The 288,358-nt window shown below is 45.5% G+C and overlaps 3 protein-coding genes and 1 non-coding gene across 8 annotated transcripts; 1 reads left to right on the top strand and 3 right to left on the bottom strand.

Moving 5' to 3' along the window:
• Positions 1-6,976: 6,976 nt before the first annotated feature.
• On the bottom strand, positions 6,977-63,948 carry FBLN7 (fibulin 7). 2 transcript variants are annotated; one of them, XM_070380177.1, is made up of 8 exons: positions 63,606-63,948; positions 40,027-40,198; positions 33,872-34,042; positions 16,460-16,585; positions 13,143-13,280; positions 12,039-12,176; positions 10,206-10,344; positions 6,977-8,013 (listed from the first exon to the last, which is right to left on the bottom strand). In XM_070380177.1, exons 1-8 carry the CDS (start codon positions 63,678-63,680, stop codon positions 7,641-7,643), a joined length of 1,332 nt encoding a protein of 443 aa, XP_070236278.1. In that variant the 5' UTR covers positions 63,681-63,948; the 3' UTR covers positions 6,977-7,640. The 2 variants fall into 2 exon arrangements, with proteins under 2 accessions (XP_070236278.1, XP_070236279.1); XM_070380178.1 differs by having other exon boundaries at positions 40,039-40,198; positions 63,606-63,944.
• Positions 63,949-73,563: 9,615 nt separating this feature from the next.
• On the bottom strand, positions 73,564-124,507 carry TMEM87B (transmembrane protein 87B). 4 transcript variants are annotated; one of them, XM_070380064.1, is made up of 20 exons: positions 124,170-124,305; positions 119,131-119,346; positions 117,087-117,147; positions 113,022-113,113; positions 110,752-110,886; positions 109,534-109,587; positions 107,416-107,506; positions 105,912-105,973; positions 105,354-105,537; positions 100,898-100,997; positions 98,506-98,599; positions 96,881-96,951; positions 92,449-92,558; positions 92,298-92,356; positions 90,974-91,077; positions 90,618-90,691; positions 82,959-83,032; positions 80,593-80,645; positions 78,189-78,219; positions 73,564-76,843 (listed from the first exon to the last, which is right to left on the bottom strand). In XM_070380064.1, exons 2-20 carry the CDS (start codon positions 119,209-119,211, stop codon positions 76,784-76,786), a joined length of 1,590 nt encoding a protein of 529 aa, XP_070236165.1. In that variant the 5' UTR covers positions 119,212-119,346; positions 124,170-124,305; the 3' UTR covers positions 73,564-76,783. The 4 variants fall into 4 exon arrangements, with proteins under 4 accessions (XP_070236165.1, XP_070236163.1, XP_070236164.1 ...); XM_070380062.1 differs by lacking the exon at positions 119,131-119,346 and having other exon boundaries at positions 124,170-124,507; XM_070380063.1 differs by lacking the exons at positions 96,881-96,951; positions 119,131-119,346 and adding an exon at positions 94,703-94,774 and having other exon boundaries at positions 92,449-92,557; positions 124,170-124,507.
• An 18,945-nt stretch (positions 124,508-143,452) lies between these two features.
• On the bottom strand, positions 143,453-279,507 carry MERTK (MER proto-oncogene, tyrosine kinase). Its single transcript, XM_005891582.3, is given in 20 exon segments — positions 143,453-144,511; positions 151,437-151,573; positions 152,458-152,617; positions 153,784-153,893; positions 159,846-159,964; positions 162,245-162,337; positions 167,211-167,291; positions 168,243-168,338; positions 169,930-170,015; positions 173,537-173,690; positions 178,225-178,268; positions 178,270-178,376; positions 184,200-184,351; positions 188,140-188,323; positions 197,332-197,447; positions 202,307-202,393; positions 219,530-219,703; positions 224,601-224,701; positions 236,846-237,266; positions 279,215-279,507. Coding segments are annotated over 20 exon segments (2,997 nt in total). The 5' UTR covers positions 279,276-279,507; the 3' UTR covers positions 143,453-143,997.
• On the top strand, positions 265,135-265,264 carry LOC138990043 (small nucleolar RNA SNORA70). The gene has a single exon (XR_011466218.1). It is a non-coding gene; the product is annotated as a small nucleolar RNA SNORA70 (small nucleolar RNA).
• Positions 279,508-288,358: the final 8,851 nt, after the last annotated feature.

The following is a 288,358-nucleotide window of genomic DNA, read 5'->3' as shown; positions in this document are numbered from 1 at the left end:
CAATGAATTTATGAAATATTTATGAAATATGCTGATTGAGCTGCTTGTTTCAGCTCCGACTGCTGAAATAAGTAGAATTATGTCACTGCTAGTTATAAAATCAACCAACTTCTCTTTTGTAAAAAGAAAAAAGGCCACAGTGTTTGAAATTAGCCTCCTGAATGTCCCCAGCGTGACTCTGCATTCACTGCAAAATGGTTTTCTCTCAGTTTAGCAGGAATTTCATGAAGGAGGTGATTGTTTTTATCACTTTTTTTAAAAAATGGAATTTCATCTTGGTACATTGGACTCCAGACACCTGAGGGCTTTCTCTTTTTTTTAAGATTTTAAAATTTATTTTATTTTTGACTGTGGTGGGTCTTCACTGCTGCATGCAGGCTTTCTCTAATTGCAGCAATCGGGAGGCTACTATCTGTTATGGTGTGCAGACTTCTCATTGCAGTTTCTTCCATGTTGCCAGGAAACCTACCCCAGACTTGGAGACCTACCATTGTAGCCCAGTTTTGCAATGTAAGATATTACTTGTGCATGTGGTTTTTCTGTTTGGTGTAAAGCAGGTATAAGGAGTTGAGTGCATGCCATCCTTCAACCCATAGCATGATCTCATTGTTAGTGATGGAGGGATTCCTCCTTATTTTTTTCTCGCTCTGCGTTGTCAGGATAGTTATGCTGGAGTAACAACTCTAAAATCTCTGTGGGACTTCCCTGGGGGTACAATGGATAGGAATCCGCCGGCCAGTGCAGGGGACACGGGTTTGGTTCCGGGTCTGGGAAGACCCCACATGCAGTGGAGCAACTACTGAGCTCGCATGCCTAGAGCCTGTGATTGGCAGCAAGTGAAGCCACCGCTCGCCGCAACTAGAGAAAACTGGCATACGGCAACGAAGACCCAATGCGACCAAAAATAAATACATAAAATTTAAAATAAACTCTCTGTGGCTTGGGACCATATTTTGCTCATGCCGCGCACATTGTGTGCCAGCAGTTCACCTGCGCTGTCAGGGGGGCCTCCACCTGAGTGGAGATGCCAGCTTGGAGGGGAGAGAACTCTGTGATACTGCGACCCAGCCACAAGGGGGCAGAAGTGCACAGAGGTGGGAGAACAGGCGCCTGCCTGTGCCTGTTGCGTGCTCGCTCAGTCATGTCCGACTCTTTGCGACCCCAGGGACTGTGGGGCTCCTCTGTCCATGGGATTCTCCAGGCAAGAATACTGGAGTGGGTTGCCATTTCCTTCTCCAGAGGATCTTCCCGACCCAGGGATCGAATCCGTGTCTCCTGCGTTGGCAGGTGGATTCTTTACCACTGTGCCACCAGGGAAACCGGCCCTAGAGATACAAAGGCAAAAATGCACAGAGACAAGCAGGTATTGCTGCAGTGTTTAAATAGCAACAGACTAGACAGAAGCCAAATGTCAATCAAGGGTGACTGGTTGAATAATAATACGTCTTCATAAAGCAGCATTTTATAGAACATTCTATGTGGTTCTATGGATTCATATTCAATATATCATTAAGGGGAAAAAACCAAGATCAGGGCAAGTGTTAAGTGAATTAGTATGCTATCATTTATCATGTGTTTATATGTTTTTAAATGGAAGGGTAAAGTGGAAAAAACTTGATTATGATAGAAGGAGGACATAGGGGGAAGGGGACAATGTTAGGATATAGACAGCTTTGATTACAGCTCATTTTGTGGATTTGACTTTATAATCATGTAAATAGTTTACACAACTTTTAAAAATTAAAATGAAAAAAATCTAAAAATGGAAGCAAAACAAAGTGAATAATCCTAACCCTGATTCATGCTTGGGCCATAACCACAGAGAGAGGAACTATTCCAAGTTATTTGATTGTATATCCTCAATATCATAAACCCTAAGGACAAAAAAAAACTGCAAAAGAAAAATCTTAACTTTTTCAGTAATTTTTTCGTGATAATTTTGGCATTGTTATCCTGAGGGTTTAAAAAGTCCCTGATGCTGGAAAAGACTAAGGGTAGAAGAAGAAGGGTGTGTCTGAGGATGAGACGGCTGGATGGCACCACCAATGCAATGGACATAAACCTGGGCAGACTCTGGGAGATGGTGAGGGACTGGGAAGCCTGCGGGCTGCAGTCCGTGAGTTGCAAAAAGTCGGACAGGACTCAGTGACTGAACAACGACGTAATTATTTTGGTCATTTTTGAGAAGGTCTTCCGAATGACAGAAGAGCAGATGTCAGATCAATGAAGTTACATTAAAAACCCTGTAGTCTTGAGTTGAATTGGGAGTATCAGTATAAACTAACGTAGAGTTTCTTTAAAAAAATGGATAGTACCTGTTTCCCAGCTGTATTCACTAAAACCAAGAAGCAATGACTAAACCACTACCAGCGAGCTCTCCTTACGCTCAGATTTGGATCTAATGACCATGCTCCACTGCAAGAACATGGACGCATCCCGGGGGGTGGGGGGTGGGGGTGGGGGTGCGGGGCTGGGGGTGGGGGGGGGGCTGGGGGTGGGGGTGGGAGGGGGGGGGGTAGGGGGTAGGGGGTGCGGGGCTGGGGGGGTGGGGGTGGGAGGGGAGATGAATGACTTCAGGCTGGAGCATAAAACAAATGAGACAAGTGTGGAACATCTTGTCCTGCAAGATAACTACAAAATTACCAAAGACCAGTGTGTGTTAGTCCCTCAGTCGTGTCCGACTCTTTGTGACCCCACGGACTGTAGCCCACCAGGCTCCTCTGTCCATGGGATTCTCCAGGCAAGAATACTGGAGTGGATTAGACCAGTTGAGTCATGTCAAAAAGAATTAGTCAACTTGAAGTAGTTCCCAAAAGCCAAATGGGACAATTTGAGTGACAGTAAAGATAATAACATCTATGCTGCTGCTGCTGCTGCTGCTAAGTCGCTTCAGTCGTGTCTGACTCTGCGACCCCATAGACGGCAGCCCACCAGGCTCCGCCATCCCTGGGATTCTCCAGGCAAGAACACTGGAGTGAGTTGCCATTTCCTTCTCCAATGCATGAAAGTGAAAAGTGAAAGTGAAGTCGCTTAGTCATGTCCGACTCTTCGCGACCCCATGGACTGCAGCCTACCAGGCTCCTCCGTCCATGGGATTTTCCAGGCAAGAGTACTGGAGTGGGGTGCCATTGCCTTCTCCAATAACGTCTATAGATTGAAGCATATGTCAAATATGTCTAAGCCACGAGTTCATAATATATCCAAGAAGAAAACAACACTCACTGGAAAGCTTAGAAAGATGCTAGGGAACCACTTTGGAAACTGACAAGGGGGAAAAAGTAAAAAATTCATCGTCTTGGGCTTCCCAATGGTCTACTGTTTAAGACTTTGCTTTCCAGTGTTTAAGACTCTGCTTCCACTGCAGGGGATGCAGGTTCGATTCCTGGTTGGGGAAGTTCTGCATGCCTTGAAATGCAGATAAATGCAAATAAAAAAGGAAGAAAAAGAATAGGGGGAAAAAAAAACATTAAGAAAATCCTATCCAATCTTTCCTATACAAACCAAGCCGCAGGGTAGCCAAATAACCAAAGAAAGGAAATTTCTCCTTAGAAGATATGCCACTAATGAACAATAGCACTAGAATATTATTTGCAATATTATTTGCACTAAGGAAGTAGTGGATCTGTGCAATAATCATCAGGAGCTGCTGACATCAGGAAAAAGAGGCAACCAGGGATAATACGGCTCCCACTGGAAATACCTGTCATCACCAATAGAGCAGTCCTGTGAGAATTAACCTAACTGCACTCTAATTGAATTTCTAGCTATAACTACTGACATATAAAAAATAGAGAGGACAGAAAAGTGAAAGTGTAAGTCACTCAGTCACGTCTAACCTTTTGCAACCCCATAGACTGTAGCCCGCCAGGCTCGTCTGTCCATGGAATTCTCCAGGCAAGAATACTGGAGTCAGTAGCCATTCCCTTCTCCAGGGGATCTTCCCAACTCAGGGATTGAACCCAGGTCTCCTACATTGCAGGCAGATGCTTTACCACTGAGCCACCAGGGAAGAGAGGACAGAGGGCCATGTTAAAAGAAGCTACAGAGATGCACTCAAGAAAACCTAGACCCTGAGGAGTACTCAGGACAAAGGACCCAGTACTCGGGGTTTGTTTGGTTTTATTTAATAAAATGGATTTTTTTAGAGTTTTTGTTTATTTTTGGCGGTGCCGTGTCTCCGCTGCTGCACTGGCTTTTCTCTAGTTGCCGTGAGTGGGAGCTACTCTTCGTTGCAGTGTATGGGCTTCTCACCACAAGTGGCCCCTTGTGTGCAGCACGGGCTCGGGGTGAGCGGGCCTCAGTAGGTGCAGCAGCCAGTCTCAGTAGCTGTGGTTCCCGGGCTCTGGAGCACAGGCTCAGTAGTTGTGACTCATGGACTTACTTGGTCTGAGGCACATGGCATCTTCCTGGACCAGGGATCAAATCTGTGTCTTCTACACTGGCAGGTGGATTCTTTGCCACTGAGCCACCAGGGAAGCCCCAGTGCTCTCTTAACAAGCCTCCAAGTTATTCCAGTATATGCTAAAGTTTGAGAACCACTGCTATGGATTAGAGATTTAAGAAGTGAACCAGCAAATTATAGAGAATGGACCTAATTCAAACAAACAAACAAACAAACAAAAAAAGGATGAGCCACTCAGAAACGTGAACAATGACTAAATATTTAAAGGTGTTATGGAATTATTGCTGATTTTTTAGATTGGATTGTTATCCAGGTCATAGTTTTTTTTTTTTTTAAGTTCTTATGGTTATACATAAGAACATTTAGATATACATGCTAAAATATTTACTGATGAAATGTGAAGTCCCGGATCTGCTTCAGAATTGTCATGGCATGGGATTAGAACAGAGATGAAACAAGATTGTCTGTGAGACTATTGCTGAAGCTGCTGATTTGGGCATGGAGTTCATTCTATTATCTGTACTTTTGTCTATGTTTGCAACGATGTCTAGTAAAAAGTATTAGAAGCCCCCTGCCAAATAATATGAAACTATATTACGTGAAAAGGGCTGCAAATTAATATCTGTTGTTAGGTTAATCACTCAGTCATGTCCAACTCTTTGTGACCCCATGGACTGTAGCCCACCACACTCCTCTGTCCATAGAATTTCCCAGGCAAGAATACTGGAGTGGATTGCCATTTCCTTCTCCAGGGGGACCATCCCCACCCAGGGATCGAACCCAGGTCTCCTACATTGCAGGCAGATTCTTTGCCATCTGAGCCACCAGGGAAGCCTCCTAGCTATTCTGACCTAGCACAGATTGGAGCAATGAATGGGCAATGGAGAAATTGGTTTCCATAGGGGAAAGTTGAGAGAGGCGAAGAACAGGACGTCATCCAGAGAGGAAGGTCCAGGCATAATCCACAAGACAGTGGGTTCAGGCAGGCATTAATAGGTAGGCACTGGGGCTCAGCATGGCATTTCATAAATGGGAAATAGGTTTGATGATGGTGGATTGTGATGATGGAAATGTTGGGTTTTGATTTGGCCTATGTCATCATCCTACACAAATTAGGGGGGCATCTGCTCTGTAGCCCCCCAAATCACTCCTTACCTGCTGGGAGGTAAGGAGCTTGTCCTCTGGCACCACTCGCCCTCCCCCAGCAAGAAGGAAGGTCCACACACCTGTCACATTGCGCTTTCAGGAGCATGGCCACACCTTGGTCCCTCCCACCTGGCGTTCTCCTAGGGATCGGGTGACAGGTAGGCTTCTGACCTATTAAGCACTATTTGGAGACACAAGGCCATGGATGATAGTTTTCTTTCTTCTTTTTTTTTAATCTTTTTATTTTTTGGCCACATGGCACATGGAATCTTAGTTCCCCAACCAGAGATTGAACCTGTACCCCTCCCTTGGAAGCGTGGAGCCTTAACCACTGGACCACCAGAGAAGTACTCTTGTTTTTTTTCCTGGAATGATAGGGTTTTTTTTTTCCTTCTGAACTTTTTATTTTGTATTGGGGTATAGCCAGTTAACAATGTTGTGATAGTTTCAGATGAACAGCGAAGGCACTCAGCCATACGGATAACATGTATTCATTCTCCCACTAAGCCCTAAGCCCCCTCCCACCTGGATGACGGTTGTAACAATGACCTGTAACAACACGAGGAAGCAGATTTGCAGGCCCTAAGTTCTGTTGCTGGAGAAGTCACAGCTGATCCCAGAAGAATCAGAAGGAACTCTTGACTGTGTTTCACTCTTTGACGTAATACAAAGAGAGGTGTCCTAGGAACCACCTTGGTGTAGGGCTCGATCACTAAACTGGCAACACACTCCCTCAGGCGCCACTTCACACCAAGGGCAATACAAAGAACTGTTCAACAGGACATCTGGGATGAAATCTCACCTGGATGAACGTGATTTCCCGATGACTCAGCTAGCATCTAAGTTGTCTTTTGAACCGTCACCCACCCCACCCCCAACTCCCAGCCCCAGAGTGTTCGAAACTCCGTCACTGGAGGGTGTCAGCACTGGGCTCCTCCATCAGGAGTAGAGGGCCCTGGAATCAATGGTTTGCAATGCATGCGTGCTCCGTTTTGTCCAGCTCTGTGACCCCATGGACTGTAACCCACCAGTCTCCTCTGTCCATGAGATTCTCCAGGAGAGAATACTCTGGGCGGGGGGCGGGGGAGTGCCATTTCCTTCTCCAGAGGATCTTCCCAACCCAGGGATGGAACCCATGTCTCTTTTGTCTCCTGCACTGGCCGGCAGATTTTTTCCCAGCTGGGCAACTGGGGAAGCCGGGACCCAACGGTGACGCGAGCGTTTTCGTAAACTCTCCGTGGGCAGATGTTGCCTTACCAGGCTCCCACACAGCCAAGCCAAGTTCCTATTGACAGAGCAATCCTACATCACCTCTGTGTTCCCTTTCTCATTTGTTTATCTCAGTTTATTCCAGCCTAGATGGGAGAGGACTGGGTACCCCCTCCTGGGAAGAACTGGGCTAGCTCACGGTCAGGGAGAGGCCAGATGGACAGGGACGAGCAACAGACTTTATTTTTTCAGTTATAATACCAGGTTATGTTTTGAGATATGGTTTCTCAAAAGGGAATTCATTCAGGCAGAATCTGCACATAAACTCTGGCTCCTTGGTCCGGAAGAATCTGCGTGGGGGTCCAGCCCTGCCGTGGCTCTCTGGTGAGAAGGCCAGCCGCGTGATACAAAGGGGAGTGCAGACAGAAGAACGGGCCAAGTCGTGGCAGGAACCTGCCCCCCACGCCACAAGCACGGGGCATGATTCACCCTCAGTGTGCCCGGAACCTCTGCAATAACAATACAGACGCTGGGCCACCATCTCAGACACAGACCACAAGCTCCTCCCTCCCCAGCTGGTTCAAACTCGTAATGCTACTCGTGCAGCATTTTGACAAGCTGCCCGTTCCCCTGTTAAAAAGAAACAAAGATCTGAGAAAGTGCATCATCTAATGGGAGGCCGTAAAGCAGAAGAACATACGACGGCAATAGTTTGGGCTGTGGGTTTGCACTTCAGCACCATGGGATGGCGTGCGGCACTGTCCTGAGAGCCACAGGGACAGGTAGGCGGAGACAGATGTCTGCTGCGGCCCACGCCCGCAGCTACGTCTCTGCGGAAGAGAAACGAGCCCAGGCTGCTGCACCCAGTGACCCCAGGACCCCCTCAGAAATCATAAGGGGACACAAAGATGGTGACCTTGGACACGTGGCTGGCCTGGAAAGACCGGTCCAGGTATTCAGACATGTCGACGTCTACCTCCAGCGTCTGAGGCCCCTCCAAGGTCTGGACCAGAATCAGCTCCCCAGTCTGGCGGTCTGAGCGCTGCATCACGAAGTGGCCACGGCTGTTCCCACCCACGATCCCGAAGCGCAGGCTGTTGGGCCCCGGCCGACCGGGGGCTGAGGCTGTGGCCATGCGGAAGAGTGTGATGGGCGTCTTCAGGTTGGAGGGCAGAGACAGGTAGTGGAAGGAGATTGTCTTGGGCATGTGGCGGCAGGGCCTGCTGTCCATGGGGCAGGGGTTCCGCTCACACTGGCTGGAACAGAGAGGCAAAACGTAGGGGACGCTCAGCCTTGGGGAAAGTCAGCAGGGGCTGCTCTGACCAGGCTGGTCTGTCCCACCTGCCTTCCTAAAGAGGCTCTGGAATGACTCCTCCAGCCATGTGTTCTTTGACACGGGCACTCCAGAACCACAGGCCAGGGAGCGTGGCTGGTGTCAGGCCAGGAAAAGGTGCTTCCCTGACCCATCTGTCCATGTACGTCTGGGTGTGCGTGTATGTTTATATATGCTATTACTACCATTTACATACTATGCTATTACTACTATAATATGCTATTACTACTGTTTCGGACTCTCTGCAACCCTCTGTACTATAGCCCACCAGGCTCCTCTGTCCATGGAATTCTCCAGGCCAGAACTGGAGTGGGTTGTCATTCCCTTCTCCAGGGGATCTTCCCAACCCAGGGATCAAACCCAGATCTCCTGCATTGCAGGTGGATTCTTTACCATCTGAGCCACCAGGGAAGCCCTTTTTCTTTCACTGTTTCTGTAGAAAAATAAAGCCGGGAAAGATTCAATAATGATGGTGCTAGCATTCAAACCAGGTGCCCCTTCTAGCGTACTGAGACCCCAGCAGTTAGCTGCTGACATCCTAAATTGTGGTTCTGCACATGTGGTGAACTTACTAAACACCCAGTGTTCGTTCTTTCTTTTTGACAGTGTCTCATGGCTTAAGGTGGAGAAGGCAATGGCACCCCACTCCAGTACTCTTGCCTGGAAAATCCCATGGACGGAGGAGCCTGGTGGGCTGCAGTCCAAGGGGTCGCTAAGAGTCGGATACGACTGAGCGACTTCACTTTCACTTTTCACTTTCATGCATTAGAGAAGGAAATGGCAACCCACTTCAGTGTTCTTGCCTGGACAATCCCAGGGACGGGGGAACCTGGTGGGCTGCTGTCTGTGGGGTCGCACAGAGTCGGACACGACTGAAGTGACTTAGCAGCAGCAGCAGCATGGCTTAAGGGATCTTAGCTCTCCAACCAGGGCCTGAACCCGGGCCACAGCGGGGAAAGCATTGAGTCCACACTGCTGGGCCTACAGGGAATCCCCCAGTGTTCATTCATCCCCCAGTCTGCCTTCCTTAGGTATGTGGAGTCAACCTCCTGTGAAAGTGCTTTGATAGTTTTTTATTTTTTTCTTCACCTCATTCAACACAAGCGTGAGTGCTAAGTTGATTCAGTTGTGTCTGACTCTTTGCGACCCCAGGGACTGTGGCCTGCTGGGCTCCTCTGTCCATGGAATTCTCCAGGCAAGAATACTGGAGTGGGTTGCCATGCCCTGCTCCAGGGGATCTTCCTGACCCAGGGATCAAACCCACGTCTCTGAAGTCTCCTGCACTGGCAGGCGGGTTCTTTACCACTAGCGCCATCCAACACAAGAGACAGAGGCAATTTAGCGATTCTGGTGACTCAGATCATCCCCGTTACGGAGGTCAAGCAGACTTCTGGCTGTTCATCAGGGATGCCTGCCGAGGCCTGACATACCGGCCCCTCCGTCCCTTCAAGGTGTGACACTGCAGGAAGACCCTGGTGTCTTCACTCTCAGTGAATAACTGCCACCAGCTTTCTGGCTGCTTCTAACCTTCTGTGGCCCCCACAGCCATTCAAGGGGCTGCTTCACTGTGTCAGTGCATTCTAAAGACAATGCCAAGGCTCTTGTGATCTCTATCTCTCAGAGGAAATATGTGTCGTTTGTGATAGTTGTAGTTATTCTCCTTAAAAGCCTGTCTTCACCTTTTGAAGAGAAAAAAAAGTCTGTGAGGGGCTGAGGTTACTAGAAATCAAAACTCCTAGTAGCAGCAGAAAAGAAGAGCGATATAATGCAAAGTGTACAGGTACCCTGTGAACACAGGAAGTGATCCTCTTCCGAATCTGTCCCGTACATACCTCCTGGCAGCCTCACCACTGCCCTCTTCCCCCCAGTGGCCTCCCTGTCCTCAGGGGAGCGCTCAGGAACATCATTCCTACTACCCAGGGCAGCAGCACATTCAATGCAAACCCTAAAAGGAAAGAGACGGAAGCTCCAAGAAGCCAGACACAGCGCTGTGCGTTTCAACAGAAATACTTGTACCTTCCCCCGAGAACATCTAGGAAGAATGCAGCCCACCCCTGGGGAGGCCTGGGTGAAGGGTGAATGCGCTCAGCTGACGGTGGCCCTAGTCATACTCACAACGGAGATGTCTTCACATAGCTCACGTTGCTGCTGCCCTCAGGGCACTCGGGGCTGACGCACTGGAAGCCTCCGCCCGTGTTGATGCACACGGTCCCCCGGGGGCACACTGGCTGTGCGCTCACACATTCATCAACATCTGAAATACCAGGTGAGGGCAGGGTGCCGGTAAATGGAACTTGGGATGAACATATGCACAATACTCTATATACAACAGACAACTAGTAAGAGCCTACTGTGCAGCACAGGGAGCTCTACTCAATACTTGGTCATGATCCATATGGGAAAAGAATCTAAAAAAGAGCTTCTCTTCCATCACCAAGTCGTGTCTCTTTGTGACCCAAAGGACTGCAGCACGCCAGGCTTCCCTGTTCTTCACTATCTCCCTGAGTTTGCTCAAAGTCATGTCCATTGAGTTGGTGATGCCATCCAACCATCTCATCCTCTGTCACCCCCTTCTCCTGCCCTCAGTCTTTCCCAGCTTCACGGTCTTTTCCAACAAGTCAGTTCTTCGCATCAGGTGCCCAAAGTATTGGAGCTCCAGCTTCAGCATCAGTCCTTCCAATGAATATTCAGGGTTCGTTTCCTTTAGGATGGACTGATTTGATCTTCTTGCAGTCCAAGGGACTCTCAAGTGTCTTCTCTAACACCACAGTTGGAAAACGTCAATTCTTTGGCACTCAGCCTTCTTTATGGTCCTACTCTCACATCTGTACATGACAACTGGAAAAACCATAGCTTTGACTATCTGAACCTTTGTCTGCAAAGTGATGTCTCTGTTTTTTAATATAGTGTCTAGGTTTGTCATAGCTTTTCTTCCAAGAAGCAAGCATCTTTTAATTTCATGGCTGCGGTCACCATCCGCAGTGATTTTGGAGCCCTAGAAAATAATTCTGCCATTGTTTCCCCTTTTCTCCTTCTATTTATTTGCCATGAAGTGATGCAACAGGAGGCTGTGATCCTAGTTTTTTGGATGTTGAGTTTATACGTGTATGTGTAACTAAATCACTTTGCTGTACAGTAGACACACAACATTGTAAAGCAACTAAACTCCAATAAAAATTAAAATCCATGGAGGTAAAAAAAAGAAGAAATAGTGGGCACCCATTGAGGAAGATCTCCTGCCACCCGTCCATCACTGATGGGCCCACATGAATGGCACCAGCAGGCACTGCAAAAGGTGCTGCACACGCAGTGAACTTTCCAAAATGCCCAACGCTGATTCTGATAACTGGAAGCCCTGTCGCTCCTAACTATTAAAATCCAGGTCTGATGGCAGTCCTGGGGAGCTCCCCTCCCCAGGACCCCGTCCTCCCCCTCCGGACGTGACAGGTTACAGAGGTGCTGGAGGGCACGAACGAGTGCCACTGGTCACAACGCTTCTCTCGACCTGCCTCCCCCTCAGTCGGCGAGACCTGGGGTCTGCCCTCCGTGGCTAATATCATGCCCTTTATATGTCCTCTGTTCTTTGCATATTCTATGAGCTCCTGGCCTGGAGGCCAGGCTTCTTTTCAAATCCCACACAATCCTACAGGGGCCTTTGTGAATCCTCGTAGGATAGAAGGAAAGGTGGATAGATGATGGATAGATGGACGGATGATGGATGGACGGATGATGGGAGGATGATGGCTATCTGGATGCCTTCTTTCTCTAGTCCCAGGTTACCCACTCCTCTGAGCCCAGCCATGGGGCCCCACTAGGACGTCACTGGGCAGCTCCCTGTTCGCTTGGATTCCATGTCAGTTGGTAGAGGAGCCCTCTGCCCTCCTCTCCTCCCCCAGTAGTTCAGAGCCACAGTCTGGGGCCACCTTCCTTTGCCGCAGCCTCACTCACCCTCACAACTCTTCCCGTCAGCCAGAGTCCGGTATCCACTGGGGCAGACACAGCGGTAGGAGCCGGGGGTGTTCACGCAGGCGTGCATGCAGAGCTGGGGGCGCCCCTCCTGTCCATAGAGCTCGCATTCGTTCACATCTGGGGACAGAAGTGCCCAGTATGACTCCAGGAGCCACCAGTGGGCGGCCACCAGCCATGACCCAGGATGGCTGCTGTGTCACCATCGGTGGCAGCTGTGGCTAACGGGCGGGGTCGCAGTGGCTGCCAAGGCCGGTCCCCTGCAGAGGACTCAGAAGAGAAGCAGGAGTACTCCCAAGCCAAGGACCTGGAGGCCCGAAGGGAGGAGGTGAGGGAGCTGATACGGGCGGGGACCCTGGGCCTCTCCCCTAAGGCTGATGACTACCTGGGCAGACCTTGCGAGGCTGCCAAGTCCAACCTGGCAAGTACCTTGCTCCCTAGGGAGCAAAGCGTGGGGCGGCGGACCCAGACTTCCGCCCTGGTTCCCCGCCCCGCCTTAATCCTTCTCATCTTTGGGAACGCGTGTAAGATGGTTTCTGTGGCTGTAAAATGAGGCCGTTAGCAACAACTATGCAATTCTTAGGTTGGAACCGCTGGTTTGAGTCGTTTTCAGATGGAAGTCTGATAATCCAGGAAGAGGTTTGCAAAAGTGGGCCAGTCAGTAAGACTAAGCAGAGAGGGGCCCAGAGAATGAGCCCAAGCCCCTGCACAGCTCTGCGGACAGGGATGGGGTATGGTGAGGGGCTGTCATTCTAGCTCCGCCCTGCCACCTGCCCTGCAATCCTAGCCGGGAGGGAGGGGCACTTCTACACAAGTGCGCATGACTAAGGGTAGACCCGGGACCCCTGGATGTTTTCTTAGAACCGCTCCCGACGTCTCCGCGCTAGCTGTGTCCTAGCAACCATCAGATCCACACCTACTTACCTAAGCAGCAAGGTGCGGGGCTTTCTGAGACCACGCCCAGGAAGCCACCCGCCCACTGGCACCTACACCTGGGCGCGGGCGCACCCCCCGGGAGGGCTGCAGGTAGGAGCCCCTCTCCCCACGACCTCCGCGTCCCCTCCCCCCGATGGAACCCGCGCCTACCCTGGCAGACGCTATCGGCGGCGGCGCCGCTCAGGTGGAATCCGGCTTCGCAGCTGCAGTGCTGCGTCCGCTCCACCTGCGCGCATCGCGGCGCCCGGCTGAAGGCGGCGTCCCCTGCCTCGCTGCCCTCGGGGGCGGCTGCGGGGAGAAGACATCCTCAGGGCCGGGCCTGGCGCACCTGGGCCTGACCTTGGGGGAGTCCCGAGATCGGGGCGCGGCCCCTTCTCAGAGCTTACTCTGGAGTAGGGAGAGGAAAGACACGGAATTAACCGAAACTCAGCCGGTGATCCAGCGCCCACCCCAAACGGGCGGAAGACAAGGGGACGCGCCCGAAAAGAACGATGCGCGAAAAGCAGGCGACACAACTGCACCCAGAGGACCACAGTGAGGTGAGATCCGCGTTTCACTTTCAAAGGCTCAAAGCACCAGGACCCTAGCAGTGATCACTGGAGTTTAAAACTATGGAGTTTATCGAAATAAGGCAGCCACATGGATGGACCTAGAGATTGTCTTTCTGAGTGAAATCAAAGACAGATATCATATGATATCACTTATTTGTGGTATCTAAAACCAATGGTACAAATGAACCTATTTACAAAACAGAAATAGAGTCACAGCTGTAGAAAACAAACTTATGCTTACCAAGGGGTAAGGACGGGAGGGATAAGTTGGGAGACTGGGATTGACTATACACCCCACACTACTATATATAGTAGTGTATATGTGTGTATATATACATATATATGTTTCCCTGGTGGCTCAGTGGTAAAGAATCCACCTGCCAATGCAAGAGATGTGGGTTCAATCCCAGGGTCAGGAAAATCCCCTGGAGAAGGAAATGGTAACCCACTCCAGTATTCTCACCTGGAGAATTCCATAGACAGAGGAGCCTGGCGGGCTACAGTCCATGGGGTCACAGAGTCAGACACCACTGAGCAAACATGTCAATCCATATAATATATATATTTTAGAAAAGAATCTAAAAAAGAGTGGATATATGTATAGGTATAACTGATTCACTTTGCTGTATAGCAGAAACTAAATCAACTATACCCCCAATGAAAATTAATTTTAAAATACTTTAAAAAAAAATCTATGGAGAGACTTCCCTGGCAGTCCAGTGGTTAAGACTCTGTACTTCCCATGCAGAGGGTGCAGGTTCGAAACCACACTGCATGGCATGGCTAAAAAGTAAAAATTAAAAAAAAAAAATCTACATAGCTTAAAACACTACATTTTTTTCTGGGTTCTTTTTTTGTATTTTTAAAATATTTTCCTAAAGTATCGAAGGTTTTTGTTTGTTTCAACCAAGAATATAAATCAATGTTCTAATCAGTAAATTTTTTAAAAAGTGTTAATTTTTGAAAGCTTTCAAAGGATTTCGGACTCTCCATGGTTAGAGGGATTGGTGGTAAATGTTATCTGATGCACAAGAGGACACTTAGTCATCCCACTCGAGTCATCAAATTCATCCAGACAGAGAACAGAATGATTGCTGGGGAGATGGGAAGAAGTTGTTTCATGGGCACAGAGTTTCAATTTTGCAAGGTGAAAAAAGTTCTAGAGGTGGGTGTTGGTGATTGGTAGTTAATGCCTCTGAACCACACACTTAAAACGGTAAATCTTGTTATGTATATTTTACAATGTGAACAAAAATGGTGAATGTGTTTTGTTTTGTTTTTTAAAGTAATCAAAGAGAGGCTCCCCTTGGGAGCCAGAAAGACAGGGGCAGAGCTGATGAGAAGGAAAGCTGTAGGCTGGGGGACCAGGTGACCAAAAAGCCAGGGGTGTGCCGGGCTGTTGTTCACATTGTTCATGGGGATCCTGTAAGGCCATAAACTAGCTTCAGATGCGCCTGCTCATTCCCTCCTTCCACTTCCTTGCAGAGATTCCTGTCATGGGGATAATTTCTACATTAACTGTGCCCCAGACCTGAGGATCCAGGAGCCTGAGGATCTGTGCCCTGGAGCCTGAAGTTTCCAATAGTGGACGCCTAGACAGGTGGGGCTTAGATCCAGTGTCCAGGATCAACACAGTTGGGTAGCTATTTCTTTTTCTTTCCTAGTACTAAGTAGGAGGAGGAGTGGGGCTGTTTCCACGCAGGGCAACTCCAGGGGACAGGCACTGTCAGGGGACCTCAGGCTCTCCCTGAGAAAGTACCCAGAAGGGTGACTCAGCTGAACGGAATCAAGACACATTAAGCAGCAAATCTCTGGGGACAAAACTTAAACTGGACCTTGAGCTGGCTCCAATGGATAGATATCAAGTACTGACAAAGCTTGTTCTCTGCTAACCACCAATTCCTTCCCCTATACTGAGATTCCACTCAGAAGACAACCACACAGACACCCCAGGCTTTTCTGGCAAAGGAACAGGACATCTTTAGGGTTTGACTTTCTTATATGAGAAATGTTGGCTCAGGGAATCCCCTGGTGGTCCAGTGGTTAGGACTCAGCTTTCACTGCCGAGGGCATGGGTTCAATTCAATCTTTGGTCGGGGAAGTAAGATCCTACAAGCTACACATGGGGGAACCCAAAAACAAAAAGATGGTTGCAGCATAGCATGGCACCCCCAGCCCCCATCTCCCATAGACTCCTTGTCATCGGATTTTCTTGGCACCTGCAAAACCAGCCACCATGTGGCACCTAGACCTCTGGCTGAAGAAATGCTGGGGCTCAAATGTGGATCATAACCTCATCACCAGTTGAACATCTAGCTTACCCAGCTCTGAAAATACTATATCAGTAACTATGAATTTTGCATGGCACATTTGCAGAAGAAGCTGTTCTGCTCATGTGCAGAGGAAAGTCAGCCACATGAAGGTGGCAGCAAGGAAGCTTCTCAGGCCAAGTTCCAAATCTGCAGGGTTTTAGGGTGGGACTCAGTCCTTCCACTTGCATCTTTCCGTGTGTGTGTGTGTGTGTGTGTGTGTGTGTGTGTACTCAGTCATGTCTGACTCTTTGCAACACCATGGACTGTGGCCCACCAGGCTCTTCTGTCCATGGAATTCTCCAGGCGAGAACACTGGAGTGGGTTGCCATTTCCTACTCCAGGGGCTCTTCCCAACGCAGGGATTGAACCCACTTCTCCTGCATTGGCGGGTAGATTCTTTACCACTGAGCCACCTGGGAAGGACCAAAACTCTGGTTCCACAAGAGCACTAAGCGCCATCCCAAATACCCATCTCAGGGAACCAGAGGGATCTATGATGTAAACCAGAGAGAACATCCCACTGGTCTGCCTTTGGTGACCCGTGGCTAGGGTCCTCCCTTCTCGATAACAGGCTGTCCTCCCCGGCCCCATAGCTGCTACATACCAGTCTGGGCCTGATGCTGACAGCGGCTCCCAGTCCTTCCAGGAGGACAAATGCATTTGTACTGGTTGACACCTTCCACACATGTGCCACCATTCTGACAAGGCTGACTGGAGCATTCACTGATATCTAGGAAAACAAATAAATTTCAAATATAGGCATGAGTTCTCATTCCAAAACAAAACACAAAGGTGGGGTCACTTTCTTTTCATGACAGGATGACTCCAGCTTGTAACCACTCCCCACCCCACTCTGTCCTTACCTCGCCCCCTTCCAGCAACAGCCAGAGCTGGGAGGGAGCCAGTGGGCTGAGATGTAGCCCACCATGCATGCAACAAGCCACTGACCCTGGCACACACTGTGCCCACCTGGAGCTCTGCCTGCAAGAGTTGCCCATCTTTCAGCCCAGTTCCACCCAGAGGTGCCATTTTCTAATTTGCAGTGTAGACACTGCAGCTGGGCAGAAGGAACCAACGTTGTCCTGGGCCCGCACTGCCTTCAAGTAGTTTACTGCCTCAACTCTGCCCCTATCAGCCAGTGCCCAGGTAGAACCCTCTTTGAACAGGAACTCAATTCAAGGGGTTATAAGAGGGAGAGACGGCCCATAAGAGTGGTCAGAGATGGAGAACAATAACTCTTTCCAAATTCCCACCCTGTGTAGGGAGGAGTTAACCATGACCCTTAATTTTTCCTTTTCCTGAAAAGGAAAACGTTCCTTGTTTATACACAAAACAGTCCTGTGAAAAATGTATGAAAGTGAAAGTGAAACTCACTCGGTCATGTCCAGCTCTTTGCTATCCCAAGGACTATATAGTCCATGGCATTCTCCAGGCCAGAACACTGGCGTGGGTAACTTCCCTTCTCCAGGGGATCTTCCCAACCCAGGGATCAAACCCAGGTCTCCTGCATTGCAGGTGGATTCTTTACCAGCTGAGCCACAAGAGAAGCCCAAGAATATTGGAGTGGGTAGCCTATCCCTTCTCCAGCAGATCTTCCCGACCCAGGAAAAGAACTGGGGTCTCCCACCTTGCAGGCGGATTCTTTACCAACTGAGCTATCGGACAGATATATTAAACATGTTCAACGATTTAATAGGTTTAGTGAATTCCCTGGCAGTCCAGTGGTTAAGATTCTATGCTTTCACTGCTGAGGGTCCAGGTTCAATTCCTGATTAGGAAACTAAGATCCTGCAAGCCACATGGAGCAGTCATGAAATAAAATAAATATGTAATAGGTTTAATTGGCTTTAATAGATTTTTCTCTGTGTGGTAGATTATGGATAATTTTTCTTTGTTTACTGACAATTATTTTATTTGTTGTTGTTCAGTCGATAAGTCATTTCCAACTCTTTGAGACCCCATAGACTGCAGAATGCCAAGCTTCCCTGTCGTTCACTATCTCCCAGAGTTTGCTCAGACTCATGTCCTTGGAGTCAGTGATGCCATCCAACCATCTCATTCTCTGTCACCCCCTTCTCCTCCTTTCCCAGCATCAGGGTCTTTTCCAATGAGTCAGCTCTTCCCACCAGGTTGCCAAGGCTTTGGAGCTTCAGCATCAGTCCTTCCAATGAATATTCAGGGTTGGTTTCCTTAGGATTGACTGGTTTGAGCTCCTCGCTGTCCAAGGGACTCTCAAGAGTCTTCTCAAGAGTCTTTTGAACCACAGTTCAAAAGCACTTTTTTAACAATCTTCCATTTTTTCCACAGTGAACATTTCTAAATTTTCTAATGAGGAGACGATGATTTTAAACCCTCAGGCCACATCTGCTTGCTATGAGTTCCTTAAGCCCAGATTCAGGGCACAGGCCATTTCCACCAAGAGGAGCGATTTGTCAGTTCACTGACCTGACCACAGCATCTTGGGAAAGAAATTGGAAGCACTTCCTTGTTGGCCTCAGAGCATCCTTTCCTGCTGTGTCTATCAGGAGGCAGAAAAAGGTGCTTTGCTCCTGATGAGAACAGCAGCCTTCCTGTGGGTGGGTTGGCAGGGACTCTGGCTTCCCTCAGCCTCCTTGTAATTGGGAAGTTATGCAGACAATTACATGGATTCTGTTCATTGCGAAAGGACCCAGACCATCCGAAATGCTGCTTCTCCCTGGGGAAGGAGCCATTCCAATTTCTCCGTAAACTTGGCCTGGGGAGGGAACCTCAGGTTCCTGCCCCCCGCCCACTCCCCGCCAACCCCTCCGATATGGTCTCTCTGCCAATGACGGGTTTTCAGGAATGTGTCTGAAACAACACAAATGCACCAGAGCATGGAATTCCTGTTCCTGCCATCTTGCTCCCCAGCATAGTCTGAAAGTCGGCCGGCTGGTCACTAGGCTGAGAGCCAAAGAGTATGAACCTGAGAATCTTTCAGTCTGGCTCTGCAGGGTGGTGGGGACCAGCATCAGTGTGGGTCCCCCGCAGGGCACTGAGCCTGGCTGTCCTTGGCTGGTGTGGGTGAGGATAGGGTAGGGTGGGATGGAGTTGTTGACGTGATAGAGAAATGAAGAGATGCCACATGACCCTGTGTGCTAGCACCTGTCTGGATCTTGTTACCCAGGATTTTCACTTCTTAGACGGGCTCCATTCAGACTCTCATTTCTTATCTTGATACACTGTCAGGCATTCCATGGCCCAGTGCTGGCACACTCTCTGTGTCCTGATTTAAGTACAGCTGTCATTACATTCAAGTCTGTCCAAGCTGTGGCATTTAGTTGAGTGCATGGCGACTTCAGAACTGTAAAGAGGACCGACCTAAGTAGACATTTCTCTGAAGAAGACACAGATGGCCTACAGGAAAGTGAAAAGACGCTTGACATCACTAGTTATTAGAGAAACGCAAATTAAAACTACAGTGAGATACCACCTCACACAGGTCAGAATGGCTGTCATCAAGAAGTCTACAAACAGCCAGTGCTGGAGAGGGTGTGGAGAAAAGGGAACCCTCCTACACTGCTGGTAGGAATGTAAGCTGGTACAGCCACTATGGAGACCAGTACGGAGGCTCTTCAAAAAACTAAAAATAGAACTACCATATGATCCAACAAACCCACTCCTGAGCATATATCCAGAAAAGATGGAAACTCTAAATCAAAAAGATCCATACACTCCAGTGTTCATAGTGGCACTACAGCCTCCATCAACAGACGAATGGATAAAGAAGATGTGGAGCATGCATACAGTGGAATATTATTCAACTATAAAGAAGGATGAAATGGGGCCAATTGCAGCAACGTGGATGGACCCAGAGATCATCATGCTAAATGGAGTCAGACAGAGAAAAACACCATATGGTGTCACTTACATGTGGAACCTAACAAAATAATACGGATCAGCTCATTTACAAAACAGACACGGGCTCACAGACATAGAAAACAAAATTATGGTTACTAAAGGGGAAAGGAGGGATAAATTAGGAGCATGGGATTAACAGACATTAGTTAGTATATAGGGCTTCCCTGGTGGCTCAGACGGTAAAGAATCAGCCTGCAGTGCAGGAGACCTGGGTTCAATCCCTGGGTCAGGAAGATTCCCTGGAGAATGAAATGGCAACCCACTTCAGGATTCTTGCCTGGAGAATCCCATGGACAGAGGAGCCTGGAAGGCTGCAGTCCAGTTAGTGCATATAAAATAGATAAACAACAAGGTCCTATGGTACAGCACAGGGAACGCTACTCAATATCTTATTATAACGTATAACAGAAAAGAATCTGAAAACTTTCAGATTCCAAAGTACTTTGCTGCACACCTGAAACTAAAACAATATTATAAACCAACTACCCTTCAATTTATAAAAGGAGGACACTACCAGAGGCTGTGGAGAGGCTGGCAAGCCAAAAGCATGGATTATGATTCTCTTTTAATCTGTTTACTGAGCACTTGCTATTTTCCCAGAACTGAGCTAAATGTTCCACACGCATGATCTGATTTTTTCTTTTTTCTTTTTGTCTCCTGTGTTTTGTCATCTTGCTTCAAATTTTCCATTTCTTTAATCACCTAATTTCTAAGGCTTTCTGATTTTTACTTATGTTGTCCTTTCATCGTTTTTATATTTTTAAAACTTCTTTCCACTTGTCCGGAAGTACTAGGTCATGGTTTTCATCTTTTGTATGGGCATGTCTTTCTGGGATTTCTTCATTGACTGTAGAGAGTTTGCTTTGTTTTCTTATAATAATTTGGACAGGATTTGGCAAGAGTCCTTTTCTGTTACTCATATTTAGGGGAAATAAGTTTGCCCATATAGCTTTTCTAACTTTCTGACTATTCATTGGAAGGACTGATGCTGAAGCTGAAGCTCCAATATTTTGGCCACCTGATGCGAAGAACCAACTTATTGGGAAAGACTCTGATGCTGGAAAAACATTGAAGGCAGGAGAAGAACGGGAAGACAGAGGATGAGATGGTTGGATGGCATCACTGACTCAATGGACATGAGTTTGAGCAAACTCAGGGAGATAGTAAAGGACAAGGAAGCCTGGTGTGCTGCAGTCCATGGGGTTGCAGAGCTGGATATGACTTAGCAACTGAACAACAAGAACTTCCTGACAGCCTCTCCCTTTAGTTGTTTTTTAAGGCAGCTCATGCCTTCTCTGCTCCATTCTGTCCTCTCCTCTCTCACTTTTACCTGGACTATCTCTTTCATTTGCACCAACTTTCCTTGTTGGACTTAATTGGATTCTCCATCCATTAGAGAATGGACCTTTAAAGGTCTTGAGAAGTTTGAGAGATCCTTGGGGCCAGACTTTTCGAGCCACTGAAACTTCCTGTTGCAAAGATAAACCCCACATCCGAGACAACCAATCCAGAAATGCCGGTACTGATCCATGTCCCTGTACAATTCTTGGATTTTCATGAAAAAGAAAAAACATTCTTTGGTCAGCCTTATGATAGCAATAACAGTTAAAACAGGAGATGTGAAAGAATATATTTAAGATATTCAAGAAAAGAAAATCTGAGACAGGTGTTTTATGTCCAACTGAACAGTCATTGTTGGTAATGCTGTGTAAGTTTTGAAAGTGTAAGAACTCAGGAACTGCCCTGTGAGTTCCTCTTGAGAAGTCTTCTGGACAGAGGTCAGGGTGAGGAGGGCGGTGATGCTCACCAAGGCTCAGCATCACAAAAGGAGAGATGGACCACAGGGGCTTCCTGGCAGAAGTGTGTACTTCCATGCTGCGCAAACGATAGAAACATCTCATCGGAATCCAGTCAAGCCTCTGGAGTAAGCTACCAGTTTATAAGAAATACATAGACCAAAAACTTATAAACTTCCAGTCATAAGTACTAGGCATGTAATGTACAATATGAAGATTATGGTTAACACTGCTATGTAGTATATTTGAAAGCTGTTAAGGGACTAAATCCCAAGAAAAAAAAAAAACCTATTTTTTTTTTAATATTTGTATGAGATGATGGACATTAACTGAACTTACTGTGGTCATCTTTTCACAGTATATGAAAGTCAAGTCATTATGCTGTACACCTTAAACTTACACAGTGCTATATGTCATTTTATTTCAGTGAAATTGGACCCCAAAAAAGAGAAATGCAGATCATGTTAAATAACCCCACAGGGATGCAGTGAGCAAAATCAAGGTTGTGGGAGGCTTCCCTGGTGGTCCAGTGGTTAAGAATCCACCCATCAACGCAGGGCACACGGGATTGATCCTAGTCCAGGAAGATCCTACATGCCACAAGGCAGCTAAGCCTGTGCACCTAGAGCCCACGCTCTACAACAGGAGAGGCCACCGCAATGAGAAGCCTGCTCGCTGCAACTAGAGAAAGTCTGAGTGCACCCACGAAGACCCAGTACAACTAAAAAATAAATAAATAATTAAAAAAAATTCAAGGTAGTGGGAAACAAGCCGTCTTCTTCAACAGATAAACTTCAAAGGAATGGCAGACAGAGAGGAGAAGCAGTCTTCTTCAAGACGACTATGGATTAAAAGGTGTAGGAGACACAGCAACCAACCGTAATATGCACAACTTATTTGCACCCTGGCTCAAAGTGTTAAAAATACAAGAGACAAGTGCAGAAACGTTTACCCTGACTAGAAATTTTAAGATATTAAAGGATTTGCTGTGTTGATAATTACTGGACTATGAGTACATGACGATCATTAAACTATTCTTTCTACTTCTGTGTATTTGAATTTTTCCATAATGGAAAAAGCATTAAGATTGCTTGTCTTAATGAATGGATAAAGAAGATATGGTATATGGTATATATATATGCTGTACTGTGCTAAGCCACTCCAAATTGTGTCCGACTCTTTGTGACCCTATGGACTGTAGCCCACCAGGCTCCTCTGTCCATGGCATTCTCCAGGGAAGAATACTGGAATGGGTTGCCATGCCCTCCTCCAGGGGATCTTCCCGACCCAGGGATCGAACCTGAGTTTCCTGCATCTCCTGCATTGGCAACTGGGTTCTTTACCACTACCGCCACCTGGGAAGCCCATATATATATATGATATATGTATACACACATATACAGTGGGATACTGAAAGTAAGTGAAAAGTGTGTATCTGTATATATACAATGGAATATTGTGTGTGTGTGTTCAGTTCAGTTCAGTTCAGTCGCTCAGTCGTGTCTGACTCTTTGCAACCCCATGAACTGCAGTACACCAGACCTCCCTGTCCATTACCAACTCCTAGAGTTTACTCAAACCCATGTCCATTGAGTCAGTGATGCCATCCAACCATCTCATCCTCTGTCGTCCCCTTCTCCTCCTGCCCTCAATCTTTCCCAGCATCAGGGTCTTTTCAAATGAGTCAACTCTTCGCATCAGGTGGCCAAAGTATTGGAGTTTCAGCTTCAGAATCAGTCCTTCCAATGAACACCCAACACTGATCTCCTTTAGGATGGACTGGTTGGATCTCCTTTCAATCCAAGGGACTCTCAAGAGTCTTCTCCAACACCACAGTTCAAAAGCATCAATTCTGCAGTGCTCAGCTTTCTTTATAGTCCAACTCTTACATCCATATATGACTACTGGAAAAACCATAGCCTTGACTAGATGGACCTTTGTTGGCAAAGTAATGTCTCTGCTTTTGAATATGCTGTCTAGGTTGGTCAAAACTTTCCTTCCAAGGAGTCTTTTAATTTCACAGCTGCAGTCACCATCTGCAGTGATTTTGGAGCCCAAAAAAATAAAGTCAGCCACCGTTTCCGCTGTTTCCCCATCTATTTGCCATGAACTGATGGGACTGGATGCCATGATCTTAGTTTTCTGAATATTGAGCTTTAAGCCAACTTTTTCACTCTCCTCTTTCACTTTCATCAAGAGGCTCTTTAGTTCTTCCTCACTTTCTGCCATCTGTGGTGGTGTCATCTGCATATCTGAAGTTATTGATATTTCTTCCGGCAATCTTTATTTCAGCTTGTGCTTCCTCCAGCCCAGCGTTTCTCAGGATGTACTCCATAGAAGTTAAATAAGCAGGGTGACAATATACAGCCTTGACATACTCCTTTTCTGATTTGGAACCAGTCTGTTGTTCCAAGTCCAGTTCTAACTATTGCTTCCTGATCTGCATACAGGTTTCTAAAGAGGCAGGTCAGGTGGTCTGGTATTTCCATCTCCTTCAGAATTTTCCACAGTTTATTGTGATCCACACAGTCAGTCAGAAACAGATGTTTTTCTGGAACTCTCTTCTTTGGCATAGTCAATAAAGCAGAAATAGATGTTTTTCTGGAACTCTCTTGCTTTTTTGATGATCCAGAAGATGTTGGCAACTTGATCTCTGGTTCCTCTGCCTTTTCTAAAACCAGCTTGAACATCTGGAAGTTCACGGTTCACATATTGCTGAAGCCTGGCTTGGAGAATTTTGAGCATTATTTTATTAGCATGTGAGATGAGTGCAGTTGTGTGGTAGTTTGAGCATTCTTTGCCTTTCTTAGGGATTTGAATGAAAACTGACCTTTTCCAGTCCTGTGGCCACTGCTGAATTTTCCAGATTTGAGCGTATGTGTGTATATATATATATATATATATATATATATATATTCTATTCAGATAAAAGTCAGAAGGAAATTGTTTTAAAATATAATCCCCCATTCGTTCATTCAATCATTCAAACATTTGATAAATCAGCCAGCCAGTTGGTTTCACAGTAACCAAATATCAAGGGGCTACTCTATCAAAGACAGCTCTTTCAGATGTTGTTTAAAGGTCTCTGAGGAAAGCCTCATGATCCAAAAGTAAGAGAACCAAAGCTTTGCTCTATTCTGACTTCAAGATAACCTTCCAGATACCAAATCTGGTGCAACACCGCGATTTCTGCAGTCTCCCTGTGGTCTGCCTCTGCGGGCTCTGCCTGCCTCCTCCACCCTCCTTTGTCTGATTCTGAGCTACGTCTTTTCTCTCTCTGCCCTCTCCTCTGGGTGCTGTGATCACTGTCCTGGATTTAAGCACCACGCGGCAGTGCTCAATGGCTAAGTCATGTCTGATTGTTGTGTGACCCCTCAGGACTGTAATCCACCAGGCTCCCAGTCAATGGGATTTCCCAGGCAAGAATATGGGGGCTGGTTGCCATTTCCTTCTCCAGTGGATCTTCCTGGACCAGGGATCCAACCCACATCTCCTGCATTGGCCCGCGGATTCTTAACCACTGAGCCACCAGGGGAGCCCATTTAAGCACCATCATCACGCTAATATAATTACTCCGAACTGCATCTGTGCGACCCTCCTTTGCCCTTGACTCTAGACTTTACATCCAATTGTTCACTTGGCTCTATTGAGAAAGGCAGTCTCTGGCCCCTCATTGGGCCTGGCGCCTGCCCTCAACCTGAGATGAAGCATTCCGAGGGCCTGTGCTGGGTTTACCACCTCATGTGGCCGTATATTTCCCTTCTTCCTGCTCCACAAGTGCTGTTCAGTTCTGCTGAGGTTGTATGCTGATGGCTCTCAGGCTCACCTGAAGCTCCAGTGTTTCAGATTCCTTGGTGAAGTGGGGAATCCTTCCATTGCACACGAGCAAGCTGCCCTGGGCAGTCGCTGCTGAGAGGCCTGCCCACCCTGGGGGATGGACGCCCTTGGCTGGAACTGATCTTGCACTGTCCAGAAGCATGAGGACAGTGCGGCTTCATCCAGGGCCCGACCGCCTTGTATCTTCCTGGGTGACTCCAGTATTAAGATGCAGTGGGCAGAGTGCTTAAAGCCTCCCTGGGACTGGTAACCAGGGCACGGTGCTGGGTGTGATGGTCCCTGTGGGTTGAATGAATGGATCTCCACTGCAACATCACACAGACACATTAATGTAACCAAAATGGTATTCTGATCAACGACCTACACACAGGTTTAAAAAAAAAAAAATCCCCACCATTTACATCCCCACCAACAGGAAAAAGAATGAAATAATGCCATTTGCAGCAACATGGATGCACCTAGAGATGATCATACTGAGTGAAGTCAGTCATACAAAGACAAATACTACATGATAACCCTTAAATGTGGAATCTAAGTATTAATAATACAAGTCAACTCACCTACAAAACAGAAACTGACTCAGACGTCGAAAACAAAATTGTGGTTACAAAGGGGAGAGGTGTGCGGGTGGTGAATGAGTTTGGAATTAGCAGATACATACTACTAAATACGGGCGTCCCCAGTGGCTTGGTGATAAAGAACCACCTGCCAACGCAGGAGACGCAGGTTCAACCCCTGGGTCAAGAAGATCCCCTGGAGAAGGAAATGGCAACCCACTCCAGAATTCTTGTCTGGGAAATCCCATGGACAGAGGAGCCTGGCAGGCTACAGAGTCCATGAGGTTGCAAAGAGTCGGGCACGACTCTAGAGACTAAACAAGAACAACAACTACTCTATATATATATATATATATATATATATATATAATAAACAACAAAAATTTACTGTGTAGCACAGGGAACACTATTCAGTATCTTGTAATAACCTACAATGGAAAAGAATCTGAAGCTGTACCTCTGAAACTAACATAAATCAACTATAATGAAATAAAAACAAAAACAACCAAAAACAAACCTACATCTGTCACTGGGTCTTCATTGTCTCTGTCCATGGCACCATGCAGCCTGTCACCCAAGATGGAGTCTGGGAACCTTGCCCTCTTTTCCTGCTCACATCCCTAGTGGGATAAGTTCCATGATGCTGTCTCCCCGTTCACTTTCAATCTTCCCTGTCCCCTGTTAAGTCTGGCCCCTGGACCTGCTAAGAGCCACCCAAGTGGTTTCCCAGCGTCCATCTCTTCCAGTCATCTCCAGTTCACATCTACACAGCAACAGTGTGCCCATCAAATTAGTACAGCCCTCTTCTGAAACCTGGCTTATTTTCTCAGAACTACAACCTCCACCACCCACCCAGTCCTCAGGACTATAAGAGCTGGCTCAGGAATCTCTCTACCCAACTTCACTCCTTCTCAGCTCACACGCTGCTCCAGCAACAAGGTTCTATGTTTTACCTTGTCATTTCCTCAAACATGCCAAATTCTTCCTTTCCTAAGCCTTTGCACATGTTCCTCCCTCTTTCTAGGAGGGCATCCTTCCCATGCCACCCACTAATAACCATCTTCACCTGGTTGGATCCTGCTCATCCTTTCAATCCCAGCATCACTGTCACTGCCTCAGAGAGGCCTTCAACTGTCCTCACCCCATGGGAGGTTTTATTCCCAGTCCCTTGTTGTTGTTGCGAAGTTGTGTCTCTTTGGCTCTTTGCAACCCCATGACCTGCAGCATGCCAGGCCTCCCTGTTCATCACTGACTCCCGGAGTCCACCCAAACCCATGTCCATTGAGTCGGTGATGCCATCCAACCATCTCATCCTCTGTCATCCCCTTCTGCTCCTGCCTTCAGTCTTTCCCAGCATCAGGGTCTTTTCCAATGAGTCGGCTCTCTGCATCAGGTGGTATTGGAGCTTCGGCTTCAGCATCAGTCCCTCCAGTGAATATTCAGGGCTGATGTCAGTCCTTTCAAAGCACTGACCACAAATGCTGATTTGCTTACTTTTGTGCTCAGTGACCTGTCTTGCCTCCATCTTGGAGTGTGAGCCCTACTCACACTCCAAGTTGGGCAGCATCTGTTAGATTCAGCATTGAATCCCTAACATGATGCTTGGTGCACAGCCGGTACCCAGTGAAAACTGGTTGAATGAATGAAGGGTTTAAAAAGAGGAGGATGGGGATGAAAAAAGTAAACTTCTTTTCCCCACCATGGTGGACAAGGGTGTTTATTCCTCTCGTGCTGTTTTTTGGTTACCCATGTTGTCCAAGGGACAAGGTCTGTGGTTGTGATTTCCTCAGTTCAGGAAGCTTCAAATCTTAAAAATATGCTCTTCTGACTAAGAAGGGAAACAGGGAACTAATCCAGGAAGCTAAATGGCTGCTTTCCATTCTGGAGTTCCGGAGCCTACCTCTGCATTTTTAATGTGTAATTATGTGTCATCTGCTCTCATGCCAAGTTGGGTTCATCACCTTCCTTCAAGCGGTTGACTGGATGGGAGGCGGGGCAATTATTAAAGCACTCCCAAATTTTTCAGCGACACGGTTTGGCATCTTGAGTTCCCTGTAAACAAGAAGAGGATCTCCCCACTGTGGTCACACACAGAGTGACTACAAGACTCCTGAGAAGGTAAATGAAGTGTATGAGCAGTGGCCACTTGTGGGATTCTAGGGCCACTCTGAGGTGGGGAGAAGGGGCCGTTGGGTTGTTGAACTCCAGCCCGTGTCCTGTCCCCCCATCAACGCTGTCCCACCGAACAGCAGGTAGAAGCACTGTTTCTCCTTTTTGACAGGTTTGAGTGGCACCCTTTTGAGGCTTTTACTGGAAAGACAAACTCCTGCTGAGAACAGAAGTGTTGATCAGGCACCATCCACTCTCTTGGGAAAGGGTCCTGTCCAGCAGCTGATGGGGCACCTTGGTTGTGACACCAGTGTTTCTGTTCCATCACCACCCAAGGACTGGACTGGACTCCATGTCCGGTTTACACTTAAACCATAAGGTGAAAGTGTTAGTTGCTCAGTTGTGTCCGACTTGTTGTGACCCCATGGATTGTAGCCCACCAGGCTCCTCTGTCTGTGGAATTCTCCAGGCAAGAATACTGAAGTGGGTAGCCATTCCTTTCTCCAAGGGATCTTCTTGACCCAGGGATTGAACCCAGGTCTCCTCCATTGCAGATGGACTCTTTACCATCTAAACCACCAGGGAAGCACCTAAGATGAAAAACATCCCTCTAAAATCTCAGCATGGACTAGCTGCCACCTCATTCCCTGAGCCAGTTCTTCTCAGGCTTTTAGATAATAAAGGTAGCCCTCATAGAAGTCCAGGATGGGCTGCTGCAAGCCGTCCTCAGGCATGGAGGTCAGGGAAGAAGGACTGATGGTTGGGGAGGAGGCTGGGAGGACAGGAGAGACCAAGAACACACGGCGAGTCTGGAATGAGCTGGGACGTTCAAGGTGGAGAATGAGAAGCACCGTGTTGGACAATGGGAAAGGCCAGTAGACTTGCTGGCCATGCTGGGCAGTGGTCCTCCAAGGAGGATGAGCTCCACATCTCAGGAGAGGGGCCTTCTTGGTGGGACTGGGTGCCCTGATGTTTGTCAGGGCTGGCTCAGCCTTCCCAAAACATCAGTGCAGGTGGAGGTGAGCATGACTAGTATGTCCCACCTGGTCATACCCTACTGCTGGCTTACAGCTTGCAGTCCTGATTGGCGAGGGTTCAATTGCATCAGTGCCTCAAAATGTTCAATATCCTTCCCACTTCTGGCAGTGGCAAAAACCAGCGTTTTAGTGTTTCCTAAAATTCAGTTAACATCACAATCATATGAAAAATGCAGATTTCCCAAGGCCTATCCAACGATCTCACCCAACTTGGTAAACTTGTTGGGGCATCAGAACTTATGTTTTATAAGCTTTCTGGGTGATCCTGGAGCACCTGAAAGTTTGGGATCCACAGCACACAGGCCATGATACAGTAAGACTCCATTTTCCACTAAGACGGTTGGTCCTGCTGCAGGGAGGTGAGGTGCTATTATATAATTAATAGGTGTAAGCTCAGGAGGGCAGCTGGCACACATACCCAGGATCCTCTGAGAAGGCACTATTTACAACAGCCAGGCCATAGAAGCAACCTAGATGCCCATCGACAAATGAATGGATATTACTCAGGCATAAAAAATAATTTGAGTCAGTTCTAGTGAGGTGGATGAATCTAGAGCCTGTTATACAGATTGAAGTAAATCAGAAAACAAATTTCATGTATTAATGCATATATACATTAATATATATGCATAACATATGACACATATTTATGCTATGACATTGGGCTCCTATGGGTCCCAACTTTGTCAAGCAACAATGGACTCCTTTGCTCAAGCTACTTAGGACTATGTTCCTGAGCCTCCAGTGTTTCTTATTTATCTGCCTAAATATGCATTTTTTCAGCTCTCTTCTCTTATGAACCCATCTTTTCATTCAAACCAGATGATGCTCACTGTAAATGTGTATCACAACTGAGGGCCAAATATGGATAAGACCTGAGCAAGAAAGAAAAATTCGCACAAGGGTAAAATGTGCTTCTGTCCACAGCATTACTGGGAGAACGGGAGCTGGTCTTGTTCTTGTGAAGAACAACACGACAGCACTTGGTCCAAAGGAAGTGAGCATACAACCAACTGCCCCCCAACTCCAGCCCAGATACACGGCCCAGAGACAAAGATGTGTGGAAAAGAAGACTTCATCAGCACTGTTGGTGGTGATGGGGAGGGGACTGTCTCCCAGGTGTCCACGACAAAGGAACCAAGAGGTGAGATGCCCACACACCTCATGGAAGATGGAATCGCCATCAGAGACACCCAGTGCTCAGAGAAAGAAACCAACTGAGGTCTGTAACTCAATGCTAGTCTGACTCTTTGTGACCCCATGGACTATACAGTCCAAAGAATTCTCTAGGCCAGAATACTGGAGTGGGTAGCTATTCCCTTCTCCAGGGGATCTTCCCAACCCAGGGATCAAACCCAGGTCTCCTGCATTGCAGGCAGATTCTTTACCAGCTGAGCCAGCAGGGAAGCCCTAAGTTAGAAGTTCAGTTCAGTTGTTCAGTCGTGTCCGACTCTTTGCAACCCCATGAACCACAGCACACCAGGCCTCCCTGTCTATCACCAACTCCCAGAGTCCACCCAAACTCATGTCCATCGAGTTGGTGATGCCATCCAACCATCTACCCTCCGTCGTCCCCTTCTCCTCCTGCCTTCAATCTTTCCCAGCATCAGAGTCTTTTCTAATAAGTCAGCTCTTCACATCAGGTGGCCAAAGTACTGGAGTTTCAGCTTCAACATCAGTCCTTCCAATGAACATCCAGGACTGATCTCCTTTAGGATGGACTGATTGGATCTCCTTGCAGTCCAAGGGACTCTCAAGAGTCTTCTCCAACACCACAGTCCAAAAGCATCAATTCTTCAGCGCTCAGCTTTCTTTATAGTCCAACTCTCACAACCACACATGACTACTGGAAAAACCATAGCCTTGACTAGATGGACCTTTGTTGGCAAAGTAATGTCTCTACTTTTTAATATGCTATCTACTTTCCTTCCAAGGAGTACGCGTCTTTTAATTTCATGGCAGCAATCACCATCTGCAGTGATTTTGGAGCCCAAAAAGATAAAGTCAGCCACTGTTTCCACTGTTTCCTCATCTATTTCCCATGAAGTGATGGGACTGGATGCCATGATCTTAGTTTTCTGAATGTTGAATTTTAAGCCAACTTTTTCACTCTCCTCTTTCACTTTCATCAAGAGTTTAGTTCTTCTTCACTTTCTGCCATAAGGGTGGTGTCATCTGCATATCTGAGGTTATTGATATTTCTCCCGGCAATCTTGATTCCAGCTTGTGCTTCCTCCAGCCCAGCGTTTCTCAGGATGTACCTCTGCATAGAAGTTAAATAAGCAGGGTGACAATATACAGCCTTGATGTACTCCTTTTCTGATTTGGAACCAGTCTGTTGTTCCAAGTCCAGTTCTAACTGTTGCTTCCTGACCTGCATACAGGTTTCTAAAGAGGCAGGTCAGGTGGTCTGGTATTTCCATCTCCTTCAGAATTTTCCACAGTTTATTGTGAACCACACAGTCAAAGGCTTTGGCATAGTGAATAAAGCAGAAACAGATGTTTTTCTGGAACTCTTTTGCTTTTTCAATGATCCAGCAGATGTTGGCAATTTGATCTCTGGTTCCTCTGCCTTTTCTAAAACCAGCTTGAATATCTGAAATTTCACGGTTCATGTATTGCTGAAGCCTGGCTTGGAGAATTCGAAGTTAGAAGTACAGACACCGAAAGCAATGACAATGAAATGCTGCTGTAGTCCCACATCTGCTGCCACAGTTTAGTACACATAAGGTCCTGGATGGAGAGCTTTCAAGGTCAAGGCTAAGTCCAGATATTGGCATTTTCAGTGTGTGCAGGTCACATGGCTTGATTTCCTGGGTGGTTCCCAGATAACTCTGAGAGCTGGTACCTATCATCAACCTTCGAACCATGGTTCTTTCCAGGAGATGGGAAATGAAAGTCTAGGTCCATGAATGTGGTTCCAGTTGCCCAGGGCCTGTCATATCAAATCGCTTTTGTCTTTAGAGATGGCCTGTTTTCCTGATGTTCCTTTATATTTTCAAGTTATTCATGCACTAGAAGTCCTCTCCAAGCTACTCCTCACAATAAACTTACTGATATTTATGTAACATTTGCATTTTCCCCTTCAAAGCTTGGGCAAATCACGGACATTCTGCCCCAGCAGAAGTCCCATGAATCTTGTTCTGAAAATGACTGGTATCCATGATATTTTGACCATATACTTTTTTTCTTTGACCATGCCAGTTGACATGTAGTATCTTAGTTCCTCATCCCGGGATCAAACCTGTGCCCTCTGCGGTGCAATCATGGAGTCTCAATCACTGGATGGCCAGGGAAGTCCTTGACCATATACTTTTGAAAAGCCAACAAATTATGTGTGCCATGGCCGATTTTCCTCTACCTCAAAAAAGTACTGTTTTCCATGAAAAGATGCTCAACATCATTCATTATTAGAGAAATTCAAATCAAAACTGCAATGAAGTATCACCTCACACCTTCAGAAAGGCCATCATCAAAAAATCTACAAGCAATAAATGCTGGAGAGGGTGTGAAGAAAAGGGCACCCTCTTGCACTGGTGGTGAGAATGTAAATTGATACAGCCACTAGGAGAACAGTATGGAAATTATTTTCAAAAACTAGGAATAAAACTACATTATACCCAGCAACCCTGCTACTGGACATATAGGCTGAGAAAGCCATAACTGAAAAAGACACATGTACCCCAATGTTCACAGGAGCGCTATTTACAATACCTAGGACATGGAAGCAGCCTCAATGTCCATCAGCGGACGAATGGATAAAGAAGGTGCGGTGCATATACACAGTGGAATGTTACTCAGCCGCTAAAAGGAATGCATTTGAGTCAGTTCCAATGAGATGGATGGCTTGTTATACAGAGTGAAGTAAATCAGAGAAAAACACAATTCATATATTAAAGCATATATATGAATCTAGAAAATTGGTACTGATGAACCTATTTGCAGGACAGGAGTAAAAATGAAGATTTACAGAACAGACTTTGGACACAGTGGGGGAAGGAGAGGGTGGGATGCACTGAGAGAGGAGCACTGACACATATACACTACATGTCAAACAGAGAGCCGGTGGGGAGCTGCTGTGCAGCACAGGAGCTCAGCCTGGGGCTCTGTGACAACCGTGAGGGGTGGGAAGCCATGAGGGGGAGCAGGAGGTTCAGGAGGGGAGGGACATATGCGTACTTGTGGCTGATTCATGTTGTTGTATGGAAGAAGCCAACACAATATTGTAAAGCAATTATCCTCCAATTAAAAAAAAAAGTACTGTTTTCAAGGTTAGCACAGAGAAAAAAGAAGCCTTTTCATGCCGCCTTCTCAGCTGAATGGTTTCTCCTGCAGCCTGTCTACACCAAGCCCCAGCGCAGTCACGAGGGACACCTGAGAAATTTCTTCAGCATTATAGATCACCCGGAACCTTGCCATCAACTGCAGCCCCAGAGCAAGGCAGTCCAGGTCAGGAACATCTCTCCCAGTATCTCCCCGGCCCCTCCCAACCCACAGAAGGCTTCTTGCCCCAGCTCTGGGATAAGAGTGCATATGTCAATCAGTTCAGCCTGTTCTTTAGCTGTGTGACCTTGGGCAAATTCCTTCACCTCTCTATGCATCCATTTCCCTATAGGTAAAACATGACTAAATCGTTGAGAGCGTCTGGCAAGGGATTCTGGAGATAGAGGCCAGCCCAGGTCAGGCATGGAGTGAGTCATCAGACAGGCTGGCTGCGGCTCTGCGTTGAAAAATCAGGGAGAAAGTGTCCCCTGGAATGACCCCTCCCATCCAGCAGGCCCCTGGGAAGGAGGGACCGTACCTTTACAGCGGGGCTGCTCGCCCGTCCAGGTGCCGTTGGGAAGACACACCACACTGCTGGGCCCAACCAGCCGGAAGCCGGGATTGCAAGTAAAATGGACTTCATGATCCACTAAGTACTTGCTTCCGAACTTTCTGCCATCCAGAGGGGCATTCAGAGCAGGGCAGGAAACTGTAAGGAAGAAAGGAAGGCCCACAAGCATTTAGACATCATTCTGGATTACAATCCATAAGGAAGGCTGAGTGCAGAACTGATGCTTTGGAACTGTGGTGCTGGAAAAGACTCTTGAGAGCCCCTTGGACAGCAAGGAGATCAAACCAGTCAGTCCTAAAGGAAATCAACCCTGAATACTCATGATGCTGAAGCTGAAGCTCCAAGCCTTTGGCCATTTGAGCCGACTCACTGTAAAAGGCCCTGATGCTGGGGAAGATTGAGGGCAGGAGGACAAGGGGGCAACAGAGGATGAGATGGCTGGATGGCATCACTGACTCAATGGACATGAATTTGAGCAACCTTCGGCAGATAGTGAAGGACAGGGAAGCCTGGCGTGCTGCAGTCCATGGGGTCACAAAAAGCCGGAAAAGACTGAGCGACTGAAGAGCAACAACTGGATTACAGTGGGCTTCCCCAGTGGTTCAGCAGAAAGAATCTGCCTGCCAACGCAGGAGATACGGATTTGATCCTGGGTTGGGAAGATCCCCTGAAGAAGGAATTGGCAACACACTCTAGTATTCTTGTCTGGGAAATCCCACAGACAGAGGAGCCTGGAGGGCTACAGACATGGGGTCACAAAAGAATCAGACACGACTTAGTGACTAAACAACAACAAACTGGATCACAAAGCTTCTCACCCTCAGCACCCTCAGGCTGAGCGCCTGCTGCAAGCTGTGCACTGGGCTCCACTTCTTAATTTTTATTACAGTTTTTGGCTGCACCACAAAGCTTGCAGGGTCTTAGTTCCCCGATAAATGATCTAACTCAAGCCCTTGGCAGTGACAGCTCGGAGGCCTAGCCACTGGACTGGCAGGGAAGTCCTTGGACTGCACATTCAAAATACTACATGTCACTGAATACTCAGAGCACTCTCGGGCACAGGTAATGCATGACTGCTTGGTGACAGATGAGGAGATGGTGGCTCAGACACACTCTCGTGTGCAGGGCCTGGCAATGTGGGAGGGTGGGAGCTGGGACCCCTGCAGGGCCCACCGGCTCGTTCTGCCCTCTCAGAGCCCCAGCTCCCCAGGGTCTCCTTGGTTCTCCCAGACAGGCCATTTACAGCCCCATCTCCAGGCCCTGGTTTTTGCCCTTTTCCCTGCCTAGAATGTTCTCTCCCCCAGGACTGCCCATTTCTGGCGGCTTCTCACTATCTAGGTCTTGACTTGAATGCCCACCGCCTTCCAGGGTGTTCTCTGACCATCACGTTCCACCAAGATTCCTCCCCTGCCCATGACCTCATTTGGCTTTCTTATAATGTTTGTAACTGTTGGCATTTCTTATCGACATGTTTGTTTGCACATTTGATGTCAGTCTACCCCTCAGAAGTTCCAGGGGGGCAGAGACCTCACCTGACCTCCTGTCCCGTCTGTATCCCCGTCACCAGCCTGTAGTGAAAACCTGGTAAATAATTCTTGACCAAATGAATGAATGAAAAATTGTTTATTGTATTCTTACTGTCTGCCAGGCACCCTGTTAGGAGTTTGAGACAATTAGTGAACAAACAGATGAAACTCAGCTCTCGGGAAGCCTCCTTCCATCAGGGAAGACACTCGACAAGCAAGATCCACAAGCAAATGGCAGAGTGTGACAAGAGGTGACAAGTGCCATGCAGAAAATAAAGTAGGGAATGGCACAGGGGAAGCCAGGGAAGGGGTGTATTTTGGGTATAGTGGTCAGGGGAGGGCTCCTTGGGACAAAGAGCTGAAGAAGCTAAAGGCATGACCATGCAGGTATCCAAGGAGGATAGAGGGATCAAGTCGGTGCAAAGACCGTGAGGTAGGCATGTGCCTGGCAAGTCTGAGGAATGTCCGGGAGACCACCACGACTGCAGTGGGATGAACAAGCTGGACAGCAACTGGGCATGAAGACAGAGGCAGTAGGGAGTGAGAGACAGCAGTGTCACGTGGCATCCCAGAGGAGACAAAAGGCCGCGTAACTTGCTCTTGGTGTGCAACGGGGCTGGAGAGGGGAGGCGGTCCCTGTTCCTCCCCAACCTGCAGCCAAGCTCCACTCGTGGTCCACGCTGGTCTAAAGGAAGGCTGCCCCAAGTTAGGACAGCTTGAGTTTGGATTTGTTTGAGCTGGAAATTCAGAGTCACTTCTAACTCATTTTTAAGGTAAGATCCAAATGTCATTTGTAAAAATACTTTCAGGGTTTTAGACAGATGAAACAAAGCTGTTGCTTCAGCTGTGTAGGCTGTAGTTTGTGATGGAGAACGGCCCAGCATCTACTAGGAGGACAGCATCTGCCCACACATCGCTCCAGGGGCGGGGAGCAGCCACTTGCATCTCTGCCCCACATCCCCACCCCCGTGTCCTGGGAGAAGAGTGGGAGCCGGTTCACTCACTGAGGACTCTCGGTGCCCTTTGGGTTCTGGGGAACGTTTGACAATTGACACGTGACCTTCTGTTAGTGAACTTCTAAGTGAGCACCCACGGTAATGATCTTGTGAGCAGAAAGCCAGGCGAACCGACATCCCAACACTTGGGCACCCCCAGCTTGCTGCTTCAGTCCCTGCAAGTACACGACTTTATATTTCCCTTTGAAAAATCTCCTACTCTATTGTGTTGAAGAGGATTTAAAATGCTTTGGGGGAAAGGAGTAGGGTCTCTCTGGGGAAGAGACATCTTTAAAACCCTCAAAGAAAACTTAGCCGCTGGAGCAACTCACCGGCAAATGGTATCAGAATGGATGGAATCATATCTCCACATGGCTCCATAATGCAAGGATCAAACCTGAGTCTCCTGCATTGCAGGCAGATTCTTTACCATTTGAGCTACCTGAGCAGGCCCCCAATACATGTCAGCAGACTTAGTGAATGGATGTGCATGTGTGCATGCGAAGTTGCTGCAGTCGTGTCCAGCTCTTTGTGACCGCATGGACCGTAGCACGGCAGGCTCCTCTGTCCATGGGAATCTTTCGGCAAGAATACTGCAGTGGGTTGCTGTACCCTCCTCCAGGGGATCTTCCCAATCCTGGGATCGAATCCACGTCTCTTGTGCCTCCTGCATTGGCAGGTGGGTTCTTTACCAAGAGCACCACCTGGGAAGTCCCAATGAATGGATACAGATTCAATAAAAATCAATTTTCAGGCATTTCCCAAATGGTAGCCAAAGGATTCTGCTGGGTGGGAAGACATGCCCCTTGGCTGGTTCATTTCATCATGAACGTCTCTTGGTGAGCCTACAGGGCCTCCACCATCCCGGAGGATGTAACATGTAAGAAAGAGTTCAGCAGGAAATCAATCCTGGCGATCTAGGGACGTTATTGGAATGAGGCTGCGGAGATAAGTCCTAAAGCTGATGGACTGTAAAGTTTTCAGGAAAGAAAGGCTGGGAAAATAGGAGGGAGCTACTCAGAAGTAAACCGGAAAGAAGGCCAAGAATTCTCCGGGACTGGAAATTATTCTTCCTGACTCCCAAGCAAATGCCCTTTTAAAAAAAGAAAAGGTAATTGTCCTTCTACCTGCAGTGTGACCTGCGGCAAGCCTCTGGCTTCCCCTGGGCACCTGTCAGCACCCTTTACCCTGCAAGGCGGTGCTGGCAGCTGCCCGCCCCCATGTCCAAAGCAAGAGGGAGACAGAATGCACGGCAGCAATTCTTTAAAAAGAGAATTGGCCACTTTTTTGTTTAAGGTGTGTCCTGTGGGATCCTGGTCCCCTGATCCCGAACCCATGACCTTAGTGCAGAGTCTTAACCACTAGACCACCAGGAATGTCCCAAGAATTGGCCACTTTAAAAAGGTCTCACATAGCTCAGGAAAGAAAGACCTTGAACCCAGCAGCAAGAGGATTAGTAATGTAACCATAGCTGTGTTTCTTTTTAAACATATATATATACATATTGGAGAAGGAAATGGCAACCCACTCCAGTATCCTTGTCTGGAAAATCTCATGGGCAGTGGAGCCTGGTGGGCTGCAGTCCACGGGGTCGCTAAGAGTCGGCCATGACTGAGCGACTAACACGACTAACACTATATACATATATGCATTTATTTGGCTGTGCTGGGTCTTAGTTGCAGTACACAGGATCTTCAGTCTTGGCTATGGCATGAAGGATCTTTTTTTTCGGTTATGGGATCCAGTTCCCTGACCAGGGATCGATCCCTGGTCCCCTGCATTGGGAACACAGTCTTAGTCACTGGACTACCAGGGAAAACCCTTACCTTTTTTTTTCTGTATTCATGGACAGGGACCTCAAAGATGGGCAGGGCAGTTGTAGAAATTCCCTTCTGCAGGTTTTTCTTGGAAACTTCCAGAAACCCGCAGGCACTCTGATCCCAAGAAAACAGGAAGGACCAGTGTGGTTGAGCCTCAGCAGTGAACAAAATCCCCAGAACAGAACCCACTATCACTAACTCACGTTTCTTGGCCTCAGTTTCCACATCTGCAGCCGAAAGGAGGGATGCCAGGCTGTGACAAGCCTCAGCGAAGGCCGTGGCCTCTCGGCACCTTGGAAAGTGTGAGGTGTTTGGCCACCAGGTCCAGCTCTGCACCCATGCAGCCAAAGAAAACAGGAGTTGACTCAGGGCTGTGGAGACTCTAGATTTGCTACCAGAGTCTGCAAAGGTAGAAAATCCAACCCAGGAAATTCATCTCACACCACCAAGGAGGCCCTTGAGAAAAGCATCTTAAGTGAGTGAAGACATCAGATATTCCTCAGCCTGATGACTTAAACAAATATACGGCAACCCACTGCCCCACCCGACCCCCATAACCCTGTGTGCATGTGAGCAAAAGTGTTAGTCCATCAATCATGTCTGACTTTTGCAATCCCATGTATTGCAGCCCAACAGGCTCCTCTGTCAATGGGATTCTCAAGGCAAGAATACTGGAGTGGGGTGGCACACCCTCCTCCAGGGGATCTTCCCAACCCAGGGATCAAACCAGGTCTCCCAAATTGCAGGCAGATCCTTTACTGCCTGAGCCACCAGGGAAGGCAAGAATACTGGAGTAGGTAGCCATTCCCTTCTCCAAGGGAATCTTCCCAACCCAGGGATTGTACCCAGGTCTCCCATATTGCAGGCAGATTTTTTACTGCATGAGCCACCAGAGTCGTCATGACTTAAACAAACATACAACAGGCTCCCTGACCCCTGTCACCCTGAGGAGAGGCCAGAAGAAATGCAGCCTCCCATGCCAGGCCTTGACAGCATGCAATCCATTACTGGGACAACCAGGAAAGGCCCAGTGTCTGTCAGAGTCCTACCCCAGGGGAAGGGGTCTGGGGGCAGAGGGGAGGGCAGCAGAGACAAATGCAAATTGCCCTGAGCAGCCCCTCCAGCCCAACCCACTGCACTAACAGGGGGCTCGTGGAAAACGAATAATTTTCACGCCTGGAAAACAGAACCCAGTGCTGGTTTGTGGGCTGTACCCGGCAGGCCACAGGAGTGCGAGATATTAATGGTGGGGAAGCCATGAGTGTTCGGGGAGAGTGTATGTGGGACCCCTCTTTGCTTTTCATTCAGTTTGCCGTGAAATGACAACGGCTCTAAAAAAATAGTCTATTAAATGACAAAACAAGAAAAATGAACCAACTAGGGTCTCTCCTGATGGGGATGCAGGCTCTGAAAGTTGTGCCTTTCGACCATTCTCTGGAGAAGCTATGCATAGGGTTCTCCAGTCAAGAACACTGGAGTGGGTTGCCATTTCCTCCTCCAGGGGATCTTTCCCACCCAGAGATCGAACCCGAGTTTCTTAGATCTCCTGCACTGGCAGGCAGGCTCTTCACTACTAGTGTCCCCTGGGGGATCTCCTGCACTGGCAGGCAGGCTCTTTACTACTAGTGTCCCCTGGGAAGCCCCGATGACAGGGAGGAAAGTGGGAAACGCCTTCCTAGCACCCAGCCCCAGACAGAAGGCGAGGCCGGGAAGGCCTGGGAGTCAATCCAGCCACGGGAGATAGGAGCAGGGCAAGGACCCCCCGGGCTCGGGGCGCTGACCTGGGGACCCACCTGGGGGCGTATCCGGGCCCGCCTTGCTCACAGAGCTCTGCAGCGCCGCCAGCCGGCTCTTCATGTGACGGACGCCCTCGGCGAAGCGTGTCTCCTGGCCTTTCAGCAACTGCTGCAGGTGGCGGATAGCCGTGAGGAACTGCTGTTTGTTGAGACAGTTCTGGGGAGAGGAAAAAATATCCATCAGCACCACTAGCATGGGGGGCCAGCGGTCACCGGGACCCTGGGCTCTAACACCCTGGGCATCCGCTGAGCACAATGCAGAAGCGGCCCCGCCGGTGTCCCGACAATGTATCCGGTGAGGTCCCCAAAGAGCATCCCCAGTTCCTCCCTCAACAAAAATAAAGCGCCGATTTTCAGAGTGCAGGGCAGAAGTGATGACTCTAAGTGATTGGGTGGTAGAAGAATTATCTGAACGCAATGTGCCTTATATGAGTGATCTTACTTCAAAGACCGCCCCCCCGCCCCCATCCCGCTAATTCTTCACTCCAAGTTAATGCTCGGAAATCTGGGCCTTAAGGAACTTTTTCTTTCTTTATCCTTTGGCTTTTTTACTCTACCTTGGACATTTTTAAGCAGATGGATGATATAACATAAAACAGGCAAATCAGGGAAGCCCAGTGGTTCCCATTGTTTTAAAAATGTAACAGGGCACAGGACTTCCCTGGTGGTCCAGTGGTTAAGAATCTACCTTGCAGTTCAGGGGATGCAGGTTCGATCCCTGGTTGGAGAACTAAGATCCCACATGCCTTGATGCCACTAAGCCCTGGAGCAACAACAGAAGACCCCACGTGACTCAAGGAAATCCCATATGCCACAAGTAAACACCCGACACAGCCAAATAAATAATTAAGTATTTAAAAAAATATAACAGGGCAAGTTCAGTTCAGTTTAGTCACTCAGTTGTGTCCAACTCTGTGACTCATGAACTTCAGCATGCCAGGCTTCCCTGTCCATTACCAACTCCCCAAACTTGCTCAAACTCATGTCCATCAAGTTGGTGATGACATCCAACCATCTCATCCTCTGTCATCCCCTTCTCCTCCTGCCTTCAATCTTTCCCAGCATTGGAAAATCCTGGAGAAGGAAATGGCATACCACTTCAGTATTCTTGCCTTGAGAACCCCATGAACAGTATGAAAAGGCAACAGGGCAAATAAGAAGAATTAAAAGAGTATTCAGTTAAAGTTAATGCTGAGTTCTAACACTTTTTGAAAAGCTCAAAAAACAGAAGAAGGAGGCATGTGCTTATCACGATAGAAACTAACTTTAAGCAACACTTGGTATCATGCCTAGTGATAAAAATCTCAAGGTTTCTGATCCTAATGGGGGCTTCCCAAGTGGCGCTAAGTGGTAAAGAACCCACCGGCCAATGCAGGAGATATAAGAGATGGGGGTTTGATCCCTGGGTTGGGAAGATCCCCTGGAGGAATGCATGGCAACCCACTCCAGTATTCTTGCCTGGGAAATCCCATGGACAGAGGAGCCTGGCGGGCTACAGTCTGTGGGGTTGCAGAGAGTCGGACACGACTGAGCAACTGAGTGTGCACTGATCCTAATTGCCCTTAAGAGCCAGGACGTGAACAGGAGGAAGGGAGAGGTGAGGCCTTCCCTGGTGGTCCCGTGATTAAGACTGTGCTTCCAGCACAGAGGGCACAGGTTCAATCGTTGATCCAGGAACTAACGTCCCCCATGCCAAGGTGTGGAGGGTGCAAAAAAATTAATAAACACATAAGGACGTTGCCTCACTGGGAACAAAAAGGAAGAAAGAAAGGAGAGGTGAGTACAGTGGGCAGAGATGGGACGGGCCCTGGTTCACATGTTGCACATTACCTCAGCACGCCTAGTCCAACCTGACTCACATGACCTGCAGGGAACAAAGGAGAGTGGGATGATGGCAACCTCTGGGGATAGGCTTGTGAATCCGCTTTTATATTTTTATACTTAATTTTTTTTCCTGCAGTGATTATTAGCTTTATAATTAGAAAAAAAGGTTTCAAAGGTGGCCAGCAGCCGGCAGCTGGGAGGCACGTGGCCTCTGCAGCCTGGGTGGCTTCCAGCATCACCAGCGGAGCGCTGCCACTGTGGCGGAGACGGAGCCGCAGCCGCTCTCCCGGGGCGGGTGCCAGGCCGCCGCACCTCGGAGATCTCACCAAACACATGGCTCACCGCTCCGGGTCAATGGATGCTTTTGACAAAGCTGAATCCCCAGTTGCCCCTGGAGCTCGTTAATCCATGGGGGCTCCTTGGCCTCCACCCTAAAACCAGGGCCTGACTGGGCCTGGCCCCAAACACAACCGTTGGGAAATGAACTTTTGTTTGCTTTCCTTCTCCCTCCCTCCTTGTGGTCCTTCCCACGCAGGCCCTGGGCACCAGGGCAGTGACCTCCTGCAGTCCCTGACCTGCCCAGCATGGTGCAGCCATCCACCCAGATCGAACTTTGCACACCCACCTCCCTTCCCTCTAAAAAAACATAATAATAATAAGGAGCTGCTTCCAGAGATGCTGCTCCATATCATGTGTGATTCACATTTGTGAAGTTCCTCATAGTATACCAAGCTATATGCTACTCCTAAGAGGACAGAGGAGCCTGGCGGACTACAGTCCATAGGGTCGAAAGGAATTTGACGAGACTGAAGTGACTGAGCACACTAAAGGACTACTGGCTGGCAGCAGCCCTGTGAGGAAAGCCTGGGACTGTCTCTGTTTTACAGTCAAGATACAGAGGCTGGAAGTCAAGCAACTTGTCCTGAACCGTGTGGCCTGTGAGCGGCAGCGCCAGGCTGGGGACCTGCTGACTCCAGTCCATCGCTCCCACCAACAAGTCGTCCCCCCCGGCTGACTTACGCCTTAGTGTGCTCAGTCGCTCAGTCGTGTCTGATTCTGCAACCCCATGGGCTGTAGCCCACCAGGCTCCTCTATCCATGGGATTCTCCAGGCCAGAACCCTGGAGTGGGCTGCAATTTCCTCTTCCAGGGGATCTTCCCCACCCAGGGATCGAGCTCAAGCCTCCCGCATTGCAGGCAGATTCTTTACCACTTGTTTCACAAACGCCTCTGTGTGGTGAATGTTCTTGATTAGTCTGCACGAGGGATTGATCACTCTGTGACCCAAGCTAAATATCCCACAAGAGTGGATTTCTAACTCCTGTGTGGATTCCAGGTTGCGAGCATGGGCAGTGGAGACAGGAAGTGGGGTGGGTGGAGTGGAAGAGACAGCTTCACACACTGAGCCAGGCCAGCAGCTGCCTCCAGGGCGTGACAGCTGGGAGAGGGCAGTCCCAGGGGACAGGGAAGGGCTAAGTTTCAAAGTAGGAGATGTTAGATCAATGCCAAGGCTTCTGCCGGGAACCTGGCATGGAGGACATGGGACTCTAGTCAGTACAGAAGGAAAGACAGCGGGAGTGGAAATAAAGGGGCCTCTGGGAAGCCAAGTGAGTTGAAACTCAGTGCTCCCAGGTCCAGACACACTGCTCTGCTTGTGGTGGCACTGCTCTGGAACCCTGCCTACCTATGCACCATGAGCAGCAGGCACCACTGGCTTTGCCTCGAGGTGCTCATTACAGGTGAGGTGTGCTCACCTCTAGGCTTCCCGGGTGGCACTAGTGGTAAAGAACACTCCTATCGATGCAGGAGACGTAAGAGACACGGGTTCGATGTTTGATCCCTGGGTTGGGAAGATCCCCTGGGGGAGAGTCCCATGGACAGAAGAGCCTCTGCGCTACAGCCCATGGGTCACAGAGTTGGACACGGCTGACGTGACTTAGCAAGCACATGCTCATCTCTCCAGTCACGATGGGAAAACCTCCCAGATCAAGTACACTAAGGGCATGCAAAGGTGGAGACTGAGGAGGAAGGTGGTGGGCAGGTTGATGAGGGAAAGTCAGGAAACCTTAGCCATCCCTGCCTCCAGCCTCACTAGGGTGATGCTAACAGAATTAAGCGTTAAAGATCCTGTGGTCAATTAACGTACGACCAAGGAGCCAAGAACATGTAATGGCAAAAGCAGTCTCTTCAATAAATGGTGCTAGTGAGGAATGGAGGAGTATTTCCTGCCATGTCAAACAAGGACGTCACAGTCATCAGTGACGGCAGGCCTCCGATGCGACCCTGCGAGCCCTAAGGGCACTCAGGAAGAAGAACACGCGAGATCTAGCAGCATGAGACTACAGCCACTCCCTACGGTGAGCCCCAAGGAAGCTTAGGAAGTATAAAACCCAGATAGCTGAGGTACATGAAAGGAACGATTTCAGTGAGCCCAGACTCTTGCATCTTCCCATACACAGAAAGCACTAAATTCCTTAACTTGGGATATCTGGTTTTCTTTAACGATAATCTTTTGATGTTTAGACGACCAGATATTTGTTGCAAAACTTCTATATAGCCTGGTTCATCCCCTCGCCTCCTCAGAGTCGTTCTCTCCGGGTTGCTTGAGATACTGCCTCCCAGGCTTGAAGTCCTAAGAATTCCCACCAAATAAAACATAACTCTCACCTTTTAGGTTATGAATATTTTTTAAGTTGACACTGGGAAAAACTGGACAGTAACACGCAAAAGGATGAAACTAGACCACTGTCTCACATCCTCCACAAAATTCACTCAAGTTATACTGAAAATGTAAACATAAGACCTGAAACCATAAAACTCCTAGAAGAAAACACAGGCAGTAAGCTCTTTGACGTCAGTCTTGACTGTTTTTTGGATTTGACACCAAAAGTAAAGGCAATGAAAGCACTCATAAACAAGTGAAGCCAAATCCAACCGGGAAGCTTCTACACATCAAAGGAAACCAGAGGCAAAATGAAAAGGCAATCTGCAGAACGGGAGGGAATACTTCTAAGTCATCTGCAAAATTTCTGACAAGGGGTTAATATCCAAAATATGCAAAGAACTCATATAATGCAAGAGCAAAAAACAAGAAAAAAACACAATACTTTGGCTACCTGATGTGAAGAACCAACTCCTTAGAAAAGACCCTCATGCTGGAAAAGATTGAAGGAAGGAGGAGAAGAGGGTGACAGAGAATGAGATGGTTGGATGGCATCACTGACTCAACGGACATGAGTTTGAGCAAGCTCCAACTCAAGTTGGTGAAGGACAGGGAAGCCTGGCATGCTGCAGTCCATGGGGTCTCAAGGAGTTGGACACAACTGAGTGACTGAACCGAACTGAAACAAAAACCTGATTTTAACATGGGCAGAGGTTCTGAATAGTTTTTCCAAAGAAGACATTCCAAAGATGGCCAACAGGTAAATAATAAGATGCTCAACATGACTAATCATCAGAGAAATGCAAATCAAAACCGCAATAAGTATCACCGCATTCCTGTTGAATGGCTATTATAGAAGAAACAAGAAATAACAAGTATTGGTGAAGATGTGGAGAAATGTGAACCCTCATTCCCTGTTTGTGGGAAAGTAAATTGGTGCAGCCACAATGGAAAACAGATTGAGTTTACTTAAAAAATTAAAAATAGAACTACCATATGATCTAGCAAGGAAATCCAACCAGTCCACCCTAAAGGAAACCAGCCTTGAATATTCATTGGAAGCACTGATGCTGAAGCTGAAACTCCAATACTTTGGCCACCTGATGCAAAGAGCTGACTCATTTGAAAAGACCCTGATGCTGGGAAAGATTGAAGGTAGGAGAAGGGGACGACGGAGGATGAGATGGTTGGATGGCATCACAGACTCCATGGACATGAGTTTGGGTAAACTGCAGGAGTTGGTGATGGACAGGGAGGCCTGGCGTGCTACAGCCCATGGGGTCGCAAAGAGTCGGACACAACTGAGCGACTGAACTGAATTGATCTAGGAATTCCAAAGGAAACAAAGTTATATCTTGAAAAGGTAATATACACTCCCATGCCCACTGCAGTGTTATTTTCAATAGCTAAGACATGCGAACAACTTTAATGTCCACTAGCTGTGAAGACTCAGCACAGCCAAAGGTAAATAAATTAATGAATTTTTTAAAAGTTGATGAGAGTAGATTTTTTTTTGGCCATGCAGCCTGTGGGACCTGCATTGGAAGTACAGAGTCTTAACCACCAGACTACCAGGAAAGTCTCTTAAAAGAACAGATCTCAAAAGCTCCCATCATGAGAAAAAAACTGCAACTATGTGAGGTGATGGGTGTTAATTAAATTTACTGTGGTGATCATTTCACAATATATATGTATATCAAATCATTGTTTTGTATATACCTTGGACCGTGTGGTGTGCGTGTGTGCTTATTCGAGTCTGACTCTTTGCGACCCCAAGGACTGTAACCAGCCCAGTTCTTCTGTTCATGGGATTTTCCAGACAAGAACACTGGAATGGGTTGCCATTTCGTCCTCCAGGAGATCTTCCTGACCTAGGGATCAAGCCCATATCTCTTGCATCTCTTACTCTGGCAGGCGGATTCTTTACCACTAGAGTCACTGGGGAAGCCCCATATCTTGGACTAATACAATGCTATCACACATTTATATTATATTATGTAATTTTATCTCAATAAAACTGGGAGAGGGAGGAAAAATAAAGTTCACAAGGGGAAAAAAAGGGAGATCCTTGTCCTCTTGGCAAGCTAGCTTGGCAGGGGCTGAACCAGGGTGCCAGAGCAGTGGAAAGAATGATTGCTTGAGGTTTAATGGGTTTATGCAGCCGCTGCTACTAACAGGCCAGCTCCTTGATCCCAAATTGCTAGAAATGGAGCCCATGGGCACCACGCTCAGAATCTGTCGCCTGTAGGGACCTCAGCAATGGCATAACTGAATTCATCTGCAGAGCAGGGGATAGGCTAGAAACCTTCAGATCGAGTCAAGGGCTCAAGAGGTCTGCATTATATGGACATACGGGGACAAGTGAAGTCACGAGGTGGGGGCTGAGAACCTAAGCATCCCTCCTTGTCAAACTGAGAAAACTTTGTCTATTTGCTTGGTCAGAAAAATAAAGCATACTTTCTGCAAAACCACTCAAAATCCAGAAGAACACATCAGAACGAAGGACAAGTCCCATGACCACAGACAACCACTGTTCACGTTTAGTGTGGTTTTAACATTTGGATCAGATATACACTCACACACGCAAAGGCGTCACCTGACAGTTGCTGGACCACGGATGCAGGCCCCGCATTAGTTCTTTATTCTTGGCTCCAAGTTGTTGGTTTCCACACCAACGAACAGAGCAAAAGTCAGACCCTGCACCTCAGTCTGCTTCGGTTCCTCTGTGTTCTTTTCGGTCCACTTCCGTTTGTCTGCCCACTTCCCCTCCCATGCCCATCATCAGTATGTGCTTTTGGCCGAGAGAAGCCACACAGGGAACAGACCATTTCCTTCTCTGTAAACGTAGGCAAGGGGGCTTTGAGGGGCTTCAAGGGCCTGCAAGGCTGCGGGACAAGAAACAGGCTGGACCATCTGGTGTCACCCACCTGCATTTCAGCCTGGCCCGCCATGGCGACTGCTGGCTTCCCATCTCAGGGTCCCAGACCCTAACTGTGAAAAAGAACCTCCCACTTAGGTGGGAAGGCTCACCAAGGCTGTGACTGGGTGAAGGTCAAGTCTGGATGGGGCCGACAAGAGAGGGGTCCACACCAGGGAAGGAAGGCCTATCTTAGGGCCCTCACTTTCCCAGGTCTCTTCCAGGACCCCACTTTTTAAAATTTTTACTGTTTGGCCACACCGTGCACATATGGGATCTTAGTTCCCCAACTAGGGATCAAACACACACCCCCGGCACTGGAAGCCCAGTCTTAACCACTGGGCCACCAGGGAAGTCCCTAGGACCCTCACTTTTAATATTCTTCTCAAAGAGCTCCTCAAATGGCCTAAATTTGCATCCTTTCAATACTGGTCTCCATCCATGCTTGGCATAGGCTGTTGACAATAAATAATGAAAATTAGTTCTCATTTCTGTGAATTAATAAATTATTTATAATGGGACCAAGAAAAGACATTCAGTGAAACTCTCCCATCCTCGAGGAGAAGAAGATCAAGATTTCCCATTTCTGATATCAAAGTCTCCTTCAGAGCACTGGGCCTTCCAGTGAATTTAAACACCGAGTGTGATGTTTGCAGAGAAGACCAGAAGCAGAGAGAGGAGTAGCAATAGCAGTCATTCCACCCGCTCTTTCCGAGCTGGGGTGGAGGTGGCAGAGATGGTTCCAGAACACACCAGCCAATGTTGACAGCCAGGTGGGAGGGGGCTGGGTCTAAGGCTTCTGGAAGCAAGGAGGTCAAAGAACTGTACTCCATCCACCCCACGCCACATCCAGGGAAAGTCTTGCCTCTCTTCTTTCCAACTCATCCTCTTACAACATTCATTCTGATGGATCTGGTGGGGATACTTCAGAGGTTAAACACTCCTGTTCCTGGGAGACTAAGCAGCTCAGAGACCCCACCTGTTGGCCCAGGGTTGGACACAGACAAAGACAGTTTGTGTGCCCAGCTCATTGCAGCCCCGTGCCAGAACTCGGTGGGTGGACTCTCCCACCCCATCCAGGCCTCCTTGCCGCCTGGGCTCAGTTTACAAGTGAAGCCCAGTTCTCAAAGCACTGAAGTGCCAGGGCATGCCAGATTGGTGGGTGGAGGTGTCCTTGAGGCTCTGTTCTCACGTGACCTGGCTTGATGGCCATCCTCACATCAGTCTTGGCAAGGAGACTATTTCTAAAAGCCACCTCAGTGACAACAGAACCCCAGGCCCCTTCAGGCGGCTGCAGATGACCCCTTGGACCTCGGATGGGCTGTCTTGCATTGGTTTCCTGTAAGCCACAGCTATGCGTCACGTCAGCATGTTGTTAATGGGAACACAGATGTTTTGATGACTTTAGGTCTATGAAAGGATAGAGCACACTTGCCAAGCGTGTGCCTGCTAGCCAAGGCTTGAGGCCCTCTGCATGTGAGTCATGTAGAATTCACACATGTTTTTTTTCTCTGAAAGATTTTTTTTTTAACTTTAGACCAAATCAGAAGCAGGTTATAACTCCCTGACTTTTCTCATCCCTGTGACCTTGACCCAGCAACCACACTGAAGAGGAAAGAAAGGACACTTCTGGGGGAAGTGGGGGAATTTTAGGGGGCAGTTGCCCAAGGCCATTATCTTAGGGTTCTCCAGGAAAAACAGAATCAAGGAGAACCAATTGTATTGGGTTGGCCCCAAAGTTCATTCAGATTTTTCCATAACATCTTACGGAAAAACCCTAATGAATTTTTTGAGCCAACTCAATATATGCACATCTCCTGTAGTGAGAGAGTGAGAAGGAGAGAGATTTAAGGAATTGGCTCCTGCAGTGTTGGGGGCTGGAGACCTGGGAAGAGCTGGTGTTGCATGTCCAAAGGCTGTCTGAAGGCAGAACGCCCTCCTTCTCCCAGGACCTCAGTCTTTGGGATGAAGCCCACCCTCCTTATGGAAGGTAACCTGCTTTACTCAAAGTCTACAATTAACACTCATCACATCTAAAAAATAGCTTCATCAGGACTGGTGTTTCACCAAATATTTGGGCACCATGGCCTAGCCATTTCACAGCTTAGAGAAACTGAGGCTCAGGGTATCTGGCTGATGGATGGTGGGGCTACCTTCCCTGCCACACCGCGTCCAGTCCACCCTCTGAAGAGCACACTGTGCCCATTTCTTCAGCCCGAAAGAACCAGGATGAAGGGCTCAGAGGAGGCCCCAGTTTGCCAGAGGACCCTCTCAGTGCCCCAGCAGCCCTCTCCCAACACACATGCACAGACCCTTCTGGGAACGTCGGCCCAGGCGTGTGCACATTTACACATGACCCCAGATTTCTGAGACCTGTGAAAGTGAATAATCTGGATCTGACCTGGTCTCCTGGGGCTGATGCAAAGAGGTGGAGGGGGACGGGGGCCTGGTCTTGGCCGCCAGCACAGGTGGAAGGTAAGGGAAGGATGGGCTGGCCGCGGTGGGCGTGGCCACGCGTGAGAGGAGGAGCTTCAGAAGTCCCGCCCTTAGAGAAATTCATCTGCACGGTTGTGAAGGGCTGAATAACAGATGTGGTGTATTTTCAGATCTTTCTACCCTCCCTAATGAAAAATCCCAAGCATTGCTGGGTGAGCAGGTAGACGTGAGATGAAAACCATCCTGTCCTGGACCTGTGTCCCACCTGCTCCTCCCGGGCCCTCCTGCAATCTAAGCTTCCCGAAGACAGAGGTCAGAGGCCACACTGCATCACTTCCTTGTTTCCACCCGCCAGTGGCTCCCCACCCATGAAAATAAAGGCAGACTCCTCTCCACGTCACTGACAGGGTGGATTCTTTTCCTGTTGCTGCTCTAACAAATCAACATAAATCTGGCCACTTAAAACAACACATTTATTATCTTACAGTCTGGTAGGTCAGAACTCCAACATGGGTCTTGCTGGGCTAAAATCAGGGTAAGATTCTTAGATTCCCTGGATAAGAACATAGATATCTTGGAGGGGGGAGCATTATTCTGCTTCCAACGTTGTGTGATCAAGCCCTGCCACCTCCAACAATGCCCAGATCGGACACCTTCTGGGTTCCAATATTCAGACCTCTGTGTTTCTCCACACACCTTGTGCTGCATGTGAAGTCGCTTTAGTCTTGTCCAACTCCTTGCTACCCTATGGACTGTGGCCCCCCAGGCTCCTCTGTCCACGGAATTCTCCAGGCAAGAATACTGGAGTGGGTTGCCATTTCCTTCTCCAGGGGATCTTCTCCATTGACCCAGGGATCGAACCCAGGTCTCTTATGTTTCCGACACTGGCGGGCAGGTTCTTCACCGCTACCGCCACCTGGGGAGCCCTTAGCTTCCACAAACCTTAGCAAGTTCATTTCGACCGCAGGGCCTGTGCACTGGCCCTTTGCTCTGTCCAGAGTCTGGCCCTGGTCCTTGAAAGTCAGTCTTCCCACTTTCACTAGAAGCGCCCTTCTTGAAGAGCCCTTACCTGCCTACTGAGTGTGGGGCAGCCTCCTGGCCACCCTCCAGGACACACCCCATTTCCATTGTCTGCCGCTGGATATTTCCAGGTCTGTCTGGTTTTTCTCTGCATGCTTGGCGAGGCACGTACTGGGATCTGTTCTTTGAGTGTCATTCACGTTGTCCTTCCTATAGCCCCATGAGACAGGGATCTCAGAGGAGAGCGCTGACTCACAGGAGGTAGGAACTTGCCCCAGGTCACTCAGCCAGGAGGAGTGGGAGCCGGAACACAGACAGGCTGCCTCCGCAGACCCAGGACATCACCTGGCAGGACAGGCTCTCCAGACATACTTGTTGAATGAGCACATTATCTTACTAGTTAGATTCCTGCTGGGAAGGTAAAACCTCTAATTACGCAGTCAGAGAAAGAGCTCCAAGCTGATACTGACAAGTCTGTATGTTTTCACATTACAGTGTAAATGACTGAAGGTGTCTGATGTTTTTCTGAAAGTAGTTTTGTGTTTTGTCTTTTTTTGCCTGCAGGTACTCGTGTGTTACAGGCTTCCCTAGTGACTCAGACAGTAAAGAATCCACCGGCAGTGCAGGAGACCCTGATCCCTGGGTCGGAAAGATCCCCTGGAGAAGGAAATGGCAACCCACTCCAGTATTCTTGCCTGGAAAATTCCACGGACAGAGGAGCTTGGGGGGCCACAGTCCACGGGGTCGCAAAGAGTCAGACATGACTGGGCAACTAAATGACAATTTTCTTTTAAATGAAAAAGTCTGTGATGTCCTTATTTTAAGTTTCAGGCAGTCCCAAAGAAGCAGGAAAAACTGGGTGGAGTCTTTGAAAGGACAAAGAAGGTCCTATCCACCCAGGGAGTCTGCCCTGTGGCCCCAGGGCTGCATAAGCCTGGGGAAAGTCTGTAGAAACCTGGCAGTCCCGCCATTGTCCCTGCTGATGAGGGGCATCATCCAGTCTCCGGTGCCACTCAGCAGACAGACACTCCTCCTGGGGCAGCTGACAAGGAGGCAGGTCAGGGTGGCCGTTTGTAAGGGGACTGGTGCCCCAGTGGCAGGGCGAGCGCTCCACAGGCACTGGCTGGTTCTGCCAAGAATCAAGGCAGGTGTCAAACAGGACCCGCCAGGGTGAGCAGGCCTAGGAGGGCATCAGTTCCTACCTGGAAGACTCCAGCCCAGCCCAAGGACCCAGTGCACTGTCTCCTTCCCCAGCTGGTCACCTCCAGTCCACACCTCAGCCTGCACTGACCAATGCCCCTGAGGGCTAGAAACTGCCCCAGCGGAGCAAAGGGATCTCCGCTCTTCACTGCGATCAGGGCAGTCCTTGACAGGACTGGGAAAGAGTCACACTCCTGAAGGTGCCGAGGAAAGATGGAGGCTGCTGGAGAAAGGGGAAATGCCAGGATGGCCTTCCGGTCACCCATCCTCACCCTGAGCCCACCCATTTGTCTAAACCCTGTGCCTGTGGGGAGTGAATCCCTGGATCAATACTCATGAAGGTCTGCAGAATGGCAATCTCGCCCTCCCTGCAAGAGGCTCTTCTGGTCTTCCCATCCAGGGGGTCGTCATCTGTTTTCCCTTCTCCGGATACGGGCAGGTCTTGTGACTTGCTTTGGCCAGCAGAACACACTGGAAGCGATATACCAGTTCCAAGGCTGGCTCTGGATTAACCTTATTGTCTAGTTTCTGAATCTGATGTTTTGACATCTGGGGCTGTGTGACTTGGCACAGACTGTTCCTCAGCAGGGGGGTGGGGGGCGGCGTGGCTAGCAAATTCCTAGAGGCAGCAAACAACACAACACCCTCCTTGCCCGTGCCCAGCACACCTTAGGTGGCAAACCAACCAAAGCTGAGCCCATCCCCCTGATTATCTGGTCTGACACCTGTGAGACACTAACACCCCACCCTAGCCATGCCCCCCCAACAACCCCAGGGTCCATCAACTAGGAACAGCCCTATACTGCCATCTCGCTCACATTATTCCAACTAGCCAGTCCTAACTCTAGTGTTCTTACCCTGTCTCAAGACCCCCAGTACAGGCTTTCCCAAAGTTTCCATCCCTGTCTCTGCCTGATGTTTTCTCTGTGACCCTCTTCTCTCGAGAACTCTAAGTGTTAATAACATGCTATCTTTTCCCCGGCACTGTCTCCTGATCTGTTGCCCCCACCCCGCCTGACTGAAACCGAAATGTTAGCTCCATGGCAGACCAGCGTCTCAAGAAGTCTGGTGCATCCTGCTGGCCTTAGCCCTCAGCCGCTTTCCAAAGTGCAGAAAGCCCAGGCCAGCCTGCTGGAGGATGGGGGACTCCATGGAGCAGAGGCACCCTGGACCACCCAGCCCTGGCTAACCCAGCAGCTGTCCACAGACCAAGAGGAGCCCAGGCCTAGAGAGTGGAGCCTGGAGCCCGTGAGCAGAACAGCTGAGCTGAGTCCTGCTCAAACTGGTGACTTGATCAGCCAGTTCCAGACCCAGAGCAGCCGGATCAGAACCAAATGCAGGATCCTTGTCTGTTTAGTTCTTGGTGAATGGGCCGTGAAAGTGAAAGTGTCAATCACCTAGTCGTGTCTGACTCTTTGCAACTCCACAGACTGTAGCCCACCATGCTCCTCTGTCCATGGGATTTCCCAGGTGAGAATACTGGAGTGAGCAGCCATGCCCTTCTTCAGTTGGATCTTTCTGACCCAGGAATCGAACCCGGGTCTCCCACATATCAATCACATGATATTTTACCATGCGAGCCACCAGGGAAGCCCATGGACCGTGGCAGGCATCAAATATGTGTTTTATGAAATAACTCATTTTCGATTTGAATGATTCACACATCCCAGTAGCTGTGGTTCATCTCCACGTATCCTTCTAAAACAGATCAGTCGCTCAGTTGTGTCTGACTCTTTGTGACCCCATGGACTGTAGCCCGCCAGGCTCCTCTGTCCATGGGATTCTCCAGGCATGAATACTGGAGTGGGTTGCCATTTCCTCCTCCAGGGGATCTTCCAGACCCAGGGATCAAACCCAAGTCTCTTGCCTCTCCTGCATTTGTCACTCAGATTCTTTACCACTAGCACCACCGGGGAAGCCCTCTAATACAAGGACTGGTTATAAAACTGTGCAGCAGGGTTGGCAAATACTCCTGGTGCTACGAGCATGGCAGATACCTCTCTAATCAAGCATGGTGTTCTTTCACAGTGAGGTCCGAAATGAACAACAATCCATCCCAACCAAGGCTCCAGGCCGCCCCAGGTTATCTGTCTAAATAGGCAACAGAATTGACATTGATAAACTGACCACAACTGAGACAGACTGGGACCTGGGACCCTGCAGCGCTGGAAACAACTCTCCTTGAGTAGGGAAATACAAAGAAGCTGTATGAGACTAAAAATAACTGCGTGCATGCACAGCTGGGGCAAATTCTGGGTACAGAGACCAAAAGGCCCGACTGCCACTTTTGAGGAGCCTGGAGCAAAAGCAGGGTACTGTGCATGCCGTCTGCACTCCACACCACCAGAGGGGTGGGCAGAGCACCTAAGCCACCGTTCCCACCTGACCCCTGGCCACACTCCTACCTACACCCCCGTATAAGGAACAAGCTTCCCCATTCCTGGGGAGTGAGTGAGCAAGGGAACTTGTCACTTGTTCTTGATCCCACCTGCTGCAGCAGGGCCCCACAAAGCCTTGTCTGGCCTTGTCTGGGCTCTAGTCAATTTCTGTTGATTGGGGAAGGCCAAGAACGCTGCTTGATAACAACACTACCCCAGGATGGAACATGTTCAAATTCCCATGTTTCCACCCTTCTGCATCTAATTCGGGGAGTAGGCACGGAACCCGCGCCGCCTTCTTTCCCTCCGCCTCCGTCAGTGGGGTTCGGTGGGTGGGGGCATCTTTCCTCCCTCTCGCTGCTCCCTCAGGCTCTGATCCTAATACAAGGATTCAGTTGCTACTGTCTCGGGTGCATCAGGCTCCCTGTCTACAGCATGAGGATAATGGTGCTACCATTGTCTGCTTTAAAGTTTCAAAGAAGGACAAGCGTAACGTCTACAGTACGAAAGTGACTTGGGAAAGACAAGGAGAGTGAATTAAATCATCATTTTCCTGACAATGTGTTCAAAAAAACAAGGGAAGAAGCCAAGAAAGAGGAAGGCATATGATCCAGAAAACGTAAACTCCAGTCCAGGCCAAAGTCCCTGGGTAGCCGCAGGGCTATGAGCCCAGAGAAGGTTCAGCAAAACTGGAATCCAGGGGCAAGGAGCCCGGCAGAATAGGGACCAGGCAAGAGGTTTTTGGAAACTACTGTGCTCATGTAGAGGACGGATGGGGCAAAGGAGAAAAACTTTGAGGAAAACCAAAAAGTTACACAAGAAAGAAAATTAATCATGGTAGGTTACTTGGCTCTGTAGCAAACAATGGAACAAAGTACTCATCTGTCATCACAGGAGATCAATTACTTAGAAATGTGGAATAATTTCCAGGGCATTTGAAAACAGTTGCCTCAAGAGAAAGAGAGAGAGGACTATGGGACCATTTCTTGAAAGCCACAAACTACCAAAAATCCCCTCCCAAGAAAAAAAAAAAGCTACCTGAAGGAGTTTTGTACCTGTCAAAGAAACTGAATCCATAGTTAAGAATCTTCCAGAAAAGAAATCTCCAAGCCCACATGGTTTCATTGGTCAATTCTATCAAACACTGCAAGAGGAACTGACACCACCTCTACATAGTCTCTTCCGGAAAACAGAAAGAAGGGGACAACTCACAGTTCATTTTAGGAAGCCAGTGTTATGGTAACGCACCCAGGCAAAGACAGGAAAAGAAATACACAGACGAAGGGTCAGCAAATTGTCTGTAGAAACATGGCCAGAGAGTCAAATTTTCCAACTTTGCAGCCCATAGTCTCTGTTGCAACTACTCACCTGTACAGTTGTAGTACAAAAAGCAGTGATGCTGACGTGTAAGGGAATCAGCGTGGCCAGATTTGAGCCCCAGTGGGCTGGATATGTTTCATGGGCTATAGTTTGCTGACCCCTGCTATATATCAATATCCCTCATCAACAAGATACAAGAATTCTCACAAAACATTAGCGAGCAGAATCCAGAAATATATACGGTGTATAAGATGACATGATTCAATTAGGGTTTATCTGGGAGTGCAAGGCTGGTTTCAAAATTAGAAAATCACATGACATTGTAAATCAATTATACTACAATTAAAGTTTTTAATTCAATTTAAAAAAGTCAATCAATGTTATCCACTTTAATAACAGACTGAAGAATAACCACAAGATCATATCAGTTGAGGGAGACAAAGCATGTGATAAGATTTAGCATCCATTTATAATAAAACATGCTGTGATGATGCTATAATATCACAATAATAAAAGATGATGCTGTGAAAGTGCTGCACTCAATATGCCAGCAAATTTGGAAAACTCAGCACTGGCCACAGGACTGGAAAAGGTCAGTTTTCATTCCAATCCCAAAGAAAGGCAATGCCAAAGAATGCTCAAACTACTGCACAATTGCACTCATCTCACACGCTAGCAAAAACAATACGTGAACCATGGACTTCCAGATGATCAAGCTGGATTTAGAAAAGGCAGAGGAGCCAAAGATCAAATTGCCAACATCCATTCGATTATCAAAAAAGCAAAAGAGTTCCAGAAAAATATCTACTTCTGCTTTATTGACTATGCCAAAGCCTTTGACTGTGTGGATCACAACAAACTGGAAATTCTTAAAAGAGATGGGAATACCAGACCACCTGACCTGCCTCCTGAGAAATCTGTGTGCAGGTCAAGAAGCAACAGTTAGAACTGGACATGGAACAACAGACTGGTTCCAAATCAGAAAAGGAGTACATCAAGGCTGTATATTGTCACCCTGCTTATTTAATTTTATGCAGAGTACATCATGCAAAATGCTGGGCTGGGTGAAGCACAAGCTGGAATAAAGATTACCGGGAGCAATATCAATAACCTCAGATATGCAGATGACACCATCCTTATGGCAGAAAGCGAAGAACTAAAGAGCCTCTTGATGAAATTGAAAGAGGAGAGTGAAAAAGTTGGCTTAAAGCTCAATGTTCAGAAAGATCATGGCATCCGGTTCCATCGCTTCATGGTAAATAGACGGGGAAACAATGGAAACAGTGTCAGACTTTTATTTTTTTGGGCTCCAAAATCACTGCAGATGGTGACCGCAGCCATGAAATTAAGACACTTGCTCCTTGGAAGAAAAGCTATGACCAACCTAGACAGCATATTAAAAAGCAGACACATTACTTTGCCAACAAAAGTCTGTCTAGTCAAAGCTATGGTTTTTTCAGTAGTCATGTACAGATGGACCACAAAGAAAGCTGAGCACTGAAGAATTGATGCTTTTGAACTGTGGTGCTGGAGAAGACTCTTGAGAGTCTCTTGGACTGCAAGGAGTTCTAATCAGTCTATCTTAAAGGAAATCAGTCCTGAATATTCATTGGAAGGACTGATGCTGAAGCTGAATCTCCACTACTTTGGCCACCTGATGTGAAGAACTGACTCATTTGAAAAGACCCTGATGCTGGGAAAGATTGAAGGCAGGAGAAAAAGGGGACATGAGATGGTTAGATGGCATCACCAACTCAATGGACATGAATTTGAGTAAGCTCTGGGAGTTGGTGATGAACAGGGAAGCCTGGTGTGCTGCAGTCCATGGGGTTGCAAGGAATCGGACATGACTGAGCTACTGAACTGAACTATAATAAAAACTCTATTAAGCTATGGCTAGAAAACCTTAACCTGACAAATGGCTTCTACAAAGACCTACAGCCTAGCATCCCACTTAACACTAAAAAACTAAATGCAGGACATTCCTGGCGGTCCAGTGGCTAAGACATTCCACTCCAAAGGCAGGGGGCCTGGGTTCCATCCCTTATCAGGAAACTAGAGCCCACATGTTGCAACTGAGACCCAGTGCAGCCAAATAAATAAATAAAATAAATATTTTAAAAACAGACAAAAAAGCTGAACGCATCCTTCCTACAGCAAGGATGTCTGCTGTTACTCAACACAGTATTAGAAGTTTAATAAGTGTAATCAGGCTAAACAAATAAATAAATGGCACATGTATAAAAAAGGGAGAAATAAAATTGCCCCTGTTGGACTGGGAAGAAGGCTGAGCGCCGAAGAATTGATGCTTTTGAACTGTGGTGTTGGAGAAGACTCTTGAGAGTCCCTTGGACTGCAAGGAGATCCAACCAGTCCATTCTGAAGGAGATCAGCCCTGGGATTTCTTTGGAAGGAATGATGCTGAAGCTGAAACTGCAGTACTTTGGCCACCTCATGCTAAGAGTTGACTCATTGAAAAGACTCTGATGCTGGGAGGGATTGGGGGCAGGAGGAGAAGGGGACGACAGAGGATGAGATGGCTGGATGGCATCACTGACTCGATGGCCGTGAGTCTGAGTGAACTCCGGGAGTTGGTGATGGACAGCGAGGCCTGGCGTGCTGCGATTCATGGGGTCGCAAAGAGTCGGACCCGACTGAGCGACTGAACTGACTGACTGACTGACAGATAGCCTGATTGTTTATGTAAAAAATCTGAGGGAATCTACAAAAAGAAATCCCTATAGCTAATAAGTGAGTTCCACAAAGTCATAGGATACCGTGTCAACATAGAAAAGCCCACTGAATTTCCGTAGTCTAGGAATATAGCATTGGAAATGAAAAAATCTTAAAACTAATACTACTTAAAATAGCTCCAAAGATGAAATACTTAGATTTTAAATCTAACAAAGCATATTCACATTGAAAATTTTAAAATACTGATGAAAAAAATCAAGGAAGATCTAAATAAATGGAAAGACATGTAATTTTCATGTCATTGGAAAACTCAATATTAAAATGCCACATATGTACATGTGTATGTTCTTAGTCATATCCAACTCTTTGAGACCCCAGGGACGGTAGCCCACCAGGCTCCATTGGATACTCCAGGCAAGAATACTGGAGTGGGTTGCCATGCCCTCCTCCAGGGGATCTTCCAGACCCAGGGATCGAACCCACACGTCTTACATCTCCTGCATTCACAGGCAGGTTCTTTACCTCCTGGGAAGCCCCTTCAATTGAGAATTGCCTTTAAAAACATGTATCTTAACATAAACTTCACACTTTATATAAAAATTAACTCAAAACAGATCACAGATCAAAATGTAAAGAAGCAAAACTATAAAAATTTTAGAAAAAAAAAACATACGAGAAAACTTTAATGATCCAAAGTCAGAGAGTTCTTAGACTTAAAACCAAAAGCAAAATCTATAAAAATAAAAAATTAATCAGTTGGACTTCATCAACATTAAAAACCTTTCCTCTGGAAAAGACACTGTTGAGACAAGATGCAGTGAATGAAATAATGCCATTTGTAGCAACATGGATGGATCTAGAGATTTTCATCCTAAATGAAGTCAGAGAAATACCATATGATATTACTTACATGTACAATCTAAAAATAATAATGATACAAATGAACTTATTTACAAAACAGAAACAAACTCAAAGACTTAGAAAACAAATGTATGGTTACTAAAGGGGAAAGTGAGGGGAGAGGGATAAAGTAGAAGCTTGGGATTAACATACACATACTATTCCATATAAAATAGATAGCCAACAAGGACCTACTGTAGAGCATGGAGAACTACACTCAATACTCTGTTATAATCCATATGGGAAAAGAATCTGAAAAAGAACAGATAGAGGAACATGTATAATTAAATCACTTTGCTGTGTACCTGAGACTAACACAGCATTGTAAATCAACTATACTCTGATATAAAATTAAAAATAAAAAAATAATTAATAAAAATTTAAAAAGACAGGCTGCAGAAAATATTAGCAACTCACACACCTGAAAAAACGATTTCTAATTAAAATATATAAAATATTAGAATACTTAAAACTTAACCATAAGAAAACAAACCACCCATTTGGAAAATGGGCAGAGGGCCTGGAGAGACACTTCACCCAGTAGACTATCCAAATGTTAAATAAGCACATGAAGAGATGCCAATATTACCAATCATTAGAGAAATGGGCATTTAAACCAAAACAAGACATCATTCCATACCCATTAGAGTGACTTGGAGACAAATAAACAAACCTAATAATATTAAGTGCTGGTGAAGATGCAGGGTAACTAGGCTTTCTATGCATTGCTGGTAGGAATGTAAAATGATAAAGTGAAGGATTTCAGTCGTGTCCGACTCTTTGGGACCCCATGGACTGTAGCCTACCAGGTTCCACCATCCATAGGATTTTCCGGGCAAGAATACTGGAGTGGGTTGCCGTTTCCTTCTCCAGGAGATCACCCAGGGATTGAACCCGGGTCTCCCACATGGTAGGCATTGTAGGCAGACACTTTACTGTCTGAGCCACCAGGGAAGATCCTGAAAATGATAAAACTGAATGGAATATAGCCTAGCTGCTTCTTACAAAGTTAAAGATACCAAATGACCCAGCAATCCCACTCTTAGATATTTACCCGAGAGAAATGAGTGTTTACATTCCACAAAAAGCTGTATGGGGAATATTTATAGCAGCTCTAGTCATAGTCACCGAAAACTGGAATTGACAGCATGGGAGTCATTAAGTTCAATGGCTGAGCTGACTGTGATATGTCCACACAGTGGAGCACCACCCAGCAATAGGAAGGAACTGTGCATTCCCAGAATGACATGGATACATTGCACTAAGTTAAAGAAGTCAGAATCAAAGTCTATGTACTTTTTACTTCCATTTATATGACATTATGAAGATGAAAAACTATAATGATGAAGAACAGATCAGTGATGCCAGGGGCTGCAGTGGGCAGACATGTGCCTACATAGGGGCATCATGATGTCATTCTGGATTGGTGGAACCGTTCTGGCTCCTGACTGTGGTGGAGATGGCCAAGCATAGAGCATAGCTCTACGGTTAAAATCATGGAAATGTACACTAGAGACATTTTTTTCCCCAATAAACTCCAAAAAGCAATGTATCCAATGGGAGTAGACAGTCAAAAGAATGAATCTCTAACAGTGCATTTTGGAACCCTGTGACAATTGATCACAAGGAGAGGTTTGGGAGAGGGGGAAATATTCTGAAATACTACAGCACCCGCATCCCACTGAGGAGGTTGAGGGCCACCATGGGGGAGAAGGGTGAGGCATGGGGCTTTGTTAAGTGCCCTTCCTTTCCGGTCTCCCCTGCAAGGCTGTCTCTCTTTCTAGGGTGAGACCACAGAGTGGGCAGCAGTGTTGGAAAAGGGCCTGCATTTATGGGATCCCCGCACTGCTCAACCTCCACTCCTTTCCCAGGACCACCGGTTCTCCAACAGCAGATCTCAAAAGTCTTTCAAAGTGACTCAGGACAGACGTGATGAAAAGCCAGACAGGGACTGGGGGTGAGATTCCCCAACCTACACAGGACTTTGGGCAAAGGACAGTTTCACTAGATTTTTTAAACTAACTTCCATGGAGAATCCCTTCTGCTCCCTTTCCCTCTCACCAAGCCCAGTGAGGCAGGTGCTTTTGCAGGTAAAGAAATCAAGGTTTAGAGGATAAGGAATTTGAGGAAGCCTGGACATGGCAGGGAAGGGATGGGACCCAGATCTTCCCCCAAGAACACAGCCTGAAAGAGCTTACTTCCCTATTTGAACAGCAGCTGCAAACATCTGAGAACTGCCCAGGGTCTCACTTTGTCCAGGTAACCTTGAGAGAGCAAGTAACAGCAGGAGAGAGCCCCCCCAGCATCCTGTCTACCCTGCCCCCTCTGCTGGCCCGGGGTGGGGGCCCAACTAAGAGATGCACCTCCGTGTGCTCCTGGCTTCGCACTCTGGGCCTGAGGCTCTGTTTTGTAATCTGCAATGGGCAACCCTATTGTTCTGCTTGGTGGGTTCCTTGTGGGGACCTTCTGCGGCCTGGCACCTCACCCCCTTCCACACTAAGATGGACCAAGTTTGGTCTGAACTAAATTCTCCCTTCCTGCATCCCAAGGGCTTCTAAGTGGCCACCGATATGCCTGCTTGGTTCAGATATTCAGTTCATGGGTGAGAGTCTGTGGAGAAGGGCAAAGGCTTAGAGCCCAAAAACAGAGGTGAGGCTGTGTGACCCTGAGTAAGTCACAATCTCCCTGGGCCTCAGCTCCCTCGTCTGCAAAATGGGGGTGGTGACAGTTCCCAACTCACAAGGCTGCTCTGAGAATAAAGAGCATGGGAGATGCTTAGCAAAGAAACAGGCGTTCATCCGTCACTCAGCAAGCTTTCCTTCCGAATGGGCAACCCACTCCAGGATTCTTGCCTGGGAAATCCCACTGATAGAGAAGCCTGGCAGGCTACAGTCCATGGGGTCGCAAAGAGTCACATAGGACTGAGCGACTGAACACACACGCTCACTGCCATTACTGTTACTGCTGTGGATGGTATTGTCAGGGTAGCTGCCCCACAACTCATAGAACACGTGGTCACAGATGGAGGGGTCTCAGGTTTTCAGAACCAGTCTGGTGATAGCTGGCTTGGAATTCAGCAGGTCGAGTCTTACCTTTGAAAGAGCACTTTTAACTGAATTCTTTTTTCTTTTTCTACAGCACTGCTGCAGCATGTGGGACCTTAGCTCCCTGACCAGGGATCCAAATGGATCCCCCTGCTTTGGACGTGAGGCGTTTCAACCACTGGACCATCAAGGAACTCCCTTTAATCTGCATTTTTATCTTAATTTTTACTATCAATCCTTGCTGCTTAATGTAAAAGTGAATCTGTTCAAGTACATAAATCCATCAGGATTCCAATAGCCACAAGTCAGGGAGAGAAAACCTAAGGGAAAGCTGCCTATAAGTTTGGGAAAGAAACTTAGTCCCAAATCTAAGGTCCCCCAGGCTCAGAGTGAAGCTGCTTCAGACACCTCCCCATCCACCCCTGCCTGGGAAGTGCTGTGGACTGCCAAGAAAGTTGGTGGTGGGAGCCACACGCTAAATTGGCTATTATGATGTTAGTTGCTCAGTCCTGTCAGACTCTTTGCGATCCCATGGACTGTAGCCCACCAGGCTCCTCTGTCCATGGGATTCTCCAGGCAAGAATACTGGAGTGGAGGGTTGCCATGCCCTCCTCCAGGGGATCTTCCCCACCCAGGGATAGAGCCTGGGGCTCCCACATAGAAGAAGGCAGATTCTTCACCATCTGAGCCACCAGGGCTATACCACCAGTACAAAATGTTTTTGGTGTTTAAAAAAAAAAAAAAAGTTTTGTTTTGTTTTTAAAGTTGGTGGGAAGAAGGATATTTCGGTTAGAAATTTAAGTGTTGGAAGTTGGAGGCAGGGGACATCCTCTACTCTAATCCGGTGAGCGGGGAGCTCTTCTGGAGACCCGAGGAGGACCAACGTCTCCTGAGATCTTCTCAGGCAGAGCCTTCTCTCTGTCTGTCTCTGTCTCTCTCTCCCTCAGCGGACCGAGGCTTTCGCACCAACTGCTCAGACCAGCCCGGGTCCTCCCAGACGCCCGGCCCGCGATGCATCCGATGACAGATGAGGGACGGAACCCCAGTCCCAGCCTGGCTCCAAGCCCCCGGCCCGAGCATTCCGGTGGAATGTGGCGAGCCAAGGTCCTTCGGCCTCGGCGTGGCCTCCCCTGCAAGCAGAATCAGGGAACTGGCGGGAGGGACACTGACCTGGGAAGCCCGCGATTCGGGGCAGGCGAGGAAGAGCAGCAGAAGGAAGAGCGCCCGGGGACACTTGGGCACCATCTTTGCCAACCGGAACCTTTCCGCTTGGGAAGGGGAGATAACTTGGTCTGCTGCCCCCGCCGAGGCTGTCCCAACCGATGCCGCGGCCGCCCCTGCGGGGAACCGGGCTCCGCTCGGTCCGGATCGGCTCGGGTAGGGAGGAAAGCGGGAGCCCGGGAGCGCAGCTCGGCCCGCCGCGCTCGGGAGGCGCAGTCCCGGATCCAGGTGCGCCGCGCGCGGACCTGGAGCTCCCGCGGCCACCAGCGTCCGCTGCCGCCTGCACGAGACAGTCCCGGCGAGGCGGGGAGGCGCCGGCCCCTTGGCCAAAGCCGAGGAGGAGGGGCTGCCCGGCCAGGAATGCGCCTGGGAGCGCGCCCAACCCGCGCGGCTCCCGGAGGAGGCCCGGCGCGACGCAGAGGACGAGCGCCGGCATCCCGAGCGCCCTCGCGGGGGAGGCGGCCGAGGCGGCGCACACGTGCGTGCGGAGCCCCGGAGCCCATCCCAGCGCCGGGTCTCTCCTGACCCGCCCCTTTCCAGCCCGGGGACACTGAGGCTGACCTCATCCAGCGGCAAGCGAGATTCAAATCCAGGTCTGTCCAACTTCAGAGAGCGCGCGCGCGCGGACGTTTTCCTCCCCGGCACTCGGAAGTCAGGACTAGTGTGGGCGCGTGATGGACTTAATGAACTCAGACCGAGTTCTCCACCCGAGAACTGCTATCGGAGTACAAGAACACTCAAGCACAGTGACTCAGAATCAGCAGCCCTCCTCATCTGCTGCCCTCCACTCCCCAGTGGAAGGAGAAACAGTTTGAACTGGGAGGCAGGGGAACACTGGATGCTTTGCTGAGGTTGGGTGGGACACGCCGCTGGGAAGCACAGACATTAGCAGTCTGAGTCCCCCTGCATCCAGGGACTGTGGGAGGATCCAGATGGCCTCAGCTCCAAGCTCCTGGAAAACACTGTTTAAGTTCTTACTGGAAGAATGTTTCAGAAGGCAACACTGCAGATGTAATGGTGCACACCAAGTCTGGCCAAACCTCAAATCTATTTTTTCTGTTTCCAAATTTCATTTAGCAGAGCCCATTCAGAGCTCAAAGGCTACGTAGCCTTAGAGCCGAACTGTTTTCTTTTGGAAGGCGGAGGGGGAAATTGGGGAAAACGAGGGGCCTGCTGCAGCCTGGCCACCTGGGCAGACACTACCCAGGAAGTCCGGCGGGGCTGCCCCGCCACCTTCCCGCCGGGGAAGGAGAGCGCGCCTGTGAACTGTTACCTGCGCTCCTGGGGAGGCGGCTTGAAGGACACGGGACAACACACTGCTCCTCCCTATCCAGGTGGAGGGGGCCAAGGAGCCCGGGCGGAACCCACAGCCTGTGCAAATCGGGGTATTTCTGCCTCCAGCGCTCATGTTTGCTGTCTTTGCCAAAGCCCAGTGTCCCCATCTTTGTATTCTCCCCTCCTCCACCTCTAGAGAAGAATTTCTTCTGGTCAATGAGGCTGTGTTTATTTTGTATTTTATCCCACCTGATGTTTACATGGCAACTGCCACCCCCAAAACCAAGGCTTCTCGGCCCTGAGCCTGCTTGTGCTGGAGCCATTAGTGCCTGAGAACTTCCTCCTGCCGCGCCCTCTGAATGGATGCACAGACCTGAAGACACTCCTGAGTTCACCAATGAAAAAATGAAAGCTGGGAGTGGCTGAGTGACTGGTCTATGGTTTGCAGACTCAAGGGTCTTCAGAGCAGGGCTATTTCCAGCACAGGCTACCTTCAACCTTCATCCCACATCTTAAATACTTAAATATTCAGTCATAGGATTTCTGAAATTTTGTTTACAGGAACAGAGTTTTTCCTGGTTTCTGGCTTCATTCATCCCTTTCTCTCTCTCACTTTTTCTCCCTTGCTCCCCACTTCTCTTTCTCTTCCTCCACCTCCTTTTCCTCTTCTCATTCCCCTTCTTCTTCTCCTTCTTTTTCTTCCTCTACTTCTTTACTTCTCAAGCATTCCTAAGTTTCAACACAGATTTTTTTTCCTACTTACCAGTTTGTTTCCCTTGTCCTACGGCTGGCTTCTCTCGCATGCTCTAGCGTCCAGTCTGAATGACCCTGCTAAGGTCCAACTGCCCCCTCGGTACCGCCCCTGGTCTGTCTGCAACAGCCCGTGACCTGTGGTCATCGAGACAGGCCCTCCGCAACCCATACCTGCCAAGGCTACCAAGAGCAAACAGCCTGTGAAAATAAGCCACGGGCTACTCCGGGTTCCACAAACTAACCTTTGCCTGAATTGACTCTGATGGTCCTGCATGGGGACGACATAAGAAGGAACCAACATTTCTTGAGCACCTGCTGTATGCCAGATCCTCTATTAAGCTTTTCATGAATATTCTAGTTTATCCCCTCACAACCCAGCAAAATGGGTCCTATTATTTCCGTTTTGCAGATGGGGAAACTGAGGCTTAGCATGCTTAGTTGCCCAAGATCAAACATCAGGTTAGTAATCGGGAGAAACAGGATTTACGCTTGAATGTGTCTGGTCCCAAGGAGTACGCTTTCTGCTGCAGTTGAAACTAAACACAAGAATTTGCTCATTATTCTTGTTGGCCAGTGTTTGATATTTTCAAAGGCAAGTATATAAAAATTAGCTTTAGGGGTAATTTTTCAGGGAAAGATTACATTTCACTGCAAAGATTACACCTATGCAAGTTAGGCCTATTTACAATAACCTCCAAGGAATTGTTGAAATTAATCACTGGGCCTATTCGTACTTAATATTGTTCAAAACAGGACAGTTCTGCCAGGTGACACTCAATTTGCCCCTCCGGATGCTTTCTGCCCTGGAGGGCAACCTGAAGGGATGGCATCAACACCCCTGCGTGCTCTCTGTCCTCTGGTTGTATTTGGAGGCTGGGAATGCACAGTGGGAGATCAGATGGAGAAGGGTGAGGCCCTGAGGCTGAGTCAAGCTGGCTGTGTCCCTTGACAGAAAATCACTGCTCTTTACAAGGCAATCTCTTCTCCATCCCTCTCTTCCCTTGGGATTCCCACAGCCCCTCCCCCTGTCCCGGGCCATCCATCCCTCTCTTCCCTTGGGATTCCCACAGCCCCTCCCCCTGTCCGGGCCAAGGGATACCAACAGCACCTCCATCAGTGGCCCTGGGATAGGGCAGTCCTCTGGTTGGCATTTGTACTTCCTGTCCACATCCTGTAAATAAATCGTCCACAAATTATCCTCACGTGAGCAAGCCATTTCTTGGCTTTTGGCTGATAGAGTGACCACTGTCAATAAGTTGAAAATATTTTTTCCCTCCAGCTTGTAGCTCTAACAGGAAATGAGGTGAATAGACACACGATGGAGCTTGTGCACACACACACTCGGGGCGAGGCACCAAGAGGACACTCTTAATCTTTTCCCTTGCTAATCAATGCTATCTTGGTCTAGGGCTGCGATATACCCAGGTAAAAATACCCCCAACACCACCTCTTTAGACTCCCTTGGCTGTGTGACCCAGTTTTGACTAATGAGATGTAAGTAAAGCCGAGCGGATGAGGCTCCCAGGAAAGCCACTTTCTTGACAAACAGAAACAGTCTCAAAGATGTGTGTCCTTCTTCCTCTTGCTTGGAGCATGGACCCAGTGCTTGGAATTGCAGCAGCAACTCCATGACCATGAGATTACAGTCCGGTGCTTAGGATGGAGGTTTAGAAAGAGAGAAGGCGTATGTTCATAGCAGCACTAATCACAACTCGCAAGTCAGGGAAACAACCTACGTGTCCACTGACAGACGAATGGAAAAAGAAGATGTGGTACATATGTGCAAAGGAGTACGACTCAGTCATAAAAAAGAATGGAACAATGCAGCGCCATGGATGGACCTAGAGGTTATCATACTAAGTGAGATCAGAAAGCAAAAGACAAACACCATGTGATATCACTTACATATGGAATCTAAAATATGATGCAAATGAATTTATCTACAAAACAGACTCACGGACACAAAGAACAGACTTGCAGTTGCCAAGGGGGGAGGGGCATGGGGGAGGGATGGATTGAGGGTTTGGAGTTAGCAGACGCAAGCGTACACAGAGAATGGATAAATGACAGTGTCCTACTGTAGAGCACAGAGAACGATATTCAATATCCTGTGATAATGGAAAAGAATATGAAAAAGAATGTATATATACATTTGTATATATATATGTATGTATGGAGAAGGAAACGGCAACCCACTCCACTGCTCTTGCCTGGTAAATCCCATGGATGGAGGAGCCTGGTAGGTTACAGTCCATGGGGTCGCAAAGAGTCAGACACGACTGAACGACTTCACTTCACTCCCTTCACTCACTTCATACTTTATCGCTGGAGAAGGAAATGGCAACCCACTCCGTGTTCTTGCATGGAGAATCCCATGGACAGAGGGGCCTGGTGGGCCATGGTCCATGGGGTCTCAGAAAGCCAGACACGACTGAAGTGACTGAGCACATGTATGTGTAACTGAGTCACATTGTTATACAGCAGAAATTAAACACAACATTATAAATCAACTGTACTTAAATAATCTTTTTAAAAAAGCAAGCGGAGGGAGCTTGCTTCCTTAATGATTTCTTTGAGACATGACAGTACTGGGCCTCTTACAGCTGTCTTGTTATCTAAGAAACATTAACCCCTGTTGGGTTAAGTCATTGGTAGTTGGGTTTCTGTTTCATGAAGTGGAACCAAATCTATGAGTCCATGGGGGATCCAAATACATAGCTGAATAAAAATAAAGGGAGGAGAAACAACTCTTCTTTATAGAAAAATTACAATCAGTAAATATAGAAAAAAAGTGTGAAAAATAGAAAAGGCACCATTCGAGCACTACAGTAATAACTGTTGCAGGCATGATCCACCAATGAATGCTGAAATCAGTGAGTAAGTATTTAAGCAGAAACAGGAATTTTGCATAGTCTCAAAGTATCTTCCCCCAAGTATCTACATATATTAGAAAGGGAAAATTTTTAATTTACAGTAGATCAATGAGGCAATGTCCTGTACCCTCTGATCTGAGGCACAAACATGTGTGGCTTCTGTGACATTCTTTTGCCAAAAATGTGTAACTTCAATCTAATCATGAGGAAAAAAAATTAGATAAATCCAGGTGGAGATACACACTACAGTGCAAAATTGGCAGGATTTCACTCTTCTTTATGGCTGAGTGATACCCCATTGTATAATGCACCACATCTCTGTCCATTCACCTGTTGGTAGACCCTTGGGTTGCTTTCACATCTTGGCTATTCTAAATAATGCTGCAATGAACACTGGAGTGCCCGTATCTTTAAAAATTATTGTTTTCCTTTTCTTCCTATATATACCCAGGAGTGGAATAGCTGGATCATATGACAGATTGAAGGCAGGAGGAGAAGGGGACGATGGAGGATGAGATGGTTGGATGGCATCACCAACTCAATGGACATGAGTTTGAGCAAGCTCCAGGAGTTGGTGATGGACAGAGAGGCCTGGTGTGCTGCAGTCCATGAGGTCGCAAGGAGCTGGACACGACTGAGTGACTGAATTGACTGAGTGATGTAACAGTTCTATTTGTAGTTTTTTGAGGAACTTCCATACTATTTTGGAGAAGGCAATGGCACCCCACTCCAATACTCTTGCCTGGAAAATCCCATGGACGGAGGAGCCTGGTAGGCTGCAGTCCATGGGGTCGCTAAGAGTCGGACACAACTGAGCGGCTTCACTTTCACTTTTCACTTTCATGCATCGGAGAAGGAAATGGCAACTCGCTCCAGTGTTCTTGCCTGGAGAATCCCAGGGACGGTGGAGCCTGGTGGGCTGCGGTCTATGGGGTCGCACAGAGTCGGACACGACTGAAGCGACTTAGCAGCAGCAGCTGCCATACTATTTTCTATGGTGGTTGTACCCATTTACATCCCCGCCAAGTGTGCTAACGCTCGCCAACATTTACTTGTGGTATGCTTGATGATAACCATTCTGACAGGTGTGAGGTGACATCTCATTGTGGTTTTGATTTGTATTTCTCTGATGATCAGCAATGCTGAGCATCTTTTCGTATGCCTCTTGGCCATCTGTGCTTTGGTCTTAGAGTCTGTACGATACAAACACAGTTCAGAGCGAGCCAGTGATTTGGGAAGTTTATACACAGAATGTGGGCTTCCCTGGTGGCTCAGTTGGTAAAGAATCTGCCTGCAATGCAGGAGACCTGGGTATGATCCCTGGGTTGGGAAGATCCCCTGGAGAAGGGCATGGCAACCCATTCCAGTATGTTGCCTGGAGAATCCGTGTGGACAGAGGAGCCTGACAGGTTGCAGTCCCTGGGGTCACAAAGAATCAGACACGACTGAGAGACTAAGCACAGCTCAGCACGCACAGAATGTGGTGCTTACTTTCTTTGGTTCTCTCTTTCAATAATCCTTTCCCTTTCTAGCTATTGTGATTCTTCTAATTTCTATCTTCAAATTCAACAAGTAAAATTCAGGTTTTATAACTGGGTTTGATTTCCACGTGACACACACTGTGTCCTGCTCTGAGTGTAAAAGCCGTAAATATGGGAAAGGCACCCAGTGCGATCCCCTGTATCCAACAGTATTTCCAGTATGTCCCTGTTCCTATCTCTCTCTGATATCTCCAACGTATTTTAATTGTATCTAGAGTTGATGTCTGGGCAGTCAAAAGAAGGTACTTCCCGTTATCAGAACTTGAAATCTACACATACATTTTATAATCATAAATGTATTATTTAAAAAGCAATTTCCTAGTGAAAAGTCCAGCTTCTTCATGCTTTTTTTTAAAAAAGCAAACTAAAACTTAAGGATTGAATATGTTATCAGTATGTTCAGTAGTGTTAAAAATAAAATATCCAATTAAAAATAAATTTAAATTTAAAAAACCAAAACAAAATAGACACTGTCTTTTCTGGACTGTATAATGCCTCCACTTATTAAATTAAGAAGCAGAGAATCAGAATTATGACTGTTTATGTTGAGATAAGAATTTTGAGGCTAGAGTGAAAGATAATACAGTAATATAAAATGAGGAAGCAAGGGGTAAACAAGTCATAGAAAGTATATTTTGAGTTTTGATGTACAGTTCAACCCTCCTGTAGCATTTCTCTCCCTCTGACCCTGAGGATCCAGAGCTGAGAAAAAGCAAAATCTGGCCAGAGGGACCTGGAGTCAATTGTTCATTTTCTCATCTGTAAAATGCTCATAGGCCCCTTCCAAGCTTTCAAGTTCTAATTCTGAAAGAGACTAGAAACATACCAAAATAAGAAGGGGTTTTTAGTTTAGGGGGAGGTTTGCTTGCTTGTTTCTTGGCTCCTTTTTTTTTTTTTTGCCGTGATGGTGGTACTCAGTGTACATTTTTTAAAACTAAAATTTTGCCTCTTAGTTGGCACTTGGTAAGTAAAAGTGAATTTACAAATTTTTTAAAGGCAAGAATTAGCGACCAAAAATGTTGAGATTAGACCTCTTCCGAGACATAGTTTGGCACCATCTGCTGGGTAGGGTTAGAAGAGTTCCTGTACAGAAACTTGCATTGCAGTTTCTTATTTTGTTGTTATTTAGCTGCTGAGTCATGTCCAACTCTTTGCAACCCCAGGGACTGCAGCACACCAGGCTTCTCTGGCAGCTTATTACTTTCCCAAAATGATTTAAAGGAAATGTTGTCAAAATTATTTACATCTGAATTCAGTAGCATACCAGGTTATGTTAGTAGGAATTTAGCTGCCAATCCACTATCATTGAAGGGGCAGAGGACGTGCCTTGGGTAATGTCATTTTTTTTAAGTTTTAAAATTTTGACTGTGCTGGGTCTTCATTGCTGTGCCGGCTGTCCTCCGACTGTGGTGAGCGGGGGGCTACTCTCTTTCTGGCTGCGGCGCGCGGGCTTCTCATCGTGGTGGGCTCTCTAGTTGTGAAGCGCAGGCCCCAGGTGCGCGGGCTCGGGGGTTGTGGCTCCCGGGCTCTGGAGCACAGGTTCAGTAGCGGTGGCACAGGGGCTTAGTTGTTCCACAGCATGTCAGGGCTTCCTGTACGAGGGATTGAACCCAGGTCTCCCGCACTGGCAGGTAGATTCTTTACCAATGAGCCACCAGAGAAGCCCAGGGTAACTTCATTTTAACACATGTAAATAAACCTTAGAATGTGTTTGAATTTTGTACGGAGGAGTCTGTTTGAGCTGTTTGAGCTCCGTAACCTGTACAATCACCGTTAACACTAACCTTAGCTGTCTTGGGAAGGCCTGGGCACTAGGCACTTTCTTTCCTCCCTCTCCCTTCCTTCATTTTGGGTCACAAAAGGTGGAATGTTTATTTACATTTTGATACATATATGTGATAATTCAGGGCTTCCCAGGTGGCTCAGTAAAAAAGAATCCGCCTGCCAATGCAGGAGACACAGGTTCCATCCTTGATCCGGGAAGGTCCCACATGCCTCAAAGCAACTAAACCCGTGAGCCGCAACTATTAAGTCTGCTCTGGAGGCCCTAGAGCTTGTGCCCCACAAGAGAAGCCGCCACAGTGAGAAAGCCAAGCGCTGCAGCCAGAGAGCGGCCCCCACTCACTGCAACGAGAAGAGGCCACACAGCAACAAGGACCCATCACAGACAAAACATAAATCAATCATTACAAAGAAAAATAGCAGGCAGGCATTCTGCTCGTGTCGTTTCCCAGCCCACCTGGTGGTTTGTGTGGCTTTGTGACTGAAGTTTTGCTAATGAAATGTACTAAGTGATGGGCACCACTTTCAGGCTTTGCCCTACAAAACCCCCATTTGGAGCAACCCTCGCCTTCTGCTGGCTGAATGCAGATGGCAGGCCCACAATATGAAAATACACCTTGGGCCCCCGAGGGATCGTGTGGAGCAGGGCTGCCCTGCTCACTCTGCAGCTATCCTACAAGTTAGGAGACACAGACTTTTTGTCTTAGCCTCTTGAAATGTAATTGAATAATTACTTACAGCCTAGCTGAACCTCAACACTCTAAGCGCCCCTGTGATCTGTTGCCAGTCTTTTCTCTACCTGCTGTTTACATGAGTCACATGTAACTTTATATCGTATTTTTTAAATTTTTTGGCTGTGCTGGGTCTTCGTTGCTGTGCACGGGCATTCTCCAGCTGTGGTGAGCAAGGACCACTCTCCAGCTGTGGTGCCTGGCTTCCTCACAGTGGTGGCTTCTCTCGTCGCGGCTCACGGGCTCAGTAGTTGCAGAGCGTGGGCTTAGTTGCTCCGTGGCATGTGGGATCTTCCTGGACCAGGGATCAAACTCACGTCCCTTGCATTGGCAGGCGGATTCTTAACCACTGCCATAAGGGAAGTGCCATATCTCTTTTAAGTACATTTCTATGTTATTATATAGTCTTCATAATGTAATGGTTGCAGAGTAGCTAGTTAAATAAACTATAATTCCTTAACCATTCTAATGTGATGTTTAGTTTGCTTATTTTTTCCTCTACTTTAAATAATGCTATACTAAACATTTTTATGCAGAAGCCAGGCTTCCCTGGTGGCTCAGACCATAAAGAATCTGCCTGCAGTGCAGGAGACGGGAGACATGGGTTTGATCCCTGGATCAGGAAGATCTTTTGGAGAAGGGAATGGCTACCTACTCCAGTATTCTTGCCTGGGAAATCCCATGAACAGAGGAGCCTGGCACTAGTGATGTGCTCATTTCCTTAGACACTGAAAGCAAAACAACTGTTACAAATACTTAATAGCATAAGCATATCGATTTGAGTTTTAAAAGTTTCTCCTTTCATTCGCGTTTGTCCTACCGAGGCTGAACGCTGGCCCGTGTTGCCGCCCCTCCTCCTTCGAAAAGTGTACGTCGTACTATCTATCAGAGTCTACATTTCCTATAGGTTTTAGTAATTTCAGTACTCACAGATATTACCAAGAACCAATCATCCAAAAGCTCAGAAAGCATTTTATTAAGTCAGAACAAATATTAAGGCACAAAAATACGTCACTTTTTTTCAAATAAAAATCTTTGAAATAGTTTTGTGCTACATTCAAAGCAACATCTTCCAAATTATACAATAACTTAACTTCTTAAATAAAAAATATACAACTTTAGCCCCTAAATTTTCTTCCCAAATACATGTTTTCCTAGTTCTAAAGAAGTTTCTTCTTGAGCTCCTATGTCATAATACACATGTCCTTAAATCTCCTTTTGTCACTTAAATACATTCTTTAGTACTTTAACCAATACGTTACACTTCCTTCTTTAAGGCGTGGTGTTTTGCATTGCTTATCGCGTGTTGTTGATCATACCAAGACACAAGTCCAGCACTAGGGGCTTATAAAGCTAGTATAACATGTCTCATAAACCAGTTATGTACAGTCTAGTGCAGCAGACTCAAACCCCTTTTTAAAAAAGATATAAAAATCAATCACATGTACATCTTTTATATCCTCATTCTTCACATTATAGTAGTGCAAATACACTGTGTTAGAGTGGGGAGGTCTAGTGCTCTCTATAGGACATATGGAAGATTTTAAATATTTTCTTCACATCTTATCTCTTGGGCTCAAAAAATTCACACATTCATCTATTTTTCCTTATATTTGAAATGAACTTTCCTTTAAAGCAGATACTAATATTCCTCTAACTTAAAACATGAAAATTCCCTTTTAAGCCAACGTCATACATCACAGAAATCACAGATGGCACAGTAAGAACACTTAGGCATTTCGCCTAGAAACACAGAGAACTGGACTCTTACCCTCAGATCCCTGCACTCATAAGGAGACCCATCCTGATGGCATCCTAAGAATAAATTGGTGTGGCCGCCTCGAAGACCCTGACCACCAGTTTCTGGAGTCTTTGTGCAGAAGCAGTGGTGATGAGCTGTGACAGTGTTCCTGAGTGTGACTTCTCCCCGGGGGTCCTTCATAAGCACTAAGGCTACAGTTCTGGGGCGCCCCCTCCTGGGCACATGAGGGGGCCAAGAAGGCCCTCTATAGGAATATCTGATTCAGGCTGAGAGTCTTCAGTAGACAACACACTGACCACCGAGGACGACAGACACGGTATGCGTCCTTCGGAAAACATTTCTGATGAGGTTATCAGGAGAAAATTCTGCTTTCTGTGATGATGAGAAAAGTCCGCATTTTGGTACGTAGCTGGGCTATGCAGGCACAGCATTATTTATCTTGTCAGCTGCAGAAAGAAGTGTTTTCATCAACACTATCAAGGTTACATCAGAGGTGTTAACACGCATCACTGCACACTTCCCACTGACTCCCTACTCACACTCCACTACCTCTGCAGCTGGAAAACCAGGATTCTGCACTTCAAAATTCAACTGGAGCCATATGAGTTGGGGATCAATCTGCTTCAAAATCTGGGGAGTGGTATCAGATACAAACGTTAGGAACAAAAAGGAAATGGTCACCTCCAGCTCTGAAACAACTGGGCTGAGGGCCACATATACACCACGGTCAAAATGGACATAAAGGCTGGGAACACCTCACGTGGGAACACCTCAGGTGGAGTCCATTCCTGTGGCAGAAATGGAAATGAGGAAGGGAACCCACATTGTTAGACAATCTTTTCTTGGGAAGGATGTCCAAGGGCTAAAGCATGATGAAAGCCACGCCTTTCTCAGTACAACAGGGTCCAATATTCACTACTGAAAATACAGCTGAAAGTATCTTTAAAGAGTCATTACTACTAGAAACCTTTTTTATTTTTTAACTAAGCCCTATGAAATGAGCAAACGAGAAAGCAATTCAAAAGGTAGCCTTTTCAAAGAAACCATTTCGTTCTGTGGCTTACTATGGGAAAGAAAAAAAAAGGAAGGTTATAATTCAAGTGTTTGTACTGGTTAAGACCCTGATGCTTCTTCACCAAAAACTCTGAAGTCATCCTCAACTCCAAAGGTTAGAACTCCTTCAGAGAAAGACACAGAAGATTCTACCTTTAATTCCTATTCTAAACATCCACTAGCCCTGTATCTTTGGTCAGGAAAGCAGCAAAACAGCTACCGTTTCTGTCACACTGTAACCAATGGTTTTTCAAGTTTAGCATGCTCTGCATTAAAAAAATTTTTTTAAATTTTCAAATCACACATTACATATATAACAAAATAATGTATAAAACATGGTTTAAGGTTAAAAAATTAATTACAAGATTAATAGTGACATACTTACTATGCAGTTAAATACACGTATTATTACGAAACCAAATATGCTAGGATGATATAGAAGGTTCTAGTTTCCTCAAGGCTCACTGGTAATGAGCATCCCCACTTGCCAGGGAAGAAGTGCTCCGGTGGAACCACGTGGCCGGGTGACCCCACCTGTCCCAGGCGGATTCAGCAGCAGCACATACACACCCGGCCTAAGAGAGGGACAAGCAGAGCAGACTTTCAGAAGGGACCGCTCTCTCTATGAACTGTGCTCCCCTGAGCTCAGAGAAGATCAACGATTTGATGTGCATGGTGTGAGCTGCACACAAGGCCTGTGCACAGACCTGTGCACACACACACAAGCACACCCAGAGTAAGACTACCCATATATACACCCTTATGTTCCAACATTAATCGAGTTTTACTTACTGGGTTGGCCAAAAAGTTCGTTCAGGTTTTCCTGTAACCTCTCACGGAACAAATGAACTTTCTGGCCAACTCAGTATTACCAAATCACTTCAGCATGAAAGTCAAAGAGAATTATTATTGCAACGTATAACTATAAAACCAATAGATGGAGACACTGATTTAACCACATCTCAGAAGAATCATATCACTGTTTTGAAGCTCAGCAAAAGAACAATAGGAACGTTGATGTAAGTAAGTTATTTTAAATTGTCATATTTTTCAGAAAAAAAAAAAGAGAGAACCCACATGCCCAAATCCACATGTCTGCCACCCATCAGCTAAGGGTAGCTGGGAACCTATCTTTATTATAATACTTCTCTCAGATCATTGCCAAGTAGGCAATGTAATGGACATGAAACTGGCACTCAGGGGTCAGTTTAAAAAGGGCCACAGAACCCTCCTCCCATCTGAATTCTTAATTTTCACACACAGATTTCCGAGATGATGCAATAAAAACTTGTTGCACTATATCAAAACAAAGTTCTCTTTTAGTCTTGAGGAAGTCCTTCATCATTCTTGGGTTCCATCACATTATTTTTTCGGAAGAGAACATTTTTTCTGCCATTTCAGATCTGGTCATAATTTCCTTTAGAAAAAGGGGAGGGGTAGATATTCGTTAAAATGTTGATGCTTCTTCTAAGACCTAACACAATTCTCTATAGAGTCTCTATAAAGTAGTCACAATTTTGTGCCTTCCATGCCACAATATACATAGAAATATTAGACATAAAAAATAAAAACCATATAGTCCAGACTTCTACTTATGGAGTATAATCATCCAGGTATTTGTCTGACTTAACCAGTTTAAGTATTTTTTCAATTAGAAATCAATCATTTATGAAATGAACACTATAAATGCCCCTTTAAGAGTAATTCCATGGTATACACGTCTGTAGTTATAAATCCTAAGGAGTCCAAAGTTTTTTGGGGGATGTTAATTATTGACTTTATTGGAAGATAGCTGCTTTACAATGTTGTGTTGGTTTCTGCCATACATCAACACGAATCCACCACAGGTATACACACGTCCCCTCCCTCCCACGCCCCCGCTCCATCCCCACTCTGGGTTGTCAACAGAGCAGCGAGTTGAACTCCTTTCCTTGTGCTGTACAGCAGATTCCCATGGGCTACCTACTTTGCATACGGTAATGTCTGTTTCCCTGCTGCTCTCTCAATCCCTCCCACCCTCTCCTCGCCCTCTCCTCTCCCCGCTGTGTCCACAAGTCTGTTTTCTGTGTCTGCGTCTTTACTGCTACTTGACCCTGCAAACAGGGCGAGTGAAATGGTTTCCTAGCAAGGTGTGTGCATACAGCAGCCTTCCTAGAAGTTCCCACCCTACTATGGTCAAACCCCACAGACAGAGAATAGACTTATGGACACAGGGGTGGGCAGAGTGGGAGAAGGAGAAGGTGGGGGCATGTGGAGAGAGTAAGGAAACATACACACTACCATATGTAAAGCAGAGCGCCAGTGGGGATGTGCTGGTGACCCACAACTAATCCCCCCAAAACCTCCCCAAACCCACATCGTCTGTTCACATTCCCTACTTTGTAAATGTAAACCAGTTAGAAACTCTATTTACTGCAGGAAAATATCTATCAGGGATTAATTCGGACAAACTGCCATCTTGAAGTCTTCTAAACTCTTACATCTTAAGATGTTAAAAATTCAGACTCAAAACTTCATAGAATAATTCTTCCCTCCTCTTATACCAGTAAGCATTTATTATATATTAATATTATTATTACATGTTAGTATCTTGCTCCTGTTTTAAATGAGGATCCAGTTCCTCAAAACTTTACCCATAACTCGATGCAGTCTTTCGATCTGCTTAACTTGTAATCATATAAAATAGTAACTTTCAGAATTTATGAGATTCATTTCTACTTTGTGAAAATAATAGCTCCAAGACATAAGCAAAAATACTTTACCTCATCTGAATCCACTAACACTGGAAGAGCTCTGAAATAAAAGAAAAAAAAGTTGACAAAATTATTAAAAGGCCAGTGAATCTACAGAAGCTGAATACAAGCATATCCCAAGATCCACCAATTCCCATTCCTGGAAGACACAGTTGACAGAAATGAATCCAGTGTCACCAACAGACACACGGCACTGCTGTTCTTAACATGCTCCAAACTGGGGGACTGGGATACTACAGAGCCCTCCGAAAGGAGGTATGATGTTTTGAGGGATCAGGTTTTGAAAACCAACACTAGTAATCTACAGTTACAGACATCAGTAGGGCAGTAGCTTTGGGAGAGTGGGGTCATGATTTGGGAGGAAAACAAGATGGTTCTTAGGGTGCTAGTGATGTTCCAGCTTTTGGTCTGCTATCTGGGTGCTGGTTACACGAGTGTGCTTATATTAAAAATGTATTAAGCTATACACTTGGGCAACCAATTATGTTTTTATTTTTAAGCCCCTATAATTTTTAACTTTGAATAGCTGGACAAATGTCTTGACTAGCGATGTGCTATCTAATTTGAAAACCCATGTGTCGTCTGCTTTTGTGAGAATGAAAGAGGGATGAACAGGCTTGACTGTAGGCATCCTTTCACTACGAACCTGTATGTCAAATCATCATGTACACTTTAAATAAATACAATTATAATTAAAATTATACATATTTTTAAAAGGATGGATGAGTGAACATATTACAAAAGGTGGTATTTATAGAATCAAGTATTTAATTCCTATGTCATTGTTATTATTGACTAGACACAAACCTGTGAAGGGCACTGGAAACAGAAAAAATTACACAACATAATCTTTGTTCAGAAAAGAGAATAATACGGGTAAAAAGAAAAGACAAATGGAGAGCCTCGGTGTGTGATGAACCAGTGAGAGGGAGAGCCCAAAGGAAAGGTCTAGTGTCAAGGTCTCAACATGAAAGTCACACCAATGCACAATCCCAAAGATGCCACTGGCAGCGCAGCTCGTGGTGGAGACGGAAGAAGGTGAAGCGGGGGCCTCGGAGATGTGCGGGAGGAGCTGCTTAGATGGCTCAGAATAATACCGTTAAGAGAAATCCAGAGGAGATGACTACCTTAGGGAAATATGAACCAGAACCTTGGAGGCCAAGGAGAAAGCTTGGCACCTCATTTAGAGATAAACACCAGCAATGGCTCCTGCTGTGAGGGAAACGACTGTCTAAAACTTACTAAGATGGAATCGGTGCACTGAGACGGAAGGTGAACTACGCTAAGCTGGCCTTTCTCATTTATCAGAGACACAGAAAAGCCATGATATACAGCATGTGAGTATCAGAGAACACACTAGGTCATATGGGTTATTCATGATCTGTTTAAATTGTCCTACGACTTGCAAAATTTTTGTTCCATTTCTACAGAAGCATATAAAAGGACTTCACATACACGTGAATGTGAAGTCCAGTTTCTAAACTTGCTATGTAAACAGCACATGCATGTTGGGTAGCACTGAGCTAAACTTCTTATTAGACAGAAATGGTCTAAATAGGAAGTAAATGGGAGCAGGGAAAGGAACAAACCACCCTGCTGTCTACTGTGGGAACAGCTACCTGGAATTCCTGTGTCACAGAGCAGCGGTCCCCAGTCTTTTTGGTCCCAGGGACCAGTTTTGGGGAAGATAATGTTTCCATGGACTGGGGTGGGGACTGGGTTGGGTGGGGATGCTTTGGGGATGATTCAAGCATATTATATTTACCATGCCGCCACTGATCTGATAGGAGGCGGTGCTCAGGAGGCAATGTGAGTGATGGGGAGCAGCTGTAAATACAGATAAAGCTTCTCACAGTTGCCCGTCACTCACCTCCTGCCAATACCAGTCCATGGCCCGGGGACTGCAGTTACATACAGACACTAGTCTGCGGCCCGGGGACTGCGGTTAGATATAGACACCGATAAAGAAGAACCCAAAGGGCTCCAAGTCCCAAGCAGGCTTCCTCTGCACTCGCTTTCCTAAGCTCATGTTTCTCCTCCAAAAGCATTCCCACGCTACATGTTATTGTGGTTACATGTGTTTAAACTAAAAAAGTTTGAACTTTTCCATATTATAAAGGGAAAACAAAATGACTCTGACCCTGATAAACTTAAATAAAAAAAGGAGCTGGTTACAGGGCAGGAGTATTAAAATAGCTGTTGTGCACTGAAAAGGAAAGAAGAAAGACAGGCCAAGGCAGGGCTATGTTTTCTTTGCATTTCAGCATGAAGTTAATCTGTCCATCACTAGTGATGGGGGCCCATAGAAACACACAGAGGAAAAAGGCTTAAAAGGCACATAAAAAAGTATGAAAATTATCCCTTTATACTACAGCCTAAATATTAGATTCAAACTTTAACAGAGGATATTTACACATCTGTGAATGAAGAGGGAATATTTTCCTCCACCCATTTCAAATCTTCACTCTGTAGAAATAAACATTTACATATTAGCATTTGCGCAGAATTCTGAAATAGAATACATATACATAATTTAAGCATTTACATTTAAATGCATGACATTCTTTTAATTTCTACATAGCCTAAGAACTTCACTCATGCCACACAGAAACTATGCCAGGATTTTCTTAAATAGTCAAACAAACATTTGGACTTTGGATTTTTGTACTTCTCTGGTTTTAGTTAGATGCAAAGGCGTTATTTTTTTTGTCTTGAAAAACCACAGTAAAAACAAAAAGCGCTGATTTATAAGATAAGCAACAGCATGGATACTGATTTGTATTCATTGTTTTGCTTCCAGCATTCATCACGGCTACTGTGCTTGTTTTATATCATGATTTTACAATTTTTCAAAAGAAAAAGCTGATGGTAGAGATATTCTAACTTTATAAAAGCCTATTTATTCCAACTGTTTGTGTTTAATGCTCATTTCTCTACAGGAGAAAAGAAAAAAGAAAAAAAAAAGCAAGTCAGTCTGGGGGCTTCCCTGGTGGCTCAGATGGTAAAGAATCTGCCTGCAATGCCAGAGACCCAGGTTCAATCCCTGGCTCTGGAAGATCCCCTGGAGAAAGGAATGGTTGCCCACGCCAGTATTCTTGCCTGGAGAATTCCACAGACAGAGGAGCCTAGTGGGCTACAGTCCATGGGGTTGCCGAGTCTGACATGACTGAGCGACTGACACTTTCACTTAGGGTACCTACATTTTTTTTTTCTACAGAAAATGTGCTTATAGTCATTTTACTGAGACTAAGAAAAATAAAAGGTATACTGAATATTTTGGTTTACAATGTGAAATAAGACAAATTAGCTATATGGAATCCTCTGGTTCTAGCATTAAAGATATCTTGCTCACCTAGAGAGAGAGAGAAAAAGCAACTGAGCCAATACTAATAGGAACCCAATTCTCTGTGTGAATCTCAGGGAGAAATAAGTCAATCAAGAAAAACAAGGTTCCAAACTTCTGAGCTGGCTACATAATTTCAAGAAATGAAAGCATTTTCCCTTGCTATATGTGCAAAAATTGAGCTTTAAAATAAACTGAGACAAATCCGTAAAATAAGAGAAAAGTTTCTTAGCAGGCTGAGGGTTTAATAGATCTAAAGGCAGATAAATAAAATCACTGTACTTTATTTTCACTTGTTTGACCATGCAGCAAGTGGGATCTTGGTTCCCTGGCCTGGGATAGAAGCTGTGCCCCTACAGTGAGGCAGAGTCAGCCCCTGGATTGCCAGGGAAGTCCCAAAACTCCTGTACTTTTAAAAGCTTAGTTAAATTACCATAAAACTATTTAAAGAACATACGTTAAAGAATTACTAATTACCAAAAGTAAAAATTAGAGAAGTTACCAAATCCAACTAATGAAACTATTCATACAGCATCCATCCTGTCAGGACTTAGGTGTGCTCATACACTCTTACACCTTGTTAACCACAACAGAGGTAAGAAAGCCAAACACAAAGCTGTATGACAGGCATTTACATTTTGTTTAATTACTTTCATAACTACCACTTTATGCATAAATAATATGCATAAAACATCTAAAAACTCATTTCTAGCCTACATTTTACCATTTTATTCAAGCTTATGTGGTTTAACACTCCTCCAACAGATAAACATCATCTGAAATGGCTTCAAAGATCACTTAAAAATGCTGAAAAATTAACACAAACTTTTACTGTAACAAAGCATCTCGAGCTTTAATATGCATGGGACTCATCGATGGAATCCTGTTAAAAAGCAGATTTAGATCCAGCTGGTCGGGTACACGTCTGAAATTCTGGTCCATAGACAACACATGAAAAGCAAGGGGCTTCCCTGGCAGCTCAGAGGTGAAGAATCCACCTGCCAGTGCGGGAGACATGGGGTTAATCCGTGATCCAGGAAGATCCCACATGTCACGGAACAACTAAGCCCATGTAGCACAGCTATTAAGCCTGACCTCTGGAGAGCCGGAGCCCCAGCTACTGAAGCCACGTGCGTAGAGCCGTGCTCTGCAACAAGAGAAGCCTGGGCACCGCAACCAGAGAGACCACTCACTGCAGCTAGAGAAAAGTCTGAGCAGCAACCAAGCCAGTACAGTCAGAACAAAAAAATAAAATTATGTACAGAAAAGTAAGGGTTTACAGCAGTTAGTGGTCAGACTTAACTAGTACCACTACTTGGTAACATTTACTTTCATACAAAAAACCTAGTGAAAAATGTTCTCTGGAAGGTTGATGAACGTGACATTCATACAGATTTCTGAAGTATTAAAGACTATTAAATATATATTATACTCACAAAATTATCAGAAGTAGCAGATTTAGCTGTTCCATTGGAAACTGTTTTTGAGGCTCTTAATTTTATTCCTTCAGCTGTAATGAGAAACATTATAGAAATACATAAAATTATAAAATAACATTTTCCTTTGTAGCCTCACATTTGCTGCTGCTGCTGCTAAGTCGCATCAGTCGTGTCCAACTCTGCAACCCCATAGATGGAAGCCCACCAGGCTCCCCGTCCCTGGGATTCTCCAGGCAAGAACACTGGAGTGGGTTGCCATTTCCTTCTCCAACGCATGAAAATGGAAAGTGAAAGTGAAGTCGCTCAGTCGTGTCCGACTCTTAGCGACTCCATGGACTGCAGCCTACCAGGCTCCTCCGTCCATGGGATTTCCCAGGCAAGAGTCCATATTTCTAGTCCATGGGATTTATCAATATTTCAATATTGATAATATTGAACAATATTCAATATTTATCATATATCGATAAAAATATCAATATTTCCCATCCATGAGATTTCCCAGGCAAGAGAGTCCTCACATTTTATAACTCTATAAAGAGACTTCTAATTTCAAAAACCTATGATATTGGAATTAATTTGGCACTAGTAAAAGACAACAAACTGGTTCCAAATCAGGAAAGGAGTATATATTGTCTGTATAAAAGCTGTATATTGTCACCCTGCTTATTTAACTTATATGCAGAGTACATCATGAGAAACGCTGGGCTGGAAGAAGCACAAGCTGGAATCAAGATTGCCGGGAAAAATATCAATAACCTCAGACATGCAGATGACACCACCCTTATGGCAGAAAGTGAGGACGAACTAAAGAGCCTCTTGATGAAAGTGAAAGAGGAGAGTGAAAAAGTTGGCTTAGCTCAACATTCAGAAAACTAAGATCATGGCATCCGGTCCCATCACTTCATGGCAAATAGATGGGGAAACAGAGCAAACAGTGACAGACTTTATTTTCTGGGCTCCAAAATCACTGCAGCCATGAAATTAAAAGATACTTGCTCCTTTGAAGGAAAGTTATGACCAACCTAGGCAGCATATTAAAAAGCAGAGACATCACTTTGCCAACAAAGGTCTGTCTAGTCAAGGCTATGGTTTTTCCAGTAGTCACGTATGGATGTGAGAGTTGGACTATAAAGAAAGCTGAGCACTGAAGAATTGATGCTTTTGAACTGTGGTGTTGGAGAAGACTCTTGAGAGTCCCCTGGACTGCAAGGAGATCAGTCCTGGGTGTTCATTGGAAGGACTGATGTTAAAGCTAAAACTGTAATACTTTGACCACCTGATGCGAAGAGCTGACTCATTTGAAAAGACCCTGATGGCTGGGAAAGATTGAGGGCAGGAGGAGAAGGGGACGACAGAGGATGAGATGGTTGGACAGCATCACCAAACCAATGGACATGAGTTTGAGTACACTCCAGGAGTTGGTGAGGATAGGGAGGCCTGGCGTGCTGCAGTCCATGGGGTCGCAAAGAGTTGGACATGACTGAGCTGATTGACAAGTACATTCTTCAAAGTGTTATTGCATTGGTAAAATAATCTGAAGCAACAACAAAATCCACTGAACAATATGTGCTGCTTTATTTCTGGACTCTTCTGTTTAAGTTTTCTGACATTTAATCTCCTAATTTATTAATCTATCTCTTGGACTCTATTCGATACTCTGATACACCTCTGTCCTTCTGCCAATACCATACTGTCTTGATTAGTATAACTTGAAATTTTTGTCTTGAAATCAGAGTTAAGTCCATTAATTTCATTTTATTTAGACATAATTCCCACAGCATAAATGCACCATTTTGAAGGGTACACATCTGTGGATTTCAGGACAGTCACGAAATTATGCAATCATCACCACTATTAATTTCAGAAGGTTTTCATCACCACCTCCCATACCCATTAGCAGTCATTCTCAATTTACTCCTTCCACCAGCCCCTGCTGCTGCTGCTGCTGCTAAGTCGCTTCAGTCGTGTCCGACTCTGTGTGACCTCACAGACGGCAGCCACCAGGCTCCGCCATCCCTGGAATTCTCCAGGCAAGAACACCGGAGTGGGTTGTCATTTCCTTCTCCAATGCATGAAAGTGAAAAGTGAAAGTGAAGTTGCTCCGTCGTGTCCGACCCTCAGCAACCCCATGGATCACAGCCTACTAGGCTCCTCCGTCCATGGGATTTTCCAGGCAAGAGTACTGGAGTAGGGTGCCATTGCCTTCTCCGACCAGCCCCTAGCAGACACTAATCTATTTTCTATCTCCATGGATTGATCTATTCTGGACTTTTCACGTAAATAGCATCATATAACGTACAATCTTTCATAATTTATTTCTTTCACTTAGCATAATGCTTCAAGATCTACGTTGTAATTACGAGCACGATTAGGCTCTTCCAGATCTTTTGTATTTCCATATATATTTTAAAGGGTTTCCATTGTGGCTCAGTGGTAAAGAATCCACCTGCCAATGCAGGAGACACAGATTGAATCCCTGGGTCGGGAAGATTCCCTGGAGAAGGAAATGGCAACCTACTCCAGTATTCTTGCCAGGGAAATCCCGTGAACAGAGAAGCCTGGCAGGCTGCAGACCATAGAGTTAGATACGACAACAAAAACAAATTTTAAATCTGCTTAACCATTGTTTTAAAAGTCAGCTAGACTTACAATTGGGATTGTACTGAATCTATTTTACATATCAATTGGGGAAGTGATGGGTTAATAATACTGAGCTATAATTCATAAACATGTTAAAGCTCTACACTCACCTCTAATTTCTCTTGGCGCTGTTTTGTATTCTTCAGTGCAGTTTTGCACATTTTTTCCATTAAATTTATTCTTAAATATTTTATTTTTGAAGCTACTGTAAATCATATTTTAAATTTCATTTAAAAAGTATTTCCAGTTGGTATGTAAAAAAACAACTAATTTCTGTGTATTGGACATACATCTTATGTTTCTGTTTTATTCAGTTATTAGCTCTGTTGTGTTTTTTTCCTATAGATTTCTTAGGCTTTTCTACACACATAACCCTGCTGTCTACCAATACAAACAGATTTCCTTCTTTCCACGCTTCATGCCTTTGTATTCTTTGGGCTGGTCTGTGGGCTTTGCCTTTCTTGACCTCCTGTTGTGAAGTTGAGTCACCGTGGTGAGCAGTTATCTCTGTACCTGGTTTCCAGTCTTGGAAGAAAATTCACCATTTCACCACTAAGTATGATTTCAGATGTGGTGTTTTTTCATACTATTCTATAATTTGTTTGCTAAGTGGATTGCTTTTATATTAAAAAAAAATGAGTAGGTACTGAACTCTGTGATACGTGTTTCTGTACCTATTGAGATAATTACGTCATTTTACTTCCTTATTTTTTAGTTGAATTACATTGATTGATTTCCAAATGTTAAAACAGCCTTGCAACTCTGGAGTGAAGTCCATTTGACAATAATGACCTTTCAATACTGTGCTAGATTTTATTTACTCATGTTTTTAAAGAAATATTATGTCTCTACTCATAAGTGATATTGGCCTGTAACTTTTTCTTTTTTGTCTTTGTTCGATTTTGGCATTTGAGTTGTGCTGGCCTCATAAAATTCGTTAGGAAATATTCTTACCAGCTCTATGTTCTGAAGAATTTGTGTAAGATTAGAATGTTTCTTCCTTAAGTATCTGAAGGTTAGTTAAGCCATTTGGGTCTGGTGCTTTATGGGAAGATTTTAAACTTCAATCCAATTTCCTTAAGAGATATAGGGCTATTTCAATTTAGTGGCATAGGGTTAGATTAGGGTAGTTTCTTAAGTGTATTTTTCAAGGAATTTGTTCATTTTATCCAAATGCCCAATTTCTTCATAATACCCCTGACCTACTTTCTTACTATAATAATGTCTATTTTTCCAGTGTTGGAAATTTGTCTTGCTATATTGTTTGTCTCTATTTCTGGTTTAGATTACCTAGAGGCTAACCCATTTGTATTCATCATTTCTAAAAGAAACTACATTTGGCTTTGTTGATTTTCTCTCTCTCTCTCTGTTTTCTATTTCATTGATGTAGACAGTTCACTTGATTATCTCCTTCCTTCTAACTACTCCAGTTTAATTTGCCACTGTTTTACTAGCTTCTCAAGATGGAAACACATCATCACTGATTTTATATGTCTTTTTTTTTTCTTGGTAATATAGACACTTAGAGCTATTAATTTTCTAAGAATTGGCTTAGTTGCATCCTATAAAATGTGATGTTTTGTTTTTATTATCACTTTATTATGAAATACTTAATATTCCTTCGATCCATGAGTTACTTAGAAATGTATTATTTAATTTCTAAACATTTGTTTATTTTGTAGATATACTGTTACGCATCTAATTTAACCATTGTGACCATAAACACTCTGTGATTATAACTACTGAAATATATGGAGACATTTTTAATGGCCGCTCACATGGGTTATTTTATGTAATGCAGACTTGAACACTTATCTTCAGTTGCTAAATGTAATGTTCTATAAACATCAATCAAATCAATAAGGTCAATGGCCTTATTCAGTTCTTGTACATTGTTACACATATGTTTTCATGTCTTATTAATCACTGAAGAGAAAGTGTTAAAATATCAACTTATTTGTATCTTTCTTTAGAGCTTCAAAATTCATGAATCAAAATTTGATATTAGATATCATTAGATATATACACATTTAGGACTACAATGTCTTCTTGATAACTTCACCCTTTTATCATTAAGAAGTGACACTACACAGCCACACTAGCTTTCTGATGCTTACTGTTTTCATGGTTTATCTTTTCCCATACTTTCAACCTTTCTGTGACATTTTTGAGGTGTCTCTTGTAAACATCACACAGCTGAGTTTCATATAATTTTTTAACAATCTGACAATCTCTTCCTGTTGAGTATTTAGTCCACTTGCATTTATTTTAAGTATCAAAATAGGTTACTTAAGTCTATTTTGCTTTAGTATTCAAATTTGCTTTACTACTTTATTAAGAACTATAATACAATATTGATTTCATTTACTTCATGTCTACATGTTATAAATCTCACATTATTTTTGCTACAAAAAGTTAGTTGACTTTTAAAAGACTTTTTTTAAAAAACAGTGACTTTTTATATTTCTCCATGTATGTACTATTTTCAGTGCTTTTCCTTCAGTCAGTTTCATTTTTGTTTCTTGATCAATTTTGGAAATCTTCTGGCCAATATTTTTTCAAATATTCTTTATGCCTCATTCTTCCTCTTCGAGAGCTCCATTATGTACCTGTTAGACTGCTTAATCGGAGAAGGCAATGGCACCCCACTCCAGTACTCTTACCTGGGAAATCCCATGGACGGAGGAGCCTGGTGGGCTGCAGTCCATGGGGTCGCTCAGAGTCGGACACGACTGATCGACTTCACTTTCACTTTTCACTTTCTTGCACTGGAGAAGGAAATGGCAACCCACTCCAGTACTCTTGCCTGGAGAATCCCAGGGACGGGAGCCTGGTGGGCTGCCATCTATGGGGTCGCATAGAGTCGGACAGGACTGACATGACTTAGCAGCAGCAGACTGCTTAATACTGTCTTTCTGGTCACAAAAATTAGTTCATTTTGTTTCTAGCCTTTTGTCTCTGGTTTTCAGTTTGAAAAATTTCTTTTGCTTTGTCTACAGATGCTATTACTTGGTTGTATCCAATTTGCTTGTCTACTGTTAATCCTATTTTATGGATTTACTTCAGATGTTCTGCTTCCCTGGTGGCTCAGAGGGTAAAGCGTCTGCCTGCAATGTGGCAGACCCGGGTTCAATCCCTGGGTCGGGAAGATCCCCTGGAGAAGGAAATGGCAACCCACTCCAGTATTCTTGCCTGGAGAATCCCATGGATGGAGGAGCCTGGTGGGCTACAGCCCACAGGGTCACAAAGTGTTGGACGTGACTGAGTGACTTCACTTCCACTTTCTTTCCGATATTCTATATTTAGTATTTTTATCTGGTTCTTCTTCTCTCTTTTTTTTTGTTTAGTTTCCATGTCTCTCCTGAAATTTCTCTTGCCTTCACCAATCTATTCCTACAGATTCTTTGTTGTTGTTGTTCAGTCGCTAAGTTGTGTCCGACTCTTTGCAACCCTATGGACTGCAGCACACCAGGCTTCCCTATCCTTCACCATCTCCCAGAGTTTTCTCTAACTCACGTCCATTGAGACAGTGATGCCATCCGACCATCTAATCTTCTGTCACCCCCTTCTCCTCCTGCCCTCAGTCTTTCCCGGCATCAGGGTCTTTTCCATGAGTCAGGTCTTCGCATCAGGTGGCCACAGTACTGGAGCTTCAGCATCACCATCAGTCCTTCCAATGAGTATTCAGAGCTGATTTCCTTTAGGAGGGACTGGTTTGATCTCTTTGCTATCCAAGGAACTCTCAATACTCTTCTTTAGCACCACAGTTTGAAAGCACCATAGATTCTTTAACATATTTATGACAATTATTTTTAAAGTCTTTCTTGTTAATTGTAACATCTGGGCCATTTCTAGGTCACTATTGACTGATTTTTCCCTTAACTATGGGTCACAGTTTCCAGTTTCATTCCCTGTCTAGTAATTTATCATTGTATATGGGACATTGAGAATGGTATCTTATAGATTCTGGATTCCCTTATCTCTGAGAAGTGTTTTGTTCCAGAAGGCATTCAGATTATGGCTGGATCACTTTAATCTTTGGGGGACATGCTTTCAGATTTTATTAGGGTTTATTTCAGTTTAGCTCTAGTCCTAGGGTAAATTTCAGTGGTCCCAGACTGTGGTCTTTATTTCTAAGAAGTAGCCCTTGAATTTCAAACTCTGCAGTGGGCATGTGCTGAAATTTCTGTTCTGCTTCTTAACCAAACAGCTATTGTTTTCCCCCTGGCCTTTTGGAGTCTCAAAATGCCCCTTTCAGGCATCAGACAAGATTAGAGAGACTTTTTAAAGACTGTGGAATTTCTTCCTCTGTGGCTCTCTTTTCTTTTCCCTCAATTTCCAGGCATTCTTACAGCCCCAAGCTTACTCTCCAATTCCTTGCATCAGTGAGATTACACCTATCTGCTTGAGCTCCAGCCTGTCTCATTGACTGGGCACACACTCTGGACTGAAGCTCTACAAATGTGGAACTTATTAAGTGCGGCTCTTTTCTTTCAACATGAAAGTTCCTCCAGTTTCTGCCTGCCTTTCATTGCTCTCCAGTGCCTTTAAACAATTAATTAAAAAAAAATTCTGTCCAGAGTTTATTCTAGCTATCAGCAGGAAGACTGTCCAACACAATTCATTCCATCATTACTGGAGCCAAAACCAACACACTGAATTTTAATATCTCTGCTACGAGAAATTTAGCAATCATCATTAAGAAGATTTATCAATATTATTTGGGAGCTAAGTACAATATATACCAAATCAGTCTTGTGGAAAACAAGTATACTGACTTCAATACTTAGACATGAAGAGCAAACAAAAGCTCCAACTACAGTAACAATCTGGAAAATTTAATTACTGACTTTTCTTCTTGTGACTGTCTACTGTAATAGAGCTTTCCTCAGATACAGTCTTAAAAATATTTTACAGGAAAAAAAGTGTTGCTGACCTTGCATCACAGGTAGAGACACAGTATTTTTTTGTTACAATAGATACAATGGTTATTTAGTAAGAAAACATATCACTCACTTAAATTTTCAGATGTTACCATGAATTCTTCAATTTCATCATCAGAATCATCTATTAAAGGCATGAAGGCATATCTAAATAAAAAACAAGGAGCAGTTTTACTAGTGTGTTTAAACCTGTTCAATGCTCAGTTTACACCTGAAACAGTCATTCCAGGGACCCCTCTTCCCTCTTCCTGCGGGGAGACCCCTTTCTCCCCCGTATCTCTCCTTTCACTGTCTTCCTTCTGTTATATTTGTCTCCCCACTTGACTGTATACCTCTTAACAGCAACAACTACTTCTCTGGTTTCTATAAATGCTTTTCTAACATTGTAGCAGAAGATGAACAAAATCCTTGCCCAACTATGTAAGATACCTCTGATTATTTGCTGATGGTCTCCACAAAAACATTATTACAATAAGAATAAGTGAGAAAAGGAAGCTCCAAAATGCATCATCAACCCAGAGTTCCATCCAGTCCTAGAACAAGGATGATTCAAACAGGAAAAGTTAATTTTTGATAAACAGATTTCCCACTGAAATAGTATATAATGACAAGTACTAATGAAATCCTTCCAACCAGTAAGTCTTCAAAAAAAATGAGCACATGTTTTTTCAAGAAACATAAAAACTAAGAAATTCTATCTTAAAATCCATATTAATGCTTAGTTGAGCCTTATAATCAATCCAGTGAATAAAACCCTAACAAATTAAACAGTATCATGAAAAGAATTAGAGCTGAAAAGGGCTTCAGAGGTCAATTAATTTATTTTCTAGACAAGAAGAGTTTCTTCTCTCGTGAAATTTTCCCTAAGGCAGCAGAAGTCCAGGGTTTTCACAGGGCTCTTTATAATTATATAGAACTAGCAAGGAGATCAAACCAGTCAATCCTAAAGGAAATCAACCCTGAATATTCATTGGAAGGACTTATGCTAAAGCTGAAGCTCCAATACTTTGGCCACCTGATTGGAAGAGCTGACTCACTGGGAAAGACCCTGAGTCTGGGAAAGAATAAGGGCAGGAGAAGGGGAGCAACAGAAGATGAGACGGTTGGATGGCATCATCGACTCAAAGGGCGTGAGTTTGAGCCAACTCTGAAAGATAGTGAAGGATAGGGAAGCCTGGCGTGCTGCAGTCCATGGGGTCGCAGAGTCAGACTTGGCGACTGAACAACAACCAATATAGAACTAGAGGCTATTTCCAAATCAAGAAATCCCCAGAAGGGCCTTTTATATTTTCAGTCTAAGAAATATATCTTCTAACTAGAGAATCCAAGGAGAATATCTCCTGAATGTTCATGATGAGTATACTATAAACATGTATAAAATCCTAGGAACATGTCGGGCTTAAGATTTAGAATCCCACTTAGATGCAAAGCAACCCGGTCACACTGTGTGCTGGAAGAAAACGATTTCCTGTTACCTTAGACTATTCAGGGAGAGGATTCCTTTTCAGAATACAACAAAAGAAGCTGAGAAAAGGGCAAAATTGGAAACGGAGATTTAGGAGGAACTTTGTTTCAGACTTGTTAAAAGGAGACAAATGTTTTTCTAATCCTGCACAAAATAATTCCAAGTAAATGGAATATCTCTATTACAATTATCTTGGTCTACAAACACAAACTAAACTCTTCAAACTTACACAAAATAAAAGAGTACAATTAAAAATGAAAACTGTTTACATAGAAAGATTATACTTACTGATTGACATTTTGCAAACCTAAATGTCTTAGTTGTCCACACCATAAACACTACAGATGCTGAAACACACCAAAAAAAAAAAAAGTCAACCTCTGAAGGGACATGTACAATACTAAAATAATTTATTATAAAAGAAAATCAGATAACTTACCCAGTATGGCAAAGATGAGGGTATTTGTAAAGTGCCTGTATAAAGAAAATTTTACTGTGTTCTTTCTTAGCCTGAGAGTCTTCATAGTTTGTGCCAAACTTATAAAAATGTGAAAAAGAGTTAAGGGAAAAATTTTAAATAATAATACATAGTTAAGATTAAAAATGAAATAAGAATCTTCTGCTACATTTCCAAAACTACTGCTACACAGAGTTCCTATAATTTAAAACTAATAAAAACACAGAAAATGTCTTCTCCACTAACGTATAATCACGATAGCAATTTTATTACAGATTTTGTTGTACAATGTGCCACTGTCTGAACTAAGTAAACAAACTTGAAGGAAAAAGAACGTAAGGACAAGACCTACGTTGTGTTCCTTCAGTGCCAAGTTCTCGAAACACAGGACAGAGCAGGACACAGACTAAATGCTAGGTGCAGACGCCATCAGGACGTGCCATTCGGCTTGTGGTTTTCTGTCTCCGTTTCTTATTTTTTTGTTTCTGGTCTATTCTCATTCTACACTCTGAATGATCATAATTAAGAAGTCATGTCATCTATCAATTCCATTTTACAAATTAAAAAAAAAACTGAAATATGTCAAGTAAAATAAATCTGGACTTGGGTAAGGAGAGAATTTATTCAAGAGATTACTGCAGTATGGAGAATATTCTGATGGTAAGATCTGTAGGAGTCCCAAAGGCCAGGCAGGGAAGGGCTTTGCTTTTATTACTGTTGTTGTTGCTTAGTTGGAAGTCATGTCCGACTCTTACGCGATCCCACGGACTATAGCTGGCCAGACTCCTCTGTCCATGGGATTTTCCAGGAAAGAATACTGGAGTGGGTTGCCATTTCCTTCTCCAGAAGATCTTCCCAACCCAGGGTTCGAACCTGCATCTCTGGCATTGGCAGGCGGGTTCTTCACCACTAAGCCACCAGGGAAGCCCTTTGCTTTTGTAAGGAGGTGTAGATAGGACTCGAGAGTGGCAGGTGTGGGCAGGGGGTGGCCTGACAGGCCAGTTGCTCGGGGTTATGACTTTCCTTGAGGCCTGTAGGTTCTCAGGAAGGGCTGTGAAAGAGGGCTGTGGGTGGATGAAAGCTCAGGGACCTGGGGGAAGGAGAAGGCTTAGTCAGTTTGGTGCGGTCTGACGTTTTGTCCAGATTAGTCAGTAGGTATACAGGTTTGTATCTGGCCTTGTCGTAAGTAAACAAGGGAACACCTGGGAAGCTCACTGAAGTCCCATGGGGAAAGGCAGCTTTTAAGCCTTTTCCCAAACACCAAAGGGTGGAGGCTGTCTTCGGGGTGGCTATTTTCCAGCAGCACAGGGCTCAGGTAAACAGTGACATTGTCAGATATGAAGAAGCAGAGAGAGACCTGTCCACTGGCTCCTCAGCAGTGAGGCTGTGCTCAAGCCAGAGCTCTGTAAACATGGGCAGCTTTCTCTGCAGCCTGCCAAGCCCTGTGTAGGGATCACCCACTGAACATACATCACAGAGCTGAGCAAAGGGGAATGTAAGTGGCACATTTTAGATTTATTTATGCCTCCTCTTTAAATTCCCAATACTTCATTAATCAAAAACTTCATTTTAGTCCTAAAACTACCAAAGCTGCTTTTCAATTTTTCTGTGTTCCGTCGCTTCAGTCATGTCTGACTCTTTGTGATCCCATGGACCCATAGCCTGACAGGCTCCTCTTTCCATGGGATTCTCCCAACAAGAATACTGGAGTGGGTTGCCATGCCTTCCTCCAGGGGATCTTCCTAACCCAGGTATTAAACCTGTGTCTCCTGCATTGCAGGTGTGTTCTTTACCACTGAGGCGAAGAGCTGACTCATTGGAAAAGACCCTGATGCTGGGAAAGATTGAGGGCAGGAGGAGAAAGGGAGACAGAGGATGAGATGGTTGGATGGCATCACCAATTCAATGGACTTGAGTTTGAGCAAACTCTGGGAGATGGTGAAGGACAGGGAAGTCTGATGTGCTGCAGTCCATGGGGTCACAAAGAGTTGGACACAATTTAACAAATGAATAACACAAATGACCCATTAAGTTGCAACAGAAGATCAATTTGTATCAGAACACAATTCAACCAATTAAGGTTGCTGTCAGGACTTACAGACATGGAAATACACGTTATTCAATAAACATGATCAAGACCCAATACTCTTAAAGCAGTAATGAAAGCATGCAGGCCCCACCACCCTGACGGGAGAGTCACCTTGCACGTGCTGCTGCTGTGGTTGGAAAAGGATATCCACCAGCACAAGCCAGAATCAAGAAGAGACAGAGGGAGGCTGGCCAGAAGCACAAGGTCAGAATCATTTGCCTGCAGCAAAAGAGCAAAATAAATAAATAAATAAAACAAACAAGCAGGAAAAGAGAGGCAGGAGGCAACAGCTTTTTAGCATTTTCAGGCTATTTTTTCTATTACTGTAGGTAGAATCAGATTCTTACAGAAGAAGCTAGATTAGGTTCATTGAAAGCAAAGGAAGCATGGTCAAGATTCCAACATTTGATTCTGTCAGGATGTGGTCCTGCTTCTTTGCTTGTCATTGGTAATCATTTAGGAAACCCACTACCTCTGTGTACAGAGAAAGTGGACTCTTCATGTCAGTAATGAAAACTACAGAATAGCAATCTAAGAGCAGACATCAGAAATTCAGGTTGAACTTCCTTTCCTCTCACCATAAAATGCAAACCAAGGGAATTTCAATTCCTGGATATCTTCATGACTTTGATCTCTAACATCTTAATTAAAAATACCAGTAATTGAGCAAGCTAAACCTTCCCCTTATTTTCTGTGTCTCCCCACCTGAGTCTGGCTCATGACGTGTTGGACCAAAGCCAAAGTTATCCATAAAGATGGCAAGTTAGCCTCATTCAAATCCAGACGGAATTAGAGCCTTTATAGCCACTTTTCTCTGGAATTTTGGGCCAATTTGCATGACTGTGTGTTTTTCCCAATGAACTACCTTATGGGTGGTTAAGAGCAAGAATTCTTTGAAACACACATGTGTAAATGACCAGAAGAAAAGATAACATAGGTTTTTAAAATGCGAAGTCTGTAGCTCAAGTAGTTGATGGAGGAACACATGCTCCCTCACATAAGCATACCCAAGCTTAGAAATAAGATAATTCCAAACCGAACAGATATCTTAAGCTCATTTTCTAAACATGCAATGACAGAAGAGAAGACACGAAGGCTGGCGATGGCAATGCTGAGCCCTGCTAGTAGCTAGTCTGCCTGTGTGCTCAGTCGCAGTCGTGTCCAACTCTTAATGACCCCATGGACTCTAGCCTACCAGACTCCTCTGTCTGCGGGATCCTCCTGGCAAGAACAGTGGAGTAGGTTGCCATTTCCTCCTCCACGGGATCTTCCTGACCCAGGGATCAAACCCGAGTCTCTGGCATTGGCAGGCGGATTCTTTACCACTGAGCCACCAGGGAGACCCAGTAGCTAGGTCACCTCCCCTGCAGTTGTACTTGCCCAGCTCCCAGGGTAAAGTCTTAATCACTGGACCGCAAGTCCTCTGACACATTTTTTAAAAAGTCATCCTTGAGTTCTCTCTTAGAAGATTTGATCATGCCATTCACCTGTGCAGCTTCAACTCCTTGATACTTTCCACCTTCGAAGAACTCTAAACTCTTAAGCATGTCCTTCTGTCTTTCCCTTCTGGCCCCACCTTCTAAGATTCTCCCACACGTGGTACTTACAGGCAAGCTGGTTTGAGATATTCTGCCACTGTCTCTATATTTTCTTGCTCCCAGTAAGTTGGTCCCCTCATATCTTCCCAGAAGGCTTTTCCCCCAGTTCTTTTCCTGTGTGTGCCTGCCAAGTTGCTTCAGTCGTGTCTGACTCTTTGTGACCCTATGGACTGTAGCCCACCAGGCTCCTCTGTCCATGGGCTTCTCCAGGCAAGAATACTGGAATGGGTTGCCGTGCCCTCCTCCAGGGCATCTTCCCAACCCAGGGATCGAACCTGCATCTCTTATGTCTCCTGCACTGGCAAGCGGGTTCTTTACCACTAGTGCCCCTGGGAAACCCTAATTCTTCTCCTAGTAAATTCCCATTTGTCCGTGCAGTCTCAATTTAAATGTCACCATCTCCGTGAAGTCTTTCTGGACTGTCAGCCTGCAATTAATTTCTCTTTCCTGTTTGCACAGCACCTCTGTAAAATGGCAATTATTATTGCTATGTTGCTCCTAGTTAAGTACTTGTCTCCTCTACCTGATTCCTCAGTATGTTCATTTAAGTTTGCTAAACTAATAGAAAAAATAAAGATATTTTTAAATTGAGGAATTGCTACTTTTTCATCTTCAACTAAATTCCTATAACGCATAATTATATGTCTTCTGCTACTATTACAAATTAAAGATAGTATGATTTTGATGACACAACAACAAACTACTTTAGGACACAGTAAAGGATATGAACCATACAAAAATGGAGTCAATAAGTGCTAAAATGATGTCACCAAGGACAACAGCTAAATGGTTAGAACCCTGAAAGACAAAAATAGGGAAAAAATCTGAACGTAAAAATTTCATTATAATAATCATCTGACGAAGAAAAACAGTTTATCTCCTCTCATCATTTTATAAAAGGCTATATAAAAGATTTTATTGCCTAACAGAATTGTATTTGAGCACATGGAATTTATCTGTTTTAGTAGCCACAAATGTTAGTTTGTCCTCAGCCTGTCTAGTGATAACGTAAAACTGCGCTATGGAGTGGCAAGCAAAACACAGCACGTCCCGCCCAACTCAGGTCAACCGTTTCTCTCTCTGCCCTCTCCTCACCAAACGCGCAGCCACGGCTTCTAAAGCAATGGGCTCCTCCTCCTCCCCTCGCAGGTGAAAGGATGTGAAAAAGGTAAAACAAGGAAGAGGAGCTGAAACCACAGCCTGGATGCACACGCTACTCAAGAGCTGACAGAGAATCACACCCAAAACCGCCACATCTAAGATGCTGACCACGTCAAAGTGTAAAGAAATACATCATCTACCTGTGGGATGTTTATCCTTTCTATTTTCTTCCCAGCAAAGATAAGCTTTCTATGAATTATGTATGTAAATAGAAAGTTCTTCACTGTTATGTAAAAGTAATAATAAATGCACCTTTCAAGGAGTCAGAGATGAAGAGAGGTGTCTCTAACCCAGAATGCATGTATGTCAAAGACACTGGAAGGAGGGTGAGGTTTTTAACATTATTGGACAAATGCCTGTCTTTAAAACGTCAGATCAAACTATGTGAAGTAAATGTATGTGGCAATGTACAGATTATTCACTCTGTGTACAATGGTCTGATTTCACTATCTAACCCAAAAGACGTCTTAGTAAAAATTACACAGTTCTCTGAATCAAAAATAGATAAATAAATAAATAATAAGCTCCTTAATCACTAAGTCATCATCAAACATATTAGGAAGGAAAACCAAGAGCTAGACATCTAGTGGTCTTCGAAGATAAAAATACTCGCTCTTCTCTGGGGTGAACTACTGCTGCCCTGGCTGCCAGAGCCACTCCTCCCTAGAACACTACCTCCTCCTGGTTCCTCCACGAGTAGGGCCACTGAGTCCCCTCAATACTGAGCCCACCAGTCAGGGAAAATGGACAAGTACCTGACGCTTAAAAGAGCGAAGACATGTAATGTCTGCATGCTTACAAGGTAAAATTAACTTTCTGCTCACTTACACATGTTTAAATGAAGGGTTAAGGAAGAAATGAACGTGTTCAGACTGTATAATGATAAAGATGAACATTCTTCATAAAGAATAACCATGAACGCTTTTGAGATGGGACTATTAATCATTCCTAGGGTGACACCAGGCAGTGCCTTCAAAAACCGTATCATTTTTAAACTGCTCTGGTTAGCCTTTTACTTTCAGGACATATTAAAAAAGAGAAATAGTCCACGGGGTGTGGGGGAAGTACTCAAAATTGAGCCCTTTTCACAAATTTCCTATCTTTAAAAATTCATCTCAGGAGATAAGAAAGTAAAGTCGTATTTCACAGCAACAACAAAAAAAAGTGCAAGTGGAATGATGCAGTTTTTACCCCAATGACTCTCATCACGCCTTCAACAGCCGCAAAGATAAAATAAAGAACCCCCAATCCAATGACCCGGTGCATGACGGTTCCTAGACGAGGCCTGGAATGAGGAGGAGGAAACAGGAAACAAGAAAAAGGTAAGTAAAGTGCGTCTGAGTACAGCAGCCGGCCCCGCTTCCAGCACCAAGGACGTCACCGTCCAGTCTCACCCGTCAGCTCCCACCACAGAGGGGTTCTGTTTAAAGCAGGCTATTCCCTGGGAACAAGGCAGAAACAGGCTCAGGAAAAACAGGCCTCCTTCTCTAGGACTTAAAACTGTATCGGTGCCTGTGAAACAACACTTAAAAAAAATTATTTATTTTAAGTAATAAGCTCTTTGTTGCTGAGCCTGGGCTTTCTCTAGTTGCGGAGAGCAAGGGCTACTCTCTCGTTGTGATGTACGGGCTTCTCCTATTGCAGAGCACGGGCTCCAGGGCTCGGGGGTTCAGCAGGTGCAGAGTAAGGGCTCAGTAGCTGCAGCTCCTGGCTCTAGAACACAGGCTCAGTAGTTGCGGAGCATGGGCTTGGCTGCGCTGTACCACGTGCGATCTTCCTGCAGCAGGGATTGAACCGGTGTCCCCTGCATTGCAAGGCAGATTCTTAACCACTGGACCACCAGGGAACTCTCGAGGCAACGTTTCTGAGACCAGGAGATTTTGCTGCTGAAATTCAAGCAATATAATGAACATAACCCAAGTACTATGTCTACAGAATGGACGAGAAGATTGATGAAACCTAGAAAGTGCCAAATTCTAAGGGTCACTGGCAGAACTAATCGTTTAAGTCTTTCACGAACATACATTGTAAACCATTCTGAGATGTGTCTTGTCAGAGATAATCCACTGATTGATTCTATGATGTGGGCAGAGAAAGAGCAGGATGTCAGGAAATCAAATCCCACCGCTTTCTCTCTCAATACCTCCAAACAAGAGTCCTAACAGACTTCAGCTTTCATTCTTCAAATTAAAAAGAATTAAAATAACACTTTGGATTCTTTGAAAGTATAACTGAGTCAGGAATATGCAAAGATGATGATTTTTAGCAATTGGCAATTTGAAAATAGAACTGAAATTTCTGGGATTCCCTGGTGTCTAGTGGTTAGGACTCAGTGCATGCAATGCCAAGGCCCAGGTTTGATCCCTGGTCAGGGAACTAGATCTCACATGCTGCAACTAAGAGTTCACATGCCACAACTGAAGATCCTGCGTGCCGCAACTAAGATCCACCATAGCCAAGTAAATAAATATTAAAAAAAAAGACGTAGCTGTGGTTCAGTGTGAAGGTTTGAGCTTCTGGGAATCAGAGTCTTAGGGAACAGACTCCTCCATGTTCACAACCAGGGACTCAAAAGTAAGAGGGAGAAAAGATCCTGATAGGATCTGCAGGGGATAGCCAGGCTTCAGACAAAAATTCTGGTGACCTGGGGTTTAGTCAGAGCATGCTCTCTTACAGTATCTCAAACACAATTATAACACGTAACTGTGCTGCCTAGGAAATAGAAAGTGACCCGTGCCTCAAGAATCGTTTTAAATTTTCCATTATCCTTAAAGTTGATTATTCATCTAATTATAAAAAGTTACTGGAACTTAGGATCTTTATTTGAGGAAAATATAAAAGAGCAGGACTTCCCAGGTGGCATTTGTGGTAAAGAATTTGCCTGCCAATGCAGGAGAGTGGAGAGATAAGAGACGTGCTTTCAATCCCTGGCATGAGTACTGCAGTGGGTTGCCATTTCCTTCTCCAGAGGATCTTCCCAACCCAGGGATCGAACCCAGGTCTTCCACATTGTAGGCAGACGCTTTACCATCTGAGCCACCAGGAAAGTCTCCAGGGTCAGGAAGATCCCCTGGAGGAGGAAATGGCAACCCACTCCAGTATTCTTGCCTGGAGAATCCCATGAACAGAGGAGCCTGGCGGGCTACAGTCCACAGGCTCGCAGAGTCGCACACGACTGAAGCCACTGAGCACACATGCATAAAACAGCCAGTGCGTGGAAATCCATTAAAGGCACTTCCCTGGTGGTCCAGTGGTTAAGAATCCACTTTTCAATGCAGAGGAGGGGGCACGACTTCGAAGCCAGGTCAGGGAACTAAGATCCTACATGCCTCGGGGCAACTAAGCCTGTGCCACAACTAGAGAGCCGGTGCGTTCTGGAGCCCTCACCTTAGAGCAGCCCATGCTGCAACAAAGACCCCAACTGCCACAACTAAGGCCTGACGCACCCAAATAATTAATTGATTAAAAAATGTAAAGTCCCTTAAAAAACACATCCTGGCAGGTATTTCCCTGTCCAGTTTCACAGAGGGTATCATGGAGACGGACGCTCACAGGGTGGAGGTGCGGTGTCTTTTCCACTTACTTTACGATGCCGTATCCCAAGCTCACGATGATCACCAGGAGGCGAGCCAGAGTCCTCTTAATCGCAGATATCAACTCCGCAAATATCAGTAACCCTCGAGCTGACGGGGAAGAAGGAAAACCGTTTGCTCTGGGTCCACCTGGACGCCTGTCGCCAAGACTCTACACATGTACTCTTACAACTATATTCTGACCTCAGACGAATTAGCCACATTTAAATTTAAAGGTCATCTAATCTAATGCTGTTTGCAACCTCGGTGAAGGGGATTCTCCACCTCCTGAAGAACTCACTCTGTATCAGATCAGCTCTATGGGGCACAGTCTCCTCAAGCTCCCCTCTGTTCTCACTCCCCCACTTGAGGCTAAAGAACTAGAGCTCCTTAGTAGCAGCAGTCACTCACTTTTGTCTGACTCTTTACAATCCCCTGGACTGTAGCCTGCCAGGCTCACTCCTCTATCCATGGAATTCTCCAGGCAGGAATACTGGAGTGAGTTGCCATCCCCTTCTCCAGGGGATCTTCCTGACCCTGGAGACTTCCCTGGTGGCTCAGACGGTAAAGAATCTGCCTACAATGTGGGAGACCTGGGTTCGATCCCTGTGTTGGGAAGATCCTCTGGAGAAGGAAATGGCAACCCACTCCAGTACTCATGCCTGGAAAATCCCATGGATGGAAGAGCCTGGTAGGCTACAGTCCGTGGGGTCGCAAAGAGTCGGATACGACTGAGCGACTTCACCTCACCTCACCTCACCTTCACCTCTCCAGGGGATCTTCCTGACCCAGGGATCGAACCCAGGTCTCCTGCATTGCAGATTCTTTACCATCTGAACCAGCAGGGAAGCCCAGACTCCCTTCCTGTCTTGTAAATACTTGAAAACCATAATGTCCTCAAGAGCTCATTTTTCTCCAGGTTGCCCCCTTCATTTACTGATTTCCGCTCCCACTGTGTGGTTGTCACAGGAAAAGAAACACCATGTTCCCTGCCCTTGTGAAGCCTGGACTCTGGGCAGGACAGAATGCAGCAAGAGCTGGAGGAAACACAGTCTGTGTCCCAGGATGGCAAGGAAAGCGACCTACACCTCATGGGGCAGGAAAAGCTTCTCAGAAGTGACATCTACACCAGGGTTTGAAGGCTGTTGTGGTTTAGTTGCTAAGCTGTCTCCAACTCTTTGCAACCCCATGGACTACAGCATGCCAGGCCTCCCTGTTCTTGACTATCTCCCAGAGCTTGCTCAAACTCATGTCTGCTGAGTCAGTGATGCCATCCAACCATCTCATCCTCTGTCAACCTTCTCCTCCTGCCTTCATTCTTTTCCAGTTTCAGGGTCTTTTCCAATGAGTCAGCTCTTCGCGTCAGCTGGCCAAAGTATTGTCACTTCAGCTTCAGCATCAGTCCTTCCCATGTTCAGGGCTGATTTCCTTTAGGATGGACTGGTTTGATCTCCGTGCAGTCCAAGGGAAGAGGTGAAGGCTGAGTAGGAGTTACTGTTCGGAGGAGGGAAAGCGGAAAAGCAAAGGAAATGGCACATGCAGAGGCATGAAGGAAGAAAGAGAAAGAGCAAAATATGCTGCAAGACGGGACTTCCCTGGCGGTCCAGTGGTTGAGTCTGCACTTCCACTGCAGAAGGTGTGGGTTCGATCCCTGGTCAGGGAAGTAAGATCCTGCATGCCTCACGGCATGGCAAAAAAAAAAAATGCTGCAAGATGTGAAAGTTTGGCAGGTCTGCAGCAAGGCATGTAATGAGAGAGGCCAAAATCAGACTGGGACAGAAGCATGGCCCATTCACCTGGGTTTTATGCCAGGCCGTGAGTCTGGTTTTGCTGCTAAAGTTGATGGGAAGTCAATGACCATAAAAAATACGAGTGGGACTTCCCTGGCGCTCCAGTAGCTAAAACTCCTTGTGCCCAACACAGGTGGCCCAGGTCCAACCCCCGGTCAGGACATTAGATTGCACATGACACCACGCAAGCTTGCACGCCACAGCTAAAGGTCCAACATGCTGGACAACTAAGACACAGAGCAGCCCATAAACAAACAGAGACAAGTCAAAAAGAAGAGTGGAAACTGCACTGACGAACTACAGCCTCTAGGCCAAATCTGGCCTGACGTGTGCTTTGAAATGAAGTTTCACTGGAGAATGTAGCCATGTCCATTTGCTGTCTGTGGCATCTTTCAGCTCCTAAGACAGTAGTTGAGAAATTGCAACAGAGCCACCAAAGTCAAAAAGATTTCCTGTGCAGCGTTTTGCAGGAAGAGCTTGCTGACCCTTAGAATAAAATGGACAGCTTTATTTTATCAAGATTGCTCTACTTAATGGCGTGGGAAGGAATATAGGAGAGGAAAATGCTTAGGAGGTGACTCCAGAATCCAGCCAAGAAATGTTGAGAGCTCTGGTGGTGAAGACAGAAAGGAGGAAAAAGACACTCAGAAACCAGCTCTTAATCCACCTAATTATTCTTCTCAGCTCACATTTCTCCATCCTCTCCAGAAGAAACCACAAGAGGCCTCGTCCAATACCTTGAAGAAGTTCAGATACACCGTGCAGTAAGTTTATACATCTGCCTGCTGCCTACCCGAAGCACAAGCCCACTGACGTATCCTTAGCGCACCCTTGCTGTGTCCTAACAACCACTGTTTCTTCACCGCTTCACTTTCTAGATTCTGTCCTTCCAGCACCAATGCTAAGCAAGACAGCCTGGGTTTCAGAGTCCACACTTGGGGAAATCGGAAGCAGCATCAGCCCAGGCTCCATCCGGCACCTCTCTTTTCCACAGGACTCCTCAAAGACAAGGACAGCTGCCTGGGCTTTCTCTTCCGAGCCCTGGAGGAGCCGTCTCAGAGGGCTTGACGGCCCTGAGAGTGGCAGGTGGGCTCTCCTCTTCACGGATCTCAGGCTTTTGCTGCCCCTCACCCAAGTTCACACCACCTTCTCCAGACAGAGACTCCTCACCACTGGCAGCAAAGAAGCTGACCTACCTCCTCTGACACTCAAGAACGCTTTAACAACCAGTCACAAGCAGCAACTTACCCTTTCCTCATTTGGTTTAGGGAGGGCGCACACACACACACACACGTGCTCATACATCACTAAAACTTCTTAGAGAGTAATAACACCCCCAACAGGCCTCCCTAGATGTGTGACTTTGCTTTATTCTTTTGTATATTGTCCTTTTAAACTTTTAATTTTTGAGAAACTACAATACAGTTTTCTCTCCAACAGAGAAAGCAATATAATGAACTCCCATGTACTATCACTCAGCACCAATACTTATCAACATTATGCTGCATTTGTCTCATCTACATTCCAATTCACCCTTTTTTCCCCAGAGGATTTTAAAATAAAGAATGACATAACTACACCCTTTGAAAATCTGCACTATTTGTAACTGACTATTCGAGTACATCCTGAGTACTTTTTTGAGCTATCTCTCTTTCAAAGGTTCAGTGATGAAATTCACTGTATCTTTACTTTTCTGGCCACCAGCCCCCCACCCCACCTTTTTTTTTTTTTACCAGGCACACTGCGAGGCATAAGGGATCTTAGTTCCCTAACCAGGGATCAAACCTGTGCCCCCTGTACCGGAAGCACAGAGTCTTAACCACTGGAAGGGAAGTCCCTCTGTATAGACAGCACACTCTATCTTTCAGCAGTCTGGGGCACACGTCTAAAGATGCCCAACTGAATGCTCGGCCAGCGTCCCACGTCCCACTGTGTAAACTGGGACGGTGCCTCCCACGGTCACATGAAGCTCTTTGTAAAAGGCTGCAGGCGCCATCCACCCTACACTACTCATCTGACTCCTGTGGCCAAACTTTCTTTTCTTTTTTGTTGGGGAAAGAAGAAAGAGGATGGATGAAAAAAAGAGAAATGTGTTTAAAGGACTGGCAGCACCCAACGTCCCCAGTCCAGAATTCTGTACTGCTTTAAGCCAGTCACTGGTAGCTGAACTTTAGGGAATTTTTTTCTCCCCAGGAGGGAAATCAGGGAAAGTCAGCAAGAACACAGAAAGCAAAGACCATACACATGCTATCCTAGTTCAGAGACCTACTTTGACACTCTATTCTTGGCTTCTGTCCTTTTCATCTATACTGCTGCTGCTGGTGCTAAGTCACTTCAGTCGTGTCCGACTCTGTGTGACCCCAGAGAAGGCAGCCCACCAGGCTCCCTGTCCCTGGGATTCTCCAGGCAAGGACACTGGAGTGGGGTGCCATTTCCTTCTGCAGTGCATGAGAGTGAAAAGTGAAAGGGAAGTCGCTCAGTCGTGTCTGACTTCGCGACCCCACGGACTGCAGCCCACCAGGTCCTCCGTCCCTGGGGTTCTCCAGGCGGGAGGACTGGACTGTGGTTTCCCAAACCACTGGAAGAAGGCGGGTAGGGGGGGGTCCCCTCTGCTCTGCTCACAAAGGCTAGGAGGCTCTTGGCTTACACCATGTTCACGGACACAGTCACTACTTACTTGATAGCCCAGTGCTGTTGATGTTTTGGTATTCAGCATAAAAAACTGCTTTTTCAAGCATTCCCAGGAAAATAACAGCTGCAATCCAGAACTGGATTCTTAATATATCTTTCCAGTAACAGGCAGACCACATCAGCCACAGAACACCATATAGGATATAAACAATACACATCACCATGTAGAACTGTGGGAGGAGAAGCAATTTTAGTCAGTTAAGCCTTCTGATCATTTGAAATTGAGATGTCTAGGAAACACAAAAGACCCTGAATAGCCAAGGAAAAGAAAACGAGCTGGAGAAATCAGGCTCCCTAACTTGACACTGCACCACAAGGTTACAAGGAAAACAGCATGGCACTGACACAAGGTGAGCACTGGCATCTCTACATTCAGGTTTGCAACCCTCTATCTCCCAGTCACCGTGAAACCAGAAAGAGAGGGTATGTCAGTGCTAGCTGCTAAGGAATCACTGCCACTGGTCTCTTAAGTTTTTTTGAATATTCTAATTAGGATACAAAACTCATTTTTAAAAAAAGGAAAAAAATGATCAGAGATACTCACAATCATTAGAGGCCAATCTGATGCAGAGATATATCCATAAGGTCCCAACATAGAAAGAGAAACTGGAGAAGGCAGGATGGGGATAAAGAAATTAAGGTATTAAAATTAATAGGTTTTTCTTAAGTTTTTCAATGTAACCTCATTCGAAGGCTCCAAGAATATAAACCAAGTGAACAAATGCTAAATTTTTACCTAGCACACACAAAGTACTGGATAATTACTAGTTGTTTGATTATGTAACCTTATCCAGGTATCTTTACTTATAGAAACGGTGTTATACAGCTTGGGCTAAGTTGGCTCTTATGCAGACAGCAAAGTAGTCCTGGTCGGAGACTGGCCCTAGCTGAGTCCCTGACCTCACTGACGACTTTGTCTTTCGTAATGTAACTTGGACAAATTACTGAACTCCAGATTCTAGTTTGGGTTGCTGTCTGAGACAGCAGTGACAGAGTGGCAGATACAGTACAAGACTTGCAGGGCTCAGCAACTACTACCGCACCATTTACTATTCAGCAGAAACTTAAAACTGCCTACTGGTATCAAAGAAAGGAGGCGGGGAGCAGGATGGCAGCGGGGCCCCTGCCCCCTGTGTGGCATGGTCTGGCCCATTACAGCACCTCCAGGAGGAAGCCCTGCTTCACATTCTCCAGAGCAGCCTCTTTACCAGCTTCAGTGGGAAGAACAGCTCTGGGTCTCCTCTGCAGCCATGCCTGTCTCATCTCATTGCTTTCTCCCTCCCCTTGGGACTGGGTGCCCCTCAGAGACAGACTGTGGCTTCACTTCTGCGTCCCAGTGGGTGAATCAGGGCAGTTTGCAAACTCCCAGGATGCTCACATGCTGTTTGGCTGCTGTCAGCCCAGCAGATGCCCAGCCTAGAAAGTGAGCAACAAGGCAACTCCAGGACCTATGAGAGCGTTTGCTCCCTTGAAAACTGCGTGATGCACGCCTGGGCTCACACTCGGCACCAGGAGCCACGGCTTTCCGTGACAGAGGGTCTACCTCACTGGGCAGGCAGGGGAGCTCAGGGCACACGAGCCATGGCTGCCAGGGGCGCTGCTTCTACTCCTCGGCTACAATCACATGTTTTTTGTTTCTTTTTTCAACTTTTTAAAGAACAAATTTTTAAACCCCCAATGATGGCCTTTTTCAAGAAACAGAATATAATCTATTTCAACTACAATTAGGGTGTTGCCCACCCATTTCTACACGCTAAAAATTTTTTTATTTTAATCTGGAGAATTTTGTAGCCCTCCATGAAGTTAAAACTTTTTAAAATTTAGCTTAAATTAATTTTAAATTTCTAGTCTGTTAAAAAAAATAAATATTAGAGTTAAGATAAGCATAAAGTTTTAAGTCCCAGAAATAAACAGATTATTCATTTTTGTGATTAAAGAAATTTCTTTTTGAATAATGTATTTTAACAGAGAATGTAGATTTGAGTTAATGACAAAAATACAGAATACAGTAAAAACAGACTGTAAACATGTATACTATTTAACTATACCGTTCAAATTCCAGCTTGCATCTGTTTTTTCTGTTTTAACAGAAACAATAAAGATATGAAATCCATCTCTTTGTGTTTTGGCTACAACATCCTGAAACGGGAAAAAAAATCCTTTGAGTTATTTTTTTAAATTGCTTTTGTAAGATATAGCTAAACAACTGTTTACCACGCTTTGAATCAACCGTTAAGAATCGAACTGGGGGGACTTCCTGGTGGTCCAGTGGTTAAGAATCCACCTTCCAATGCAGGGTATACGGGTTTGATCCCTGGTCGGGGAACTAAGATGCCACATGCCAGGGGGCAACCATGCCTATGTGCTGCAACTACTGAGTCTGTGCACTTCAGAGCCTGTGCTCCGCAACAAGAGAAGCCTAAGTGCCACGACTAGAGAAAGGCTGCGTGCTGCAGCAAAGAACCCTGGCACCGCAAGGCAGACCCAATGCAGCTTAAAAAAAAAACGAATTGGACTCCTTAAACACACACACACACAGAGGCGGGCTGTAGAAGGATAGTGGGGAGCAGAAGGATTTTCTCCATTTTTTTTTTTTTACCACCATCCTTCCAGACCCAAAGGATGGAGGAGGGAAAAAGCCTTTTCCACTTGCCAATATTTTCTACTTCTTGTATTTCTACAGGTTTCCTCCTAAAGTTACCATTCTATATTTAGTATTACCTTTCAAATAGTTTTTCTAATATCATCAAGCATTTGGTTGTTAAATGTGTGTGTTTTAAAATTAAACAGGGGAAGAAAGATGTCATATAACATGATTGGAAATGACTCAAATACAGTATATAGGCTAAAACAGGGGTCCTCAACCCCCCCCAGGCCACAGAGCAGTAGCAGTCCTGGGCTGTTAGGACTGGGCCACACAGTAGGAGGTGGGCAGTGGGTGAGCGAGCAAAGCCTTCTGTACTTACAGCTGTTCCCCATCGCTGACATTACTGCCTGAGCTCTGACTGGCAGATCAGTGGTGGCATGTAAGTGCAATGTCCTTGGGTCATCCTGAAACCACCCCCCACCCCAGGTCCGTGGGCAAACTGTCTTCCACGAAACCAGTCCCTGGTAGCAAAAAGCTCAGGGACTGCTGGGCTAAACTTAGATTCCTTCAGGTACTCTGTCGCTAGAGTTCAGACCCACTGAGAAGCTGAACCCGCCTGCCTGGGAACTGCCTGGGACCTCCAACGCCCCCATGTGGTTGGACCAAACTTCTCACACGCCTCCTTCCTGAGTATTTCCTATTCTTCCCTGTCATTTCCTCCTCCTCCACCTGTGACAGCATGTGTACAAAGCAAAGAGTTGGCTCAGCACCACTCTCAGCACCACTGCATGCTGAATGCCTTTCCACTATCAGACTATTCCGTAAGATGGTTGAAGAAGACCATAAAAGCAGAGAGTCCAGTCTAAAAGCAAACATCAAGCTCTCCTAAATCTGCTTTCGGCCCCTACACTCAACTCTCTGTAACCCTCTCAACCTCTTAGTCTTCTGACTTTTAGTGAAGTGAAAGTGAAGTCGCTCAGTCGTGTCCGACTCTTTGCAACCCCATGGACCGTAGCCTACCAGGCTCCTCTGTCCATGGGATTTTCCAGGCAAGAGTACTGGAGTGGATGCCATTTCCTTCTCCAGCGGATCTTCCCGACCCAGGAATCGAACCCAGGTCTCCCACATTGTAGACAGACGCTTTACCGTCTGAGCCACCAGGGCAGTCTTTTAGTAAGTGACTTTTAGTAATTCCCCCCAATTCTAAATTTTCCCTCCACCTGGTGCTACATCGTAGTTTCTATTTCTTTATTTCCCTAAAGTCGATACCGACTAGCCCACTGCTACGTTGTCTAAGGCATGTGACAGTGTGATTTTATTTTTTAAAGTAAAAGAAGACTACACAGAAGTTACCCTTAAATTATGGCTTTAAAGAGATTTTTTAAACAAAGAAACAAGTATGTACAAAATTCACACAGACATATGTAAGAATATACACTGTTTTAAATTACACTTCTTTTTTTCTTTCCTAATTCTACTCACCCTACTTAAGATCATGAGTATCTATCCATCAGCAGATTCTGCTCAGTCTTACTCTAACTTGTATATATTTGATTTAAAGGCAAAGAAAGAGACTTACTGTTGATCCTTCCTGGTTTGAGACATTTCCGGTATTTGATATTAATTGTTTATTCTGGAAAAAAGAGCAAAATAATTCCATTTTATACTGTTGCATTTCCACAAGGAAAAATAGTTCTAACAAACTGAGGGGGGGAAAAAAAAGCTGTTACAAAAAAAGTAAAGATTTGAAGGCAGAACACCAGAGAACAAATCTCACTGTACCCTAAACACTCGTAACAAAATCCTACACTTGAAAAATTACTTCCTTCTTCAGGGCAGTGGTTTCCATTGGCAGGGAGGATGTTAGGAACCCAAAGGGGATTCAAAGTGCTCAGATGGTCTATACTTGATCTGGGTCTATGGGGGTGGGTTCGGGTTGTGAAAATTCATTAAGCCCTACACTTCTGATACGCATGCTTTATTTTATGTTTATTATACTTCAACACAAATTTTTAAAAGAACCCTTTGAAAAAAAAGTTTTTTTAGATTTTTAAAAAAATATTTATCTGGCTGCGCCAGGTCTTAGCTGCAGCGCTGGGATCTTCAGGCACCCAGGGTCTCAGCTACGGCATGGGGGATCTAGTTCCCTGACCGAGGATTGAACTCAGGTCCCCTATCAAGAGCACCCAGTATTAGCCTCTGGACCACCACAGAAGTCCCCAAAATTTTTATTAAAGACATTTTCATTTTCAGTTCAGAATTTATAGAACAAAAGAAATCAGTTAAAATGACCCACAGCCTCACTACCCAGGGATGATCACTATTAGCATTATAGAGTCCAGTCTTCCAGGTTTAGTAGGAGAAAGTGCACAGAGGACAGTTTTCAAGTGTGTTAAATGCTGGTAAGCTGACAGACCTCCAGTAAGAGCAACGGACGTGGGGTCTAACACCAGGGAGGTCACTGACCATCCTGACTAGAGCCATTCTGATGGGGTGAGGGCGGCCAAGGCCCGCCTGGGGTGGGCAGAAGAGAGGGAGGCGGTGACAGCAGACCACGAAAGGCTGATAAAAGGGTCCTCTTCCAAGGACGCTGCTGCGCCGGGTACAAAGGCGTGAAACAGTGGCGCCAGTATCCCACTTACTATGTACTGCCACGCACGCCAAAGAACCGAACCTAAAAACTGATGAATTAAGACCTTTCTTTATCACAATACTGGTGGCACAGAAGTTAAATTGATACTTATATTCACCGGGAAACAAATACATCTGATCTCAACACGGCGAGACAGATACGCACATTCAGTGGGGGAAACAGCTGTAAATCACCACTGCACTCTACATTTTCATTTTTTGTTGTCCAGCATTCACTGTTCTTGAAATAATGGCCACAAAAGTCTTCAGTGACGGGAAGTTCATGTTTCTGTGACAGCTCCTACACAAGGTAAAGTTCTACGTCATAATTTATTTTCGCTTAATATCTAAACAATACCAAAAATTTACTTTGTTTGGAACACTTGAGACATTCAGTAGAACAAAATACCAAGAAGAAAAAAAGCTCTGCATAAAATTCTGTGTATAACACTTTGTCCTGGGATTGCTTTCATTCTACTCCACGTAGAAAGGGTTTGAGAGAGAGAAGCAGTATTCAGTTACAAGGAAAGATAAACCAAATACATAGTAACATAAAGCACAGACGGCAAAACCCCAGTGACTGCGGGGGACTTTCACTCACACATCAACTAACAACGCGGTTCCAGGCTCCTGGAGGATGAATAAAACCAGGCTCCCAGTGGCAGCTCCCGGGCACCAAGAAAAGATTAAGAGGCTTTCAATGGCCAAACGGAAGGCCATGGACTTGAGTTTAAACAAACTCTGGGAGATGGTGAAGGACAGGGAGGCCTGGTGTGCTGCAGTCCACGGGGCCACAGAGAGTCGGATACAACGGAGCGACTGAAAAACAACAACTGGCCACATATGGGACAATTTGAGCAAAATACATAAAAACAGTAAGAGATTATAACCCACCCAACAAACTAAAAATCAGTGAGTCCATCTTGATAAAGGAGAAGGGAGAGTGCATTCTCATAGCAGGGTGCTAGTAAATGTGGAAGAAAGCAGGGAATTAGAGAATCACCATTTAGCAATCATCATGTGTGCGAGAGCTAAGTCAATTCGGTCATGTCTGACTCTTTGCGACCCTATGAACTGGAGCCCACCAGACTCCCCTGTCCATGGGGTTCTCCAGGCAAGAATACTGGCCTGGGTTGCCCTTCCCTTCTGCAGTGGATCCTCCCGACCCAGGGTTCGAACCCGCATCTCCTACATCTGTCTGCGCTGTCAAGTGGCTCCTTACTTGCTAGCGCCACCTGGGGCGCCCCAGCAGTCATCACTAACAACTAATTACTCAGGCAAGGACCAAAGAGCATTAAAACAGGACTGATGGAAAACAGGATATTTACACATGAATACAAAAGTGTTTCTTCACAAATTATTGTTAACAACAGAGAGAAAAGTAGCAGCTTTACAGTGGAAAATGGACAGAAACTTCCCTAACTGACTGAGCAAATTAACATCATCAAAAATGGGGCAAAACAGTGTATTTTCTAGTGCGTGCATGCTGTCGCTTCAGCAGTGTCCGACTCTCTGTGACCCCATGGACTGGAGCCTGCCAGGCTCCTCTATCCATGAGCTTCTCCAGGCAAGAATACTAGAGCGGGCTACCATTTCCTTCTCCAGGGTATGGTATGTCTGACAAAAACATAACCTGAATTTATTCATGAGAAAATTTAAGAAACACTCAAATTGAGGGACATCTTATAAAAATAAATCAATTGTATGTATCGGTGTCATGTCATGAATGACAGCCGACCACCCCACGCCCCCCAAAAAAAATCATGCAGAAATACAATGTGATCCTGGATTGGATTCTGTATAAAAAAAATAAAGAAAGAAAAGCTGCTAAAAAGGACGTTCTTGAGACACTGGCAAAATCTGAATAAGATTTATCAGCTAATAGGGTAGTATCAACATTAAATATCCTAAATCTGATGTCCTATGCAATCTAAGTGAATATTTTTGTGATTTCCTCAGGAAGCACACACTGACCTCGCCTGGACTCTGTTTCCTCCTCTCACGCTCTCCCGTCTCCCTCCTCACCTCTTGATGAGATCTACTCATACTCATGAAATCTGCTCATCTGCACTAAAGCCCTAGGTTCCCTGCTACTCATTTTCTGGATGAATGAAATTTTTACATTTCTTCTTTAAATTAAGTTTATTTTTATTTATGTATGATTCACAAGCCCTTTATCAATGGTTCCTATAACTGATTTAAATAATAACTAATGTTTTTCATAGATACAAGGAAACTGATAGACTTGTATTCTCAGAAAGCATATATTTTGACATAATTAAAGCATTTATTGTTAAGTCCCAAAATAAATCTGTGGCACTTCTACAAGTACAGTCTCTATTTCTAGACTCCTCACTTAATGAGCAAATAAATCTTTATACTCTGTAATTTTTCCTTCATAGCTTTACACTCATTTAAAATTTGCATTTTACTTACTTCCAACTCAGAATAGTCATTGTGACAGGTATGATGCTCCAAATGCCACTCTATGGTAAACTTCACAGGCCTGGGACAACTGAATGACTTAACTGTTTAGAAAAAGAAAGTCTCATTTTGTAGTAACAATATTGTAAACAATATTATATACCCCAATTTAAATTTCAGGTTTCAAGAATTCAATTTAAACTAGGCTACCTTAAGGAAACAATGAGTAAAATATTACCTAATTCCTCCAAAAAGTCGCCACAAAATGAGACAGATAAGTTCATTACATTATCACAGTGAACCAAATGTTGCTATAAGACTAGTCATTTCATCTATATGTTAAGTCCAGTGTTAAAATAAACAGAGTACCCAGATATGCTCAGTCACTGTTTATTTCACTCTGAAACGCTCTCTTCACTGACTTATCCACCCAAAAAGTACCGAGTAAGTAGCCCTTGTGTGCCAGGAAGGGACATAGTGGTAAACTAGAATAATCCCTGGATGCTTGACTAAAGAGGAATTAGGGGAAAGGAGAGTTAACAGGCACCTTTGATGGAGGAAGGGGCTGAGAAGAAGGGATCACGCGAGCCCTGGGCAAGGTGCCTAACACAGTCAGGTGGGCATGAAGAATGGGGCCCCAGCTGGCTCACGAGCAAAGAACAGAAGTCCGCCCAGGGAAGAGGGGGGTGGACAGACAGGACAAGCAGAGGCCCAGCAGGCGGAGGGCAGCAGCAGTGTGGCCGCCTGAGGCAGTTTGCTAAGGAGTATGGGGTCACCCAAGGGAAAGCCTGATGTCAGTCCACCAAACAGCACAGGCACACATCCAAGGGACCAGTGCTTAACTCTGCGGGCACTAAAACTTCACTCTGTGAGAACTCAGAGATGCTGTCTCCTTTTTCGCACTACAGCTGCTGCTGCTGCTGCTAAGTCGCTTCAGTCGTGTCCGACTCTGTGCGACCCCACAGACGGCAGCCCACCAGGCTCCGCCGTCCCTGGGCTTCTCCAGGCAAGAACACTGGAGTGGGTTGCCATTTCCTTCTCCAATGCAGGAAAGTGAAAAGTGAAAGTGACGTCGCTCAGTCGTGTCCGACTCCTTGAGACCCCATGGACTGCAGCCCACCAGGCTCCTCCGTCCATGGGATTTTCCAGGCAAGAGTACTGAAGTGGGGTGCCATTGCCTTCTCCTACACATGTATAAACCCAAATGCCCAATTGCTCACTTAAAATAAATAGTAACTATAAAGTACACATGTAACGATCAATTAGCTCTCTTCAACAAGCCTTCCTGGACGCCCAGTGTGATGCAGAGGTTGCCTGGCGAGCATGGCAGAACAGGAGGCTCAGGTACATCCACCCCTGCCAGCCACCTGTCAGAGCCTTGGTCACAGCTCAAGAAAGACCTCTCGCCCGCCAGCGCTGAGGCACTGCCAGCTTTCACCCGACTAAACTCTCATTTTAAACAAAATGCTTTTGTTCCTAACTCCCTCCTGCTGCCTCACTCTTTCTCCCTTTAGATATGTTAATACTAAACTGTGATCTACTTCAAGCCTGATCTCAGACATTTACACTGTGTTGCATGCTTGCTCAGTCATGTCAGACTCTTTGCGACCCCACGGACTGTAGCCCACCAGGCTCCCCTGCCCATGGGATTCTGCAGGCAAGAATACTGGAGTGGGTTGCCATTTCCTTCTCCAGGGGATCTTCCCGAACCAGGAACTGAACCCGTGTTTCCTGTGTCTCCTGCACTGCAGGCGATTCTTTACCACTTGAGCCATAAAAACCATATTATCTGTTTCACTGGTCCATATAAACTTTTACTCCCCCACAGAGTTTTTTTGTCTGCCCCAGTGTTTAAAATCTTGTCTAGACACCGTGACATGAATTTATTAAAGCACTGAGATGCCAAAATCTTTTCCTCACCACCTTGGGCTTTGATTTCTTCTTACCAAGTTCTTATCACCGACTGAAGATCTATGATCTCAGGGAGCTGCTTTAACCCGCCTCTGCTTTCTAGCTAATGACTCGCCTACTTCCATCAGCAGAGACCACACAGCGCACAACAGCCCAACAGATGATCAGAGGATGCATGAGAGAGAAAATGGGCATGGCTGTGGAGGCCATGAAGCCCAACTGCTCTATCCAACCAAAAAAACTACTCCTGATCCCCAAACTTTAGCCCTGGCAACCAACTGACCTAGCCAACTTACTGGAAACACCAAGAGGAGTGAGGGCACAGTAAACCCACTATGTTTACCATGAAACACTGAGATTAAGTGTAAACCCACTTGTTGTTGTTATTTACTCGCTAAGTTGTGTCCAACTCTTTGCAACTCCATGGACTATGGCCCACCAGGCTCCTCTGTCCATGGGATTCTCCAGGCAAGAATACTGGAGTGGGGTGCCATTTCCACCTCCAGGGGATCTTCACGACCCAGGGATTGAAGCCGCATCTCCTGCATTGATAGGCGGGTTTTTCACTGCTGAGCCACTAGGGAAGCCTGAAAACCCACTAAATATACTGAAAACCTCTCCCTCTATGACTTGTCAGTCATGACATATCGGTATTTACACAGACAAGAGTCCCGAGCAGTATTTTCGCTTTCATAAGCCCTAAAATTGTATGCAGGTCAGGAAGCAACATTTAGAACTGGACATGGAACAACAGACTGGTTCCAAATAGGAAAAGGAGTACGTCAGGGCTGTATATTGTCACCCTGCTTATTTAACTTATATGCAGAGTACATCATGAGAAACGCTGGACTGGAAGAAACACAAGCTGGAATCAAGATTGCCAGGAGAAATATCAATAACCTCAGATATGCAGATGACACCACCCTTATGGCAGAAAGTGAAGAGGAACTCAAAAGCCTCTTGATGAAAGTGAAAGTGGAGAGTGAAAAAGTTGGCTTAAAGCTCAACATTCAGAAAACGAAGATCATGGCATCCGGTCCCATCACTTCATGGGAAATAGATAGGGAAACAGTGGAAACAGTGTGAGACTTTATTTTGGGGGCTCCAAAATCACTGCAGATGGTGACTGCAGCCATGAAATCAAAAGACACTTACTCCTTGGAAGGAAAGTTATGACCAACCTAGATAGCATATTCAAAAGCAGAGACATCACTTTGCCAACAAAGGTCCATCTAGTCAAGGCTATGGTTTTTCCAGTGGTCATGTATGGATGTGAGAGTTGGACTGTGAAGAAGGCGGAGCGCCGAAGAATTGATGCTTTTGAACTGTGGTGCTGGAGAAGACTCTTGAGAGTCCCTTGGACTGCAAGGAGATCCAACCAGTCCATTCTGAAGGAGATCAGCCCTGGGATTTCTTTGGAAGGAATGATGCTAAAGCTGAAACTCCAGTACTTTGGCCACCTCATGTGAAGAGTTGACTTATCGGAAAAGACTCTGATGCTGGGAGGGATTGGGGGCAGGAGGAGAAGGGGACGACAGAGGATGAGATGGCTGGATGGCATCACTGACTTGATGGCCGTGAGTCTGAGTGAACTCCGGGAGTTGGTGATGGACAGGGAGGCCTGGCGTGCTGCGATTCATGGGGTCGCAAAGAGTCAGACACGACTGAGCGACTGAACTGAACTGAACTGAACCCCTAAAATCCTAATTAAAATATCAGTGTCTAATAATTTTTATTTCATACTACAATCGTGTATATTTAGACAGATTTCAGAGGCACAAAGGTTTCATCACAATCATGGCATTTCCTATATCCATAAAAAGAATTTATTGTACTTTAAAACGGATTCAAAGTCAAATTTCACAGAAGTGAAATACTGTTTTGCTGAAGATTCCTTTATTAGGCTTTAACTATAACTTTTAAATAATGATTCATATTACATTTTCTGAGACAAGATTAGAAAAATCCATTCTTGAAAATAACTACAATTTGACTGGATCAAGAGACTTTTAAAATGTTATAATCACCTAAAAACATCTGCCTAGTTTAAAATACATAATATTATAATGTGTCATGTTAGTTTATATTATGCTAACATATTAGATTATATGTTGCTTACTTATAATTTATTGTTACTTCAGTATTACATTAGCTTATTATACTTACCAGAAAACTTGATCTCAGTAGAGTTAAACATAATTTTCCTAAATATCAAAGGTCCTGATTTCTGTAATGAGAAACAAAGAAATATAGAAAGATCTTGTTAGGGACTTCCCTCGTGGTCCAGTGGCTAGCATTCCCTGCTCCTCAAGCAGGGGGCCAGGTGTGATCCCTGATCAGAAAGCTAGATCCCACATCTAACTAGTAACTAGCTAACTAACCAGAGCTAATACCCGGTGCAGCCAAATTAAGAAATAAATATACTGGACTTCCCTGGTGGTAAGTGGATAAGAATCAGCTGCTAATGCAGGAGACCTGGGTTTGATCCCTGATCTGGGAAGACTGCATATGCCGCAGAACAACTAGGCCCGGGTGCCATGAATGCCCACTTGCCCAGAGCCCGCACTCTGCCACGGGAGAAGCCCCCGCAATGAGAAGCCCACGCACTGCAACTGGAGTAGCCCCTGCTCGCTGCAACTGGAGAAAACCCTCGCGCAGCAACGAAGATTCACCGCAACCAAAATATATATATACACGTGTATTTTTAAAAACTAATAAAGAAAAATCTTGTTAAAAACATTTCTCTCTACTATTTAAAAGTACTGTTGTATTCTGGAAAATAAACACCAAAGAACTGACGTTTTTGAATTGTGGTGCTGGAGAATATTCTTGAGAGTCCCTTGGACTGCAAGATTGAACCATGAATCCTAAAGGAAATCAACCCTGAATATTCACTGGGAGGACTGATGCTAAAGCTGAAGCTCCAATCCTTTGGCCCCCTGATGCGAAGAGCCAATTCACTGGAAAAGACCCTGATGTTGGGAAAGATTGAAGGCAAAAGAAGAAGGGGACGACAAAGGATGAGATGGTTGGATGGCATCACTGACTCAGTGGACATGAATTTGAGCAAACTCTGGGAGATGGTGAAGCCTGGTGTGCTGTGGTCCAAGGGGTCACAAAGAGTCAGACACGACTTAGCGACTGAACAACAACAACAATCCTTTCACTCCTCCCTATGACCAAATCAATTATTATTATTTTTCTTAATGTAAATCTTGGACTTCCCTGGTGGCCCAATGGTTAAGACAACATGCTTCCAATGCAGAGGGCACAGGTTTGATCCCTGGTTGAGGGAACTAAGATCCCACATGGTGTGTGGTCAAAAGAGAAAAAACAAAGCAACTCATAGATCTGGTCCCATCACTGCCTGGCTCAGAGCCTTGTCCCAAGTAATCTACTCCCTGCAGCGGACGTGAGGCCCCCCGCAAGGCTCACAGCCTGAGGCCAGCAGCACACAGGGGCCGAGGGAGGGCTGCGTGTCTTGCGCCTGCGCCTGCTCTCCTGGCATCAACATAAACGCGCCTTTGATAAAACAGCTGACCCTCTCTCTGAGCTGTGGCTTACCACCCTCTCTGTGTGCACGCTCAGTCATGTCTGACTCTTTGACACTCCACGGACTATAGCCACCAGGCTCCTCTGTCTCTGGGATTTCCCAGGTAATAAGGAAGCAGATTGCAATTTCCTTCTTCAAGGGATCTTCCCAATCCAGGGATTGAACCTGCGTCTCTTGCATCTCCTGTACTGGCAGGCAGATTCTTTACCGCTGCACTATACCACAGACTGTCTTTTTACAACAGACCAAATCTCCCTGTGGCTCACAGGGCCCGGTGTAACCAAGGCCTGGTCATCAAAAACATAATACTCCTTCCAGCCCTCAGGACCTTAGTGGTCAACCTGAAAACTTACCTGAAAATTTACTCTTCCTCTAGTTATTTCCTTCTGACCCCTGACAGCCCAGCTCAACATCCCCTTCCTCAGGGCATCTTCCACCAGGGCCCACACCAGGCCGGCCCTCCCTTGCAAGGTTCATAGGACCCATTCGTTGCATCCCTCACCACAAGCACAATGAAACCTTGTACTAGCTAGTTATTTCATGTCGCCCTCAGTCAGCTCAGTCGCTCAGTTGTGTCCGACTCTGTGTGACCCCGTGGACTGCAGCACGCCAGGCCTCCCTGTCCATCACCAACTCCTGGAATTTGCTCAAACTCACGTCCACTGAGTTGATGATGCCATCCAGCCATCTCATCCTCTGTCGTCCCCTTCTTCTCCCGCCTTCAATCTTTCCCAGCATCAGGTTCTTCCCATCAGGTAGCCAAAGTACTGGACTTTCAGCTTCAGTATCAGTCCTTCCAATGAATATTCAGGACTAATTTCCTTTAGGATTGACTGGTTTGATCCATGTCTGCCCTCACCAAGAATAAAAATTCTGTGAGAAGAGATTAAGTTAAGCGAACAAGTGGTTAGGGATTACAGGAAAACCCTGATAGGAGAAACTGTTCTTTCTCGATAACCCTTTTCCCTCCATGATGGTTTTCTTCAAGATTTTTTTTTAATGCAGATCATTCTTTTTTAAAGTCTTTATTGAATTTGCTACAAGATTGCTTCTGTTTTATGTTTGGGGTTTTTGTCCTTGAGGCATGTAGGATCTTAATTCCCCGACCAGGGATCAAACCTACATCCCCTGCATTAGAAGGTGCACTCTTAACCACTGGACCACCACGGAAATCCCATCCCTCCTCAACAGTTTCAACATCAATAAAACCCTGGTCCAGATCCCTCCTCTGAGCTGCACGTCCACATACCCAATTACCTAAAGGTCACACCCTCTGGGATGTCCAATACTGTCCACATTTGAGTGAGTGAGTGAGTGAAGTCGCTTAGTCGTGTCCGACTCTTTGCGACCCCGTGCACTGTAGCCCAAAAGGCTCCTCCGTCCATGGGATTCTCCAGGCAAGAGTACTGGAGTGGGTTGTCATTTCCTTCTCCAGGGGATCTTCCCGATCCAGGGATCGAACCCAGGTCTTCCACATTGCAGGCAGACGTTTTAACCTATTTCACCTGCACTAAAACAGACGCCTCCCCCTCTGCTCCTCACCAGCTCTCCCTGTGCTGACCAGCTTGGCTGTATGTAGGTTATGCCATCCCCAATCACCCAAGTCATGGTTTCTTTGGGTCTCTCACCTCCATCACCCCATCTCCAAGGCACAGACATTTCTCAGATTTAGCCCTTTCTCTTCATTCCTGCAGGGCTTCCCTGGTGGCTCAGTGATTCAGAATCCACCTGCCAATGCAGGAGACATGGGTTCAGCCCCTGCGTTGGGGAGGTCCCCCGGAGGAGGAAATGGCAACCCACTCCAGTATTCTTGCCTGGGAAATCCCATGGACAGAGGAGCCTAGAAGTCTACAGTCCCTGGGGCCATAAAGAGTCAGCCACGACTGAGTGACAAAGCAAACACCCCCTCCATTCCTGCCACCACTGCCCTGATTCAGGCCTATACTTCTGCAATTAACTGGTACCTCTGCCTCCAGACTGGAGCCTACAATTCATCCTTAGATAACAGCCACCGTGATTAGCAGGTATGTCTAAAACTCTTCCATGGCTTGCCCTCATTCACTCCCAAGTTGCTACTGGTGGCCAACATGTAAATTCAACCTAAAAAATGGGTGGTGTTGGGCCCACAAGGAGCCTTTTAAAACTTTTTCTGAATTAGCTGACACAGTAAAAATATACAGACTTCCCTGGAGGTCCAAAGGTTAAGATTCTGCACTTTCCCTGCAGGGGGTGAGGGTTTGACACCTGATTGGGGAACTAAGATCCCACATGCTGCGTGGTGCGGCCAAAAAAGATAAAAAAATGTGTCGACCGCCCTACAGCATCCACAGCTAGAGCTGAATGGCAAGCGCCCTCTTCAGCAGTGGCACGTCATCTGCAGTTCACAGCATTCCCCACCGGCCCCAAACCTAACTTGCTTCACTCACTGATAGGACTTGCCTCAGCCCCCACAGGTCCTTGAGTTTGAGGCCACGGGCTCAAGGCCAAGCTCAGGGATGGAAGGCTTATGGTGGTCCAATCCCAAGTAACACTCCTGCCTTGTCAGCAGACTCACCAAGAGTTTCTACACGGCTGCTGTTATACTCGCCGCCTCCTTCTTCATCTACGCATCCTTTCAGAGTCAGCCAAGCACCAACTCCAGAAAGTGGGGTTAGGTGATTTCCTCAGTGCTCCAGTAATATCCCAGGAATGCCACCATGTGTGTAATTACTACCCACGAATCTGCTCTCCCTCCACTGTGTGAGCTTCTTGAGAGAGGCGGCTGTGTCTAAAATACATCCTTCCAACAGCAATGGCCAATGTAGTGCATGGCACATGGTAGGCAGGCACTTAAACTGTTGACCTTTACAATCGAAAGAACCATTTCTGGATGAATTTGTAGGACAAATGAAAGAAAGCTACACTTTCCTTTCCAGTTCTGAATAACAAGTTGTGACAAATTAAAATAAAGGAGAGGAAAAAAAAAATCAGCCTACCCTTTGCAAAGAGCTTTATGGATTGTTACTGTGAGAATTTGAAGAAGGCTGAGCGTCAAAGAATTGATGCTTTTGAACTGTGGTGTTGGAGAAGACTCTTGAGAGTCCCTTGGACTGCAAGGAGATCCAACCAGTCCATTCTGAAGGAGATCAGCCCTGGGATTTCTTTGGAAGGTATGATGATAAAGCTGAAACTCCAGTACTTTGGCCACCTCATGCAAAAAGTTGACTCACTGGAAAAGACTCTGATGCTGGGAGGGATTGGGGGCAGGAGGAGAAGGGGACGACAGAGGATGAGATGGCTGGATGGCATCACTGACTCGATGGACGTGAGTTTGAGTGAACTCCGGGAGTTGGTGATGGACAGGAAGGCCTGGCGTGCTGGTGATGGCCAGGGAGGCCTGGCGTGCTGCGATTCATGGGGTCGCAAAGAGTCGGACACAACTGAGCGACTGAATGAGTGACTGTCCTGAATCACATAGGACTAAAGATCACGTGGGGCTTTCCTGCTGGCTCAGTGGTAAAAAATCCACCTGCCAATGCAAGAGACATGGGTTTGATCCCTGGGTCATGAAGATCCCCTGAAGAAGGAAATGACAACCCGCTCCAGTATCCTTGCCTGGGAAACCCCATAGACAGGGGAGCCTAACAGGTTACAGTCCATGGGATCACAGAAGTGTCGGACATGACTCAGCGACTAAACAACAAAAATAAAGATTATATGGGATCCAAAGAAAAATTTTCTTTCTCACGCAAGAAGCAAAGTTATTTTCTCCCCATGGCTTTAGGAATCTCCCTATCCAAAGTGTACTTGGCAAAGATTTGTACAGATATGGTCAAGCACTCTGCAGCCAATTTATTTCCAATTTATTCTTAGTTTATGCTATTGCCCATTCACTACAGAAGCAGCATGAAACCTTAAGTGTGGTTCTCTGTGAAGGAAAGTTACTTAGCTCAAAATAGCCTGGAGTTAAAATTCCCCTCCAGGTCCTCCCCACCATTCTATGCAAAACAAAGAACTCTCTCACCCGAAGAAAAAAAATGGACATTAAGGTTGATTACACCCAGGAGATAACTACTCTGAACAACCGTGGAGAAGAACAGGCCCCCTTAAGACAGTAGCTTTCCACATACATGCCTATACATACTCACTCTTTTCTTGGGTTAGTGCAGCAGCTCACTAATCTGACTGCTGCCCCTTCTCGCCTCATTGAAGGTGATCTGTTCCTGTAAAGTGCCGGTTTTTCTGAACCTCGCCTTCTCTAACTCCCTTACCTTACACTCTGAATTTTGCTTTTTACTGTTCAGAGAAATTCAATAATGGAGATACACAGGCTCTATGATTGGTACACAAAATAGGGCACCAACCCAGGAGAATCCTGGAAGAAATGGTTGCACTGGGTCTTAAAGATTCAGAAAGATACATACTCTAGCCTCTATGTAGCTTTTGTGCTCTGGGAAGAATTTGTAGTCTCCTACACTACTTTCTTTTTCTGATTGAGTAATTCAAAATTAAGTTTTGCCTTTAGAATTCGGACATCCAGACTTCCCAGGTGGTCCAGAGGTTAACAATCTGCCTGCCAATGCAGAGGACATGGGTTGGATACCTGGTCCAGGAAGATCCCATATGCTGCAGGCTCACCACAACTACTGAGGCTCCAGTCCTAAAGACCCTGCTCTACAGCAAGAGAAGCCTCTGCAATGAGAGGCCTGAGCACCTCAACTAGAAGTAGTTCCCACTCACAGCAAACAGAGAAAACCCATACGCAGCAAGGAAGACCCAGCGCAGCCATAAATAAAAATAAATTAATAAAAAGAATTCAGACATCGCTTCTATACATGTGGAAAATATTCATCTCAAACAGAGATGGATGAATCAAATCATCTGACTCTAGAAAAGTCGTAGTAAGGCCTCTTCGATTTCCTGTCCCTCTTTAGCAAATCTTTCCAAAATTCTACCCCGGCATTCCTCCCACAACATGAGACGTGAAACTTCCAGATGTCAAGTTCTCAAATGGCCTGCCCTGGAAAGAAGTGTTTCCACGGGCTCAAGCCTCCGGACTAGCCTTGCAAATGTCCCGCCCCCGCCCCCCAACCACACATACTCCCAGAACTGTGATAGGAGCACGAGAGAAACCCAGAATGAGGGAAAGGGAGTGGCATGACTGTTGCCTGTTCCCTTCTGGAAGAAAGGAAGAAGGAAGAAAAAGGGAGAGAGGGAGGAAGAGAGAGAAAAAGAGGAATAAAGACGCACACGCTTTATAAATGTATGCGGAAACTGAAACACTGTAAAGTCCTTCCTGTGGCTACAAGGGTGTGGCCCTGTGGCTACACCCCGGCACGAGGGGTCAAATCCAAAGATGCCGCTAGGAGTGCCAAGGGGTTCAGGGCTCAGGTCTGAATAAAGAAGGGCCTGATCTAGCCAGAGACTGTCCGAGCAGAGCGAGAGGCCAGGACTACGGGAAAGATGATTTTCACTAACAGGGTTCAGAGGGGAGAGCCGCCCCCCTGCACAGAAGCCTGACTCATCTTCCCCATAGGCTAGATCTGGCCGGAGGAGGGGGCGCTCCCCGCCCACAGCGGACAAAAGGCCCAGGAAACGTATTGGGCGCCCAGAGCAGACTTGACCAGATGAACAAGCCCAGAACTGGCTCCTAGCGGGGGCCAGAGAACCCTGCGGGCCTCAGATGCGCCTCGCCTCGGTCCCGACATTCCGCTTACGTCACTGATCGTCGCGGTCCAGAGCCCGACCTCGGGGACGGCGCCCACAGCCGCTGGGCCGCAGCACAGGAGGCAGAGGGCGAAGCAGAGCAGCGGGCGCCCGGCGGGAAGGCGGCGGCGGGGCGGGAGCCAGACCCCGTCGCGGCAGACGGCAGCCATCTTTACGCGGAAGCCGCACCTGGCGATCCGCCGCACCGCGAGCCCGCACCTGGTGCAGGCCCGCCCCCGGGAGGCGGGTTCGGGCCCAGAAAGTCTGGATGGGACGTGGAGACTGGGCTCAGGGCCAGCTGGGGCGGACAGGGGCGCCAGAGCGTGAAGAGTAGAGGGGGAGGGGCGGGGTAGGGTCGGAGCGTGGAGGTGGGGCCAGGCGGAGAGGCGGGGCCTGGGGGGCGGTGCGGAGGCGGGGCCTGGAGGGAAGGAGAGTAGGGGGGGCCAGAGAGGGAAGAGTTGAGGGGGAGGGGCGGGAGGTGGTCCGAGCGTGGAGGTGGGGCCAGGCGGGGAGCCGGGGCCTGAGAGGAGGCGAGGGGCGGGGCTCAGGGCCGGCCGGGGCGGAGAGTGGCGGGGCGCCAGAGCGTGAAGAGTAGAGGAGGGGCGGGGTGGGGTCTGAGCGTGGAGGTGGGGCCAGGAGGGGAGGCGGGGCCTGGAGGGGAGGCGAGGGGCGGGGCCCGAAGGGTTTGGGCCGCAGTGTGAAAGCTGGGCGGGAGGGGAGGCGGGGCTTTGAACCAGGCTCGTGTGGACCAGGGGGTCAGGAGTGGAAGCGAGGGGCGCGGCTCAGGGCTGGACGGGGCTTAAGGTGGGGCACGAGCTTGGAAAGGAAAAGGGGCGGGGAGGAGGAAGAGGGGTCCAAGTATGAAGGCGGGGCCAGGTAGGGAGGGGAGCCGGCAGAAGAGGCGAGGGGCGGGGCTCAGCGTTGGGCCGGAGTGTGGAAGCGGGTGGGAGGGGAGGTGGGACTCTGAATCTACCTGAGCTGGAGGTGGCTTTAGCTAGAGGCGGAAAGCTCAGGTCCCAGACTCCACGTGGCTGTGGTCAGAGGCTTTTGTTGTTGCTCAGGCGCCCAGTCGTGTCCAGACTTTTTCCTATCCCATGGACTGCAGCACGCCAGGCCTCCCTGTCCCTCATCATCTCCTGGAGTTTGCACAAGTTCATGTTCATTGAATCCATGATGCAATCCAGCCATCTCATCCTCTGACGCCTTCTTCTCGTTCTATCCTCAATCTTTCCCAGCATCAGGGACTTTTCAAATGAGTCGTCTGTTCGCAACATATGACCAAATACTGGAGCTTCAACTTCAGCATCAGTCTTTCTAGTGAATAATCAGGGTTGAGCTCCCTTAAGATTGACTGGTTTGGTCTCCTTGCTGTCCAAGGGGCTTTTGGGAGTCTTCTCCAGCACCATAGTTCGAAGGCATCAATTCTTTGGCGTTGTGCCTTCTTTACAGTCTAGCTCCCACAACCGTATGTGACCATTGGGAAGACCACAGCCTTGACTATACAGACCATTGCTGGCAGAGCAATGTCTCTGCTTTTCAACACACTGTTTAGGTTTGTCATCGCTTTCCTGCCAAGAAACAATCGTCTTCTGATTTCATGGCTGCAGTCACTGTCCGCAGTGATTTTGGAGTCCAAGAAAAGGAAATCTGTCACTACTTCCACCTTTTCCCCTTCTATTTGCAATGCAGTAATGTGGCCAGAATTTGGCAATAAGGAGTTCATGATCTGAGCCACAATGCGGAAACAGTGGGAACAGTGTCAGATTTTATTTTGGGGGGCTCCAAAATCACTGCAGATGGTGACTGCAGCCATGAAATTAAAAGACACTTACTCCTTGGAAGGAAAGTTATGACCAACCTAGATAGCATATTCAAAAGCAGAGACATTACTTTGCCAACAAAGTCCGTCTAGTCAAGGCTATGGTTTTTCCTGTGGCCATGTATGGATGTGAGAGTTGGACTGTGAAGAAGGCTGAGCACTGAAGAATTGATGCTTTTGAACTGTGGTGCTGGAGAAGACTCTTGAGAGTCCCTTGGACTGCAAGGAGATCCAACCAGTCCATTCTGAAGGAGATTAGCCCTGGGATTTCTTTGGAAGGAAAGATGCTAAAGCTGAAACTCCAGTACTTTGGCCACCTCATGCAAAAAGTTGACTCATTGGAAAAGACTCTGATGCTGGGAGGGATTTTGGGCAGGAGGAGAAGGGGACGACAGAGGATGAGATGGCTGGATGGCATCACTGACTCAATGGCCGTGAGTCTGAGTGAACTCCGGGAGTTGGTGATGGACAGGGAGGCCTGGCGTGCTGCGATTCATGGGATCACAAAGAGTCAGACACGACTGAGCAACTGAACTGAACTGAACTGAACTGATGTGGCCAGATGCCATGATCTTAGTTTTTTTAATATTTAGTCTTAAGCCGCCTCTTTCACTCTACTCCTTCACCTTCATCAAGAGGCTCTTTACTTCCTCTTCACTTTCTGCTATCAGAGTGGTATCATCCGCGTATCTGAGGTTGTTGATGTTTCTCCCACCTATGTTGATTCCAGCTTGTAACATCCAGCCTGTCATTTCTCGTGATGTGCTCAGTGTATCGGAGAAGGCAATGGCACCCCACTCCAGTACTCTTGCCTGGAAAAACCCATGGACGGAGGAGGCTGGTGGGTTGCGGTCCATGGGGTCACTACGAGTCGGGCACAACAGATTGACTTAACTTTCACTTTTCACTTTGCTGCATTGGGGAAGGAAATGGCAACCCACTCCAGTGTTCTTGCCTGGAGAATTCCAGGGACGGAGCAGCCTGGTGGGCTTTCGTCTATGGGGTCGCAGAGTAGGACACGACTGAAGCGACTAAACAAACAGGGTGACAGAGGCTCATAGGGTGGAGCTACTAGTTAAAGTTCTCTGTGTGATTCAGTCTTTTAGATCCTTTGCATTTGTTCATACCCCAAGCCCGTCATCTCAGGGGAAACAAATTGTTTTCTAAATTCATGGTGAGCACCTGCAAAGTGCTTTGAGGTCGGGTCAGTTGAACCCAGGGCACTGTATTGTGAGTATATTGTCAGTGGGATAGTTAATAATTTTTAGAATGAATGAAGTTGTCTGGTTACTGTTTAAAGCTCAGAGGGTAAAGCTTTTGTCTGTCTTAATTGTTTACTTCACCAGACATTTTCAACTGTGAAAAGTGAATAAATGTCTTGCTGTCAAAGAGAACTGCAGTTGTTCATTTATTATTAAATGTAAATAATGTCCAGAGGGAGAATGAAATCCTAGTTTAACAATCATTAATGTAAAATACAATCAATTTATAGTCAAGAGGACATGGCCTTATCAGTCACCCTGTGCTGTGCTGTGCTTAGTCGCTTGGTTGTGTCCTATTCTTTGTAACCTTGTGGACTGTAGCCCTCCAGGCTCCTCTATCCATGGGGATTCTCCAGGCAAGAAAACTTGAGTGGGTTGCCATGCCCTCTTCCAGGGAATCTTCCCATCCCAGGGATCAAACCCAGGTCTCCCACATTGCAGGCGAATTCTTTACTGTCTGAGCCACCAGGCACCGATCCATCACCCCAGTCACTTATTTAGCCGGTAATTATTGAGAGCCTGCAGTGCAGTATGTGTGTGCTCAGTGATATCAGACTCTTTGCGACCCCACAGACTGAAGCCCACCAAGTACCTTTGTCCATGGGATTTTCCAGGCAAGAATAATGGAATGGGTTGCGGTTTCCTCTTCCAAAGGATTTTCCTGACCCAGGGTTCGAACCTACGTCTCCTGTGTCTCCTGCATTGGCAAGTGGATTCTTTACCGCTGAGCCACCTGAAAACTGTATTGAGAGCCTAATGCATAATAAAGACTGCACGTGCATTCCATCTGTGCCTTTCCCAGCAAGTAGTTGATATCATTGCTATGTGGATGGAAATAATAGCCTATGCCAAGGGCCTGGAGGAACAGAAAGACCTACCAGATGACTAGTTATTGGTGTGAGATAGACAATGGGAAGACTGGGAATATTTAAACAATAGTAGAAAATCAGGGTCCTACTAAGCAGTTTAGTCTGACATCAGAGAGGCAGTAAGGGTTCTTAAGCAAGGAGGATGAAGTGACCCGATCATTTTGGTTGTCCTATGGAAACTGTGTTAAGGAGGGCAATGAGATGATTAGCTAAGAATACATCAATGCTTTGTATGACCAGTGAAGAATAAATTACAGTAATTCAGAGGTGATGGTCTCAACCACAGAAGCTTCAATGAGAATGGGGATTTGGATGGATTCCACAGATACGGGAGATGGAGATTTAAAAAAAAAAAAAACCTTGGTGATTGGTTAGATATCGGAGCTTAGGAAGGAGAGGAGTTAAGGCAGGAACCAAGGTTCCTGGCTGGAATAAGTGAGTTGTGGAACATCTGGAGGAGAAGAAAAGTTAGGAGATCTAGGACCAGAGGGCTCCACAAAGGGATAATTCATTCAGGCAACTGTACATTGGGGAAAGAGGGATACCCAAACAATTCAAGGAATATTGGACAGAGTCTGAGTTGATGTTGGCTCCCTATTGGAATGGGAGGCCTAAGGGGCCAGGTAATAAAGAGAGTCTGGGTCCATAGTTCGATCCATTGGGTCCACAGACCCACATCTGGTAATTTTCCTGGTTCCAGCTAGTATAATTGGAATACGCATAGTTGATAGCTAACACTGGTCCTTGGTGTCCAGGAGAAGAGCTGTTTTAATGGAGATGGCTAAGTAGAAGCCTCTGAATCTGCCCCGCTGACCAAACCATCTTATCTCCTAGGGGGGATGGCAGAAAATCAGTGCTGCATTTAAAAGATGCAGTGCTGGTGGTTACCATCATATCACCATTTAATGCCTCTTCCATTGCAGGTGCTCCCGTTATCATTATTAATGAAGGAAACTTTATGTCCTTTTCCACTGATCCACTCACATGCTTCTATCCCAGACCTTCTTCTCTCACATCTGATCTTTTTCCTCTCGATTCCTGACCAGCCGGCCAAGCCATTAACCACTGCCCACAAGTCCATGTATGTTTCAACTTCAGACAACTCTTTCTATGAAAAGTGAATAACCAGATGCATTGCTTAAAGCCGCTATCCTCATGCCCCACCCTGGAGACGTGGACAGGATTTCATCCTCGGCCTTGTCTTTCAAGGCCACTCTAAGTAAGAGGAAAATGCAGCTGCACATGAAAAGATGCTCAACATAACTAAACATCAGGGAAATGCGAGTTAAAACCACAAGATATCACCTCACACCTATTTTAATGTCTATTATCAATATTAAATAAATAATAATACACAAATGATTAAATAAATAGGAGAGAAAAAAACCTCTTCCTTACTGTAAGACACCAACAAATAAATAAAGAATTAATGGAGTTAGAAAATTATCATTTGCTAACTGTCGTACTTGATTATTTGGCATTGCCTTTCTTTGGGATTGGAATGAAAACTGAACTTTTCCAGTCCTGTGGCCACTGCTGAGTTTTCCAAATTTGCTGGCATATTGAGTGCAGCTCTTGCACAGCATCATCTTTTAGGATTTGAAATAGTTCACCTGGAATTCCATCACCTCCACTAGCTTTGTTTGTAGTGATGCTTCCTGAGGCCCGCTTGACTTCGCATTCCAGTACGTCTGGCTCTAGGTGGGTGATCACACCATCGTGGTTATCTGGGTCATGAAGATCTTTTTTGTATAGTTCTTCTGTGTATTCTTGCCACCTCTTCTTAATATCTTCTGCTTCTGTTAGGTCCATACTATTTCTGTCCTTTATTGTGCCCATCTGCATGAAATGTCCCCTTGGTATCTCTAATTTTCTTGAAGAGATCTCTAGTGTTTCCCATTCTATTGTTTTCCTCTATTTCTTTGCACTGATCACTGAGAAAGGCTTTCTTATCTCTCCTCGCTATTCTTTGGAACTCTGCATTCATATGGGTATATCTTTTCTTTTCTCCTTTGCCTTTCACTTCTCTTCTTTTCTCAGCTATTTGTAAGCCCTCATCAGATAACCATTTTGCCTTTCTGCATTTCTTTTTCTTGGGGATGGTCTTGATCACTGCCTCATATACAATGTCACGAACCTCCTTCCATAGTTCTTCAGGCATTCTATCAGATCTAATCTCTTGAATCTATTTGTCACTTCCACAGTATAATCATAAGGGATTTGATTTGGGTCATACCTGAATGTGGTCTAGTGGTTTTCCCTACTTTCTTCAATTTAAGTCTGAATTTTGCAATAAAGAGTTCACAATCTGAGCCACAGTCAGCTCCTGGTCTTGTTTTTGCTGACTGTATAGAGCTTCTCCATCTTTGGCTGCAAAGAATATAATTTTTCATATAAGTATTTGGCTGCAAAGAATATAAAGGCAGAGGAACCAGAGATCAAATTGCCAATATCCGTTGTATCATGGAAAAAGTAAGAGTCCTAGAGAAACACTTACTTCTGCTTTATTGACTACGCCAAAGACTTTGACTATGTGCATCACAACAAACTGTGGAAAATTCTTCAAGAGATGGGAATACCAGACCACCTTACCTGCCTCCTGAGAAATCTGTATGCAGGTCAAGAAGCAATAGTTAAAACTGGACATGGAACAACAGACTGCTTCCAAATTGGGAAAGGAATACATCAAGGCTGTATATTGTCACCCTGCTTATTTAACTTATATGCAGAGTGCATCATGTGAAATGCTGGGTTGGATGAAGCACAAGCTGGAATCAAGATTTCCAGGAAAAATATTAATAACCTCAGATAAGCAGACAACACCACCCTTATGGCAGAAAGTGAAGAGGAGCTAAAGAGCCTCTTGATGAAAGTAAAAGAGGAGAGTGAAATAGCTGGCTTAAAACTCAAAATTCAAAAAACTAAGATTATGGCATCTGGTCCCATCACTTCATGGCAAATAGATGGGGAAACAATGGAAACAGTGAGAGACTATTTTCTTCAGCTCCAACATCACTGCGGATGGTGACTGCAGCCATGAAATTAAAAGACACTTGCTCCTTGGAAGAAAAGCTATGACCAACCTAGAAAAGAAGAAAGAAAGAAAGTTAGTTGCTCAGTCGTGTCTGACTCTTTGTGACCCCATGGACTGTAACCCACCAGGCTCCTCTATCCATGGAATTTTTCAGGCAAAATGACCAACCTAGACAGTATATTAAAAAGTAGAGACATTACTTTGCCAGCAGAGGTCCGTCTAGTCAAAGCTATGGTTTTTCCAGTAGTCATGTATGGATGAGAGAGTTGGATTGTAAAGAAAACTGAGCACCAAAGAATTGATACTTTTGAACTGTGGTGTTGTAGAAGACTCTTGAGAATCCCTTGGACTGCAAGGAGATCAAACCAGTCAATCCTTAAGGAAATCAGTCCTGAATATTCATTGGAAGGACTAATGTTGAAGCTAAGACTCCAAAACTTTGGCCACTTGATGCAAAGAGCTAACTCATTGGAAAAGACCCTGATGCTGGGAAAGATTGAAGACAGGAGGAGAAGGGGGTGACAGAGGATGAGATGGTTGGATGGCATCACCAACTCGATGGACATGAGTTTAAGCAAGCTCTGGGAGTTGGTGATAGACAGGGAAGCCTGGCATGCTGCAGTCCATGGGGTCACAAAGAGTCAGAAATGACTGAGTGACTGAATTGAACTGAGACTTAATTCAGAAAGAATCATCAACTGGATTCTAAAATTAAAAGTTTGATAAGAAAGTATCTATCACAAACACTTATTAATTCTAAAGGGAAAAATAGTAATTTTGTAGTAGAGAAACCTGGCAGACACCACCTTAATGATCAAAGTTAACATCACAACGAGTGAGACAAATTGACTTCATATGTTTCATGACATGATGCCCTGAAAAGAAACAGCATCACTTCTGTGGTTTTCCTGCCAGAAATGCATTACCTGAATCAAATGATGAGGAAACTTCAGATAAACTCAAAATGAACATTCTACAAAGCAACTAGCTAGATTGAATTTCTAACTGTTCCTTTTCACAAGAAACTTGTATATCATATATTTTTCTGTTCTGTCTAAATTGTATTGTTTACTAATGCTTCATACAGACTTCCCTGGTGGCTCACTGGTGAAGAATCCGCCTGCCAATGCAGGAGATGTGGGTTTGATTCCTGGGTCAGAAAGATCCCCTGGAGGAGGAAATGGCAACCCACTCCAGTAATCTTGCCTGGGAAATCCCGTGGACAGAGGAGCCTGGTGGGCTACAGTCCATGGGGTCACAAAAGAGTCGGACACGACTTCGTGACTAAAACAACAAGAAAAACAAACACTTCATACAGACCCCTTGTTATACAACCATCAAAATGCACAGTCAGACACGACTGAAGCGACTTAGCAGCAGTAGAACACTAGCCAATTTTCTCCAGTAGGTAACATTAGCAGATTGCAGATATTTTATAGAAAACACTGTCTAAATGGCTTTTTAATCCAGAGTTTTCATCTTTCAACTTCAACTGATGATGAGATATATATATATATATATATACATACATAATTTAAATAATTAAAACCATGGAATTCCTGGTGGTCCACTGGTCAGAGAACTAAGATCCTGCAAGCCCAATGGCCAAAAAAAATAAAATTGTATCAATTATATAAATAAATCATTAAAACTTCAATCAGTCAACAAACATTGTGTGCCTTACTCAGTGCTATTTATCACACATTTGTACAGATTGCTGGTAATGGACATAGTAGGGATTTTACATTATTAAAGAACAAATGGTATTTACATTTTCCTTCTTTCTGCATTTCTATTACCACATAGTTTCCAAGAAAGATTATAACTAACATCATTGACTTAAGCAAATCAAGTAAAATTGGTATTTTCTACCTCCAAGCACTGCCTGGATAAGGATACAGAGATCTACCAAGTGTAGTTCCATCACTGTGAGGAAATGAATCTGGGAGGAGTCAATAGTACAATGTAATACAAGGTAAGGGCTTCCCTGGTGGCTCAGTTGGTAAAGAATCCACCTGCAGTAGGGGAGACCGCCTGTAATACAGGAGACCTCGTGCAATGCAGGAGACATGGGTTCAATCCCTGGGTCAGAAAGATCCCCTGGAGAGGAAAATGGCAACCTGGGAATCCTGGGAAATCCCGTGGACAGAAGAGCTTGGTGGGCTACAGTCCATGGGGTCTAAAGAGTAGGACTCGACTGAGCAACTGTAACGCCAGTACAAGGTGAAGCCCTGAAGTGCGGGTATCATGAGTGTATTGGGGGGATTTGCTTACTTTTTTTCAAGAGCTTTTATTTCTTAGACATTTCTTTAGCATTCCCCCAGAAGTGAGGCAGGAAATAGATGAGCCCCAGGCTGAACAGCTGGAGCTTGTCCCCTGTGGACAGATACTCCAAGATTAAGAAGAGAGAAGCTAAGCCCTGCCCGGATAAGAGACCACACATTTCTTTCTCCAAGTCAAGGAAACCTTCCTGACTGTACAAGCACAGCAAGGCTCCTTGGAGGTCAAAAATGGAGTGATGTCAACCTACCCATAGGTCTCTTCTCTAGAATCCACCTTGGCTAAGAGATGCATGTGCATACATGGGAGGACCCTGACAAAAACCAGTACAGATTCAGAAGCAAGCAAAGCGAGATGACGAAAGGAAACCTGGAAGAAATGCCCCCATATAAGTGATTCAAACTACCGTGAGGGCACAACTCTATCTCTGTGCCCACCTGTCTGTTTATCCTTTTCCTCCTAATAAACTCTACTTATTTCACTACTTTCCTTTTCTTTGTGGAAATTCATTTCCTGCAAAGCCGTATGGGCCAGGGGCTTGTCACTGACCGCTGGTCTAGTGGCTAGGATTCGGCACTCTCACTGTCATGGCCTGACTTCAGTCTCTGGCCAGAGCTGAAATCATGCTTCAAGCCACTGCAGACCAAGGCCATGCAAGATCAAAATCAGGTCCTGAGATAAGGATTTAGGTGGAAGTAGTTCATTTGAGATGTGCAGTAAACACCAGGAGGGGAATGTCATGGTCTGAATTGTAAGCCCCCCTCCACCCCAATTCATATATTAAAGTCTTAACCTCCAATACCTCAGAATGCAACTATATATGGAGACAGGGCCTTTAAAGAGATAATTAAGGTAAAAATGAAGTCACACAGGTGAGCCCAGGACTTCCCTGGTGGCTCAGTGGTAAAGAATCCACCTCCCAATGCAGGAGACACAAAAGACATCGGTTTGATCTCTGGCTTGGGAAGATCCCCTGGAGAAGGGAATGACAACCCACTCCAGAATTCTTGCCTAGAGAATCCCATGGACAGAGGAGCCTGGAGGGCTACAGTCCTCGGGGCCATAAAGAGTCAGACATGACTTAGCGACTGAAGAACAACAATTCCAGTATGACGGCTGCTAAGTCGCTTCAGTCGTGTCCGACTCTGTGCGACCCCATAGACGGCAGCCCACCAGGCTCCCCCGTCCCTGGGATTCTCCAGGCAAGAACACTGGAGTGGGTTGCCATTTCCTTCTCCAATGCATGAAAGTCTTGGTAAGAAGAGGCGATTAGGACATAGACACACACAGGAAAAAGACCATGTGAAAACACAGGGAGAAGACGGCCATTTACAAGCCAAGGAGAGAGGCCTCAGAAGAAACCAAACCTGCCTGCACCTGGATCTCTGATCCCTTGATTGAAGCCTAGGAAAATAAATTTCTGTTATTTAAGTGACCCAGCCTGTGGGGCTTTGTTTTGACTGCCCTAGCAATGGCGCCCCACTCTAGTACTCTTGCCTGGAAAATCCCATGGACAGAGAAGCCTGGTAGGCTGCAGTCCATGGGGTCGCTAAGAGTCCAACACGACTGAGCGACTTCCCTTTCACTTTTCACTTTCACGCATTGGAGAAGGACATGGCAACCCACTCCTGTGTTCTTGCCTGGAGAATCCCAGGGACGGGGGAGCCTGGTGGGCTTCTGTCTATGGGGTCGCACAGAGTCGGACATGACTGTAGTGACTTAGTAGCAGCAGCAAACTGATACAGGGAGTGAGGGGATGTGACAGGGAAGGAAAATACAGGGGGACTTATCAAGTCAGCATCTTTGTGGGCAAGGGGGGGTGTATCCTATAGAGAGACTTGCTGGAAAATGTTAGGCACACGCCTCAGAGTCAGCTCACAAGGGATGAGGGAGCTGCGATATTTATTTTTCAACTATGTATGGCTGTGCTGGGTCTTCATTGCTGCACAGGCTTTTTTCTAGTTGCAGTGAGCAGGGGCTGCTCCCTAATTGGGGTGCACAGGCTTCAGTATTTGCAGCGCGTGGGCTCAGCAGTTGTGGCTCCTGGGCTCTAGCGCAGGTTCAGTAGTTGTGGCGCATGGCCTTAGCTGCTCCACGGCATGTGGGATCCTCCTGGAGCAGGGATTGAACCCATGTCTCCTGCATTGGCAGGCAGATGCTTTACCACTGAACTACCAGAGAAGCCCAAGCTGGAATATTTGTTTAGTCATACCTGTTAGTCTATGGTTGAAGGCACCAACTACACTGTCAATTCCAGGCTGCTGTGAGCCGGTATTTATTTATTTGGCTGTGTCGGGTCTCGGTTGTGGCTTGCAGGCTTAGTTCCTTGACCAGGGATCGAACCCACATCCTCTGCATTGGAAGCTGGATTCCCAACCACTGGACCAGGGAAGTCCCCACTGTAAGACTTTTAATACTACATTTTAAGTCATTTAACAGAAGCTGTTATAAGTTAAGCATATCTACTGTAAACCTTGAAGAACAAAAACAAAGTTATAGCTAACAACCTACAGGAGATAAAACAAAATCATAAAAAATTTTATTATTCCAAAAGAAGGCAGGAAAAGTAAATAAAGTTAATCAAGATAAAACAGAAAACACATAGTAAGCTGACTGACTGAAACCCAAGTGTATTAATAATCATGTTTCAGTTCAGTTGTTCAGTCATGGCTTTGTGACATGGAGTCACTCCTTGTGACCCCATGGACTGCAGTACGCCAGGCGTCCCTGTCCATCACCAACTCCCAGAGTGTACTCAAACTCACGTCCATTGAGTCGGTGATGCCATCCAACCATCTCATCCTCTGTCGTCCCCTTCTCCTGCCCTCAATCTTTCACAGCATCAGGGTCTTTTCAAATGAGTCAGTTCTTCAGATCAGGTGGCCAAAGTTTTGGAGTTTCAGCTTCAGCATTAGTCCTTCCAATGAATATTCAGGACTGATTTCCTTTAGCATTGACTGGTTTGATCTCCTCGCTGTTCAGGGGACTCTCAAGAGTCTTCTCCAACACCAAAAGCATCAATTCTTCAATGCTCAGCTTTTCTTATAGTCCAACTCTCACATCCATGCATAACTTATCTACCATACATGTTTATCTGCCCTAATTAAAAGGCAGCAGTTGAAAAAACAGATGGTTTTTTAAAAAAAACCATCACCATCAGATGGTTAAAAAAACAGTATCCAATTGTATTCTACTTACAAGAAAGGCACTTTATATATAAAGACACAAGTGGGTTAAAATTGAAAGAATGAAATATAATATGACCTGCTGACAGTACAAAGGAAAGCTGGAGTGACTATATTAACATCAGACAAAGTAGATTTCACAGCAGAGACTATTATAAGGGATATAGCAAGGTTATTTCATAATAATAGAGGTCATTTCATTAGAAAGACGTAACAATCCTATACATTTATGTTCCTATTAACAGAGCTTAAGACAAATGAAGGAAAAACTAATAAGAAATAGAGAAAAATCCATAGTTATTGTTGGTGATTTCAATAATCTTCCCTGAATAATTGACAGAAATAAAACAAAACAATCTGTCAGGATATAATTGACTGGAACAATACAATCAACCAACTTGACCTGATTAATCTTAATAGAATATTTAACTCTGAAACAAGAGAATACACATTCTTTTTTTTTTTTTTTTCAATGTCTAGACCATGGAGAAGAGATGAAATGGTAACCACCTCCATTTACAAGGGCCCAGTATTGTTTTATCCCATGCGAGAATACACATTCTTTTCAAGTCCACACAATCATTTACCAAGACAGACCATACTTTGGTAAAATGTTCATACTGGTGAATTTAGGAAGGTGGGTACATGAGTTCTATTATGCTGCTGCTGCTGCTGCTAAGTTGCTTCAGTCGTGTCCGACTCTATGCGACCCCATAGACGGCAGCCCACCAGGCTCCTCCGTCCCTGGGATTCTCCAGGCAGGAACACGGGAGTGGGTTGCCATTTCCTTCTCCAATGCAGGAAAGTGAAAAGTGAAAGTGAAGTCACTCAGTTGTGTCCGACTTGTCGCTACCCCATGGACTGCAGCCTACCAGGCTCCTCCGTCCATGGGATTTTCCAGGCAAGAGTACTGGAGTGGGGTGTCATTGCCTTCTCCGGAGTTCTATTATAGGGAAGGAAAAACTTAACTTTTTTCTCTATGGTCCTAGGTTCTCATCTGGGACCCTGCAAATCAGACTGATGAAATGTCAACAAGAGAAAATCAGTACATTAACACATGTATTATGCATATACATAGGAGAATTCTGTGATTAGTAACTCAAAGGGATGGTTGGTACCTGGGATTTACAGAGCATTTTAATAAAGAACAATAAATTTGTAGGGAAGTGACAAGCAAGAGGGAAAGGGGTTTTATGTTTCCAAGAGTGGCAAGCAGCAGAAGGGAAACATTTGGGGGAAGGTAAAGGAGTAAGTTTCGGTTATGCAGGTCCATATCAGACCCGACTTTCTGTCTGCTCTGTAGCCATAAAACCTGCCCTGGAAAGGAGATTTATGGAAGTCCACATATTCCAGAGGTTTCTGCTTTTAGTCAGATAAGGGAAGCTTGAGAGGGCTTCTTTCTGCATCTGTTGATTCTCACTTAAAATTATCCTTAGAGACACAGATGTAGAGAACAGACACCAAGGAGGGGAGAATGGGACTGACGTTTACGCACTGCTCCATATGAAACAGATGACTAATGAGAGCCTATTGTATAGGGCGAAGAGCTCTCCTTAATGCCCCGTGGTGACCCGAATGGGGAGGAGATCGAGAACAGAGGGGATACTCGCACAGCTGGTTCACTTTGCTGTAAACAGAATATAATACAACATTGTAAAGCAACTATACTCCAATAAGATTTTTTTAAAAGATAAAAGATAATTGGGAAAAAAAGCTATCCTTATGCCAAAGTGGCATAATTTGAGGTGGCATATTCTAATTTCCTACATCATATAAATATGTATAATTTTCTACATATTTAAACTATCTTAATTTAAAGCATTGTAAAAACTGCAAGTTTTGTCTAATTTCTTGAATGGTTAAGCAAAAATGAATAACCATGGACTGATCACTTTGAGGAGTCCTTAAGAACTTGCTTTTCACTAGGCCGTAGTTCACCAAGATAGAGATAAAGCAGGATCTGAAACATTTGGTAGAGCAAAGTCCTAAAACTTAAAAAATTTTATTGAGATATAACTGATATACCATAAAATTCACACACTATAAGTTATAATTCAATGGTTTTTAGTAAATTTTACATGAATATATTCTAAAGTAGTGATCTTTGGGCCACAATTTCCAAAAATAATTATTTTGTTAAAATACAAATGAATTAGGTAATTTAGGCATGCTAAAGTTAAATAGTATTGGCAGTTTTACTTCTGTCCTTAGAGCTTTAAAAGGGAGAAAATAAAATCTACATTTTTATGTAGATTTATACATAGAAACACCATTCACTACTGAAGTGTTCATTAAAGAAAGCAAAACTTCCTGTTTTCCCATTTGTCACTCAAAGTACCTAAACGTCTTTAGAGAAGTTAAGTTGCTGTTGTAACTGGTTTATTTTCGGGTGAGTTATTTTCCCACTGATTCATCAGAAGTTCCAACTTGCTTTTGTCATTGACACAGAGAAGTTACAAAAGTCTTTACTTTCATGAGTCAGGACAAGTCTGGCCAGCATCGCCCTGATTTGTAAGCTAAGAGCTCTGGTTTGGCCATTTCCTAAGCGGGGAATGTGCTTGGTCTGGGGGACTGGGAGGCAGAGGGAGGGTCTCTCCATCCCTAGAGGGCACTCTGACAACTTAGGTCCTCAAATCCTGTTGATCAAGCCACCACTGCTTAATCACCCATATATGGAAAGAGAATAGTCAACGAGGCTCGAACAACTAAACTCCTGGGGGAGACCAATAGAAATGATATCTGGGCATCAGATATGGTTCTTATATGGACGTGTAGGGAGTTGCTTGCCTCTGGGGCATAAGAGCCCATATCCTGCACTCTGCCAGTGTCCCCACTGCGTGCATCACTGGCACAGATTAAGTCCTTTTCGCAGTTACTTTGTGTCAACTGCAAATTGGCACTTGCCATCTACCTCTGAAAGGATTAAATCATGTGCTGCTGCAGCTGCTGACCTCAACACCCACTGAAAAAAGTTTAATACATACTTGATTGCATGTATTCTTCCTTTGCCAGACTCATATACTGATCTTCCCCCTGCTTCTTTGGAGCATTTTCTCAGAGTTATCTGAGGTGCTGTCTCCTGGGCTATAGCTCTCATCTTGCCCCAAATAACACTTAACTTGCAACTCTCACATAGCGCATTTTTTTAAGTTGATTTGCACTATATTGGAGGCAGTTGGTAACATAATCAGGGACAATGTTTCTACTGTGACAGATGCTGAGTTTGCACTGCATAAGGAATGGAATGGAGAGAAGGCTCTAATTGGGAAAAACCTTGATAACGAGTATAAGGTCCTTTCAAAGACCTTGCCACCTCCCTTTCCTACACAACCACCCAAGGGGTTGCAGGAGAAGGCAGCGTTGTCTTTACTGCACAAGGATGGACACTTGGCCTCCGAGAGAACTAAGTGACCTGCTCAAGATGACTGGAGGAAGGCTCACAGGACTGGTTCCTGTCTGGCCCTTGCTGCTGGCTGCATAACTGACTCAGGATGCCCCTAATCCTTACTTCTCCTTTCTACTCAGAAAGATGAGAAAAAGGAGTGGAGCAGGAGTTGGCAGAAAAGCAAAGAAAAGAAGAAAGAAAGGGAAGAGGTGGGAAGAGAGGGAAAGAAGGAAGAAAGGGAGGGAAAAACAGCTCCCCAGGCAGACTTAGTCTCAACCTGAAGGTCAAGAGCATTTCAGGTATTTGTTTATTCTGCTCGCCCTCCACAGCCCGGTCCCAGCCCGGCTGAAGGGAATGACCCAACTTGTTTCTGTTTTCTCTTCCCCGGTTTTTTTTTTTTTTCCTTTGGTCCTAAGAGCCACTTACATAAGTAATCTGAGTTTATACAAAAGAGAACTTGAAAGGCTATGTATCAGTTCATGATCAGAAGACTGGACAACACTTTGTCAGGGATCAGGTCCTCTGAAAGTTAGAGCTTTTAGATATTCCAATGCGGCTGAGAGACAGCAGTGGTTCCGGCTGTCTCAGTTAGGGGACTGCAAGTGTCAACAACAAGGGTTGTTGTTTAGTCGCTAAGTCATGTCTGATTCTTTGCAACCGCATAGACTGAAGCCCTCCAGGCTCCTCTGTCCATGGGATTTCCCAGGCAAGAATACTGGAGTGGAGTGCCATTCCCTGCTCCAGGGGATTTTCACACCCCAGGGCTCAAACCCGCATCTCCTGCACTGGCAGGCGGATTCTTCACCACTGAGCCACCTGGGAAGTCCCCTGATGAAGAATAGTCCCGCTCTATTCTCCTCTTGTGAACAGGAGGTGGTGAGAGGTGTTCTGCCATCACGCCCCATTTGCCCAAGGCCCTGGTGTATCGCTGTGGGGTTGGGCAAAGTTAATTTCTCTGCCACGTCTCAGGAAAAGCTGGAAGCCACGGCTTTCTCTCCACAGCAGAATTGACCCTGGCTTCCCAGACCTTCACAGGCCACACGGCAGGTACTGAGCACACTGGACAGGATTTGGGGGAGCCGAGGGCATTCGGTGACTTATTCATTATATATTTGTTTACATTATGTAATTAAAATTAGAAACACAAAACACAAAGCATGTTACTTTAGATATGTGACATTAAATACGTATGAAACCCCCAAGTACGTTTTCAATTTGCTTACTTTATTTAACAGATTCGAACATATCTTTTTTTTTTTTTTTTTTTTGGCCACATGGCTCTTGTGGGTCTTAGTTCCCCGACCAGGGATTGAACTCTTGCCCCCTACAGTGGAAGTGCAGAGTCCTCACCACTGGACCGCCAGGGAAGTTGCCATGAACATACCTTTTTAACTTGGGTTTTTTTGCTTGAACTAGCCAGTTGGTTCATGATTTCCCCAAAGCATGTTTAGTTACTTTTAAAATCCCTATTGTATGGAAAAGACATTCTCAATAGTCATCATCAACAGGAAACTTTATTTGTACAAGCAGACGATACAAAGCAGATGATACAAAATCTTTTATTGATTTTCAAATAACCATTCAAAAATTTCCAACAGTTAGAAATTATCTTATAGGTTCTAACAGCCTTTTGTTTATTTTTCCTTTCACTGATAAAATGTGGTGCTGGTGTTTCTCACAGCAGTGCAGATTCCTTTCCATCCCCCAGAACTTTCTGGTCTGGACCATTTCACAGTAACAATAGAGTCAGCTGGCCCTGGAGACTGGGGCACCTAGGCTGGCAGCTGGGATGAGGATCCAGGCTAGGAGGGCCACATGCTGCTTTCTGCAGGCTGCAGTGGCTTGCGGGAAACTATTCACAAGTGAAACAGGCCTGAGGATCCCAGAGTGCTTGGCCTGCCCGGCTGCCACGGGCGCTGGAAGGATCAACACTGAAACTGATCACATCGGTTGACTGCTTTACTAGCAAAGTTAACCTTCTCTTGCCTCATCTGCCCATGTGTGAAATGGAGATAATAGTAGTACCTACCTGGTCTTCCCTGGTGGCTCAGTAGTAAAGAAGCCTCCTGCCAATGCAGGAGATGCAGGTTCAATCCCTCGGTCAGGAAGATGCCCTGTAGAAGGAAACAGCAACCCACTCCAGTATTCTTGCCTGGGAAATTCCATGGACAGAGGAGGCTGGTGGGCTACAGCCCATGGGTTCTCAGAAGAGTTAGTCAGGACTGAGCAACTAAACAAGAAACATCGCCTGGTAGGGTCACTATGAGGATTAAATGACTCCTGGGCCTGGCCACATAGTAAGTGCTACCCATGTGTTTGTTACCCTGGGGGAGCACATGGCAGCCCACTCCAGTATTCTTGCTTGGAGAATCGCATGGACAGAGGAGCCTGGTGGGCTACAGACCATAGGGCCGGAAAGAGTCAGACATAACTGAAGTGACTTAGCATGCACGCATGCATGTGTTTGTTAAAGTTAAAAGGTCAAGAAGCTCTGGAACAGACTCCCCAGATCACATGCTTGAGCCAGCCCGAGTCAGATTCCCTGGTTCTGAATTCTGGCTCCTGCCCTCTCCAGACAGGGGCCATAGAAGACCCTCAATCTTTCCAGCTTCGGTTTACCGGCCCACACGTCATGATGGCACTGCTACCCATGTTAGTGACGTACAGATTACTGTAGTTTTCATAAAGTGCTTGAGACATAACAAGCGCTCAACCAGCAACGACTGTTATGACCCAGCGGAGCTGGGATGTGAACTGAGGGGTCCTGAGCTCTAAGCTTGTTTCCTGTTCACTGTCCACATCTCCCTCCCGTGAGTCATGCCTTCCCACAGAAAACTGCTTTACCTCTTGGACTCATCTATGATCTTCTTTTTTTTAGCCAAGCTGCATGGCAAGCGGGATCACAGTGTCCTGACCGGGGATGGGACCTGTGTTCTCTGCAATGGAAGTGTGGAGTCCTAACCACTGGACCACCAGAGAAGTCCCTTTTAGGATTTATTTTAAATCTTTCCACTCAGATGGTATTTTTCAACCCTCTAATATTTTTTGTTTTTCATCTCTGGGCTCTCTGGAGTGGTTTTTCCATATCTTTTTGTTGGCTGCACTGGGTCTGTGTTGCGGAGCTCGGGCTTTCTCCAGTTGTGGCGCATGGGCTCTAGAGCGCGAAGGCTCAGAAGCTGCCAAGCACAGGCCTCTCGAGTTGCAGTACTCAGGCTTAGTTGCCCTGCGGCATGTGGGATCTTAATTCCCTGATCAGGGATTAAACCCACATTCTCCGCATTGGAAGGTGGATTTTTAACCACTGGACCACCACTGAAGTCTCTTCCATATCTTTAAGAAACAATATCAAGAGTGGTTAGAGCAACTGCATCAAGGGCCAGGCATCAAGAGAAGTCCTTTGCAAAGGCACTGAGGCAGCCAGTGACCATATCCTCCCAAGTCTCAAGTAAGTACCACACACTCTTCCTCATTCATATTTTATTAGGAAGCCAGATCAGAGAATTCATTAGTTATAAAACTTTAAACATGAATCACTCTTATCAAATACATGATTCAGGTGGGAACGCCAGATTTTTCTTAAGACTAGGAGCAACGGCAAATAGGGCATTTCATTTTACAAATGTTTAATAGTCATGAAAAAGACAAAAAACTTAAAAAAAAAAAAAAAGAAAAACAACTTTGTGCCAGTGTTAACATCCAGGAACTGTGGTAGAGATGAGGCTGTTAGGGCTTAAATGTTACGATCTGCTAGAAAAGTGACATGATATAAGTCATCTTTTATTAAAATAGAATATCTTTGTCTCTTTCCACATATACAGATAGATAGATACTATCTCTTTAAATAAATATATATTATGTACTTTAAACAGTCATGACTTACTTGACAGCATTCACGTGGTGCTTTCTGGCTGGGGCATTTATTTGTTAAGGAAGGCAAATACAAAAAAAATCAAGGGTCTTCAAAGTAAGAATTTCCAGGGTTTGGGAGTAGTGTCTCAGCTTTCCTCACGTGAGGAGTTCTGAGCCTTCCGAGGCATCATCAGCAAATAAAAGTTCATCTGGCCCTGAGGTCTCCAAGGGCAACGTGCTGGACTGGGACCAAGAGACCCCATTCCTTACCAGTGTGTCCTCCGGTAAAACCCGGTTCTTTTCCGCTGTTCCTGTGGCGGGGGAAGCCATAGCTGGCTCTTCCCATCCCTCATTGCCTCCATTCAGGATGTACCGTTCCTCTTGAGGTCTGTGCTCATGAACTTCCGCGGTGACCACGCTGATGGTGGCGCTGGGCATGCAGGAAGCAATGATGGAGTCGGGATGGATGCTCAAGTCCAGCTGAGTCAGTGCCGAGCCCTCGGCCCGGCCCTCCGCACTCTCTGGAAACTGCGTGTTGACATAAATGACTTCGGCGTTGTCCCCAACCGCAGGCAGACTCTCTAAGAGCTTTTTTAGCTGCAGTCTCAGCACTGAAAAGGGGGGGCGGTCCAGGGGCTCCGCTCTCCAGCACGAGTGCATGATTTCATACCTGGAAGCAAAGAGGAGTGCGTGACCTCCCCAGCACAGCACCGGAGCCCATGTGCCAACCATCCAGTTGTCCCACTCAGGAGGGAATGGAGGGGCTTGGGGATGGAGGTGAGAGTGGGGGTCAGTGTCCTGGCTCCACACTCACCGTCGTTCCAGGCCCTGCGAGCCTCGAGGAATGAAGTCGAGAGGTGGGTTGGGGTGGACAGGTGTGTGAACCATGAGGGCAGTGCTGTGACAGCAACAGGTGAGCCTGGGCTCAGACAGCCCCTGATTTGGGGTGGCTGCAGCTTCGGGCATGTGTGCGGCTGCTACATCTTAGCCATCTGCTGCTGCTCCATGAAGCAGACGTGCACAGCCATTCACAGACACGGGGACCCCTGCTCTTGTCCGTGACCTCTACCTTCTCCAGTAAAACGAATGATGACTGACTGTAGTATTTACTATCTAACAGCTGTCATTTAAGGTACTTTCAGACATGTTAGCTTGGCAGCAACACATGTCCCCACACAAGTACTGTTAAACCCATTTTATAGACAAGTCTCCGGAGAGGGTGATGCTAGGCCCTTCCTAGTTTGAGGGGGAAACTGACCCACACTGAGGAGTGTCTGGTGCCCCAGCCCATGTTCTTAACCACTGAGCTGCCCCGCCTGCCATGGGTCAGACCCTCATGCGTCTGGCTTCCACTCTCTGGGCAAATGGGGGACCATGGAAAGATTGTGTTTAGCAGCACTTTCACGATCAGATGATAATTTTAAGAAAAGCAGGTTGGGTGCCACCCAAAGGATATGCTAGGATCCTGGGGGTGATGAAAAGAGGAAGACAGGAGAAAGGACAGCCCGTGCACTCTTGCAGGAAAGAGGGACCTGAACTGCTCATTCATTTACATGCTCTGTGATGTCACTGTGCCTACGTTCCCACAAGTGTGACCACTCTAGACCCTGCCCAGCCCTGGGCTTCTGTGGTTTGATAGCACAAGCGGATTCTGTTTTATTGCATTTCCCCTCCACCCCCTACAGGCATAAACCCATGCTCCTTCTAGCATTTCATTTTATCACACTTCAAGATACTGTGTTTTTTACAAATTAAAATTTTTTATTGGTTTATTTGGTTGCACTAGGTCTTAGCTGTGGCACAAAGATTTTCAATCTTCGTGGCAGCACGTGGGATCTTTAGATGTGGCATGCAGGATCTAGTTCCCTGACCAGGGATCAAACCCAGACCCTTTGCATTGGGAGCCCGGAGTCTTGGCCACTGAACTGCAAGGGAAGTCCCTGTTTTTTACAAATTGAAGGTTTGTGGCAACCCCGTGACGAGCAAGTCTGTTGGCGCCATCACAGTTCGATAATTCTCACAATATTTCAAACTTTTTCATTATTAATGTTTGTTAGGGTGACCTGTGATTCAGTGTTCTTTGATGTCACTATTATAATATTTTTGAGATGCCGCAAACTGTGCCCACGGAAGACGGCAGATTTAATCAGTGGATGTTGTGTGTGTTTTGATGGCTCTGCTGCTGCTGCTGCTAAGTCGCTTCAGTCGTGTCCGACTCTGTGCGACCCCATAGATGGTAGCCACCAGGGTCCCCCATCCCTGGGATTCTCCAGGCAAGAACACTGGAGTGGGTTGCCATTTCCTTCTCAAATGCATGAAAGTGAAAAGTGAAAGTGAAGTCGCTCAGTTGTGTCTGACTTGTCGCTACCCCATAGACTGCAGCCTACCAGGCTCCTCCGTCCATGGGATTCTCCAGGCTGGAAAATCTGGAGTGGGGTGCCATTGCCTTCTCCTCTGACGGCTCTACCCGCTGGCTATTCCTCAGTCCCGTTCCCTCTCCTTGGAACTCTCTCTCTTCTGAGAGAGAGATTGTTATATTTCTGAGACGTAACAATATTGAAATTAAGCCATTAATACCATGCAATGGCCCCTAAGTGTTCAAGCGCAAGGAAGGGTCACATGTCTCTCGCTCTAAATCAAAAACTAGACATGATTAAACTGAATGAGGAAGGCATGTCAAGAATGAAAGCCAAGACAGGCCAGAAGCCTCTTGGGCCAAACAGTTAGCCACGTTGTGAAAGCAAAGGAAAAATTCTTGAAGGAAACTGAAAGTGCTGCTCCAGGGAACACGCGAATGATGAGAAAGCAAAACAGCCTCATTGCTGATATGGAAGAATTTCAGTGGTCTGGACAGAAAATCAAACCAGCCACAGCATTCCCTTAAGCCAAAAACAAATTCAGAGCAAGGCCTTGACTCTCCTCAATTCTACGAAGCCTGAGAGGTGAGGAAGGTGCAGAAGAAAAGTTTGAAACTAACCTGAGGTTTTAGGAAAGAAGCCGTCTCTATTATATACAAGTCCAGAGTGAAGCAGCAGGGTTATGTAGCAGCTACAGCGAATTACACAGAAGATGTAGCTCGGATAATGAGCGAAGGTGACAGCCCCAAACAACGGATTGTCAGAGTTGACAAAACAGTCCTGATTGGAAGAAGATGCCATCCAGGACTTTCATAGCCAGAGGGCAGAAATCAAGGCCTGGCTTCAAAGCTTCAAGGGACAGACTCTCTTGTTTGGAACTAATGCAATTAGTGGAAACCAGTGTCTTTTTTTTTTTTACCATTTCAAAAGTCCTGGGGCCCTGGAGAATTACCCTAAATCTGCTCTGCCGGTGCTCTATAAATGGAACAACAAAGCCTGGATCACAAATCTGTTTATAGCATGGTTTACTGAATATTTTCAGCCCACTGTTGAGATCAATTGCTCAGAGAAATAGAGTCCTTTAAAAACAATCCTGCTCATTGACAATGTATCTGATCACCCAAGAGCTCTAATGGAGACGTATGAGATGTAGGCTATTTTCTGCCGGCTAACACAGTATCATGCTGTAGCCCATGGATCAAGGAGTAATTTAGATTTTCAAGTCTTATTACTCAAGAAATATATTCTGTAAAGCTATAGCTGCTGTGGATAGAGATTTCTTTGATGAATCTGAGCAAAGTAAATTGAAAACATTCTTGAAAAGATTCAGTATTCTATGGATAGATGCCATTAGAACATTTGTAATTCATGGCCAGAGGTCAAAATATCATCATATGTAGGAGTTCGAAAGAAGTTGGTTCCAACCATCATGGATGACTTTGAGGGTCAAGGTTTCAGTTGAGGAAGTAACTGCTCCAATACTTTGACTACCTGATTCGAAGAGCCAACTAACTGGAAAAGACCCTGATGCTGGGAAAGATTGAGGGCAGGATGAGAACAGGGTGGCACAGGATGAGATGATTAGATAGCATCACTGACTCAATGGACATGAGTTTGAGCAAACTCCGGGAGATGGTGAAGGACAGAGAAGCCTGTCCATGGGGTCGCAAAGAGTTGGAAACAACTTAGCGACTGAACAACAGTAGCAAGAGAAACAACTGAAGATATGGTTGGAATAGCAGGGGAGCTAGAATAAGAAGTGAAGTCTAAAACTGTGACTGAACTGCTGCAGTTTTAACCTGGCTTTTTTTGAGGGGTAGGGGGTTGCTGCACAGCGTGCTTGTGGGATCTTAGTTCCCCAACCAGGGAATAAACTTGGGCCCTCAGCAGTGAAAGCAAGAAGTCCTAACTACTGGACTGCCAGGGAATTCCCTGAATGGCTGCAATTTTATGATGAAATTTTCATGGATGAGGAGATGCTTCTCACGGATGAGGAAAGAAAGTGGTTTCCTGAGATGAAACCTACTCCTGGTACAGATGCTGTGAAGACTGTTGACGTGACAACAAAGGATTTAGAGTACCACATAAACCTAGTTGATAAAGTGAGTCAATCGTAAAGGGAATCCCCTGAATATTCATTGGAAGGACTGGTGCTAAAGCTGAAGCTCCAATACTTTGGCCACCTGATGCAAAGAGCCAACTCATTTAGAAAAGACCCTGGTGCTGGGAAAGATTGAAGGCAGGAGGAGAAGGGGACAATAGAGGATGAGATGGCTGGATGGCATCACCAACTCAATGGACGTGAGTTTGAGCAAGCTCTGGGAGATGGTGAAGGACGGGGGAGCATGGTGTGCTGCAGTCCACGAGGTTGCAAAGAGTCGGAACAACAACAGCAATACCACCACCACCAACAACAAAGTTGATAAAGCAGCAGCAGGATTTGAGAGGACTGACTCCACGTATGAAGGAGGTTCTCCTGTGGGAGAAATGATATTAAAGAGCATCGCCTGTTACAGAGAAATCGTTCATGAAAAGAAGAGTCGATCGATGTGGCAAACTTCATCATCTTATTTTAAGAATTCACCATGGCCACCCCAACCTTCATCAACCACCACCCTGATCAGCCAACAGCCACCAATATCAAGGCCAGATCCTCCACCAGCAAAAAGATTATGACTTGAGGAAGGCTCTGATGATGGTTAGCATTTTTTAGCAATAAAATGTTTTAAAAATTAAGATATGTATGTCATTTTTTTAGACATAATGCTATAGCACACTTAGACTACAGTGTAACTTTTATATGCACTGGGAAACCAAAAATTCCTGTGACTCACTCTACTGCAGTACTCTGGAGCTGAACCCACGATAGCCGGGAGGTGGGCCCGTACTGGGGGGAGAGATGGCCGGAGTACCCTGAAACACACCTGCCGGCTGATGGGACACAGTGGGAAAAGGAAGAACACGGTGGCTTCGTGTGACACCTGGAGCGGGGGACAGTGAGTGCTAATCACAGCAGCTGCAGCTGGGAGGCCATGAGTTCAGTTTAGGAATGTCCCCTGGAGGTGATGGGGAGCAGGGCCTGTAGCCTGGTCATTCGGAGGCAGGGGTGATGCCATGAGAAGAGACAGCCCCAGGGAGCAGGGCTCCAAGTGCACGCCATTATGTCCATCTCTGTGTTTCTCAGAGTTGACCGAAAAATGATTGTGCATGTGTTCTGTGTGCTCAGTCATACCCAAGTCTTTGTGATCCCTTGGACGATAGCCCACTAGGCTCCTCTGTCCATGGGATTTCCTGGCAAGAATAACTGCAGTGGGTTGCCATCTCCTTCTCCAGGGGATCTTCCCAATCCAGGGATGGAACCTGGGTCTCCTGCATTGCAGGCAGGTTCTTTACCACTGAGCCACCAGGGAAGCTATAAAATGACCGAGGGGCAACCAAACACAGGCGTCAACTTATCTCCACTAAGTTTAGACAGCAAACAGAGACGTTCAGAAGGATCTGCCTCATTTTTATTAATATTTTTTTTTTCTTTTTGGCCTCAGCACATGGCATGAGGAACTTCCCTGACCAGGGGTCAAACCTGTGCCCCTGCAGCAGAAACCCAGAGTCACAACCAGTGCACCACCAGGGAAGTATCAGCAGGGCCTGCCTCATGTTTAAGAGAGAAGGCCCCAGATTTGGAAACACAGAGGCCTCTCTGGGGGATGCTGTTGTTCCCAGCATCCAGACCCTAGAGGGGACCTGGGAAGCAGGCGTGGTTCGCCAGCGCCTCTGCAAGCCCGCAGTGGCGTGAGGGGCCAGTCTGGGCACAGAGACCACAGAGTCGCTGCTTCATCCAGCTTCCCAGCCACCCGGCATTGCTGAGACTGAGGCTCTTTCAGCTACAAAATCTCTCAGAAAACCGACTCAGCCTTCCCTCGCCTTGGCTCTACATGAATCATCTGAGACCACAGTGTGACACAGTATAGACCTAGCTAAGACCTCATAGTCAGCTTCTCCTGGAGCACAAGAGAGGCCAAGAAAGAAGCAGCCACAAAATGCCCTATTCAATATTGCTTCATGGAAAGGGCTTCCTCATTTGCAGAAGCAAATATTTCATTCGTGTGGCCATTGCAGAAATGACCATGAAACCCCAGATCTAATTAAATTAGGATTTCATGATTTTCTTTTAAAGGGCTTGGGCTTTCTGTTTCTGTTCTGAATTTTATGGATTTACAACCATAATCACCACCACCACCTCCAAGCAGAGTAAGGCTCTGATCAAAAAAGCTTCCTTTTGTTTGGCTGAGATGGGATGTCAGAGGCCCACGAGCAAACTGATAGGGGCCTTCTCATGGGTGTGAGAAAGCAGAGCCAGCGTGCAAGTGTGAGTGTGTGTGTGTGTGTGGGGGGGGTCCTTCACAGGCCCACCTGCCCTAGCAGCCCAGCAAGGCATTCCATGATGGAGCCCATGCAGGTCCCCGGTCCCGAAAAGTTCTTGTTAAACACGGTGAGAATGCCCCTCTCCTTGGAGCCACAGGAAATTATTTTTATAAAATCTGCAAAGGGGATTCCCTGGTGGTCCAGTGGTTAAGAATCCACCTGCCAATGCAGGAACACAGGTTAGACCCTGGTTGGAGAACTAAGATCCCACATACTGTGGGGTAGCTAAGCTCATGGGCCACGACAAGAAGCCACACACTGCAAGGACGATCCCATGCGCACAACCACTGAGCCTGAGCTCTCCAGCCCGTGCTCCACAAGAGGAGAAGCCACCGCAGTGAGTAGCCCGAGAGCTGCGACGAAGAGTTGTCCCCACTCATAAATAAAGCCAACCTTTCTTGAAAAGAGACAGAGCAGTGAATCATCCAAGTACCCCATGCATTGTGAAGTCAACCTGTGTCTCTGTAGGATTTACAGTCCTCCATCATATACATGGAGGATTGTTTTCCGAAGCCCAGTGGACACCAAAACCTGCAGATGCTCAAGTCCCTTACCCTTGGCTCTCTTTACCTGCAGGTTCTGCTTCCACCCACACAGAAGGCCAACTGCGTTTCCTAGAAGTGATTATAGGCCTTGCGGGCACGTGTGGGCTCACTGGAGATGAGCACACACCGCCTACCCCCACAAGAGGCTTCTGGTCCCAGTGTCTGTGCGTGTCGCCCTCTGCCCGCACCCACCTGTAAGCAGCCCCACCCCAGTGGCCGTGCGTCCCCAGGTCTTTGCTGGCTGCCCCAAGATGGAGAGCAACTGACTCACAGTTCATCCAGGCAATCCTCGGGCTGCTTCAGCCGTTGGCCGTGGAGAAGATAGTCATACATCTCGTGGTTCTGGACTCCGGGGTAGGGGGTCATTCCTCGTGTGGCTATCTCCCACATGGTCACACCAAATGCCCACTGAGGACAAAGCAACAACGTGAGGGCTCAAGTCTTTCCAGAAAGGCTGAATGGACTTCTTCATTGGCAAAGGTCATCTCCTCAGAGCCCTGGCGACGGCGCACAGAGCTGACGATGATGTTAGGGACACGCCACTCTCCCAACGCGGCAGTGACACGGGGTTGGAACCCCACAGCTCCCCATTTCTACTAGAGTTGTTTGGGAAACGAGACAAAGGCAGGCTAGCCTTCTGTCACTTCACTGCTCTGTTTAGTGTTCTGTTTCTACTGTTGCTGGCAAGTGTTTTCTTCTCCTGTGTGTGGGCTCAGTCCTGTCCAACTCTTTGTGACCCCATGGACTGTAGCCCACGAGGCTCCTCTGCCCATGGAATTCTCCAGGCAAGGATACTGGAGTGGGTTGCCTTTTCCTGCTCCAGGGGATCTTCCCAGCCCCAGGATCAAACCCACATTTCCTGCATTGGAAGGCGGGTTCTTTACCACTGAGCCACCTGGGAAGCCCTGTTTTCCTTTCCCAAATCTCTGGTTAAGGGTATCTGTCGTTACACAGCACCTTTTATACAGCATCTTGGTTCAAACAGCCACTGGATGAATTCATTTAATTTAATGTGAATCTGAAACATCTTAGTTGTGGGTGATAAGTCACTATATTATAGCAGAGGAAAGTGGGGATAAATGAAGGGCCTTTGCATGTCAGGCTACTTCACCAGAATCTAGTGTCCCACCTAGAATTAAAGCATCAAGCAATAAATAAAAGAGAAGGGTGAACCTGCCCCAATCCTCAGTTCATCAAAGAATAAGTTGTCCTGTGGCACCAGCTGAGGTCATTTCTTTCAACTTGCCTTCATCTTGGGAATGCGAGGCCCCACATCAAAGCTCTGAACATACCACATCACTTTTACTGGTGTAGACTCGGTCTGCGAGACTCTCTATGGCGATCCATTTCACAGGCATCTTCGCAATGCGGCCCTGGCGGTAGTAATCACCACTGTAGATCTTCTTAGAGAGGCCAAAGTCCGCCACGCAGACAGTCATGTCATCTCGCAACCTACAGAGAGAGACAGAGTGAGTTCACATCCTCAGCAACATCAGAGGCAAAGCCTTAAATCTCAGGTCTGCGCCCGATGCAGCTGAAAACATTCAGGATAAGTACAAAAAGTGGGCTTCCCCAGTGGATCAGCAGTAAAGTATCTGCCTGCAATGCAGGAGACACAGGTTCAATCAGGAAGACTCCTTGGAGGAGGAAATGGCAACCCCCTCCAGTACTCTTGCCTGGGAAATCTCATAGACAGAGAAGCCTGGTGGGCTACAGTCCATGGGGTCACAAAGAGTCAGACATGACTGAGCGACTGAACATCAATGGCTACTGAAGCCGATTGAAGAGAGGGGGAAGCTGATGTTCAAAGTTCTTGTATAAGCCCTTATCTCTTCGCTGCAGAAGGAAAGTTTTGGTGTAGCCAGGACAAAACTGCTTCACAGGATAGCACCGTGAAAACTCAGGGACAGAACTGTGATACTTTTCATGACTGTCTTCATGATTACTGTTCAGTCACCAAGTGGTGCCTGACTTTCTGTGACTCCATGGACTGTAGCCTGCTACGCTCCTCTGTCCAAGGGATTTCTCAGGCATGGTGAGTTGACTTATATGCAATTCTGGATCCAAAAAACCTGATGACAGTCGGGGAGGGTCCCAAAGTCACAGCTAGGACTCTGAGCTGCATGAGAGTGTGAAAATAAAAAAGTAGTCATAATACACACGATACACACTACTATATATAAAACAGATAACTAATAAGGACCTACTGCATAGCATAGGGAACTCTACTCAATACTCTGAAATGATCTATATGGGAAAATAATGTAAAAAGAGTGTGTATATAAGTACATGTACAACTGATTCACTTTGCTGTATACCTGAAACTAAAACAACATTGTAACTCAACCAGACTCCAATAAAAATTAAAAAAAAAAGTCACAGGGGAAAGTTTTGGAAATCAACCAGACTCTTGGAGGCAGAGATAGGGAAAACCCCCAAGCAGAAAACTCAGTCGTATCTCAGGGTGGTAGAAATTCTGTCTCCAGAGCCAGCCACGCCGTCCCTCTCCCAAATCTAGCCCTCCTCTATATTTTAACAGCAACATGCCACCCACCAGTCCTACAAATATCTACCACCATGAGGTCCCAACCACCTCCAGGATGAGCCAGGACTCTTACATGCAGTTTCGAGCAGCTAAATCTCGGTGAAGAAAGTTCCTGTTGCTGAGATACTCCATTCCCTGGGCAATGTCCACCATGAACTTCAACAGTGTCTGCAGGGGGATATGCTAGGGGGTGGAAGACATGAGGAGAGAGACTATTATTATTATTTGGTTGTGCTGTGCAGCTTGAAGCTAGTTACTCAGTTGTGTCTGACTCTTTGAGACCCCATGGACTATAGCCCACCTAGCTTCTCCATTCATGGGATTTTCCAGGCAAGAATACTGGAGTGGGTTTCCATTTCCTTCTCCAGAGGATCTTCCTGACCCAGGAATTGAACCCAGGTCTTCTGCGTTGCATGCAGCTTCTTTACCACCTGAGTCACCAGGGAAGCCCTGTGCAGCTTATAGGACCTTAATTCCCTTAACAGGGATTGAACCCACAGATTTCCCTGGTGGCTCAGATGGTAAAGAATCCACCTGCAATGTAGGAGACCCAGGTTCAGTTCCTGGGTTGGGACGATCCCCTGGAGAAGGGAATGGCTACCCACTCCAGTATTCTTGCCTGGGAGATTACTGGACAGAGGAGCCTTGTGGGCTACAGTCCATGGAGTCAGAAAGAGTCAGACATGACTGAGTGACTAACAGAGATTGAACACAGGCCATGGCAGTGAAAGTGCCAAGTCCTAACTGCTGGAATTCCTGAGAGATTTTTCTTTTAAAAGGAAACCAAGTTATTCCCTTTGAGGGGGAAAATGATGGCTTTATTTCTTACAAGTGTGGCCATGAAACAAGGAAATTTCCATATCACTAACGTTGGTGGCTCAGTGGTACAGAATTTGCCTGCTAATGCAGGAGATGCAGGATACGAGGGTTTGATCCCTGGGTCAGGAAGATCCCTTGGAGGAGGGCACAGCAACCCACTCCAGTATTCTTGCCTGGAGAATCCCATGCACAGAGAAGCCTGGCGGGCTGCAGCCAATGGGGTCACAAAAAGTCAGACATGACTTAAGAGACTGAGCGTGCATGCAACCTCACAAGTGAGGTTTTTAAAAGGGATGAAAACATGCAAACAAAACCAACAAACCTAAAACTTCTTGCAAATATCATATTTTATTGTTTCTTTAGAAGTATTGACAGTGAGTAATAGTCTTTTCACAAGTCATAAGGTCAAATGGGATCCTTGTGTCCTGAGCGGCAGTGGGACCAACAGCGGAAAGGAGGGGAGGTCTGGTTTCAGTGGGGGAGGGGGTGGGGGGAAGGTCTAGGGTTTGGATGGCAAAAAGTCCTCCAAAAAGTAGCTGTTTCCAATTATGCACCCACATCTGCTATGTTTCACTTTAAAATGTTTTGAAAGATACTTTTCTTCTTCTGGACAGAAAGTAGGATAGTCTTTACTCCTTATCATGGGACCAAAGAACCACAAGTCAGGATGTAGGAATTTTCATTTTTGTTTCTCTAGGGGGCCTTTCTTTAGGTTTGAACAGTCTAGTGTGTATTTTTTTCCCCTAGGTTGTAAAAATCAAACCAGACTGTGTGTTAGAAAATCTACTGTGTTGGGATTGATTATGAGGGTAATGATTCAGGAAGACTTCTGTGTAGTAATGCAAGGTTTTAGTGCAATCGGGGCCCTAAACAGAAGGGTTCACGAGTTCCTAGAACTCATAAATGAGTCCATCCTTGATACATTCTCCCCCGAGGGGTTGGACTGTCATGGCTTACTCTCTATGGCACTTGAGTCTTCTAAAGTGGTACTGATGAAGACACTGAAGTTTTTAAAAAACTTATTCATTTTGGCTGTGCCAGGTCTTAGTTGCGGCACTTGGATCTTCAGTTGTGGCATGTAGGATCTAGTTCCCTGACTAGGGATCGAACCTAGGCCCCCTGCACTGGGAGTGTGAAGTCTTAGCCACAGGACCACCAGGAAAATCCCAAGACACTGAATTTTTAATGATTTATATTTCCCAACTAAGACACACGTCAATCATAGACTGTATAACAAAATGCTTTAATTATCCTTTACCCTTAAAGAAAATGTAAGCAAATCAGGCATGAATCCTTAAGTCTCTATTCTGTATATTTGGGGCATTTGGTTTTCTATATTCTAATTTCTAGGAAAGGATTTGGGTGCTAAGAAATATCAAATCTGCTGACATTTGTGAAAGGATAATGAATATCAGGTGCTATCGCTTTGTGTCATTTTTTTCCCAAGCACAACTACATTATTCCTGCAGACTGTGACCAAAGGTCATGTAAAAGATTACTGTGAGGCAAAACTAGTAAATGAGTTCAATAAGGTGGCAGGATACTAGGTTGACATACAAAACTCAATTGCATTTCTATGCCCTAAACAATGAAGTGTCCAAAAATGAAATTAAGAAAACATCTACAAAAGAATTAACAACAAACTACTTAGGAATAAATTCAACAAAAGAAGTGCAAAACTTATATTCTGACAACTATAAAGCAAAAGAGTTAAATTAATTCTAAATTAATAGAGAAGTGTCCAGTGTCCATGGATCAGAAGACCAGGAGTGCTACTCAAGCAAAGAACAGTGTGGCACCTGGCCCTGCTGCAAGGCACACTCACGTGACTGAGACCCTAGGAGGAACAGAGGTGTCCATCCCCAAGGACCTGACTGATAAGGCAGCAGAGAGTTGAATAAAAGCTTGATTTTCTAGTTTGCCTATGAAGCATTTTGTGCCTTCCAGTTTTACCTGTGGCTATAAGGTAGCAAAATATAAAAATATACCCCTTTAAAATGTTTATAAAAACCTGGGGGTTTTCATCATTGGAAATATACTTGTATTTTTGCAAATAGAAATGATTCATTAGCAAGTAAAATGCTGTGTACTTGTTTCCTTGTTAACTTTTTAAAACTTTTTTATTTTTTGTTTCTTTATTTATTTTGTTCAAAAAAACATAAGATGACAGCAGTATTTCGGCAGACATAGACAAACTGATTCTAGAATTTACCAAACTAGAATAGTGAAAACAATTCTGAAAAAGTAGGATAAATTTGGAGGAATCACATTACCCGATTTTACGACAACAAAGCTACAGTAATATTGATGATGTGGTAAGGGCAAAGGATGGCCCACAGCTTGATGGAACAGAGCAGAGAACTCAGAAACAGACCCACACGTGTACACACAGTTGACTTTTGACAAAGGTGCAAAAGCAATAAACGGATGAAGGATAACCTTTTCACAAATGATGCTGGTCATCTATAAGCAAAATAAAACAGACTAAATTTCACCCCATTAATGAAAAATGGCTCACAGATTTAAACATAACATGTAAACAAATTTTTAGAAGAAAACATAGAAGAAAATCTATTATACCTAGGGTTAGGCAAAGAGTCCTTAAACATAACAGCAAAAGTATGATCCATTAAAGTAAAAAAACTGATGGGACTTCCCTGGTGGTACAATGGATGAGAATCTGCATGCCAATAGAGCTGACAAGGGTTTGATCCCTGATCTTGGAAGATTCAAGGGAGCGACTAAAGCCACTGAGCAACTAAAGCCTGTGTGCGACAAGTACTAAAGCCCGGGTATTCCCGGGCCCACGGGACACAGCTAAAGCCCATGTGCCACGAGTACTGAGGCCCGTGTACTCCAGGGCCCACGGGACACAGCTAAAGCCCGTGTGCCACGAGTACTGAGGCCCGTGTACTCCAGGGCCCACGGGACAGAGCTAAAGCCCATGTGCCACGAGTACTGAGGCCAGTGTACTCCAGGGCCCACGGGACACAGCTAAAGCCCGTGTGCCATGAGTACTGAGGCCCGTGCACTCCAGGGCCCATGGGACAGAGCTAAAGCCCGTGTGCCACGAGTACTGAGGCCTGTGTACTCCAGGGCCCATGGGACACAGCTAAAGCCCGTGTGCCACGAGTACTGAGGCCCGTGTACTCCAGGGCCCAAGGGACACAGCTAAAGCCCGTGTGCCACGAGTACTGAGGCCCGTGTACTCCAGGGCCCAAGGGACACAGCTAAAGCCCGTGTGCCACAAGTACTGAGGTCAGTATACTCCAGGGCCCAAGGGACACAGCTAAAGCCCATGTGCCACGAGTACTGAGGCCCGTGTACTCCAGGGCCCACGGGACACAGCTAAAGCCTGTGTGCCACGAGTACTGAGGCCCGTGTACTCCAGGGCCCACGGGACACAGCTAAAGCCCGTGTGCCACGAGTACTGAGGCCCGTGTACTCCAGGGCCCACGGGACAGAGCTAAAGCCCGTGTGCCACGAGTACTGAGGCCCGTGTACTCCAGGGCCCACGGGACATAGCTAAAGCCCGTGTGCCACGAGTACTGAGGCCCGTGTACTCCAGGGCCCACGAGACACAGCTAAAGCCTGTGTACCACGAGTACTGAGGCCTGCGAGTTCCAGGGCCCACGAGACACACGACTGAGCCCACATGCTACAACCACCAAAGCTGCCACCCCCTGGAGCCTGTGCTCTGCAGCAAGAGAAACCACCACAGTAAGCTCCTGGACCACGAGGAGGAGGGGCCCCGACCCACCGAAACTGGAGAAAGCCCAAGCACAGCAACGAAGACCCAGTGCAACCAAAAATAAATACATAAATTGTGAAAACCAAAATAGGCATGAGCATGGGACCAGCACAGGAGCCAGATGAAGGCAGGAACTCTTTCTCTTTTAGGTTCTTTCCACCATCCCTTGAAAGAACAGAACAAAACCAAGAAAAAGAAAATAAAAAACCTCCTGGTGTTTCCATAACACTTGCATACAATACCAACAGGGGCAGCAAGGTACAGGAGAGAAGGCTCCAGAAAATGTTCTCCGTAAACTGGTCTCAGGTTTTAGGTTGTTTTTTTTTAACGATTTACTTTGTTTTTAAAAATACTCGTATTTTATTTATTTATTTGGCTGCGCCGTGTCTTAGTTGCAGCAGTCGGAGTCTTCGATGTTTTGTAGCGGCACATGGCATCTTTAGTTGAAACAGGTGGGCTCTAGTTCCCTGAGCAGGGATGGAACGCAGGCCGCCTGCCCTGAGAGTGCAGAGTCTTAACCACTGGGCCACCAGGGAGTCCCTATTTGCTTTAGTTTTGACTTCGCTGCACAGGCTTTTCTTTAGTTCCAGTGAGCGGGGACTACTCTTCGTTCTGATGTGGGGGCTTCTCCTTGTAGTGGCTTCTCTTGTTGGGACCCGGGCTCTCGGTGCATGGGCTTCAGTAGTTGGGGCTCCCAGGCTACAGGGTACAGGCTCAGTAGATGTGGAGCACTGACTTAGTTGCTCCGTGGCGTATGGGATCTTCCTGGACCAGGGATGGGACACGTGTCCTCTGCACTGCCAGGTGGATTCTCAACCACTAGACCACCAGAGAAGCCCAGCTTTGTGGTTTTTCCAGCTGTCTCCATAAGCTTTCGATAAGTGGCCTTCCTCCAGGCTCACCTGTCTCATGGGATGAGGACCTTCCCCTGTGGCGCTGCCAGGCACCACATTGCTACTGCTCTCTCATCAGGACCCCTTCCACCACCTGGGGCTGGGGAGCGAGGTGCTGCAGTCTAAGGGCCTGTTTCTGGTTGGTTTCTCTGTGCTGTGAGGCTTCATGGCAAGGCTTGTGGGGTCTCAGGGGTGGCCCTCTCTCATGGGCACCATGGAAGGTAGGCAGGCGGACCCACCAATTCCTAACATGCTTTCTGATTCTGAGGACAGAGGGGCTCAGGACAAATAGAAGGATGGATGCAACCAATTTCCCCTCCGACTCTCTGAAAAAAACTCTGTGCAACTGGGAACTGAGACAGCTCCGACATCTGGTGATTTCATAGTAAACAATCCAAAAAAGTAGACTTTGAAGGAAAGAGCCGCTCTGATAGCAAGAGGGGCCCACTCAGCTCCACCCCCAGCTGGTTTCTCCCCCACATAAGATGAGAATAATGAAACCTGTGGGCAGGTCTGCTGTGATGATGGACATCTTACATCAACCCCCAGGGCCAGTGAGCATTGGACAAAGGCCAGCGTCCCCTGCTTCCCTTTCTAGGTTAGATGCTGAGGTTGTCCTGGCCTTGTCGTGGGAGCCCTGAGCACTGTTCAGGCAACGGGGTGATGAATTACCTTTGGTCCTGTCTCCAGTCGGGAATAGAGGAGGTAGGTGTGCAGATCCCCGTATTTCATGAAGGGTAAAATCACCATGGGCCTGGGGATGCCCTGAGGGCTCATTTCTATACATACACCTGGAATTAAAACCAGAGAGTAAGTTACAAAGAGCCCTTGTTAGCAGTGACCAGAAAATGCGCTGCAGGAGCGCTGGGTAATTGAAACCAGGCACTCTCAAATTCACAGTTAAAAAAATGAAACAAAACATTCACAACTCACACACTCTGTGTTTTAGAATACGGAACACACACTGGGGTCCACTTCTTGGTATTTTTTTTTTCTTTCAGACTAGTGCCAATCTCTGCATGAAAGTTCTCAAAAAAGTAATCAATACCAAGTACAGCCATGGAGAAGGATATGGCAACCCACTCCGGTATTCTTGCCTGAGGAATCCCACGGACAGAGGAACCCGGTGAGCTACAGTCCGTGGGGTCGCGAAAGAGTCAGACACGACTTAGTGACTAAACAACAAAAAACAAGTAGCTCGTGGAGTTTTTGTTATACTGAGTCAAACTGAGGGGGAGGTGACCACAGTAGAATTCGAGAGCAAACTAGTTTCAGATGATGGTTAAATAATTAATCATATTAAGTCCCCTGCAACCAAATACTTAAAACTATTGGAAGAATTAATTCTGAGGGCCCATAGGTGAAATCCGTGTCTCTAAATGTTAACAGTTATACAGAGGAAAAGCTCCACATCATTTGTCACAGATGCTACAATCAGAGTGTCTGAGATCAGGCTCGCAAAGCTCTTGAAGATGGTAGTCAACGACTAAGCACCACTGTCCTCAGACTCTGCTGAAGTCAGTAGCTACAAATGAGCCACAGTAGTTTCTTTGACACAACACTGTCTCCAAACATTAGTTTTCCCATCTCTCTGGCAGTGTCCATCACAATAAACATTGAAAATTCCAAGAATATAGCATTTATCAAGTCAAAGGACAGCAAAACAAGAAGTCAGCAGAACATTCAACTATTTTTAGGTTGCTCTCCCCTTTTGGAAGAGCATCACACACCAACCACTTGAGACCAGCTCTCCATTGAGTATTAGTAAATGGTGTCACAAAACCAAATTCTCACTGTTAAATCACTGACTCAAATCCCATGAAACTGCCAACATAGATCCTAAGAAATTAATATGTTAAAAAATTTTTAATATCTTTTCAAGTACTGATTTCTTAGGTTCTGCTGTGCTTAGTTGCTCTGTCATATCTGACTCTTTGTGACCCCATGGACTGTAGCCAGCCAGGCTCCTCTGTCCATGGGATTCTCCAAGCTAGAATACTGGAGTGGGTTGCCATGCCCTCCTCCAGAGGATCTTCCCAACCCAGGATTGAATCCAGGTCTCTCTCACTGCAGGTGAATTCCTTGCTGTCTGAGCCACCAGGGAAGCCACATTTCTTGGGCTCCGTATTGACAATTTCACGGGACTTGATTCAATTGATTTAAAAACGGTTTCTCAGGACTTTCCTGGTGGTCCAGTGGTTAGTACTCCTAGCTTACACTGCAGGGAGCAGACTAAATCCCTGAGAGGAATTAAGACCCGTGTGTCACTTGGTGGAGCCAAAAAAAGTTTTAAAAATTGTTTCTCAAAGATGATCTATGGAATTTGTCTAATTTTCAGCTTTGCCCTACTAGCCTTTGATTCACGTGCAACCTGAAATCAAGACAAATTATAGCATAACCAGCTTTCATGTCTTGTAAGTGGGGTGGTAGTGGTGGTTTAAGGGCTACATCATGTCTGACTCTTTTTCGACCTCATGGACTGTAGCCCGCCAGGCTCCTCTGTCCATGGAATTCTTCAGGCAAGAATACTGGAGTGGGAGCATAGTGGAGGAGCCATTTCCTTCTCCAGGGGATCTTTGCCACCCAGGGAATGAACCCAGATCTCCTGAATTGCAGGCAGATTCTTTACCGACTGAGCCATCAGGGAAGCCCTGTAAGGGCGGGGGGTGGGGTTGGGGGTAAGTGAGGCTATTTTAATCCATAGCAACTTAGAATTCTGTGGACACTAAACACTCCTGAGTTCACTGGTATCCAGGAAATTTAGGCCTATTTTTACAACCAGCTTCAGAAAAATGCAACCATAAAAAGTCTTTTGGGAGAAAAACTCAACTCTTTTTTTTTTCTTTTGCAGGATATTAGTTCCCCAACCAGGGATTGAACCCAGGCCTCCTGCAGAGGAAGGGCTGAGTCCTAACCACGTGACTGCCAGGGAATTCGCAAAAACCCAATGTTATGAAGTACTTTGGGATTATACAAGGCATAATGTTTATCTGCCCCAGAGATTTTTGCTTGGGCCCAGAGTGTATCAGCCGAGGCCCTCCAGTCACCCAATGCTGCATTTCTGTGAGTACCTAGGAGCCGAATGACGTTCGGATGGTTGAAGTCTTTCATGCATGCAGCCTCACTGAGAAATTCCTCAATCTCTCGCTGCGAAAAGTTGTCCACTAAAAGAAAAGATGGAAAAAGTTAGCCATGAGTTATTACTCAGAGAAGGGGAAAGAGGAATAGCAATTTTATTCTTTAAAAGTAAAATCAGGAAAAGGCAAAATGATAGAGACAGTAAGAGTGGTTGCCAGGGACTGGTTGGGGGGAGGGATGAATCGGTTGCCTATAGGGGTTTTCAGGAGATGAAACTTCTGTGTGACCCTGGAATGGTGGACACAGGACATAATGCATTTGTCAAAACCTACAGAACATACAACACAAGTTGGACCCTAATGTAACCTGTTGTTGCCGTTTACTTGCTAAGTTGTGTCCAACTCTTCGTGACCCTGTTGGACTGTAGCCCACCAGGCTCCTCTGTCCTTGGGATTTCCCAGGCAATACTAGAGTGGGCTGCCATGCCCTTCTCCTGGGGATCTTCTTGACCCAGGGATCAAACCCATGTCTCCTGCATTGGCAGGTGGATTCTTTACTGCTGGAGCCACCAGGAAAGTCCCCTTCTATAAATCTAAAACCATTCTAAAAATTAAGAGATCAAACCAGTCAATCCTCAAGGAAATTAGTCCTGAATATTCATTGGAAGGACTGATGCTGAAGCTGAAACGCCAATACTTTGGCCATCTGATGCGAAGAACTGATTCATTGGACAAGACCCTGATGCTGGGAAAGATTGAAGGTAGGAGGAGAAGGGGACAACAGAGGATGAGATATTGGGGTGGCATCACCAACTCAATGAACATTGAGTACGAGCAAGCTCCGGGAGTTGGTGATGGACAGGGAAGCTTGGGGTGCTGCAGTCCATGGAGTCACAAAGAGTCGGACATGACTGAGCGACTGAACTGAACTGAACTGATTATTAATAGCAAAAAACAACAAAAAAAACCCAACACCTAAAATTGAATCCAACTGGTCTGTTGCAATGATTTTTGCCTCAAAAAAAGAACAAACTGCTTCTCTCTCTCAGCACATTTCTTGCAAGTCTGGTTGCACAATTCTGCCTTGTGAACTAGATGCACTTTCATACCAAGTTTCTGGAATCATGCCAACTCAAAAGAGACATTTAAAATTCTATAATTAGGCTGAGTGAAATAAGCCAGTCACACGAGGACAAATACTGTATGATTCCACTTTTGTGAGGTATTTCAGTTCAGTTCAGTTAAGTCGCTCAGTCGTGTCCGACTCTTTGTGACCCCATGAATCGCAGCACGCCAGGCCTCCCTGTCCATCACCAACTCCTGGAGTTCACTCAGACTCAAGTCCATCGAGTCAGTGATGCCATCCAGCCATCTCATCCTCTGTTGTCTGCTTCTCCTCCTGCCCCCAATCCCTCCCAGCATCAGAGTCTTTTCCAATGAGGTATTTAGAGAAGTCCAATTCGCAGAAAGTTGAATGGTGAGTGCCAGGTGCAAGACGGGGTGGGGACAATGGGGGTTGTTCTTTAATGGGTATGGAGTTCAGTTTTGTGAGGTGAAAAAGTTATGGAGGTGGATGGCCCCTTTTCCTCCTGCCCTCAATCTTTCCCAGCATTAGGGTCTTTTCAAATGAGTCAGCTCTTTGCATCAGGTGGCCAAAGTATTGGAGTTTCAGCTTCAACATCAGTCCTTCCAATGAACACCCAGGACTGATCTCCTTTAGGATGGACTGGTTGGATCTCCTTGCAGTCCAAGGGACTCTCAAGAGTCTTCTTCAACACCACAATTCAAAAGCATCAATTCTTCGAGGCTCAGCCTTCTTTATAGTCCAACTCTCACATCCATACATGACCACTGGGAAAAACCATAGCCTTGACTAGATGGACCTTTACTGACAAAGTAATGTCTCTGCTTTTTAATATGCTGTCTAGGTTGGTCATAACTTTCCTTCCAAGGAGTAAGCGTCTTTTAATTTCATGGCTGCAATCACCATCTGCAGTGATTTTGGAGCCCCCAAAAATAAAGTCAGCCACTGTTTCCACTGTTTCCCCATCTATTTGACATGAAGTGATGGGACCAGATGCCATGATCTTCGTTTTCTGAATGTTGAGCTTTAAGCCAACTTTTCCACTCTCCTCTTTCACTTTCATCAAGAGGCTCCTTAGTTCTTCTTCACTTTCTGCCATAAGGGTGGTGTCATCTGCATATCTGAGGTTATTGATATTTCTGCTGGCTATCTTGATTCCAGCTTGTGCTCCGTCCAGCCCAGTGTGTCTCATGATGTACTCTGCATGTAAGTTAAATAAGTAGGGTGACAATATACAGCCTTGACGTACTCCTTTTCCTATTTGCAATCAGCCTTAAGATGATGTATTTTGTGTTATTTTTAGTTGCTTCGTTGTGTCCGACTCTTTGCAACCCCATGGACTGTAGCCCGCCAAGCTCCACTGTCCATGGGGTTTCTCAGGCAAGAGTACTGGAGCAGTTTGTCATTGCCTTCTCCAGGGGATCTTCCTGACCCGGGGGTTGAACCCATGTCTCCTGCATTGGCAGGAGGATTCTTTACCACTGAGCTGCTACAATTAAAATCAACTATAGGGAATTCCCAGGTGGTCCAGTGGTTAGGATTCTGCGCTTACACTGCTAAGGGCCCTGGTTAAATCTCTGGTTGTGGAACTAAGATTCTGCAAATCTTGCAAGGTGCACCCCCACCAAAAAAATAGGAAAAAAATCAAACATAAAGCCGGCACACTTTAGGGAATGCACATTAACATTAACAGGAGTGGAGTGTTGGCTGGAGTCACATATAAGAGCATGTAGTACAAGGTCTGTGCCTCCTATGGGCTTAATATATATTAATCCTTCTATCAAAGCAAACTCAGGAAACGTCTGCCCACTTTGCCCCAAACAACCAAGTGTGATGGCGGGCAAAACCCTCCCCCGTGGTGCAACCCCTCCAGGCCAGTGTAGAAGAGTGTGTGACTTGGGAGTCCAGAGACTGACTGGGCTTTCAATCTTTGATCATTAGCATGGATGCGATTCCTATACCAATTACCCTAATTTTCTATTTTCTTCCATTCTTTTCTTAAAATGTACTTTTATTTATTTATTTATTTTGTGGCCACGCTGCATGGCACGTGGGACCTTAGTCCCCTGACCAGAGACCCCTCTGGGATTCAGTCTGTGCCCCCTGCCGTGGAAGCGCAGAGTCTTAATCACTGGATCACCAGGGAAGTCCTGTGCATGTTCAGTGGCTCAGTCGTGTCTGACTCTTGGCGACCCCGTGGACTGTAGCCTGCCAGGCTCCTCTGTCCATGGAAATTTCCAGGCAAGAATACTGGAGTGGTCGCCATTTCCTTCTCCAGGGGATCTTCCTAACTCAGGAATCAAGCCTGTGTCTCTCGGGACACCAGCACAGATTCTGGAGTGTTCTAATTGGCATCTGTCACTATTTTTGTCAACACTGTATTAATAGTTCCTCCTCCTCCACACTGGAACCAAAGTGAACATTCCAGAATGTCATCTGCTCTTGTTCCTCATTGCTGAAGACTCTTAACAGTCAGTGCTTTACCACTCATGGGTTGGAAACAGACTCTGTGATGACTTTTCAGGCCCTTCCTGACCCAGATGCAGACACTCTCCTCAGCTCACTTGGAGACTGTAGTCCGTGATCACGGCTCTCCTTTGACCAAAGAACACTTCTCTCTCTGAGAATCCTGCCTTCCAGGCAGCCCACAGCTTCCTGCAGACCCACACAAACACCCTCATGTGAGGAAGTGAATCCACCAAGCTAAGCCAGAATGACCCCTGGGGTCAGATGCTGCTACCAGATCCAGCCTGCCTTGGAAATTCAGGCCTTACTTTGGAATCATTATCTCTACTAGGTGACAGAGGCAGGGAGGTAGAGACTAAACAACCAACGCTATTGCCTCGTGTGTTGGGGCTCAGGGTGGGTCATCCCAAAATACGCCACAGTGGCATACTGATTATTCTGAATTACAGTTACTTAGGAAACAGCTAATGCAAGAGGGACGCTCTGACCCTCCTTTTTGTCTTCCTGAAAGCAGGAAATAAATCTCTCAGTGAAAGATGAAGGACATCCTTATCACCAGAGATAGGGAATTCAGGCTGAAGAAGCCTGTATAAACAAACCTTGAGAGGTCTTTAAATTGACTACTCCAAGCCCAGACTCTGTTTGGATTCTTCACTTAATTGGACATCTCACTCAAGTTTCTTTGTCCTGTCATTCCCTCACAATTGTGTTGTTTCTCTAAAACATTTACACAGTGCCTCCTTTGGCCACTTTGTAAGTCCCATTTCTATGAGATCTTCCTGGGCATTAATTAAAATTTATGTTTTTTCTCCTTTTAATCTGTCCTGTGTCAAGTTTATTATTAGGCCAGCCATGAGAACTTAAGATGGGTGGAGAGGCAAATTTCCCCCTCCCTGGCAAGTGTAAAGAATATGCAAAAATCTATCTGTATAACTGAATCATTTTGCTGTAGCCCTGAAACTGTGTAAGCCAACTGTGTGCATGCCTGCTCAGTGACTCAGTCGTGTCCGACTCTTTGTGGCCGCATGGACTGTAGCCCACCAGGCTTCTCTGTCCATGGGGATCCTCCAGGCAAGAGTACTGGAGTGGGTTGCCATTCCCTTCCCCAGGGGATCTTCCCATCCCAGGGATCAAACTCTTTGTCTCCTGCATTTCAGGCAGTTTCTTAACCACTAGCACCACCTGGGAAGCCCATAAATCATCAAGACTTCAATAATAAATACATAAATAAACAAAACACTAAACAAGAAAAGAATATACGATGCAGGTATGAACAGTTCATCATAGTAGCTCTCCCTCTGTGACTTGATAGGGATCATGACACATGAACTCCATCATCCATCACTGGCCTGATGAAGCACCAGATGCTGAAATAGCTGCCCGCCCCTAGAACAATCAGGGTTAACTCACACTTCATGGTTTTCACAGCCACCTTCTGAGAGGTCCCATCTTCCTGATTAAGATTTCCTTCCATGACAGACCCAAACTCTCCTGTGAAATAAAACAACATCTATATTGACCTTGTGCAAAATCTTTCCTGCCCACAAAAGTGGGACAGCACCAGAGCTGTTATTTTCATGTGACCCCAGAGTGACCTCCACACAGCAGCTGGTCAGAGCCAGCCCAGGCCCCCTACACTGGTCAACTCCGGGCATAGGCCGTGCACTAGCCTCCTGCTTCTCACAGGCTTGTTTGGCTCAGACTTAGCTCAGTTCATCACTTTATTAAGCATCAAAACTGATCCAGGAAACTTATAAGACAACCTGGAAATTGTTACTGACATGCATCGAGTACAAACTCTTAATACTTCTACCATTCATCCTAAGATGATTTTGACACGAAATGTGTATCTTCACTTTTGTTCATATGTAACTTGGCAGGTGCAAAGAATAGTAAGCTTAAGAACTAGAGGAAAACATTGAAGGTGTATGGTAAGCCAACCAATGAACTGCTGCTTTTTAATGAAGGAGGGAACTGATATGTTTAAGAGGCTCTTTTCTTTTTTAAATTTTGTTATTTATTTATTTACTTTTGGCTGTGTCGGGCCTTGGGGATTTCTCCAGTTGTGGTGCGTGGCTTTCTCATTGTGGTGCTTTTCTTGTTGCAGAGCTTGGGCCTCAGTAGTAGTGGGACACAGGACTAGCTGCCCGCGGCACGTGGGGTCTTCCCTGACCAGGGACTGAACCCATGGCCCTGCACTGGTAGGCAGATTCTTTAACACTAGGCAACCGGGGAAGTCTGAGGCTCTTTTCATAGGTCACATCTGAGTTTCAGAAATCACTGTTGACTTTTTCATTTTAAAAGTTATAAAACAGAACTATGGATATTTGTATTAAAAGTTAAAGTCACAAGAATGGTATTCTATTTAATATATATATTTTAAAAAATGACTGTGAGCTGCTTACCTTTTTACTCATATTTTGGAAGAAAAAAACTGCTTACCTTCCCCCAGAATTTTTCCAAGAATAAGAAGGCTCCTGTCAATCATGACATCCTCTAGTTTATTCTGCAGCTCCTCACTGACTCCCAAGCTCTGTACTATAAAAGGAGTGACAGAACATATATGACCTGTCAGGATGCTTCCTTTCGTGTGAACATAATTAAAATCATAAAGTTCCATAAAAAAGTTTAACATTTTTCTCATTTTATATGCATAGCTCTTCCTGCCAAATGTCAATAATGAAATATCGTACTTAATCCTGCTGTGATTAAAGTGAGTAAAATCAATCCATCAGGGCAAAATTAATCCTGAACGATTATAAAAATCAGAACCATTCCCATTGGGCAGCTGGCAATCATATTCATGCAGGGGAGCTTTGCCCTTCACTTAAAGGAGTGAAGAAGACAAGTCAATATTCTTTCTAGTATTTACTATTATACCCCTAACTATGGGATACGAAACCGTCATCAGGACATCTCCTCTGCCCTCCCCGCTGGGGAAGCTGGCACAGAATCCACGGGAGACACGTCGAGAACAAGGCACAGTCTGTTTTGCGTATGGTGCGTAGAACCTCGCTCTAATGACATAAGAGGCGCAAAGTGGAATACTTGGTGGGCAGACTGAAGACTAAGATTTCCTGTAAGGTGTAGATATGCTGCACAATCAATGTTATCAACAAGAAGTATTAACCAGGAAAGGGAGACCAATTTGGTAACTACTGGCAAATGATTCAGTTTGTGCCATACTTCGGGAATGAGCAAGACTTTGAAAGAAAAAGAAACAATGTGGATCATTAGAAATAACACATTAGCTCTCAGCGGAAAAATTTTACCCAAATCGTCCCCCCATCAGAGAAAGAAATTGGTCCAAACAGAGGATTTTTTTTTTTTTAATGCAAGAATAGACACCTAAATCTCAAAACTTCTGGATAAGAGAAGGAATTAATAACATTCTATATCAAATGAGTTTTTGTTTCATCACAATCTGCATTCCATCATCCTTATATTTATTTACTGTTTTGTTTTTCAGCAAACATCCAGACACTTGAATTTGATAATATTCGAACACTTTCTACCCTGTTTCTGAAATTATTCAAGAACAGAGCTGTTTATTCCCATTCTTTGAGACTAAGAGTTGCTGCTCTGATTCAGCAAAGTTCAAACCATAATTGTCGCAAAGTATGTTAGGAAGTTGTTCTCTGACTTGGTTGCCAGGAAAAAACAGGAAATGAGCTCTGAGGTTATGACAGTTGCTTTGCTGTTAAGTCCCTCTGCCCGCATCTTCTCCTCTCACCCTGAGAGTTCCTTCTTCCTCCCACGTTTCAAACCCCAGGAGTCCTTAACTCCAGGGCCTTCACCTCAAGTACAGCTCCAGGTTTCCAGGGAATTGCCCGGCAGGGAAGCCCAGGGCCATGTTGGATTCCCTGCTTGTTGCTTTCCAAAGACATTAAAGATAGACATTCTTCAACTCCTTTGGCTTTTGTTAGAAATCCATCAATTAATTTGTAGTTTTTTGCTTGTTCTTAATCATTTCTTTTTGGTCACACAGCATGTGAGAAATTAGTCCCCTGACCAGGGACTGAACCCGCATCCTCTGCATTGGAAGCATGGAGTCTAAATCACTGGATACCAGGGAAGCCCCTCAATAGTCTTGGCCTTTGCCAAAAGAGAGAAATGAAGGTCAACTTACGGGTGAGCTCGATGGCTTGCCGGCAGAAGGACTGCTTTGCCATGTAGCTGATGACCAATTCTGAATCCTCCTCTGTGAAGGCGCTCCTGGGTGAATGATAACGGACATCTTGAGAGAGTCATTTCCTAGGCAGGTTGATAGGAAATCTAGGGGTCCCCAAGGAGAGAGGGGTCTGGAATTCTCAAGGAGGAAGAAAGGACAAACTTTTTTTCTTTCTCCACATTCCTTAGGATTATATAACAATAATGTATCCTGCCTAAGGACAGTCTTTGGATTCAACCTTCTGTTATCTTAAAATGTTAATTATGGGAGTAGACCTGGTCTTTACAAGGATGTATCTTGCCTGAGGACAGTGTTATCTTAAAATGTAAATTATGGGAGTAGGTCTGATGAGGTCTTTACAACCTCCAGACAGTCTTTGGATTATATAACCTCATTGTTAACACTAGCAAGGGGGTACTCTTTCTTCCCCCTTCTGATGCCTATGTCAGAAGCTTTCTCTATCTCCTTTATACTTTAATAAAACTTTATTACACAAAAGCTCTGAGCGATCAAGCCTCGTCTCTGGCCCCGGATTGAATTCTTCTCCTCCGGGGGCCAAGAATCCCAGTGTATTCACATGATTCAACAACAACCTTTCAATCTCAGACTAGAAACAGAGAGCTCCCCAGGCTGGGGCTGAGTCCACGAGATGCTACTAGGCTGCTGCCTGTTAAAAGAGCTCTTCTAGGCCAGAAACATTTCCCACCAGGCGAAATAAGCTTCTTCCTTAGATCCATTTTAGGACTCTGTCTAGGAACCATGGAGAGTTTAGAACAACTGATAAGCTCCCAACGGCCAAAGCTGTAACAATTTGAGCAACACAATGAAGTTGTGTTGGATTATAACCCAAAGTATAAAAGGAATATTCATGAGTCCAAATTGATACATATATACATGTTTATGTATATACATGCATGTGTGTGTATAAATAAATAAAGAGGGGAAGAGAAACAAGTCTCCTGTGCAGAAGAATTCCAAATATTTCGTATACATACTCTGTATTTTAGGGCTTCCCTGGTGGTTCAGACGGTAAAGGATCTGCCTGAAATACAGGAGATCCAGGTTCCATACCTGGGTTGGGAAGATCCCTTGGAGAAGGAAATGGCAACTGACTCCAGTATTCTTGGCTGGGAAATCCCTTGGACAAAGGAGCCTGGTGGGCTACAGTCCATGGGGTTGCAAAGAGTCAGACATGACTGAGAACGACTAACACTTTCTGTATTTAAGAGATGGGGGGAGTGTTAACTCCTCACCCTGTAAATGTGAGCTGCAAACACTGACTTGCTTCCAAAGAGCCCAGTATAAAAAGGGAGAAAAAAATAACTATGGTAAAGAAACTAGGCAGATACCGCCTCAGCTAGGTGATCGGGATCAACATCAACAGTGAAATCACACTGACAGTCTGTATCCGGATGTAACAGGATGAAGATGGTACTCTGCCTCTGTGGGCTTCCTTTCAATAGTCCACCACCCCCGTCTAATCATGACCAGAACACCACACAAATTCTAATAGAGGGTATCCTACAAAATACCTGGCCAGTACTCCTGAAAACTATCAAGGTCATCAAAAACAAGGAAAGTCTGGGAAACTCATGGAGTCTAAGGAGACATGGAGCCTAAGGAGACAATGTAGTGTGGTGTCCCGGACAGAACCTCAGAATAGAGGAGGGATAGTAGGTAAAAACAAAGGAAATTCGAATAAAGTATGGACTTTAGTTAATGATAATGTATTGATACTGTCTGACTGATTGTAGCAAATATAACTAACATAAAATGCACTAACATAAAATGTTAATAACAGGGGATCCTGGATGTGATATATATGAAAAGTTTCTATACTGCCTTCTCAATGTTTTTGTAAATACAAAATTTCCCTAAAAAATAAAGCCTATTTTAAAAAATCCATTTAGTCACTGCTTTAGCCTGATTGGTATGAAAGTATTATGAATTAGTGAGTCTAAATTATAGACTTAACCTCACTTTTTCTTATGCATATAGATTATTTTAAAATAGAAAACATGTTAAAAATAATATATTTATATGCAAGGCAAACAATTTGGAAGGATTTATGCCAAAATAGCAACTGAGACCATGGAGTATCAACCATGGAGTTACAGACAAGTTTCACTTTCTACTTTCAACTGTTCTATATAATTTGATTTTTTTAACAACAAAAAAACTATAAGAATATTAATTTTATAAGTAGAAAATAAATGTATTTTCATTAAAAATGAACACATGAAAGGTGCTTGTACAAATGAATGAACAAAGAAATCTAGGGTTTTGCAGTGAAAACCATGGAAACTGACTTCAGTATAAAAATAATTTGTGACAACCTGTCACTTGTTTAGAGCTTCTGCTCAGCGGTTCCTGGTAATGGTTCCTGATAACTTTATTCTGAAATATTTGAAGCAGTCCTGTAATTTTGTTAGTATATTTGTTGTACTTCGTAACTCCACTCTGGGAAGTTCTAGAACATTCAACTTCAAACAGTACCAAGTTATTCAAGCTAGGGTTGAAGCAGATAAAACCTAATATCTGTTTTGGTGGTAAACTTTTAGGTTCTGTGGACCCATGAGTTAGTGGAGGCCTAGCTGATAGAAATATTTTCACTTGGAGTATTTTATTCTGCATTTCTTAACTGCCAGACTATAAGGTACATGTAGGCAGCCCCATGTCTGTCCTCCTCATCTCTCTCCATTCAATGCACAGAACAGGCTGTCTGTATTTTTTTTTTTTTTAATATTTTTTCCTTCCTGCAAAGATTTGAAATGGAATCTTCATGTTTTTTCTACTCCCACCTGATATGGGCACCCTGTGATGTGCACAGACTGAGTTTTCTCTATATGTAACAATACCTCGCTGTCCTAATCACCAAACATGTTTTTATACTTAGTAGGACTAGCCTTCTTCGCCCAAATTTTTGTGTATTTCAAAACTGTCATGATTCTCTCTGCTCATTTAGTTCTCAAGATACATTTTCAAATCAGATTTTATTGACAACCCTGCAGCAATTTAGATGGTGATTGAATTAGATTTATGGTCAACTTGGGGGGGAAATGATCTCTTGACAAAGCTGAGCCTTCCCATCCATGAACATGGTACACATCTTTCCATTTATTTGAGTTTTCTTCTGTAATGTCAATAAAGTTCAATAAATTTTTCCACAAAGCTTTTGTACATATATTGGGTTTCTTCTTAGGAACATTATTGTTCTCATGCTATTATGGATGGGATGTCATTCTAGCACTTTGACTTTAATGTGTCTTGAAATGAGTATCAAAATACTTTACAACATTTAATGCCCTAAAAAATGTTAAGTTTCTTCCTGAAGAAAAACAAGAAAGGAGAGTACCAGGAAGAGACTTTGAAAGAAGTAAAAAACTTTCACTATTGGCTGCCTTTGTGACACTGGCCTAATTAAAGAAGCAGCCTGCCTCCAAGAGATGCATAAGACAGGGACCAGGCTGGATACAGGAGCAAGAACAGCAGAAGAGGCAATATCACTTCACATAGCAACTTCATCAGTACCACTGAGCAAAACATTTTAAACTGAGAAACTCACCCAAACTTTGTCTCCTGGATTCTTTTCCTGATGGCCAGAGAAATGTATAAAACCAACCCAATCAAAATAAATCCACAAAAGCAGCCCAGGATTATGAGCACAGGATCTGTGTTGCCAGGTGCTGGGGTAGATGAGGGAGCAAAATCTATCGAACCTGGTAAAATACAAATAGAATCAATTCAAAACATTTCCTTGGGATTCGGGATAGTTGATTTACAATATCAGGGAAACTATTCAAGTCAGTTATAAATGTATAAGAAATTGAAAAAATAGTAAACATGTTCAGGTGCTCAGCCGTGTCCAACTCTTTGTGACCCCATGGACTAGCCCGCCATGCTCCTCTGTCCATGGGATTCTCCAGGCAAGAGTACTGGAGTGGGTTGCCATTTCCTTCTCCAGGGATCCTCTTGACCCAGCGATTGGACTGATACCTCCTGCATCTTTTGCACTGGCAGGCAGGTTCTTTACCACTGGGCCACCTGAAAAATAGTAAAACTATTTAACTGGTATACTCTAATAAAACACTAGAAATATTGAGAATCAAAATGCTTTTTGTTGTTGTTTAAAGAAAAAAAGGTATCAAGAGTAGTTTGCACAGTGCTTGCCAGTTTCCAGTTACACAGCTTGGGATATAGAGAGAATGTATTAACATTTTCCATGCTCTGGTGAATGTTGACCTCCTTTCCAAGTTTGGATCAGCTTCCAGTGTTTTATCCTCTGCACTTTCAACACTGTAAAATACCTCCGTGAGTTCCTTTAATGTTGTGATGAGAAAACAGCTATTTTGAGTTACTCCTGGGGCGTTTTACAGTATGACAATCCCACTTACAGCAGAGCCTGGACATTTTGATAAGGATCTGAACTTAGAAGTCTTGCTGCAAGTTCCCACTTTGCTTTTCCTGGGCCACCTTTTAAAATAACCACTTAGAGTTGAGCCTTTGAAAAGTTAAGTATAGGCATTTGCTGCTGCTGCTGCTGCTAAGTCGCTTCAGTCGTGTCCGACTCTGTGCAACCCGAGACGGCAGCCCATTAGGGATCCCTCTGTCCTTGGGATTCTCCAGGCAAGAACACTGGAGTGGGTTGCCATTTCCTTCTCCAATGCATGAAGGTGAAAAGTGCTACCCACCCTCTACCACCTGCTGCGACCTGGGACAGAGGACTGCCCTTTCTCTGGCTCTCTCACTCCCTCACCCACCCCCACATCTGGGATTTGTAATAAATCTTGTGACTCTACTTCCTTTGTGTGGGGGTATTGAAACTGCCCATCAAAATGACCTCAGAGTTGTCACTTCCCCAAAGTCGGGGCTCAGATGCAGAGGGAATGAACTGCCTGCCCCCAGTTAATACCAGACACACCCCATGTGTCTGTTATGTGCTCCTCATTCAGAAGGTCATGATCTGCATTTTCTCAGTTCAGTGCACCAGTACGGGGGGTGGCGGGGGCAGCACACTTGTGAAGACTGCGGCCAGCATATCTTCCTCTGGGACACCCTCCTCCTTTTGAGCACAGCCATTTCATTCATGTGGCTAAGACCACCCTACGCAATGGCTGCTCATCTCATGGACCAAATGGTGGCAGAATCAACATGCCCTGGTCGGAAATTTCTTCCACAACTCCACACATGTTCAATTCAAATTCTACTTCCAACATCGTCTCCTTTCCTTTCTTCTCTGCACTTTCACCATTGTTCACCAACTCCGTCTTTCAAATATCCACTTTTGTGAAATGTCATGTGAGTTTTGCCCCTGGGAGAAAGGAAGTAGCCCAGCTCTGTGCCTCTTAGATGTGTGTGAACAGACTAAGGAAAGCATGGTGACCAACCACAGACAGACTTAGAAAGAAGTGACCCGACTGGTCACAACCAAGATACACCTGTTGCTTGTGGAGCGATTTTCGTACTGCAGAGCTGGTAGAGACGAATATATCATCACAGTTGATACGTGCTGGTGACTCAACTTTGAACTGTATTGTTGGGAATGGCTGTGATTTACCTAAACTGTAGTAACTGAAATATATGCAGATTAGAACTTTGCAAAGGCAGGGCTGCCAGGACAGCCAAGGCTTTTGTAATTATTATGTATGACAAGGAAAAGTCTGTCATCTTAAACTCTGATTTTTTCCTTAAACTGAAGTATAACTGATTTCTAATACTGTGTTAGTTTCTGGTGTACAGAAAAGTGATTCAGTTACACGTATGTGTGTGTCCTAGTGACTCTTTGTGACCCCCTGCTCTGTAGCCCACCAGGCTCCTCTGTCCATGGGATTTCCCAGGCAAAATACTGGAGAGGGTTGTCATTTCCTACTCCAGGGGATCTTCCCGACCCCGGGATCAAACCCATGTCTCCTTGGCAAGTGGATTCTTTACACTGAGCCACCTGGGAAGCCCTGTATACACACACACACACACACATATATATATATATATATATTCTTTTACACATTGTTTTCCATTATGGTTTATTACAAGATTTGAATATAGTTCCGTGTGCTATTCTCTATTTTATTTGCTAATCCTAAACTCCTAATTTGTCCCTCCCCCACCCCCTTTCCCCTTTGGTAACCGTATGTTTTCTACGTCTGTGTTTAGCTCTGATTTTTAACCTGTGCCTTTAGAATCAGAATCATCCCTGAATTTCTTCCAGGCAGACATACCCTGAGTCCCCATCATAAGTGACTCATGTTCCCTAGGGACAGAGCCAATGGTCTGTAGGAGCTGAAATGAGGGTTCAGTTTAGCACTACAAGGGAAAGCACGTTTGAGGGCCAATGGGACAGAGAGATGGGAACTCAGTGGTCTGCTCCCAAGTCTTGTCTGCTACAGATACAAAGGCCATATTTGGCAAGAGCTTTGTAAATGTACGAATCATATCCATGTAGATGTCCGTGGGGAGTCTATGAGAGCGGTTCACTACCAAGCAACTCAGGGCAGGTCAGAGTCAGAAGAAGGTGGCTTCCCTGTTCTATGTGAGCAGACACAGTATTTGGGCCACTTGGGGCACCATAGATCCACTCCAGTGTTCTTGCCTGGAGAATCCCAGGGACGGGGGAGCCTGGTGGGCTGCCGTCTATGGGGTCGCACAGAGTTGGACACAACTGAAGCGACTTAGCAGCAGCAGCAGCAGCAGGGGCACCATAGTGATAGTGTCGCCTTGCCAAAGGCCACTCCAACAATATGCAGAGGCCAACACGCAGGCCTGAGCATTTAGCTGGGTGAGCCAGCAGCATCTAAAGATGCTTCTATAGGAAATGCTTCACGTTCTGTCATGAATGCATCATGTTCTTCACCCAGTTAGGAATCACGTTACCCAAGGCTTGAGTGACTCATCACAGGGCAAGCTGGACTGCTTAAAACAAACACCAGCAAGTAAACAGTGCTAATTATAAAGAGCTGAGGATTAGCCACCCTGATTAATCCAAAACTCAGCCTTGTATACATCATTTTAACTAAATTCAGCAGTCAGAAAGAGAAAAACAAATATGGTATATTAACTCATAAAAATGGCATGTAGAAAAACGGTACAGATGAGCCTGTTTGCAGGGCAGGAATAGGAGCGGAAGGTGTAGGGAAGGAACATGTGGACACAGAGAGGCCGGGCCGAATGGGGAGAGCAGCACTACACGCGTGCACTGCCATGTGTAAAACAGCGGGAAGCTGCTGCACAGCCCACCGAGCTCAGGTCAGCGCTCCGTGGTGACCTAGAGCAGGGGGATAGAGCGGTGGGAGGGCGGCTCAGGAGGGAGGGGTGTATGTGTATATACGGCTGATTCACTTTGCTGTACAGAGAAGCTAACACAGCATTGTGAAGCAATTATTCTCCATAATAAAATAAAAAATAAACTAAATTCAGTACTATATATAAAATAGATAACTAATAAGAACCTACACAGAGCACAGGGAACTCTCCTCAATACTCTGCAATAATCCATATGGGACAAGAATCTGAAAAGGAGTGAACAGAATCTAAAAAGACTTCCCAGGTGGCTCAGTGGTAAAGAGTCTGCCTGCCAATGCAGGAGACACAGGTTTGACCCCTGAGTCAGAAAGATTCCCTGGAGAAGGGAATGGCAACCCACTGCAGTATTCTTGCCTGGAGAAGTCTATGGACGGAGGAGACTGGCGGGCTATAGTCCATGGGGTCGCAAAGGGTCGGACACGACTGAATAACTAAGCATATACAGGCACATATACGTATATACACGTACACCTGATTCACTTTCTGTGCAGCAGAAACACAACACTGCAAATCAACTATACCACAGTAAAAACCACAACAGCTAAGTTTGGTAAGTCCAGCTGAACTCTGGGTTCTGAAAGGCTGAAACTTCCTAGGAAGTTATTACCCTGGAGAGTAACAGTGGGCGGACTCATGGGAACCACCAGCTCTGTGAAGCGTATTATCCTGTCAACTATCTTCATCACTGTAGAATTTCCTTTTGGTCTTTTTCATTCTGTTTTTTTTTTTTTTTTTTTTTTTTTTGAGGAGCCACTCAGCATGTGGGACCTTAGTTTCCCAACCAGGGATGGAACCCTGTGCCCTGCAGTGAAGCTCGGGGTCTTAACCACTGGACACCAGGGAAGCCCCCATTTTTCATTCTTAAACAAGCTGCCCATCCCACCAGCTGCGCTCTGGCAACCCACGTGTCGCCTGGACTGATACTCCATCAGCCGATCTGGCACCAGCCCTCACCATGTGCAGGGATGAAGATCTTCACCGGGTCACTGAAGGGCCCCACCCCCTTTGGTGACGGCAGCAATCCTCACGGTGCACGTGGCATTGTGCACTTGAACAGAAAGCTGAGCAAGGCTGCTGTTCTGGCCAACTTCTTCCGAGAGCTCTTTCTGTGGGGCAGACAGGAAAGGAAAGGAAGTGAAATAGTGAGGCGCCAGGGGCCTTGTCCTCCCGAGAGAAGTTCTTCTAAGGAAAGCGGTCCCACCCACATCCCAGGGGCAGCGGCTGTGTTTCCACCACGTCCCTTCCTCACTCAGGTCACGCTAAGGGAGGCAAAAGGTAGGCAGGGCTGCAGGATGGGCTGGCAGCATCCTCAGGCCTTGGGAATCTTGGCTTACTAGAGCCGTGCAGGAATGGTACTTGGAGGGCTCAGGGAAACCTCTGGAAGAATAGGAGCACGTGGCAGATGCACTTGAAGGCAAGAGCAAGACTGTCTTCTGGGTGGTCCAGTGGCTACAATTCCACATTGTAGGGTGCTCTGGTTCTATCCCATTCAGGGTTTCTATCCCCGAATGGGTTAGAACTAGATTCCACATATTGCAACTAAGACCCGGAACAGTCAAATTAAAAAAAAAAGAAAGAGGAGCTCTGTGACAACCTACAGGGTTGGGATGGGGTGGGAGGTGGGAGGGGGGCTCAGAAGGGAGGGGACATATGTATACCTATGGCTGATTCATGTTGATGTATGGCAGAAATCAACACAATATTGTAAACCAATTATCCTCCAGTTAAAAATAAATTTTTAAAAATGCAACGAAAAGTTACATTGAGTTAGGACATTACGCCATTGCATCATTGTATGACTTCATTACTGTATGTGATGAAAAATTAATGCTCCATTATCCCAATGGCTGCTTTGCTCTCTTTTCTGAAATTGTGGGAATACAATAGATAAAGGTTTAACTTTTTTGAGAAAATTATAAAGCACGTGAAGAAAAAAAAAAACAATCTACTCGAGACCCCCAACCTCAACCCCCACAAAGCACTGCCCAGGAGCTGCACTGAACCTTGACATCAACCACCCGCCACTTTCCTTGAACCTGCATGGGTGGGCTCCTGTTCCTTCCGATTCTAAGAGGTGTGACTAAAACCGACATTTAGGAGGGCACTGACACTTTCTCTTCCAGAGAAAATGTGCTCCATTAAAAAAAATTTGGCCTTACTTATTTATCTTGTTTTAAAGCCACTGGTGTGCTACTTGAGCTATTAAAACACAGGGGAGGGAATGGGGAGAAGATGTTTCAAAAAAAAAAACAAAACAGAATTAAGTGCTTATAGAGTGCTTTCTCGGAGAAGGCAATGGCACCCCACTCCACTACTCTTGCCTGGCAAATCCCATGGACTGAGGAGCCTGGTAGGCTGCACTCCACGGGGTCACTAAGAGTCAGACACGACTGAGCAACTTCACTTTCACTTTTCACTTTCATGCATTGGAGAAGGAAATGGCAACCCACTCCAGTGTTCTTATCTGGAGAATCCCAGGGACAGGGGAGCCTGGTGGGCTGCCGTCTATGGGGTCGCACAGAGTCGGACACGACTGAAGTGACTTAGCAGCAGCAGCAGCAGCAGCAGCAGAGTGCTTTCTCCTTTGCTTCCAAACCTCAACTATCATGATGTTCTCTGGCACAGGAAATAAATTTTGTGTGAGTCTCTGTCTATGGTTCAAGCAATTCTGAGTCAAAGGTTGTTGTTCAGTCACTAAGTCGTGTCCGACTCTTTGTGTCCAAGTCAAAGGTAAACAGATTTATTTCCTGTAGAACACTGGAGAGCTTGCCAGTGTATACTGTGGGTCTTGAAGAAGAACTTATAATATGCAATATTTTTATAAACTTGTCCTCTCACTGAATTCTCACAGGTCTAACAGACACTTCATGGGAATGGGAATGGGACAAGAAATACTAGTCCACATTCATCAAAAGACAGCCAAGTGTGTGTGTATATATATATATATAAAAGATATAGAAAATGTCCATATAATAAATATCAGGAGTTTCTTAGTGTGAAAGTGATACAACAGTGATAAGATAATGAAGGTACAAACTTCAAAAACTTTGGTGGGTTATTACAGTTTTCAGCAAACTGTAAACCCACCCAAAGATTACTTCAACATAGTTCTGAAATTCTATACCGAAAAAAGAAAAAAATCTTCATTAGAGTAGTAAGTTGGAATATCTTCCGAAATAGGCAATTTCATCACCTTGCATAAAGAAAATGCAGCTTTAGTAACAGTTTTTTTTTCTCTTTTTAAAACTTTTTACTTTATATTGGAGTATAGATGATCAACAATGTTGTGACCTCTGCAGGTGGACAGCAAAGGGGCTCAGCCATACATATACATGCGTCAGTTCTCCCCCAAACTCCCCTCCCATCTAGGCTGCCACATAACACTGAGCAGAGTTCCCTGTACTGCACAGTCAGACCTTGCGGGTTATCCATTTTAAATACAGCAGAGTGTACATGTCCACCCCCTTTTTCTTGTTTTTATTTTTTGGTGGTGCCCTGCGATATGTTGGATCTTAGATCCTCAAACAGGGATCAACCCAGTGCCCCCTGCAGGGGGAGGGCAGAGTCTTAACCACTGGACCCCCAGGGAAGTCCCAATAACAATTTTCTTAAAATGAAAACGAAAGGACAATTTTTAGGGGAAGCTGTGTCGAACTCTTGCTCTTTGGAAATGAAGGCAGATTAGGGAACCTAGGTGATGGACACAGAGTTCATTTCAAGCTTCAGTTCAGACGGAGGTTCTAGGCTCCTCTGAGGGAGAGCTTCCCTTCAGTGTTCTTCTTTGTCTCCAGAAGCTGGTGGCTCAGACGGTAAAGAATCCCTTCTCCAATGCAGGAGACCCAGGTTCCATCCCTGGGTCAGGAAGACCCCCTGGAGGAGGACACGGCAACCCACTCCAGTATTCTTCCTTGGGAAATCCCAAGGATAGAGGAGCCTGGTGGGAGTCCATGGGGTCACAAAGAGTCGGACATGACTGAGCAAAGCACGCACGTTCTCGGCCAGAGAGCTGGGAGCTTAGCTGCCTCAGAGAATGTTACCCGAAGTAAAGTGAGCCAGTAAGTCTTGTTGTCTCGAGACTGTCGTCATGCACAGAGTACAGAATGAGTACATTACAAATGACCCTCCCGCTCGGAAAATCCAGCATCTCCCAGGAGGCAATGCAGAAAGGTCACAGTCCTAACTGTGCCGTATTGTTCTCTCGCAGAGGGGACCATTCTGAACGGCACTGTGCCACTGTATTAGGATCTCTGGTGGCATCATTCAGAAGGCTTTCATCACTCTCGCCCTTTAGCACCCATCAGTGCCAGGGTCCCCTCTAAAGAAATGTCTTTGACTCACACCAGGGGAGGAAAACACAGGGTGACCTACAGCTCTTTTTTTTTTTTTAATTTGCTTTCTCTTCCTCCTTGGGCTCTTCTGGTGGCTTAGAAGGTAAAGAATCTGCCTGAAATGTAGGAGCCACAGGAGATTCAAGTTTGATCCCTGGGTTGGGAAGATCTCCTGGAGACGGAAATGGCAACCAACTCTAGTTTTCTTGCCTGGAGAATTCCATGGACAGAGGGGTCTGGTGGGCTACAGTCCATGGGACTGAAAAGAGTTGGACACAACTGAGTGACTAACACTTGTCCTCTGTATTTATTTGGAATTTTAACTCCCGTCACTAGGCCTGTAACTAGGACTTGCAGTACTTTTCTCTCTGTAGTTTATCTATGTATTTACTTTTGGCTGCCCTGGGTCTTTGCTGCTGTGCAGGCTTCTCTCTAGTTGTGGAGAGCAGGGGCTACTCCCTAGTTGCGATGCACAGATATGCCATTTCGGTGGCATCTCTTGTGGCTGAGCACAGGCTCTAGGGCTCGAGGGCTTCTGTAGTTGTGACACACGAGCTCAGTAATTGCAGTTCCCAGGCCCCAGAGCACAGGCTGCATAGTTGTGGCGCACTTACTTAGTTGCTCCAAGGAATGTGGCATCTTCTCAGACCAGGAACCACATCTCCTGAATTGGCAGGTGAATTCTCTACCACTGAGCTGCCAGGGAAACCCAGCCTGCAGCCCTTGAAAGAAACGGGTTTGTTTCTTCATCACTCAAGTGTCTGCTGAGAATCACTATCGTTGGTCAATCAGAGAAAGTTCCTACTGAATCAGAACTCAATCATCGGCCCTTCATGTGTCTCTATTAAGAATGTAGCATCGTAAAAAAGAGTTTTCCTCTAAGAGAGGTACCTGACTCCCCTGACTCAGTCAGTGAGGAACTGTGATCGATAGGCACCTTGCACCAATGCTTTGAAACAAAAAACCAGGAAACAAGGACTGCTTCTCTCATAGCTGCAACTCTTAAGCAGGGTTTTGACTGGTACAAATAGCATCATGTTATCATTTACTACCAGGCAGAAGAAGCCATGGATTTCTAAGCCTTCTTCCTTTTCTATCACTGACTGCTTCCAACAGCGTGCTTTACTGAGAGGTAAACTTAGTCAGGGAAAAATAAAGAATAAATCCCAATTGTTCTTCTGAAAGACAGCAGTTTGGGTTGAAGCTGGATGACCTGAGGTTGAAAATGACTGACACAAAGCTTGGACATCATTGGTCGGTGCACCTGTTCATTCCACCCCCTCTCATGCCAAGACGTTGTATTAACTTTCACGTGATGCTCTGTACAAATGCTATGGGGGTGCTGAAGTCTGACCTATCACCAGGGTTATTAGACGGATCAGGAATGTGACAATACAAAAGAACCATGCTCTCCATGGCGGTGGTAAAGACAAGACGGTCTTTAGGATGAAGCCAGCGCCTCTGCTCTTCTACAGTAGTCTGTTTCATGACAAGTCAGTGACACTTCAACCCTCTTCCTGTCCCAACAGGGAGGGGGTCCCATCTGGGAGCTGCCCACCCAACTACTGTTGGCTGCCCCTCCCCCATTTCTGTCTTGGATCAGATGGTCCCACCATAGCTGTTCCCCCGCACCTTTAGGCCTCACAGCCATCAAAACCAGATGTACCCCGGGCTTGACTGGAGCCACGTCTAACACAGCTGTGCTATACAGTATGGTCTACAGGGCTGCGCCATGCAACCTGCTTGCTTGTACAACCTTCCCCTTTGGAGCCCAGTTACTCTCTGCCATCCACCATGAGGCTGGGATTCTTCCCTGACAATAGTTTTCAGAAAAGCATCATCTGGAATTTTCAAGAGGCTATAAATTGTAGCCTTCCCATCTCCAGGGGATCTTCCCAAGCCAAGGATCAAACCCAGGTCTCCCACATGTCAGGCAGATTCTTTACCAGCTGAGCCTCCAGGGAAGCTGAAGAATCCTGGAGTGGGCATTGCAGGCAGATTCTTCACCAGCTGAGCTACCAGGGAAGCCCAATATAAATTGTAGGACTGCTAAGCCCTGCAACTCCTCTGAGTAATTCACTATTTTCCTCAGAGAGCCTAAATTTTGTGAAGGCAACAATTAGATGATAACAGAGGATGAGTCCTATTTGCATTGACTGAGGAAATAAATGAATGGATGAAGAGTCAGAGAGGAAAGCTCCAAACAGAATTTAACTTTTTAGGCACTTCTAATTTTTCCCCAATGGCTCAGTGAGTAAAGAATCTGCCTGCAACGCAGGAGACATAAGAGACTTGGGTTCGATCTCTATGGGTTGGGAAGATCCCCTGGAGGAGCAAATGGCAACCCACTTCAGTATTCTTGCCAGGAAAATCCCATAAACAGAGGGGCCTGGTGGGCTATGGTCCATAGTGTCACAAAGAGTCGGACACGACTGAGTAACTAAGCAAGCCAGCAATTTTTAACATTGTTTATCTCCCACTGGAAGGTGCCTTGCCTAACCCAGGAATATCAGGTCTTTTCACTACAAAAAAAAGTTCCTAAAGCAGTATACATCAACAAAAGCACGGAGACAAGAGCACCCTGTTACAGTTCAGACTTACGGATGTCTCTGCGTTCTGCCACACGTGAGAGATGTGATAGCCCACCAGATCCCCGTCCTGCCGCTTAATGGGAGGCTTGATCCACCGAACGGCCACCTTGTTGCTGGACTTATTCAGAAACATGGTGACGTTCAGAGGTGCTACTGACGGGGCTACAAAAGGAAAAGGGGAGAAGGTTGAGGAGCTACGAAGGAATGCACGTAGAACAAAAAACATTCAACGAATCCAAAAGAAGAAAGTGGACCAAGTTACAGACAGAACCAATAGAAACTGTGATAGATGTAAATCTATCCATGGGCTTCTTTGGTGGCTCAGTGATTTAAAAACACACTCACACACACACAAAACCCTACCTGCCAACACAGGAGATGGAAAAGGCAATGGTAGCCCCTTCTAGTATTCTTGCCTGGGAAATCCCATGGAAAGAGAAGCTGGGCAGGCTACAGTCCATGGGGTCACGAAAGAGTCAGACACGACTTAGTGACTAAGCAACACATCTATCCATATGAATGATACCATTGCATTTCACTGGGCTAACTATCCCAATTCAAAGGCAAAAATTGTGAAGTACAGTACTCCTGATATGAAACACACATCAAATATAAAGATACAAATTAGTTAAAATAAGTGTGAATAAATGATATACCATGTAATCAAAAGAGAGCTAAAATGGCTACATTAACATCAGATAAAATAGATTTCACAGATAATACTCTTAATACCAAAAATAAAGAAAATAATTTCATAACGATAAAGTGGCCAATTTATTCAGAAAGCACAGTAATATTAAATATTTATGCCAAAAATAACAGAACTTCAGGGACTTCTCTGGTGGTCCAGTGGCTAAGACTCCATACTCTCAATGCTGGGGGCCTAGATTCAACCCCTGGGCAGGGAACTGGATCCCACATGCCACAACTAAAGATCCCACCTGCTGCTAAAGATCCCACCTGCTGCAATGGAGACCCAGCACAGTCCAATAAATAAATAAGTAAATAGTTGGCTTCCAAATTAAAAAAAAAAACAACAGCACTTTAAAATATCTGGACTGTTAGACTTGCAAATAGAAATAGATAAATTCACAATTATAATTGCAGCTTTAATGCACTTGTTTACATAATTGATAGAAAAAGGAAGCATAAAGTCATTAAGAATACAGTTTGAAAAACACTACCAACAAACCTGACCAAGTTGACATTTATAGAACACTCCATCTATGACAAACCTAGACAGCATATTAAAAAGCAAAGATATCATTTTGCTGACAAAGGTCCATATGGTCAAAGCTATGCTTTTTCCAGTATTCATGTTCAGATGTGAGAGTTGGACCATAAGGAAGCCTGAGTACTGAAGAATTGATATTTTCAAACTGTGGTGCTGGAGAAGACTCTTGAGCGTCCCTTGGACTGCAAGGAGATCAAACCAGTCAACCCTAAAGGAAATCAACCCTGAAAATTCACTCGGAATGACTGATGCTGAAGCTGAAGCTCCAATATTTTGGCCACCTAATGCAAAGAACTGACTCATTGGAAAAGACCCTGAAGCTGGGAGGGATTGGGGGCAGGAGGAGAAGGGGACGACAGAGGATGAGATGGCTGGATGGCATCACTGATTCAACGGACATGAGTTTGAGGAAACTCCAGGAGATGGTGATGGACAGGGAGGCCTGGAGTGCTGCAGTCCATGGGGTCACAAAGAGCTGGATATGACTGAGCAGCCGAACAACAACAGCAAAAACCATCGATTGAGCAGGATGCACATTCTCTTCAGGTGCACACTGAACATGTATCAGGGCACATACACCATGTTCTGGACCATGAGTCTTGATAAAGACTCAAGGATTCAAGCAACACAAATTATGTTCTTTGACCTCAGTAGAATGAAATTAGAAGTCATTCATACCAAGATCTCTGGAAAACCCCTTAAATATTTTGGAAATTACATTAGACACCTAAATAACTACCGGCTCAAAGAAGAAATCAAAACAGAAACCAGAAAGTGTTAATATTTTGAGCTGAGTAAAAATGAAACAGCAGATAAAAATCATTCTCAAAGGTTTTTCTTCCTCGTTTAAGATATTTTACAACCTCGGCACTAGTTTCATTTGTGCAAGGATTAAGCCCTAACAATTTGTGATCTAGACCTTTCCCACAGTCTGTATTAAAATTAGAGCACTGATGAGGTAAGGTGGGAGTTCAGGGCAGGAAAGAGACTCTAAGCAATCCAGAACTCTAAACTGAGAAATAACAGAAACTGTACAATTGACATCTAACATAATATAATATTCACTTCAATGTTCATAGAAAAAATGTAAGATTTAGGAAATCAAAAGCAGTACACGGAAATTTTACAGATGCAAATAAGATTTGCTATGAGAAAATATATAGAACCAACAGTACCTACTTTATATGGTTGCTACGAGGAGCTAATGAAATAATGCACATAAAGTACCTACGATGGTCACTGACACACAGTAGGTGCTTCTTGAACGTTAGCTACCTTCTTATTTCTTAGTTTCTTGACTTTGATGCTATGAGTAATAACTTTTACATATGCTTCATGCTAAGACACTTCAGTCAAGTCTGACTCTTTGTGACCCAATGGACCACAGTCTGCCAGGATCCTCTGTCAATGGGATTGTCCAGAAAAGAATACTGGAGTGGGTTGCCATTTCCTTCTCCAGGGGATCTTCCCAACCGAGGGATTGAAGGGCATCTCTTACATCTCCTGCATTGGCAGGCAGGTTATCCCTAGTGCCACCTGGGAAGCAGTCATATTTTAATTAATGTATGCTATAAAGAGTGTGCTACTATTAATATCTTTCTATATAAAAGAAAACATCACCTATATATAGTAAGTATAAGGTTTGTCACTAAACCCTTTTCAAATACTGTAAGTCCCCTACACAAAAATGAGTTCTTTTTCCAAGAGGGCATTTATAAATCCAATTTATAAATGGATTACAAACTTTGTTTGTAAGTCCAACAAAGTTAGCCTAGGTACCCAACTAACACAATTGACTATATAGTACTGTACTGAAATAGGTTTAAAATTGAAGCAAAGTTACACAGCTCAAAATAGCCTGGAATTAAAACTCCCCTTGGGGTCCTCCCTACCGTTCTATGCAAAACAAAGACCTCTCTCACCTTTAGAAAAAAATGGACATTAAGGTTGATTACGCCCAGCTCCCAGCCAGTCCCAGCCTCTGGCCGATCTCCAGAATTCCTTGCCCCAACCGTTTAAGAGATAACTACTCCGAACAACCTTGGAGAACAGGCCCCCTTAAGACATTAGCTTTCCACATACCTGCCTATACATACTTACTCTTTTCTTGGGTTAGTGCAGCAGCTCACTAATCTGACTGCTGCCCCTTCTCGCCTCATTGAAGGTGATCTGTTCCTGTAAAGTGCCAGTCTCATTCTTTTTCCAAACCTCACCTTCTCTAACTCCCTTACCCCACAATTCTTTTCATACAAATAATACATAAAAAAGCAAACCAAAAATAAAACATTTTTCGTGTTTTAAAAAGTACAGTAGTACAGTACAGCAGCTGGCACACAGGGGTGGACATCCCGTGAACAGGCAAGAAGAGTTACTGCCTGGAGGAGGGAGAGGAGGCGGGAGATGGCAGAGCTGAAGGACTGTCGGCAACACGGAGACGGAAGGCCAGCTGCCTGACACTGATGGCACAGGTTCCGCTTCCTTGCTGCAACCACATGCGAGTCTGCATCTTTGAAAGCTCGAAACTTAAAGGTTTGTATGTGTGGAGCTTACTATATGGAAGGAAACACCTTTCCCATTTTCATTGGTCATCTCCATAAAATTCTCTTCCAAAGACAAAGGCCACACAAAAGTTAAAGTCTGAACCAGCCCATCAGGAAGGATTTATTTCATCACATGCCATCCGGCACAATATTCATTTCTGAACCCCAGGAATTACCTCCTTCGGTTGTGCTGGCCAGAATCCAAGGGCTTATTGCAGACCAGCCGACTTCATTCATGCAGGACACGCTGATGCTGTAATTCACCAGAGCCTGCAGCTGCTCGATTTGATACAGATGTGCTGAACCCGAGGTGTTAAAAATCCTGACTGAGCCATGACTCAGCGGCTCAACTTCCTTGACCTAAATGAAAAGTAAAAATGTGGACCAGGCGTGAGTAAGGTAGTAGGAATGTTAGGCTTGGGGCATCCATGAATCCAACGTGCATGGCCCTTCCTCTGCACCGAGCGGAAGTACCTGTTTCCTTTTGGGTCACACCCTAAATTTCCCACCACTGTGTTACTCATGCTACTTACTTGAGCAACAACTGGGAACCTGATAAAAAACGCCTGAAATAAGTGTTCTCACTGTGGCTGGTAACAGAGCAAATAAATCATCATCTTCGAAACAGTGTCAGACTTTATTTTTTTGGGCTCCAAAATCACTGCAGATGGTGACTGCAGCCATGAAATTAAAAGACGCTTACTCCTTGGAAGGAAAGTTATAACCAACCTAATAGCATATTAAAAAGCAGAGATATTACTTTGCCAACAGAGGTCCGTCTAGTCAAGGCTATGTTTTTTCCAATAGTCACGTATGGATGTGAGAGTTGGACTGTGAAGAAAGCTGAGCGCTGAAGAATTGATGCTTTTGAACTGTGGTGTTGGAGAAGACTCTTGAGAGTCCCTTGGACTGCAAGGAGATTCAACCAGTCCATCCTAAAGGAGATCAGTCCTGAGTGTTCATTGGAACGACTGATGCTAAAGCTGAAACTCTAGTACTTTGGCCACCTGATGCGAAGAGTTGACTCGTTGGAAAAGACCCTGATGCTGGGAGGGATTGGGAGCAGGAGGAGAAGGGGACGACAGAGGATGAGATGGCTGGATGCATCACCAACTCGATGCACATGAGTTTGGGTGAACTCTGGGAGTTGGTGATGGACAGGGAGGCCTGATTCATGGGGTCGGGAAGAGTCGGACACGACTGAGCGACTGAACTGAACCGAACATTATAATTTACATTTAACCGAAAAGAAAAGTAGCTTTTCCTCTCTCAGAATCACTTTAATTCTTGATCCCTTTTTCCCCCAGTTGTTTCACATAATATACAAAAACGACCTGAAATATATAGAATCTGACCCTTTAAAGAGAACATTTCCCAAATCCTACTTTAGAAGATGAGACACTTAAAAAAAAAAAAAAAAAATCTGTATTTCATTGTGTAACCTGAGGAATTCTGCTATTGTCTTGAGGTTAATTTGAGCATGCCCTTTATTCTTACCCCCCAATTCCCACTCCAACATAAACTCAACTCCAAAAGCACACACAGACAATGCAGATTTTATGGCATTTTTTTAGTGGAGAGATATAGGAAACGATCATTTGCACCTTACCCAACAAGCTTTTCTCCAAATCTTTAGAAAACCTATCAGCTCCTTCTTCTGAGTCCTTGTACCCCGTCTTTCCCTCCATAAACACCGCCAGGCTCTCCATATCCCTCTCCCGATGTCTTCTGTATGTATAGGCAAGAGGGGGGAACCCCCAGCAAATCTAGTCTTATGGAAACTTCCAGCTTTCCTCTTGGAAACCTCTTATCTGAGGATAGGGATCATGCAGAGTCTTCCTTCACTGTATGTTTTTGAAAGTGAAGTGACAGTCGTTCAGTCGCGTCCGACCCCTTGCGACCCCATGGACTGTAGCCACCAGGCTCCTCTGTCCAGGGAATTCTCCAGGCAGGAATACTGGAGTGAATTGCCATGCCCTGCTGCAGGGAATCTTCCCAACCCAGGGATCGAACCTGGGTGTCCGGCATTGCAGGCAGATTTGTCACCGTTTGAGCCACCAGGGAAGCCTTCAATGCATATTTCTCACTATTTCTAAAACATGTTGTACTGATAAAAATCAGAAAAGACTAAATAGTATTGGACAAAACAGAAGTCACCAAGAACAGTTTGGGAAAAAAATCTTAACCCCACAAAATGTATTCCTGATAATAATGGGCTTGAAATTATAGGGTGTGGATATACAATCTTGTTATTTCAGGAGATATATGTTTGAAATTTAGGTCACGGGGCCACAAGCTGACATTTCGGAATTCTAAATCCCCCAGTGGATACGATGAGGGGGGCACTGGGCTCGAGTCTCACGTCTGACTCAGACCCACAGGCTCCACCGGGTAACAAGATGGAAACCCATTGGCCTGAGGAAACAGCAGAGGAGAACCCAGGAGCTGGGTGCTTATCTTGGTGGTGGCTGTTGGCAGAAATTAATTTTTTTCCCTTCCCTTTAAAGTCTGCACCTACTTCCTGGTGACCAAGCACTGGAACTAAGGTGGAGGAAACCCTGGCTCCCACCCCTGCCGTTTCCGGAGCAGTGCACCGGCCCGCTGCCGCTCACAGGGACACTCTTTACAGCATGCTCCTGGACGAAGCCGCGGTTTCTGTAACCGTGCTGCTGGGTCCTGGGGCATGAAACAGTAAGACTACGTGGGAGAGGTAAAAATAGAAATGGAGTCCAGAGCCCAAAAATGGGTGAAGAATGAAACCAACGCCAGGACCAACGGAAGTGAGAGGGTGTGTCCTGCTAGTGCGTGGATCTGAATCTTGTCCAAAACATTCATGTGCTACTAAGTCAGAGTTTAAAATTGCAATGAACTGGGAATCTGCTACAAAACTACACTTGGTCCCTTCAGAAATGGGAATACACTGTTAATCAACAGCTTCCTGCTCTGTGATGACCTAGAGGGTGGGATGGCCGCTGGGGTGAGAGGAGATATGTGTATACATTTAGCCAATTCATGTTGTGGTACAGCAGAAACTACCACAACACCGTAGAGCAATTATATTCCAAATTTTAGAAGAAACAATATAAAAGTATGTAACTTGTAGAGCCAATTCTGACCAACTTCACTAGGACTGCCAGAGAAAACACAGCACACCTAATTATAGTTAAAGGTCAAATCAGCTCCGTTCAGTTGCTCAGTTGTGTCTGACTCTTTGCAACCCTATGGACACACCAGGCCTCCCTGTCCATCACCAACTCCCAGAGATTACTCAAACTCATGTCCATTGAGTCGGTGATGCCATCCAACCATCTCATCCTCTGTCGTTCCCTTCTCCTCCTGCCCTCAATCTTTCCCAGCATCAGGGTCTTTTCAAATGACTCAGCTCTTCGCATCAGGTGGCCAAAGTACTGGAGTTTCAACTTCAGCATCAGTCCTTCCAATGAACACCAAGATTGACCTCCTTTAGCATGGACTGGTTGGATCCCCTTGCAGTCCAAAGGATTCTCAAGAGTCTTCTCCAACACCACAGTTCAAAAGCATCAATTCTTCGGTGCTCAGCTTTCTTTATAGTCCAACTCTCACATCCATACATGACCGCTGGAAAAGCCATAGCCTTGACTAGACAGACCTTTGTTGGCAAAGTAATGTCTCTGATTGTTAATATGCTGTTTAGGTTGGTCATAACTTTTCTTCAAAGGAGTAAGCGTCTCTTAATTTCATGGCTGCAGTCATCATCTGCAGTGATTTTGGAGCCCCAAAATAAAGTCTGACACTGTTTCCACTGTTTCTCCACCTATTTCCCATGAAGTGATGGGACCGGGTGCCAGGATCTTAGTTTTCTGAATGTTGAGCTTTAAGCCAACTTTTTCACTCTCCTCTTTCACTTTCATCAAGAGGCTCTTTAGTTCTTCTTCACTCTCTGCCATAAGGGTGGTGTCATCTGCATATCTGAGGTTATTGATATTTCTCCTGGCAATCTTGATTCCAGCTTGTGCTTCTTCCAGTCCAGCGTTTCTCATGATGTACTCTGCATATAAGTTAAATAAACAGGGTGACAATATACAGCCTTGACGAACTCCTTTTCCTACTTGGAACCAGTCTGTTGTTCCATGTCCAGGTCTAACTGTTGCTTCCTGACCTGCATACAGTTTTCTCAAGGGGCAGGTCAGGTGGTCTGGTATTCCCACCTCTTTCAGAATTTTCCACAGTTTATTGTGATCCACACAGTCAAAGGCTTTGGCATAGTCAATAAAGCAGAAATAGATGTTTTTCTGGAACTCTTGATTTTTCCATGATCCAGCGGATGTTCACAATTTCATCTCTGGTTCCTCTGCCTTTTTTAAAACCAGCTTGAACGTTTGGAAGTTCACGGTTCATGTATTGTTGAAGTCTGGCTTGGAGAATTTTGAGCATTAGTTTGCTAGCGTGTGAGATGAGTGCAATTGTGCAGTAGTTTGAGCATTCTTTGGCATTACCTTTCTTTGGGAATGGAATGAAAACTGAGCTTTTCCAGTCCTGTGGCCACTGCCGAGTTTTCCAAATTTGCTGGCATATTGAGTGCAGCACTTTCACAGCATCATCTTTCAGGATTTGAAATAGCTCAACTGGAATTTCATCACCTCCACTAGCTTTGTTCATAGTGATGCTTCCTAAGGGCCACTTGACTTCACATTCCAGGATGTCTGGCTCTAGGTGAGTAATCACACCATTGTGATTATCCAGGTCATGAAGATCTTTTTGTACAGTTGTGTGTATTCTTGCCACCTCTTCTTAATATCTTCTGCTTCTGTTAGGTCCGTACCATTTCTGTCCTTTATCGAGTCCATCTTTGCATGAAATGTTCCCTTGGCATCTCTGATTTTCTTGAAGAGATCTCTAGTCTTTCCCACTCTATTGTTTTCCTCTATTTCTTTGCACTGATTATTGATGAAGGTTTTCTTATCTCTCCTTGCTATTCTTTGGAACTCTGCATTCAAGTGGGTATATCTTTCCTTTTCTCCTTTGCTTTTGGCTTCTCTTCTTTTCACAGCTATTTGTAAGGCCTCCTCAGACAGCCATTTTCCTTTTTTGCATTTCTTTTTCTCGGGGATGGTCTTGATCCCTGTCTCCTGTACAATGTCACAAATCTCTGTCCATAGTTCATCAGGCACTCTGTTTATCAGATCTAGTCCCTTAAATCTATTTCTCACTTCCACTGTATAATCGTTACGGATTTGATTTAGGTCATACCTGAATGGTCTAGTGGTTTTCCCTACTTTCTTCAATTTAAGTCTGAATTTGGCAATAAGGAGTTCATTATCTGAGTCATAGTCAGCTCCTGGTCTTGTTTCTGCTGACTGTATAGAGCTTCTCTATCTTTGGCTGCAAAGAATATAATCAATCTGATTTCGGTGTTGACCATCTGGTGATGTCCATGTATAGAGTCTTCTCTTGTGTTGTTGGAAGAGGGTGTTTGCTATGACCAGTGCATTGTCTTGGCAGAACTCTATTAGCCTTTGCCCTCCTTCATTCTGTACTCCAAGGCCAAATTTGCCTGTTACTCCAGGTGTTTCTTGACTTCCTACTTTTGCATTCCAGTACCCTATGTGAAAAGGACATCTTTTTTAGGTGTTAATTCTAAGAAGGTCTTGTAGGTCTTCATGAAACCGTTCAACTTCAGCTTCTTCAGCATTACTGGTTGGGGCATAGACTTGGATTACCGTGATATTGAATGGTTTGCCTTTGAAAGGAACAGAGATCATTCTGTCATTTTTGAGATTGCATCCAAGTACTGCATTTTGTACTCTTTTGTTGACTATGATGGCTACTCCATTTCTTCTAAGGGATTCTTGCCCACAGTAGTAGATATAATGGTCATATGAGTTAAATTCACCTATTTCAGTCCATTTTAGGACACTGAGTCCTAAAATGTTGACATTCACTCTTGCCATCTCCTGTTTGACCACTTCCAATTTGCCTTGATTCATGGACCTAACATTCCAGGTTCCTATGCAATATTGCTCTTTACAGATAAACCTTGCTTCTATCATCAGTCCCATCCACAACCGGGTGTTGTTTTTGCTTTGGCTCTGTCTCTTCATTCTTTCTGGAGTTATTTCTCCACTGATCTCCAGTAGCATGTTGGGCACATACCAACCTGGGGAGTTCATCTTTCAGTGTCCTATCTTTTTGCTTTTTCATACTGTTCATGGGGTTCTCAAGGCAGGAATACTGAAGTAGTTTGCATTCCCTTCTCCAGTGGACCACATTTTGTCAGAACTCTCCACCATGACCCGTCTGTCTTGGGTCGTCCTACACGGCATGGCTCATAGTTTCATTGAGCTAGACAAGGCTGTGTCCATGTGATTAGATTGGTTAGTTTTCTGTGATTGTGGCTTTCAGTCTTCCTGCTCTCTGATGGAGAAGAATAAGAGGCTTATGGAAGCTTCCTGATGGGAGAGACTGACTGAGGGGGAAACTGGGTCTTGTTTTGATGGGCAGGGCCATGCTCAGTAAATCTTTAATCCAATTTTCTGCTGAATGGGTGGAGCTTAGTTCCCTCCCTGCTATTTACCTGGGGCCAAACTATGGTGGAGGTAATGAAGATAATGGTGACATCCCTCAAAAGGTCCTGTGCATGTACTGCCACAGTCCGTGCCCCCAACCCTGCAGCAGCCCACCACTGTCCCACGCCTCCACCAGAGACTCCCGGACACCCACAGGCAAGTCTCCTGTGGGGTCACTGCTCCTTTCTCCTGCGTCCTGGTGCACAAGGTTCTGTTTGTGCCCTCCAGGAGTCTATTTCCCAGTCCTGTGTAAGTTCTGGCAGCTCGATGGTGGGGTTAATGGTGACCTCCCCCAAGAGGTCTTATGCCATACGCACACCCAGAGCCCCTGTCCCTGTGGCAGACCACTCCCAACCCGGACCTCCGCAGGAGACGCTCAAACACAGTTCTGTCCCAGTCTCTGTGGGCCCCTGGGTCCTGTGAGCACAAGGTTTGTTTGAGCCCTCTGAGCATCTCTGGCGGGAATGGGGTTTGATTCTAAATGCTAATTTGCCCCTCCTACCATCTTGTGGGGCTTCTCCTTTGCCCTGGGACATGGGGTATCTCCTCACAGCAGCTCTAGCGCCTGCCATTTTACTGGGGTTTCCCTGACCTTGGATGTGAGGTATCTCCACACGGCGGGTCAAGCGAAGCATAGCCAGTGCTCCTGACCTTGGACGTGGGGAATCTATTTATGGCTGCTCCAGCGAAGTTCAAATAGACCACCAATAATTATGGGTATAGGTATGACACAGTCAGCAGTGTAATTATCTCATAAAGTAACTACGTTTCTATTTGCTAAATCTGGAGAGATGGAGAGGAGAATGGGTGAAGGGAGTCCGAGCTAGCTGTTGGGACAGACAGGATAACCATAGAAAGGTTAACCAGCGTGAGCAAGGGGGCTGCAATTTGGCAGCCTCCGGACGGCTCTTCATACCACAGCCACCCAAAGCCTGGGCGAAGAGAGACAGAAAGCAAGTGAAGCTTGTGGAGATCCATCTTCCTCCTGGAGGGTGACCTGGTGCTTTCACACTTCCCAGCCCCCTATCTACCTCGCATTGACCCCGAGAACCACTCTTCCCGGGGGTGGCAGGGTCGGGGGGAACGTAACAACCTCTTACAGGAAGGAGTCTCATGATCCTCTTGGACTCTTCAAGCAGCTCAGTAACTGGAAACAATCTTTGAAAAGTCCAGTCCATATAGGGAATATAACCACATTTTATAATAACTATAAATAGAATATGGGCTTCCTGTGTAGCTCAGCTGGTAAAGAATCCGCCTGCAACACAGGAGATCTGGTTTGATTCCCGGGCCAGGAAGTTCCCCTGGAGAAAGGATAGGCTACCCACTCCAGTATTCTTGGGCTTCCTTGGTGGCTCAGAGGGTAAAGAATCCACCTACCATGCAGGAGACCCGGGTTTGTTCCCTGGGTTGGGAAGATCCCCCTGGAGGAGGGCATGGCAACCCACTCCAGTATTCTTGCCTGGAGACTCCCATGGACAGAGGAGTCTGGCAGGCTGCGGTCCATGGGGTCACAAAGGGTCTGACATGACTGAGCGACTAAGCACAGCACAGCACATAAATGGAGTATAAACTATGAAAAATCAGAACCACTGTGTTGTACACTTGAAATTGTACTTCAGAAAAGGGAGGCTGGTCCATGCTTCACTTATGTCCATATATAGGGACAGGTATGTCCATAGACAGGGAAACAGGCCCTGTTGTTCCCTAAAACAACAGAGTCCTGAAATACATGAAGCAAAAATTGAGAGAACTGAAGGGAGAAAGACAATTCTAAAATAATAGTTGAGATCACAATTTCCTATTTTCGATAATAGATAAAACCACAAGGCAGAAGATTAACAAGGAAACAGAATAAGCGAACAAGACTGTATATAAACCGTCTGGGCGTAACAGACATTGCAAATGCTCTGCCCAGCCATAGCCTGATACACCTTCTCCTCAAGCGCACACAGAACATTCTCCAGGACAGAACACATGCAAGGCCGTATGTGGGCACTCAGTAAAAGCCAGCGTTACCGCCGCCCTTCCATTTTTTCATGCAGTGCTCACAGCAGAGTCTATTTCATGGCGAGGTAACATTTCACGACATGTATGTGTGCTCAGTCGTGTCTGACTCTGTGAGCGCCAGGCTCCTCTGTCCATGGAATTTTCCAGGCAAGAATACTGGAGTGGGTTGCCATTTCCTACTCCTGGGGCAGGGGATCTTCCCGAGCCAGGGAATGAACCTGCATCTCGTGCATCTTCTGCTGTGACAGGCGGATTCTTTACCACTGCACCATCTGGGAAGCCTGCATTTTAGGATGACTAACCTATATTTCTCATAGCTCTATTTTATATCAATTTTAGATAGTGAGAGATGACTCTGCAAGGTCTGTCATCCCCAGTTTTTCCTGGTACCCCCAATTTTTCCAACAGGCTGAGTTGGCACATTCAGTAGTGACTTGTCTCTTGTTGTCCTTTATGGCCACCAACCCAGGAGGAGCCAGGCTGGAGCATGCCTGGCTTCTGAACTCCTGGTCACAAGCCAGATGTGTTTTTGTACCTTAAAAATTCATTCTCCCTGGTCTCATGATGTTCTATCTTAGAAACATGTTTCTCCTCCAGTTGGGCCCTGGACCACGCACAGAGAAGGGCACAGCGCCCCAGGCGGTCAGAACATCACAAAACAGCGTGTGCCTGGTGGACACGGGGCAGGCAGGAGGCCAAGGGCTTCTGAACAGGGGTGTCAACTTGACGTGTGTGCCACTCTTCAGGCGGAAAATAAGTCAGGCAGAGTCACTGAGCCCCAAATAGCTATTTCTCTTCATCAAGAAAGGTTACCTGAATTCTGCAATCGCTGAGCGGGGAGTAGCCATCAAAACCCGGGACCCAGGAGATGAGGATGCTGTGTGCGGAGCTGTTGTGCACCCTGACTTCGGTAGGTGGGGAGGGAATTGCTACGTAAAAGACAAAAGACACACCAGACACATAATTATAAACCACAGGAGGTCACAGCTACCAAACAGGTGCATTAATACCAGGCCCATGTCTGCTTCTTGAGACTGGGAAAATTAAGCACGAGTTTTAAAGAGGAGCCACCCTCTGGGTGAGGGTGATCATATAAGCCTCTAGATTGGTCTTGCAGTGACAGGATGACTCTGCCTGGACCAGAGACGTGGGATGTAGACCTGTGCTCCTGCCCACTGACGACACAAGAACTTTTAGCTGGACGAGGATGGGGAGATATCCATTTCCTCCTGCTCTGTGCAGGGGTGGCACTGGTACTCGAAATGAGGGCAAAGAGCTATGGTCCTCCCTATCTGCCTTGTGTTGTTACTGCTGTTGTTCAGGCCTAAGCTGTGTCCGACTCCTTGCAACCCCATGGACTGCAGCATGCCAGGCTCCCCTGTCCTTCACTACCTCCTGGAACGTGCTCAAATTTATGTCCATTGAGTTGGTGATGCTATCTTTCCATCGCAACCTCTGTCACCCCTTTCTCTTTTCGTCTTCAATTTTTTCCAGCATTAGGGTTTTTTCCAATGAGTCAGCTCTTCACATGAGGTGGCCAAAGTATTGGAGTTTCAGCTTTAGCATCAGTCCTTCCAATGAATATTCAGGGTTGAATTCCTTTAGGATTGACTGGTTTGGTCTCCTTGCAGTCCAAGAGACTTTCAAGAGTCTTCTCCAGCACCACAGTTTGAAAACATCAGTTCTTCGGTGCTCAGCTTTTTTTATGGTCCAATTCTTACATTCATAAATGACTACTGGAAAAACCATAGCTTTTACTAGATGGATCTTTGTCTGCAAAGCAATGTCTTTGCTTTTTAATACTCTGTCTAGGTTTGTCGTAGCTTTCCTTCCAAGGAGCAGGCATCTTTTAATTTCATGTCTACAGTCACCACTCACAGTGATCTTGGAGCACACGAAGAGGAAATCTGTCACTAGTTCCGTTTTTTCTCTTTCTGTCTGCCTTTGTGTGTGTGCTCAATCGCTCAGTCACGTCTGACGGCTTTCAGATCCCATGGACTGTGTCCACTGGGCTCCTCTGTTCATAGGATTTCCCAGGCAAGAATACTGGAGTGTGTTGCCATTTCCTACACCAGGGGAATCTTTTGGACCCAGGAATTGGACCTGAACATCTGTCTTCATCCCTCAGCTAAAAGCTGAGTTGGGGAGCTCTACATTAACCGAAGGGGAGTGGCCTGCCCTGAGAAGAAGAGGGGCACCGTGGGAACATGCATGCGTGTGTGCCCGTGTGTTTGTGTGATGAAGGAAGGAAGCTTTCTTGGCCAAGGAAATGGGCGAGAGTCAGCTCAAGCCCAAGAGCCAAGTGCATCTGCTCATGGGGAGGGGAAGGCAGGCTGTAATGACCGTGTGATGCCCTCAGTCACAGGTGGGACGTGGCTAGGTATTCATTGGTAATAGATTGCTACTAATAATCTACTATTAATAGAATCCAACACATTATTGATAGCATGCAACACAGATCTGTTTTTAATGTATTAAAATTTGTGAATCAATACTGCTTTCATTATTTATTTATTTACTTTTGCCTGCACCACATGGTTTGCAGGATTCTTTGTGCCCCAACCAGGAATCGAACTCTCGCCCTTGGCAGTGAAAGCCCGAAGTCCTAACCACTGGACTGCCAGAGAATACTCACACATTAAACTTTTTTTTTGATATGTGTAATATTTTGATGTGGACCAGTTTGTTTAAGTTGTTACTGAATTTGTTACAATATTGCTTCTGCTTTAGATTTTGAGTATTTGAAAGTGAAGTATGTGGGATGTTAGCTCCCCAACCTGGGATCAAATTTGTACCCCCTGTGTTGGGAGGCAACATCTTAACCACTGGACCACCTGGGAAGTCCCTAAACTCTTAATTAATGTTAATAACCACATTTATGGGCTTCCCTGGTGGCTCAGGCAGTAAAGCATCTGCCTGCAATGCAGGACACTAGGTTCCATCCCTGGGTCGGGAAGATCCCCTGGAGAAGGGGACAGAAACTCACTCCAGTATCTTGCCTGGAGAAGCCCATGGATAGAGGGCTGGCGGGCTACAGTCCTCGGGGTTGCAAAGTCAGACACAATTAAGCAACCAGCACACACACAACAACAGTTATAATCCAAAAAGATGACTAATGTTTTTGAATGGGTGCTTACTATGTGCCAGGAATCTTTATGGACTTCATTTGATCATGATTAGAATCCTATGAGAGAAGTAGTCTTACAATCCCCATAGACGGAAGGGGAAATTTGAGGACCACAGGAGTTAAAAACTTGCCAAAGCTCACAGAGCTCATTAGCAACAGAATGGGGACTTGAACTCAGGTCTGCCTCACCCCAGAGTTCTGTATCTCTCAACAGGACACTGGTGGATGGCTGTGGGAGCAGAGAGCAGACCAGCATGAAGACCAGCATGGGCTGGAGAGTGTGAGCACCAGTTAATCGGCTGCATGGCCCGCGATAGCACAGGTCAATGCCCTCTCCACTCAGCTCTCTCTTCTATTGCATGGGGAGAGACTGCACTGTTTGATGGGGCTGAAATGAGGATGAAATGAGGTAACACATGCACGAGGTCTGGGAGAGGTGTACTGGTGATGAAGGCAAAGACAGGAAACACAGATGAGGGGAAGAAAAGACCATATTAAGCATCCACTGGGCATGTTCAGGATTCCAGTTTTACCAGGAGACACACAGCTTGATGAATGAGAAAGCCAGCCTTTCGTTTGACTCACTTTCCTAAACACATTATCTGCTTTTCCAGATCCAAATCTGGCCACATACACCTCAGTTGATGACAGACTGGCAGGGAGTTTTGATTGCTTTGACATGCAAGTTTAAGATAGCCCAAAACCAGAATTTCAGAAATAGGACTTGTTAAAGTCCTAGTTGAGATTCTGTCTGAAGCATAAAATTCAAGAAGTGCTTCTCATTTTATGGAGTTTTAAACTTTAAGACATTGATGCTTTATGAAAATTTCTTTATAAATTTACGCCCACTGGTGGATTCCTGAAATTCCCAGCATTTCTTTTGAAAATTGTAATAATGCAATTTGTAATGAAGGAAGGAAGTTATACAGTTCCTCTTGTAATAACTTTCGGTTGGCTCATTTTTCCTTTCCAGCTAAATTTTAGCAAATGCCCTCTCATAGCTTCTTCCAGCTGATTTGCTGAAGCTAAACATCAGCAGCGAAGCTTGGTGTGCTGCAGTTCGTGGGGTCGCACAGAGTCGGACACGTCTGAGCACTGAGCAACAGCAACAGACATCAGCACCTTTAAAAACTACAGCGCCTCGGAGTTTTGAGTCTTCTGCTATACCTTACCCGCCCTTTAACTCATTATTAAACACACTCTGCTTTTTCCCTCTGTCATTTCCTCCAAGGACAAGACCAAAAGGAGTATGAACTCAATATTTCCTTCTCAATATTTAAATTAAGAACAAATAATGTAGAGAATAGAACAAATAACCCCCAAGGTGGAGGGGGTTAAGGGAGGGAGGGAATGGTAGGCTGGGGTTAGCAGATGTAAACTTTTATATAGAGGATGGACAAACAACAAGGTCCTATTGTAGATCACCAAGAGCTACATACTCAATAACCTGTGATGAACCATAATGGAAAAGAATATTAAAAAAAAAAATATATAAAAAAAAATATGTAAAGACTGAATCACTTTGCTGTACATCAGTAATTAACACAATATTATAAATCAACTATACTTCAATAAAAATTCATTCATTAATTAAAATATAAATTAAGAACAAATACTAAAAGATATCATTTCCTTGAATTTCTATGAGAAAGGTTAAGGAGATGACTTCAAAAGGAAACAAAAGGTTTTCCTTTCAAGTTTCAGATTTTTATTTTATTTTTTAAAAGTTTTTATTGGAGTATAGTTGCTTTAGAATGTTGTGTTAGTTTCTATTATATAGCAAAGTGAATAAGTTATATATGTACATATATCCCTCTTTTTTTTTTTTTTTTTCAATTTCCTTCCCATTTAGGTCACCACAGAGCACTAACAGCATTCCCTGGGCTATATATTGAGGTCTCATTAATGATCTATTTTATACACAGTTTTACAGTATCAATAGTATATATATATATATCAGTCTCAATCCCTCCCACCCCAGCTTCAGTTTGCTCTCTACATCTGTGTCTCTATTTCACTTTGCACATAGGTTCATCTGTATCAATTTTTCCAAAGTTTCAGGTTTAAATATCTTTGATCCCACAGAAGGGGGAGGAAGAGACAGAATGTTCGATTGGAATGGGGGTGCCTGGGTGTGCCTTCAAACACCTGCCTTTCATTTTGTTACATCCCAGCCTAGGGGAAGCAAGGGGTGGGACAGAGATTAGGAGAAAGAGGGACCAGCCCTTGGGCCCCCAGGAGAGGCATGACTCTGACTTCCTCCCTCCTCAGAGCAGCTGCTGGGAGGACTGGCCCCAGCTCCAGCTGCCCAGGGAAGGACACAGCTAGTTCAGTGTGGAAGAATAAAAAGTAAAAAGAGGAGCTAAGACGATCTGAGTCAACATTTCAGCCTATTTTCTTCTCTGACTGAGCAGAAAACTAAACTAGTTACTGTTGATCAAAGACAATTGTGAGGCCCTGTTATGAGTATTTCTGTTTGCATTATCTCATGGAACCCTCAGGAAGAGACAGGTTCTATAATTGCCTCCATTTTACAGAGGGGCACCCTGAAGGTGTTGAGTGACTTGTTCAAGGTCACAGAGGGAAGCCAGGGCTCAATCCCAGGCTGCTGGCTGCACAGCTCACAGTGTTTCCCCTGCAAGACCCCACCCTGACACTTACCTTTGATGTTGATCTGCACGCTTTTGGACACGGTCAGCCCTTTTTGATTGTGGGCCTCACAACTGAAGATTGTGGTCTTGGTCAGACCTAGAGGAGAAGGAGAGACCCATGAGACCAGGGGTGGAGAGGCAGGCTGCTGTTTATCAGAATCCTGGGGGAGTCTGGGCATCCTTTTACTTCGTGGTTCAGTGCTTCAAGCCATAAATGCAAAGTTAATTAAAAATGTGTGTTGGTGTTTGAAAAACAAACGTAGGATTAAACCCTGGGTACCAGGAACAAGGCAACAATGGGCTTAAAAGACATCTGTAATTCATTAAAACTCTTTATTTTTTCCCAACGGTGAGACATGAGGCAACAAAGCAGTATCATTTAGTTTTAAAATTTCAGCAAGGAGCTATGGGAATTGTGTGTGTGCTCAACCCCTCAGTTGTGTCCAACTCTGCGACCCCGTCGGCTGTAGCCCTCCAGGTTTCTCCGTCCATGGAATTTTTCAGGCAAGAATACTGGAATGGGTTGCCATTTCCTCCTTCAGGGGATCTTCCCAACCCAGGGATGGAACCCACATCTCTTGCATCTCCTGCACTGGCAGGCAATTCTTTACCAGTGTGCCACCTGGGAAGCCTGCAATAGGAATTACTGGCCCCAATATTAAGAAGAGTGGTTTATGGGGCTCACCTGGACAACCCCGTGCTTAGCATCCCATATATCCTATGCTACACACTGTGGACAGTCAGGACTCCAGAAACAGCAGGACAAAAGCCATAGTTTGTAAAACTTCCGATGAATGAAATTTCCGTTGCAGTGATCCTTTTTTAATAGTGAAAATCAATGTATTCATAAGGGATTATGTAAACACCAGGCATCACTATTACTTGAAGACACTGGTCTGAGTGAAGAAAAATTCTACCATTTCTACCATCTTAGAAATGAAAAATATTCCATTGATTCATTAATTTTAAGGAGAAAGGAAGAGAAGCAATCCAGATCTTAGTTTCTTTATTTTTATTACTGTTTTAATTCTTTCGACTGTGCTGTTGGCATGTGGGATCTGAGTTCCTCATTGGAAGCACAGAGTCTTAACCACTGGACTTCCAGGGAAGTCCCAAGACCTTGGTTTCTTTCTTTTAAAAATATTTGTATTTATTTGGTTGCACTAGGTCTTAGTTTCAACATGTGGGATCAAACCCAGGCCTCCTGTACTGGGAGCATGGAGTCTTAGCCGCTGGACCACCAGGGAAGCCCCCCTTGGTTTCTTACAATACTATTCGCCAATGAAAGGAGCCAGTTCCTTGGAGAAATGCTGATTTTCAGTTTGGAGCAGTAAACATGTAAGATGAGCCTGGAGCAAAATATAAAACCTACGACACACACACACCCACACACGCACAAAGGGACGGGTGGGGGCGGCGGCAAAGAGACACAGGAACCAGCTAAAAAAACTCCCAATTGCCAAAGTGGGAACAAGTCGAGCAAGAAAATAAAGTAGCATTAGACTGTAACCCAAAGTATAAGATAATTATCCGTGAGTCTTAGCGACATTTGTTGTTGCTCTTGTTGTTTAGCTGCTCAGTCGTGTCCAACTCTTTTTTGACCCCATGGACTATATCCCATCAGGCTCCTCTGTCCATGGGATGGATTTCCCAGGCAAGAATACTGGAGTGGGTTGCCATGCCCTCCTCCAGCGGACCTTCCTGACCCTGGGATGGAACCTGCATCTCCTGCATCTCCTACATTGGCAGGTGGATTCTTTACTGCTAAGCCACCTAGGAAGCTCCTTTACCAATATATACAAGTGATTAAATAAATGGGAGAAGAGACAAAACCCGATGCAGAAGAATTCCAAGTGATTTTTATATTGATGCTCCGCTCCTAAAGAGGAGCATTAATCCTTACTCCTGATCATAATGACTTCCTTCCAAAGAGATCGATATGGAAAGGGGAGTCAAAGAAAAACTTTCAAGTGAGGAACTGACACACACTAGCTCAGGTGGAGAGTCAAGGTCAAGGCCAATGCTGTAAGCCACGCTGACAGAGTGTACCCTTGATGTGATGTGATGAGAATGGCACTTCCCCTTTGGGGTCCTCCCCCGCCAAAACACAGAACCCAGATCTAACCACGAGAAAAAGGAGGTAAACATCAGACAGGTCCAAACTGTGGGACACACTACAAAAAAAAGACCTGACCCATACTCAAAGCCATCCACGTCATTAAAAACAAGGGAAGTCTGAGACATTGTCACAACCGAGAGAAGCTGAAGGAGACACAACTAAAGCCTAGGCCAGTAGAAGGACGTCAGGTAAAGACTAAGAAAATCTGAATAAACTATGGACTTTCGTTGATAATCATGTCTCGGGAATTTTCAGGGCTGACAGAATAATGAGCTACATGCTAGTTTCAGGCTTACTTACTGGAAGGACACTGCAGTGAGGTAAAAAAGCACGCTTGAGGACTTCCCTGGTGTCCAGGGGCTAAGGCTCTGAGTTCCCAGTGCAGGGGGCCCAGGTTTGATCCCTGTTCAGGGAACGAGAGTCCATGTGCACTAATTAAGACTCAGCACAGCCAAATACATAATAATATAATATATAATAGAGTATGTAATATAATATAGTACATAATTATTTACAATACAATAATATATTATTATGATATAATAATAATAGAAATAAGGTGCACAATAAATGTAACACACTTGAATCATCCCCAAACCATCCCCCTTATCCGCCACCTCCGGTCCAAGAAAAAATTGTCTTCCATGAAACTGGTCCCTGGTGCCAAAAAGGTTGGGGACCACTGCTCTAAGCCACCACCTGGGGCCCCTGTTGCCTACCACTTTTTCACAGGCAGGCCTGTGACCTTTGGTTTTTCCCGCTGGAGTATCACCTTTAACCTTCCAGGTCGTCAGTTCCCAAATGAGATGCCTGTTTCACCAGGCAACGTGAACTGGCAAAACTTGGCTTATGTTTAGAAAAATCAGCTTTGGCTCAATCATAAGACCCTGGGAGCTGCTAGGCAACTTACATTTTGTACATATTTGAGCAGACTTCTGCAGGCTAAACCCAATCATTTGACTTCAATCACCCTTGTCCAAACTCTTGGGAAACCCTTGAAAACAAACCATGAATCCCTCTGACAACCAGTGGTGAGGGCAAGCCTGGCCCTGCAAAGAAACAAGAGGATGGACCTATTTCCTTGAGATCCACCACTTCCTTACAGATCCCAAAGTAAGATGAGTTAGGCCCATGGTTTTTCAGTCCTGCAAGGTTGACCCATGTCGAGAGTGAAACCACTCAGGATTTTACGTTAAGGGGAAGACGTTTTTCCTCTACATGCTTCTCTTCAGAGGACACACAAAGTCAGCAGCTAATTCCCTGGCACAAGGCACCCATTCCGACTCAGAACTGCCCACAAGAAGCCAAACCATCAAGGGCAGTAGTTTTATCCAGCAGGTTGAGGTGATGAATGCCCACAGGCCAAACAAAGGCTAGCAGAAATGGAGGCTGATTCCAACCCAGATTAACTTTCTCTAGAATTGAATGGGTGAAAACTTTAGGCCAACTACAGGCTTCCTGGCTTAATGTATTCGGTGATACATTTTTCTTTCTTTGGCTTAAGGGCATTAGCTTCCCACTTGGAGGCTCATTTATAAACCTGAGTTGACTGCAGCAACCAAGATGAACTAAGAAAGAGAGCTACCCTATCACTTCTCCCTTCTCCCTCCCTCAACTACTAGACTAGAAAGGATCTTGAAGTTTTAGAGCCCAACCCTGTGGCTTTTCAGGGAGAACAGTACCCACCCACCACGTCTCCACCCTACCACCCAATCTCCCAAACATCCCCGACAGCAGCGCCTCCACGTTTCCTCTTGCCAGATCTTCTTCTCGTGGACACCCCCTGCCTGCATGACATCCCACCCAAGTTCACTATGATGGTTTGCGCCCCTCTTGCTTGGTACTCTGCTGGTTTAAAAAAAGACAGCCCCTGACACAAGGTCTGAAAGATATTTTAGGGAACATGTAGCCACAGGATGCTCCCTCAAGGGAAAGACAATCGGAATTGCTGAGGAGGCAGTTCTTAAGAGCACAGTTAGGGTGTTTCTTTGACTTCTGGGTTAAGCAATCCTGTCCTTTTATTTTTTTCCCCTGGTGTTCATCTTTCTACCCAGAGAGGAGAGAAATACAATAATATGCTGCATAAATGAAGGACTTACAGTTATGAACTTGGAACTCCCTTTCTGCCCTGAATTCATTCACTCAACATTTAGTGCGTGGCTGCTGTGTGCCAGATGTTTTCCAGGCACCTGGGATCTATCCATGATACCTGCCCTTATAAAGCTCACATTCTCAAGGACAAAAGAGGATGAGAAATAATAGCCTTAATAAATGTTACCAAAAGGAGTTTGTGGCTCCAGCTGTTTGCCCCTCAAAAGCCAATAAACAGGCCAGATTGGTGGAAAGGAAAGTGCTTTATTTCAGGTGCCGGCAACCGGGTGGAGGAGGGTGGCGACATCTGTCCAAAGGCCAACTTCTCACCCCGACAAGCAGCGGGTGAGAGCTTTTAAAAACAGATTGTGGGGGGCGGTCTACATGCAGGAACAGCACAGTCATTTCTAAGTTATCTTCAAATTGGTCATCAGTGATCTGACCAGCATCATCTTGGCTGCTTTAGGTACAGTTAATCTTTAGTTCTAGGGTTCATTTGTTCCCATTTTTTTGTGGCCAATTGCAGGAATTGTGGCAGCTCATGTCCTGGGTACAGTCTGCTCATCATGTAGTTAACTTCTCCAGCTAGGTATCTATAAGACAGCTCACAGGATGTGGTTCAGAATCTTATCTATAGCCCTTGAGAAACAGCTGAAGGTCCTTGACTCTGCTTAATGACTACATTATTATTATCTAGTCTCCTTTGTTTTCCTTTGTTTCCACATTTCTCATTTCTCTGATGACTAAAGTTTTCCAGACACAAAAGGCTGGCAGAAGACATTGAGGGGGGCAAGCAAGGGGAGGCAAAGACCTGCTCCGTTTGATAAGCTGCATGCTGTATTAGAAGGTGATTAATACTCGGGAAAAATAGATGGTCAGGGGGTGTGGAGAAGTGGTAGTGATTGTAAACATGCGGGTCAGAGATGGCTCCTTGAGAAACGTCCTCTGAGGAAAGACTTGGGGTGAGGGAACGGGCCAAGTTTATTCTGGAGGGTGAGGGAAGGTTTGAAGTCAGGGAATATATGGGTCAGGCTTCCCTGGTGGCTCAGAAGTTAAACTGTCTGCCTCCAATTCGGGAGACCTGGGTTCAATACCTGGGTCGGGAAGACCCCCTGGAGAAGGAAATGGCATCCCACTCCAGTATTCTTGCCTGGAGAATCCCAGGGACAGAGGAGCCTGGTAGGCTACAGTCCACGGGGTCGCAAAGAATCAGACACAACTGAGCGAGTTCACTTTCTTTCTTTCTTTGTCCTCCAAGAGAGATGGGAAACCTGGGGCTTTGAGCAGAAGACTGATATAACCTAGTCTATGTTTTGTGAGGCTTGTTCCAGCTGCCACACAAAGGCTAGGCCTTAGGCAAGCAGGTCCCTTACTTGCTCCGAATTTCTTCCTGATCTGTAAAATGGTAATTAGAAAGCATCTAACTGTATCATTGACTGCTATGAGGTTCTTTACTGAAGGCATTGTGAGAATTACAAACTGACACACCAATTCTAGTTATTATTGTTACTGTTGTCATCACAACGAATATTAAGAACTACAGGGGCTTCTCTGGTAGTCCAGTGATTAAGACTCCATGCTTTCACTGCAAGGAGCGCCAGTTCAATCCCTGGTCCAGGAACTAAGAATCTTGCATGCCTTGCTGTACGGCCAAAAAATAGTAATAATAAAAAAAAAAAAGCACTATAGCCAATTAACTAAAAGCAAAACTAGCTTAGCTGTTTTCTAAATGTGGATTTTAACATAAAACACGTATTTTTTAAAAGTAAAAACCAGGACGTTCCTGGTGGCTCAGTGGTAAATAATCCACCTGCCAATGCAGGAGACGTGGGTTCGCTCCCTCATCTGGGAAGATCCCACATGCTGGGGAACAGCGAAGCCGGTGCACCACGGTGACTTAGCCTGTGCTCCGCAACGAAAAGCCCGGGGCCTGCAACTGAGAGTAGCCCCCGCTTGCCGCAACTAGAGAAAAGTCCGAGCAGCAATGAAGACCCAGCACAGCCAAAAATAAAGAAGTAAATAAAAACATTTTTTTTTAAAAAGTGAAGACCAGAAAGATCAGCCTAAGTCCCTGATCTCGGTAGGAAGGTAGCTCAAAATGGACAGTGAGTTAGTAACTGTTTCATATAAAAATTTGTCCCAGGTAACATCTGAGTCATTCCTGAAGGCTGCTTCTGTACCCAAGTCCTTACATATGTTATTTCACTGAATCTTCATAAATGTTCTGTGAGGTAGACACTGTTACTATCCCTATTTTGTATAAAGAAGGCAAGTAACCTGCCTAGGGACACACAGTGGTGAACCAACATTAGTTAATGGGATCTTAACCACTTAACCTATAACACATCCTGTCGCTAAACACCACAGAGCAAAAGCTTTCCTAGTTCTGCTCTTTATTTTGGGACTCTATTTGTTGATGACAAAGTATTTCCTTGGGGGGAAAAAGTAACTTTGTTTTGAAACAGTTTTGATTTGCAAGAAACTACAGAACTCCTACAGAGCTCCCCGCACCCTTCGCCCAGGGTCCCCTAGTGGTACGTCTTACATAATCATGGTAGCGTGATCAAGTGACTTTGGAACGCTGTACACGTGCTCAGTCGTCCAGTCATGTCCACCTCTTTGTAACCCTCTGGACTGTAGCCCACCAGGCTCCTCTGTCTATGGGATTTTCCAGGCAAGAATACTGGAGTGGGTTGCCATTTCCCACACCAGGGGATCTTCCCAACCCAGGCATCGAACCTGCATCTCTTGTGTCTCCTGCAGTTGAACCACTCAGGAAGCCCAATAGTAGTAACTAAAATACAGGCAGGCCTTACTCAGATTTCACTAGTTTTTGGTTTTGCTTAATTTGGGGGAGGGGTGGTTTTTATGAAATTTCTATGAAATTTTATTACAGGTACAAATATGTATACAAATCAACTGTTTCATCACCAAAAAGAAGTTTCCAGGGCCTTCCCTGGGGGTCCAGTGGTTAAGACTCTGAGCATCGACTGCAGGGGTGGGGTTTGCCCCCTGGTTGGGGAACTAAGACCCCACATGCCTTAGTGGTAGAGCCAAAACAAACAAGCTCCCCCCTGCCACCCCTTCTACAAACATCCTCTGTCAACCTAACCCCTGGCAGGAGCTGATGTGCACGCCGTCACTACAACCCTTTCATTTTGAGAATGTTACCTAAATGGAATTACACAGCACGTAACCTTTGAGACTGGTTTTGTTGACTCAGAATCATGCCCTTTAGACAAAGTACTTCTTCGCTCACATTTCTTAAAGACAGCACTTATGTCACAGAAGAAAAACAACTGGTATCATGAGGGAAAAGTGTACAATCTTCCTGTTCCTAAATGTGCCTGCTCCATGCAGGCTCTGAGTGGGTACGCAGTCCGCAAAGCCATTTGAAGTCAAAACGGCCTCAGCCTAGTTCCCTAAGCACCACCTACTTACTGGGAGGGGCTCGGGTATCACACTAACTTGTCCTCTAAGTTAAGAATAGATGTAAATAAGAATAAGTTTGAATGTAGTTCTTTCACAGTGCTACAACATTTTAACAGTTTAAAACATTTTTCATTCTGAAATGTTAATTATAGATTTACAGAAACAGGGAGTTCCACGTATCCTTCACCCTACCTCCCCAATGTTAATGTCTCAAATAACTACAGTGTCAAAACCAGAAAACTGACACTGGTACCTTCCACAGAGCTTATTCCGATTTTTCCAGTTACATGTGGACTCATTTGTGTGTGTGTGTTGCTTTGTGTAAGTTTATCACATGTGTAGCTTCATGTAACCATATCCCATTAAAGTTTATGTTAAAAAGCATACTATTAGCCTATAGAATGCTCAGTTTCTATTTTACTTCTATCTTCTTAACCAGAAGGAAAAAAATCTTCAAATTAAAGAAAGTAAAATGAAGACTGTAAAGAATCTAAAGCCCAAAATAAGTGTCAGTTGTAATGGTATATCTGACCATTTAGAAATAAATAAGGTCACCAAGTTGAGATAATTTATATCAATATATATAGCCTTGGGTATTAAATTTTGCAGATCCTTCTGCTTGCTAAGCAAACTGAAGAGGAAAAGTTCTAGATGAACAGAGATGGGGACTTCCCCGGTGGTCCAGTGATTGGGACTCCTTACTTCCAATGCAGGGGATGTGAGTTCAATCCTCGGTCAGGGAACTAGATCCCACATGCTGAGCAGTGGCCAAAATGTAAAACAAAATAAATTCTAGATGAACAGAAATGGACAGATTTTGTCCTTGTTTTCATAAAGAAAATGATACTGATTTTGGCAAGTACAAAATCAGTGAGAGACAGAATCCACAGCAGAACTTCAGAGAAGGTTATCAAATCGGTGCCTAGGACACGTGTCCTAGGAGGACAGGCATGGAGTTCCGCTCACCAACAGGAAGTCAAGTCTGATTTCAAAATGAATTGCAAACTGATTTCCAGTCTTTCCAGGACAGTTCTTAGTCCAATGTATCAAGGAATTTCTTAGAAGACAAGATGGAGAGATAAATGGTGGAAAAAATAAAATTAGGCAGATTGGCTGCTGATTGAAAAGTAGACAAAAGAGCTGATTTCATGAATTGATATCAACTCAGAGGTTGCCTGATGGCCACTGTGCTTTGTCCTTGGTTAGACTAGAATCTAGACAGGAAACAGGGAGAGAATTTGCTAATCCAGTAAGAGAATCAAGGTTCAAAACGGCCTTAGTAGATTGGGATGATGAGATACATTTTCATGGGATAAAGGTCACATGATGGGCTGAAATTTCAGAATAATTAAATATACAAAAAGCAGGAGAGCCTTGATTTTGCAGCAATTTATGAGAAAAATGCTTGGGGATTTCAGTTAACCTCAGACTCAACATGAACCAATATATTAACCTCACCAAAAAGGCAATGTAAACTGCATTATCAGAAATACAGCATTCAATATATTTAAAATGGATAACCAACAAGGTCCTACTGCGTAGCACAGGGAGCTCTGTTCAGTGCTACGTAGCAGCATGAATATGGCATGGGAGTTTGGGGGAGAATGGATGCCTGTATATGTTTGGCTGAGTCCCTTTGCTGTCCACCTGAAATTGTCACAACACCGTTAACTGGCTAACTCCAATATAAAATAAAAAGTTTTTTTTTTAAAAAAAGCAAGGTAAAAAAAAATATTCAAAACACAAGTGGTTACAACCTCCACTGAACTTCATACACATCTTTCCAAAGTAACACCAACGCTACCAAGCTCTTTCAACAAAGAGAGGAGTTGGGAACACTTTCCAACTATGTTTTATGAGGTCAGCACTACCCAGATGCCAAAACCGACATCACAAAAACAAAACTATAAACCAACTTCCTTCATGAACACTGTTGTGTGATAAAGACTTGGACTAGCTTTTGTCCCTGGTAATTTACTGAGCCACGAGAGTGGCTTTGTTATGCTAATGAGGTAACTCAAGTGGATCCACAGCCGACTTCTAGATGGGCACTGGTCACCAGAATGACTAAATCATGTGATGGGAGTCTTGGGGCTTTGATCCACGTGATATTAGCTCAAGTTCCTGACCTCTAGGAAAGAGAGGGAGGTCGGGAGAAGGTATTCCATCATAGTTAATGTTTTAATCAGTTATACCACATAATGAAGCCCCAATAAAAAAAAATTCTGAACACCAAAGCTCAGCAGTTTCTTCTTCTGTGAACACACTGATGCCCCAGGTGACACTCTTCAAGGCAGAAAAGCTCTGCATTTGGGACCAAGTCAAAACGGCCTCAGCCTAGTTCCCTAAGCACCACCTACTTACTGGGAGGGGCTCGGGTATCACACTAACTTGTCCTCTAAGTTAAGAATAGATGTAAATAAGAATAAGTTTGAATGTAGTTCTTTCACAGTGCTACAACATTTTAACAGTTTAAAACATTTTTCATTCTGAAATGTTAATTATAGATTTACAGAAACAGGGAGTTCCACGTATCCTTCACCCTACCTCCCCAATGTTAATGTCTCAAATAACTACAGTGTCAAAACCAGAAAACTGACACTGGTACCTTCCACAGAGCTTATTCGATTTTTCCAGTTACATGTGGACTCATTTGTGTGTGTGTGTTGCTTTGTGTAAGTTTATCACATGTGTAGCTTCATGTAACCATATCCCATTAAAGTTTATGTTAAAAAGCATACTATTAGCCTATAGAATGCTCAGTTTCTATTTTACTTCTATCTTCTTAACCAGAAGGAAAAAATCTTCAAATTAAAGAAAGTAAAATGAAGACTGTAAAGAATCTAAAGCCCAAAATAAGTGTCAGTTGTAATGGTATATCTGACCATTTAGAAATAAATAAGGTCACCAAGTTGAGATAATTTATATCAATATATATAGCCTTGGGTATTAAATTTTGCAGATCCTTCTGCTTGCTAAGCAAACTGAAGAGGAAAAGTTCTAGATGAACAGAGATGGGGACTTCCCGGTGGTCCAGTGATTGGGACTCCTTACTTCCAATGCAGGGGATGTGAGTTCAATCCTCGGTCAGGGAACTAGATCCCACATGCTGAGCAGTGGCCAAAATGTAAAACAAAATAAATTCTAGATGAACAGAAATGGACAGATTTTGTCCTTGTTTTCATAAAAAAATGATACTGATTTTGGCAAGTACAAAATCAGTGAGAGACAGAATCCACAGCAGAACTTCAGAGAAGGTTATCAAATCGGTGCCTAGGACACGTGTCCTAGGAGGACAGGCATGGAGTTCCGCTCACCAACAGGAAGTCAAGTCTGATTTCAAAATGAATTGCAAACTGATTTCCAGTCTTTCCAGGACAGTTCTTAGTCCAATGTATCAAGGAATTTCTTAGAAGACAAGATGGAGAGATAAATGGTGGAAAAAAATAAAATTAGGCAGATTGGCTGCTGATTGAAAAGTAGACACAAAGAGCTGATTTCATGAATTGATATCAACTCAGAGGTTGCCTGATGGCCACTGTGCTTTGTCCTTGGTTAGACTAGAATCTAGACAGGAAACAGGGAGAGAATTTGCTAATCCAGTAAGAGAATCAAGGTTCAAAACGGCCTTAGTAGATTGGGATGATGAGATACATTTTCATGGGATAAAGGTCACATGATGGGCTGAAATTTCAGAATAATTAAATATACAAAAAGCAGGAGAGCCTTGATTTTGCAGCAATTTATGAGAAAAATGCTTGGGGATTTCAGTTAACCTCAGACTCAACATGAACCAATATATTAACCTCACCAAAAAGGCAATGTAAACTGCATTATCAGAAATACAGCATTCAATATATTTAAAATGGATAACCAACAAGGTCCTACTATGTAGCACAGGAGAGCTCTGTTCAGTGCCACGAGCAGCATGAATATGGCATGGGAGTTTGGGGAGAATGGATGCCTGTATATGTTTGGCTGAGTCCCTTTGCTGTCCACCTGAAATTGTCACAACACCGTTAACTGGCTAACTCCAATATAAAATAAAAAGTTTTTTTTTTAAAAAAAGCAAGGTAAAAAAAAATATTCAAAACACAAGTGGTTACAACCTCCACTGAACTTCATACACATCTTTCCAAAGTAACACCAACGCTACCAAGCTCTTTCAACAAAGAGAGGAGTTGGGAACACTTTCCAACTATGTTTTATGAGGTCAGCACTACCCAGATGCCAAAATCGACATCACAAAAACAAAACTATAAACCAACTTCCTTCATGAACACTGTTGTGTGATAAAGACTTGGACTAGCTTTTGTCCCTGGTAATTTACTGAGCCACGAGAGTGGCTTTGTTATGCTAATGAGGTAACTCAAGTGGATCCACAGCCGACTTCTAGATGGGCACTGGTCACCAGAATGACTAAATCATGTGATGGGAGTCTTGGGGCTTTGATCCACGTGATATTAGCTCAAGTTCCTGACCTCTAGGAAAGAGAGGGAGGTCGGGAGAAGGTATTCCATCATAGTTAATGTTTTAATCAGTTATACCACATAATGAAGCCCCAATAAAAAAAAATTCTGAACACCAAAGCTCAGCAGTTTCTTCTTCTGTGAACACACTGATGCCCCAGGTGACACTCTTCAAGGCAGAAAAGCTCTGCATTTGGGACCCTCTCAGACTTCATCCTGTGTGTATCCCTGGTGAAATAAACTATAACATAAGTAGAGCACTTTTCTGAGTTCTGAGTTATTCTAGAAAATCACTGAACCCAAAGGGGTCATGATGGCTGCGGTTTAGTCACTAAGTCTGAAGCGACACCAGAGCGTCTCTTTGTGACCCCATGGACTGTAGCCCACCAGGCTCCTCTGTCCATGGGATTTCCCAGGTTGCCATTTCCTTCTCCAGGGGATCTTCCCAATCCAGGGATTAAACCCATGTCTCCTGCATTGGAAGTGGATTCTCTCTCTCTTTTTTTTTTTTTTTAAATTTTATTTTATTTTTAAACTTTACAATATTGTGTTAGTTTTGCCAAATATCGAAATGAATCCGCCACAGGTATACTTGTGTTCCCCATCCTGAACCCTCCTCCCTCCTCCCTCCCCATACCATCCCTCTGGGTCGTCCCAGTGCACCAGCCCCAAGCATCCAGTATCATGCATCGAACCTGGACTGGCGACTGGATTCTTTACCACTGAGCCATTTAGGAAACCCAGGGGGGCCATAGGAACCTCCAAATTAACAGCCAGTAAGTACGGAGTCAAGGCAAATTGCAAGTGGTCAAACGAGATGGCAAGAGTGAATGTCGACATTCTAGGAATCAGCGAACTGAAATGGACCGGAATGGGTAAATTTAACTCAGATGACCATTATATCTACTACTGTGGACAGGAATCCCTCAGAAGAAATGGAGTAGCCATCATGGTCAACAAGAGTCCGAAATGCAGTACTTGGATGCAATCTCAAAAATGACAGAATGATCTCTGTTCGTTTCCAAGGCAAACCATTCACTATCACAGTAATCCAAGTCTATGCCCCAACCAGTAACGCTGAAGAAGCTGAAGCTGAACGGTTCTATGAAGACCTACAAGACCTTTTAGAACTAACACCCAAAAAAGATGTCCTTTTCATTATAGGGGACTGGAATGCAAAAGTAGGAAATCAAGAAACACCTGGAGTAACAGGCAAATTTGGCCTTGGAATATGGAATGAAGCAGGGCAAAGACTAATAGAATTTTGCCAAGAAAATGCACTGGTCATAACACCCTCTTCCAACAACACAAAGACTCTATACATGTACATCACCAGATGGTCAACACCGAAATCAGATTATGTTCTTTGCAGCCAAAGATAGAGAAGCTCTATACAGTCAGCAAAAACAAGACCAGGAGCTGACTGTGGCTCAGACCATGAACTCCTTATTGCCAAATTCAGACTTAAATTGAAGAAAGTAGGGAAAACCACTAGACCATTCAGGAATGACCTAAATCAAATCCCTTATGATTATACAGTGGAAGTGAGAAATAGATTTAAGGGCCTAGATCTGATAGACAGAGTGCCTGATGAACTATGGAATGAGGTTTGTGACATTGTACAGGAGACAGGGATCAAGACCATCCCCATGGAAAAGAAATGCAAAAAAGCAAAATGGCTGTCTGAGGAGGCCTTACAAATAGCTGTGAAAAGAAGAGAAGCAAAAAGCAAAGGAGAAAAGGAAAGGTATAAGCATCTGAATGCAGAGTTCCAAAGAATAGCAAGAAGAGATAAGAAAGCCTTCTTCAGCGATCAATGCAAAGGAATAGAGGAGAACAACAGAATGGGAAAGACTAGAGATCTCTTCAAGAAAATTAGAGATACCAAGGGAACATTTCATGCAAAGATGGACTCGATAAAGGACAGAAATGGTATGGACCTAACAGAAGCAGAAGACATTAAGAAGAGATGGCAAGAATACACAGAAGAACTGTACAAAAAAGATCTTCACAACCCAGATAATCACGATGGTGTGATCACTGACCTAGAGCCAGACATCCTGGAATGTGAAGTCAAGTGGGCTTTAGAAAGCATTACTACAAACAAAGCTAGTGGAGGTGATGGAAATCCAGCTGAGCTATTTCAAATCCTGAAAGATGATGCTGTGAAAGTGCTGCACTCAATATGCCAGCAAATTGGGAAAAGTCAGCAGTGGCCACAGGACTGGAAAAGGGCAGTTTTCATTCCAATCTCAAAGAAAGGTAATGCCAAAGAATGCTCAAACTACCGCACAATTACACTCATCTCACATGCTAGTAAAGTAATGCTCAAAATTCTCCAAGCCAGGCTTCAGCAATATGTGAACTGTGAACTTCCAGATGTTCAAGCTGGTTTTAGAAAAGGCAGAGGAACCAGAAATCAAATTGTCAACATCCCCTGGATCATGGAAAAAGCAAGAGAGTTCCAGAAAAACATCTATTTCTGCTTTATTGACTATGCCAAAGTCTTTGACTGTGTGGATCACAAGAAACTGTGGAAAATTCTGAAAGAGAAGGGAATACCAGACCACCTGACCTGTCTCTTGAGAAACCTGTATGCAGGTCAGGAAGCAACAGTTAGACCTGGACATGGAACAACAGACTGGTTCCAAATAGGAAAAGGAGTTCGTCAAGGCTGTATATTGTCACCCTGCTTATTTAACTTGTATGCAGAGTACATCATGAGAAACGCTGGACTGGAAGAAGCACAAGCTGGAATCAAGATTGCTGGGAGAAATATCAATAACCTCAGATATACAGATGATACCACCCTTATGGCAGAAAGTGAAGAGGAACTCAAAAGCCTCTAAGAATACATACCTTATGATTTCATTTATGTAAATTTCAATAACAGGCAAAATTTATATATGAAACCAGACATCAGAACAAGGTCACCTACGGGAGGGGCAGGCTGACCCAAAGGGAAAAGGGGGTGCTTCCTGGGGTGAGAGCAATGTTCTATATATTGACTGAAGTGGTGGTTACATGAGTGTCTGTACTTATCATGACTCATTGATTGTGTGCTTAAGTTCTATGCATTTAATTATATGTCAATTTAACCTACATATTTCATTGTATGCCCCACAAATCTTCTTTACAGGACTTCAAAACAATCATCCAGAGAAGGTGGAATGTATTTTTTTAAAGTTGATTTTGAACAAATAAGTCACTTGCTGATCAATTCCTCAGAGAAACTCAAAGAAAACTCAGATGAAGGCAGAGAAAATGATAACATTCCTCGTGGAGTCAGGAGTAAGGAAAGTGATTCGGAGACAATACCTCCGGCTGGCAATCACTTGCTGGTCCATTCTCACCATAAACATTCAGTGAGTATTACCATGAGTCAGGCTGTGTCTTGGGAGAGACAAAGCCCTTGTCCTTACTAAGCACACATTCTCTAAGAAGACAGACAAGGAGACTAAACAAATAAACAGGGTAATGACAGACTCTGACCAGTGCAACGAAGGAAGTCCACACGAATATGTGCCATGCCTGAGAGTCGATAAAGGAGTGAGGAGGACCCAGAAGAATGCCCAGGAAAGACCTCTGTGCAGAAGTGTTAGCTGACACGCGTCTCAGGAGGAAGGGCACATGGAACGACATTGTAGGCAGACAGAGACGAGGTGCAAAGGCCCTGAGGCAGGGCGAAGGGGGGTGTTTCTAAGAAAACAAAAGACAATCCGTGTGACTGGCGCATAATTAGCAAGGTGGAAAGAGTGGGTGGAGCTGGGATTGGAAAGTAGAGTGGGGACCAGGGCACGCAGATCCTAAGAGGAGGAGCAGAAAGGCCTCTTGAGAGAAAGTCAAAGATAACGGGCAGCCACTGAAGAGGTCCAGCAGGCAGGGGACATGATCTACCATGGAGAACAATAGTGGGGATAAAGCTAGAAGCTAAGAGACCAGTTAGGATGCTACTGCAGAGATGCTGGCAAGAGGTGGTGGTGACCTGGACCAGGGCCCTGCAGCAGACAGGCAGAAAAGAGATTTGAGATGTACTGTGGGAAGACAACTGGCAGCCTCCTGATGTAGTCAGTCTAAACAATGAGCAGCAGGAAGGATGGGCAGAGAGTGACATGCTTTAGTAGGATGGGGAACTCTGTGGCAGAACAAGTCCGAGTACCGGGGACATTAAGAGTTTCATTTTAACACACTTTCATATCCAGTGAGTGGACATGCCAGGAAAGGAGCATGAAGCTCAGGAGGGTAGTATGAGCCAGAGATACAAAGTTCAAAGTCATCACATGGATGGTCGTGAAGCCAGGATCCAAAGGAGATCTCCCAGGCAGGAGTGCCTCAGAGGGATCAGAATTCAGTCCAGGACTGAGCCCTGTGGCACCCAGCATGTTCAGAACTCCTGTTGTGGGCAGAGGAAGAGCACTGAGGCAGGAAGGAAGCCAGGAAGACAGTGGTTTCGGAAGGTCACCTTTGGCGTGCAGCATCCTCGCAGAATACTCCCTGAGTACATGCAGACTGGGAAGGCTAGGGGGTGGTAACCTTACCAGACATTGCCGGGAGATGCAAGGAGAGGAGCCAAAGAGGAGCCCATCGGATTTAGCAGCACAGAACCATCCATGGCGCTGACCCTCGGAGCACTGTGGGAGGAGGTCTGGGACTGAAGCCAGGTCACACCCACTTAGATGGAAATCAGATGACTGCTGACCTTCACGGCAGTCACAGCCCCACAATGACTCAATCCTCCCACAACTGCCTCCATGACCAAGGCATTTTCCTCGCCGCCACCTCACTGAGGTCTTCACATCAGTGGTTCCTGAAAGGCAAGGCCTGCCAGGCCAGCTGGGCCACAGCTGCCACGGGAGATGTGAGCAGGGCTTCCCGGCTGCCCTGGCTTGAAGACTCCGGCCACCTGATTGATGTAACCACAGACACCCGTCCTGTACTGTGACCTCTGACCCCGAGATTTCCACCTGCCTCCCCATCCATCTGGTCCCCATCCTGGGCTGCCCCACCTGCGTTTTTATCTTCCTCGAGTGCCCGCTGCTGCACACTACAGCATTCACCTAACTTCTGCTCCCTTCCACTGTCAGAAAGCAAACAATAAACAAATGCCACGGCTGAGACTCACCAGGAACAGTCAGAACAGAGGGGGATCTTTCTGGAAGTTCATTAACACGGCGGCTGTTTTGAACCCAGTAAATGTTGACGGGCTCGGGTGGACCCACAGCCTGACAGGTGAGGTTGAAGGCTGTGTTTCTGGTGACATTCATGCTCTCGGGCTGCCTCGTAAAGTAAGGAAGTCCTGCAGAGAAAGTGGTAAGTGGAAGAAGGTTTTAGATTCACAGGTCAAGGTGCACCCCCCCGGTGAGTGGAAACCACACCAGAACTCGGCAATAGTTCTCTCTGTCCACCACTCTGCAGTGCAGGAGACTTGGGTTTGATCTCTGGGTTGGGAAGATCTCCTGGAGAAGGAACTGGCAACCCACTCCAGTAGTCTTGCCTGGGAAATCCCATGGACAGAGCTGCCTGGTAGGCTACAGTCCATGAGGTCACAGAGTCAGACACGACTGAGTGACTAAACTTTTACTTTCTGTCCACCACCCAGGTCTGAAATGCTCAGTTTTCACCTCGATGCAGTTGAGTAAGAAAGCACACAGAAGCTAATTCTTACCAGTCTAGCTCGAGCTGGCTTTCTAGGACACTTTCCCAAAGGAGCAATGGTGATTCAGAACTGGTTTTTCCAGAAGGGAGGCCTGGCAGTTGTGAAATTAGGTGTTGCTTAAGCTCCTGGGAAAGGCTGGCAGGATTCCTTACCAATAAACACAGAGTGAAAACAAAGCCATGTGCGAGGCCTGCCCCTCCTTTTTTCTTTTTAAAGTTTAAATATACTTGATTTATGGCTTCCCAGCTGGTGCAGCGGTAAAGAACCCGCCTGCCAATGCAGGAGACGCAGGGGCCATGGGTTCCATCTCTGGGCTGGGAAGATCTCTTGGAGGAGGAAATGGGCAACCCACTCCAGTATTCTTGCCTGGAGAATTCCATGAACAGAGGAGCCTGGTGAGCTACATACAGTCCATGGGGTTGCAAAGAGTTGGACATGACGGAGCAACTGAGCAGGCACACTTGATTTATAATGCTGTATTAGTTCCAGGTGTATGGTGAAGTGATTCAGTTATACATGTGCAAAAATAGATATTCTTTCAGATTCGTTTCCATTATAGGTTGTTACAAGATATGGAATAGAGTTCCCTGTGCTGTGTTTGTTTATTTTGTACATGGTGCTGTGTGTCTATTCATCCAAAACTTCTACTCCTTCCTCTTTGGTAACAAGTTTGTTTTTTTTTTCTGAGTCTGGTTCTGTTTTATAAATAAGTGTATTTGTATCTTTTTTTTTTTCATTCCCACATATAAGTGATACCATATATTTGTCTTTCTCTCTCTGACTTCACTTAGTATGATAATCTCTAGGTCCATCTATGTTTCTGCAAATGGCATTATTTCATTTTTTATGGCTAAATAATATTCCATTATGGGCTTCCTGGTGGCTCAGCAGTCAAGAATCTGTCTGCCAATGCCAGAGATGCAGGTTGGGAAGATTACCTGGAGAAGGAAATGACAAACCACCCTAGTATTCTTGCCTGGGAAATCCAATGGACAGAGGAGCCTGGAGGGCTACAGTCCATGGGGTCGCAAAGAGTCAGACGCAACTTAGTGACTGAGCACACACACAATATTCCATTATACAGCACATCTTCTTTATCCATTCAGCTGTTGATGGACACTTAGATTGCTTCCATGTCTTGGCGATTGTAAACAGCGTTGCTGTGAACACTGGGGTGCATGTATCCTTTCAAATTAAAGTTTTCATCTTTTCTGGATATTTGTCCAGGAGTAGGATCAGTGAATCACATGGTAACTGTAATTTTAGTTTTTTGAGGAACCTCCATACGGTTTTCCATAGTGGTTACCAATTTATACTTCCACCAACAGTATAGGAGGGCTCCTTTTTCTCCACACCCTCTCCAGCATTTATCATTTGTAGACTTTGATCACGGTCATTCTGACTGGTGTGGGTCTGCCCATTTTTGAGGACAACCTGTTGTGTGTGAGACTTTCATATTGGTGATAATAAATTTTAAAATCTGTACACCTGTGTAAGACTGAACAGTTTTTCCAAGCCTAAACTCATGAAAATGGTGTAGACAGAGTTACACAGTTACAACCTCAAGATCTCCCACTTTGATTCCAGAACTGGTGTCACAGGCAAGGGAGTTAAGAACAGCTCAGAGACAGCCAGTTGGTACTTATTTGGGGCATGTAACAAAACTTTAACAGAACAAGCAAACATTTAAATTGTGATCAGCATTTAAATCGTGTTCTTTAGGGACTGGGAGCTCACAGATCCGGTCCCAGCAGGAATAACATGGGATCGGTAAAATGGGATTCTTTTTTCCAAGCTTCAGTGTTTCACCAAACTTCATTTGAACCTAACTCATTCCTACCCTGGGCATTTTTTTTCTGGGATTTTACAAGTAAAATGTCTTCTGAATAGTTTTCCCAGAGTAGCAGCAAAGGTCGGAACGCTTCCCTCTGGTGGATACTGACAGAACCCTGTGCATGGCCGTCCAGTTTGGGACGGGCTCGCGTGCCTGCCAAGTCACTTCAGTCGTATCCGACTCTGTGTGACCCCATGCACTGTGGCCGGTCAGGCGGCTCTCTCCAGGCAAGAATACTGCTATGTCCTTCTCCAGGGGATCTTCCCGAGCCAGGGATTGGACCGGCGTCTCTTAGGCCTCCTGCACCGGCAGGTGGTCTCCACTACTAGCACCACCTGGGAAGCTGCCCAGGGGAGTCTGAGATGGGCTCAGAGCAAAGCTCCAAGAGAGACCCCGTGAGGGCCCTCCCTCTCGGGCCTCCTGCAGCGTCAGTGGGTATCAAGTTCAGGTTCGGAAAAGAATGGACAGCACAGTTGCCTTTCAATGGGAGACGAGTCTCAAACTTCGCTGAAAAGATCACCTTCTCCAAAACCTGTGATGAGAAGGGTGAGGAGAAAGCAGCAAAGTCATTCTCCTGATGACACTGTAGATGGGGCGCCTTGGTGAGCAGGGATGCAGAGACCCTGGAGGACAAGTCCCTGGGACAGCGAGGAGTGGCCACTTGGGTTGATAATGAAGATGTTCTTCCTCGAAGCCCCTCTTGGCAGGCCCTGCCATTGCCGAACCAGACAGACAAGGCCCAAGATGCAGGACCTGGCCTGGCTCACCTGTGCATCAGCTCATGTCCCCACGAGAGTTCAGGTTCCTCGAGGGCAGAGACTGCCTTGCCTGATGCCCCAGTTCTCCCCTACCAGGCCCATGTCATGTCATGGCATCAGAACTGCACTGAATCACGTGCCTGAGAAACCCTAAGGATTGAAAAAGGAATCCCAGGCACAGTTGAAACTAGCTTATTCTCCCTGGTTTCACTGTCTGCATAAGCAAGACAGGAAAGCAGGGGTCCTCAACCTCCAGGATCTAATGCCTGATGATCTGAGGTGGTGCTGATGGGATAATAGAAATAACGGGTACAGTAAATCTAATGCGCTTGAATCATCTCGAAACCATAACCATCCCCCTCCCCCAGCCCCGGCGTCCATCCCTCTGTCTGGGGAAAAATTATTTTCCATGAAACTGATCCCCAGTGCCAAAAAGGGTGGGGACCACTGCAGCAAAGGATACTAAATAACAGATAACTGGCACTTGACCAGGTGAGTGGCATCTAGTGCCAGCGCTGAGAACTGTTTAATAAACTGCATTTTGCTTCCTAAAATAGACTTCAGGTTTTATTTTTTGTTGTTGTTTTGTTTTTGGCTGTGCTGGGTCTTAATCGCCCTGGAGCATGTGGGAACTTAGTTCCATGACCAGGCATTAAACCCAGGTCCCCTGAATTGGAAGGTGGATTCCTTACCACTGGACCACCAGGGAAGTCCTAAGACTTTAGCTTTTTAAATTGTAAATAACCTTAAGGCAAGGAGGTCCATAATTCCTTTTTGTCTCAGGCTTAGTGTCTAGCAGAGAGCTAAATCTTTAAGAATTAAGTTTATTTCATAATTACCTATAATCTAAGAAAGAAGATAGCCTTTATCTCAGTGCTTAAGGATCTGCAAGTTTTGCATCAGAGTAGTTGGACTGTGAAGAAAGCTGAGCACCGAAGAATTGATGCTTTTGAACTGTGGTGTTGGAGAAGACTCTTGAGAGTCCCCTGGACTGCAAGGAGATCCAACCAGTCCATTCTGAAGGAGATCAGCCCTGGGATTTCTTTGGAAGGAATGATGCTAAAGCTGAAACTCCAGTACTTTAGGCACCTCATGCAAAGAGTTGACTCATTGGAAAAGACTCTGATGCTGGGAGGGATTGGGGGCAGGAGGAAAAGGGGACGACAGAGGATGAGATGGCTGGATGGCATCACTGACTCAATGGACGTGAGTTTGAGTGAACTCTGGGAGTTGGTGATGGACAGGGAGGCCTGGCATGCTGCGATTCATGGGGTCGCAAAGAGTCAGACACGACTGAGCGACTGAACTGAACTGAAGTGAACTGATGCATACAAATGGCATAAATTAGGAATTTGAGAGTATAGTTAAACATCAAAGACCTACTGTATAGCACAGGGCACTATACTCAATATTTTATAATAGCTTATATGGGAAAAGAATCTGAAAAAGAATATATATATATACATGGTTTCCTTGGTGGCTCAGCAGTAAAGCTGTCAATACGGAGACATGGGTTCAATCCCTAGGTTGGGAAGATCTTTTGGGAAAGGAAATGGCAACCCATTCCAGTATTCTTGCCTGGAAAATCTCATGGATGGAGAAGCCTGGTGGGCTACAGTCCATGAGGTCACAAAAGAGTCAGATACAACTTAGCGATTAAATATGAAACATACGTACATATATATATATATATATACACACACATATATGTATTCTCTCTATATGTATATATATATGTATCTATCTATCTATATCTGAGTCACTTTGCTATACACCTGAAACTTACACAACACGGTATATCAACTTCAATTAAAATTTTTTTTTTAAACCCAACGACAAACAAATGGGCATGCCAAACTCCGGAGCATTATACACAAAGCAATTAACGCAGGCTCTAAAACAAACCACCAAGCGGCAACTGGACATCTGTGGCCTTTGGACTCACCTTGAACCTCGATGTAGATGGGGTCAGACACAATCTCTTCGCTGTTTATTTTCATCTTACAGATGTATGACCCATTGTCTGAACGCTGCACGCTGGTTATGCTTGAGAAACACAAAGCCACAGTCATCAAGACAGTATGGTACTGGCACAAAGACAGAAATATAGATCAATGGAACAAAATAGAAAGCCCAGAAATAAATCCACGCACCTATGGACACCTTATCTTTGACAAAGGAGGCAAGAATATACAATGCAGAAAAGACAATCTCTTTAACAAGTGGTGCTGGGAAAACTGGTCAACCACTTGTAAAAGAATGAAACTAGAACACTTTCTAACACCATATACAAAAATAAGCTCAAAATGGATTAAAGCTCTAAACATAAGACCAGAAACTATAAAACTCTTAGAGGAGAACATAGGCAAAACACTCTCCGACATACATCACAGCAGGATCCTCTATGACCCACCTCCCAGAATATTGGAAATAAAAGCAAAAATAAACAAATGGGACCTAATTAAAATTAAAAGCTTCTGCACAACAAACGAAACTATAAGCAAGGTGAAAAGACAGCCTTCAGAATGGGAGAAAATAATAGCAAATGAAGCAACTGACAACCAACCAATCTCAAAAATATACAAACAACTCCTGCAGCTCAATTCCAGAAAAATAAAAGACCCAATCAAAAAATGGGCCAAAGAACTAAACAGACATTTCTCCAAAGAAGACATACAGATGGCTAACAAACACATGAAAAGATGATCAACATCACTCATTATCAGAGAAATGCAAATCAAAACCACAATGAGGTACCATTTCAGGCCAGTCAGAATGGCTGCTATCCAAAAGTCTACAGGCAATGCTGGAGAGGATGTGGAGAAAAGAGAACCCTCTTACACTGTTGGTGGGAATGCAAACTAGTACAGCCACTATGGAGAACAGTGTGGAGATTCCTTAAAAAATTGGAAATAGAACTGCCTTATGATCCAGCAATCCCACTGCTGGGCATACACACTGAGGAAACCAGAACTGAAAGAGACACGTGTACCCCAATGTTCATCGCAGCACTGTTTATAATAGCCAGGACATGGAAGCAACCTAGATGTCCATCAGCAGATGAATGGATAAGAAAGCTGTGGTACATATACACAATGGAGTATTACTCAGCCATTAAAAAGAATACATTTGAATCAGTTCTAATGAGGTGGATGAAACTGGAGCCTATTATACAGAGTGAAGTAGACCAGAAAGAAAAACACCAATACAGTATACTAACACATATATATGGAATTTAGAAAGATGGTAATGATAACCCTGTATACAAGACAGCAAAAGAGACACTGATGTATAGAACAGTCTTTTGGACTCTGTGGGAGAGGGAGAGGGTGGGATGATTTGGGAGAATGGCATTGAAACATGTATAATATCATATATGAAACGAATCACCAGTCCAGGTTTGATGCAGGATACAGGATGCTTGGGGCTGGTGTACTGGTATGACCCAGAGGGATGGTACAGGGAGGGAGGTGGGAGGGGGCGTTCAGGATGGGGAACACGTGTACACCCGTGGCGGATTCATGTAGATGTATGGCAAAACCAATACAATATTGTAAGGTAATTAGCCTCCAATTAAAATAAATAAATTTAAATTAAAAAAATGTTATAAACTTAAACAAAAAAAAGAGAGAAACACAAAGATATTTCATTGATGACCTTTCGAGTTTCTACTACAGGAATCAACATTCTTCAGCTTCTTTTTCTTTCACTGTGATGATTAACCGTGTATGTCAACATGGCTAGGTCATGGCACCTCGATATTTAGTCAATCATTACTCTAGATGCAGATATTTTTCTGTGAAGGTATTTTTCAGATGTAATTCATATTCAGGTTAGTAGACTCAGAGTAATTCAGATTATCCTCTATTGCTTGAGTGGGTCTCATTTAGTCACTTAAATGTCTTATGAGCATAGACTGAGGTCCTCTGAGGAACAAGGAATTCTGCCTCCAAACTGTCTTTGGAACTCAAGGCTATAACATCAGCTCTCCCCTGGGTCTCCCACTGACACTCCACAGATTTCAGATTGGGCAGCACCCACAATTACCTGATGCTGGGACAGATTGAGGGCAGGAGGAGAAGAGGGCGGCAGAGGATGAGATGGTTGGATGGCATCACCAATTCAACGGACATAAGTTTGAGCAAACTCCGGGAGATAGTGAAGGACAGGGAAGCCTGGCGTGCTGCAGTCCATGGGGTCACAGAGTCAGACATGACTGAGCAAATGAGCAACAACAATTACATTAGGGGTTTCCCTAGTGGCTCAGTGGTAAAGACTCCACCTGCCAGTGAAGGAGATGTGGGTCTGATCCCTGGGTTGAGAAGACCCCCTACAGGAGGAAATGTCAACCCACTCCAGTATTCTTGCCTGGGAAATCCCATGGACAGAGCAGCCCCGTGGGCTACAGTCCATGGGGTCACAAGTCAGACACGACTTCAACAACAATGACAACAACAGTGGCATTAAATCTTTAAAATGACATCAATCTTTAAAATAATTTTTGTTTTGCTCTCTCTCTTTTCACATGTGTGTAGCCTATTGGTTCTGTTTCTCCTAAGAACACTGCCTAACGCCTGTGTGCTCACTTGACTGGATTTCTGTGGCAGGCTCTACACCAGGGTTCTCCACAGCAGAGTACAACCTCTCAAGGCATTTTGCAAATTTGTGGGACTGTCCTGGATGGTCACATAACTAGGGGCCAACATGGCTTTCACGGGTCAGAGGCAACTTTTCCACAACCCAAAGGACCTTCAGAGACTGGAACCTAACCCCATCGTACACACACAAAGTATTTTGCCTGGTGTTAATATCCATTTCATTGCCCAGGACCATGAACATGGTAGGCTAGTATCTCCTCGTCCTGTTTTGAACTTGGCAGTGACTCGGTCATCATCTGAAGGATCACAGAAGCATCTCTCTGTCTGCAGTGGCCGTGTGCATGGTGCAAGTCGCTGTGGACTTTATTACCTCTCCTGGTGTGGCCACGCCCAGTATTTACACATTCACGTTCATACTATTTAATTCTCAGTCACCTTCCTTTTGTTTTCCTCATATTACAGTGTAAACACGGTACATTATTAAATATCTGATATAAACAGGAGGCCTTGGCTCAAAAGGTTCAGAGTCCTGCTTGTCAATTTCTCAACATGTTTACAAACAGGGAGGTATACCACAGACGTGACACCTGCTCTTAGCTGGGGCAGGAAGGGATGAGAGAGTACGGAACACTCCGAAATACTCTCAGATGCTCCCCGAAAGAGGACACCTTTATTAGTCCCTCAGCACTGGTTTCTTCTCTGTGCATCAAACACAACCAAGAAGACTGTGATAGAGGAAAAGGGGGAAAAAAGAAAAACGTGGAGAGGTCCACTTGGCTTCCTAGCAGCTTGCTCCTCGATGCAACTTATTTGTGGAAGTGTTAGTCGCTCAGTCGTGTCTAACTCTTTACAATCCCATGGACTCTAGCCCACCAGGCTCCTCTCTGTCCACGGAATTCTCCAAGCAAGAATACTGGAGTGGGTTGCCATTCCCTTCTCCAGGGGAATCTTCCAAACCCAGGGATTGAACCCAAGTCTCCCGCAGGCAGATTCTTTACCGTCTGAGCCACCAGGAAAGCCAAGCTTTAGGGAAGGGGCTCTACGTCAGAGTGCCTACAGGTCACCAGAAGAACATGGAAAGAGACCTCACAGGACAAAGATCTCCAAATAAGGGGCTAGCGGACCCTCCCTGAGAATGTGTTGGGATGTCATGGTTTACCAGAAGGGGATGAAGAACGAGGAAGAGGAGCAGGCGTGCTGCTCGTGCGGGTAACAACCAGGGGCTGGAGAGTGCACAGAATCTGCTTCTGGCAGATTCTGTATGCTGATCAATCTAGCCTTCTTTGTAGTTCTAAGGGAAACCAAGGTCATGGCTACTGAAAAGAGGAGCGTTTCCACTCATTTCACAAGTTCACCTTGAAAGACGCATCATTTTCTTGCAGGAAAACCTAGGGAGGAGCTGAACAGAGTGGACGATGAGACCCAAGACTCAGTGAGCCAGGAACCAGAGGGGAAGTGACAGCCAGAGAGGAAGGCAGGCCACAGCTCCAGTGAGGCTGCACCCAGGCCAAGGGTGCACAGCCCACCAGGACCCGAGAAATCAGCAGGCGCAGATAACCATGGAGCGGCACACGCGGGCAGCAGGAATCGGACTGCACAGAAAGTCTAGGCGTGTCTTCAACCAGCCAGCAAGGAAAATTCAGAGTAGGAGAAGAGCAGGAGAACACAAAACTCCATAAATATTTGGTCACATTCTATTTTTTTTTTAAAGAAAGAAATACAAAAAAGAATCAATAAAGCCTTGCCTGAAAACAAACAAACTCTTGGTCTTTACTCATTTGCTTTAGGCAGGGTTTAGCAGCATCTGGTGAGAAGGACTATTTGTGTCTGCATTAATTACCAAATCCAGATTCATCTTACCTATAGCACAGGAACGGTTTTTCACAAATAATTCTACTTTTAGTTTTATAGACATCACATAAAGGCTCCGAGGATGAAGGCAGGGTGCGGCTGGGACTCGAGATGGTTAAGTGGTTCCCCGTCTCCTCCCTTTCCCCAGCAGAAACAGCAGAAAGGCTCAGCTCGCAGAATAGCAATCTAGACATCCCGACGACTGAGCAAGGAATTCCAGAAAGAACACAGAGAGGGGAGGGGGAGGATATGATTCAAGAAAATGCCCAGAACTGGAGATATGGATCTTTCCAAACCTGACCATTAGGCCGGGCAGCACAGCAAGAGAGAAAAGACCCACCAAGGAGCTTCACCAAGCCCCTTAGACATGTCACACATCTAAGATAAAGCGGAGACCCCCAAAAGCTTCCAGAGAAAGAAAAAGCAGGTAATTTATGAGTGAATCAGAACAGCATCATGCTTCTCAAGAACAACTCTCGGAGCAAAAAGATGACAGCAGGAAATTGTTTTCCTTTTACATTCTGTATCTGGTCAAACTGTCTTTTGGTGAGAGTAGGAAAAAATATGGCATTTTCAGATATTCAAGAGCCCAGAAAGCAAGTGTAGGGGGTGGGCTTCATGTAAAGTGAGGGAGTAAACCAGGAAGAGGGGAAGCTAGGCTCTGAGAGACAGGAGCTAGAAATCAGGAGGAATGAGGCTCCCAACAGCAAGAGCAAAGATGACTCAGCCAGACCCCAGGCCTGGAGGGCAATGTGTCTGGGCTGGAGAGAAAGGAACGGCTCCAGGTCTGGCACCTCCAAGGAAAAAACTCCAGTCCTGAGAATTGTGTCATTTTGAGAGGACATGCCTATTTTCCTTTTGAACGTGGAGGAGGATGAGCAATCAAAAATTAGAAAATTAAGTGAACTAACAGGCAGGCAAGGAAACTATTAAATTCAGGAAGATCAAAAAGCTCGACAAGAAGGCCAATGTAATTACAGGTTGACGACATGATTTGGCTAAAAATAGCATTTCCACAGCCACAGAAATTGTGAACACTGGGTACTGATTTAACCACGGCCATGAGTAATACTCTATTAGATTAACACACCATGCTGGGGCCTGGCACGGTATGCATGCACACCACACACCCACACACACACACACACACACACACACACACACACACACACAGGACTTGTGGATTGAATATTTCTGGGAAGCTACCCAATCAGTGGGTCACCTCTGCTCCCCATCAGGGAAAGCACTGGGGGCTGGAGAGGGAGAGACAGACTACTTTACCATGTGCAGGCACTTTTAAATAAAGGTTTAAGAATTCCAACAGATTTTGGTCAAACATCTGAACAGGGGAAGACCAAAGAAACCATAGACTCAGACCCGATGTCTAGACAGGAACCATCTGGAGAGAGCCAAGGTGAAGAAGGGGGAGTTGAAGGGGGGCTGGCAGCTGCAAAACCTCATCCCCACCAGGATCCCCTCAGCTAACATAGCCCCAGAACATCCTACAAGGAGACTCATCTCTCTGGCCTTCAGACCTGTTACAACTTGGCTGACCTGCTCACACATGGCTTGTGGTAGTGTGGTAGTTTAGTTGATAAGCTGTGTCAGACTCTTTTGTGATCCCATGGACTGTAGCCCGCCAGGCTCCTCTGTCCTTGGGATTTCCCGGGCAAGAATACTGGAGTGGGTTGACATGCCCTCCTCCAGCGGATCTTCCCGGATCTGGATCAAGCCCGGGACTCCTGCATTGGCAGGCAGATTCTTTACCATCTGAGTCACATATATGTGGAGTGTATACAAATCTCTCCATCTCTCTGTGCTTCTGTTCCTTCTCAGAAATGGAGGGTCTAACACCCACCTCTACATCATGTATGGCACCTACGGGAAATCTGGAACTCAATAAATATTTGGTCACTTAAAAAAAAGAAAGAAAGAAATACAAAAAGGGACCAATATTAGTTGACTCCTCTTGAATACCTAGAGTGGTTAAATTCATAGAGAAAAAATGTGGAATAGAGGTTGCTGAGGGCTGGAGGGGATGGGCAGTGGGGAGTTAGTGTTCATGGGTATCAAGTTTCAGTTTGAGATGATGAAAGAGTTCTGGAGATGGATGATGGTGATAGTTGCATAAAAATGTGAATGTACTCAAGGTCACTGACCTGGATATTCAAAAAGGGTTAAAATGGTGTTTTACTTTACGTATGCATGCGTGCCTAGTACCTAAGTCATGCCTGACTCTTTGTGACCCCATGGAATGTAGCCCGCCAGGTTCCTCTGTCCATGGGATTTCCCAGGCAAGAATAAACTGGAGTGGGTTGCCATTTCCTCCTCTAGCGGATCATCCAAATCCAGGGATCGAACCCATATTAGCAGGTGGATTATTTTACCACTGAACCACCCGGGAAGCCCATGTTATATGTATGTTACAACAATCAAAAACAAACAAACATTAAAAATGAAAGAAAAAAAACTAAAAATAAGAATACAAAAGCATTCTATTTAACCAGCCGTCATTGAAATGGTGCTGACAGGATTCCACGGATAAACCGAGTTCAGGAATCTGGTAAAAAATTTGACCTGAAAAGAAGTCTGAATTGAATATAAAGTGTCTGAAAGTCTCAGCAATCTGTGGCTAAAAATAGCTTTCCCAACTGATGGCTTGGTTGAACAAATGATATTCTTACTTTCTATATGTTTGGCTGATGTCTCATGTACGATTCCATCTTTGGGGTCACCAAAAGCAGCAGGATAAAGAGCAACCAGCGATGGCATCAGGCAGACCCAGCTGGGGCAGGGCAGGGCAAGGGTCTTGGCTCTCAGAGCCTGCAGGGGCCGACCAACACACGTCTCTCGGGCACAAGCAGCACGCAGGAACCCAAACTACCCGTTTACCATGTTTACCAGGAAAATGCACTAAGAAGGTAAAATCCGTCCAGCTTGAGCCACTGGGAAGGATGCCAGAATTTAAAGAGCACTGGGAACTCTTAGACTACAAAGAAAACAAATATCGAACACTCTCCCTTTGCCATAAATCACCCAGTAACTAAATCTGCAGGGCCTGTCAGTACACAGGAGCATCGGTTTTTGTTTTTGCTTGAGGGTGGGTCTCCTCAAGTCTTCTGATCTGAAGGCTGGTGCCTTCCTCGAAAATTTTACCTGATGAGTGTTTCAACCTAAGCCAGAGAGCTTTTTTACACCTTACACCAGACTTCAGAGTTAACTGTTGTTGTCTAGTCTCTAAATCGTGTCTGATTCTTTGTGACCCCAAGGACTGTAGCCCACCAAGCTCCTTTGTCCATGGGGATTTCTCAGGTAAGAATACTGGAGTGGGTTGCCATTCCCTTCTCCAGGAAATATTTCTGATTCAGGGATCTAACCTGCAACTCCTGCATTGGCAGGCAGATTATCACTGTGCCAACTTGGAAGCCCTTAGAAATAACTGCCCCGGGAATTACACTCTTCTTTAGAGACTTCATCAGGAGGTCTTGGCTACACGGGGTTCCCAGGCTAGATGAATGGATACCCTATGCTTTGAGCTGATATCAGGTGTAGATGGGGTAGGATACTGGTTGGAGTATCAAGAGGGATGTCCAGCCTGGTGACAAGTCCTACAACGGAGGTCTAGCAACTGCTTTCGAGTGATGCACCATCCAGGATTAGGCATGGGGTGGGGGGCATGGGGCCAGGAGTAAGGAGGGGTGTTGGTGGAGATTTTCTGTATTAACCACCAAGCTATTGATGAGGAATACTCCAACCAGACACTGAGTGCTCCCTACACCCATTAATGCCAGATGACTCTTGACTCTATCAATACTAATAGACATCTGATCCCTGCTTATATGTAGTCATCTACCATTTGCACATTTGCTTAAATAAACGTGGTCCATGCAGTACTCCTGGTGGCATCTCCAACAAAGTTGCAAGCTAATGAATTCCTGGGAAAATGGCATCCGCTGAAAGCTTAGAACTAGTTTTTAACTCTTCACTTTGCTGGGAGCCAGAGTTGATTTACTTGGGGCCCATGAGATGTGAGAAGAGAGGATGTGAGGAGAGGTGTGCAAATCAGGCTCCCTAGTTAAGTTTACTCCCAGCTTACCACCTAGTTACCCTGGGCAAGTCATCCTAATTTATCAGGACCTCAGAGTCCTCATCTAAAAGACGTCAAATTAGGCTCTCCAACATCCTTCTATCTTGCAAAGAAATTATACAAATATCGATCATCTTGACCAAGTTACTTTAATTTACTTCATTGAATTACCCACAGCTCCAGTGCCACCTGAACACCAGTAAAGTGAATATGTCAGTGGTGGACTTGATGCTGCTGCAAATATTACTCAGTTCAGCTGAGTGTCCATCCTTTGTAAGAATTCTGATCACTACATTTGCTCAGTTGGGAGGTCACGTAAGATTTGCTTCCCTTCCGAATGACTTTATGAGAGTTCAACAAAGTATGTGCAAAAGTATACATTTCTCTCTAAAGTTCTCAAAATTTCACCTAGTCACCTTCCAATATCTAAAGACCGAAGTTCAAAATAAGACTCTGCCATTCTCCATAGTGGCTGTACTAGTTTGCATTCCCACCAACAGTGTAAGAGGGTTCCCTTTTCTCCACACCCTCTCCAGCATTTATTGCTTGTAGACTTTTGGATTGCAGCCATTCTGACTGGTGTGAAATGGTACCTTATTGTGGTTTTGATTTGCATTTCTCTGATAATGAGTGATGTTGAGCATCTTTTCATGTGTTTGTTAGCCATCTAAATGTCTTCTTTGGAGAAATGTCTGTTTAGTTCTTTGGCCCACTTTTTGATTAGGTCATTTATTTTTCTGGAATTGAGCTGCAGGAGTTGCTTGTATATTTTTGAGATTAATTCTTTGTCTGTTGCTTTGTTTGCTATTATTTTCTCCCATTCTGAAGGCTATCTTTTCACCTTGCTTATAGTTTCCTTTGTTGTGCAGAAGCTTTTAATTTTAATTAGGCCTCATTTGTTTATTTTTGCTTTTATTTCCAATATTCTGGGAGGTAGATCATAGAGGATCCTGCTGTGGTTTATGCTGGAGAGTGTTTTGCCTATGTTTTCCTCTAGGAGTTTAACAGTTTCTGGTCTTACGTTTAGATCTTTAAGATCCAGCAATCCCACTGCTGGGCATACACACTGAGGAAACCAGAATTGAAAGAGACATGTGTACCCTAATATTCATCTCAGCACTGTTTATAATAGCCAGGACATGGAAGCAACCTAGATGTCCATCAGCAGATGAATGGATAAGAAAGCTGTGGTATATATACACAATGGAATATTACTCAGCCATTAAAAAGAATACATTTGAATCAGTTCTAATGAGGTGAATGAAACCGGAGCCTATTATACAGAGTGAAATAAGCCAGAAAGAAAAACACTAATACAGTATACTAAAGCATATATATGGAATTTAGAAAGAAGGTAACGATAACCCTGTATGCGAGACAGCAAAAGAGACACAGATGTATTAAACAGTCTTTTGGACTCTGTGGGAGAGGGCTAGGCACGATGATATGGGAGAATGGTATTGTAACATGTATATTATCATATGTGAAATGAATCGCCAGTCTAGGTTCAATGCATGAGACAGGGTGCTCGGGGCTGGTGCACTGGGATGACCCAGAGGGATGGGATGGGGAGGGAGGTGGGAGGGGGGTTCAGGACGGGGAACACGTGTACACTCATGGCAGATTCAAGTCAATGTATGGCAAAACCAAAACAATATTGTAAAGTAAAATAAATTAATTAAATTAAAAAACAAAAACAAAAAGACTGCCTACTCTAGGTGTAAAATTTCTCCAAGTCTTTTGAATATCTCATGGCCCTTCAGAGCTTTCAGTCAGGTGGTCCAATTCCATCTCTTTGGCAAGAAGGCCAAGAAAGACGTGGAGGCTCACTTCCGGTCTCATGGAAGCCAGTGGCAGGACCCCAACCTGGAACTCCCAGCCCAGACAGCAGGGCTGTGCTTTCCTTCTAAATGACCCTCGGTGGGACCAAGACTTTGGTCGGACTTCTGTTTTTATAAGCCTTTAAACCTTATTTATTATGAAATGGTGATTTTAGTTCTCCCATCAGAAGCTGTGTCTGTATAATGGAAAAATATCTGTGTTTTGCAGATGATGGAGAAAAAAATACAGTCAAGTCTCTCGAGGGGACTCAGTCACTAGCTGAGAATGGCAGCCCAGGAGACTGAGCCAGAGTTTAAATCGACCAATGAAACACATGCAAGTTGTTTTCTGTGCCTTGATGATGACCAAGATAACTTAGAAAATGCAGGAAAAACAAGGTGGGGTGGGGTAGGGAATCTTATCTAAGTGTTGACACACTAAACTCCAACTGGAGTCATCAGGTCTGTGGTAACTCAGAGGTGGTTTTTCTAAAAAGGAAACATACAGTGATTCACCCAAAGACATGACACAGCCTGGAAGTGGCCCAAACATCAGGTCAGAGAAAGTAAAAACAACAGATCAAAGAGGCTCCACTGGGCGTGGAGGAGTCCCAGAGAAAAGGCTCTTGCATCATCGTCACCGGGCTCCAACCTCATCTTGAGCTTTTAGTGACTACGGTCCGCGTGCACCTGCTAAGCTGCTTCAGTCGTGTCTGATTCTTTGCAACCCCATGGACTACAGCCCGCTAGACTTCTCCGACTGTGGGATTCTCCAGGCAAAAATACCAGAGTGGGTTGCCGTGCCCTCCTCCAGGGTACTGTCCCAACCCAGGGATCAAACCTGCATCCCTTACATCTCTTGCACTGGCGGGTATATTCTTCACCACTAGTGCCACCTGGTAAGCCTGACTACAGTCCACCTAATTCTAGAACTGTATATGCCAGGAGATCCTGATGTAAACACAAATGCCCTCCTGGCTAAGAGGAGACAGGAGGAGAGGGAGGGAATTCCCTGGAGCTCCCGTGGTTTAACTCCATGCTTCCACTGCAGAAATGCAGGGGACATGGGTTCGATCCCTGGTTGGGGAACTAACAACCCACAGTCACCTGACTCAGCCAAAAAAGAGAGAGAGAGAGAATGAAAAGGGATGGTGAGAAGAGGAGCCACTGTCTCACTGTCTCCAGGATCTGGCATATAAGGATGCAGTCCTTGGGATGATGAGTTATTGGGTTACGTCCTGGCCTGGCTTATCCTTGTCTCTCCCTCAACTCACTCTGCCTGGGCCAATACAAAGTGGAATGTTGAGATGGAGAGCCAAGTGCCTGAAGGTCTGTTTCAGCTTCCCAGACTTCAGACTTCCGGCCTTCTTCCCACCCCAACACGAGGTCAACATCTGTACCAGTATCTGTAGCCACAAGGGCTGCCGGGAGAGGAGGGAGGAAGAAGAGACAGAACAAACGAAAGGGATGCAGGGCTGCACCGTTTGACAAGCTCCACGCCCACCCAACGATTCTGATGTCTCCTCATGCCAGGCAAGGAACGGCTCTCACCCACTGGGAGAGCTCTGGAGTCCAGCAGGACTTGGGGGCACTTGCAGGCCCGCTGGGAAGAGCGTCTGATCACCAAGAATTCCACTGGGGCCAAAGTCCAATGAAAAGAGATCAACAATACAATCGGCCATTAATCTACACTCTGAATGGACTGGTGGGGCTGCTAACACAGAAAACAAACGGCTGTTTTGCTTACTGACAAAAGCACAACATTTTCAAAATGTTATGAAAAAGCATATGCAAAAGCATAACATTTTCAAAGAAAGGGAGACAGAACACTTACCTGAAGGAAGCGATGACTGCTGTAACTTCTTTATCTGGATAAAACTGAGTAATTGCATGATGGGCCCCCAGCAATTCCTTCCCATCTTTCCACCAAGAAATAGTTGCACTGTCCTGGTACATGTTAGGTATGCTGATGGAGCAATTAAACTTGACATCTTTGTGTTCAGAAAGTATTATATGGCCAATCGTGTGATTAAACGCAAGGGGTGGTAGGAGCTCGGACCTGGCGGAGGTCACCCTGGGAAAGGCGACATTTCCAGGGTCTGGTGTTCCAGGCTGGATGGGTGGAGACACAGCGGTGGGCTGGTAGCGACCAGTGTGAGCAAAGAAAAATGGCGTGTGGTCAGCCTGTAAGCTTCCTGGGAGAGAGCCAGAGAACGGCAGGTTGGGAATGGTTCCTTCCTTCATCTCAGCAATAGCTGCAAAACAGAATATCGGATTTTTAGCCTTTTTTTTTTTTTTAGGTATAATCCTTTCATTTTTTTCAACACATAAAAAACACATATGTGACAAACTTGGATCAAACTGAACATAAAAAAACTTCCTGTTTTCTTGAAAACACATAGTGGGTATCCTCCTCTGTCAACATGTTTCCTAACATATATCTAATCTAACTGCTAATTCCACCATGTTAAATTTTTAAATTATTTTTTAATTGGAGGATAATTGCTTTACAATACGGTGTTGGTTTCTGTCATGCATCAACATGAATCAGCCATAAGCATACAGATATCCTCTCTCTTGAACCTCCCTCCCACCCCCCAACTCCCACCTCACACTCCATCCCAGCCCTTTAGGTTGTCACAGAACACCGAGTTTGACCTCCCTGCTTCACACAGCAAATTCCCACCAGCTATTTATTTTACATATGGTAAAAGAGCAATATTGCATAGGAACCTGGAATGTCAGGTCCATGAATCAAGGCAAATTGGAAGTGGTCAAACAACAGATGGCAAGAGTGAATGTCGACATTCTAGGAATCAGCGAACTGAAATGGACTGGAATGGGTGAATTTAACTCAGATGATCATTATATCTATTACTGTGGGCAGGAATCCCTCAGAAGAAATGGAGTAGCCATCATGGTCAACAAAAGAGTCTGAAATGCAGTACTTGGATGCAATCTCAAAAATGACAGAATGATCTCTGTTCGTTTCCAAGGCAAATCATTCAATATCACAGTAATCCAAGTCTATGCCCCAACCAGTAACGCTGAAGAAGCTGAAGTTGAACGGTTCTATGAAGACCTACAAGACCTTTTAGAACTAACACCCAAAAAAGATGTCCTTTTCATTATAGGGGACTGGAATGCAAAAGTAGGAAGTCAAGAAACACCTGGAGTTTCTAATACTCTATAGAAGTATTAGAAGTATTAGTTTCTAATACTCTATAGAAGTATTAGAAGTATTAGAAATACTAATACTCTAATAACACTCTATTAGAGTGTTTCTAAAACACTCTAATAGAGTTTTGCCAAGAAAATGCACTGGTCATAACAAACACCCTCTTCCAACAACACAAGAGAAGACTCTATACATGGACATCACCAGATGGTCAACACCGAAATCAGATTGATTATATTCTTTGCAGCCAAAGATGGAGAAGCTCTATACAGTCAGCAAAAACAAGACCAGGAGCTGACTGTGGCTCAGACCATGAACTCCTTATTGCCAAATTCAGACTTAAATTGAAGAAAGTAGGGAAAACCACTAGACCATTCAGGTATGACCTAAATCAAATCCCTTATGATTATACAGTGGAAGTGAGAAATAGATTTAAGGGACTAGATCTGATAGATAGAGTGCCTGATGAACTATGGAATGAGGTTCGTGACATTGTACAGGAGACAGGGATCAAGATCATTCCCATAGAAAAGAAATACAAAAAAGCAAAATGGCTGTCTGGGGAGGCCTTACAAATAGCTGTGAAAAGAAAAGAAGCAAAAAGCAAAGGAGAAAAGGAAAGATATAAACATCTGAATGCAGAGTTCCAAAGAATAGCAAGAAGAGATAAGAAAGCCTTCTTCAGCGATCAATGCAAAGAAAGAGGAAAACAACAGAATGGGAAAGACTAGGGATCTCTTCAAGAAAATCAGAGATACCAAAGGAACATTTCATGCAAAGATGAGCTCGATAAAGGACAGAAATGGTATGGACCTAACAGAAGCAGAAGATATTAAGAAGAGATGGCAAGAATACACAAAAGAACTGTACAAAAAAGATCTTCACGACCCAGATAATCACGATGGTGTGATCACTGACCTAGAGCCAGACATCCTGGAATGTGAAGTCAAATGGGCCTTAGAAAGCATCATTACGAACAAAGCTAGTGGAGGTGATGGAATTCCAGTTGAGCTATTCCAAATCCTGAAAGATGATGCTATGAAAGTGCTGCACTCAATATGCCAGCAAATTTGGAAGACTCAGCAGTGGCCACAGGACTGGAAAAGGTCAGTTTTCATTCCAATCCCAAAGAAAGGCAATGCCAAAGAATACTCAAACTACCGCACAATTGCACTCATCTCACACGCTAGTAAAGTAATGCTCAAAATTCTCCAAGCCAGGCTTCAGCAATATGTGAACCGTGAACTTCCTGATGTTCAAGCTGGTTTTAGAAAAGGCAGAGGAACCAGAGATCAAATTGCCAACATCCACTGGATCATGGAAAAAGCAAGAGAGTTCCAGAAAAACATCTATTTCTACTTTATTGAGTATGCCAAAGCCTTTGACTGTGTGGATCACAAGAAACTGTGGAAAATTCTGAAAGAGATGGGAATACCAGACCACCTAATCTGCCTCTTGAGAAATTTGTATGCAGGTCAGGAAGCAACAGTTAGAACTGGACATGGAACAACAGACTGGGTCCAAATAGGAAAAGGAGTACATCAAAGCTGTATATTGTCACCCTGCTTATTTAACTTATATGCAGAGTACATCATGAGAAACGCTGGACTGGAAGAAACACAAACTGGAATCAAGATCGCCGGGAGAAATATCAATAACCTCAGATATGCAGATGACACCACCCTGTGGCAGAAAGTGAAGAGGAACTCAAAAGCTTCTTGATGAAAGTGAAACAGGAGAGTGAAAAAGTTGGCTTAAAGCTCAACATTCAGAAAACGAAGATCATAGCATCCGGTCCCACCACTTCATGGGAAATAGATGGGGAAACAGTGGAAACAGTGTCAGACTTTATTTTTTTGGGCTCCAAAATCACTACAGATGGTGACTGCAGCCATGAAATTAAAAGACGCTTACTCCTTGGAAGGAAAGTTATGACCAACCTAGATAGCATATTCAAAAGCAGAGACATTACTTTGCCAACAAAGGTCCATCTAGTCAAGGCTATGGTTTTTCCTGTGGTCATGTATGGATGTGAGAGTTGGACTGTGAAGAAGGCTGAGCGCCGAAGAATTGATGCTTTTGAACTGTGGTGTTGGAGAAGACTCTTGAGAGTCCCTTGGACTGCAAGGAGATCCAACCAATCCATTCTGAAGGAGATCAGCCCTGGGATTTCTTTGGAAGGAATGATGCTAAAGCTGAAACTCCAGTACTTTGGCCACCTCCTGTGAAGAGTTGACTCATTGGAAAAGACTCTGATGCTGGGAGGGATTGGGGGCAGGAGGAGAAGGGGATGACAGAGGATGAGATAGCTGGATGGCATCACTGACTTGATGGACGTGAGTCTGGGTGAACTCCGGGAGCTGGTGATGGACAGTGAGGCCTGGCGTGCTGCGATTCATGGGGTCGCAAAGTGTCGGACATGACTGAGTGACTGATCTGATCTGATGTGATCTGAATGTATACGTTCCCATGCTACTCTCTCTATTCATCCCACCCTCTTTTTTATTTAACGTTTTCACTTTTTGGCTGAGCCACACAGCATGTGGGATCTTTGTTCCCCAATTAGGGACTGAACCTGTGCCCTCTGCATTGGAAGGGCAGGGTCTTAACCACTGGACCACCAGGGAGGTCCTGGATTTTTAGCCTTTTAAATAATGGAGTTTCCCACGTAGGTTCCCAACTTTCTAGGCCAGCATGAGAGAGAACTGGACATCCTCAATATCCTCAGAAATCAGGATCCGAGTTTGTTTAACACACATGAATAGTGTGAATATTTTCTTTCACAATTTTATTCATTTGTAGACTTCCTTCTATAGAACACTTAAGCAATATAATCTTCACCCTCAAAATTTTTAAAATTTGAGATATAATTGACATATATATATATATTAGTTCCAGGTGTATGGCAGAATGATTCCATATTTGTATAGTTTGCAAAATGACTGCCAGGATGTCTAGTTAATATCCATTTTCACAAATGGAAATTTTTTTTCTTGTGATGAGAACTTTTAAGATCTACCATTAATAACTTTCAAATAGCCATTTGTGGGATTTTAGTTCCCTGATCGGGGATTGAACTTGGGACCTCAGCAATGACAGCACAGAGTCCTAACCGCTGGAACGCCAGGGAATTTCCTACGATACAGTATCACTAACTACAGTCAGCATGCTCGACATTACACCCCCAGGACTTAATTATTTTATAACTGGAAGTTTGTACCTTTGACCACCTTCACTCATTTTTGGAATTGCGACTCATTCCAAATCCCTCCTACTTAACTCACCAGCATGGCGGGCAGGTGATGGCGCCTGAGAGCGCCTCCCTTCTGCCCCGTCCGTCACCAGACTTGATGCAGCAGACTCGGCCAACAGTCTGGGAAAGGCTGCTGCTGGTCACAAAGGGGCACGTTTATAATTCTGGCGCCTCAGCACAACCCATTTCTAGGGACGGGGGAAAAAGTCATCGTGGGCTTGTGTCACCAGCTGTACAGTGACTTGGGGATTCTAGCAAAACGTCTGCCTGCTGGAATAGACCTGGAAATATTCTGATTTCATCTGACCCACAAGAGTTTCTAAAATTTCTGTTGTACTCTTAGTGTTAATGGCAGTTTGGGGAACATACATTCTGTACTATTAATAATTGTTATTTATTCAAACACATCAGGACTTCCCTGATGGTCCAGTGGTTAAGACTCAGCTCTTGCAATGCAGGGGACATGGATTCAATCCCTGGTTGGGAAACTAAGATCCTACATGCTGTGTGGCATGGCCAAAAATAAAAGGCACATTCCATGGGGGGAAAGAGCATTTTTAAAAAACTTTATAAACAAAAAAGCACATTGACCACAGGTGGTGAGATAGGCAGGGAGGAGAGACACAGGCTGGCATGTTGTGGGTGAGTGATGGGGGTACACAGAGGCACCTCGTCCTGCACAAGGGCTGTGCTTCCTGCCACTCTCAGGATATCACACCTCCCGGGCTGTCTGAGTGTGTGTGTGTGTGCGCGCGCAGAGTGGGCAGATTAAGCAAATAACAACAAATAATAAGACGCTCAGTTAAACTTGAACTTCAGATAAACAACAAGTAACTTTTAATGTAAGTATTCAGTTAAGTACTTATTTGGTGGATAGAGGTACAAGCAGATTTGGGGTAGAAGGAGGAATCAGAATTTATTCCTCTGGCTTCCTCCCTTCAGGTCACTTTGGACCACACTCATCCCTCAATGGAGGGCTGTACTTCCTGCCTCAATGGACTTCCTGACAGAAGTCCTCTCCACCCAGCTCTCTCTCCCACCAGGGAGACTCTCATGGTTGCTGTACTTGGGAACTGCTTTCTGGGTGAACTCCAGGTTGAAGGACAAGAGGCTTCATTCTAAAAACAGAGAAAGCTTATTGCTTGTTCTTGAGGCTGAGGTCTCAGGGGCTCTTGGAGTGCACGCGTTCTTTGCAGCCTCTGGGAGAGGGCTTTGTGGGTCAGCTGCTGGCTGGCCTGGAGCCCAGTCATCCAGACAGATGAGCGTGCTATGATGGGAGCTGTCCCTTTTTCCAAGGAGTCGAGATCAGAGTGACTGTACCAAAAGGGGCCCCTGCCCCTCCTGTCACCCTCACGCCAGGCAAATTTTACGCACAGGGATGGTAGGAAGAGGTGAAGTCCATCTTCTCTGATGTTGGGGTCCCTTCTGCAGTTATGGATGCTCTGGCTATTTATCTGGTCTGTCTGCAGACCCTCCTCAAGAACACTCTTTTTCTATAGGCTTCAAAACACTTACAATTCACTTGTGCCTCTTAGAGGCCAACTTACCTGCAGCACTTCCTATTTGTTAAGCTTGGGAGTCAGAGGTTTTGTCCAAATAACTTTTCTTTCTTTTTTTTTTTCTTTTTTGGCCACACCATATGGCATGCAGGATCTTACTTCCCTGACCAGGGATTAAACCCATGCCCCATGCAGTGGAAGCCTGGAGTCTTAACCACTGGACCACCAGGGAAGTCTCCAACATTTTTGTTGTATGTTAAATATAGGGCAAAAAAAAGTAGACTGGGAGAAGCAGGTAATACTTCTTTTGGTTTGTTTCATTTCCTTAAAAACACTGAATATTTCTAATTATAAAGATAGCACAAGTCTGCTGTAAAAAATTCAAATATTTATGGGAGCACAGAACGTATAAGATGGAAACCTATTTTATAATCCCAACCCTGCAAGATAACCTCTGATTACAGTTTAGGGTATAAGCTTCAGTTTTCTATGAGCTGAGCAGCTCACCGAACAAACTAATGGCAAAGCCACCCAGTCAGATGACATCACTGAAACTGGGGCACAGCCAAAACCCGTAATCACTATGGATGGTTTAAAAGATAACTAATCTCCAGAATTTGATTTGCCAGAAGCTGGTACAGTATGATTTAACTGCTAACATTATTTATACACCACTTGCAGGTCTAAGATTAGCTATGACTGTCAAATGGGATACAGAAAGGCAAATGTCCCAGGAGAAGGGGAGCAGAGAGTCCCAGGAGTTACAGGGCGGATGGGACACAGCTAACTGTGTCAGGGGGAAGGCCGCCCCAGTCCCCACCCCACTCTGTCTAGTTAACCTCCCACGTCAGGGGCTCGGAACCGCCACTTTTGCAGTATCTGCTGTAATAGCTCCTCAATTCTTTCTCTGCTGCTGGACTGACTGAAAGCCCCACACTGCAGTCAGGTCCTAGGAGGCACTCAAAATATTACAGGTTTGTTGAATGAGTAAGTAAAGGAATGAATTAAAGGAGGAGTAGGGGAAGAGGGCGGAGAAGGCGATGGCACCCCACTCCAGTACTCTTGCCTGGAAAATCCCATGGACAGAGGAGCCTGGTAGGCTGCAGTCCCTGGGGTCGCTAGGAGTCAGACACGATTGAGCGACTTCACTTTCACTTTTCACTTTCATGCATTGGAGAAAGAAATGGCAACCCACTCCAGTGTTCTTGCCTGGAGAATCCCAGGGACAGGGGAGCCTGGTGGGCTGCCGTCTGGGGTCGCACAGAGTTGGACACGACTGAAGCGACTTAGCAGTAGCAGGGGAAGAGGGACAGGGTTTCAAGGGGCCAAGGTGGTGGAAAACTAGAGGGAAAGGAAGAGGCCCTAAGAGTTTGGGAATACCAGTTTAGCTTCAGGGTGGCACTTCTGTGCTAGGAGAAAAAGAGATAAAGTGGAATTAGAGAACGTCCCTGGTGGCCCAGTGGTTAAGACTCCTCACTCCCAATGCAAGGGGCCTGGATTCGATCCCTGGGCAGGGAACTAGATCCCACACGCCACAGCTAAGACCCAGAGCAGCCAACTAAATAAAAATTTTTAAAAAAAATGGAATTAGGCTGAACGTGGAGAGCCCTGTATCCCAGCTGAGGCAGGAGGGATGCCTGGAAGTTTTCTGAGCAGGGGAGGAAGATAAGAGCTGTGCTTGACCAGGACACAGGAGGGAGGAAGAGGAGCAAGAAGGAGAGGCCAGGAAGTGGGAAACCCAGAAGGAAGACATTAAGGCCTAACTACGGGAGCGGCTGGGAAGTAATAGAAAGGATGCAGGAGACAGACAGGGCCGATTCTGGCAGTGCTCTCAGCATTACCATCATTCCAAAAGGAAAGGTCAGTTTCAGATGCAAATTACTATATACAGAGTGGATAACCAACAAGGTTCTACTGTACAGCACAGGGAGCTATATTCAATAGAAAATGTTAGTCATTCAGTCATGTCCGACTCTTTGCAAACCCAGGGACTGCAGCCTGCCTGGCTCCTCTGTTCATGGGATTCTCTAGGCGAGAATACTGGAGTGGGTTGCCATTTCCTTCTCCAGGGGATCTTCCCGACCCAGCGGCTGAACTCATGATTCCTGAATTCCAGGCAGATTCTTTACCATCCGAGGCACCAGGGAAGCCCACATTCAATATCCTGTGATAAACCATGATGCAAAAGAATATGAAAATGGACATATATATATATTTATATACATGATATATAATACTGAATCCTGCAACTAACACAACAATGTAAATCAGCTATACTTCAATAAAATGAATTTTAAAATACACTAAAAAAAATGTCACGGGACTTCCCTGGCTGTCCAGTGGTTAACACTTCACCCTCAGGTGCAAAGGGCGCAGGTTCAAATCCCGGTCAGGGAGCAAAGATTCCACATGCCTCCCAGCCAAAAAACCAAAACAAAAAACAGAAGCAATATTGTAACAAATTTAGCACAGACTTTTTAACAAATGGTCCATGTCAAAAAAAATCTTTTAAAAAAAGAGGTAAATTGGACACAAATATTGAGGAAGGACATAATCTCCAGACTCAGAATAGTTCTCAGAAGTGGCCATTTGGCAGGTTAATCCTGGCCGAGGTTTCAAGAGCAGGGCCCCCATTGGGAACATGGGGATGGTAATAATGGTGCCCCATAGGATCACCAACAGAAATAAAAGAGTCATCGCTATGTCTGGCTCATCATAAGCACTCAATAAACATTAGCTGTTAGTACTTTAATTATTTTCTCTTTTTATTGTGAATCCGTAAAACCTGCCACGGCCCAGTGTTCACAGGGGTTGACACTGGGGCTGAACGACCACACGGGCTCAGCGAGGTCCTCACTGCAGAGCTCTGGCAAGAGGTGTGTCTGGGGTGGGGTGTTACTATTCACACAGTCTTCAGTATAAATGGGGCTTCACAGTGTGTGCTATGCAGTGCATAGCCTCCCCAAACCTATGACCCATGAGGTGGCCTTGACTAAATGAACATAGACAATGTGGAAAAAGGCACAGTGAGAACCGCTCCAAGGTTTTGGACCCCAGGGTCAGGGCAATGATCAATTAGAAATGACACTGGGGCTTCCCTGGTGGCTCAGGGATAAAGGATCTACCTGCCAATGCAAGAGACTGGGGTTTGATCCCTGGTCCGGGAAGATCCTACGTGCTGCACAGCAGCTAAGCTCTTGGGCCACAACGACTGAGTCTGTGCCCTAGAGCCTGGGAGCTGCAGCGACTGAAGTCCACGTGCCCTCGAGTCTGTGCTCAGTAAGGAGAGAAGCCACCACAACGAGAAGCCTGCACGTCACAACTCGAGTGGCTCCCGCTCACCACACCCGAAGAAAGGCCCGCGCAGCCGTGGAGACCCAGCATCAACAAGTAAACAAAAATTATTCTTAAAAAATAAATGCTATTTTAAGCTGCTAATCTTTCAGTGTTCTACGTCAGTTGTAAAATGCCCCTCCCTCTGTTTTTCCTCGAAGAAGTGGAACACTTTAAAATTATTTGGGGGCGAGTGATGGTGGGAGGATGAGAGTAGATCAAAAATTTTAAAGTTTTTGATTTTTATTACCACGTTCTCATTAGTGCATCTTCAAGAAGACACACGCGAACGTGCTGGGCCTGTCTGATGGTCCCCATTGTGGAGACCATTTTTCCAGCCCATGTCAGAGATGTATCAAACACCACAGCCCCAGACTTAAAGAGGATTTCATCCTTTCTCCATGGAACAGGTGGAAAAGCAGGCTGCTTTTGAAATTCAGCAGAAATTGTTCCTCCTCTTCTTTTCCCTCTCTTCTTCTTTTAAGGTTACTTCCTTGTATGGACTGGACAGTAGCTAAAGTGGGACGTTTTGCCTCACAAACAGACGCAGTTGAGCAACCCGGATGAGCAGCCTCCCACTCACATCCAAGCACAGCTGCCCAGGGGTTCCAGCAGCTGCGTTTTGCCAACCCCAGGGGCCACACCCATCCTGGAGTTGGTCATGGAGCGCCCCTGCCCTGTGCCCATGCGTTTCCAGCCCTTGACCAAGGTCACCTTCATAAAGACAAGGGACTGTGTATCCACTGTCTTCCTCCAGTGCTCAGGTCGGGGGACAGGCTCCAGGAGATAAGATTAGCAAATGTTTCTCTAGCCAACGAGTATGTGATTAGATCTATTGTCCACTGTGTGGGGTTTGCCAGGTTCTTCTGAACAAATCTACCTGTAGCTTCCCTGAAGACTGGAACTGGCATTCTCTGAACCCAGGCTGATGCCTGGCATGGAGTCAACATGCAGTGAGCATCTATGGGATAAATGAGTGTGATACAGGCAAGGGGACACTGCTATGACTGGAAGCGGGACTGTGGTGGGGCTGGAGCCAGGGCTCTGCAGCAGTACCTCTTCCCCCAACCACAGCGAAACTGTGGAGGGGCAGATACCGAGGGGTCGTGGTCTCTCAGGCTCAAAACTGGTGCATGAGGGGACACTAAGGAAAGAGCTATTTTCTGAACCAAAAATTGAGTTGATTGATCCAGCAATGCCAGGTGGTGCAGTGATAAAGAATCCACCTGGCAATGCAGGAGACTCAGGAGGTGTGGGTTCAATTCCAGGGTCTGGAAGATTCCCCTGGAGAAGGAAATAGCAACCTACCCCAGTATTCTTGCCTGGAGAATCCCATGGACCTGGTGGACTATAGTCTGCAGGTTGCAAACAGTCAGACACGACTGAGTGACTGAATGCATGATCCAGCAATTCCAGTCCTGGGCATATATCTGGACAAAAGTCTAATTCAAAAAGATACATGCACCCTTATGTTCCTATCAGCACTGTTCACAACAGATAAGACACATAAAACAACCTAAATGTCTATCGACAGATGAATGACTAAAGAAGATGTGGTTCAGTTTCAGTTCAGTCTCTCAATCGTGTCAGACTCTTTGCAACCCCATGAACTGCAGCACGCCAGACCTCCCTGTCCATCACCAACTCCCAGAGTTCACCCAAACCCATGTCCATTGAGTCCGTGATGCCATCCAACCATGTCATCCTCTGTCATCCCCTTCTCCTCCTGCCTTCAATCTTTTCCAGCATCAGGGTCTTTTCCAATGAGTCAGCTCATCACATCAGATGGCCAAAGTATTGGAGTTTCAGCTTCAACATCAGTCCTTCCAATGAACACCCAGGACTGATCTCCTTTAGGATGGACTGGTTGGATCTAAAGAAGATGTGGTACATATATACAATGGAACATTACTCAGCCATAAAAAGAAGGAAATAATGCCATCTGCAGCAACACGATGGAACTAGAGCTTATCACACTAAGCGCAGTAAGTCAGAGAAAGACAAACACCGTACGATATCACTCGCATGCAGAATCTAAACCATGACACAAATGAACATATCTATGAAACAGATGCACAGATAGAGAGCACACGTGGTTACCATGGAGGAGAGGAGATGGGGAGTATGGATTGGGATCAGTAGAGTTTACATCTAGGGTTAACAACTTCCCTGGACCACCACCAAGGAAGCCCTGAACCCGACCTCTTGAACACCGGAAGGAGGAATTTTTGGGCTTTGTGGAATGAGTGCTGGGACTAACAGGTGAGGTCTGTCTCAGACAATGCATAGAACAGCAACATGGCAGCTACATCATTGCCACCCATGAATGAGAGGAAAAATCATACTTCCAGTCAGGAGGGCCTAGAGGAGCTATCCCACGTTGAAGGTCAGGAAGGGCAGCGGTGAGGAGATACCCTCGTCCAAGGTAAGGAGCAGCGGCTACACTTTGCTGGAGCAGCCGTGAAGAGATACCCCACGCCCAAGGTAAGAGAAACCCAAGTAAGACGTGTTGTAAGAGGGCATCAGAGGGCAGACACACTGAAACCATACTCACAGGAAACTAGTCAATCTAATCACACTAGGACCACAGCCTTGTCTAACTCAATGAAACTAAGCCATGCCCGTGGGGCAACCCAAGACGGGCGGGTCATGGTGGAGAGATCTGACAGAATGTGGTCCACTGGAGAAGGGAATGGCAAACCACTTCAGTATTCTTGCCTTGAGAACCCCATGAACAATATGAAAAGGCAAAATGATAGGATACTGAAAGAGGAACTCCCCAGGTCAGTAGGTGCCCAATAGGCTACTGGAGATCAGTGGAGAAATAACTCCAGAAAGAATGAAGGGATGGAACCAAAGCAAAAACAATACCCAGCTGTGGATGTGACTGGTGATAGAAGCAAGGTCCAATGCTGTAAAGAGCAATATTGCAAAGGAACCTGGAATGTCAGGTCCATGAATCAAGGCAAATTGGAAGTGGTCAAACAGGGGATGGCAAGAGTGAACGTCGATATTCTAGGAATCAGCGAACTCAAATGGACTGGAATGGGTGAATTTAACTCAGATGACCATTATATCTACTACTGTGGACAGGAATCCCTCAGAAGAAATGGAGTAGCCATCATGGTCAACAAAAGAGTCCGAAATGCAGTACTTGGATGCAATCTCAAAAACGACAGAATGATCTCTGTTCGTTTCCAAGGCAAACCATTCAAAATCACAGTAATCCAAGTCTATGCCCCAACCAGTAATGCTGAAGAAGCTGAAGTTGAACAGTTCTATAAAGACCTACAAGACCTTTTAGATCTAACACCCAAAAAAGATGTCCTTTTCATTATAGGGGACTGGAATGCAAAAGTAGGAAGTCAAGAAACACCTGGAGTAACAGGCAAATTTGGCCTCGGAATACAGAATGAAGCAGGGCAAAGACTAATAGAGTTTTGCCAAGAAAATGCACTGGTCATAGCAAACACCCTCTTCCAACAGCACAAGAGAAGGCTCTACACATGGACATCACCAAATGGTCAACACCGAAATCAGACTGATTATGTTCTTTGCAGCCAAAGATGGAGAAGCTCTATACAGTCAACAAAAACAAGACTGGGAGCTGACTGTGGCTCAGATCATGAACTTCTTATTACCAAATTCAGACTTAAATTGAAGAAAGTAGGAAAACCACTAGACCATTCAGGTATGACCTAAATCAAATCCCTTATGATTATACAGTGGAAGTGAGAAGTAGATTTAAGGGACTAGATCTGATAGAGTGCCTGATGAACTATGGAATGAGGTTCGTGACACTGTATAGGAGACAGGGATCAAGACCATCCTCCTGGAAAAGAAATGCGAAAAAGCAAAATGGCTGTCTGGGGAGGCCTGACAAATAGCTATGAAAAGAAGAGAAGCGAAAAGTAAAGGAGAAAAGGAAGATAGAAGCATCTGAATGCAGAGTTCCAAAGAATAGCAAAAAGAGATAAGAAAGCCTTCCTCAGCGATCAATGCAAAGAAATTGAGGAAAACAACAGAATGGGAAAGACTAGAGATCTCTTCAAGAAAATTAGAGATACCAAGGGAACATTTCATGCAAAGATGGGCTTGATAAAGGACAGAAATGGTATGGACCTAACAGAAGCAGAAGATATTAAGAAGAGGTGGCAAGAATACACAGAAGAACTACACAAAAAAGATCTTCACGACCCAGATAATCACGATGATGTGATCACTGACCTAGAGCCAGACATCCTGGAATGTGAAGTCAAGTGGGCCTTAGGAAGCATCACTACGAACAAAGCTAGTGGAGGTGATGGAATTCCAGTTGAGCTATTTCAAATCCTAAAAGACGATGCTATGAAAGTGCTGCACTCAATATGCCAGCAAATTTGGAAGACTCAGCAGTGGCCACAGAACTGAAAAAGGTCAGTTTTCATTCCAATCCCAAAGAAAGGCAATGCCAAAGAATGCTCAAACTACCGCACAATTGCACTCATCTCACATGCTAGTAAAGTAATGTTCAAAATTCTCCAAGCCAGGCTTCAGCAATATGTGAACCGTGAACTTCCTGATGTTCAAGCTCGTTTTAGAAAAGGCAGAGGAACCAGAGATCCAATTGCCAACATCCGCTGGATCATGGAAAAAGCAAGAGAGTTCCAGAAAAACATCTATTTCTGCTTTATTGACTATGCCAAAGCCTTTGACTGTGTGGATCACAAGAAACTGTGGAAAATTCTGAAAGAGAAGGGAATACCAGACCACCTGACCTGCCTCTTGAGAAATCTGTATGCAGGTCAGGAAGCAACAGTTAGACCTGGACATGGAACAACAGACTGGTTCCAAATAGGAAAAGGAGTACGTCAAGGCTGTATATTGTCACCCTGCTTATTTAACTTATACGCAGAGTACATCATGAGAAACACTGGGCTGGAAGAAGCACAAGCTGGAATCAAGATTGCCAGGAGAAATATCAATAACCTCAGATATGCAGATGACACCACCCTTATGGCAGAAAGTGAAGAGGAACTCAAAAGCCTCTTGATGAAAGTGAAAGTGGAGAGTGAAAAAGTTGGCTTAAAGCTCAACATTCAGAAAACGAAGATCATGGCATCCGGTCCCATCACTCCATGGGAAATAGTTGGGGAAACAGTGGAAACAGTGTCAGACTTTATTTTTGGGGCTCCAAAATCACTGCAGATGGTGACTGCAGCCATGAAATTAAAAGATGCTTACTCCTTGGAAGGAAAGTTATGACCAACCTGGATAGCATATTCAAAAGCAGAGATATTACTTTGCCAACAAAGATCTGTGTAGTCAAGGCTATGGTTTTTCCTGTGGTCATGTATGGATGTGAGAGTTGGACTGTGAAGAAAGCTGAGCACCAAAGAATTGATGCTTTTGAACTGTGGTGTTGGAGAAGACTCTTGAGAGTCCCTTGGACTGCAAGGAGATCCAACCAGTCCATTCTGAAGGAGATCAGCCCTGGGATTTCTTTGGAAGGAATGATGCTAAAGCTGAAACTCCAGTACTTTAGGCACCTCATGTGAAGAGTTGACTCATTGGAAAAGACTCTGATGCTGGGAGGGATTGGGGGCAGGAGGAGAAGGGGACGACAGAGGATGAGATGGCTGGATGGCATCACTGACTCGATGGACGTGAGTCTGGGTGAACTCCGGGAGTTGGTGATGGACAGTGAGGCCTGGCGTGCTGCGATTCATGGGGTTGCAAAGAGTCAGACACGACTGAGCGACTGAACTGAACTGAGTCTGTGATGGCCAAAGAACTCAAAGGAATCTCCCCAGGGCTGGTCACCACCCTCTCCCAGCAGGAGAACCTTCTGATTCTCTTGAAGATGTAGGACCACACCCAAGGTGGATCAAGGGGAAAAGCAGCAGCTACTGAAATGGCAGGACTCAGAGTACTGGGTGGAGTGGCAGCCTTCCGCCACCTCCTGACCCTGGAATCCCTCCAGGCTGTGGGAGGAGAGCTAGGCAAGGCAGCAGCCCGTGCGGGAGCGAGAATGCAGACTGCCGCTCAGTCAGCCTGCTTTATTACCCCAGGACCCGGGGAGGGACCGGAAGCACCTTGGCCAGATGGGTCAAATAAGGGCAGGGATTCATGGGGTCGCAAAGAGTCAGACACGACTGAGGGACTGAACTGAACTGAAGTGTCAGTCATATAACCCACATCTGGCTCTTTGTACTTCTTTTCAGACAACAGAACAGGTAGTGACATGAGCTGACCTCTCTGAAATTCAGCCTCAAAATCCAGAGGCCCAGAGGAGGCTGCAAGAGTGAGGACTCATTGCTGAACTCTTAGGGGTTTCATGCTCCCCACTGCAGAGCAGGAGTGGGCCAGGAGGATTTGCTTTTGTTGTTTCGTCTCTAAGTCATGTCTGACTCTTTGCAATCCCAAGGACTGTAGCCCGCCCAGCTCCTCTGTCCATGGGATTCTCCAGGCAAGAATACTGGAGTGGGTTGCTATTACCTTCTCCAGGGGATCTTCCAGACCTGGGGATTGAACCCACATCTCCTGCATTGGCAGATGGGTTCTTTATCACTGAGTAACCCGGGAAGCCTAGGATGTGCTTTGCCCAGGAGCTAAGAGTTCCTCAGCCCCTCTGTCCCAGGATGACATTTGCTATCAAGCAGCCCCCATGGCTGGAAGGAGAAAGGCCCCCTTCTGGGGTGGGCTTGCAGTTCACAGAAAAGGCTTTTGGCACCTGGAATCCTGTTGGTGACCACTTCCCTGTCCCCCTCCCCTGTCATACCCCCTGTCCCCCCACCCCAGGAGAGAGGGCTGCATGTGGACCAGAGGACACCGCTTCCGTGTGTGCCCTCCTCCCTGGCTGATATTTGAATCATGTCCCTGAGTGGCTTCTCTGTCACTCGGTTAAAAACTGATCCTCTCATCCCCAAAACTGGCTGAGGCCAAACCCAGAACAAGCAAAAACTTTCTACTTAGTATCGAGTCACTTATGAAAACGGGAGTCTCAATTGATAAAGAGAAGCAATGCTGATAAGAGGACATTTTTTCAAAAACCTTTCAACCTGAAATCACTTGACCTGATTGCTACCAAACTATAAATGATAAACATGAGCACTCTGCCACTTGGAGAAAATTTATCAGTGCAGCAAAAGCCTGTAAGGCAGAAACCACGAGCTGACCTGAGGAAGGGGGCCCCAGCAGGGGCTTTACCGGAAAGAAAGAGGAATAATTGGTAGGTTGCATATGCCTGGAGGGGTCACAGCCTCAGCAGAAAAAAAAACAAGGACGCCAGTGAACTGAGAGCTGCACAGAGAAGAAAGTGGGGCTGGTATGAAACAGTGTTGGCAGGCCAGAGTTTCTACATGGGTGGGGGGTGGGGTGGGGGGAGAGGGTTGGGCTAGTTGCCAGATTAATAAGCAGGATGCCCCAGTTATACTCGAACTTCAAATAAACAATGCCCATGTGGTTTATACTTAGTTAAATAAATACAACTTAGTCTCTTTCAGCACAAACTGGCTGGAGCCACTGTCCAGGGAGTTCATTTTCACCCCCGCCCCCATAGACTGGCCTCCTAGGGCAGAGAGCAGAGTGAGAAGGGGGTGTGAAGGGGCAAACAAGGGCCCCAACACACTAAGCCAGCTACCCACCCTCTCTGAGCCCTGACCTGAGGGAGTGCAAGGGCCTGGGCCTCGGAGCCAAACCCACGATTATCAGGTTGATTCTACTTCCGTCGGTCCCCCCCATACACTGGCTCAATAAAAAATGTGGAGCTGAGGTAGGAGACGGTGGGCCTCTGCCCTGGACACCTGGTGTTTGTCAAGTGGAGTAAAACTGAACCTCTGTTCTCACTCAGACACTCCAAGGACAAAGCTAGTGGCAGAAGCTGAGCTCTGCTAAAAAAAAGAGATAAGGTGTCCACTCCAGAGGTCAAAAAACCTTTCCTGTCTACACATGCACAGGAAGGCTTCTTGGGGATTGAAAAGGAGCTGACCCCCACCGCATAATGTGTGGACATATACTCATAGGCCTCTGGTGGGATCCATCTTAGAAAAAAGCTGCACATACATTTTGGGGAGGGTCCACAGACCAGAACTGTACATGGAACAACAGACCAGTTCCAAATCGGGAAAGGAGTATGTCAAGGCTGTATATTGTCACCCTGCTTATTTTTAACTTATATGCAGACTACATCATGAGAAACGCTGGGCTGGATGAAGCACAAGCTGGAGTCAAGATTTCCACGGGAAATATCAGTAACCTCAGATACACAGATGATACCACCCTCATGGCAGAAAGTGAAGAACTAAAGAGCCTCTTGATGAAAGTGAAAGAGGAGAGTGAAAAAGTTGGCGTAAAGCTCAAAGTTCAGAAAACTAAGATCATAGCATCTGGTCCCATCACTTCATGGCAAATAGATGGGGAAACAGAGGAAACAGTGACAGACTTCACTTTGGGGGACTCCAAAACCATGGTGACTGCAGCCACGAAATTAAAAGGTGCTTACTCCTTGGAAGAAAAGTTATGACCAACCTAAATAACATATTAAAAAGCAGAGACATTACTTTGCCAACAAAGGTCCGTCTAGTCAAGGCTATGGTTTTTCCAGTGGTCATGTATGGATGTGAGAGTTGGACCATAAACAAAGCTCAGAGCCGAAGAATTGATGCTTTTGAATTGATGCTCCAACTGTGGTGCTGAAGACTCTTGAGAGTCCCTTGGACTGCAAGGAGATCCAACCAGTCTAAGCTAAAGGAAATCAGTCCTGAATATTCACTGGAAGGACTGATGCTGAATCTGAAACTCCAATACTTTGGCCACCTGATGCGAAGAACTGACTCATTTGAAAAGACTCTGATGCTGGGAAAGATTGAGGGTGGGAGGAGAAGGGGACGACAGAAGATGAGATGGTTGGATGGCATCACCGACTCAATGGACATGGGTTTGGGTGGACTCTGGGAGTTGGTGGTGGACAGGGAGACCTGGTGTACTGCGGTTCAAGGGGTTGCAAAGAGTCGGACACGGCTGAGCGACTGAACTGAACTGAACTGAGTGAGCAGGCGCACAGTAAGGAGGTGATGTAAATCACTTATACAGGACAGTCCTCCCAGGTCTTCGTTTACCTTTGGCCAATTATCTTGTTTCTTTCTTAACACCTGACTGGCCCGTTCTGTTCAGTTCAGTTCAGTCACTCAGTTGTGTCCAACTCTTTGCAGCCCCATGAACCACAGCACACCAAGCCTCCCTGTCCATCACCAATTCCCAGAGTCCACCCAAACCCATGTCCATTGAGTTGGTGATGCCATCCAACCATCTCATCCTCTGTCATCCCCTTCTCCTCCCGCCTCAATCTTTCCCAGCATCAGGGTCTTTTCAAATGAGTCAGCTCTTTGCATCAGGTAGCCAAAGTATTGGAGTTTCAGATTCAGCATCAGTCCTTTCAATGATTGACTGGGTGAATCTCCTTGCAGTTCAAGGGACTCTCAAGAGTCTTTTCCAACACCACAGTTCAAAAGAATCAATTCTTCAGCACTCAGCTTTCTTTATAGACCAACTCTCACATCCATATATGACTACTGGAAAAACCATAGCCTTGACTAGATGGACCTTTGTTGGCAAAATAATGCCTCTGCTTTTTAATATGCTGTCTAGGTTGGTCATAATTTTCCTTCCAAGGAGTAAGCGTCTTTTAATTTCATGGCTGCAGTCACCATCTGCAGTGATTTTAGAGCCCAAGAAATAAAGTCTGTCACAGTTTTCTTTGTTTTCCCATCTCTTTTCCTTGAAGTGATGGGACAACATGCCATGATCTTAGTTTTTTTAGTGTTGAGTTTTAAACCAGCTTTTTTCACTCTCCTCTTTCACTTTCATCAAGAGGCTCTTTAGTTCTTCATTTTCTGCCATAAGGGTGGTATCATCTGTGTATCTGAGGTTACTGATACTTTCCCTGGCAATCTTGATTCCAGCTTGTGCTTCATCCAGCCCAGCATTTTGCATGATGTACTCTGCATATAAGTTAAATAAGCAGGGTGACGATATACAGCCTTGATGTACTCCTTTCCCAACGGATTGGAACCAATCCGTTGTTCCACGTCTGGTTCTAACTGTTGCTTCTTGACCTGCATACAGTTTTCTCAGGAAGCAGGTAAGGTGGTCTGGTCTTCCCATCTCTTGAAGAATTTTCAATAGTATGTTGTGATCTACACAGTGAAAGGTTTTACTGTAGTCAATAAAGCGGATGTTTTTCTGGAAGTCTCTTGCTTTATGTTCCAACGGATATTGGCAATTTTACCTTTAGTTCCTCTGCCTTTTCTAAATCCAGCTTGAACATCTGGAAGTTCAAGGTTCATGTACTGTTGAAGCCTGGCTTGGAGAATTTGGGGCATTACTTTGCTAGCGTGTGAGATGAGTGCAATTATGCAGTAGTTTGAACATTTTTTGGCATTGTCTTTCTTTGGGACTTGAATGAAAACTGAGCTTTTCCAGTCCTGTGGCCACTGCTGAGTTTTCCAAATTTGAGGGCACATTGACTGTAGCACTTAAACAGCGTCATCTTTTAGGATTTGAATAGCTTGACTGGAATTCCATCACCTCCACTAGCTTTGTTCATAGTGATGCTTCATAAGACCCATTAACTTCACATTCCAGGATGTTGGGCTCTAGGTGAATGATCACACCATTGTGGTTATCTGGGTCACGAAGATCTTTTTTGTATAGTTCTTCTGTGTATTCTTGCCACCTCTTCTTAATATCTTCTGCTTCTCTTAGGTCCATACCATTTCTGTCCTTTATTGTGCACATCTGCATGAAATGTTCCCTTGGTATCTCTAATTTTCTAGAAGAGATCTCTAGTCTTTCCCATTCTATTGTTTTCCTCTATTTCTTTGCATTGATCACTGAGGAAGGCTTTCTTATTCTTTGTTATTTCTTATTCCTTGCTAGTCTTTCGAACTCTGCATTCAAGTGGGTATATCTTTGCTTTCATCCTTTGCCTTTCGCTTTTCTTCTTTTCACAGCTATTTGTAAGGCCTCCTCAGACAACTATTTTGCCTTTTGCATTTCTTTTTCTTGGGGATGGTCTTGACCACTGCTTCCTGTACAATGTCACGAACCTCCGTCCATAGTTCTTCAGGCACTCTATCAGATCTAATCTCTTGAGTCTATTTGTCACTTTCACTGTATAATTGTAAGGATTTGATTTAGGTCATACCTGAATGGTCTAGTGGTTTTACCTACTTTCTTCAATTTAAGTCTGAACTTGGCAATAAGGAGTTCATGATCTGAGCCACAGTCAGCTCCTGGTCTTGTTTTTGCTGACTGTATAGAGCTTCTCCATCTTTGGCTGCAAAGAATATAATCAATCTGATTTCGGTGTTAATCATCCGGTGATGTCCATGTGTAGAGTCTTCTCTTGTGTTGTTGGAAGAGGGTGTTTTCTATGACCAGTGCGTTGTCTTAGCAAAACTCTGTTAGCCTTTGCCCTGCTTCATTCTGTACTCCAAGGCCAAATCTGCCTATTACTCCAGGTATCTCTTGACTTCCTACTTTTGCATTCCAGTCCCCTATGGTGAAAAGGACATATTTTGGGGGTGTTAGTTCTAGAAGGTCTTATAGGTCTTCATAGAACTGTTCAACTTTAGCTTCTTCAGCATTACTGGTTGGGGCATAGACTTGGATTACTGTGATATTGAATGGCTTGCCTTGGAAACGAACAGAGATCTTTCTGTCGTTTTTGAGATTGCTCCCAAGTACTGCATTTTGGACTCTTTTGTTGACTATGAGGGCTACTCCATTTCTTCTAGGGATTCTTGCCCACAGTAAGATATAATGATATAAGATATAATGGTCAGCTGAGTTAAATTCACCCATTCCAGTCCATTTTAGTTCACTGATTCCTAAAATGTCAATGTTCACCCTTGCCATCTCCTGTTTGACCACTTCCAATTTGCCTTGATTCATGGACCTAATATTCCAGGTTCCTATGCAATATTGCTCTTTACTTCCATCACCAGTCACATCCACAACTGGGTGTTGCTTTCACTTTGGCTCCGTCTCTTCATTCTTTTGGGAGTCATTTCTCCACTGATCTCCAGTAGCATCTTGGGCACCTACCAACCTGGGGAGTTCATCTTTCAGTGTCCTATCTTTTTGCCTTTTCATTCGCAAGCCAAGAATACTGAAGTGGTTTGCCATTCCCTTCTCCAACGGACCACACTTTGCCAGAACTCTCCACCATGACCCATCCGTCTTGAGCGACCCTACTCAGCATGGCTTAGTTTCATTGAGTTAGACAAGGCTGTGGTCCATGTGAGCAGTTTGATTTGTTTTCTGTGACTGTGGTTTTTATTCTGTCTGCCCTCTGACAGAGAAGGATAAGAGGCTTATGGAAGCTTCTTGATGGGAAAGACTGATAGAACAAGACCCAGTTTCCCTCACACTCAGTCTCTCCCATATATTGTACTGTGTCTTGAAACATTCTTGCTTTCAAACAGGGTCAAGAACTCAGGCCACTTTGCTTCTAGCCCCTGGTGGTCTAGTGGCTAGGGCTCTTGGTCTTCCAGGTTACCCAGGTTTAATTCCTGGGCTGGGAACTGAGATCTCTCTTCAGGACTGCTCGCAGCTCTCCTTCCAAGATCAGAACCTTGGGCACACACTTCAGCCACAGAAGCTGCAAGAACCCTGAAGGGCTTTATAGCCCCCCATCACCCCCTTCAGCCTGCACCCATTTTTTGATTTGAGCATTTGACTTTTTCTCAATAGAAGCGCTTTGCAAAGGCACCTTTCCCAGCAGACCCCCTGGTCCTTTCTGTTGCTTGCGTGCTCAGTCACTCAGTCGTGTCCCACTCTTTGCGGCCTCACGACTGTAGCCTGCCAGGCTCCTCCATCCATGGGATTCTCCGGGAAAGAATACTGGAGTGGGTTGCCATCTCCTTCTCCAGGGGATCTGCACAACCCAGGGACTGAACCTGTGTCTCCTGCATTGGTAGGTGAATTCTTTCCCACTCAGCCACCTGGGAAGTCCAGTCCTTTCTGAAAGCTGAGCACTAATGCACCCAGAAAACAGAGCTCCAGATTCAGACGTGAATCTTCACCATCATCTCCTAACTCTCCACCATGCTCTCAAGACCAGCAGAATGTCAGGATCTCCAGGGAAGCTTTTAAAACTCTGATGCCTGTGTTTCACCCAGAGGTTGAATTTATTGGCCAGCAGTACAGCTTAGATATTGGGATTTTAAAAAATCTCCTCTAGTGATTCTAGAGGAATTGGGGTCAGACCTAATTCCTAGGGTATTAGGGAATGGATCCATCTGGTGGCCCAAATCATCTGGGGCAGGGGGGCTCCTGCCTGGGAACCCTGATGTTTTAAATGCACTGTGGCTTGGGAGCCTGGGATGAACAAGACCTGTGGTATCAGAGTTCCGTTCTGGCTCAGAGTTCCATTCTCCACTCAGAAGCCAGGTGACCCTCTGCCAGTCACTTGCCTTTCTTGTTCTGGCCACACCACAGAGGCATGTGGGAACTTATTAATAGTTCTTTGACCAGAGATTGAACCTGCATCCCTCACAATGGAAGTCCAGAGTCTTAGCCACTGGACCACCAGAAATTCCCTTCCCCAGTCACGTGTCCTTCTGAGACTCGCTCTCCTAGTCTGTGAAGGAAGATGCGTAACGCCTGCCCCTCTCAGCCACCAGAGGAGAGCACTGCGCAGGTGCATTACAACCCGGAATGGCTGATCTGCTTTGCTTCCAAGGCACAGCCAGTCACGCCTGGACTGCCACGGGCGCACACATGGAACCGATTATGCTGACTTGGCTCGTTCAGCCTCTGGCAGGGAAACAGGAATATATGTTTACCCAACCAAGGCTGGTTTTCCTTCTCCTTCCCCTTTGGCAGCACGCCAAATATCATAGATAGGCTGAGGGGACACTTTCTGGTCAGGGTAGTGAAGCTTGGCCCCTGTGTCTGGGGCTGGCTCTCTGCAAGGGCCAGCTGCGGCTTTCACAAGACCCCGGAGAGACGCTCTGTCCCCAAGTTTAACTCCTCTGCCCTGCCACCCACAACACACATCCTCCAGCCCACTGATACTTGAAATCCTATTCATTTTAGCCATTCTTCTCAGGAAGAAACATTTCCTTTAACAATGTGACCATCTCAGACTTCCCTGGTGGTCCAGTGGTTAAGAATCCGCCTGCCAATGAAGGGGACATGGGTTCCATCCCTGGTCTGGGAAGATCCCACATGCCACAGGCCAACTAAGGTCATGCACCACAGCTATGGAGCCCATGAGCTGCCGCTGCTGAAGCCCGTGTGCCTAGAGCCCACGCGTTCCACCACCGGAGAAGCCACCGCAACGAGAAGCCTGCGCACCGCCCTTTTCACCACAACCAGAGAAAGCCTGAGTGTAGCAACGAAGACCCAGCACGACCAACAATTACATAAATAAATAAATCATTAAAAAAAAAAAGTCACCATCTCTAAGGACCAAACGCCTTAGTCAGCACCGTTTCTCCATATCTTTCCCAAGTGACAAGAGGGCAAAGAATTCCCTCCCAAAGCACAGTAAATGGATCTTTCCCTACTTCTCGCACTAAGTACACCTAAAAACACAGGGTATTACATATAAAAGGAACTTTTTAAAACACTCTGAAGAGTGGAGAGACAGTAGTCTGACTAGGGACCTAGGGGACCTAAGACCAACATGGTGATGAATTCCTTGAGTCTCCTTTTGTTCGGGGTATCCCAGATTTGGAAATGCTAACAGGCAAAGACAAAAGACAACAACAAAAGCCTGTTTCCCTCTAGGAAAGGGCAGCTGGGCAAGACAGAGGCTTTTAAACAGTAAAGTGCTCTTCTCCAGGCAAACAATCCAGAAAAGGCCATGGCCCCATCCCCACCCATGCCAGCAAAGGTCAAGTAAGCAACCTAGACTTGAACCCTGACCAGCTATAAACAGGGGCCACAAATGCTCCACTGGGTGGTATCAGAGAAGGCCAAGAAGAGAGGTGGCATTTTCACCCCACTGGCTGGTGTTAGTAAAGCCCATGTGGGATGCCTACACTTTTATTCCCACACGGCATGAATGAGGCATCTCTCCTTGTCCCCAGCAGGGTGCTATGAAAGGAGAACCAGTAGAGAGTCAGAGATTTCACTACTCCCCTAGGGTCAGTGGTGGTCAGGTGGGAACTGTTGTAATCAGGCACTCCTACCCTTTCCCCAGCCAGAACTCCCACCCTACCTCTGACCGGCAATAACATCCCACCCTTAGATGTCAATGGAGGTTGAGTGGGGAACCCAGGGCTTTCCTCATAGCTCAGCTGGTAAAGAATCCACCTGCAATGTGGGAGACCTGGGTTCGATCCCTGGGTTGGGAAGACCCCCTGGAGAAGGAAAAGGCTCCCCACTGGGGAACCTAGAATTCTACCCCCACAGCAGTTCCGAGGAAACTACGTAAAACAAAGGACAAAAAGAGTCAGTCATGTAATACTCTCAGTGTCTAGGTTTCAATAAAAAATAAATTCTGTCTCAAACTGCATGAAATACAAAAACCAAGATAACAGAGAGTTATTCAAAAAAGCTTTTAAAGAAGGGATCATAAAAATACTTCAATGAGGGACTTTCCTGGTGGTCCAGTGGCTAAGACTCCGACTTCCAATGTGAGGTGCCTGGGTTCCATCCCTGGTTGGGGAAATAGATCCCATATGCCACGACCAGGAGTTCTCATACCACAACTCAAAGATCCCACGTGTTGCGAATAAACAACCCACATGCCACAACAAAGACCGAAGATCCCGCATGCCACAACTGGGAGTTCTCATGCCATAACTCAAAGATCCCACGTGTTGCAAATAAACAACCCACATGCCGCAACAAGACCGAAGATCCTGCATGCCATAACTAACGCCTGGTGCAGTTAAACAGACATTTAAAAAATACTTCAATGAATATGAAATTCATGAATAAAATAGGAAGCCTTTTGGCAAATACATATAAAGCCTCAGTAAAGAAATAGAAGAGTGAGAAGAGAAACAAATGGGAATTTTTGAACTAAAAAAATACAATAATCAAAATAAAAAACTCAGTGGATGGGCTCAACAGCAGAATGAAGGGGCAGAGGAAAGAATAAGTGAACCAGAAGATAGAGCAATAGGAAATTATCCAATCTGAACAACAGAAAAAAATGAACAGAGTCTCTGCAACCTGTAGCACTATTACTAAAGATCTAACATTTGTATCATCAGAGTTCTGGAAGGAAAAGACAGAGGGCAAGGCTGAAAAAGCACTTAAAGAAATAATGGCTGGTAACTTCCCAAATATGACAAAAGATATAAACTTACAAAGTAAAACATCTGAACGAATCCAAAATAAGATAAGCTCAAAAATATCCACACCAAGACACATTATAGTCAAACTTCTGAATCCTAAAGACAAAATAAAAAGAGTTTTTAAAGCACTAAGAGAGACGATACCTTACTTACAGGGGAAACCAATTCAAATGACAGTGAATTTCTAGAAGGAAGTGGCACGTTTTCCTAAGTGATAAGAAAGAAGGGATGTCAACTCAGAATTCTTCTGGAATGAAAGGAAAACCAAAATATTTTCATACTAAGAGAATTTGTCATCAGCAGACCTACTCTAAAAGAATAGCTAAAGGAAATTATGCAAATAGAATGGAAACAATAAAAAAAAAATAAAGCCTGAATCATTAGGAGGAAGGAAAAAATACAGAAAACAAAAATATTGATCAATACAATAGAATTTCTTCTCTTTAATTTTTCTAAACTATGTCTGATGGTTGGAGGAAAACTGCAACACTGTCTGATGTGATTTTATATATGATGAAGAAATATTAAAGATAATTATGCTTAAATGGGGGAGCTAAAGGGACTTAATCAATAACTTCAGATATGCAGATGGCACCACCCTTATGGCAGAAAGTAAAGAAGAACTAAAGAGCCTCTTGATGAAAGTGAAAGAGGAGAGTGAAAAAGTTGGCTTAAAGCACAACATTCAGAAAACTAAGATCATGGCATCTGGTCCCATCACTTCATGGCAAATAGATGGGGAAACAAATAGTGTCGGACTTTATTTTTCTGGGCTCCAAAATCACCGCAGATGGTGACTGCAGCCATGAAATTAAAAGACGCTTACTCCTTGGAAGGAAAGTTATGACCAACCTAGATAGCATATTAAAAAGTAGAGACATTACTTTGTCAACAAAGGTCCATATAGTCAAGGCTATGGTTTTCCATTGGTCATGTTTGGATGTGAGAGTTGGACTATAAAGAAAGCTGAGCACCGAAGAATTGATGCTTTTGAACTGTGGTGTTGGAGAAGACTCTTGAGAGTCCCTTGGACTGCAAGGAGATCCTACCAGTCCATCCTAAAGGGGATCAGTCCTGGGTGTTCATTGGAAGGACTGATGTTGAAGCTGAAACTCCAGTACTTTGGCCACCTGCTTGGAAAACTGACTCATTTGAAAAGACCCTGATGCTGGGAAAGATTGAGGGCAGGAGGAAAAGGGGATGACAGAGGATGAGATGGTTGGATGGTATCACCAACTCAATGGACATGGGTTTGGGTGAACTCCGGGAGTTGGTGATAGACAGGGAGGCCTGGCATGCTGTGGTTCATGGGGACGCAAAGAGTCGGACACGACTGAGTGACTGAACTGAACTGAAAGGGACCTAAAAGGAAGTAGGGATTATAATTCACTTGAACTGGTAAAACATCAACACCTAATAGACCACTGATTACATTAAATACAAATGATCTAAATACGTCTATTAAAATACAAAGATCGGTAGAGTAGATTAAAGAAACATGACCCAACTATCTGCCATTTATAAAAAAATTCACTCCAAATAACATGATACCGGCAAGTTGAATACAAAAGATAGGGAAAAAAAAATCATACAACCACAACGAAAAGAAAAGCAGGATGCCTACATTAACATCAGATAAAGTAGATTTCAAAACAAGGGAAATTACCAGTGAGACATATTATATAAAGATAAAAGTCCGTCTACCAAGAAGACATAGCAGTCTTAAGTGAGTATGAGCCAAAGCAAAGAGCTGCAAAACATGTGAAGCAAAATCCAGAAGACCTGAAAGGAGACATAAAGAAATCAACAATTATAGGAAAGACTTCAACATCTCTCTTTCAACAACTGAAAAAAAGAACTGGGCATCAAATAAACAAGGATATGGAAGAACTTGATAAGACTGCCAGTGAAAAGAATCTGGACTACATTCATAGAACATTCCACCCAACAGCCACAGAACACGCATCCTTGCCAAATGATGACGGCATATAAGTTAAGATACACCACATCGTGAGCCATCAAGCGAATCTCAACAAATTTAAAAGAACTAAAGTGGTACAGTTTGTATTCCCAGATTACAATGGAAATAAATATAAATTAATAACAGAAGGTAACTAGAAATTTCCCAAATACTTGCAAACTAACAGCTAAATAATCTATGGAGCAAAGGGAGAGCCTCAAGGGAAACGTTTTATAAATACATTGAACAGAGTGAAAATGAAGTCACAATATATCAAAATATGTAGGACACAGTTAACACAGTTTTGAGAGGAATTTTTATTTAGTAGTCTGTGCTCGTAAGATAGAAAAAGAAGAGCAAGGCAAACCCAAAACAAAAAGAAGGAAGACAATAAATATAGGAAATAAATTGAAAAAAGAAAAGCTATAGGGTAAATCAATGAAACAAAGAGCTAGTTGTTTGAAAAAAATCAATAAAATTGATAAGTCTCTAGCAAGACTAACAAAGAAAAAAAAGACACAAATTACTAATATCAGGAATGAAACAGGGAATATAACTACAGACTCTGAAGATGTCAAAAGTATAATAATGAAATACCATGTTTGCTACCAACTAAGCCCACTGTGCTCCTTTCCCCATGGGAGTCTAGTGTGCAATACTGCAGACAGCAGCCTCCTCCGTACTTTTTGCAGCCTGCTGCCTGTATGGGTTGCTCTAAGGCAGTTTTCATCCCAATCCCAAAGAAAGGCAATGCCAAAGAATGCTCAAACTACCACACAATTGCACTCATCTCACATGCTAGTAAAGTAATGCTCAAAATTCTCCAAGCCAGGCTTCAGCAAATATGTGAACCATGAACTTCTGATGTTCAAGCTGGTTTTAGAAAAGGCAGAGGAACCAGAGATCAAATTGCCAACATCCACTGGATCATGGAAAAAGCAAGAGAGTTCCAGAAAAACATCTATTTCTGCTTTATTGACTATGCCAAAGCCTTTGACTGTGTGGATCACAAGAAACTGTGGAAAATTCTGAAAGAGATGGGAATACCAGACCATCTGATCTGCCTCTTGAGAAATCTGTATGCAGGTCAGGAAGCAACAGTTAGACCTGGACATGGAACAACAGACTGGTTCCAAATAGGAAAAGGAGTTCGTCAAGGCTGTATATTGTCACCCTGCTTATTTAACTTCTATGCAGAGGACATCATGAGAAACGCTGGACTGGAAGAAGCACAAGCTGGAATCAAGATTGCCAGGAGAAATATCAATAACCTCAGATATGCAGATGACACCACCCTTATGGCAGAAAGTGAAGAGGAACTCAAAAGCCTCTTGATGAAAGTGAAAGTGGAGAGTGAAAAAGTTGGCTTAAAGCTCAACATTCAGAAAACGAAGATCATGGCATCCGGTCCCATCACTTCATGCGAAATAGATGGGGAAACAGTGGAAACAGTGTCAGACTTTATTTTTGGGGGCTCCAAAATCACTGCAGATGGTGACTGCAGCTATGAAATTAAAAGACGCTTACTCCTTGAAAGGAAAGTTATGACCAACCTAGATAGCATATTCAAAAGCAGAGACATTACTTTGCCAACAAAGGTCCGTCTAGTCAAGGTTATGGTTTTTCCAGTAGTCATGTATGGATGTGAGAGTTGGATTATAAAGAAGGCTTAGTGCCAAAGAATTGATGCTTTTGAACTATGGTGTTGGAGAAGACTCTTGAGAGTCCCTTGGACTGCAAGGAGATCCAACCAGTCCATCCTAAAGGAAATCAGTCCTGAATATTCATTGGAAGGACTGATGTTGAAGCTGAAACGCCAATACTTTGGCCACGTGATGCGAAGAACTGACTCAGTTGCAAATACTCTGATGCTGGGAAAGATTGAAGACAGGAGGAAAAGGGGACGACAGAGGATGAGATGATTGGATGGCATCACTGACTCAATGGTCATGAGTTTGAGTAAACTCCAGGAGTTGGTGATGGACAGGGAGGCCTGGTATGTTGCAGTCCCTGGGGTCGCAAAGAGTTGGACACGACTGACCGACTGAACTGAACTGACCCACAACTCGCTCAATATGAAATAGATGATTTGAACAGCGCCAGGTAAGGAAACTGAATTTATAATTTAAAGAACACCCACAAAACAAATTTCCAGGCCCAAACAACTTCACTGGAGAATTACACCAAATGCTTAAAGAAGAATTAACATCAATTCCACACGCTGCTGTTGTTCCATCTTTAAGTAGTGTCCAACTCTTTGCGACCCCATGGACTGCAGCACGACCAGCCTCCCTGTCCCTCACTATCTTCTGGAGTTTGCCCAAGTTCATATCCATTGAACTGGTGAGGCCATTCAACCATCTCAGCCTCTTCCTTTTGCCTTCAGTCTTTCCCAGCATCTGGGTCTTTTCCAATGAGCCTGCTGTTTGCATCAGGTGGCCAAAGTATTGGAGTCTCAGCTTCAGCATCAGTCCTTCCGATGATTATTCAGGGTTGATTTCCTTTAGGATTGACTGGTTTAATCTGCTTGCTGTCCAGGGATTATGAAGAGTCTTCTCCAGGCCAACAATTTGAAAGCATCAATTCTTCAGCACTCAGCCTTCTTTATGGTTCAACTCTCATATCCATACATGATTACTGGAAAGACCATAGCTTTGACTATATGGATGTTTGTCAGTAAAAGTGATGCCTTTGCTTTTTAATATGCTGTCTCGGTTTGCCATAGTTTTCTTTCCAAGAAGCAAGGGTCTAATAATTTAATGGCTGCAGTCACCATGTACATTGATTTTAGAGCCCAAGAAGAGAAAATATGTCACTGCTTCCACTTTTTATCCTTCCATTTGCCATGAAGTGATGGGACCAGATGCCATGATCTTTGTTTTTTGAATGTTGAGTTTTAAGCCAGCTTTTTCACTCTCCTCTTTCACCCTCATCAAGAGGCTCTTTAGTTCCTCTTTGCTTTCTGCTATTAGAGTGGTGTCATATGCATATCTGAGGTTGTTGATTTTTCTCCCAGAAATCTTGATTCCAGCTTGTGTGTCATTCAGCCCAGCATTTCGCATGATGTACTCTGAGTACAAGTTACATAAGCAGGGTGACAATATACAGCCTTGATGTACTTCTTTCCCAATTTTGAACCAGTACATTGTTCCATGTCCAGTTCTAACTGTTGCTTCTTGATCTCCATACAGGTTTCTCAGCAGGCAGGTAAGGTGGTCTGGTAATCCTACCTCTTTAAGAATGTTCCAGCTTTATGTGATCCACACAATCAAAGGCTTTCAAGTAATTAATGAAACAGAAACAGATGTTTTTCTGGAATTCCCTTGCTTTCTCTATGATCCAGCGAATGTTGGCAATTTGATCTCTGGTTCCTCTGCCTTTTCTAAACCCAGCTTGTACATCTGGAAGTTCTCAATTCAAGTACTGCTGAAGCCTAGCTTGAAGGATTTTGAGCACGTCCAGGATCCTCAGAAATACACCTCTGTGTTTCCAGACTCTTCTATTGCCCCAGATAGAGCTGGGGGCGGGGGGTGGGGACAGGAGGGTAGTTCATGAGGCCACAGTCAGCAAGGGCAGCTGGGAACGGTAGCTGCCCACAGGAAAGAAGCCATATAGGCAGGACTCTTTTTTTTTTTTTTTTCAGACTTCATTGATTTTTTGACCCAGGCCCATGGCAGTGAAAGTGCTGAGTCCTAACCACTGGAGCACCAGGGAATTGTGAAGACTTTATTATTACTTTATTTAGCTAGTTAGGTTTTGGCCACGCTGCAAGGCATGCAGGATCTTTAGTTCCCTGACCAGGGATCAAACCGGTGTCCCTTGCAGTGGAAGCACAGAGTCTTAACCATTGGACTGCCAGGGAAGTCCCATGACTCATTTTTAAGGGACACCCTACACTGCCTCAGGCCCCATTTCTAGGCTGATTGATGCCTGAGGACACTTATAGCCAGAGTCAGGCAGAGGGCTGGGGTGGGTGGGTTGAGGGGCCACACTCACGCAGGCCCTGTGTTTGACTCTCGAGGAGAGAAACTGTCCCAGCCCACATCTGTCTTTCAGACGCAATCTGTGTCCTGCCCAGAAGAGATCCCAGAATCACCTATCTGCCCCCTATTTGATCAACGGAGACATGCAGTTTCCGCAACATGACTCTCCCTGCACATCGCAACCGGGCTGAGGACTTACATCTTCAGACTCTCAAAGTGTTGTGTTTTTTTTTTAACCTAATGCTGTAGATTTCCTGCTAAAGTCTAAGAGCTTCCTTTTTCCTTTGTCCTCAAACTTTCAAAGAACATTGTTTTCATCAACAAATCTTCAAATCATGTGCCCAAATTTAAAAAAAAAAAAAGAAAAAAGAGGCTCAAAGGGTGCTTTCACTTCCTGTGTGGAGGCAGCCTGCCCTGAACTGTGCCGAGTGGAAAACAGGCCACCCTTGGGAGGCCATGAATATTCATCACCTCACTGCGCATTCACTAAGCAGCACCGGGACAGAAAAGTACTTTCAGCGAGTTTATGCTCTAATATGCTCCATGAAGACAGCCTGTTCTTACTTGTAGAAAAGATCATTTTCGAAAACGATAGTGAGGTCGGTCTTCTCTGAGCAGCTTTGAAAGCCCTGTGGCTTACAGTAGCAAAACAATCCCTTCTCCAAAATAAACAAGGCTTTCCTTTGTATGTCCAAGGAGAGGAAGGGCCAGAGCCAAGGCGAATTCTAAGACGTCCACCGGCCCTGAATGCTGACCTAACTAGAGCCGTCACCCCCCGCCCCCAACCCCCACCCCCAAAAGCAGGTTATAAAGGAACGGGACCTGTCAGGCAGTGTTGGCCTGATCCTCAGGTTCCAGCCTGAGACCTAAATCCTGAGGATGGGCCCCATCCCAGAGTGAGCTGGGGCACAGCTCTAACCCAGTGATGATCAGATATTGCCAGGGCCTTGCTTGACTCCCCAGAAGCTAGTCAACATCTATGAAGAGCCTGACTGGGAAAAATCCAGAAGACCCCATTAATGTCTGAGGACAGGGAGAAACATACAAGCATAAAACCTGCTGCCACAAACACCTATGCATTGTGATTATGAAATGCAATGGTTTTTCTCTAAGCCCAAGTCACTCCAACATGCTTAGCTTTTGGTGTAAAACTTACCGTGTTTGTACGGTCTCAGTCCAAACATAAAGTCAACATGTCTCCTCTCTCTTTTTCTCCCTCTCCCCTCTGCCCTGATCCTTCCCCCACCTGACCCTGTCTTCCCTCAAGACTCATGGAAAATCCATTTTACCATTAAGTGAAAGATGAACTAACGGTGGATGAAATGGACAAGTGAGTGCAGTGAAAGTTGCTCAGTCGTGTCCGACTCTTTGTGACCCCATGGACTATACAGTCCGTGGAATTCTCCAGGCCAGAATATTCGAGTGGGCAGCCTTTCCGTTCTCCAGGGGATCTTCCCAACCCAGGGATAGAACCCAGGTCTCCTGCATTGCAGGCGGATTCTTTACCAGCTGAGCCACAAGGGAAGCCCAAGAATACTGGAGTGGGGACAAAAGGATGAAATAAAATGTTTTAGAATGGAGTGCAGAATTTTCAACAAACTCTTTAAGACATAACTACTCTTCCTTGACTTGGATTCGATTCTTGGGTGGGGAAGATCCCTTGGACAAGGAAACAGCAATGTACTCCAGCATTCTTGCCTAGAAAATCCCATGGACAGAGGACCCTGGCGGGCTATGGTCCATGGGGTCACAAGTAGAGCTGGACACAACTTAGCAACTAAATAACAGCAACCACATCCTTATTTCACTTGAAAACACTGGGACCTAAGGAGGTGACCTGATGTGGCAGCCAGGCCACCCCCACTGGATCCTGCTGGCTGACAGAGGCTTAGACAGAGTGGAAATGGCGACCAAGAGGGCAAGCTGCCCAGCAGCTGGTGGGGCCAAGCTTCCAGGCCTCATGAACCCAGGGAAGACCTGGGCCTTCGCTGTGGTTAAGAATCTTCCGTGGAACTTCCCTGCTCATCCAGGGGTTAAGACTTCGCCTTCCAACACAGGGGGTGCGCATCTGCTCCCTGGCAAGGGAACTAAGATCCCACGGGCCAACAGGCCACAACAGAAAACAGAAACAACGCTGTAACAAATGTAAGGCTTTAAAAATCGTCCACACCCTGCGCTGCCCTGGTGGCTCAGCGGTAAGCAATTCGTCTGCCAATGCAGGTGACATGGGTTCCATCCCTGATCCGGGAGGATCCCACATGCAGAGGAGCAACTAAAGCCGTGCACCAGAACTATTTAGCCTGAGCTCTAGAGCCCAGGAGCCATAATTACTGAAGCCCATGCACCCTAGAGCTCATGCTCTGCAACAAGAGAAGCCATCGCAACGAGCAGCCCACACACCAAAACTAGAGAGTAGCCCCCACTTGCCGCCTCTCAGTGTAGGAGACGTAAAAGATTAGAGTTCGATCCCTTGGTCGGAGGGATCCCCTGGAGGCGGGCATAGCAACCCACTCCAGTATTCTTGCCTGGAGAATCCCACAGACAGAGCGGTCTGGCTGGCGCACAGAGTCAGACAGGACTGAAGTGATTTAGCATGTGCACCCACAGAGCAATTAGAGAAAAAGCCCGAACAGCAATGAAGAAAGACCCAACACAGTCAAAAATAAACAAATACAATTATTTTTTTAATGGTCGATAAAAAAAAAAATCTTCCATACAGTTCAACAGCCTCATTTCAAGGAAAACTAAGACCCAGGAGGGAGAAAGTGCTGGCTGGTAGGTACCCTGAGTATTCTTGCTCTCCAAAACGGGCTGCAAGATCTTCCTGTCCGGTAGCATTTCAGCATTTTAGCTGGAGGCAGCAGGGCTGGAACCAGGAACAAGATAGAGAACAAGTTCCCTCTGGGTCAAGGGTTAGCAAATGCCCAGAGTGTGGGAGGCAGAGGAGTCTGGGCCTTTCCTGGGGTGCCTGGGGGGCTTGCTCACACCTGCCACTAGGCAGGACGCACCTGGAAACCAGAAGCACACCTGGGGCTCCTTGCCCGGCCCATCTGCCACAAGACCACCTGCACGCGCCCACCCAGGCACAGGCAAAGAGCACCGCCCAAGAAACAGAGCTTCATTTTGTAGCCACTGCAGCCGGAAGCCTGCATTTGGCAAACCTAGTTTTAGCTGGAAAAAAGGAAAGGAATTATCTGGATGTTTACACTCAAACAACCAAAAAAAAAAAAAAGTAACCAAAACAAAACCACACCCACTTTAGAGTAGAGTGGTGTGGGAAACACCGAGCAGGAACTGGACTTCATTTTTATACCTTCCTGAGAGGCACATGACGGGAAGCTATTCCTGAACCAAGTTAAGCCTGAATTCAAGGAGTGAGGGTCATGGGGGGGCAGGAAGGGAGCAGTCAGGACAGGTCCTGCCTTGTCTGAGCTAACAAGTGTGGGTTCTGTTCGCAGAAATACCAGGAAACAGTCCCAGGGACAGGGGAGCCTGGTGGGCTGCCGTCTATGGGGTCGCATAGAGTCGGACACGACTGAAGCAACGTAGCAGCAACAGTCTTACAGAGCAAGGAATTCTGCGCTCCAGAATGGACCCTCCACAGCCCTCCACCAAAGAGCTATGACCAGTGGGCGGGGGGTGGCGCCCACAGATCTGACCTCCTATTTTAGGTTTCACTTTAGGACACATTTCAGTGAGAAAAGGGGAAACTTTCCCCCCAGTACCTTTTGTTTAAGAAAAACAATTACCACAAAATTTGAGTTCAGAAGGGAGGGAGCTTGGGTAACAATGGCTAATAGTTTGAGAGCTTTTACCACATGACATTGGCTCCTTTATCCTCCCGACGGTTCCACGGGTTCCACGAATAACGAAGAGTTGCACTAGACCCGTGAGGGAGCTGAGGTCCTGAGAGTTAGTCACTGCACCCAGGGCTCCCCAGAGGCCAGCCAGGCAGGACAGGAAGCCCAGCCCATTTGGTCACTCAGCCCCTGTTAACATTTTCATTCCAAGCCCTTGAAGCACACAGGTTTAATAATAACCTGCTTTTTTTTCACGTTTTATAATAATTAACTCCCTGCTGAGATGCATTTCCCCCCACCCCCACCCCCACTCTGAGCCCTGTGTTTCGAGTTAAGATTAAAGTAGTAACAACACGCCAAAGTCAAGACACTCGGGGCCACAACAACCTGGGAATTAGGCAATCTGCTCTGGACAAGGAGCTGTTAAACTGTATCTTTAACATGAAAAATTGGCTTTTAATTTTAAGTCAAGAGACTATAAAAAATGTTAATTTTGCTCTATTGGCCTTAATACAGTCCACAAATCTACTGTAACCTTTCTAGTAATGAAATCATTTTGGCATAACAGTGAAATGAAAAATTGTTTGCTAGCAACCAAGCCCCAAGCACAAGGGCCTGGGAGCTGCGGCAATTGTTTCTGGAAAAGCCAGAAGGGAGAAAGAAGAGGGAGGAAGACACAGCAAGACCCACAGAGGCCTTGATCTTTGCAGATACTGAGCAAATACTACCCAGTGCAGATACTTCCCTAGTGGCTCAGTAGTTAAAAAATCCACCTGCCCATACAGGAGACGAGGGTTCGATCCCTGGGTCATGGAGATCCCCTAGAGAAGGAAATGGCAATCCACTTCAGTATTCTTGCCAGGAAATCCCATGGACAGAGGAGCTTGGCATGCTACAATCCATGGGGTCAAAAAAGAGTAGGATATGACTTAGCGACTAAACAACAGCAGATACTGAGCACCTGAAATGAGCACCTGCTTGGAAAACAGAGAGGAACCCATCAGACAGCGGTAGAGTTATTTAATAGAGTGTGTGTGTAAGTATGGCAGAGGTGGCAGTGAGCAAAGGCCTCTTCAGGAGAGCAACTGAGCTAGCGTTTTCTTGGGGAAAAGATTTTAGCCAGAGGGAACTTCCACAAAAAAAGAGGCAAAAAGACCTTTGTGGCTGGAGCGGCAAGAACTGAAACTGAAAATGAGTCAAAGAGGAGACGTAGGACCCCAGCCCTTGCCAACCTTGGTGCCGAAAGGGAAGCCACCCAGTCCAAATCAACCTCAAAAGTCTCATTTTGGCCACTACGCAGAAAGTGGCGGGTTGGCATGTGCTCATTTCCAGGTGGGGGAACCCATTTAAAGCAAGGCTCAGCCTCTCTACCTGGTGGTGTGTTATCAATTCACTGGCACTGTTTATAACCAACTCTGACTGGCAACCCACTGACCCTGCTCCTAGGATTACTTGGAAGTTATTTTTTAAAATAAGATTGAAACAATAGTTATCATTGTGAAAAATAATAGTGTTCCATTCATCACATTGGCTTCCCTGGTAGCTCAGTGGTAAAGAATCCACCTGCCAGAGTAAGAAATGCAGGTTCATTCCCAGTGTCAAAGATCCCCTGGAGAAGGAAATGGCAACCCACTCCAGTATTCTTGCCTGGAAAATTCCATGGACAGAGGAGCCTGACGCGCTCCAGTCCATGCGGTTGCAAAGAGTCAGACATGGCTGAGCGACTGAGCATACACACATGCACACATAGAATCATCACTCTAAGGAAGCAGATCAGAAAAACTTTTGAAAAGTTATTTAGTTTTGAAATGTGACCTGCTTCCTTTCCCAAAGCATTTGAGTCCATTGATACAAAGCCCATGGGCAACTAGATAGCTTAAAGTTCTTTCTGGGATAATGTTTACAGTATATTGAAATACGGTGACAGCTTCAGTTTGGGAGAGAAACCGTAACACTGAAGAGTTTTAAAGCCCAATTAAGGACTTCCCTTGACTAGACGGACCTTTGTTGGCAAAGTAATGTCCCTGCTTTTGAATATGCTATCTAGGTTGGACATAACTTTCCTTCCAAGGAGTGTCTTTTAATTTCATGGCTGCAGTCACCATCTGTAGTGATTTTGGAGCCCCCAAAAATAAAGTCTGACACTGTTTCCACTGTTTCCCCATCTATTTCCCATGAAGTGATGGGACTGGATGCCATGATCTTCGTTTTCTGAATGTTGAGCTTTAAGCCAACTTTTTCACTCTCCACTTTCACTTTCATCAAGAGGCTTTTGAGTTCCTTTTCACTTTCTGCCATAAGGGTGGTATCATCTGCATATCTGAGGTTATTGATATTTCTCCTGGCAATCTTGATTCCAGCTTGTGTTTCTTCCAGTCCAGCGTTTCTCATGATGTACTCTGCATATAAGTTAAATAAGCAGGGTGACAATATACAGCCTTGATGTACTCCTTTTCCTATTTGGACCCAGTCTGTTGTTCCATGTCCAGTTCTAACTGTTGCTTCCTGACCTGCATACAGATTTCTCAAGAGGCAGGTCAGGTGGTCTGGTATTCCCATCTCTTTCAGAATTTTCCACAGTTTCTTGTGATCCACACAGTCAAAGGCTTTGGCATAGTCAATAAAGCAGAAATAGATGTTTTTCTGGAACTCTCTTGCTTTTTCCATGATCCAGTGGATGTTGGCAATTTGATCTCTGGTTCCTCTGCCTTTTCTAAAACCAGCTTGAACATCTGGAAGTTCACGGTTCACATATTGCTGAAGCCTGGCTTGGAGAATTTTGAGCATTACTTTACTAGCAGTGAAATGAGTGCAATTGTGCGGTAGTTTGAGCGTTCTTTGGCATTGCCTTTCTTTGGGATCGGAATGAAAACTCACCTTTTCCAGACCTGTGGCCACTGCTGAGTTTTCCAAATTTGCTGGCATATTGAGTGCAGCACTTTCACAGCATCATCTTTCAGGATTTGAAATAGTTCAACTGGAATTCCATCACCTCCACTAGCTTTGTTTGTAGTGATGCTTTCTAAAGCTCACTTGACTTCACATTCCAGGATGTCTGGCTCTAGGTCAGTGATCACAGCATCATGATTATCTGGGTTGTGAAGATCTTTTTTGTACAGTTCTTCTGTGTATTCTTGCCACCTCTTCTTGATATCTTCTGCTTCTGTTAGGTCCATACCATTTCTGTCCTTTATCGAGCCCATCTTTGCTCTGAGTGCTGAGGAATTGATGCTTTTGAACTGTGGTGTTGGAGAAGACTCCTGAGAGTCCCTTGGACTGCAAGGAGATCCAACCAGTCCATTCTGAAGGAGATCAGCCCTGGGATTTCTTTGGAAGGAATGATGCTAAAGCTGAAACTCCAGTACTTTGGCCACCTCATGCGAAGAGTTGACTCATTGGAAAAGACTCTGATGCTGGGAGGGATTGAGGGCAGGAGGAGAAGGGGATGACAGAGGATGAGATGGCTGGATGGCATCACTGACTCGATGGACGTGAGTCTGAGTGAACTCCGGGAGTTGGTGATGGACAGGGTGGCCTGGCGTGCTGCGATTCATGGGGTCGGGAAGAGTCGGACACAACTAAGCGACTGAACTGAACTGAACTGAAGGACTTCCCTGCTGGTCCAGTGATATCCACCTTGCAAGGCAGGGGACTTGGGTTCGGTCCCTGGTCGGTTAACTAAGATCCCACAGGCCTCCCAGCAACTAAGCCTGGACCCCAACTAGAGAGTCCATATGCTGCAATGAAAGATCCTGTGTGATGCAACAAAGATCCCGAATGCCGAAACTAAGACTTGATGAAGCTAAATAAGTAATGGAAAAAAAAAAAAGTGAGATTAAAAGAAAAAAAGCCCAATTAGTTCTAAGGGTTTCATTAAGGGCAAGCATAGCCTCATCACTGGTTAGGTCCTTGTAATGCCTTCACTTTTATCCACTTCTGCATTTTTTAAAACTTATTTTAAATTGAAGGATAGTTGCTTTACAATATTGGTTTGATTTTTGCCATACATCAACATGAATTAGCCACTGGTATACATGTCTCTGCTCCCTCTTGAACCTCCCTCCCTCCCACCCCATCGCACCCCTCTAGGTTGTCACAGAGCCCCAGTTTGAGCTCCCTGAGTCATAGAGCAAATTCCCACTGGCTCTCTGTTTCACATGTGGTAGTGTGCGTGCCTCCATGCTCCTCTGTCCATTCATCTCATCCTCTCGGGCCTCCCCCCAGCCCTGGGCCACAAGTCTGTTCTGTGTGTCTCTGTCTCCATTGCTGCCCTGCAAATACCACCATAAATCATAGCAAGATCCACTTCTGTATTTTCATCCTCCAGCTTCTCCTGGGCCTCTAGAGCTACCCTTTGCTGATTTGTTGCTCATTGGCACCCCCATCAGAGACGGAACAGAAAGGACTGGAGAGCCCAGAAATGCCCCTGGTTCAGCAGTTTCAGTTCTGTGTGTTTATCTTTGTGGGAGGGTGTTTGTGGGTACGGGGTGGGGGTAAGGAGAAGGGAAGATTTCAGGGTTAAAGTGATGTGTAAATTGTAATTATCCATTCCCCTACAGTGTAGAGTCTATGCACACATTCATAATCTGTCTCTCCTGGCTCTGCTGTCTGGTGAGTAAACCACTTAGAGCCACAACATGCAGTACGAAAATCCTAAAACTAGACAAGGAATCCAATTTCCATCTTCAGCACCCTTGAGTGTGGGAAAGTGTTGGTTACTCAATCATGTCCGACTCTTTGCAGCCACATGGACTGCAGCCCGCCATGCTCCTCTGTCAATGGAACTCTTCAGGCAAGAATACTGGAGTGGATAGCCATTCCTTTCTCCAGGGGATCTTCCTGACCCAGGGGATCGAACCTAGCTCTCCTACACTGTGGGCAAATTCTTTACTATCTGAGCCAACAGGTCCCCTCTCATTCAGCCAGTGAGAATCCCATTCTTTGAACTTTTCACAAAATGAAACACTGTCAGACATCTCACAGGTAAATTCAAGATTAAAAAACAAAAGGTAGGAGAAGAAAAACTGCAGAAACTTTTCATTCTTCCAGTTGGGTGGATTTTAACAGATTTTTAAGATTATCTGCTTAAAGTAATTATCAGCTACAGAGGGTTTATTATTATTATTAATGCTTTAAAAAACGTAGAAAAAGAAAAACACTCCATTTAAAAAACATCTTCCCCAAAACTACTGCTTCTGTTACTTTTCCCATAATTTTCACCACATTCACTACATCCAAGACTATTTATGGCCAGCCTTCCCTGGTAGCAAAATGTAACAGATTATGAAAAACGGATCTAGCAGAAATGCTGAGGAATTTCTGAGGGTTTGGGGGGGTGGTTGGGGTAAAGAATAGAATTGTTTTCATTCTTTGCTTGGTTTACTCTCTGGATGTTTGCTTCAAATTGCTACATTGCCTCAAATTATAAATTGTATGTGTAATTTAATGTGTAAAAAGAGGGTGCAGCTGCTTAAGAATTTCTGATTTGAGCAACTGAGCTTTCCAATGAAATTCTCACAGGAAAAATTCTGAAGTAAACTGCTTAAGTATAATTGAAGTTGTCAGGTACTCTTCAAAAACACCTTTGACCACAATAGGTTTATATAAAAGCTAAACCTTTAAGCTAAGGAAAAATGCTTGATGTGTGTTTATTCAGCATGCTGCTGCTGCTGCTAACTCACTTTAGTCATGTCCGACTCTGCGCGACCCCATAGACGGCAGCCCACCAGGCTCCTCCATCCCTGGGATTCTCCAGGCAAGAACACTGGAGTGGGTTGCCATTTCCTTCTCCAATGCATGAAAAGTGAAAAGTGAAAATGAAGTCGCTCAGTCGTGTCCGACCCTCAGCGACCCCATGGACTGCAGCCTTCCAGGAGCTCTGTCCATGGGATTTTCCAGGCAAGAGTACTGGAGTGGGGTACTATTGCCTTCAGCATAAAGCCTGGTTAAGTTTCTTCCAGGTTCCTTAAGAAATACTTCAGAGGTTAAACTTCTAACCCATTCGTTAATCAGCGACCCTCCGAACAAACTGCGGATACAGAATGGAACCATGAAACCTGCCTTCCTGTGCCTCCACTTACCAATCCAGTATCTTATGTTGGAATTCCTAGCAGTGCAGACGGAGAAGGCAATGGCACCCCACTCCAGTACTCTTGCCTGGAAAATCCCATGGACGGAGGAGCCTGGTAGGCTGCAGGCCATGGGGTCTCACAGAGTAGGACACGACTGAAGTGACTTAGCAGCAGCAGCAGCAGCGCAGAGGTAATACGCCTAGACGCTGACCAAGCACGTTAGATCCTGTTCAGCAATAATAGGGGTAAAAACAGCGCGTCCTCTTTTTCTGGCCCCCCACCCACTCACAGGGCGTCGCTGCTAAAGTAGCCCCTGAAGGCCCGGGGGTTCGGGGGGGCAGCCCGACTAGTCCCTCCCGATCGCGCTTTGGCCTTGGTGCATCGCTGCACCGGGACTGCGACCTCAACTCCCGCAGCCTTCGGGTCTCTAGTCCCCCAGAGTGGAGATGGGGTCTGCCTGCGGCTCCCAGAACTCCCGCCAGCAACTGGGGTCCAACCACACAGCCACTTCCAGTGAAAAGTTTTTGTGGCGCATTTCCCTCCGCCGAAAATTTTAGGACTTGCAGCGCAACCGGCCGAGCTCGGTTTCCCTCTCCGCGGTCGCTGTGGGCCCTCGGCGCCCACTCCTCCCCGGCTCCGCCGGGACGCGCGCCCACTACCCAGCCAGGATGCCAGGACGGTGGGTACGCGGGAGCCCTGCACCTCAGCACCTGGCCCCTCTGGGGCGCGGGGAGAGGTCTGCAAGCTTGCCAGCAGCCGGGTGCGCCCCGATTGGCGCGCTCCCTCCTCGGAGCTCCCAGGCGCGAATCCCCAGCCCCTTGCACTCACCTCGCGTCCAGAGCGCGGAGAGGAAGAGCCACGGCAGGAACAGCAGCACAGCCCGCCCCATACCGAGATCGCGGGTCTGAAAAGTCTCTTCGGACCGACGGATAGATGGACGTCCGGAACCTGCCGCGTCGCCGGCCTAGAGCGAGCGAAAACAGCCCAGTCCCGGAGACCCCAGCAACCCGCTCCGAAGGCGCAGAGCGGAGCCGCGGTCGAAGGCGCCGAGAGCCGGAGCGGGGCGGACCGGGGGCCGAGTCTGAGCCGACCCAGCCAGTCGGGGAGGGGAGGGGGCGGGAAGGCGGCGGGGAGAGGCGGGCGGCGGAGGGGGTGGAAAGGGGGCTGGACCCAAGGGGCGGAGAGGGGCGGGCCGCGGGGTGGGGTTGAGCCTGGGCGCGGGGCGGGGGCTGAAAGCTAGGGGAGGGAGGTGAGGACCGTAAAGTGGAGGAGTGACTGGAGGTCTGGGGAGGAGAAAGTGCCCCCGACCTCCCGGGGATCCAGACGTCCGACGAGTGCAGGTAGGAGGGACAGAGAGTAAGTTGGGGAGGAGCGTAGGGTGCCCGAGGCTGCCAGCAGACTTAAGACAAGGTGCCTGCGGCTTGGAGGCTGAGGCAGTCCCGCAATCGCGGCTCAGCAGACATAAAACCCAGGCAGCAACTCTCCCAGAGGCAGAGGCCACCTTGGCTGCACTCCCGGCCGAGCGCCTTCCCTGGCCGAAGGTGTGAGGCAGTCCTGGAGTCTCAGAGCTCACCGCCTCCCGGGAAGAAAGTTTTGCTGTGCCCCCTTGTGGAGTCCAAGAGAGGTGATGCTCGTGGAGGGCGATGAACACCTACGAAGTGGGAAGAGGCGCCCCCCCACCCCCACCCCCCAGCGAAAAAAGTGTGGCGGGGCCAAGAGGGCAGTCGCAGAGAAAGTTAACCGTGAAAGAAATGTCAGCCACTTGTACTAATAACTGAAAGGATAACTTAACATTTTATATATAGATATGCACGCATACCGGTGGTGCCAGTGCAGGAGAGGTAAGAGACATGAGTTCGATCCCCGGGTGGGGAAGATCTCCCGGAGGCGGGCATGGCAACCCACACCCTTGTATGGGTTGTATTCTTGCCTGGAGAATCCCCATGGACAGAGAAGCCTGGCAGGTTACAGTCCATGGGGTCGCTTAGGGTCACACAGAGTCGGACGCGGCTGAAGCAACTCAGCATGCACCCACACACACGCACACATACTATCTTTAAGGCAACATCTTTAGAATTAATGTATTTTAATGAGATCCTTTGACAACATGAATCAATAATGCCATTCCTCTGCTAAAAACCGGACAGTGATTCCCACTTTCTCTCTGCATGAAAGCCAGAGTCCTGCCTTGTGGCCTACAGGGGAATACATGACCTGATCCCCTCTCCTCTCTGACCTCATCTCCTTACTCCACTTCCATTTATGCTGCTTTCTGGTCCAGAGTCCCTGACCCCAGTCGGGCTGGTCAAGTGGGCTAGATTTGGCTGTAAGGAGGCAACCAGTCCAAATGGATTTAGATCCATTGTTACTTAACTGACAGCAAAATCAGCATGATGTCAGCTGCTGGCATCCCTAGTCCCATAGGATGACACCCAGCCAGAGGGGTGGACATGAGCAGTGGGTAGCTTCCCTGATGAGCAGCCAACTCTAAAGTACAGCCGAGCAGTTTCATTGATTTTCACAGGTGACTGCTGCTGTGTTGTTGGGTGCGGGGAGGGGGGCCTGGTGAGGAGGGGTGGAAACTCACTCACATGCCCAGCTGAAAGTCTGGAGAAGGAAGAGAAACAGGCGGGCTGTGAGATAGGGATATGAAAATGCCTCCAACCTCTGCTCACCAGCCTCACCTCCCCCTGCCCCAGGAGGAATCATGGGACAGTTTCCCAAGACCTGGGTAGAATTGAGTCAAGCCTCACCTGCACACCTACATGGAGATGTGCAGGGTTGCCAGGGCATCTCAGCAGACCCCTGTTCTCCTGCGGTGTCCTTGCTGCTGCTCATATACACCAGACTCTCTTCCATCCCAGGGTTTTGCACCAACTGTTTCCTCTGCTTGGAATGCTCTTCTGATAAACTCACACCCTCTTAGTTAATTCTCCGCCTTCAAGTCTTTGCTATGCCTCACATTCTTGACGAGGCTTTTGTTGTTGTTCAGTCGCTAAGCCAGGTCTAACTCTTTGCAACCCCATGGACTGCAGCATGCCAGACTTCCCTGTCCTTCACTATCTCACGGAGTTTGCTCAGACTTATGTCCATTGAGTTGGTGATGCCATCCAACCATCTCATCCTCTGCCACCCTCTTCTCCTCTTGCCTTCAGTCTTTCTTAGCATCAGGGTCTTTTCCAATGAGTTGGCTCTTCACATCAGGTGGCCAAGCTATTAGAGCTTCAGCTTCAGCATCCATCATTCCAATGAATATTCAGGGTTGATTTCCTTTAGGATTGATGGGTTTCATCTCCTTACAGTCCAAGGGACTCTCAAGAGTCTTCTCCATCACCACAATTTGAAAGTATCAATTCTTTGGCGCTCAGCCTTCTTTATGGTCCACCTCTCACATTTATACATGACTCCTGGAAAAACCATAGGTCTGACTATATGGACCTTTGTTGGCTGAGTGATGACTCTGCTTTTTAATACACTGTTGATGAGTAGGCTTACCTAGTATAAAACTGTCTAGTTATCTATTCCTGTGTGATATACCACCCCAGACACAGCATGGGTAAATCACAGCTGCTGTGTTAGATTCACAGATTGTGTGGGTAAGAGATTTAGACAGGGTACAAAGAAGATGGGTTGTCTTACCTCTTCCATCTCTGCTGAAATATTGGGTTCAATGACTGTGGACTAGAAACATCTGGAACAGGGATCAGCAAACTATAGCTGGTGGGCCTCTTGCCTGTGTTTGCAAATCAGGATTATTGGAACACAGCCATGCAGTGTGTGTTATTCATGGCTGCTCCTGTGCTGTCACAGCAGAGTCAAATAGCTGCAACAGAGATCAGAGGCCACAAGGCCACGTGATCTGGCCCTTTACAGAAGTTGGTCAATCCCTGATCCTCACATAGCGGGTACTTACACTGCAATGACTCTAAAGTCCAGGGCTGCAGATCAGACCATCTCAATGAGGCTTCCCTATGATGGCCTAGGTGTAGTTGGAAGTCCTACAAGGAAAATCTAGGCTCCAAGAGTGACCATTCCTTCCAGTGACCAAGATAGGAGCTGCATAGCCTTTCAAAACCTAGCCTCAGAGGTCACCTGACTCCACTAAGCCAGACTGTCTTGGTGGATGGTGGATACAGTCACAACCCCACCCTCCTGGGAAAGAGCCATAACCCCCAACCTCTTGATGATGGAAGTGTCAGAGGAGTTGTTTTAAAACTTCCACAGACATCAACACTAGCTAAAATGTAGGTTATTGACTATCATATTTTTTTTTTTCTAATTTTTTTGCTGTGCCACGTGGCATGCAGGATCTTAGTTCCCAAGCAGACTGAGCTCATGCCTCCTGCAGTGGGAGCTGCTGCTGCTGCTGCTAAGTCGCTTCAGTCGTGTCTGACTCTGTGCGACCCCATAGACGGCAGCCCACCAGGCTCCGCCATCCCTGGGATTCTCCAGGCAAGAACACTGGAGTGGGTTGCCATTTCCTTCTCCAGTGCATCAAAGTGAAAAGTGAAAGTGAAGTTGCTCAGTCATGTCCGACTCGTCGCTACCCCATGGACTGCAGCCTACCAGGCTCCTCTGTCCATGGGATTTTCCAGGCAAGAGTGCTGGAGTGGGTTGCCATCACCTTCTCTGTGGCAGTGGGAACACAGTATCTTAACCACTGAACCACCAGGGAAATTCTGATTCTACCATTTTAATTTTATACTTGCCATGCCTCTGAATGTTATTGAATGTTAATGTCCTAATTATAAAGATATGTGATGGGAAATGTTAGTTTTTTAAAAAATAGATCCCATATTATACAACTATTTTCATCCTTATAGGATGTAGCCCAAAAGGCTACATTTGTGCAACTTTAGCAGGGTGACACCAACCTGGAACTCATACTCCAGTGTCCACACTCTCTCCTATATCTGGTGGGGCTCTGCACATTGCAAGGTGGAGCCCCTACTTTTATTATGTAAGAAAAAGAGAACATGGCCCATAGCAGTGTTCATCCAGGGGCCGGGGAAGACAGCCCCCGCTGAGTCAAGTGTAGAAGGGCTGTGTCTTACATTAAGTGGCACTGTGAACAGTCTGGTCATCAAGCATGTTCAGGATATCAGCAATGAGGTACAAGACTAACAACTGAGGTCCTCAGGGGAGCAGGCCAAACTGCACATGAAAAATGTAAAGACGGCCCTAGTGTATTTTTTTGTTTGTTTTATTAAAATATAGTTGATTTGCAAAATTGTCTTCATTTTTGCTGTAAAGTGACTCAATTATGCACATATATATTCTCTTTCATATTCTTTTCCATTATAGCTTATCACAGGATACTGAATATAGTTCAATATGGGCTATACAGTAGGACTGTGTTGTTTGTATCTCCTATATACAATATTTGTATCTATTAATCCCAAACTCCCAATCCTTCCCTTCCCCCACCCTCACTCCGCCTTGGCAGCCATAAGTCTGTTCTGTGAGTTTGTTTCTGTTCACAGGTATGTTCGTTTGTTTTAGATTTTAGATTCTACCTATAAGTGATATGATATGGTATTTGTCTTTCTCTTTCCAGCTTGCTTCACTTAGTGTGGTCATCTCTAGACCCATCCATGGTCCTCAAATGGCATTGTTTCATTCTTTTAAATGACTGAGTCATATTGCAGTGTGTGTATGTACCACAGCTTCTCAATCCGTTCATCTGTCAGAGAACATTTAGGTTGTTTCCGTGTCTTGGCCGTTGTGAACAGTGCTTCAATGAACACAGGCGTGCATATATCATTTTGAATTACCTTTTGTCTGGGTCTATGCCCAGGAGTGGACTTGCTGGATCAGTGGCCCTACTCTAAAGCCACACCCTCCCTCTGTCGGCCGGCCCATCTACACAGACAACCCCCTCACCCCCTCAGCCTTGTCCCCAACTGGGGCCTGTAACTGACTTTCCACTCCTGCCTTCAGTCTGCCACATGGACCCCCAATTCAAGCTAGTCTCCTCCCATTCACTTTAACACGGTGGAGACTGCCCAGTATCTAGGGATCTGGCTTGCTGGAGCCATACTCTGTGAATGATGGTGTGCCGAGAAACAGTCTCAAACTGGTTTCAGTGTCAGAGAGGCATTCATTCACTCATGATTTCACAAAAATCTACTAAGCGTGTGCTCACATCAAGGTATAAGACCAGCACCTAGAGTGTGTCACTGAGCTAATGCACATTACCTCCATCAGGAAGCCCCAGTCTCATTGACCCAAATGCCAGTCAAGAACCACTTTGGTTCTCACTTGTCCAGCAGCCAGTCCATGGTCCTCCCATCACAGCACCCTGGCTTTTCTTTGCTGAACCTGCCTTCTGCACTCACATCCCTCTTACCCCTAAGCCCAGAGGTGGGGTTGTCCTTGATGCCTGAAGACCATTCTCTGCCCTTCTTTCCAGAGTCTCAGGATTTGAGTCTCATATCATCAGACCTGGCTGCTGAGGTCACTACAGACCCCTAGGTCTCTCCTCTTGTTCCTCGAAGATTTCAGTATTTGCATCATTGGCACTCCCTTCATGCTAGCCCTGTCATAATTCTTGGTGGTTTCAGTACTATTAATACATAAATGACATTGCAGCATGACAGAGGCTAAGCCCCTTGACTTCTTCTCCCCCATGTCGTGTGTTGAGCAACATGTTGGAAATACATATAAGGGCCAAGTTCTTGAAGTTTGCTGGGGAACTGACATGGTGCCTGTAAGAAAGTCCACTCAGAACACCCCACCTCTTAGGGGAAGCACCAGTCTCAGGTAGTTTCTTGGGCAATTTAGGTGGTGCATGGAAGATCCTCCAGTCAGTGTACTGAGCAGCATGCTGGGGCATAGGTGTAAAGTTCTTGGGGGACCATGCTTCAGGTGAAGCAATCCATTTGGAATACTGCCTTGAACATAAGTGCACTGATATAACTAAGTGGTGGTTAAACAGGAATCCAGTTGCTAAAAAGACTCACCAGATCCAGCTCCTACAGTTTGTTACAGAAACAGGACACAATATAACAACAGCAGTTAAGTTAATATCCGTCACAGTTAATGGTTGTTTTACTGTAATGATTCCAGAGAGACCAGGCACAGGATCCTTTGTCCACCCTTTCTGGAAGATGTGTGGCCAGATGCACTCCCTCTCTTGGATCAGGAACCATTGGGAACACCTCGGAACCAGGGAGCCCCAAAGAGAAGTTCAGCTGAGGATTTTTACATGCCCCGGGTCACTTAGGCATACTCCCAAGGCATAACTGGCTTCAACAGCAGCTCCCTCTAGCTGTCACACCGATGCATGGACATGTTCGCTCAGTCGTGTCCGACTCTGCCACCCCCATGGACTATAGCCTGCCAGGCTCCTCCACCCATGAGATTTTACAGGCAAGAATACTGGAGTGGGTTGCCATTTCCTTCTCCAGGGAATCTTCCAACCCAGGGATTGAACCCAGGTCTCCCGCACTGCAGGCAGACTCTACCATCTGAGCCACCAGGAAAGCCCTGGGGTCTTACTGAGACCATGTGCAAATCCTGTAACTCATTGTTTATTGTTTTGTTCTTTATTTAAACAATTTTTAAAAATTATAGTTGATACACAATGTTGTGTTAGTTTCAAATGTACTGCACAGTGACTCAGTTATACACAAACCACACACATGTATTCTTTTGCAGATTCTTTTCTGTTATAGGTCATTAGAAGATATTGGGTATAGCTCCTTGTGTTGGACAAGTAGGTCCTTGTATCTCACTGTTTTAAATAAACAGCACTGACAAGCTGGTACAAATCTCCCTGAACCTCCTCGATCCCACAAATCAACATGAATAATCAGTAGGCTTCATGCCCTGACCAGGAGCCAGGGCCATGAAGAAACTTTAGCAGAATAGCTCAGGTTAATTCCAGGCCCTCCCGGAACAATGGCTTCCATAGTCATTGCAAAACGGCACAAGGAAAAGTTACCGTTCAGTGTTGTGAACACGATGGCAGAATAAAAGTGTTTCCTCTTCTGGTTTCAGGAACTCTTTGCCATGAAAAATTCACTCCATAGGCAAAACAAAAACAACAGTAACAACAGCAATGAGCCACCCATACTGGAAGTAAAATGGTCAGACTCAGAAAAGGGATGGTGCTGTTTAAAGATGTCCCTCTAGAGACTCCCCTGGCAGTCCAGTGGTTAAGACTCCGCACTTTCACTGTTGGGGGGCACGGGTTCATCCCTGATCAGGGAACTAAGATCCTGCATGCTATGTGGTGCGGCAAACAAACAAACAAAATCCTTAAAAGAACTAATTTTTTTTTTTTTAAAGCACTGTTCCCATCCAAAAATAAATTAAATGGAAAGTCCTGTGTTTTAGGAAACTCTAGTCCTGAGAAAACATCATAGGCTGAGGCCATGGAGAGGAATCTTGGGGAGAATTTATGAGCAGACAAGGGAACACTCAGGGGGAAGAGCTGGGTAAATCCTTTCAGTGACTGTATTCATAGACTGGACAATAAGCAGCATAGGACACTCTTTGTGGACTGTGTTCCCTAAAAAATAGAGCTGGAGGCAAATTTGATGAGTGCTGATGCTTTAGCCCAAGAGAGAGAATAAAGGCAAGGGAAAATGGAGCAGGGACGGATAAGAAGCATTGCATTGGCCACTGCCAAAAACTCAGCTGACTGCTTGGCAGGCATGCCTGCTCGGCCACAAGGACGTCTCCTGGCAGGCTGTGCAGAGAAGCCACGCTGTAGAATAGTCTGGCAGAGGGAAAAGGACGGGGTTCACTTCTTTGGTTCCTATCTGCCTTCTTTCTGCTGATGAAAATTTGCTCTCTGGTGGCTCAGACTGAGAAGAATCTGCCTGCAGTGCAGGAGACACGGGTTAGATCCCTGGGTGGGGAAGATCCCCTGGAGAAGGGAATGGTTACCCGCTCCAGTATTCTTGCCTGGGAAATCCCAAGGACAGAGGAGTGTGGTGGAATACAGCCTATGGGGTTGCCAAGAATTGGACACGACTGAGTGACCAATGGTGACACCCTAAATTTGCTCTCTACACTTTCGGGTTTATGTCTTTAGCCCCTTCAGAAGACAACTCACACACCTTGTGAAGAGGCACTTCCTCCAAGTCTGGCAGTGGCAGGAGAATCCAGGGCCCCAGGGAGTGTGACTTTGGCCTGATGACACAGTGAAGCCAGGGGGGAAGGCCTTGTGACTGGTGGTGGGGACCACAGGGCTGGTGGAAATAGGGCTCGTGTAGCATCAGGCCATGGTGGTGGTTGAGGTGGGACAATAGCAGATGGTGGCACTCAGAGACTTCCTGTTGGAGTAAAGCCTTCTGAAAAAAGGCATTTGAACTAAACTCTAAAGGTCGACATTTCAAATAAAGAGATGAGAATGAACCAATATACCAAGGCCCCAAGGTTAAGGTGTGTCTGGAGACTCTAAGGAGAGAATTTTAGTGAAGGCACAGACATTTCAGGCAACTTTATATTTCTGCATAAAGTATTTGAACTTTATTTCTTACGCCTATTGGGGCTTCCCTGGTGGCTCAGAGGTTAAATCATCTTCCCGCAATGCGGGAGACCTGGGTTCGATCCCTGGGTCGGGAAGATCCCCTGGAGAAGGAAATGGCAACCCACTTCAGTATTCTTGCCTGAAGAATCCCATGGAGGGAGGAGCCTGGTGGGCTACAGTCCACGGGGTCGCAAAGAGTCAGACACGACTGAGCGAGTGACTTAACTTCTTAGGCCTATTAGTCCTTTAAACCTAGCAATGCCACACAGTGAGATTACAGCTCAAGAAAGTTGTTGTTTTCACAAGCCTGCTATTCTACAGTTAATTCCATAGACAGGGAGGAAGGGGTGAAGCAGAGGTTTTTAACTTGGGCCTATGAATCGCTTGGGGATGTTCTGTGAAGCTCAGATATTAGGAGCAATGTTTTCATTGAGGACCTCTGGAGAAGGGGATAACAGAGGAGGAAATGGTTGGATGGCATCACCGACTCA

Source organism: Bos mutus, chromosome 11, assembly GCF_027580195.1.
Source record: "Bos mutus isolate GX-2022 chromosome 11, NWIPB_WYAK_1.1, whole genome shotgun sequence".
Taxonomy (NCBI): Eukaryota; Metazoa; Chordata; class Mammalia; order Artiodactyla; family Bovidae; genus Bos; species Bos mutus.
Note: the sequence above shows the minus strand (reverse complement) of the source record. Positions and strands in the feature narration are given on the sequence as shown.

What these genes read in the sequence shown, in the direction of transcription:
- FBLN7 (XM_070380177.1), bottom strand. Translation starts at nt 63,680, where the DNA reads ATGGTGCCCAAGTGTCCCCGGGCGCTCTTCCTTCTGCTGCTCTTCCTC. An exon ending in CGAGCAGCCCCGCTGTAAAG is followed by an intron (nt 16,586 to 33,871) that starts GTACGGTCCCTC and finishes TTGTTTTCCTAG; the next exon opens with ATATCAGTGAATGCTCCAGT. An exon ending in CGCCGATAGCGTCTGCCAGG is followed by an intron (nt 12,177 to 13,142) that starts GTAGGCGCGGGT and finishes TTCTGTCCCCAG; the next exon opens with ATGTGAACGAATGCGAGCTC.
- TMEM87B (XM_070380062.1), bottom strand. Translation starts at nt 124,328, where the DNA reads ATGGCTGCCGTCTGCCGCGACGGGGTCTGGCTCCCGCCCCGCCGCCGC. An exon ending in ATGACTATTCTGAGTTGGAA is followed by an intron (nt 110,887 to 113,021) that starts GTAAGTAAAATG and finishes TACCTTGTGTAG; the next exon opens with GAGCTGTCACAGAAACATGA. An exon ending in TTGGGATACGGCATCGTAAA is followed by an intron (nt 98,600 to 100,897) that starts GTAAGTGGAAAA and finishes TCCTCATTCCAG; the next exon opens with GCCTCGTCTAGGAACCGTCA.